Source organism: Oncorhynchus masou, chromosome 26 (assembly GCF_036934945.1).
Source record: "Oncorhynchus masou masou isolate Uvic2021 chromosome 26, UVic_Omas_1.1, whole genome shotgun sequence".
NCBI lineage: Eukaryota > Metazoa > Chordata > Actinopteri > Salmoniformes > Salmonidae > Oncorhynchus > Oncorhynchus masou.
Genome location: NC_088237.1, coordinates 1,925,108 through 2,138,725, shown reverse-complemented (window position 1 = coordinate 2,138,725; position 213,618 = coordinate 1,925,108). Strand labels below are relative to the sequence as shown.

Below are 213,618 nucleotides of genomic sequence, written 5' to 3'. Positions count from 1 at the left end.
ACGGAAATGGTGCTCCACCAAACTGGAAGTCTTCTGACTACCATGTAATATCGAAGAGCCCTCTGCTCAATCATCCTATTTTTCCAACCTAATTGAGAAGAATAACAACATTCCAAAACCTTTGATACTGTCGCAAATGTAACTATAAACCAGCATTCAACAAGAGAGGATAGCCTTCACTTCAGCAGTGATAAATTCAGGAACTTCTTTGAGGAAAAAACATGATCATTAGAAAGCAAATTACAGACTCCTCATTAAATCTGCGTATTCCTCCAAAACTCAGTTGTTCCGAGTCTGCACAACTCTGCCAGGACCTAGGATCAAGGGAGACAAGTTTTTTCATACTGTATCTCTTGACACATTGATGAAAATAATCATGGCCTCAACTTTCAGGTTGCATTCTGGACCCTATTCCAACTGAACTACTGAAAGAGCTACTTCCTGTGCTTGGCCCTCCTATGTTGAACATAATAAAAGCTGCCGATCCACCGGATGTGTACCAAACTCGCTAAAAGTGGCAGTAATAAAGCCTCTCTTGAAAAAGATTAATCTTGACCCGGAAAATGTAAAAAAAACTATCGGCCTATATTGAATCTCCCATTCCTCTCAAACATTTTATAAAAAGCTGTTGCTCAGCAACTCACTGCCTTCCTGAAAACAAATGATGTATATGAAATGATTCAGTCTGGTTTTAGACTCCATCATAGCACTGAGACTGCACTCATGAAGGTGGTAAATTACCTTTTTAATGGTGTCAGACCAAGGCTGCATCTGTCCTCGTGCTCCTTGACCTTAGTTCTGCTTTTGACACCATCGATTACCACATTCTTTTGGAAAGATTAGAAACCCTAATTGGTCTTATCTGTCGGAAAGATATCAATTCGTCTCTGTGGATGGTTTGTCCTCTGACAAATCAATTGTAGGTTTCGGCGTTCCTCAAGTTTCCGTGTTAGGTCCACTATTGTTTTCACTATATATTCTACCTCTTGGGGATGTCATTCGGAAACACAATGTCAACTTTCACTGCTATGCGGACGACACACAGCTGTACATTTCGATGAAACATGTTGAAGCCCCCAAATTGCCTACCCTGGAAGTCTGTGTTTCAGACATAAAAGAAGTGGATAGGTGCAAATGTTTTACTTTTAAACTTGGACAAAACAGAGATTCTAATTCTTGGTCCCAAGAAACAAAGAGATCTGCTGTTGGATCTGCCAATGAATCCTGATGGTTGTACAGTCGTCTCCAATAAAGCTGTGATGAACCTATTGCGTTACTCTGGACCCTGACCTCTCTTTTGATGAGGACAGCTTTTTTTCAATCTTCGTAACATTGCAAAAATGTGAAGCTTTTTGCCCAAAAATGATGCAGAAAAGTTAATCCATGCTTTTGTCACTTCTAGATTAGACTACTGCAATGCTCTACTCTCCGGCTACCTGGATAAAGTGTTAAGTAAATGTTAGGTTCCCCAGTTTCTGCGTTGTTTTGGGGTTGTATGTGTGTATTTCAGGAAATGGCTTCCTGGATTCTAAGCAGCTGATTGGTTGGCCCCATCAACGATTGGAGCTCTGAACCCTCCCTCTCGTCAGGGGAAACAGCTGTTTTCAATTACAAACTCCTTCTACAGCTTGACAAGCCAGTGTTTCTTTGAGGAAGAGAGAGCTTCTTTGATGTCCTGTGCTGGTTGTTGCACAGAGACAGTTTTTGTAAAGTATTTTGTAGCTGGTCCTGCTGAGGTATGTGTATGCTAAAAGGACTGTGTTTGTAGTTATTGAAATTGTTCACTTGAAGTTAGTAATTAGTCTGTTTTTGTTCCCAGAGGGGAAAGGGAAGGCACCTTGGGAGTGTTTAGGCAAGAGGCCTGCAGGCATACATATACCCGTAGTATGTCCTCTGTCTATGCACACTAGGTAAGACCTGGGTGGCTCACCCTATGCATTTTGTTTAATGTGCCAGGTGGCGTTACAAATAAGTAAGCAGTGGGTAGGTAAGGTAGGAGAGGGGGCTCTTTAACTTTAACTTTCTTTGCTTTGGTTCCGTCCAGACCCTTTTCCACAAATTACCATGTGAAGGAAAAATAAATTCCCTGTTAAAGGTAATATTCTCTGCAACTGTCATCCTTACCCACACCTACAGTCACATGCCCTTTTCACTCCCACGGGGAGTTGAGTGTAGCAGGGTGTTGCGTTCCCTCCAAGAGGCGTGCATAACAAACTTCAGTTAGTGCTAAACACGGCTGCTAGAATCCTGACTAGAACCCAAAAATGTGTCTTCCTGTTAAGGCAAGGGCTGATTTCAAGGTTTTACTGCTAACCTACAAAACATTACATGAGCTTGCGCCTACCTATCTCTCTGAATTAGTCCTGCCATACATACATACATACATACATACATACACGTATGCTACGGTCACGACGCAGGCCTCCTTATTGACCTTAGAATTTCTAAGCAATCAGTTGGAGGCAGGGCTTTCTCCTATAGAGATTCAATTTTATGGAATGATCTGTATATCCATGTGAGAGACGCAGACTCAGTCTTGACATTTACATTTACATTTAAGTCATTTAGCAGACGCTCTTATCCAGAGCGACTTACAAATTGGTGAATTCACCTTCTGACATCCAGTGGAACAGCCACTTTACAATAGTGCATCTAAATCAATGACCTTGAAGACTCAAGTGAACGGTAAGACACTGGAGTGAGGAACTGTCCTTACTGTTTCTGCCTGGCCGGCTCCCCTCTCTCCATTGACATTCTCTGCCTCTGACCCTATTTAGGGGGCTGAGTTACTGGCTTCCTGGTGCTCTTCCATGCCGTCCCTAGTTTTACTCCCCCTCGGGCTCGTGCGGAGGAGATCTTTGTGGGCTATACTCAGCCTTGTCTCAGGGTAGTAAGTTGGTTGTCTGTTGCTATCCCTCTAGTTGTGCTTTGACAAAGTGGGTGGGGTCATATCCTAAATGGCTGGTCCTGTCCAGGGGTATTGTCGGACAGGGCTAGAGTGTCCCCTGACCCACCCCTGTCTCAGTCTCCAGTATCTATATTGCAATGGTCTATGTACCAGTGGTCTAGGGTCAGTCTTATATCTGGAGTAATTCTTCTGTCTTATCTGGTGTCCTGTGTGAATTTAAGTACGCTCCCTCTAATTCTCTTTCCCTCTCTCCCTCCCCTCCCGGAGGACCTGAGCCCTAGGATCATGCCTCAGGACTACCTGGCCTGATGACTCCTGGCTGTCCCCAGTCCTCCTGGTTGTGCTGCTGCTCCAGTTTCAACTGTTCTGCTTGTGGCAGGGAACCCTGACCTGTTCACCAGATGTGCTACCTTGTCTCAGACCTGCTGTTTTCAACTCTCTCCCTACCGCACCTGCTGTCTCGACCTCTGAATGCTCGGCTATGAGAAGCCAACTGACATTTACTCCTGAGTTACTGACCTTTTGCAGCCTCTACAACCACTGTGATTATTATTTGACCCCATCTATACTGTTTGAACATCTTGAAAATCAATCTGGTATTAAATGGCCATGTACTCTTATAATCTCCACCCAGCATAGCCAGAAGAGTGGCCAACCCTCAGAGCCTGTTTCTTCCTAGATCCTGCCTTTCTAGGGAGTTTTTCCTAGCCACCGTGTTTCTGCATTGCTTGTGGTTTGGGGTTTTAGACTGGGTTTCTGTATAGCACTGTGTGACATCTGCTGATGTGAAAGGGGCTTTATAAATACATTTGATTTACTACTTGAATGCAATTCAATATAATGTGGTGAGCCTACATTCAATGTTTTTAAAACACATTTTTTGTTTTTTATTTATTCATATGAAGGCTTTCTCCTCTAAGGCTACTGGTCTCTGTAATTTATTGAGGTTTACAGTAAAGTATTGAAGCCAACCTTTGCCAGCAGCCAAACCCAAATGTCACAAATTGCAGTCCTGTCAAACATTCAGCCTCCATGGCTTTGCACGTTCTATTATTAAAAACACAGACAAGCCTTAAGTGCCATAAACTACTCCGGAAAACAAAATAATGGTTTTACCTCTGATATATAGTTGACCAATCTATACCATGACCTATATTTGAGTTTGGTTGGTGGCAAAGTTTAACATTATTGCATGTATGTTTTAAGGTACTGTACAATCTATAGTGAGGAAAAAAACATTTTTATAGGTCTACATATAAAACAACCTTATCTCGAGGGTACATACATTTCTGTTGTAAAACATTCATGGCTAAACTAGTACATCAATTTATTATACGATTTTATACTACATGCAACTTCCTCAAAAGTCTGCAGTATGATACAGCCATTTATATTCCATTCATACTTCTTGTTCAAGTTGATGATCAATTTGCTTATCAGTGGTAATAATAAATAAAATTTTATTGGTCATATACACATGGTTAGCAGATGTTATTGGGAGTGTAGTGAAATGCTTGTGCTTGTAGTTCCGACAGTGCAGCAATTTCTAACAATTCCGCAACCAATACCTACTACACACATGTAAAGGAATGGAATAAGAATATAAATACATGGACGAGCAATGTCAGGGTGCATAGGCTAAGATGCAAAAGATAGGATAGAATACAGTATATACATATGAGATGAGTAATGCAAGATATGCAAACATTAAGGTGACTAATGTTGCATTTATGTACGCAACAGTATCTCTGAGCTAGTGATGGCTGTTTAACAGTTTGATGGCTTTCAGATAGAAGCTGTTTTCAGTCTCTCATTCCCAGCTTTGATGCACTTGTACTGACCTCGCCTTCTGGATGGTAGCAGGGTGAACAGGCAATCTAAGTTAGATGCCCTCAATCTACCAGGTACAACCCTAAATCCGTAACCATGGGCACCCTCTTAGATATCATCCTGACCAACTTGCCCTCTAAATACACCTCTGATGTCTTCAACCAGGATCTCAGCGATCACAGACGCATTGCCTGCGTAGGTAATGGGTCCGTGGTCAAACGACCACCCCTCATCACTGTCAAACGCTCCTTAAAACACTTCAGATAGCAGGCCTTTCTAATCGACCTTGCCCATGTATCCTGGAAGAATATTGTCATCATCCCGTCAGTAGAAGATGGCTGTTTGCTCTTCAATGTGCTTTCCTCTCCATCTTAAATAAGCATGCCCCATTCAAAAAATGTTCAACTAAGAACAGATTTAGCCCTTGGTTCACCCCAGACTTGACTGGCCATGACCAGCACAAAAACATCCTGTGGTGTCCTGCATTAGCATCGAATAGCCCCCGCGATATGCAACTTTTCAGGGAAGTCAGGAACCAATATACTCCGTCAGTTAGGAAAGCTAAGGCTAGCTGTTTCGAACAGAAATGTGCTTCCTGTAGCACTAATCCCCCCCCCCCAACAAATTCTCCTTCTCCCAAATCCTGACAGCTGATGTTCTAAAAGAGGTGCAAAATCTGGATCCCTACAAATCAGCCGGGCTAGACAATCTGGACCATCTCTTTCTAAAATTATCCGTTGAAATTGTTGTAACCCTTATTACTAGCCTATTCAACCTCTCTTTTGTATAGTCTGAGATACCCAAAGAATGGAAAGCTGCCGCGGTCATTCCCCTGTTCAATGGGGGAGACACTCTAGACCCAAACTGTTATAGACCTACATCCATTCTGCCCTGCCTTTCTAAAATCTTCAAAAGCCAAGTTAATAAACAGATCACCGACCATTTCGAATCCACTGTACCTTCTCCACTATGCAATCTGGTTTCCGAGCTGGTCATGGATGCACCTCAGCCACGCTCAAGGTCCTAAATGATATCAAAACAGCCATCGATAAAAGACAACCTGGCCAAGGCTTTCAACTCTGTCAATCACCGCATTCTTATCGGTAGACTCAATAGCCTTCGCTTCTCAATTGACTGCCTCGCCTGGTTCACCAACTACTTCTCAGATCGAGTTCAGTGTGTCAAATCAGAGGGCCTGTTGTCCGGACCTCTGGCAGTCTCTATGGGAGAGCCACAGTGTTTAATTTTCGGGCCGACTCTTTTCTCTGTATATATCAATGATGTCACTCTTCCAGCAGCAAGGCGCTGGTGATTCTCTGATCCGACGACACCATTCTGTATACATCTGGCCCAACTTTGGACACTGTGCTAACAAACCTCCAAACGAGCTTCAACGCCATACAACACTTTTTCCGTGGACTCCAACTGCTTTTAAATGCTAGTAAAACTAAGTGCATGCTCTTCAACCGATTGCTGCCCTCACCCACTCTAGACTGTAACCACACCTTCAAAACTCACATTAAGCATCTCCAATCCAAAATTAAATTAAGAATTGGCTTCCTATTTCGCAACAAAGACTCCTGCACTCATGCCACCAAACATATCCTCGTAAAACTGACAATCCTATTGATCCTTGACTTTGGCAATGTCATTTACCAAATAGCCCCAAACACTCTACTCAGCAAACTGGATGTAGTCTATAACAGTGTCATCCGTTTTATCACCAAAGCCCCATATACTACCCACCACTGCGACCTGTATGCTCTCGTTGGATGGCCCTCACTACATATCCGTCGCCAAACCCACTGGCTCCAGGTCACCTATAAGTCTTTGCTAGGTAAAGTCCCGCCTTATCTAGGCTCACTGGTCACCATAGCAACACCCACCCATAGCATGCGCTCCAGCAGGTATATTGCACTGGTCATCCCCAAAGCCAACACTTGCTTTGGCCGCCTTTCCTTCCAGTTCTCTGCTGTCAATGACTGGAACGAATTACAAAAATCTCTGAAGCTGGAGTCTTATATCTCCCTCTCTAACTTTAAGCATCAGCTGTCAGAGCAGCTTACCGATCACTGTACCTGTACACAGCCAATCTGTAAATAGCACACCCGACTACCTCATCCTCATATTATTACTTACCTTCTTGCTCTTTTGCTCCCCAGTATCTCTACTTGCACATCATCATCTGCACATCTATCAATCTATTGCCTACCCCCTACTCTTCTACATTTGCACACACTGTACATATATTTTTAGAAAAATAGATATATTTTTATTTTGTGTTATTGACTGTACGTTTGTTTTTGTGTAACTCTGTGTTGTTGTTTTTGTCACACTGCTTTGATCTTGGCCAGGTCTCAGTTGTAAATGAGAACTTGTTCTCAACTGGCCTACCTGGTTAAGTAAAGGTGAAATAAAAATAAATAAATTGAATATGTCCGTAAATACACCAGCCAGCTGGAGGACCCGGCTAGGAATATTGTCTGGGCCGGCAGACTTACGAGGCTTAACACGTTTAAATGTCTTACTCACTTTGGCCACGGAGAAGGAGAGCCCACAGTCCTTGGGAGCTGGCCGCGTCGCTGGCACTGTGTTATCCTCGAAGTGGGAAAAGAACGTGTTTAGCTTGTTTGGCAGCAAGACGCAGGTGTCCTCGACATGGCTGGTTTTCCTTTTGTAGTCCATGATTGTCTGTCAACCCTGCCACATACGTCTTGAATCTGAGCCGTTGAATTGCGACTCCACTTCGTCTCACTATTGACGTTTTGCCTGTTTGATTGCCTTGCAGAGGGAACGACTTTTATCCTGCCATATTCCCCGTCCCTTTGCCATGGTTAAATGCGGTGCTTCGTGCTTTCAGTTTTGCGTGAGTCTGTCCCCAGTCCACCCTCTCTATTTGGCTCGGGCTGACTAAGACAGTGGTCGCCTGGGCTCCCGAATGGCGAAGTGGTTTAAGGCAATGCATCTCAGTGCTAGAGGTGTCACTCTAGACATCCTGGTTCAAATCCAGGCTGTATCACAACCGGTTTTAATTGGTAGTCCCATAGGGCGTGCACAATTGACCCAGAGTTGTCTGGATATGGCCAGTATAGGCCTTCATTGTAGATAGGAAGTTGTTCTTAACTGATTTACCGAGTTAAATATATATATACTTTAAACTGTTGATATTGGCAAACAGCACTCTCTAGTGGATATCAATGTGTATTCTTTTTCATTCCCACCCCCACCCCCTTCACCTTTACAATGAAAAGAGTCCTGAACATGCCATGAGACCTCGTAATAGGGTTAAACCGTGGATTCTTTCCCAGCATTCCCTTACAGAAAAGATTACAGTAGTGCAGTAACTACAGTGTACTGTGTTATTTTGGATGCAGTACTTAGTTACTGCACTACAAATAACTGCTGTTTTGTCCGCCGTACTTGGAGCCTAACTGCAGCTATACTGCACTGTAACCGCGATCCTCTTTTGTAAGCTACCGCTGCATTATGTCAATATGTGTGCAGAAACTCGCCACAATGCTTTTTCAAATAAGTCCTTTTTGATCCTTCATAATTCTGGTGAAGGTAAATGGCTGGCCTTTGATGCTAGATTTGATATTGAGAATTTAAAATGTCACTCTGAATGTGGGTTCACTCAACAAAGATAGGAATTTTAAGCTTTTCTGCAAAAATGTTATTATGCAAGACTGTAATTGGGTAAGTTTAAAAACTGTCAGTCAGTTAAGACCATTGTGATACAGACGAACCCAGCTGCGAAGCCTTTTTTCAGCACTTATTGATTCATTGTATATTTTTTTTGTCTTTGCTGGTTTTTGCTTTCCTCTGTTTTGAAAAGTGCTATACAAATTAAATGTATTATTATTATTATTAATTAAAGTGATGCTACAGAGGCTTTGTATAATTTCAGCCAGAGGTTTCGAAAGCAGCGCTCATGAGCAAAAACGGGCAGTAGGACTCTGACCACAAATCTATCACACTGGTGACCAACTAATCTCTTGGACAACAAGGCAAGAGTAAAGATGTCATCCCACACAAATGTTGCAGCGAGGAAGTTACAGAGGCATAAATATCATACCACCCCAAAAATGCTAACGTCCCCTCTTTTTGAAATGCTGAAAGGTTAGAATGTCTTGGAGGTATGATATTTGTGTGTCTGTAACTTTCTCACCTCATCGTTATTCACAATTCATTCAGGACTATCCATGATCATGGTAGCATACACAATAATGTAGAATTGTTTAGAACAATATTCTATTCTTATTTACAATAAAAATGACTCCAAAATGACTAAATACATTATTTACCATTAATTTCTATTGGGCACAAAATAATTTGAGACACAACCAAAACGAACATTAAATGCATCAACAAGTTGGTAGAATCAGAAGCTCAATGTAATCATTGCGTGCTAGGAATATGGGTCCAAATACTAAACTTTTGATTACTTTAATACACATACACTACCATTCAAAAGTTTGGGATCACTTAGAAATGTCCTTGTTTTTGAAAGAAAAGCACATTTGTTGTCCATTAAAATAACATCAAATTGGTCAGAAATACAGTGTAGACATAGTTAAGTAAATGACTACAGTAGCTGGAAACAGCAGATTTTTTATGGAATATCTACGTGCATAGGCGTACAGAGGCCCATTATCAGCAACCATCACTCCTGTGTTCCAATGGCACGTTGTGTTAGCTAATCCATGTTTATCATTTTAAAAGTCTAATTGATCATTAGAAAACCCTTTTGCAATTATGTTAGCACAGCTGAAAACTGTTTTTCTGATTAAAGAAGCAATAAAACTGGCCTTCTTTAGACTGGTTGAGTATCTGGAGCATCAGCATTGTGGGTTCAATTACAGGCTCAAAATGATCAGAAACAAAGACCTTTCTTCTGAAACTCGTCAGTCTATTCTTGTTCTGAGAAATGAAGGCAATTCCATGCAGAGTTGCAATGTCCTCCCCCGCCCTCTTTCCGGAAAAGCTGACCACGACTACTTTTTCTTGCTTCCAGCCTATAGACAGAAACTAAAACAAGAAGCTCGAACCACTGCTTTTAATCAGGGCAAGGTGACCGGAAACATGACCAAATACAAAGAGTGTAGCTATTCCCTTTGCAAGGCAATCAAACAAGCTAAGCGTCAGTATAGAGACAAAGTAGAGTCGCAATTCAACGGCTCAGACACAAGAGGTATGTGGCAGGGTCTACAGTCAATCACGGATTACAAAAAGAAAACCAGCCCCGTCGCGGACCAGGATGTCTTGCTCCCAGACAGACTAAACAACTTATTTGCCCGCTTTGAGGACAATACAGTGCCACTGACACGGCCCGCTACCAAAACCTGCGGACTCTCCTTCACGTGTTAACCCTCGCAAGGCTGCAGGCCAAGACGGCATCCCCATCCGCGTCCTCACAGCATGCGCATACCAGCTGGCTGGTGTGTTTTACGGACATATTCAATCAATCCTTATCCCTGTCCCCACATGCTTCAAGAGGGCCACCATTGTTCCTGTTCCCAAGAAAGCTAAGGTAACTGAGCTAAACGACTACTGCCCCGTAGCACTCACTTCCGTCATCATGAAGTGCTTTGAGAGACGAGTCAAGGACCATATCACCTCCACCCTACCTGACACCCGAGACCCACTCAAATTTGCTTACCGCCCCAGTAGGTCCACAGATGACGCAATCGCAACCACACTGCACACTGCCCTAACCCATCTGGACAAGAGGAATTCCTATGTGAATGCTGTTCATCGAGTACAGCTCAGTATTTAACACCATAGTACCCTCCAAACTCGTCATCAAGCTCGAGACCCTGGGTCTCGACACCGCCCTATGTAACTGGGTACTGGACTTCCTGACAGGCCACCCCCAGGTGGTGAGAGTAGTGAGGTCTGCACAACGCATCACCGGGGGCAAACTACCTGCCCTCCAGGACACCTACACCAACCAATGTCACAGGAATGCCATAAAGATCATCAAGGACAACAACCATCCGAGCCACTGCCTGTTCACCCCGCTATCATCCAGAAGGCGAGGTCAGTACAGGTGCATCAAAGCAGGGACTGAGAGATTGAAAAACAGCTTCTATCTCAAGGCCATCAGACTGTTAAACAGTCACCACTAACATTGAGTGGCTGCTGCCAACATACTGACTCAACTCCTGCCACTTGAACAATGTAAAAATTGATGAAAATAATATATCACTAGCCACTTTAAACAATGTCACTTCATATAATGTTTACATACCCTACATTACTCATCTCATATGTATATACTGTACACGATACCATCTACTGCATCTTGCTGTTCTGTACCATAACTCATTCATGTACTTTTATGTACATATTCTTCATTCCTTTACACTTGTGTGTATAAGGTAGTTGTTGTGAAATTGTTAGGTTAGATTACTCGTTGGTTATTACTGCATTGTCGGAACTAGAAGCACAAGCATTTCGCTACACTCGCATTAACATCTGCTAACCATGTGTATGTGACAAATAACATTTGATTTGATTTGATGTCTGCAACCATATCTACAATAAGCACAACACAGATTGTTTTAAGGTCTCCACAACATAAAAAGCAATCATCAAAGTTCTTCACTTTTATAAAGAGACTTCCAGGGACATATTTTAACAAATGCAATTGATGTTAGGATTTACTCCACTTCAGTACATTCAGGAGATCTATCAATCTATCAATTGATTCTTACTGTGGAGAACCTATGTGGCTTGTTGTTTTGGACTTGGACTGGCTTCTTGTCTCCTCTAGTGCATTGATTTTGTTTTCAGTAATTTAGTTTGGTTTATCCGACAAGTCATTTAGATTGCTAGCTAGCGTTAGTTTTATTTGAAACTGGAGATGGCACAGGCATTGGACATCACAGAGGCTTGTTGTAGTTTTGAGTGGATCTCTCACTCCAAAGTGGACTATCCTAATAATTGATGTGTAGTGAGACTCTGTCACCCTAGCAAAATCTATCGAACGCCAGCTTCACCCAGGGGGTACTACAGTACATGTTGATAACATTTTTTTAAATAATAGTGACACAGTGAATTACAAGTAAAAATAACTGGTAAAAATAACATGGCTAAATATAGGGAGTAGAAAATGTGTGAGGTAATTGAGGTAGCCATGTCCTGTAAATATACAGTAGGTACAGTAGGGGTAAAGCGACTAGCAGAAGCATATGTGGAGTGTAAAAAGTGTGTGTATGTGTGTGTGAGTGAGTGAGAATGTATGTGTGGCATCAGTATGCATGTGTATGCATGTCATGTGTGTGTGGATATATCTAGTGGGTGTGTATGTGTGTGTTGTGTGTGGGTAGAGTCCAGTGTGTTGTGTGTGCATTGAGTCACTGCAAGAGAGATAGTGCAAGAAAGGGTCAATACAGGTAGTCAGGCTTGCCATTTGGTTAGCTATTTAGCAGTCTTGTTATGATGTCTTATGGCTTGGGGGTAGAAGCTGTTCAGGGTCCTGTTGCTTCCAGACTTGGTGCATTGGTACCACTATAGGGCTGAATTCTCTGCATCAGCTATTAATCAGGAGGTGGTTGTGGATACTATGCTCCTGGCAGAGCCCTTTGACCTTTGTGATACATGTGAAACACTGTTGTACATCTTCAGGGAACTCAATAGGAATAAAACCTGCCCATTTCCATGTATGTACAGGACATATTCGAGAATGAATGTGACCTCTCCATTTTAGGCTCATACCAATCAGCATGGTCATTAAACTTTTCCTCTTCAGACAATAGCATTTGCACAGAATTGTGAAACAGAATTTGTTATTTATTTGTGATTTTTTATTTTACCTTTATTTAACTAGGCAAGATGCAATGCCTAAGACCGCTGCGCCACTCAGGAAATGCATAATTTATGCATTTTGTCCATTTGGCCAACACACTCCACCCTTGTTAATTGATTTAATTAATTTTTCTTGTCAATACACCAAGCCCAGTTCTTCGATCAGCTTTGTACATTTTTGTTCAGCAATCATGACATCATCACTTGCGTTTTCCACAGCCTTAACTGGCTCAACATCAGTTTGTCCACTCTCAGATCACGCTTTTCGCCTGTTTTGTCTGCCATTCCGATAGACGGGGGCACTTCAGTGCAATAGGTGGCATTAATGCACAAAAAACGTTGGATGCCAGCCGATAAAACCCACAGAAGAAGGGGCGGGGAAGAGCGGGGGCGACAACTAGCTAACTGGCCTATTGTAGAGAATGGAACCACTATCAACCCAAGCCTGTGTGCATTCCATGTTGCTGAGCACCGCACATCCTGCTGGGTGGACCTGACAGGTAATCCTTTACCTGATGATTCCTGAGATGGCTCTGTGGAAAGATCAGGTCTCAGGTGGGATGCCTTATAATTAGTTGTTTTCTTGATTTTGTTTTGAAACTTTTAAAGTTATTCAAACCATACCATTCTTGATGTAGTTTTGAAATTATCAAAAGTATTTTAAAATGTTACTTTCCTTTTTTTTTTACAATTAGTGTTTTATTGCCTGTTGGCCTAACTAATCACCATCAGCTATTATGTCCAAAATAGTGAATAATGGCCTTTATTGGGTCAAGCGTTTGAGTTGGGTCAAGAGTTTGAGTCTCTTATTACTGAATGGAGACTGGCTTAGAAAAGTGGTATGATTGTTCTTGTTTTTTAAATCTAAGTGTAAAATGTATATTTATGATATCTTCTATAAAATGTTACTGAATAAGATGCTACAGTAGGCCTACATTTGATGCTGCTTTGAATTCTCATGTGTCTGAACATCTTCCCAGGGGCAGGAGTGCAGGTGTGTCGACTACATCTGCCTGTATGTTCTGTGAATCGTTTTTCCTCTCTGCTTACTTATCAGAGCGCATGATCTGTTCAGAAAGAGCTTAGAGTTGAACAATACTTTCTCATATAATTATAGTAGAGCAGACTTTGAGCGAAGGAACAAATCCAAATATAATTTTGTGCCATTTGCATTTTAAGTGAGTATTTCCGCTCACTGACACAGCTTTAGATGTTTTTTTAGTAAGCCTATTCAAATACAGTAAACAAATCACTGGAAACCAATTTTTTACAGGGCATTGGAAAAGTATTCCGACCCCTTCAATTTTTCCAAAATCCTTATTCTAAAATGGGTGATATTGTTTTTTTTCCTAAACAATACCCCATAATGACAAAGCAAAAAAAGTTTTTCCGAAAATGTTCACATTTACATATCACATTTACGTAATTATTCAGCCCCTTTACTCAGTACTTTGGCGAAGCAACTCAAGTCTTCTGGGCACACCTGTATTTGGTGAGTTTTTCCCATTCTTCTCTGCAGATTCTCTCAAGCTCTGTCAGCTTGGATGGGGAGCATCGCTGCACAGCTATTTTTAGATTTCTCCAGAGATGTTCGATTGGGTTCAAGTACGGGTTCTGGATTGGACATTAAGAGACTTGTCCCAAAGACAAGCCTGCATTGTCTTGGCTGCGTGCTTAGGTTCATTGTCCTGTTGGAAGGTGAACCTTCGCCCACATCTGAGGTCCTGAGCTCTCTGGGGTAGGTTTTCATCAAAGATCTCTCTTTGCTCCGTTAATATTTCCCTCAATCCTGACTAGTCCGCTGAAAAACATCCCCACAGCATGATGCTGCCACCACCATGCTTCACCATAGGGATGGTGCCAGGTTTTCTCCAGAAGTAACGCTTGGCATTCAGGCCAAAGAGTTCACTCTTCACTTCATCAGACCAGAGAATCTTGTTGCACATGGTCTGAGAGTCTGTAGGTGCTTTTTGGCAAACTCCAAGCGGGATGTCACTAGCCTTTTACTGAGGAGTGGTGTCTGCCTGGCCACTACCATAAAGGCCTGATTGGTGGAGTGCTGCATGGCTGGTTGTCCTCTGGAAGGTTATTTGTCCTCCACAGAGGAACTCTGGAGATCATCGGGTTCTTGGTTACACTCCTGACCAAGGCCCTTCTCCCCCAATTGCTCAGTTTGGCCTTGCGGCCAGCTCTAGGAAGAGTCTTGGTGGTTCCAAACTTCTTCCATTTAAGAATGATGGAAGCCACTGTGTTCTTGGGGACCTTCAATGCTGCAGAAATGTTTTGGTACCCTTCCTCAGATCTGTGCATCGACACAACCCTGTCTCGGAGCTCTAGGGACAATTCCTTCTACCTCATAGCTTAGTTTTTTGCTCAGACATGCACTGTGAACCGTGGGACCTAATATGTGGCTGACTGGCTCGATTCGGTCACTTATAGTGAAATTTGTTTTTTACTCTGGATAAAAGTAGAGACTCAGAGCTAGAACATAGTATATCTTACACTACAGTTGAGGAACAATGGAATAGTAATTTTACTTTGAAAGTTGATAAACTTGGAACCTCATTTTTTTTGAAAATGGCACTTGAATGTTTCGGTAAACCTACCGGAGAGCTCTTCTTTGTCTACACCCATTCAGCATTGTTCCCACCCTCTTAACTCTTAGCCCCACCCATCTCTTTAAGGATTCACGTGAGGTCATGTACTAAACAACCAAGGATTTCAAGACTAAAGGCTGGTTTGTATTACGTCTATCGACAGTTGTCACAGAAACATCATGAACATTCTATTTTCGTCCAACATCAAACTAGTCATTATGAAAAAGTATAAACGCAAAATACACAGGCAGCATGACATCAGTAGCCTGGTGGTCCAAAATAACATAACTACTGTATTTTAACACCAATAAACCCACCTGTTTAAAAATATATTCAGCATATGTCAATCTAGCAAACCAGGCAACTAAAATAAACTTTCTAAACAATGTTTTGGTTAATTTCTAGCTTGTTAGCTAGCTAATGTTAAATTAACTGGCTAGCAGGTTCAAATAATGACCATATCATATAAGCTGACAACGTCTTCACTTTAGCTCATTTTTCTTCATTATTACAAGAAAGTAACAAGATCATTAGTTACAATTTAATGTTGGACCAATTACAGAAAATAGCCTATGGTTTTGAGTGTGATGAAATAAAAGCAGGGCAATCTACCAGAGACTTTTAGAACGTGTACCCTGTACCATTGGCCTAACGTTATATCCTATATTACCGTCTCTGGTAAACACATAATATATCATATAAAACAGTTCATTTGTCACATGCACAGGATACATAAGAAGTAGTTTTATGGTTACCTGCATAGTGGAGTCTTGTTTAGACATGTAAGCTAGCTATCTTGCTAGCTAGCTAGCTAAACCATAATCGCAACTCATAGCATTACCACCGTCAATCTGCAGCTAACCAACCAGGTTCAATGTTAGCTAGCTAGCTAACATTTGGGAATAACTAGCAAATGAAATGGCTCTGAGATACAAATAATAATACTAGATAGATCATACATGTAATGTTAGCTAGCGAGCTAGCCAGATAATGTTAGCTAGCTATCTAACAGTACGCTTTCATTTACAATGAAAACAACTTTCTGACAAAATTTGAAATGTTTAACATCTGAAAATGTAGTTAGCTAGACTATCTCACCTCTATATATGGATGGATGCTTCTCCTTCTCTGTCACGGATGCCCTGGTTGCCCTTAGTTTGAAGATGTAATCGGGAGACAGGTGTTTTATACAACAGCCTTCTCTGTGTTCTCTTTTTGACTCCCTCTGCATATTTGCAATCAAACGCCAGAAATTTCTACATCTGCTTAAGCTATCATACTCTAATTCCACTGGGCATTCCACTGATTTCAAAACATGGTCCTCCAGAAAGTGGAGAGGAACTCTTTTGCAGTTCTACTACATGATATCTTTCATAAAAGCCACGTTAGAAAGGATTACCTACACATACTGACCAGCTCATGTTATAGACAGATGCGTGCTACATGACAGACCAATCTGAACTCATCTCTCGGCATGTCCAGCCGACCCATTATCCCAGCCAATCATGGCTAACGGGAAGGTTCCTGCCTTTTTCCGTGGCAAAACATACTAGGCTTATAATTTAACAATTGTATTTGTATTTAAAGATGGCATACACATTTGTTATTATGAATGTTCACATGTCCCAGAAGGCATTTCTGCCAAAAGTTTTGATTTAAAAAAAGTTTATGTTCAAAATGTTGTTGTTTTTTTGCAAGAATTTCAAAAACCTGTTTTCAAATTTGTCACGTGCGCCGAATACAACAGGACCTTATTTACAAGCTCTAACTCCAATAGTGCAAAAAATGTATTAGGTGAACAATAGGTAGGTAAAGAAATAAAACAACAGAAAAAAAGTATATATACAGTAGCTAGGCTATAAAAGTAGTGATGCAACATACAGACACCGGTTAGTCAGGCTGATTGAGGTAGAATGTATATGTAGATATGGTTAACGTGACTATGCATATACAGTATAATGAACAGAGAGTAGCAGTAGCGTAAAAGAGGGGGTGGTGGGTGGGACACAATGCAGATAGCCCGGTTAGCCAATGTGCGGGAGCACTGGTTGGTCAGCCCAATTGAGGTAGTATGTACAAGAATGTATAGTTAAAATGACTATGCATATATGATGAACAGAGAGCAGCAGCAGTGTAAAAAATAGGGGTTGGGGGGTGGTACACCATGCAAATAGTCCGGGTAGCCATTTGATTACCTGTTCAGGAGTCTTACGGGTTGGGGGTAAAAACTGTTGAGAAGCCTTTTTGTCCTAGAGTTCGCACTCCGGTACCGCTTGCCATGAGGTAGTAGAGAGAACAGTCTATGACTGGGGTGGCTGGGATCTTTGACCATTTTTAGGGCCTTCCTCTGACACAGCCTGGTGTAGAGGTCCTGGATGGCAGGCAGCTTAGCCCCAGCGATGTACTGGGCCGTACGCACTACCCTCTGTAGCGCCTTGAGGTCAGAGGCTGAGCAATTGCCATACCAGGAAGTGATGCAACCATTCAGGATGCTCTTGATGTTGCAGCTCTCAGAACCCATGCCAAATTTCTTTAGTCTCCTGAGTGGGAATAGGCTTTGTCATGCCCTCTTCACAACTGTCTTGGTGTGTTTGGACCATTCTAGTTTGTTGTTGATGTGGACACCAAGGAACCTGAAGCTCTCAACCTGCTCCATAACAGCCCGGTCAATGAGAATGTAGGTGTGCTCGGTCCTCCTTTTCCTATAGTCCACAATCATCTCCTTAGTCTTGGTTACATTGAGGAATAGGTTGTTATTCTGGCACCACCTGCCCAGGTCTCTGACCTCCTCCCTATAGGCTGTCTCGTCGTTGTCGGTGATCAGGCCTACCACTGTTGTGTCGTCCGCAAACTTAATGATGGTGTTGGAGTCGTGCCTGGCCATGCAGTTGTGGGTGAACAGGGTGTACAAGAGGGGACTGAGCACGCACCCCTAAGGAGCTCCAGTGTTGAGGATCAGCGTGGCAGATGTGTTGCTACCTACCCTCACCACCAACAATACGACTGATTGTTGTCCTATGGACAGAGTCTCCCACATCAGCTGTAGATCTCTGCAGTTCATCCAGAGGGATCATGGGCCTCTTGGCTGCATCTCTGATCAGTCTTCTCCTTGTATGATCTGACAGTTTTAGAGGGACGGCCAGGTCTTGGTAGATTTGCAGTGGTCTGATACTCCTTCCATTTCATTTCAATATGTTTTTTAAAGCTCTTGGGACACAGTGCTCCTTGGGATGTTTAAAGCTTGGGAAATCTTTGTATCCAAATCCGGCTTTAAACTTCTTCACAACAGTATCTCGGACCTGCCTGGTGTTTTCCTTGTTCTTCATGATGCTCTCTGCGCTTTTAACGGACCTCTGAGACTATCACAGTGCAGGTGCATTTATACGGAGACTTGATTACACACAGGTGGATTGTATTTATCATCATTAGTCATTTAGGTCAACATTGGATCATTCAGAGATCCTCACTGAACTTCTGGAGAGAGTTTGCTGCACTGAAAGCAAAGGGGCTGAATAATTTTGCACGCCCAATCTTTCAGTTTTTGATTTGTTAAAAAAGTTTGAAATATCCAATAAATGTCGTTCCACTTCATGATTGCATCCCACTTGTTGTTGATTCTTCACAAAAAAATACAGTTTTATATCTTTATGTTTGAAGCCTGAAATGTGCCAAAAGGTCGCAAAGTTCAAGGGTGCCGAAAACTTTCGCAAGGCACTGTAGATATAGGTCTGTAGCAGTTTGGGTCAAGAGTGTACCCCCCCTTGAACTGTGTACCCCCCCCCCCTTGCTGTGGGGGTGCAGTGCTGTTGACCGGGGTAGGAGTAGCCAGCTGGAAAGCATGGCCAGCCGTAGAAAAATGCTTATTGAAATTATCAATTATGGTGGATTTATCAATAATAACAATAATAATATATTAGCAACTGCGACTGAGGAGCTGGCCGTTTACAATGGGCACCTTTTCATCCAAGCTACTCAATACTCCCCCTGCAGCCTTAAAACGTTAACTCTGGGACTACTACATCTCTATATCTACATTTCATTGTCAAGCATCTCTTTAATAATCCTTCCTGTTGACCCGACCAAGTGACCTCTCACTTCTGATCATGCTGTGCCCTCTATGTAGCAAGTTCAGATGCGGGGGGGGGGGTTCACCGACACAGCTGATATAACCTAGAGGATTTAGGGAGAAGGGGAGAGAGGGTTGAAGTGAAGGAGAGAGACTGTTCTTGAGAAAATAAGGTAGTTAAAGAGAGTGTTCAACATGAATCTGTGTGTGGCCTCACCTGGTGACCACACTAAGTGGCTGCAGAGTCCTTTATGCTGAAAAACATGCAGACACGTGAGGACAAACAATATAGCATAGTTAAAGAAATAATGAAGTGTCTTACTATTCTCCGTGGTTGGTCCTCTTGCCTATTCTTTGAAGGTGAGAGGAGCCACAGTTAATCCATCAATCAGATTGATACATGAGTGTGTAGGTGTGGGTTATCGGGTGTCTAATTGTTTAATAATATGGGTGACTTAAAATAGCCTGTTTTGTTTTTGTGTTTTTGTACAGACATCACACCCTTACCTAAACAGCACCCTCACCTGAGAAGTAGAAATCAAAGGGAGAGAAACTGAGAATTGAATAACTGTAGTTGACATAGCTAAGTAAATGGAAGAATACACTTATTACAATGTGGATGGTTCTTAAAAGAGCCTTTGGTTGTGCATAGTGTAGTCTGTGGTGTTGCCAGGGAACAGCACCCTCTTCAAATAAGCAGGAGGTGAAGATCTCCCGCACACAGATTGCCTCTTGCTGCAGATCCCCTCCTGGTCCTCGTGTCCATCCTCATGAAGTTATGCAGGACACAAGTAGCCTTTACACTTCAGAATTCCTCCAGGAGGCAGTCCCAGATGGCCCTGGTCACCTTGCAGTGCCCTACACGGTAACTGTAGGCAATCGTTTTGAAGGAATCTCCAGTTAAGATAGCTGTAGGATAGGGAAGATAATGTCATTATTCAAATTTTACATCCCCAGGTCATTGTGGATTACTAAATTATAATAGCCCTAATAACACATCATGATAACACTGGATTGATAGATGCATGTGTGCATGTGTAGTATGTGACAATAGCAGGATCATATCAAGGATCACATCACAAATGAATACATAAATACCACTTAAAGCTTGATGATGAGTTGATCATTTGAATCAGCTGTGTAGTAATAAGGCAAAAACAAAAATGTGCACCCCTTTGAGTCCCCAGGACTGAGAACCCTGCTCTTCATTGGGACCTCTTCATCTGTAGAATGGCTTTCATAGTGCTCTTTATCTGAGGACAGAAAACCTCATAAGAAACATACTTCATTATACTCAAATTAGACCACACTGAATATTATGTTACTATTATCTCCATTCTCATTTCCTAGGGAATGGAACTACACAAAAGTACCTGGCCTATCCAGAATAGTTTTCTCTCTCACTTTGACAGTTGGGGCTATCCTTTCACCCTCCTCCATGGCTGTTTGCTAGCTACCTACTGTAATGAACACTAGGGGAGACAGAGAGCTGGTTTCAAGTGCAGGGCGCAGTAGGTGTTTATTGCAAAGCACCACAGGAGGAGGCAGGTAGCTGGGTCCAGGGGCAGGCAGAAGGTCTTACACAGGGGGTCCAAAAGGGCAACAGTTCTGACAGGAAGAAGGCTAGTAACGTAGTCCAGGAGATCAGACAGTAGGCTGAAGTTCATGCAGGGAATAGGCAAAAGGCATCACTACAGAGGCAGGCAAAAACTATCATACGCGGGAGGAGTAAATTTTAAAAAAAATATATATATATATATATATATATTTCACCTTTATTTAACCAGGTAGGCTCGTTGAGAACAAGTTCTCATTTGCAACTGCGACCTGGCCAAGATAAAGCAAAGCAGTTCGACACATACAACAACACAGTTACACATGGAACAAACAAACATACAATCAATTATACAGTAGAAAATGTCTATATACAGCATGTGCAAATGAGGTAGGATAAGGGAGGTAAGGCAATAAATAGGCCATGGTGGCGAAGTAATTACAATATAGCAATTAAACACTGGGTTGGTAGAATGTGCATGAGATGACTGTGCATGTAGAGATATTGGGGTGCAAAGGAGCAAGATAAATAAATAAATACATACAGTATGGGGATAAGGTAGTTGGATGGGCAATGACAGATGCAGTGATCTGTGAGTTGCTCTGACAGCTGGTGCTTAAAGCATGTGAGGGAGATAAGAGTCTCCAGCTTTAGTGATTTTTGCAGTGCATTCCAGTCATTGGCAGCAGAGAACTGGAAGGAGAGGTGTTCAAAGGAAGAATTGGCTTTGGGGGTGACCAGTGAGATATACCTGCTGGAGCGCGTGCTACGGGTGGGTGCTGCTATGGGACCAGTGAGCTGAGATAAGGCGGTTCTTTGCCAAGCAGAGACTTGTAGATGACCTGAAGCCAGTGGGTTTGGCGACGAGTATGAAGCCAGGGCCAGCCAACGAGAGCATACAGGTCTCAGTGGTGGGTAGTATATGGGGCTTTGGTGACAAAACGGATGGCGCTGTGATAGACTGCATCCAATTTGTTGAGGAGAGTGTTGGATTCTATTTTGTAAATGACATCGAAGTCGAGGATTGGTAGGATGGTCGGTTTTACGAGGGTATGTTTGGCAGCATGAGTGAAGGATGCTTTGTTGCGAAATAGGAAGCCAATTCTAGATTTAACTTTATATTGGAGATGTTTGATGTGAGTTTGGAAGGAAAGTTTAGAGTCTAACCAGACACGTAGGTATTTGTATTTTTTTAGTCCACGTATTCTAAGTCAGAGCCGTCCAGAGTAGTGATGCTGGACGGGTGGGCAGGTGCAGGCAGTGATTGATTGAATAGCATGCATTTAGTTTTATTTGCATTTAAGAGCAGTTGGAGGCCACGGAAGGAGAGTTGTATGGCATTGAAGCTCGTCTGGAGGTTAGTTAATACAGTGTCCAAAGAGGGGCCAGAAGTATACAGAATGGTGTCGTCTCGGTAGAGGTGGATCAGATAATCACCAGCAGCAAGAGCGACATCATTGATATATACAGAGAAGAGAGTCGGCCCGAGATTTGAACCCTGTGGCACCTCCATAGAGACTGCCAGAGGCCCGGACAACAGGCCCTCCGATTTGACACACTGAATTCTATCAGAGAAGTAGTTGGTGAACCACTCGAGGCAATCATTTGAGAAACCAAGGCTGTTGAGTCTGCCAATAAGAATGTTGTGATTGACAGAGTCGAAAGCCTTAGCCAGGTTGATGAATACGGCTGCACAGTAATGTCTCTTATCAATGGCGGTTATGATATTGTTTAGGTCCTTGAGTGTGGCTGAGGTGCACCCATGACCAGCTCTGAAACCAGATTGCATAGCGGAGAAGGTACGGTGGGATTCAAAATGGTCCGAAATCTGTTTGTTAACTTGGCTTTCGAAGACCTTAGAAAGGCAGTGTAGGATAGATATAGGTTTGTAGCAGTTTTGGTCTAGAGTGTCTCCCCCTTTGAAGAGGGGATGACCGCAGCAGCTTTCCAATCTATGGGAATATCAGACGATACGAAAGAGGGGTTGAACAGGCTAGTAATAGGGTTTGCAAGAATTTCTGCAGATAGTTTTAGAAAGAGAATATCCATATTGTCTAGCCCAGCTGATTTGGGGGGTTCACATTTTGCAGCTCTTTGAGAACATCAGCTGACTGGATTTGGGTGAAAGAGAAGTGGGGGAGGCTGGGGCGAGGTGCTGTGGGGGGTGGAGGTGCTCTTATTCTCCATGGACTTTACAGTGTCCCAGAACTTTTTTGAGTTTGTGCTACAGGATGCACATTTCTGTTTGAAAAAGCTAGCCTTAGCTGCCTGTGTATATTTGTTCCTAACTTCCCTCTAAAGTTGCATATCACGGTTCGATGCTAATGCAGGGCAAGTTGGTTAGGATGATATCTTTGAGGGTGCCCGTGTTTACGATTTGAGGTTGTACCTGGTGGGTTCCTTGATAATTTGTGTGAGATTGAGGGTATCAAGTTTAGATTGTAGGATGGCCAGGGTGTTAACTTCTTGCTTTGAGCAATCGCGGATCCGGGATCCTATTTATAGCCTCAAGCTCATTAGCATAACGCAACGTTAACTATTCATGAAAATCGCAAATGAAATGAAATAAATATATTTGCTCTCAAGCTTAGACTTTTGTTAACAACACTGTCATCTCAGATTTTCAAAATATGCTTTTGAACCATAGCAAAACAAGCATTTGTGTAAGAGTATTGATAGCTAGCATAGCTATAAGCCTAGAATTCAGCCAGCAACATTTTCACAAAAACAAGAAAATCATTCAAATAAAATCATTTACCTTTGAAGAACTTCAGATGTTTTCATTGAGGAGACTCTCAGTTAGATAGCAAATGTTCAGTTTTTCAAAAAAATATTATTTGTGTAGGACAAATCGCTCCGTTTTGTTCACGTTTGGCTATGAAAAAACCCTGTATCCAGTTATAGCCTCAAGCTCATTAGCATAACGTAACGTTAACTATTTATGAAAATCGCAAATGAAATGAAATGAATTTGCTAGCTCTCAAGCTTAGCCTTTTCTTAACAACACTGTCATCTCAGATTTTCAAAATATGCTTTTGAACCATAGCAAAACAAGCATTTGTGTAAGAGTATTGATAGCTAGCGTAGCATTTAGCGTAGCATTTAGCGGGCAACATTTGCACAAAAAACAGAAAAGGATTCAAATAAAATCATTTACCTTTGAAGAACTTTGGATGTTTTCAATGAGGAGACTCTCAGTTACATAGCAAATGTTCAGTTTTTCCTGAAAGATTCTTTGTGTAGGAGAAATCGCTCCGTTTTGTACATCACGTTTGGGTACCAAAAAAAAACGAAAATTCAGTCATCAAAACGGCAAACTGTTTTCCAAATTAACTCCATAATAACGACAGAAACACGGCAAACGCTGTTTAGAATCAATCCTCAATGTGTTTTTCACATATCTCTTCATTGATAAATCGTTCGTGGTAGTCTACTTTCTCCGGTGAATCGCTTGGAAAAATGCAGTTGAAGATGACGCACCAATTTCGACGGAGGATACCGGGCGGACACCTAGCAAATGTAGTCTCTTATGGTCAATCTTCCAATGATATGCCTACAAATACGTCACAATGCTGCAGACACCTTGGGGAAACGATAGATCGGGCAGGCTCATTCCTTGCGCATTCACAGCCATATAAGGAGACAATGAAAAACAGAGCCTCAAAAATCCTGCTCATTTCCTGGTTGAAGTTTCATCTTGGTTTCGCCTGTAGCATCAGTTCTGGGGCACTCACAGACAATATCTTTGCGGTTTTGAAAACGTCAGTGTCCTCTTTCCAAAGCTGTCAATTATATGCATAGTCAAGCATCTTTTTCTGACAGAATATTGCGCTTAAAACGGGCACGTTTTTTTATCCAATAATGAAATAGCGCCCACATAGATGTAACAGGTTAAGCAGTTTAGGTCACCTAGCAGCACGAGCTCTGAAGATAGATGGGGGGCAATCTATTCACATATGGTATCCAGGGCACAGCTAGGGGCAGAGGGTGGTCTATAGAAAGCGGCAACAGTGAGAGACTTGTTTTTGAAAAGGTGGATTTTTAAAGTACATGCTCAAATTCATTGGGTACCTGGAGAGTAAGACAGAACTCTGCAGGCTATCTGCAGTAGATTGAAACCTCACCCCCTTTGGCAGGTCTATCTTATTGGAAAATGTTATAGTTAGGGATGGAAATTTCAGGGGTTTTGGTGGTCTTCCGAAGCCAGGATTCAGACATGGCTAGGACATCCGGGTTGGCAGAGAATAAAACAGCAGTGAATAAAACAAACTTAGGGAGGAGGCTTCTAGCGTTAACATGCATGAAACCAATGCTATTACGGTTACAGAAGTCATCAAATGAGAGCACCTGGGGAGTAGGAGTGGAGCCAAGCACTGCAGGGCCTGGATTAACCTCAACGTCACCAGAGGAACAGAGGAGGAGTAGGATACGGGTACGGCTACAGGCTATCAGAAATGGTCGTCTATTATGTTCAGAACAGAGAGTAAAAGGATTAGAATAGATAGAATAGATCAAGGCATAATGTATGGTAGGATGTGAGTACATTGGAAGTAAACCTAGGCATTGAGTAATGACAAGAGAGATATTGTCTCTAGAGACGTTTAAACCAGGTGAAGACACCGCATATGTGGGAGGTGGAACTAAATGGTGGTTTAAGGCATATTGAGCAGGGCTAGAGCCTCTACAGTGAAATTAGACAGTAATCACTAACCAGGACAGTAATGGACAAGGCATATTGATATTAGAGAGAGGCATGCATAGCCGGGTGACCAATTGGCAAAATAGGTATAGTGGCCCAAGAAATTGGCTGATGGATCTATACAACTAACAGTCCAATATGCTCTAGACAGCTAGCGGGCCACGGCTAGCGGGCCGTGGCTAGCAGAAGATGGGCATTCAGGGGATGTCGCGATGTAGAGGCCAGTTGAGTACTCCCTCGTAGTCCAGTCATGAAGGATCGGCGGGGTTCCATGCCCCATACCGGCAGTAGAAGGGGTCCGGATATTGTAGCCCAGGAGTGGCTGATGGGCCTCTTTAGCTAGCCGGGAGAAAGAGCCTGGCATGGGCTAGCTCTAGGCTAATTTGTGCTTGCATCGGGACCGACGTTAGCCGGAGTAGTCACTCAGATATCAGCTAGCTAGCTGCTATGATCCAGTGTCACGCCTTGACCTTAGTTATATTTGTTTTCTTTATTATTTTGGTTCGGTCAGGGTGTGACGAGGGTGATATATGTGTTTTTGTCCTGTCTAGGGTTTTGGTATATTTATGGGGTTTCCAGTCTAGGTGTTTTTATGTCCATGGTTGCCTAGATTGGTTCACAAATCAGAGGCAGCTGTTTATCGGTGTCTCTGATTTGGGACCATATTTAGGTAGCCGTATTCCTTGGGTATTTTGTGGGTTATAGTCTATGTGTAGTTGCCTGTGTCTGCACTCGTTGTTCATAGCTTCACATTCGTTTTGTTGTTTTGGTTGGTTAGTTGGTTTAAGTGTTCTTCGTGTTACTCCTTCATTAAAAGAAGAATGTATTCTAATCACGCTGCACTTTGGTCTCCACACTATGACGAATGTGACAGAATAACCCACCAACTAAGGACCAAGCAGCGTGCTAAAAAGGATTGGACATCTTGGACCTGGGAGAAAGAGGAGTGGAGGACATCCTGGACCTGGGAGGAGGTAATGGCAGGGGACAAGACCCTGCCATGGAAGCAGGTGGAGATAGCAAAGGAGGAACGGTGTAGATATGAGGTTACACGGGTGGCACGGAAGCCCGAGAGGCAGCCCCAAGATTTTTGGGGGGGAGCACACGATGAGATTGGCTGAGTCAGGTAGGAGTCCTGAGCCAATTCCTCGTGCTTACCGTGGGGAGCGTGTAACTGGTCAGGCACCGTGTTATGCAGAGATGTGCACGGTGTCTCCAGTGCGCTATTCTAGCCCGGTGCGTTCTATTCCAGCTCCTCGCATTTGCCGGGCTAGAATGGTCATCCAGCCAGGACGTATTGAGCCAGCTCTATGTTCTGGATCTCCAATGTGTCTCCACGGTCCAGTGTATCCTGTGCCTCTTCCCCGCACTCGCCCTGAGGTGCGTGTCACCAGCCCAGTGCCACCAGTGCCAACACCACGCTTCCCTTGTGCCTTCAGAGTCCAGTACGCACTGTTCCTATTCCCCGCACTCGCCCTGAGGTGGCAAAATACGCACTAGGCCTACAGTGCGTACAGTGCGCCTACAGGGTTCAATACGCCCTGTTCCTGCACCTCGCATTCGCCCTGAGGTGCGTGTCCCCAGCCCGGTACCACCAGTGCCGGCACCATGCACCAGGCCTATAGTGCGCCTTGGGCAGTCCAGTACGCTCTGTTCCTGCTCCCCGCACTCGCCCTGAGGTGCGTGTCCCCAGCCCGGTACCACCAGTGCCGGCACCACTCACCAGGCCTATAGTGCGCATCGGCAGTCCAGTACGCTCTGTTCCTGCTCCCCGCACTCACCCTAAGGTGCGTGTCACCAGCCCAGTACCACCAGTGCCAACACCACGCACCAGGCTTCCTGTGCACCTCCAGAGCCCAGTACGCCCTGTTCCTCCTCCCCACACTCGCCCTGAGATGCATGTCCCCAACCCTTTACCTCCAGTGCCGGCACCACACACCAGGCCTACAGTGCGGCTCGTCAGTCCTGAACGTCCGGCGACAGTACACAGTCCAGAGCGTCCGGCGACAGTACCCAGTCCAGAGTGTCCGGCGACGGTTTACAGACCGGAACCTCCAACGATGGGCCACAGTCCGGAACCTCCAATGATGGGCTACAGTCCGGAACCTCCAACGACTTGCCACAGTCCGGAACCTCCAACAACGGTCCCACAGACCGGGATCTCCAGCGACGGACCACAGCCCGGGGTCTCCAACAACGGTCCCCATCCCGGGGTCTCCGGCGACGGTCCCCAGCCCGGGGTCTCCAGCGACGGTCCCCAGTCCAGAACATCCAGCGAGGATACACGCAGCGAGGGTCCCCAGCCCGGGGCCTATGGCGAGGATCTGCAGTCCAGAGCCTCTGACAATGATCCACGGGTCAGTGATACAAGAGTGGACTCAGAGTAAAGAAGGGGGGCGGCGTCCAGAACCAGAGCCACCGCCGAGGTTAGATGCCCACATAGACCCTTCCATATAGGTTTAGGTTTGCGGCCGGGAGTCCGCACCTTTGGGGGGGGGTACTGTCGCGCCATGACCTTAGTTTTCTTTGTTTTCTTGATTATTTTGTTGAGGTCAGGGTGTGGCGAGGGTGATACACAATGGGGAGAACAAGTATTTGATAACCTGACGATTTTGCAGGTTTTCCTACTTACAAAGCATGTAGAGGTCTGTAATATTTATCATAGGTACACTTCAACTGTGAGAGACGGAATCTTTAAAAAAATCCAGAAAATCACATTGTATGATTTTTAAGTAATTCATTTGCATTTTATTGCATGACATAAGTATTTGATACATCAGAAAAGCAGAACTTAATATTTGGTTCAGAAACATTTGTTTGCAATTACAGAGATCATATGTTTCCTGTAGTTCTTGACCAGGTTTGCACACAATGCAGCAGGGATTTTGGCCCACACCTCCATACAGACCTTCTCCGGATCCTTCAGGTTTCGGGGCTGTCGCTGGGCAATACGGACTTTCAGCTCCCTCCAAAGATTTTCTATTGGGTTCAGGTCTGGTGACTGGCTAGGCCACTCCAGGACCTTGAGATGCGTCTTACGGAGCCACTCCTTAGTTGCCCTGGCTGTGTGTTTTGGGTCATTGTCACGCTGGAAGACCCGGCCACGACCCATCTTCAATGCTCTTACTGGGGGAAGGAGGTTGTTGGCCAAGATCTTGTGATACATGGCCCCATCCATCCTCCCCTCAATACGGTGCAGTTGTCCTGTCCCATTTGCAGAAAAGCATCCCCAAAGAATGATGTTTCCACCTCCATGCTTCACGGTTGGGATGGTGTTCTTGGGGTTGTACTCATCCTTCTTCTTCCTCCAAACACCGCGAGTGTAGTTTAGACCAAAAAGCTCTATTTTGTATCATCAGACCACATGATCTTTTCCCCATTCCTACTCTGGATCATCCAGATGGTCATTGGCAAACTTCAGACGGGCCTGGACATGCGCTGGCTTGAGCAGGGGGACCTTACGTGCGCTGCAGGATTTTATTCCATGACGGCGTAGTGTGTTACTCATGGTTTTCTTTGAGACTGTGGTCAGGTCATTGACCAGGTCCTGCCGTGTAGTTCTGGGCTGATTCCTCACCTTCATCATGATCATTGATGCCCCACAAGGTGAGATCTCGCATGGATCCCCAGACCGAGGGTGATTGACCGTCATCTTGAACTTCTTCCATTTTCTAATAATTGCGCCAACAGTTGTTGCCTTCTCACCAAGCTGCTTGCCTATTGTCCTGTAGCCCATCCCAGCCTTGTGAAGGTCTACAATTTTATCCCTGATGTCCTGACATAGCTCTCTGGTCTTGGCCATTGTGGAGAGGTTGGAGTCTGTTTGATTGAGTGTGTGAACAGGTGTCTTTTATACAGGTAACAAGTTCAAACAGGTGCAGTTAACACAGGTAATGAGTGGAGAACAGCAGGGCTTCTTAAAGAAAAACTAGCAGGTCTGTGAGAGCCGAAATTCTTACTGGTTGGTAGATGATCAAATACTTATGTCATGCAATAAAATGCTAATTAATTCCTTAAAAATCATACAATGTGATTTTCTGGATTTTTGTTTTAGATTCCGTCTCTCACAGTTGAAGTGTACCTATGATAAAAATTACAGACCTCTTTGTAAGTAGGAAAACCTAAAAATCGGCAGTGTATCAAATACTTGTTCTCCCAACTGTATGTGTTTTTGGCCTGTCTTGGGTTTTTGTATATTTATGGGACCCAGTCTAGGTGTTTTTATGTCTATGGTTGCCTAGATTGGTTACCAATCAGAGGCAGCTGTTTATCGTTGTCTCTGATTGGGGACCATATTTAGGTAGCCATATTCCTTGGGTATTTTGTGGGTTATTGTCTATGTGTAGTTGCCTGTGTCTGCACTCGTTGTTCATAGCGTCACGTTCGTTTTGTTGTTTTGGTTAGTTTAAGTGTTCTTTGTGTTCTTCCTTCATTAAAAGGAGAATGTATTCTAATCACGCTGCGCTTTGGTCTCCTCGACGAGATGGCCTACAGGGAGGAGGTGAGGGCCCTCGGAGTGTGGTGTCAGGAAAATAACCTCACACTCAACGTCAACAAAACAAAGGAGATGATTGTGGACTTCAGGAAACAGCAGAGGGAGCACCCCCCTATCCACATTGATGGGGCAGTAGTGGAGAGGGTAGTAAGTTCCTCTTGAAACTCCACATCCCGGATCCGGGATCATGAATAAAGCCTCAGGCTCATTAGCATAACGCAACGTTAACGATTTCTGAAAATCGCAAATAATCCGCCTACTCTCAAGCTTAGCCTTTTCTTAATAACACTGTCATCTCAGATTTTCAAAATATGCTTTTGAACCATAGCAATTCACTAATTTGTGTAAGAGTATGCTAAGCTAGCTTAGCATTTTGAGTAGCATTTAGCACGCAACATTTTCACAAAAACCAGATAACCAAATAAATAAAATAATTTACCTTTGAAGAGCTTCGGATGTTTTCAATGAGGAGACTCTCAGTTACATAGCAAATGTCCAGTTTTTCCTGAAAGCATCTTTGTGTAGGAGAAATCGCTCCGTTTTGTACATCACATTTGGCTACCGAAACGAACCGAAAATTCAGTCACCAACAACGTCAAACTTTTTCCGAATTAACTACATAATATCGACCGAAACATGGCAAACGTTGTTTGGAATCAATCCTCAAGGTGTTTTTTCACATATCTCTTCATTGATATATCGTTCGTGGAAGCATGCTTTCTTCTCTGAATCGCATGGAAAAATACTTGCAGCTGAGTTTTGCGCACCAATTTCGGCGCAGGACACCGGGCGGACACCTGGTAAATGTGGTCTCTTATGGTCAATCTTCCAATGATATGCCTACAAATACGTCACAATGCTGCAGACACCTTGGGGAAACGACAGAAAGGGCAGACTCATTCCTCTCGCATTCACAGCCATATAAGGAGACAATGGAAAACGGAGCCTCAAAAATCCTGCTCATTTCCTGGATGCCGTCTCATCTTGGTTTTGCCTGTAGCTCACGTTCTAGGGCACGCACAGAGAATATCTTTGCAGTTCTGGACACGTCAGAGTGTTTTCCTTCCAAAGCTACCAATTATATGCATAGCCGAGCATCTTTTTGTGACAAAATATTGCGCTTAAAACGGGCACGTCTTTTTATCCAAAAATGATATAGCGCCCCTAGAGTTTCAAGAGGTTAAGTTCCTCGGCGTACACATCATGGACAAACTGAATTGGTCCACCCACACAGACAGCGTTGTGAAGAAGGCACAGCAGCGTCTCTTCAACCTCAGGAGGCTGAAGAAATTTGGCTTGTCACCAAAAGCACTCACAAACTTCCTCAGATGCACAATCGAGAGCATCCTGTCGGGCTGTATCACCGCCTGGTATGGCAACTGCTCCGCCCACAACCGTAAGGCTCTCCAGGGGGTAGTGAGGTCTGCACAACGCATCACCGGGGGCAAACTACCTGACCTCCAGGACACCTACACCACCCTGATGTCACAGGAAGGCCATAAAGATCATCAAGGACAACAACCACCCGAGCCACTGCCTGTTCACTCCGCTATCATCCAGAAGGCGAGGTCAGTACAGGTGCATCAAAGCAGGGACCGAGAGACTGAAAAACAGCTTCTATCTCAAGGCCATCAGACTGTTAAACAGCCACCACTAACATTGAGTGGCTGCTGCCAACACACTGACTCAACTCCAGCCACTTTAATTAATAATGGGAATTGATGGAAATTGATGTGTTTTTGATGTGCTACTTAATATAATGTTTACATACCCTACATTACTCATCTCATATGTATATGTATTTTCTGTACTCTATATCATCTACTGCATCTTTATGTAATACATGTATCACTAGCAACTTTAAACTATGCCACTTTGTTTACATACCCTACATTACTCATCTCATATGTGTATATACTGTACTCGATACCATCGACTGAATCTTACCTATGCCATTCTCTACCATCACGCATTCATATATCTTTATGTACATATTCTTTATCTCTTTACACTTGTGTGTATAAGGTAGTAGTTTTGGAATTGTTAGGTTAGATTACTCGTTGGTTATTACTGCACTGTCGGAACTAGAAGCACAAGCATTTCGCTATACTCTCATTAACATCTGCTAACCATGTGTATGTGACAAATCAATTTGATTTGATTTTGACAATGACGAACGTGACATCCAGGTGAAAATGTCCAGAGCTTGTGGTAGGAATCCGGGGATATGGAGAGAAAATAGGTCCGGTATGCTCTGGTTTGAGTTGCGTTGTACAAACTGGCGTGAGCTTTCCGAGCTGGTGACCACTAGCAATGGTTAGCTGACTACTAGCTAGTCTAGCTCGTTGGGGGATTCCAGATTCAAGGTAAATAAAAAATACTTAAAAAAAACAGATCCACACCACATTTGGTGAGGCGTGTTGCAGGAGAGTATTTTGATATTTAGAAAAAAATATTTTTTAAAAGATGCGAAGAAAAATATATACAATGGGACACGACAATATGAAGGACAAAGACGTTTGACTGCTACGCCATCTTGGAATCACAGGAAAAACAACACTCCAAAAGACATGTCACAAATAAAACAATACCTCACGGTGATGGGGTGCAAAGAAATTAAATAAATAGTGTGTGATAATGACATACAGGTGTGTAAACAGGTGATTAGAATTCGGGTGATTGGGATCTGGAGAGTGAGCTGTATTCAGGGGATCTAGGTGTTTGAGAGTGTGAGCTGGAAAGTGGGCTAGAAAGTGAGCTGCGTTCAAGTTTTCTACGTGTTTGAGGGTGTGAGTTGGAAGCAGACGTTACACCTACAAATGCATTTTTTTTACAGTGATAAATACATCAAGGTAGTTAGCTTCCCCATTATCCCCTGTGCATTGATACCTGTGTTCTCTGTTTGTCCATTGCCAGTTCGTCTTGTTTGTCAAGTGAACCCGCGTTTTTGTGTCTCAGCTCGGCCAGCGGTCACTACGAGTATCTGGTCATGCCTTACCAACGCACCTGCTATGTTCCAGGCCCTGGTCAATTGATGTTCTCCGCAACATGTGGAACTGGTTCGTCTTTGTCTACATAGATGACATCCTCATATTCTCCTGTTCCACCCAAGAACATGTGACCCACGTCCGACAGGTTCTCTAACACCTCCTGGAGAACCAACTGTTTGTAAAAGCAGAGAAGTGCGAGTTCCATCGTTCCACCATCCCTTTTCTGGGTTTCACCATCGACGCAGGGAGTGTGCAAATGGATCCCGTGAATGTGAGAGCGGTGGTGGATTGGCCCCAGCGCTTCCTGGGGTTCGCCTACTTCTATTGCCGCTTTATCCGGGGTTACAGCACCCAGGCTCCACCCTGTCTACGCTCACCTCGCCCAAGGCGAGGTCTCCAGCTGCTGACCGGGCATTCCGGGACCTCAAACATCACTTCACCACAGTTCCCATCTTGGTTCATCCGGACCCTTCCCATCTGTTCGTGGTGGAGGTCGATGCTTCTGATGCCCGGGACCTCAAGCTACATCCCTGCGCCTTCTTCTCGCACCGCCTCAATGCATTAAATAACTATGATGTGGGGAATCGTGAGCTTCTCGCGGTGAAGATGGAGGAAAGGGAAGCACTGGCTGGAGGGGGTGGAACACCCATTCATCGTGTGGACTGATGCACAGTTCCACCGCTATAGCCCCACGGGTACCACCCCGGAGCCCGAGATCATCCTTTCCACCTCGCAGAGGTCCCAGCCAAACATTGGTGGGGGGGGGGGATGATAATCGGATCCTTATGCCTGACACTGTCCACGCTGTGGTCTTGGAGTGGGTCCATTCCTCCAGGCTTGCATGCCACCCGGGCTCCCGTCGGACCCTGGCCTTCGTGCAACAACGCCTACGATGGTTCCGGATGTCGCCGCGTTTGTCTCCGCCTGCACGGTCTGTGCTCAGAGTAAGACTCCTCGGCAAGCTCCAGCTGGTCTTCTGCATCCACTGCCTGTCCCTCACCGTCCCTGGTCCCACATATCTCTGAATTCCGTCATGGGTCTTCCCCCCCCATCTGAGGGCAACACTGCCATCCTGACTGTGGTCAACCCGTTTTCCAAGGCCACTCACTTCATTCCTCTCCCCAAACTAACCACAGCCAAGGAGACGGCCCAGCTCATGGTGTAGCACGTCTTCCGGATCCATGGACTGCCCATGGACATGGTCTCCGACCGGGGGGCTCAGTTCTCCTCTCAGTTCTGGAAGGCGTTCTGCGCCCTCATTTGGTCGTCAGCCAGCCTGTCCTCTGGGTTCCACCCCCAGTCCAATGGCCAGTCGGAGCGAGCAAACCAGGATCTTGAGACTACTCTGCGCAGCCTGGTCTACGCCAACCCCACCTCCTGGAACCAGCAGCTGGTGTGGGTGGAGTACGCCTGCAACACCCTTCCCTGCTCTGCCACGGGCCATTCTCTGTCTGAGTGTTCCCTGGGGTATCAGCCCCCACACTTCCCTGAGCAGGAGAAAGAGGTCGGCGTACCATCTTCCCATGTCACACCCTGATCTGTTTCACCTGTCCTTGTTATTGTCTCCACCCCCTCCAGGTGTCACTTGTTTTCCCCAGTGTGTTTATCCCTGTTTTTCCTGTCTCTCTGTGCCAGTTCGTCTTGTATGTCCAAGTCAACCAGCGTGTTTTCCCGTTCTCCTGCTTTTGCTATTTTTCCTTTTTCTAGTCTTCCCGGGATTTGAGTCTTGCCTGTTTCTGGACTCTGTGCCCGTCTGCCTGACCATTCTGCCAGCCTTGACTTAGAGCCTGTCTGCCACTCTGTACCTCCTGGTCTCTGATCTGGTTTTGACCTTTTGCCTGTCCATGACCATTCTCTTGCCTCCTTTTTGGATTATTAAACATCTAAGACTCCAACCATCTGCCTCCTGTGTCTGCATCTGGGTCTCGCCTTGAGTTATGATATCCCAGATGTTTGTACGGCGCTGTCGTCGTACCTGGAGGAGAGCCCGGTCGGCCTTCCTCAAGACCCCCTCCATGTATCAACGACATGTGGATCGCCATCGGACCCCAGCATCATCATCAGCAGGTGTCGCCCATCTTCCCCATTATCCTCTGTGCATTTATACCTGCGTTCTGTTTGTCCATTGCCAGTTCATCTTTTTTTTCAAGTCAACCAGTGTTATTGTTATCAGCTCCTGCTTTTCCCAGGCTCCATTATTCTTGCCCTCCTGGTTTTGACTTTTGCCTGTCCTGACTCTGAGCCCACCTGCATGACCACTCTGCCTGCCCCTGAATTTACTGCCTCTTTAGAAAAACATATCTGATATGGCTGACTTGCATAAACAAATGTGGTTTCTAATAATAATGGAGATGTACAAACTATGGAACAAGGGGGCGACAAGCGGATGAGAGGCAATCCGTGATTTCTATTAAAACATAAATGAGCAAGCTAGGACAGACGTAGTCAATATAACTATTTGTTTAGCACTTCTGAAATGTACAGAGACTGAATTCATAACATGGGCCATTTGTGACGGTTTTCATGCGGTGAAAGAGAGTCGGACCAAAATGCAGCGTGTAGATTGCGATCCATGTTTAATGAACAAAACGTAACACGAATCTAAATACAAACACTACAAAACAAAGAACGTAATGAAAACCGAAACAGCCTATACTAGTGTAAACTAACACAGATACAGGAACAAGGACACTAAGGACAATCACCCACGAAACACACAAAGAATATGGCTACCTAAATATGGTTCCCAATTAGAGACAACGATAATCACCTGACTCTGATTGAGAACCGCCTCAGGCAGCCATAGACTATGCTATACACCCCACACAACCCCAAGACGAAACACACCACAAATAAACCCATGTCACATCCTGGCCTGACCCAATTAATGAAGATAAACATAATAAATATAGACCAGGGCGTGACAGAACCCCCCTAAGGTGTGGACTCCCGGATGCACATCAAAACAATAGGGAGGGTCCGGGTGGGCGTCTGTCCATGGTGGCGGCTCCGGCTCCGGCACTGGACGTGGAACCCACTCTATAAATGTCTTTGTCCCCCCTCCTCGCGTCCTAGGAAAGTCCACCTTCGCCGCCGACCATGGCCTAGTAGTCCTCACCCAGAATCCCACTGGACTGAGGGGCAGCTCGGAACTGAGGGGCAGCTCGGGACTGAGGGGCAGCTCGGGACTGAGGGGCAGCTCGGGACTGAGGGGCAGCTCGGGACAGAGGGGCAGCTCGGGGCAGAGACAGCTTGGGGCAGAGACAGCTCGGGACTGAGGGGAAGCTCAGCACTGAGAGGAAGCTCGGGACTGAGAGGAAGCCCGGCACTCAGAGGAAGCCCAGCACTGAGAGGAAGCCCAGTACTGAGAGGAAGCCCAGCCCTTAGAGGAAGCCCAGCACTGAGAGGAAGCTCAGCCAGGTGTTTGGATCCGGCAGATCCTGGCTGGTTGACAGTTCTGGCAGATCCTGGCTGACTGGCAGATCTGGAAGAGTCTGGTTGACTGGCAGATCTGGAAGAATCTGGTTGACTGGCAGATCTGGAAGAATCTGGTTGACTGGCAGATCTGGAAGAGTCTGGCTGACTGGCAGATCTGGAAGAGTCTGGCTGACTGGCAGATCTGGAAGAGTCTGGCAGATCTGGAAGAGTCTGGCTGACTGACGGATCTGGCTGCTCCATGCTGACTGGTGTCTCTGGCTGCTCCATGTAGACTGACAGCTCTGGCGGCTTCTTGCAGACTGACAGCTCTGGCTGCTTCTTGCAGACTGACAGCTCTGGCTGCTCCATGCAGACTGGCAGCTCCATGCAGACTGACAGCTCCATGCAGACTGACAGCTCCTTGCAGACTGACAGCTCCTTGCAGACTGACAGCTCCTTGCAGACTGACAGCTCCGGCTGCTCCATGCAGACTGACAGCTCCATGCAGACTGGTAGCTCCGGCTGTTCCATGAAGACTGACAGCTCTGGCTGCTCCATGTAGACTGACAGCTCTGGCTGCTCCATGTAGACTGACTGCTCTGGCTGCTCCATGTAGACTGACAGCTCTGGCTGCTCAATGTAGACTGACAGCTCTGGCTGCTCCATGCAGGCTGGCAGCTCTGGCTGCTCCATGCAGGCTGGCAGCTCTGGCTGCGCTGAACAGGCAGGGAGTCTCCAGCAGCGCAGGAGAGGAGGAAGGCTCTGGCTGCGCTGAACAGGCAAGGCGCACAGTAGGTCTGATGCGTGGTGCTGGCACTGGTGGTACTGGGCCGAGGACACGCACAGGAAGCCTGGTGCTGGGAGCTGCCACCGGAGGGCTGGGGTGTGAAGGTGGTACTGGGTAGACCGGACCGTGCAGGCGCACTGGAGCTCTTGAGCACCGAGCCTGCCCAACCTTACCTGGCTCGATGCCCACTCTAGCCCGGCCGATACGAGGAGCTGGAATATACCGCACCGGGCTATGCACCCGCACTGAGGACACCGTGCACACCACTGCAAAACACGGTGCATGCCCGGTCTCTCTAGCCCCCGGGAGTTTGCACAGGTCTCCTACCTGGCGTAGCCCTACTCCCTGTGAGCCACCCACAAGAAATGTTTGGGGCTGTCTCTCGGGCTTCCTAGCCAACCGTGTTCCCTCATATCGCCGGCTCCTCTCTCCGGCTGCCTCTGCTCTCCTCGCTGCCTCCACCTGTTCCCATGGAAGGCGATCCCTTCCCGCTAGGATCTCCTCCCATGTGTAGCAACCCTTGCCATCCAATATATCGTCCCATGTCCAATCCTCATTGCGCCGCTGTTGCTGCCTATGCTGTTTCTCCTGTGGCTTCTGCCTGTTGACACGCTGCTTGGTCCGTTTGTGGTGGGTGATTCTGTGACGGTTTTCATGCGGTGAAAGAGAGTCGGACCAAAATGCAGCGTGTAGATTGCGATCCATGTTTAATGAACAAAACGTAACACGAATCTAAATACAAACACTACAAAACAAAGAACGTAACGAAAACCGAAACAGCCTATACTAGTGTAAACTAACACAGATACAGGAACAAGGACACTAAAGAATATGGCTACCTAAATATGGTTCCCAATTAGAGACAACGATAATCACCTGACTCTGATTGAGAACCGCCTCAGGCAGCCATAGACTATGCTATACACCCCACACAACCCCAAGACGAAACACACCACAAATAAACCCATGTCACATCCTGGCCTGACCCAATTAATGAAGATAAACATAATAAATATAGACCAGGGCGTGACACCATTCTTACAGTGTTCTCCCTGTACACCAAGTCAGAACCGTAGGATAAATAATGGGGGCACATAAGCAGACAATGAAAGCTCTTACAAAATTTGATGATTACATTTCTCTAAAACGGGTTATAAACTACATGTGCCCCACCAAATCAGAACATTGGGCGAAATTAAGAAGGGAAAATAGACCAAATTATTAGCGTGAGGCACATGGGCTACTAACAGCTTTCTACACAACATACACTTAGTATACATTTCTTAGCTACAGAATACATATCTACCTGGCATAGTAAATATTTTATGCAGCATACAAGAAATGTTTGGACTCACCTTGTTGTGTTGTGCTCACTTGAACAGGAAGGTGGCACGGCAGTCTTTCATGGGCAAATTTTGCCATCAAAGTCTGGCATTCTCTGGATTTATGGTGCTTTCAAGACAACCTGGGAACTCTGAAAAAAACAAGTTCCAGTCATTCTTACCAAGATGGCATAGCAGTTCAGACGTCATTTGTCCTTGTCTTGTCGTGTCCCGTATATATATATATATATATTTACAACTTTTTTCATACATTTTTTCCGTAAACTCATCCTCAAAACACTCTCCTACAACCCGCCTCACCAATTTATATTTAAAATAAATGTCTCAGCCTCCAGTATTTATGCTGCAGTAGTTTATGTGTCGGGGGGCTGGGGTTAGTTTGTTATATCTGGAGTACTTCTCCTGTCCAATTCGGTGTCCTGTGTGAATCTAAGTGTGCGTTCTCGAATTCTCTCCTTCTCTCTCTCGGAGGACCTGAGCCCTAGGACCATGCCCCAGGACTACCTGACATGATGACTCCTTGCTGTCCCCAGTCCACCTGGCCGTGCTGCTGCTCCAGTTTCAACTGTTCTACCTTATTATTATTCGACCATGCTGGTCATTTATGAACATTTGAACATCTTGGCCATGTTCTGTTATAATCTCCACCCGGCACAGCCGGAAGAGGACTGGCCACACCACATATGCTCTCTCTAATTCTCTTTCTTTCTCTCTCTCGGAGGACCTGAGCCCTAGGACCATGCCCCAGGACTACCTGACATGATGACTCCTTGCTGTCCCCAGTCCACCTGGCCGTGCTGCTGCTCCAGTTTCAACTGTTCTACCTTATTATTATTCGACCATGCTGGTCATTTATGAACATTTGAACATCTTGGCCATGTTCTGTTATAATCTCTACCCAGCACAGCCAGAAGAGGACTGGCCACCCCACATAGCCTGGTTCCTCTCTAGGTTTCTTCCTAGGTTTTGGCCTTTCTAGGGAGTTTTTCCTAACCACCGTGCTTCTACACCTGCATTGCTTGCTGTTTGGGGTTTTAGGCTGGGTTTCTGTACAGCACTTTGAGATATCAGCTGATGTACGAAGGGCTATATAAATAAATTTGATTTGATTTTATATTTATAAAAAGTTTAAAAAAGTATTATTTACCTCAAGTCTGAAATCATCCAAGAAGCTTGCCAGAAACTCCAAACTCCAAGTAGCTAGCCAGAAACTAGCCAGAAGCTAGCCAGAAGCTAGCCAGGAGCTAGCCAGGAGCTAATCCAGAAGCTAATCACAAGCTGGGTCAGGAGCTGGCCGGAAATTGGCCATAAGCTAGCCAGGAGCTAGCCAGAAGCTAATCCAGAAGCTAATCGGAAGCTCGTTGGAATTTTCGTCGATTCCGGAGCGAGCATCGGTTGTTCCGGAGCTAGCCAGCTGAGGAGTTCCATCAATCGCTCCTGGGCTGCGGTCACCTGTACGGACCCGTTTTGCTGCATGCGCGGAGCTCAGCCGGGCCTTCACGGCTGAACTGCCGACGTTGTCTACCCGAAGGATTTATCCGTCTGGTTCCTCGGTCGCGACGTTGCCTGGGCGCCCATCTGCGGCCTGCTAGCCATTAGCTGTCTTATCGGCTGCTATCTGAATAGATAATCGGACAATTTATTTATTTATTTTTATTGTTATTGATATTTTTTTCTTCTTCTGGGCCTCTAGCTATATCTATTGTTTTTATTTTTGTTGTTGTTGTGTGATTTGGATTGGTCCCCTCTACCACACGGAACCCCACTAATCTTCTGACGGAGTGCAAGAGGTGGCTAATAACAGACGTCCATCCTATGCTAGCTTGCTACCGATGGCCTGGCTGGCTGTCTGGATCGCCGTGACCCCCAACCAACCTCTCCACTCTGGACCCTTTTGATCACTCGACTAAGCATGCCTCTCCTTAATGTCAATATGCCTTGTCCATTGCTGTTCTGGTTAGTGTTTATTGGCTTATTTCACTGTAGAGCCTCTAGTCCTGCTCACAATACCTTATCCAACCTATTAGTTCCACCACCCACACATGCAATGACATCTCCTGGTTTCAATGATGTTTCTAGAGACAATATCTCTCTCTTCATCACTCAATACCTAGGTTTACCTCCACTGTATTCACATCCTACCATACCTTTGTCTGTACATTATACCTTGATGCTATTTTATCGCCCCCAGAAACCTTCTTTTACTCTCTGTTCCAGACGTTCTTGACGACCAATTCTTATTGCTTTCAGCCGCACCCTTATTCTACTCCTCCTCTGTTCCTCTGGCGATGTAGAGGTGAATCCAGGCCCTACAGTGCCTTGCTCCACTCCTATTCCCCAGGCGCTCTCTTTTGACGACTTCTGTAACCGTAATAGCCTTGGTTTCATGCATGTTAACATTAGAAGCCTCCTCCCTAAGCTTGTTCTATTCACTGCTTTAGCACACTCTGCCAACCCGGATGTTCTAGCTGTGTCTGAATCCTGGCTTAGGAAGACTACCAAAAATTCTGAAATTTTAATTCCAAACTACAACCTTTTCAGACAAGATAGAACTGCCAAAGGGGGCGGTGTTGCAATCTACTGCAAAAGATAGCCTGCAGAGTTCTGTCCTACTATCCAGGTCTGTACCCAAACAATTTGAACTTCTACTTTTAAAAATCCACCTCTCTAAAAACAAGTCTCTCACCGTTGCAGTCTGCTATAGACCATCCTCTGCCCCCAGCTGTGCTCTGGACACCATATGTGAACTGATTGCCCCCCATCTATCTTCAGAGCTCGTGCTGCGAGGCGACCTAAACTGGAACATGCTTAACACCCCAGCCATCCTACAATCTTATCTTGATGCCCTCAATCTCACAGACAAATTATCAATGAACCTACCAGGTACCTCCCCAAAGCCTTAAACACGGGCACCCTCATAGATATCATCCTAACCAACTTGCCATCTAAATACACCTCTGCTGTCTTCAACCAAGATCTCAGCGATCACTGCCTCATTGCCTGCATCCATAATGGGTCAGCGGTCAAACGACCCCCACTCATCACTGTGATATGCAGCTGTTCAGGGAAGCTAGAAACCATTATACACAGGCAGTTAGTAAAGCCAAGGCTAGCGTCTTCAAGCAGAAATTTGCTTCCTGCAACACTAACTCAAAAAAGTTCTGGGACACTGTAAAGTCCATGGAGAATAAGAACACCTCCTCCCAGCTGCCCACTGCACTGAAGATAGGAAACACTGTCACCACTGATAAATCCACCATAATTGAGAATTTCAATAAGCATTTTTCTATGGCTGGCCATGCTTTCCACCTGACTACTCCTACCCCGGTCAACAGCACTGCACCCCCCACAGCAACTCGCCCAAGCCTTCCCCATTTCTCCTTCTCCCAAATCCATTCAGCTGATGTTCTGAAAGAGCTGCAAAATCTGGACCCCTACAAATCAGCCGGGCTAGACAATCTGGACCCTTTCTTTCTAAAATGATCTGCCGAAATTGTTGCCACCCCTATTACTAGCCTGTTCAACCTCTCTTTCGTGTCGTCTGAGATCCCCAAAGATTGGAAAGCAGCTGCGGTCATCCCCCTCTTCAAAGGGGGGGACACTTTTGACCCAAACTGCTACAGACCTATATCTATCCTACCATGCCTTTCTAAGGTCTTCGAAAGCCAAGTCAACAAACAGATTACCGACCATTTCGAATCTCACCATACCTTCTCTGCTATGCAATCTGGTTTCAGAGCTGGTCATGAGTGCACCTCAGCCACACTCAAGGTCCTAAACGATATCTTAACCGCCATCGATAAGAAACATTACTGTGCAGCCGTGTTCATTGATCTGGCCAAGGCTTTCGACTCTGTCAATCACCACATCCTCATCGGCGGACTCGACAGCCTTGGTTTCTCAAATGATTGCCTCGCCTGGTTCACCTACTACTTCTCTGATAGAGTTCAGTGTGTCAAATCGGAGGGTCTGCTGTCCGGACCTCTGGCAGTCTCTATGGGGGTGCCACAGGGTTCAATTCTTGGACCGACTCTCTTCTCTGTATACATCAATGAGGTCGCTCTTGCTGCTGGTGAGTCTCTGATCCACCTCTACGCAGACGACACTATTCTGTATACTTCTGGCCCTTCTTTGGACACTGTGTTAACAACCCTCCAGGCAAGCTTCAATGCCATACAACTCTCCTTCCGTGGCCTCCAATTGCTCTTAAATACAAGTAAAACTAAATGCATGCTCTTCAACCGATCGCTACCCGCTCCTACCCACCTGTCCAACATCACTACTCTGGACGGCTCCGATTTAGAATACGTGGACAACTACAAATACTTAGGTGTCTGGTTAGACTGTAAACTCTCCTTCCAGACCCATATCAAATATCTCCAATCCAAAGTTAAATCTAGAATTGGCTTCCTATTTCGCAACAAAGCATTCTTCACTCATGCTGCCAAACATACCCTTGTAAAACTGACCATCCTACCAATCCTCGACTTTGGCGATGTCATTTACAAAATAGCCTCCAATACCCTACTCAACAAAATGGATGCAGTCTATCACAGTGCAATCTGTTTTGTCACCAAAGCCCCATATACTACCCACCATTGCGACCTGTACGCTCTCGTGGGCTGGCCCTCGCTTCATACTCGTCGCCAAACCCACTGGCTCCATGTCATCTACAAGACCCTGCTAGGTAAAGTCCCCCCTTATCTCAGCACGCTGGTCACCATAGCATCTCCCACCTGTAGCACACGGTCCAGCAGGTATATCTCTCTAATCACCCCCCAAACCAATTCCTTCTTTGGCCGCCTCTCCTTCCAGTTCTCTGCTGCCAATTACTGGAACGAACTACAAAAAGCACTGAAACTGGAAACACTTTTCTCCCTCACTAGCTTTAAGCACCAACTGTCAGAGCAGCTCACAGATTACTGCACCTGTACATAGCCCACCTATATTTTAGCCCAAACAACTACCTCTTTCCCTACTGTATTTAATTTATTTATTTTGCTCCTTTGCACCCCATTATTTTTATTTCTACTTTGCACATTCTTCCATTGCAAATCTACCATTCCAGTGTTTTACTTGCTATATTGTATTTACTTTGCCACCATGGCCTTTTTTTGCCTTTACCTCCCTTATCTCACCTCATTTGCTCACATCATATATAGACTTGTTTATACTGTATTATTGACTGTATGTTTGTTTTGCTCCATGTGTAACTATGTGTCGTTGTATGTGTCGAACTGCTTTGCTTTATCTTGGCCAGGTCGCAATTGTAAATGAGAACTTGTTCTCAACTTGCCTACCTGGTTAAATAAAGGTGAAATAAATAAATAAATAAAATGAGGATGTCATTGATCTTCAGGTCATAGCTCTAGAAAGAGGCCTGAGTTCCTGAGTTTGATGACCGGTCAAAACGTATTCCCAGTCAGAGCTCGTTTTTTTACGGAATTCCCAGTTGTCTTGAACTCACTGAAGTCAAGTTTTCACAGTTCAGAGTTAAGTTGTTTTGAGTGCGGCACAAATCATGCTTAATTGAAAGCGTGGCCAATGTTGAATGTTTATCATTTTAAACTTGGAAAAGAGACACTTAATCCCAGATTTGCGACACACAGCAACTCCACTGAATAGCAGGCTAGTGATTGCTTTGCAATGCTTGCAGTTAGCCACTGTCACTGATTCCTTCCAAACCACTCATTGTTGAATTTGTGTTATGTGTAATGTTTATGTCCAATGGCCGATGAGCACCGATATGTTTTATCTATAATTTATCTTCATTATTTCTCTACATATGACAAGGATTAAAAAGGATTTGCAGCCGGCCGCGACTGGGAGACTCATGGGGCGGTGCACAATTGGCCCAGCTTCGTCCGGGTTCGGGGAGGGTTTCTTCGGCAGGGATGTCCTTCTCCCATCGCGCACTAGTGACTCTTGTGGCAGGTCGGGCGCAGTGCACACTGACATCTTCGCCAGGTGTGGTGTTTCCTCCAACACATTGGTGCAGCTGGCTTCCTGGTTAAGTGGGCATTGTGTCAAGAAGCAGTCCGGCTTGGTTGGGTTGTGTTTCTGAGGACGTACGGCTTTCGACCTACGCCTCTCCCGAGTCCGTACGGGAGTTACAGCGATGAGACAAGACTGTAACTACCAATTGGATACCATGAAATTGGGGAGAAAAAGGGGTAAAAAAATTTCAACAATCACAAATGGCACCCAGTTGTCAATGGTTTTAGTGGAGCTGTGAGTCTCCTTGCTCCCCAGCAGGCAAATTGAACACTACACCTTATTGTGACGTTTTATTGAAAACTATTGACTTAGGGGTATGAATGCTTATGTATGAGATATTTCTGTATTTCATTTTCAATAAATGTGCACCATTTGCAATAAATGTGCACCAGTCATGGGGTATTGTGTGTAGATGGGTAAGAAAAAAAATTGAATCCATTTTGAATTCAGGCTGTAACACAACAAAATGTGTAAAAAGTGAAAGGGTATGAATACTTTGAGGGCAGTGCACTGTACATCATTGCTGGAGTGTGCATGGTTACTGGCTAATGAATTCAATGGGCTGTGCTAGACTTTAAGTAGCGCATAATAAGAAAATATATGTGATTCCTCCCAAATACAGTTTTCATTGTAGACTCGTTTTTTTTAGTGGCTTGCGTTTGCTGTTTACATCGGTCGGGGGACATCCAATCTGCTTCCATCTAGTGTCTCTCATCACAAGCCGGTGTAACCAATCAGAGACGACAGCTGGCAACCGCCGCCAAGCTTGTGTACTACGAAAAGGGGTCCGACTAGTTCTCTCGCTTCCATTGACAGAAAGTAGAGCAATTTTCGCTCGGCCCTGGTTATCTTTTTATTTTTACTTTTTGTTCCCCGGCAGTACATGTAAAAGGTAAATACATATTTTGTTTTACACATTTCCCTAACGAATGAGCTACTATAGATAAGACTTCGTGTACTTCCTATCTAGTTAGCCAGCTAATGTAATGGTAGCCAGTCAGCAGCTAGCTAGTAAGCTAACGTTAGGTAGCCTAGCTATTAGCCTAACGTTACTTTCTAGCCAACACTTGTTTTTTTAGCCAGTGTTTACGATAATTATACTGTAATGTATGATACATGTATGAAGCCTCAACACTACGTAATATCTTAGCTCAATAGCCATGTACAATTTGCGTTGCGAATAAATAAATTGTACATAATTGCCTTCGAGGCTAAACAACGTTAAGCATTAACTCTATCTGCTATTTTGTATATAAATTATACTTTTGGTCATGTAGTGTATGTAACGTTATGTGGATACCTGCTCGTCGAGCATCAAATTCCAAAATCATGTGCATTAATACGGAATTGGTCCACCCTTTGCGGCTATACCGATACCCCCGATATTGTCAATTTACTGCTGCTCTTTAATTATTATTATTATTTTTTTTTACTTTTATGTAACACATTTTTCTTAACTGCGTTGTTGGTTAAGGGCTTGTGAGTAAGCATTTCACTGTAAGGTCTACTACACCTGTTGTATTCGGTGCATGTGACAAATCATTTTATTTGATTTTGATAATAGCCTCCACTCTTTTGGGAAGTTTTTTCACTAGATGTTAGAACATTGCAGGGACTTAGTTAGGTCGGACGATTAGGCATTCCAATTCATTCCAAAGGTGTTTTGATGGTGTTGAGGTCAGGGCTCTGTGCAGGCCAGTCAAGTTCTTCCACATCGATTCCGACAAACCATTTATGTATGGATCTGGCATTGTGCATGGGGGCATTGTCATGCTTAAAAGTGAAAGAGCCTTCCCCAAACTGTAGCCACAAATTTGAAATCACAGAATCATCTGGAATGTCGTAAGATTTCCCTTCACTGGAACTAAGGGGCCTAGCCTGAACCACGAGAAACAGCCCCAGACCATTATTCCTCCAAACTTTACTGTTGGCACTATGCATCCGGGCCGGTAGCATTCTCCTGTCATCCGCCAAACCCAGATTCTTCGTCAGACTGCCAGATGGTGAGGAGTGATTCGTCACTGCTCCAGAGGCCAATAGCGGCGAGCTTTACATCACTCCAGCTGACACTTGGCATTGCGCATGCCGATATTAGGCATGTGTGCACCTGCTCGGCCATGGAAACCCATTTCATGAATCGCGAGTCCCATTCTGTGAGCTTGTGTGGCCTGCTACTTCACGGCTGAGCCGTTGTTGTGCCTAGACATTTCCACTTTACAATAACACCACTTGACGCGGGCAGCTCTTGCAGGGCAGAAATTTAACGAACTGACTTGTTGGAAGGGTGGCATCCTATGATGGTGCCACATTGAAAGTAACTGAGCTCTTCTGTAAGGCCATTCCACTGCCAATGTTTGTCTATGGTCGATTGCATGTCTGTGTGCTCGATTTTATACACCAGTCGGCAACTGGTGTGGCTGAAATGGCCAAATCCAGTAATTTGAAGGGGTGTCCACACTAGAGGTCGACCGATACCGATTATTGGAGGACCAAAAAAAGCCGATACCAATTAATCGGCCAATCTTATATGTATATATTTTTGTGTATGTGTGTAATAGAGGTCGACCGATTAATCGGAATGGCCGATTAATTAGGGCCGATTTCAAGTTTTCATAACAATCGGAAGTCGGTATTTTTGGGTGCCGATTTTAATTTTTTTTTAGTCATTTAAATTTTTTAATACCTTTTTAACTAGGCAAGTCTGTTAAGAATACATTCTCATTTTCAATGACGGCCTAGGAACGGTGGGTCAACTGCCTTGTTCAGGGGCAGAACAACAGATTTTCGACGCGTCATGGCTGGTATAACCGAAGTGAAATAGCTAGCTAGCTAGTTAGCACGCGCTAATAGAGTTTCAAACGTCACTCCCTCTGAGCCTTCTAGTAGTTGTTCCCCTTACTCTGCATGGGTAACGCTGCTTCGATGGTGGCAGTTGTCGTTGTGTTGCTGGTTCGAGCCCAGGGAAGGGCGAGGAGAGGGACGGAAGCAAAACTGTTACACTGGCAATACTAAAGTGCCTATAAGAACATCCAATAGTTAAAGGTATATGAAATACAAATCATAGAGAGAAATAGTCCAATAATTCCTATAATAACTGCAACCTAAAACTTCTTACCTGGGAATATTCAAGAGTCGTGTTAAAAGGAACCACCAGCTTTCATATGTTCTGAGCAAGGAACTGAAACGTTAGCTTTCTTACATAGCACATAGTGCACTTTTACTTTCGTCTCCAACACTTTGTTTTTGCATTATTTCAACCAAATTGAACATGTTTCATTATTTACTTGAGGCTAAATAGATTTTATGATTAATATGATTTTATGTATTATATTAAGTTAAAGTGTTCATTCAGTGTTGTTGTAATTGTCATTATTTTAAAAAAATAAAATAAAAAAAAAAATAAAAAACGGCCGATTTAATCGGTATCTCAAATAAATCATTAAACATGTTCAATTTGGTTTAAGTAATGCAAAAACAGTGTTGGAGAAAAAAGTGAAAGTGCAATATGTGCCATGTAAAATAAAAATAAAAATTTAACATTAAGTTTCTTGCTCATAACATGAGAACATTTGAAAGCTGGTGGTTCAATATTCCCAGTTCTTCAATATTCCCAGTTAAGTTTTAGGTTGTAGTTATTATTGGAGTCATGACGCGTCGACTATTTCTCTCTACCATTTGTATTTCATATACTTTTGATTATTGGATGTTCTTAAATGCACTTTAGTATTGCCAGGCTAATCTCGGGAGTTGATAGGCTTGAAGTCATAAACAGCGCCGTGCTTCAAGCATTGCTAAGAGCTGCTGGCAAAATGCAGTAAAGTGCTGTTTGAATGAATGCGTACGAGTTTGCTGCTGCCTTCCACCACGCAGTCAGACTGCTCTATCAAATATCAAATCATATAATTAATTATATAATTAACACAAATGCGAGCCTTTGGTCATTAATATGGTCAAATCTGGAAACTATAATTTGGAAAAGAAAACATTTTATTCTTTCAGTGAAATACGGAACCGTTCCATATTTTGTCGAACGGGTGGCAACCCTATGTCTAAATATTGCTGTTACATTGCACAACCTTCAATGTTATGTCATAATTATGTAAAATTCTGGCAAATTTACTTATGGTCTTTGTTAGGAAGAAATGGTCGTCACACAGTTCGCAAAGAGCCAGGTGGCCCAAACTGCTGCATATACCCTGACTGCTTGCACACAACGCAAGAGAAGTGACACAATTTCCCTAGTTAATATTGCCTGCTAGCATTAATTTATTTTAACTAAATATGCAGGTTTAAAAATATATACTTGTGTATTGATTTTAAAGGCATTGATTATGGTTAGGTACATTGGTGCAATGAGTGCTTTTTTTCACGAATGCACAAAATCATCACCCGTTTGGCAAAGTAGGCTGTGATTCGATAAATTAACAGGCACCTCATTGATTATTTGCAACGCAGGACAAGCTAGTTAACTACACATGGTTGATGATATTACTAATTTAACTAGTGATTATGATAAGATTGATAGCTTATAAAAAAACTGTTTAATGCTAGCTAGCAACTTACCTTGGCTCTTGCTGCACTCGTGTAAAAGGTAGTCTGTCTGCCACGCAGTCTCCTCGTGGAGTGCAATGTAATTGGCCATAATTGGTGTCCAAAAATGCCAATTACCGATTGTTATGATAACTTGAAAATGGCCCGAATTAAATCGTCCATGCCGATTAATCGGTCAACCTCTAGTTGTAAATGACTATTGTAGCTGGCAGATTTTATGTTTTATCTACATAGGCATTGAGGCCCATTATCAGCGACCATCATTCCTGTTCCAATGGCATGTTGTGTTAGCTAATCCAAGTTGATAATTTTAAAAGGCTAATTGATCGTTAGAAAACATTTTTGCAATTATGTTAGCACAGCTGAAAATTGTTGTTCTGATTTAAAGAAGCAATAAAACTGGCTGCCTTTTAGACTAGTTGAGTATCTGGGGCATCAACATTTGTGGGTTAGATTACAGGCTCAAAATGGCCAGAAACAAAATAACTTTCCTCTGAAACTCGTCAGTCTATTCTTGTTATGAGTAATGAAGGCTATTCCATTGGACTGGCCATCACAAAGCCATGACCTCAATCCTATAGAACATTTGTGGGCAGAACTGAAGAAGTGTGTGCGAGCAAGGAGGCCAACAAACCTGACTCGGTTACACCAGCTCTGATCCTAACTGACCTAAAACATGGAATGTTTACTAGGATTAAATGTCAGGAATTGTTTAAAACTGAGTTTAAATGTATTTGGCTAAGGTGTATGGAAAACGTCTGACTGTATGTATGTATGTCTATGTATGTATAGAATTTATAGGTATGTATGTGTGTGTGCGCACACGCGCGCACGCGCACATTCAAAAGTTTTGGGTCACTTAGAAATGACCTTGTCTTTGAAAGAAAATCACTTTTTTTGTCCATTACAATAACATCAAATTGATTAGAAATGTTGTAAATGACTATTGTAGCTGAAAACAGCTGCTAAAAAAAAAATGCAATATCTATATAGGTGTACAGAGGATTGATTTGCACTTTTTGCACTGAATTACGTTCATCTCTAGGAGACAGAAAGTCTCCTCCTTGAGCAGTATGACGGCTGCGTGGTCCTATGGTGTTTGTACAGATGAACGTGGTACCTTCAGGCATTTGGCAATTGCTCCCAAGGATGAACCATTTTTTTAATGAATGTGCTAAAATGTCAACCTGTTTTCGCTTTAGATTGATATGGGGGGAAAAAGTATTGAATCAATTTTAGACTAAGGCTGTAATGTAACTATGTTGAAAAGGTAAAGGGGTCTGAATACTTTCCTAAGGCACTGTATATATTGCAAGAGTTATCTTAAGTGTGTAATTTTATTTCTGCATTTAAAAAATTGTGTTCCATGTATGAAATACAGCCTGCCAGAGGTTTCACACAGTGCTCACTCATGAAAATATTAACACACAAACAATACTTTTAAGAAAATGGTTGTTCAATCTGCAAATGCATTGCATATCATTCAAACGCGAGTTGCAGTATTCAAAACACCAGACTCTCATTGGTGTATATTAGATATATTACAGTTAAGATGGGAAGTTTGCTAACTTTTTTTACACATGCCAATTGGGGCCCATAGGCAGTTAACATTCAAATATATGTTTAATAGAGATCCAGACTTTTATTTGACGTGAAAAAGAAACAATGTCATTGTATATTAAGCAACATAAATATGTGGTTTGCATCACTTAACACCCAATGTTAAATACTGTATATGAAATGTGATGTTTTTTTCAAGTGGCAAAGAAAAATTGTAGAAAAATAACTTGTTTCTATACTGTGGCTTCTCTTGACATCTGAGAATTTTGCATCCATTGAATTTTGGAAATGTGCCTTTTTTCAAATCTTACGAGAATGTTTCGTAAGAGCAGAACTGCTGTGTTTACAAGCTGTGGAGGCTTGCCACTTACTGACGATTTCCGGTTTGGTAATTACAAAGATGGGCCACCAGATGGTATCAAGTGTTTAAAAAAATAAAATAATTATGATCTCATCTAGAAGAGTGGTGTTATTTTATGTTTTGATTGTGTACAGACTTACCAAGTGTTTAAAGACACTGTTACACTTTAATGCTTGATGTTGCATAAATCGAATGTTTCCATCATCTCATCAGAGGGAGAGGTGGGAGAGCGAGATGGAGAGTTGCAAGTGCAGAGAAAGTGAGAGAGACCTCCAGCCACTTTGGAGCTTCTCTGGTTCTTCTATAGGTTCTGTCCATGTTGGACAAAAGCCCATTATGTGAAGTGCCCTCTGGGGCCCACGGGGGAGCTATTGTTTGGCAGGAATGTGGGCGCCACCTCCTTTCTATCTGCCATTGATCCTTTGAATGGAATCTCCCTCTCCGGCCCTTCTAGGCTCACCAGCTGTTCGCTTCTTTATGAGCCTCCCGGGGTCCTCAACAAGCTTTGAGCACAAAGGCTGAGGCACTCCCATTCCTGTACCATACAGGGGTATACGGTATTACTGGCATTGCACACAGGGCCACTTGCTTTCCAAATGTAAAAAAACAAAAGGCTAACAAAGTACTAGGGAATTTCCTTAGTGGATGCTAGCTGAATGCTAAGAAGCAGAGGCGAACAAACTAATTGCAAGAACAGACAGCCCAGCTCAAAGTTGTACAACTCTCAAAATGTTTGCTGCATTCACAAATCAAATTTGAGATAACAGGGATCTTGACACAGGGGGGAATGGATTCTCTGCTGTAACCAAGAAGCTTGATCTTGCAATATAGCCACTAGCTAGCAAGTTAGCAAACCAAATGCATAGCTGAAGCCATGTGATGGGAAGAATTTATTTGGCACATCTTAAATTTTTTAAACTTATAAGATATTTAGCTGGCAAACAGTAGTGAATTTCAAGTCTAAGTTGATCACCTCTTGCACTGCACAACAGCGTATCGTCACATCATGAAAGCTACATTTACTCTGTGAGCTCTTTGAAAAAAATAGGCCTTATACCGGGGTATATGGAAAATGGCCACAGGATGGTTTTTCAATAGTCGCTATTGCTGAAACTAGGTTAGATGCAACACATCTGAATCCAACCGACCCAGATCCTCCAACGTTGTTCAACTCCACAGACTCCAATGGTAATTCACAGAAGGGTGTGAAAATACTGCTGGGTGTGTGTTTTAACTATACATGAGTGTAGCAGAAGTCAACACACTTTTGGGACATTCAGGGGAATGATGGATGCTATATATATGGATGATTGGTCAACCGATTTATGATTTTTCAACGGCGATACCGATTTATTTGAGGACCATAAAAAGCTGATGCCGATTTTTGTATATATATTTGCAATATTGACAATTATCACTACTGAATGAACACTTATTTTAAGTTAATACATCAATGAAATCTATTTGGTCTCAATGAAATATTCAATTTGGTTTAAATAATGCAATAGTGTTGGAGTAGAAAGTTCAAGTGCAATATGTGCCATGTAAAAAAGCTAACGTTTAAGTTCCTTGCTCAGAACATGAGAACATATGAAAGCTGGTGGTTCCTTTTAACATGAGTCATCAATATTCCAAGCTAATAACTTTTAGGTTGTAGTTATTGTAGGAATTATAGGACTATTTCTATCTCTACCATTTGTATTTCATATACCTTTAACTATTGGATGTTCTTATAGGCACTTTAGTATTGCCAATAAAAATAAAAGAGCCGCACACTCTAGGAGCTCAGATGCAACAATTTATCTTTTGTGCCTAAGTTTAAGTTTTTTAGAAACATCCGTTTAACCTCTTGATACTCCCCACCCCGGATCCGGGATCGTGTATAAAGCCTCAGGCTCATTAGCATAACGCAACATTAATTTTCTGAAAATCGCAAATAAAATGAAAATAATGCACCTGCTCTCAAGCTTAGCCTTTTCTTAACAACACTGTCATCTCAGATTTTCAAAATATGCTTTTGAACCATAGCAAATCACTAATTTGTGTAAGAGTATGCTAAGCTAGCTTAGCATTTTGAGTAGCATTTAGCACGCAACATTTTCACAAAAACCAGATAACCAAATAAATAAAATCATTTACCTTTGAAGAGCTTCGGATGTTTTCAATGAGGAGACTCTCAGTTACATAGCAAATGTTCAGTTTTTCCTGAAAGAATCTTTGTGTAGGAGAAATCGCTCCGTTTTGTACATCACATTTGGCTACCGAACCGAAAATTCAGTCACCAAAACGTCAAACTTTTTCCGAATTAACTCCATAATATCGACCGAAACATGGCAAACGTTGTTTGGAATCAATCCTCAAGGTGTTTTTTCACATATCTCTTCATTGATATGCAGTTCGTGGAAGCCTGCTTTCCCCTCAGAATCGCATGAAAAATACCAGCAGCTGAAAAAGACGCACCAATTTCGACGGAGGACACCGGGCGGACACCTGGAAAATGTAGTCTCTTATGGTCAATCTTCCAATGATATGCCTACAAATACGTCACAATGCTGCAGACACCTTGGGAAAACGACAGAAAGGGCAGGCTCATTCCTCTCGCATTCACAGCCATATAAGGAGACAATGGAAAACGGAGCCTCAAAAATCCTGCTGGTTTCCTGGATGCCGTTTCATCTTGGTTTTGCCTGTAGCTCCCGTTCTAGGGCACCCACAGAGAATATCATTGCAGTTCTGGAAACGTCAGAGTGTTTTCTTTCCAAAGCTATCAATTATATGCATAGTCGAGCATCTTTTTGTGACAAAATATTGCGCTTAAAACGGGCACGTCTTTTTATCCAAAAATGAAATAGCACCCCCATAGCATCAAGAGGTTTTAAGGAAATACTTTAGCTCCCCTAATTCTGACACTTCTATTGAACCAGTAGGTTGCTCTCCTGCACATACTCCAACTCCTTTTAGAAGCAAGAGTTATTTTTATACCTCCAGCCAATCGCAATCACTCTATTGAAACATATTGCAGACTTGTGGAAAATGTTGTTGGACTTCTCCTTAAGAATAAATAGGGATCCAAATCTTTCCATAATTTACCCAAGAATGAAAAACAAGCTTTGCTTGATTTACAATCTGATACGTCAGTCCTTATTCGTCCCGCTGATAAGGGTGGGTCGGTTGTACTCATGGATAGGACAGCTTATGTACATGTGTGTCATAGACAGCTGCTTGACAACACCTTTTACTAGAAACTCAGAACTCACTTCCCAATTTCAGAATACTATCTTGACTGTCCTAGATGGGTATTTAAGTTCTGGTCAGGCTATTCAACACCCTAAAATTGCCACTTTCTATACTTTGCTGAAATTACACAAGAATGTTACACAACCTCCAGGGTGCCCTATTGTAGCGGGCATTGATGCAGTAACTGCCCCTCTATCTACTTTTGTTGACTTTTTTTATTAGACCACTCGCAGAACAGCTCCCCTCCTTTGTAAAGGACACCAGCAGTATGATCTTTATCATTGAATCTCTTGATCCTCTCCCTGAGAATACCTTGTTAGTTACTTTTGTGGTTGAGTCATTATACACTAATATTCCACATGAGGGCGGTATTGAAGCTATGGAACATTTTCTTCTGCAACGTGACCCTAATGAACTACCTTTCAGTGCATGCATTGTAACATTGGCTGAAATAGTACTCACGCATAACTATTTCATATTTCTAAATGATTTCTTTATTCAGACGAAAGGTACTGCTATGGAATCCCCCATGGCTCCTAACTATGCTAATTTGTATGTGGGTTACATGGAGAAACAGTCTATTTTTTCAATCCTCTCAAAGGTTTTCTTGCCTCACATCATTATTTGGAAACGGTATATTGATGATATTTTTGTTCTATGGAGGGGTGATGCAAAACAGCTCCAGGCGTTCCATGCTTTTCTTAACTCCTGTTCTGAGCATCTGAGATTTACTATGCAATCTGATACACGTCAAATCTGATCTTGTGTGAAGATAATGTTCTATACACTGATCTTTACAGGAAGCCTACTGATCATAAGTTTGTTGAGGGCTGATAGTTGTCACCCACTTCCCTTGAAAAATAGTTTGCCCTACAGCCAATTCTGTTGAATCAAAAGAATTTGCAAAAAACAATCCGATTTCGACAGAAATATGGCTGAGATGCAAAGAAAGTTCAAGGAGAGGGGCTCCAAGAATGATCAGATTTATATTGCCATTGAGAAAATTCAAAACAAAACAATACATGACCTTTTTCAAGGTCCGTCTCGCAAAAAGACTCATTCTAACTACCCGCTATTCAAAGTGCTCTGAACAAATTAAGGAAATTGTTCACAAACATTGGCACATCCTAAAATCCGATGATAGTCTCGGTAATGTGTTTTCGGACCTTCCATTTCAGAGACCAATTGGTAAACTCTGATTTACCACCCCAAGATATTCCTGAACATTTGCGCCCCTACTGGATGGAAATTAAAAATGTAATGGCTGTGCTCAATGCAATGGCACTTATAAATGTAGATCCTTCAAACACCCACAAACAAGGAAATCGATCCCAATAAAAGGTGTTATTACGTGCTCCGCTAAGGCAGTTATTTATCTTATAACTTGTCCTTGTGGTAAAAATGATGTAGGTAAAACAAAGCGCAAATTAAAAGTACGTATCTCAGAGCATCGTAGCACCATTAGGTGTAAAAACTTTACTTATCCAGTTGCGGCCCACTTCTTGGAGGCAGGCCACTCGATTTTGTCTCTGCGTTACATTGGCATCGAACATGTCACCCTCCCTAGGAGAGGGGGTGACCTTGATAATTTATTGTTAAAACCAGAGGCTGCCTGGATCTTTAATTTAAAGACCCTTGCGCCCTTCGGTCTCAATGTAGACTTTGATCTCAAGCCATTCTTGTGATTTTTGTGACTTTGCCATTTTAATTGTTTGTAAACTTGTGTAGTTAAATTAATCTATGATCGTATGCTGTCCATTTGTTGTTTGTATGACATTTTAATATTTGATTATTAACCAATGATATTAGGCCTTTCTTGGCCATGATTACAGACACCTGTGTCTTTTGACACTATAAACGAGTCATCCCGCAGTGTTTGTGATTACACCCTGATGAAGATAGCTTTGCATCTGAGCTCCTAGAGTGTGCGGCTCTTTTTATTTTCAAGTTTCTACTCCGCTAGCCAGCACCTCGTCTTTATAGGTGTGCGTTTCTTTTTCTTCTAAAACTTTAGTACTGCCAGCCTAATCTCGGGAGTTGATAGGCTTGAAGTCATAAACAGCGCTGTGCTTGAAGCACAACAAAGAGCTGCTGGCAAATGCAGGAAAGGGCTGTTTGAATGAATGCATTCAAGTCTGCTGCTGCCTACCACCGCTCAAGTCAGACTGCTCTATCAAATCATAGACTTAATTATAATATAACACACAGCAATACCAGCGTTACGTCATTAATATGGTCAAATCCGGAAACTATCATTTAGAGGGAAAAAAAGTTTATTCTTTCAGTGAAATACGGAACCGTTCCGCATTTTCTAATGGGTGGCATCCCTAATTCTAAATATTGCTGTTACATTGCACAACCTTCAACGTTATGTCATAATTATTTACAATTTCGGCAAATTAATCAGTCTTTGTTAGGAAGAAATGGTCTTCACCCAGTTCGCTACGAGCCAGGCAGCCCGAACTGCTGCATATACCCTGACTCTGCTTGCACAGAATGCAAGAGAAATGACTTAATTTCCCTAGTTAAAAGAAAAGATGCTTGTTAAATCATCACCCGTTTGGCGAAGTAGGCTGTGATTCGATGATAAATTAACAGGTACCGCATCGATTATATACGCAGGACAAGCTAGATAACTACACATGGTTGATATTACTAGTTTAACTAGTGATTATGTTAAGATTGATCGTTTTTTTTACCAGATACGTTTAATGCCAGCTAGCAACTTACCTTGGCTCTTGCTACACTCGCGTAGAAGGTAGTCGGTCTGCCGCGTAGTCTCCTCGTGGAGTGCAATGTAATTGGCCGTAATCAATGTCCAAAAATGCTGATTACCGATTGTTATGAAAACTTGAAAATCGTCAAGACAGAATTTCACCTTGTCAGCTCGGGGGACCCAATCTTGCAACCTTACAGTTAACTAGTCCAACGCAATAACGACCTGCCTCTCTCTCGTTGCATTCCACAAGGAGGCTGCCTGTTACGCAAATGCAGTAAGCCAAGGTAAGTTGCTAGCTAGCATTAAACTTATCTTATAAAAAAAAATCATAATCACTAGTTAACTACACATGGTTGATGATATTACTAGATATTATCTAGCGTGTCCTGTGTTGCATATAATCTGACTGAGCATACAAGTATCTAAGTATCTGACTGAGTGGTGGTAGGCAGAAGCAGGCGTGTAAACATTCATTCAAACAGCACTTTCGTGGTTGTTTTTCTTGCTCTGCATGGGTAACGCTGCTTCGATGTGGTGGCTGTTGTCGTTGTGTTCGAGCCCAGGGAGGAGCGAGGAGAGGGACGGAAGCTATACTGTTACACTGGCAATACTAAAGTGCCTATAAGAACATGCAATAGTCAAAGGTTAATGAAATACAAATTGTATAGAGAGATAGTCCTATAATAACTACAACCTAAATCTTCTTACCTGGGAATATTGAAGACTCATGTTAAAAGGATCCACCAGCTTTCATATGTTCTCATGTTCTGAGCAAGGAACTGAAACGTTAGCTTTCTTACATAGCACATATTGCACTTACTTTCTTCAACACTATTGCATTATTTAAACCAAATTGAACATGTTTCATTATTTACTTGAGGCTAAATTGATTTTATTGATGTATTATATTAAGTTAAAATAAGTGTTAATTCAGTATTGTTGTAATTGTCATTATTACAAATACATTTTTTTTTAATCAGCCGAATAATCGGTATCGGCTATTTTGGTCTTCCAATAATCTGTATCGGTATTGGCATTAAATAATAATCGATTGACCTCTATTTTTGAGCTCCCCTTCCCCTTTTGTTCAGGGACACATTATTCCATTTCTGTTCGTCACATGTCTGTGGCTCTTGCTCAGTTCATGTCTGTTGAATCTTATGGTCATACAAATATTTACACATGTTAACTTTGAAAATAAACGCAGTTGACAGTGAGGACTTTTTTTTTTTTTTTTTTTTTTGCTGAGTTTAGTTAGCATATGGGAACAAGTTTATACAAATGTGTCCTACCCTGTCGGAAAACGGTATAATACAAAATTCTCCAGACTTTCAAGGGAGACGTGACCGTGACATGATTTTGGAGATATGGCAACGCAAGACTTGGTACATGCAAATGTTAACATTGCTTTCTTGTGCTAAAAACATATCAGCGGTGTATTCATTAGTGCAAACTGTAGAAAAACATTTTGGAACAGAACGCTGCAATGAAAACTGCAGTTTCTCATTAGACAAACTCAGGTGGGGCCCTCTCCATTTTGTCCCGTTTGCTTTTGTTTGGTTCCTAGTGAATACACTACTGGCAAAATGTTAGATTACAGGTGTAATATGGGTTAATTATGCAACTCAAATCCTGTGATTAGGTTTCAAAGTCAAACATTTCAGTATTCTGAATGACCTCTATTCAGGACTGAGGTCCTACTGTACTTAATTATAAGAGGGATTTGCATTGTGTAGATTTGAAGCTAGTGTGTGTAAATGCTCTGATTGGCCACAAAATGTGGAAATAATACCTTTGGAAATGTGCACAGTATGACTCAATTCAATTATTTTAATATTGTGCAGCCTACATAGGCTATTATTTGCATCCACAGTTTGCCTAGTTTTAGTTTAGGTATTCTTTTGAACAGTGACTTTTTTTTTTTTTTCTACATTTGATACAAGACAGACTACAGACGCTGACTGGAGGCGTTCTCTGTTCAACCCCCTTCCCAGACCAGGCAGGCTAGAATAAGCAATCATCCATCCACACAGTGTCTCTCCCTGTCGACCAGAGAGCAGCATTACATGGAGATGGTCATGCCTTTGGGGAGGGTGTGTGTGTGCATCGGTGGCGGTCTTCCTAGGCCAGGCATTCGCTCAGTGAAATGTGGTGTTCACACATTGTCTGGAGGGAAGGCAGGTGGACTTCCTCTGCACTCGCCTGGCAGGGGCTCTCAAGTTTCCATTGGCTGGTAACAAAATAGGGAGAGCGCATTTGTGAGGGGGGCGCTGGATCCCAGGCTACACGAGGTGCTGAGAGGCACGTGCTCTTCAAGTAAATGAATGTGCCTTTTTCCTTCTCTTCTCTCTACGTCTTGTTTAGACGTAATGGGATTGGTTGTGTGTCGCGGATTAGCCAACTTGCCAAGAGCAGGGGAAGGGGAGGGTCGAGACACTGTTCTGGGCCAGTAAAGAGACTCACTACCTCCCTCCTCTCCTCTGTCCTACTGGAAGTTGCTCGCTAGCTTAATGTTTGTGGGGGTTAGGCAAGACTGGTCGTCACACTCTAGCTGGGACTGAGAAACGGGGAGAGGGAGCCATGGAGGTCTTGCTGGTTCCCTTCTGCAGAGAGACAGGTAAACAAGAGTTGCTGGTTCCAACGGCAATAGCAAGATGATTTTTAGCAACTTTTAGTGACTTAACGCACTTGCCTCCTGTTCTCCCAATTGTTAGTCTGGACTCTTACACAAATATGTAGTTTGCTAGTTCTGCCTATGTGGTTAGGCTGTGTTCCTTTCTGAGTGAACATCGTGTTCATTTATCATAGCTTAATTTTAAGGTTTGATTGCGGTTATTGAGTTTTTTTCTGAATCTCTGATTACTGGGCACTTAATGTGATGTTTTATGTTTTGTTGCCCTCTGGGGTTTGCTTGAATGTAGTTGCACAAAGTGTGTGCGTTTTTGTTTTAGTTTAGCCTGTAATGGCAGTTTTCTGTTGTATTAAAATGTGGATGTCGATTAAGGCAGCCCCCTCACCTCTGATTCAGAGGGTTTGGGTTAAATGCGGAAGACGCATTCAGTTGTACAACTGACTCGGTATCTCCCTTTCTAATAACCAAAACAATTGAGTAATGTATCGCACGAGAAGGGACGGTGCACCAGCAAGAACGTCAATAATATTGAAGACAAGCATGAGATCATTGATTTAAAAATCCTCAGGAAAGTGGTGTTTTTGCATTTTGAGATACAAGCCCAAGTTCCAAAGATAACTCCCCTCTACATCTAATATTTAAATGGACCTTGCATTCTACCTGTAAGCACCTTATCAGGTCATTATAATATACGAAGGCCTAAGTGACTCTAGGTGTGTGATGTTTCTCTCCTAGCACCACTGAAATCAGCTTTTTTTAAATTCATTTTAAAGCAATCCATGAAACCTCATGTTTTTAGTAAGTCTGTTGCGTGTGTGTTCCTAATATTTTTGAGTCAAAAAGGGGGAGAGCGACAGATGCTCAGCTTTATTCTAATGAAGCAGCCCTTCCTCATTGTTGTGCCTTAAAGGAGAGCGTGGTGGCCACATTCCAGTGTTGAGACTGGGAAAGGTTGGGGCCCTCCTTTCTGTTGGGCCTGATGAAGGCGCAAGGCACCACCGACACACCCTGACCCTGCTGCCTGGCACTGGACCAGCCCGCCTCCATCCTGGACTTCACTGGATGAAGCTAGTAGGGCCTGGGGTGTTTCAAATATAATTGCCTATAACCAGGGCCCAGAGTTGTTCCTTGTCAGGTGGTCAAATTTTATCGTTGCTTACATATATTTTGCAGATGTTATTGCAAGTGTAGAGAGATGCTTATGTTCCTAACTCCAACAGTGCAGTAATACCTAACATTACAAAAAAATATACGCAAACCCGAAAAGACGAAGGGAATTAAGAAATATATAAATATTAGAACAAGCAATGTCGGAGTTTGGAATATAAATATATTGTATGTATATAATGTGTGTGTATATAGACATTATGGCCAGTATATGGTCTTTCTATGACACTGGGTGCTGTAGATGTCCTGTAGGGCAGGCAGTATGCCCCCAGTGATGCGTTGGGCAGACCTCACCACCCTCTGGACTGCCCTGCGGTTGCTGACTGTGCAATTGCCGTACCAGGCAGTGATACAGCCCGACTGGATGCTCTCAGTGGTGCAGGTTGAAGAGGCGCTTTTGCGCCTCCGTCACCACACTATCTGTGTGGATGGACCATTTCATTTTGTCAGTGATGTGCACACCGAAGAACTTGAAGCTTTTCACCCTCCACTGCGGCCTCGTCGATGGGGTCATGCTCCCTCTGCTGTCTCCTGAACTCTATGATCAGCTCCTTTGTTTTGTTGACTTTGAGGGTTTGGTTATTTTCCTGGCACCACTCCGCCAGGACCTTCAACTTCTCCCTGTATGCGTTCTTGTCATTGTTGGTAATCAGGCCAACCACTGTTGTCGTCTGCAAACTTGATTGTGTTAGAGACGTGCGTGGCCATGCAGTCATGGGCGAACACTGAACAGGGAGTTCAGGAGGGAGCGGAGTACACACCCTTGTGAGGCCCCCGTGCTGAGGGTCAGCGTAGTGGAGTTGTTGTTACCTCGCTTTTTCGGCACGCCAGGAAATCCAGGACTCAGTTGCACAGGGTGCTCGATATCCCAGAAAAACAGAACAGCTCAAAGTCCTAGGCTGTAGTGCTAGTCCCACTTCTAATAATGGAAGGCTGTAGGTGATGGGGCATTCACGGTGTACACTAGTTGAGGATTGTTTGTGTGGGTAGGAGTCGTATGATTGGGGAGGGGTTTCATCCACATCCTGCCAAAAATCTTCTACTTAGTGTGTTTGTTAATCTTTCTTTACTCTGTCGATGAGCAGGTGTCCAGAAATATGTGGACACCTGCTCATCGAACTTCTCATTACGAAATCATGGGCATTGACATGGAGTTACTGCTGTAACAGCCTCCATTCTTCTGGGAAGGCTTTCCCTAGATTTTGGAACATTGCTACAGGGACTTGATTCCATCCAGGCACAAGAGCATTAGTGAGGTCGGGCTCTGATGCTAGGCGATTAGGCCTGGCTCACAGTCGGAGTGCCAATTCATCCCAAAAGGGTGTTGAGGTCAGGGCTCTGTGCAGCCCAGTCAAGTTCTTCCACACCGATCTCAATAAACCATTTCTGTGTGGGTCTCGCTTTGTGCATGAGGGCATTGTCATGCTTAAACAGGAAAGGGCCTTCCCCAAACTGATGCCACAAAGTTGGAAGCACAGAATAATCTAGAATGTCACTGTATGTTATAGCATTAACGTTTCCCTTCACTGGAACTAAGGAGCCTAGCCCGAACCATGAAAAACAGGGCCAGACTATTATTCCTCCTCCACCAAAATTTACAGTTGGCACTATGCATTGGAGCAGGTAGCGTTCTCCTGGCATCCATCAGACTGCCAGTTGGTGAAACGTGATTTGTCACTCCAGAGAACGCGTTTCCACTATCCCCATATCGAATGGCGGCGAGCTTTACACATCTCCAGCCGATGCATGGCATTGCGCATGGTGACCTTAGGCTTGTGTGCGGCCGCTCGGCCATGGAAACCCATTTCATGAAGCTCTCGAACAGTTCTTGTGCCGATATTGCTTCCAGAGGCAGTTTGGAACTCTGTAGTGAGTGTTGCAACCGAGAACAGATGATTTGAACACGCTGCGCGCTTCAGCAGTCGGCGGTCCCGTTCTGTTGTCTTGTGTGGCCTACCACTTCGCTACTGAGCCTTTTGCTGCACCTAGATGTTTCCACATCACAATAACAACGCTTACAGTTGACCGGGGAAGCTCTAGCAGAGCAGAAATTTTACGAACTGACTTGTTGGAAAGGTGGCGTTCTATGACTGTGCCATGTTGAAAGTCACTGAGCTCTTCAGTAAGGCCATTCTACTGCTAATGTTTGTCTATGGGGATTGCATGGCTGTGTCCTCGATTTTATACATCTGTCAACAGCGGGCGTGGCTCAAATAGCCGAATCCACTAATTTGAAGGGGCGTCTTTTGTATATACAGTGCATTCGGAAATTATTCAGATCCCTTGAGTTTTTCAACATTTTGTTATGTTAACTTTACTCTAAAAAGCAATTGAATCAATCTGCACACACTACCTCATAATGACCAAGCAAAAATAGGTTTTTAGACATTTTTGCAAATGTATAAAACAGAAACTGATAACACACTTATTATTTAGACCCTTTACTCAGTACATTTGTTGAAGCACCTTTTGGCAGAGATTACAGCCTCAAGTCTTCTTGGCACACTTTTATTTGGGGAGTCTCTGCAGATCCTCTCAAGCTCTGTCAGGTTGAATGGGGAGCATCGCTGCTCTCTCCAGAGATGTTGAATCCGGTTCAAGTCTGGGCTCTGGCTGGGCCACTCAAGGACATTCAGACTTGTCCTGAAGCCACTCCTGCATTGTCTTGGCTGTGTGCTTAGGTTTGTTGTCCTGTTGGAAGGTGAACATTCTGGAGCAGGTTTTCATCAAAGATCTCTGTTTTTTGCTCTTTATCTTTCCCTCGATCCTGACTCATCTCCCAGTCCCTGCCGCTATGGCTTCTGTCTGGCAACTCTACCATAAAGGCCTGATGGGTGGAGTATTGCAGAGATGGTTGTCCTTCTGGAAGGTTCTCCCATCTACACAAAGGAACTCTGGAGCTCTGTCAGTGACCTCCGGGTTCTTGGTCACCTCCCTGACCAAGGCCCTTTCCCCATGATTGCTGTTTGGCTGGGTGGCCAGCTCTAGGAAGAGTCTTGGTGGTTCCAAACTTCTACCGTTTAAGAATGATGGAGACCACTGTGTTCTTGGCGGCCTTCAATGCTGCAGAGATGTTTTGGTACCTTTGCCTAGATCTGTGGCTCGACACAATCCTGTCTCGGAGCTCTACAGACAATTCCTTCAACCTCATGTGGGACCTTATATGGACAGGTGTGCCTTTCCAAATCATGTCCAATCAATTGATTTTACCACAGGTGGACTTCAAGTTATAAAAACAAGGACCATCAATGGAAACAGGATGCACGTGATCTCAATTTCGAATCTCATAGCAAAGTGTCTGAATACTTATGTAAATAAGGTACTTCTGTTTTTCTTTTCTTTCTTTTTAAAATTTTGCTAAAATTTCTAACCTGTTCACTTTGTCATTATGGGATATTTGTGTGTGTGTCTGTATATTGATGAGGAAATGCTTTATTTAATCAATTTTAGAGTAAGGCTGCAAAGTAACATACTGCTTTTTCAACATTTTATGTCATGCTCCAAGTTATTAACATTTTAATTCAAATCACTGCCCTATGGAGAGAAAAAAAAAGCTACATTTGCCGATCAGGTCATGTGGTTAGGAACAACTCCTTACAACTGTGTGAATGTGCACTCTTCCGTTCACTTCCACGGCTCTGGGTACTTTCAAGACCGTTGGGCCAGGTGTGAATGAAACCTACTAAACCAGTTTGAATTTAATTGCAATGGAAAGTGGCAACCATCCACAAAGTCCCATCAGTGGCTAATTTAAAGATACACTATACAGAAATCGACAAACAAGTGTAGTGTAGAGAATCATTGTACCGTCTAAACTTCTGTGAAACTTCTTGTCCATAACCAAAAATATTGTATTTTCAGCAGTTTGAAGCTGGTGTACAAAACCAAATTGTTGTGCATGCAGGAACAGTAATGCATGTGGGTTTTTACATAATGTTGTAGGTTAACAGGAAGGACACCAATATCACATATGCCTTGCTGATATCGATATAATAATATAATGATGCTTTTATCCAAAGCAACTTAGTCATGAATGCATAATTTTTTTCATATGGGTGCCCTCAGTGGGAATGGAACCCAAAAACCAGGCATAAAACAATGCTTCTTTAAAACCTTACTAAACCAATTGGATAATCTTTCTTTATCAATTGGTGAAATATACATTTGTGTAGGCAGACATTGGATATTTTTTGCCCAATGAGGAACACTTCAAATAGTTTATCCCGTTAACATGTTTTTCAGGCAATATATCACTTGTGATGCCGTCCGACGACAGCCCAGCAACAAATATCACACTAGGAGCAGTCAATGCCAATGTGAGGACCCAGATGGTGAGTGTTTTGTACAAATGTATTAATCAAATCTATTTTATAAAGCCCTTTTTTTGTCTCAGTGCGTTAAGTATACCCAGCCGACACAGTAAAAAGTTTGGACACACCTACTCATTCCAGGGTTTTTCTTTATGTTGTACTATTTTCTACATTGTAGCATAGTTGTGAAGACATCAAAACTATGAAATAACACATATGGAATCATGTAGTAACCAAAAAAGTGTTAAACAAATCTAAATATATTTGTCATTGAAGAGCACTTTTTCCCAGTCTGGTCCACCGACAGTGGGTTTGTGCCAATAGGTGACTTTGTAGCTGGTGATGTCTGGTGAGGACCTGCCTTACAACAAGCCCTCAGTCCAGCCTCTCTCAGCCTATTGCGGACCGTCTGAGCACTGATGGAAGGATTGTGCGTTCCTGGGGTAACTTGGGCAGTCGTTGTTGCCATCCTGTACCTGTCCCGCAGTTGTGATTTTCAGATGTACTGATCCTGTGCAGGGGTTAAACGCGGTCTGCCACTGTGAGGACGATAAGCTGTCTGTCCTGTCTCCCTGTAGCGCTGTCTTAGTTGTCTCACAGTACGGACATTGCAATTTATTGCCCTGCCCACATCTGCAGTCCTCATGCCTCATTGCAGCATGCCTCGGGCATGTTCACGCAGATGAGCAGGGACCCTGGGCATCTTTCTTTTGGTGTTTTTCAGAGTCAGTAGAAAGGCCTCTTTAGTGTCCAAAGTTTTCATAACTGATCTTAATTGTCTACCGTCTGTAAGCTGTTAGTGTCTTAACCTCTCTGGTACGCTAGCTTCCCACCTCGACAACAGCCAGTGAAATTGCAGGGCACCAAATTCAAAACAGAAATCCCATAATTAAAATTCCTCAAACATACAAGTATTATACACCATTTTAAAGATAAACTTCTTGTAAATCCAACCACAGTGTCCAATTTCAAATAGGCTTTACGGAGAAAGCACACCATGCGATTTAAGTCCGCGCCTAGTCACAGAAAACCATACAGCCATTTTCCAACCAAGGAGAGGTGTCACAAAAGTCAGAAATAGCGCTAAAATGAATCACTAACCTTTGATCTTCATCTGGTGGCACTCCCAGGTCTCCATGTTAGACTATAAATGTTTGTTTTGTTCGATAATGTCCCTCTTTATGTCCAAAAACCTTCTGTTGGTGCGTTTAGTTCAGAAATCTAAAGGCACAATGTGCGCTCTTAACATCAAGACAAAGTCAAAAAGTACAATAAAAGTTAGTAGAAACATGTCAAACGATGTTTAAAATCAATTCTCAGGTTTTTTCCCCCATAAATAATCAATAATATTTCAACGGGACAAAAGCTTTGTCAATAGAAAAGGTAAACAAGAAATGCGCGCTCCCGATCACACGCTGGGCTCATGTCTGGAAATTTCCACTGGCCTCTCATTGAAAGTGCTGTATCTCCCTCATTTTTCAGAGTAAAAGCCTGAAACAATGCCTAAAGACTTGCCACATGTAGAGGAAGCCACAGAGATCGTAAACTGGGTCCGAAAGTCTTTGTATGGTGGATAGGCTTTCAATGGAAAAACAGCCTAATAGTACTTCCTGGTTGGATTTTCCTCTGGTTTTCTCCTGCCATATCAGTTCTGTTATACTCACAGACATTATTTGAACAGTTTTGGAACCTGAGTGTTTTTCAGAGTGTTTTCTATCCAAATCTACTAATTATATGCATATAGCTTCTGGGCCTGAGTAGCAGGCAGTTTAATTTGGGCATGTTTTTCATCCAAAATTCCAAATGCTGCCCCCTACCCTCGTGAAGTTAACGACCGTTTCATAGGTGCATGTTCATTTAATTGTTTATGGTTCATTGAACTAGCATGGAAAACCGTGTTTATACCCTTTACTGGCAGCTTCATTAAATGGTACCCGCAAAACACTGGTCTCAATGTCAACGGTAAAGCTGTGACTCTGGGATGCTGGTCTTCTAGGCAGAGTTGCAAAGAAAAAGCCATATCTCAGACTGGCTAATATATAAATTAAAGATTAAGATGGGCAAGAGAACACAGACACTGGACAGAGGAATCCTGCCTAGAAGGCTAGCATTCCGGAGTCGCCTCTTCACTGTTGACTTTGAGACTGGTGTTTTTTATTTATTTATTTTACCTTTATTTTACTAGGCAAGTCAGTTAAGAACAAATTCTTATTTTCAATGACGGCCTAAGAACAGTGGGTTAACTGCCTGTTCAGGGGTAGAACGACAGTTTTGCGGTACTATTTAATGAAGCTGCCAGTTGACGACTTGTGAGGTGTCTGTTTCTCAAACTAGACACTCTAGTGTACTTGTCCACTTGCTCAGTTGTGCACCGGGGCCTCCCACTCCTTCTATTCTTGTTAGAGCCAGTTAGTGCTGTTCTGTGAAGGGAGCGCTGTACGTGGTCTTCCGTTTCTTGGCAATTCCTTGCATGGAATAGCCTTAGTTTCTCAGAACAAGAATAGAGTTTCAGAAGAGAGGTCTTGTTTCTGGCCATTTTGAGCCTGTAATTGAACCCACAAATGCTGATGCTCCAGATTTTTTATTTTTTTAAATCTTTTATTTAACTAGGCAAGTCAGTTAATAAGAACAAAGAACGACAGATTTGTACCTTGTCAGCTCGGGGGTTTGAACTTGCAACCTTCCGGTTACTAGTCCAACGCTCTGACCTCTAGGCTACCCTGCCGTTAACTAGTCTAAAGAAGGCCAGTTTTATTGCTTCTTTAATCAGAACAACCGTTTTCAGCTGTGCCAACATAATTGCAGAAGGGTTTTCTAATGATCAACTAGCCTTTTTAAAATGATCAACTTTGATTTTTTTTAGTGTGTGTGTGTGTGTGTGTGTGTGTGTGTGTGTGTATACAGTGCACACATACATATACAGTGCTTATGGAAAGTATTCAGACCCCTTGAGTTTTTCCACATTTTATGTTACAGCCTTATTCTAAAATAGATTAAATAAACAAAAATCCTCAGCAATCTACACACAATGTCCCATAATGACAAAGTGAAAGGTTTTAGAAACCTTTTCACATTTATTAAAAATAAAAGTTCAGGTGCATCCTGTTTCCATTAATCATCCTTTCTACAACTTGATTGGAGTCCACCTATGGTAAATTCAATTTAGAAAGGCACACACCTGTCTGTATAAGGTCCCACACTTGACATAGCTTGTTTTTTTTGCTCTGACATGCACAGAGGTCGAAGGATTGTCCGTAGACCTCTGAGACTGCATTGTCGAGGCACAGATCTGGGCAAGGGCAGTGGTGGAAAAAGTACCTAATTCTCATACTTGAGTAGAAGTAAAGATACCTTAACAGAAGATGGCTCAGGTAAAAGTGAAAATGACCCAGTAAAACACTACTTGAATAAAAGTCTCTAAGTATTTGATTTGACATATACTTAATTATCCCAGTAAAAGTATAAATCATTTCAAATTCCTTAGGCAAACCAGTTGAGACATTTTTTGGGGGGAGGGGGAGTGCAGTCAAGGGCACACTCCAACACACAAATGAAGCATTTGTGTTTAGCAAGTTTGTCAAATCAGATGCTGTAGGGGATGAGCAGTGATAATCTCTTGATAACTAGTACTTTTTGGTGTCAGAGAAAATGTATGGAGTACAAAGTACATTATTTTCTTTAAGAATGTAGTGAAGTAAAAGTAGTCAAACATATAAATAGCTAAGTACAGCTGCGACTTAAGTAAAAAATACTTTAAAGATCTACTTCAGTACTTTACACCACTGGGGAAGTGTACCAAAACATTTCTATAGCATTGAAGGTCCTCAAGAACACAGTGACCTCATCATTCTTAAATGGAAGAAGTTTGGAACCACCAAGACCATTTGAGCTGGCTGCAATGCCAAACTAAGCAATCTGGGGAAAAGGGCCTTGGTCAGGGAGGTGACCAAGAACCCAATGGTCACTCTGACAGAGCTCTAGAGTTCCTTTGTGGAGATGGAAGAATCTTCCAGAAGGACAACCATCTCTGCAATACTCCACCCATCAGGCCTTTATGTTGGGTCCAGACGGAAGCCACTCCTCAGTAAAAGGCACATGACAGCCCGCTTGGAGTTTGCCAAAAGACTCTCCGGCCATGAGAAACAAGATTCTCTGGTCAATGAAACCAAGATTGAACTCTTTGGCCTGAATGTTAAGCGTCATGTCTGAAGGAAACCTGGCACCATCCCTACGGTCAAGCATGGTGGTGGCAGCATCATGCTGTGGGGATGTTTGTCAGCGGCAGGGAGACAAGCCAGGATCGAGGCAAAGATGAAAGGAGCAAACCACCAAGAGATCCTTGATGAAAACCTGCTTCAGAGTGCTCAGAACCTCAGACTGTGTCGAAGGTTCACCTTGTAACAGGACAACGACCCTAAGCACACAGCCAAGACAATGTCATTGAATGGCCCAGCCAGAGCTCGGACTTGAACCCGATTGAACATCTCTCGAGATACCTGAAAATAGCTGTGCAGTGACACTCCCATCCAACATGACAGAGCTTGAGAGGATCTGCAGAGAAGAATGGGATAAGCTCCCCAAATACAGGTGTACCAGGCTTGTAGCATCATACTCAAGAAGACTTGAGGCTGTAATAGCTGTCAAAGAGGCTTCAATAAAGTACTGAGTGAAGGGTCTGAATAGTTATGTAAATGTGATATTGCTGTTTTTGCCAAAAAAAAACTAAAAAACAAATTTTGCTTTGTCTTTATGGGATATAGTGTGTTGATTGATGAGGTGAGAAACTATTTAAGAATAAGGCTGTAACGTAAAACAAAATGTATAAAAATTCAATGGGTCTGGGCCTCCCGAGAGTTGTCACTACAGACCCAGGTTCGATCCCTGTGATGTCCTTGGTCCATTGCGCTCTAGCGACTGCTTGTGGCAGGCCGAGTGCATGCACGCCAAGGTCCCCACTTGTATGGCGTTTCTTCTGACACATTGGTGCGGCTGGCTTCCGGGTTAAGCAAGCAGTGTGTCAAGAAACAGTGCAGTTGGCAGGATCATGTTTCGGAGGACACATGACTCTAGACCTTCGCCACTCGCGAGTCCGTACAGGAGTTGCAGCGATGAGGCAAGACTAACTACCAATTGGATATCACGATATTAGGGTGAAAAAAAAAAGAATACAACTAAATATTTAAGTCAAGCGGTCAGAATACTATCCGAATGCACTGTAAGTATGATTGAGTTGAGCCTTTAGACTAGTAAATTGGCTTTTTTCTTATCAGCCCACTATAATTTTAAGTTCACTGAAATTGAGCCCTGCTGCAGATTTTTTTTATTCATGAAAGCCCTCTGTTGGGGTTCTTTTTTTCTTCGTAGTTAAGTCGATGATTAGAGGTGTATTCCCCAGGTACCAAAGAAAACAACATTGTCTGAATTTGTCCAATTTCAAATTCTCGTTTTCAATTCAAAACGTTTTCCATTGCAAAGTGTTTTGCTACGGTGGGTGTTAATGAATACACCCCAGGTCTCCCATCCTCTTGCATTTGTGGCAGCCAGTGTGTTGAAGTGTAAAAGAAAGGCCTGGCCGAGAGAAGAAACAACAGTGTGTGGGAGGCTACAGACTGTGACGAGCTTACTATAATTAGCTGGGGGTATTTATTAGCACTCTGCTGCATCCATCTGATCTCACCTCGTCTCTTTTGTTCGGCTCTGGCTTCGAGACACTTCTGCATAGCAGGACTCTCAAATATTACACCCAACCTGCTCCATGCTCAGTCACCACACAAGAGAATCGCCCACTTCTTGGCAAAGAAACTGTTCTCAATGATTCACCTGGATAGTGTTCATTAGGGCGTCAAACAGAATATGTTTTGAAACTGAAAACGAAAATAAACTCTTCATATTGGATGAGTCCAGGTTGCCCTTTCCTTTTTTTTCTTTATTTGGTGCGTAATGAACAGCACCCTGGCTACCAATATTCTTTGAATCACCTGACATCCTTGCATCTGTTCAATCATGTCCATTGCGCAACATTTTTGCTATGATGTACCCAAATGAACATGAGCCTGCAATCTGATGCACCCCTCTTTCTTATTTATTTTCTGTGTAGATCATCAGCACAGCAGAGAGAGTTTCTCACACAGGGAATATCCTCATAGGTACCCCCTGCACACACACGCCAACTATGATTGACCAGGGACGCAACCAGGATGCCAACAAGTGGACCCCAGGGTGAGCTGTTACACACTTTTTTTCTGTTTGCTCAAGTACACACACACACACACACACACACAACTGCATTGTTTGCTCGAGTACACACACACCACTGCTTTGTTTTGTTGCACATTATCATGGTTGTAAAGAGGTATTTTCTTTGATCTGTTTCCAGAACATGACAAGAATTTAAGTAAAGTACCATCCACTGTATTTATTTTTTATTAGCTAACATCACTTTTTGTTTTTTATTCCCAGGGCCAAGAAGCGAACACATGATTTCATTGACTCATATTTCTCTGACCGGTGGGTTGATTCTGTTATTCTGGCTACTGTTGTTGATATTCACACACACACACACACACACACACACACACACACACACACACCCAGCAGGGATTGCTAGGTAGAGATTTCCAATCTAGTGTATTTATTGCGGCCTGTAAGTTAGCCTATGGATTTACAGATAATATACACTGCATTCAGTAAGTATTTAGACCCATTGACCTTTTCCACATTTTCAGCCTTATTTGAAAATTGATTACAAATAAATCCACATCAATCTACACACAATACTCCATAATGACAAAGCTAAAACATATTTTTAAATGTTTGCTAATTTATAAAAACAGAAACCTTATTGACATGAGTATTCAGACCCTTTGATATGACCCTTGAAATTGAGCTCAGGTTCATCCTGTTTTCATTGATCATCCTTGAAATGTTTCTACAACTTGATTGGAGTCCCACCTGTGGTACATTCAATTGATTGGAAATGATTTGGAAAGGCACAAACCTGTCTGTCTAAGGTCCCACACTTGACAGTACATGTCAGAAGCAAAACCAAGCCATGAGGTCGAAGGAATTGTCCGTAGAGCTAAGGGACAGGATTGTGTCGGGGTACAGATCTGGGGAAGGGTACCCAAAAAATTCTGCAACATTGAAACTTCCCAAAAACACAGTTGCCTCCATCATTCTTAAATGGGAGGTTTGAAACCACCAAGACTCTTCCTAGAGCTAGCCGCCAGGCCAAACTGAGCAATCGGGGGAGAAGGGCCTTGGTCAGAGAGGTGACCAAGAACCCGATGGTCACTCTGACAGAGCTCCAGATTTCCTCTGGAGATGGGAGAACCTTCCAGAAGGACAACCATCTCTGCAACATTCCACCAATCAGGCCTTTTATGGTAGAGTGGTCAGACGAAAGCCACTCCTCAGTAAAAGGTACAACAGCCCGATTTGAGTTTGCCAAAAGGCACCTTCAGGACTCTCACACCATGAGAAACAAGATTCTCTGGTCAATGAAACCAAGATTGAACTCTTTGGCATGAATGACAAGTGTCACGTCTGGAGGAAACAGGGCACCATCCCTACGGTTAAGCGTGGTGGCAGCATCATGATGTGGCAGGTACTAGGAGACTGGTCAGGATTGAGGGAAAGATGAACTGAGAAAAGTACAGAGATCCTTGATGAAAACCTGCTCCAGAGCGCTCAGGACCTCAGACTGGGCCAAACGTTCATCTTCCAACACGACATCAACCCTAAGTACACAGCCAAAACAACGCAGGAGTTCATTTTTTTATTTTACCTTTATTTTTAACTAGGCAAGTCAGTTAAGAACAAGTTCTTATTTTCAATGAAGGCTTAGGAACAGTGGGTTAACTGCCTTGTTCAGGGGCAGAAAGACAGATTTTTACTTTGTACTGGGTATGATTTACTTCCGTTTTTTAAAAATGCGTTCTTTAATATTTCTAAAAACCTGTTTTCACTTTGTCTTTATGGGGTATTGTGTGTGTATCTGTGTATATTGATGAATTGTTGTCATATCTTAAAATCTATTTTAGAATAAGGCTGTAACAAAATTTTGAAAAAGTTAAGGGGTCTGAATACTTTCCGAATACACTGTATAAAGTAACAGTATATAGAGGAATAATATATAAATATTAAATGAAAGGAAGAGTGCAGGAAGACTATCCAGTCAAACAAGTCACAGATAGTGAGATGACGTTAGAAAGTGGGATAGAGGTAGGAGAATTGGTGAGAAAGGGAGTATCAGAGGGCGAGAGAAACTGAGTCAGAGAGAGATGCTTTGTCATTCTCTCACAGCATCTCATTGAGCTGAAGCTTCTCATTACTTCCAAAGCAAACCATCTCATTAGGCAATGGAATTAGTTTTAATCTAGGAGGACTGACTACTGACACACACAGTAACATTGTCTTGTATATTGAATTCATCTTAAACAGTTCAATTTCTCTGTGTTGCAGGGATGGGCTGTGCTCAGGAGACTCTTCAGCCAGGTAACTGCCCGGCTCAGAATGTAGATGGAGGTGAAATGGTGCAATTGTAGTAAGGGGGGGGCTGCTGCTCAAGAGCTCAGCTGCAGTCTGGCATTTTTTTGTTGTTAGTCCAGAATGCATTTGTCTGACCCCCATACCCGAAAGATCACGCAACTGCTGACTCACTACAGCAGAACACTGACTCTCTCACCATGCCTCCCCCTCTCTCCTGCCTTTTGTTCCCTTCCTGTCATCTCCTCTGGATACCATTTATATTTCATTGTCCCATTTCTTCTCCTGTGCAGTCTCTTTTTCTCTAACATGCCCACCCAGAACTCTTTTTTTCCTCTCTTTCTCTCTCGCCCGCTCGCGCTCTCACAGTACTGTTTAGTAAGAACTGCAGTGGATTTGTGGAAGTAGCGACCATGACTGCCTATTCACTAGTGACTGCAGGTTTTTTGTGTGTTCAAGTGAGCAGATTATGTAACCATCAGAGACTGTGTAGGTACTGTATGTTTGTATGTACATGTGTAGTATGTACAGTGCCAGTCAAGAGTTTGGACACAACTACTCATTTCAGAGTTTTATTTATTTTTACTATTTTCTACATTGTCAAATAATAGTGAAGACATCAAAACTATGAAAAAACACAAATGGAATCATGTAGTAACCAAAAAAATGTTAAAACAAAATATATTTGAGATTCTTCAATGAAGCCACCTTCATGACAGGTTTGCACACTCTTGGCATTATCTCAACCAGCTACATTAGGTAGTCACCTGGAATGCATTTCAATTAACAGTTATGCCTTGTTATTGGTACATTTGTGGAATTTCTTTCATTCTTAATGCATTTCAGACAATCAGTTGTGTTGTGACAAGGTAGGGATTTTATTACAGAAGATAGCCCTATTTGGTAAAAGACCAAGTCCATATTATGGCGAGAACAGCTCAAATAAGCAAAGAGAAACAACTGTCCAACATTTCAAGAACTTTGAAAGTTTCTTCAAGTGCAGTCGCAAAAACCAAGCGCTATGATGTAACTGGCTCTCATGAGGATTGACACAGGAAAGGAAGACACAGTTACCTCTGCAGCAGAAGGTAAGATCATTAGATTTAACTGCACCTCAGATTGCAGGCCAAATAAATGCTTCAGAGTTCAAGTAACACGCATCTCAAAATCAACTGTTCAGAGGAGACAGCGTGAATCAGGCCTTCATGGTCAAATTGCTGAGAAGAAGCCTCTACTAAAGGACACCAATAGTAAGAAGAGACTTGCTAGGGCCAAGAAACACAAGCAGTGGACTTTAGACCTGTGGAAATCTGTCCTATGGTCTGTTTAGTCCACGTTTTAGATTTTTGTTTCCAACCACCATGTCTTTGTGAGACGCAGAGTAGGTGAGTGGATGATCTCTGCATGTGTGGTTCCAAACTTGAAGCATGGAGGAGGTGTGGGGGTGCTTTGCTGTTGACACTGTCTGTGATTTATTTAGAATTCAAGGCACACTTAACCAGCATGGCTACCACAGCATTCTGCAGCGATACGCCAGGGTGAAGGAAACACTGCAGAGTAAAGGAAAAGTAGCCAACAAGTGCTCAGCATATGTGCGAACTTCTTCAAGACTGTTGGAAAACCATTCCAGGTGAAGCTGGTTGAGAGAATGCCAAGAGTTTGCAAAGCTGTCATCAAGGCTGTATCGCAACAGGCCATGATTGGGAGTCACATAGGGCGGCGCACAATTGACCCAGCGTCATCCGGGTTAGTGTTTGGCTGGGGTAGGCCGTCATTGTAAATAAGAATTTGTTCTTAACTTACCTGCCTCGTTAAATAAAATAAAAGGCAAAGGTTGGATACTTAGAAGAATATAAAATGTATTTAGATTGAACACTTTGGTTACTACATTATTCCATGTGTTATTTCATAGTTTTAATGTATTCACTATTATTCTACAATACAGAAATAGTAAAAATAAAGTAAACCCCTTGAATGAGTATTCGTATCCAAATTTTTGACTGGAACTGTACGTGTGTCAGGGCCAGAGCGTGTTAGCGCTGCACCATTCATCAAATTCAGATTTGAAATTGTATTATTGACGTGCAATATCCATATTGCAAGAGGCTGCAATTTTCTCATTTCTTTGACACTCTGTTAATACAACAACGGACTACGGTACCTCCTCCAATTAGAAGCGCTAGACTCCGTTCATTAACTCTCTAGATGTACAGAGAATGCTGACGAATCGCAAGCAGGCTCTCACTCTGCATGGCATGCACATGCTGGCCAATAAGTGTCCTCATGTAGAGTGTGCAGTTAGATGCTGGTGAGGAGAGAGGGTATTTAATCCTTTGAAGACTATCCATCCCCTTCTTTGATGATTGCATGGTTTAAAAAAAAAGCGCAGACAGCAGAAAAGCCCCTCAGTCACTTGCAACCAGCCATCAAGTGTAATGGCCTACGGAAAATAAATCCTGACCAGTGGAGGCTGCTGAAGGGTGGACGGCTCATAATGGTTGGAATGGAGCGAATGGCATGAAACCCATCGAACTCATGAATCAGCTGGCATCATTTGTATGGATATATACAGTGATGATTTTAGCATGTAAATCTAAAAAAAAAGTGTGATGCATGCCAGCAAAGCCACTAAACAACACTAAACAATACATTATTGCACTATAAAGGTGACAAATGGTGCCAACAAAATGTTAGGGCCCACATAAAGCTGTCCCAACATCTTACCACTGCTACACTTGGCTATAAGCAGAACCTTGTCTTGCAGTGAAACAGTTCATTCAGCCTCATTTACTGCCTTTAAAAAAAACAGCTGATATGGCTGACTTGCTTAAACAAATGTGGTTTCTAATGACAATTTAGATGTACAAACTATGGCATAAGGGGACGACAAACGTATTGGGTGCAATCTGTAATTTCGATTAAGACATCAATGAGCGAGCTAGAACGGACATAATCAACTATTTGTTTAGCACTTTTGAAATATACAGCGACAGAACAAGGGCTGTTATTACAGTATTCTCCCTGTACACCAAGTCAGAACCGTAGGGTAAATAAAGGGGGCAGACAATGAAAGCTCTTACAATATTCAATGATTAAATTTCTCTAAAACAGGTTATAGGCTACATGTGCACCACCATGTCAGAACAATAGACAACATTTAAGAGGGGTAAATGGACTAAATTATTAGGGTGAGGCACATGGGCTACGAACATCTTATTACACAACATACACTTAGTATTACTTTCTTAGCTACAGTATACATATCTCTCTGGCATATTACATAATTTATGCAGCAGCATACAATACATTTTTGGGCTCACCTCGTGCTGTGCTGACTTGGAACAGGAAGGTGGTGTGGCGGGCAAGTTTTGTCATCAAAGTCCGGTATTCTCTTGATTTATGGTGCTTTCAAAAGAACTGTCAACTCGGGGGGGAATCAAGGTCGAATCATGATGACGTCATTGATCCTCAGGTCGTAGCTCTAGAAAGAGGTTGGATGACCATTCAAAACATATTTTCCCAGTGAGAGTTCATCCTGAACTCACAGAAGTTTTTGCAGTTCTGAGTTAAGTTGTTTTGAGCACTGCACAAATCATGCTTCATTGACAGCACGGTCAATGTTGAATGTTTTATCATTTTAAAATTGGAAAAGAGACCCTTACTCCCAGATTTGGGACCACACAGCCACTCTCACTGATTCCTTCCAAACCAGTCATTGTTGAATTTGCGATTTCCAACTTGTCTAATCTTTATGGCCGATGAGCACCAGTACGTTTTATCTATTTCTCTTCATATAACAAGGATTAAAAAGGATTTGCCAGTAGATTGTCGACTTGATTCAGGATTTTTAAAGTATTATGTTGACATGATCAGTTCAATCAAAGCTGCTGTACATATAACTTGATTTGATGTAATTTTATCTGTGGCCAATGACCTTGAGCCTTCTTGGATGGGCACTTCTAATGTAACTCTATAGCAGCACCCAAGTTTTACCTTTAGACTTGGTGGTGATGTAGTGTCCGAACACTGAGCCAATCATGACATAACACTTCGTATTTTCTACTGGCTTGCCCCACCACCACTGAAAGCATTGAACCAGGCTGGAACACCTGCTTTTTGGAGCTGCCTTACTCCAGAAAACAAAAAAGAGACCATGTTTGTATGCGGCTTTATTAACTCAATTATGTATTTTTTTTGTTAGTAAACTGATATGCTGGTATTAATCAAATCAAGTTATTCGTTACATGCGCCGAATACAACACACAGTTAAATGCTTACTTTACAAAGCCCTTAATGAAACTGCTTGGAAACCTCCAGAAAATTATGTCATGGCTTTAGAAGCTTCTGATAGGCTAATTGACATCATTTGAGTCAATTGGAGGTGTACCTGTGGATGTATTTCAAGGCCAACCTTCAAATTCAGTGCCTCTTTGCTTGACATCATGGGAAAATCAAAATAAATCAGCCAAGACCTCAGAAAATAAATGTTGACCTCCACAAGTCTGGTTCATCCTTGGGAGCAACTTCCAAATGCCTGAAGGTACCACATTCATCTGTACAAACAATAGTACACACGTATAAACACCATTGGACCACACAGCCATCATACTGCTCAGGAAGGAGACGCGTTCGGTCTCCTAGAGATGAACATACTTTGGTGCGCAAAAGACCTTGTGAAGATGCTGGAGGACACAGCTACAAAAGTATCTATATCCACTGTAAAACGAGTCCTATATTGACATAACCTGAAAGGCCTCTCAGCAAGGAAGAAGCCACTGCTCCAAAACCGCCATAAAAAAAGCCAGACTACGGTTCGCAACTGCACATTGGGAGAAAGATCGTACTTTTTGGAGAAATGTCCTTGTCTGATGAAACAAAAATAGAACTGTTTGGCCATAATGACCATCGTTATGTTTGGAGGAAAAGGGGTGAGGCTTGCAAGCCAAAGAACATCATCCCAACCGTGAAGCACGGCGGTGGCAGCATCATGTTGTGGGGGTACTTTGCTGCAGGAGGGCCTGGTGCACTTTACAAAATAGATGGCATCATGAGAACGGAAAATCATGTGGATATATTGACGAAACACCTCAAGACATCAGTCAGGAAGTTAAAGATTGGTTGCAAATGGGTCTTCCAAATGGACAATGTCCCCAAGCATACTTCCAAAGTTGTCGCAAAATGGCTTAAGGACAACAGTCGGTATTGGAGTGGCCATCAAAGCCCTGACCTGAATGTAATGAAAAAAATAAAAGCTGAAATAAAACATTCTCTCTACTATTATTCTGACATTTCACATTCTTAAAATAAAGTGTGGATCCTAACTGACCCAAGACAGGGAATTTATACTAAGATTAAATGTCAGGAATTGTGAAAACTGAGTTTAAAAAAAATGCATTTGGCTAAGGTGTATGTAAACTGACTCAACTGTATGTATAGTCACTAACTTTACATATGCCCTCAATTACCTTGACTAACCGGTGCCCCCGCACATTGACTCTGTACCATTTTTATATATATCTTCGCTATTATTAATTTACTGCTGCTCATTAGTTAGTTATTTTTTTCTTATTTTGGGGGGTAATTTTACTTTGTACTCATACTTTGTGCAATTTCTGCCTGAAGACATACCCAAATCTAACAGCCTGTAGTTCAGGCACAAAACCAAGGATATGCATATTATTGGTACCATTTGAAAGAAAACACTCTGAAGTTTGTAAATGTGAATTGAATGTATGAGGATATAACACAATAGATCTGGTTTAGATACAAAAATAAAAAAACATTTTTTTTCCATTGTTTTATCTTAAATGAACAAGATAAAACAAACATTCAGATTGGATGATGGGGACAATTTCAGTGAAAAATATAAGAGGGCTACAGTACTTTTTCAGAATGATAACTTCCAAAATGAGTGTGCTCCATGACATTTATTATGAAGTCACCCAGGTGTCCCACACAAGTAGCGCAAATGTACCCAAGTGACCATTGGTGAAGGTATACATTTTGAAACAAATAACTATACACAAAATGCCAAAATGGTATTCCAACACCCCCCATTTTTTTTTTTTTAATTACATTTTTTTTTATGGGGAAAAAATAAATATATATAACATGGGTAACTATTTACACACTTTAAATATTTGGAAGACCCTCAGTCCTCTATCAAATCTATTTATATAGCCCCAGCCAAAAACCCCAAACAGCAAGCAATGCAGGTGTAGAAGAACGGTGGCTAGGAAAAACTCCCTAGAAAGACAAACCTAGTAAGAAACCTAGAGGAACCAGGCTATGAGGGGTGGCCAGTCCTCTTCTGGCTGTGCCGGGTTGATCACAGTGGTTGTAGAGGGTGCAGCAGGACAGCACCTCGAGTAAAAATGAACAGTTTAGGGTTCCATAGCCGCAGGCAGAACAGTTGAAACTGGAACAGCAGCAAGGCCGGTTGGACTGGGGACAGCAAGGAGTCATCATGGCTGGTAGTCCTGAAGCATGGTCCAAGGGCTCAGGTCCTCCGAGAGAAAGGAGAGAAAGAGAGCAGTGTTCATCAGAAGAAGTACTCCAACTATAACAAACTGACCCTAGCCCCCACCCACTTTGCCATATAACCCCACCGACTTTGCTAAAACTCTAGACAATATTCTGCTGCTGATGCCATAAGTCTCTTTCTGATGTAAAGCAGAGGGTCACTGAGCATGTTGTGCATGTGATGGGAGACTTCATCTTGCAAACAACACAGCAACGCCTCCATGCTGTGCCCTTTTGGCCCTTAGGCACATCCATGCCTGCACAAATATATTTGGGCAGATGAACACTTGAGGCAGGAGCAGAAGGGACAGGGCTTGGTGCAGTGGTGCTGTAGCCAGCAAGCTCCTTGATGCTCCCTGTAATGTAGACTGATTGGAGGAAGCATGCTGCCTGTGTTGAGATGTATAAAAATGGTATAGTGTAGAATGCAAACCCATACATACATACTCCCACAGTTGATTTCTTCAAACCAAGCTGCTTACCTATTGCAGATCTACAATTTTGTTTCTGGTGTCCTTTGACAGCTCTTTGGTCTTGGTCATAGTGGAGTTTGAGAGAGATATATATATATATATATATACACACACACACACATACACACATACATAGGCTATGGTCGTTCTCATACAAACAAACAGACCCTCACTCACAATGACTAGCTAACGTGTACTTTACCCATTTCATTACGTCTTTGTATATTCCAAATACATTTTAAAAACAGGTATAATAAACATACACTGCTCAAAAAAATAAAGGGAACACTAAAATAACACATCCTAGATCTGAATGAATGAAATATTCTTATTAAATACTTTTTTCTTTACATAGTTGAATGTGCTGACAACAAAATCACACAAATTATCAATGGAAATCAAATTTATCAGCCCATGGATGTCTGGATTTGGAGTCACACTAAAAATTAAAGTGGAAAACCACACTACAGGCTGATCCAACTTTGATGTAATGTCCTTAAAACAAGTCAAAATGAGGCTCAGGAGTGTGTGTGGCCTCCACATGCCTGTATGACCTCCCTACAACACCTGGGCATGCTCCTGATGAGGTGGTGGATGGTCTCCTGAGGGATCTCCTCCCAGACCTGGACAAAAGCATCTGCCAACTCCTGGACAGTCTGTGGTGCAACGTGACGTTGGTAGACGGAGCGAGACATGATGTCCCAGATGTGCTCAATTGGATTCAGGTCTGGGGAACGGGCGGGCCAGTCCGTAGCATCAATGCCTTCCTCTTGCAGGAACTACACTCCAGCCACATGAGGTCTAGCATTGTCTTGCTTTAGGAGGAACCCAGGGCCAACCGCACCAGCATATGGTCTCATAAGGGGTCTGAAGATCTCATCTCGGTACCTAATGGCAGTCAAGCTACCTCTGGCGAGCACATGAGGGGCTGTGCGACCCCACACCATGACTGACCCACTGCCAAACCGGTCATGCTGGAGGATGTTGCAGGCAGCAGAACGTTCTCCACAGCGTCTCCAGACTCTCACGTGCTCAGTGTGATCCTGCTTTCATCTGTGAAGAGCACAGGGCGCCAGTGGCGAATTTGCCAATCTTGGTGTTGTCTGGCAAATGCCAAACATCCTGCACGGTGTTGGGCTGTAAGCACAACCCCCACCTGTGGATGTCGGGCCCTCATACCACCCTCATGGAGTCTGTTTCTGACCGTTTGAGCAGACACATGCACATTTGTGTCCTGCTGAAGGTCATTTTGCAGGGCTCTGGCAGTGCTCCTCCTTGCACAAAGGCGGAGGTAGCGGCCCTGCTGCTGGGTTGTTGCCCTCCTACGGCCTCCTCCATGTCTCCTGATGTACTGGCCTGTCTCCTGGTAGCGCCTCCATGCTCTGGACACTACGCTGACAGACACAGCAAACCTTCTTGCCATACAGTGATTGCTACATAAATAGTCATCCTGGATGAGCTGCACTACCTGAGCCACTTGTGTGGGTTGTAGACTCCGTCTCGTGCTACCACTAGAGTGAAAGCACCGCCAGCATTCAAAAGTGACCAAAACATCAGCCAGGAAGCATAAGAACTGAAGTGGTCTGTGGTCACCACCTGCAGAACCACTCCTCTATTGGGGGTGTCTTGCTAATTGCCTATAATTTCCACCTGTTATCTATTCCATTTGCACAACAGCATGTGACATTTATTGTCAATGAGTGTTGCTTCATAAGTGGACAGTTTGATTTCACAGAAGTGTGATTGACATGGAGTTACATTGTGGTGTTTAAGTGTTTTATTTTTTTGAGCTGTGTGTATGTATGTATGTGTGTATGTATGTATGTGTGTGTATCACACACTATGGTCGTTCTCATACAAACAGACCCTCACTCACAATGACTAGCTAACGTGTACTTTACCCATTTCATTACATCTTTATTTTTTGCAAATAAAATATAAAAACAATCACAAATAATATTTTATATTAATTTCAAACAACGGCATTAGCATGAGAACAACTTACCAGTCCAAAACAATCAGAATCAAAGCTTTGGGAGCTAATGGAGTCTTCAAAATGCAGATCTCACTTTCACGATCAATTTCCTCTAAAATTGTTTCTACATTCGTATATCTAGTCTTAGAATTAGCTTTCCTTAACTTATTCGCCATGATGTTGGATAAATAAACAGCTGAAGATGCAAGTCACCGAAATACTGCTGTGCGCTCCTTCACGGTTGAATTGGCTATGGCGAAAGAACGGTCCTTATGCCAGCGTTCAATGGTAAGGTTTGTCTTACAAAGAACCATGGGATATTGCCGTTTACCTCTGCTCATTGGCTATCTACCCAGCTAGATTTCAAGACTATCAGTGGTCATTGGGTTAAAACACAGTCAATTAATGAGACAGTGGTCATATAATTGGTGCACAATGGGCGTGTCACTTGTCTTCCAATCGTTTTTTCCGGGTCAATACGTCCCGCAAAATGACCCATCATGTTTGGTTGTGTTACAAACAAACAGTTGATTGCAAGGAAACCAAACATGACTGGATAAAGTCAGGGAAAGTCTGTATTTTTGCATTGGATGTTACGTCAAATTGAATGACACAAAATTCAACAAGATAAGCTTTCACAAAATGTTTCGTGTTAGGCTATACAAAATGGATTTAGCCGAACAAAAGACCATTCATTGTGTAACAATGAGCCTTGGGATTGCAACCAGAGAAAGATCTTCAAAGGTAAACGATTTATTTCAATGCAATCTGTGATTTTGTTACGGAAGTGCTGGTTGAATAAGAAGTTTGATTTGGGGGTCTGTGCTCAGATAATTGCAGCGTATTCTTTCGCAATAAATCATTTTTTAAATCTGACAGCGCAATTGGATTAGCAAGAGTCTAGGCTTTCGAACCATGTGAGACTTGTGTTTCATGAATGTTTAATATGACTTTATGTAGCGATCACTGTATGTTATGTTTAATCCCGCTAACTGGTTCGGTGCGCAGAGAGGTTAATGGCAAAATAACATGCAAGACAGGCAAGCTGTTTCGGGACTATATCTTGTGGAAGGATGAAACGGTATGAATAAATTCATCAAAATAACATTTCTTATGAGAATGTCAATCAATTTTTGAATATGTTGGTAACCCGTTGTATAAAAGTGATAATGCCCTTGAAGCTGCTGTTTGGAGGATATACAGTTGAAGTCGGAAGTTTACATACACTTAGGTTGGAGTCATTAAAACTCATTTTTCAACCACTCCACGAATTTCTTGTTAAACAATTTTAAAGGCAATGCTACCAAATACTAATTGAGTGTGTGTAAACTTTGAACCCACTGGGAATGTGATGAAATAAATAAAAGCTGAAATAAATCTTCCTCTCTACTATTATTCTGACATTTCACATTCTTAAAATAGTGGGGATCCTAACTGACCTAAGACAGGGAATTTTTACTAGGATTAAATGTCAGAAATTGTGAAACAGTTTAAATGTAGTTGGCTAAGGTGTATGTAAACCTCCGACTTCAACTGTAAATGTAGCCTGTAACAATGTTGGAAAATGTTTCTTTTGTTGTTGTATTCGGTTACAGTATGTTTGCATTTTGCTAAGGAGAAAAGGTGCCTCTGTGGTTTCGGCGTCACTGAGTGTGTGCGTGTTCCTCACACCATGACTACTCTCCCTGTACCCATTATGGCACATTCACCACCATTTTTCCAGACTGTTTCTTGTCTTCTCTCTCTCTCTCTCTAATTCTTCCCAAATTATCCAAGCTACAGTAGCTGTGGTTCTGGAACTAATTTGTCCTGACAACTGTAACCCTAAGCTTCTACCATGCAGCGGCTTGCCATCCCCACCTCCTGCCTCATTCACTACACACACACGGTCTTCGTATTTGCGTGGGTGTGTGCTCCTCAGAGATCCAGTTATGTAATGAGCGGCTCTGCAGTCTCCTACTCTCTACTCTACTGCGTGTTAGAAGGAACTGTACTGTGCCTATAGTTTGAGGGTTGGGGGATGTTTGTGAATGGTCATTTCGATTGCTTACTCACTTAGGCGCACACACGCAGCTATATCTTTACATGTCTCTGTCCTGTCCACTTACAGTGCCTTGCGAAAGTATTCGGCCCCCTTGAACTTTGCGACCTTTTGCCACATTTCAGGCTTCAAACATAAAGATATAAAACTGTATTTTTTTGTGAAGAATCAACAACAAGTGGGGCACAATCATGAAGTGGAACAACATTTATTGGATATTTCAAACATTTTTAACAAATCAAAAACTGAAAAATTGGGCGTGCAAAATTATTCAGCCCCCTTAAGTTAATACTTTTAAGAGCCACCTTTTGCTGCGATTACAGCTGTAAGTATCAGTTTTGCACATCGAGAGACTGACATTTTTTCCCATTCCTCCTTGCAAAACAGCTCGAGCTCAGTGAGGTTGGATGGAGAGCATTTGTGAACAGCAGTTTTCAGTTCTTTCCACAGATTCTCGATTGGATTCAGGTCTGGACTTTGACTTGGCCATTCTAACACCTGGATATGTTTATTTTTGAACCATTCCATTGTAGATTTTGCTTTATGTTTTGGATCATTGTCTTGTTGGAAGACAAATCTCCATCCCAGTCTCAGGTCTTTTGCAGACTCCATCAGGTTTTCTTCCAGAATGGTCCTGTATTTGGCTCCATCCATCTTCCCATCAATTTTAACCATCTTCCCTGTCCCTGCTGAAGAAAAGCAGGCCCAAACCATGATGCTGCCACCACCATGTTTGACAGTGGAGATGGTGTGTTCAGGGTGATGAGCTGTGTTGCTTTTACGCCAAACATAACGTTTTGCATTGTTGGCAAAAAGTTCAATTTTGGTTTCATCTGACCAGAGCACCTTCCACATGTTTGGTGTCTCTCCCAGGTGGCTTGTGGCTTGTGGCAAACTTTAAACAACACTTTTTATGGATATCTTTAAGAAATGGCTTTCTTCTTGCCACTCTTCCATAAAGGCCAGATTTGTGCAATATGACTGATTGTTGTCCTATGGACAGAGTCTCCCACCTCAGCTGTAGATCTCTGCAGTTCATCCAGAGTGATCATGGGCCTCTTGGCTGCATCTCTGATCAGTCTTCTCCTTGTATGAGCTGAAAGTTTAGAGGGACGGCCAGGTCTTGGTAGATTTGCAGTGGTCTGATACCCTTTCCATTTCAATATTATCGCTTGCACAGTGCTCCTTGGGATGTTTAGAGCTTGGGAAATATTTTTGTATCCAAATCCGGCTTTAAACTTCTTCACAACAGTATCTCGGACCTGCCTGGTGTGTTCCTTGTTCTTCATGATGCTCTATGCGCTTTTAACGGACCTCTGAGACTATCACAGTGCAGGTGCATTTATACGGAGACTTGATTACACACAGGTGGATTGTATTTATCATCATTAGTCATTTAGGTCAACATTGGATTATTCAGAGATCCTCACTGAACTTCTGGAGAGAGTTTGCTGCACTGAAAGTAAAGGGGCTGAATAATTTTGCACGCCCAATTTTTCAGTTTTTGATTTGTTAAAAAAGTTTGAAATATCCAATAAATGTTGTTCCACTTCATGATTGTGTCCCACTTGTTGTTGATTCATCACCAAAAAATACAGTTTTATATCTTTATGTTTGAAGCCTGAAATGTGGCAAAAGGTCGCAAATTTCAAGGGGGCCGAATACTTTCGCAAGGCACTGTACATCTTCTCCCTCGTCTTCATCTATATCTATTCTCTCGCTCTCCCCTTCTCTCTGTTCTTCTCTCTGTGTTTTCTTTCTCACGCCTACAGTACAAGTCAAAAGTTTGGACAGCTATTCATTCAAGGGTTTTTCTTTATTTTTACTATTTTCTACATTGTTGTATAATAGTGAAGACATCAAAACTGAAATAACACATAGGGAATCATGTAGTAACCACAAAAGTGTTAAACGAGTCAAAATATATTATAGATTCTTCAAAGTAGCCAACCTTTGCCTTGATGACAGCTTTGCACACTCTTGACATTCTCTCAACCAGCTTCATGAGGTAGTCGCCTGGAATGCTTTTCCAACAGTCCTGAGGGAGTTCCCACATATGCTGAGCACTTGTTGGCTGCTTTTCCTTCACTGCGGTCCATCTCATCCCAAAACATCTCAAGTTCAGGTGGTTGAGTTCAGGTGGTTGTGGAGGCCAGGTCATCTGATGCAGCACTCAATCACTCTCCTACTTGGTCAGATAGCCCTTACACAGCCTGGAGGTGTGCTTTGGGTCATTGTCCTATTGAAAAACAAATGATAGTCCCACTAAGTGCAACCAGATGGGATTGCGTATCGCTGCAGAATGGTGTGGTAGACATGCTGGTTGAATTCTAAATAAATCACTGACGGTGTCACCAGCAAAGCACCATCACACCACCACTACCATGCTCCTCTGCAGCAAAGGTAACTCTTGGTCTTCTTTTCCTGTGGTGGTCCTCATGAGAGCCAGTTTCTTCATCAGCGCTTGGTGTTTGTGACTGCACTTGAAGACACTTTCAAAGTTCTTGACATTTTACTGATTGACTGACCTTCATATCTTTACGTAATGATGGACTGTCATTTCTCTTTGCTTATTTGAGTTGTTCTTGCCATAATATGGACTTGGTCTTTTATCAAATAGGGCTAGCTTCTGTTTACCAACCCTACCTTGTCACAACACTCCTGATTGGCTCAAACGCCTTTTCATCAAGGCAAAGGGTGGCTACTTTGAAGAATCTCTCTATATTTTGATCTATTTAACACTTTCTGGTTACTACATGATTCCATATGTGTTGATGTCTTCACCATTATTCTGAAATGTATAAATAGTAAAAATAAAGAAAAACACTGCAATGAGTAGGTGTGTCCAAACTTTTGACTTTTGACATGCGCTCATGCTTATGCAGATTCTGCCTGTGCCTCTTGCCGTGTGACATTTTCTACATCATAGTTGGTTTTGCCAATTGCACGTTGCCAAATGTAAAGCATCTGTGTGGTGCTCTACGACTGTCTTACAACCCTAATGTTACATAATCCGCTCACCTGAACACACACACAAAATGTCTATATATCAACCCCTCTCTCCCTCTTTTCTTTGTGGCTATCTCTTTTTAGCCTGATCTTCCTTTTCTCCATGCCCCACTACCACCCTTTCGGTTTCCCTTGGTGTGTAAATCACAGAGAGCGAGCCCCTGATTTAAGCGAGCGATTTTTATCACTGCTGTGTGGGCGGAGCGTCACGTGTGGCTTAACGGTTCATCATCAGTCAATCATCAATTTTATCCCTGTTTTGTATTCACATTCGGCAAAAGTTAACCATGTTTCTGCTGATTTGAGAATGAGATGACTGTATGTATGCGTGCGTGCTTGCGTGCGTGCGTGCATGCGTGCATGCATGCACACGCGCACACAGCGATCCTTGTGAAAGGATAACCAATAGTGCTTTACTTGCATGTGGTGGTTTGTAATGAAATGCAAGAATCCCTCTCTTCCCTCTCCCTGGGCTAGTGAGCTAGAGATACCACATTACACTGGAACTGTTGTGAGAAAGAGGACATGTGTGCCTAAAACACAGCATATGCCAGAGGACTTGTGTGGCAGCATGCCATTGGTACTGACATGGAGCACATCAGCATTTGACAGACAGTGCTTTGTTTTTTGTACTGTCCTGAATTGCTGGGGCTATGAGCACAAATACATAGCTAGTTCTTTCCATTGAGGTCTATCAGCAAGGTTTGTGTGTGCCTCGCTGATCCTCAACACGGGGGCACCTCAGGGGTGCGTGCTCAGTCCCCTCCTACTCCCTGTCACTCATCTCTGCACGGCCAGGCATGACTCCAACACATCACGTTTTTGCCGATGAAACAACAGTGGTCGGCCTGATCACCGACGATGAGACGGCCTATAGGGAGAAAGTCAGAGACCTGGCCGTGTGGTGCCAGAACAACCACATATCCCTCAATGTGATCAAGACAAAGGAGGTGATTGTGGAGTAGAGGAAAAGGAGGACAGAGCACGCCCCCGATTGCAATCGATGGGGCTGTAGTTGAGCAGGTTGAGAGCTTCAAGTTCCTTGGTGTCCACATCACCAACAAACTATCACGGTCCAAACATACCAAGACAGTTGTGAAGAGGGCACGACAATGGCTATTGCCCCTCAGGAAGTGGAAAAAGTTTCGACATGGATCCTCAGATCCTCAAAATGTTGCACCATCAAGAGCATCCTGACTGGTTGCATCACCGCCTGGTATGGCAACTGCGCCGCCTCCGACCGCACTACAGAGGGTAGTGTGTACGGCCCAGTACATCACCAAGCTTCCTGCCATCCAGGACCCAAACACCAGGCGGTGTCAGAGGAAGGCCCTAAAATTTGTCAGACTCCAGCCACCCTAGTCAGACTATTCTCGCTGCTACCGCACGGCAAGCGGTGCCGGAGCGCCAAGTCTAGGCCCAAAACGCTTCTTAACAGCTTCTACCCGCAAGCCTTAAGACTCCTGAACAGCTAATCAAAGGGCTACCCAGACCCCTCTTTCACGCTACTGCTACTCTGTTTATCTATTTATAGTCACTAAGTCTACCTTCATGTACAGTTGAAGTCGGAAGTTTACATACATTTAGGTTGGAGTCATTAACTTGTTTTTCAACCACTCCAATTTCTTTGTTAACAAACTATAGTTTTGGCATGTCTTTTAGGATATCTACTTTGCATGACACAAGTCATTTTTCCAACAATTGTTTACAGACATTATTTCACTTATTCACTATCACAATTCCAGTGGGTCAGAAGTTTACATACACTAAGTTGACTGCCTTTTAAACAGCTTGGAAAATTCCAGAAAATTAGGTCATAGCTTATCAGAAGCTTCTAAAGCCAACTGACATAATTTGAGTGAATTGGTGGTGTACCTGTGGATGTATTTCAAGGCCTTACCTTCAAACTCAGTGCCTCTTTGCTTGACATCATGGGAAAATCAAAAAGAAATCAGCCAAGACCTCAAAATAAATTGTAGACCCCACAAGTCTGGTTCATCCTTGGGAGCAATTTCCAAATCCCTGAAGGTACCACATTCATCTGTACAAACAATAGTACACAAGTATAAACACCATGGGACAAAGCTGTCTCCTAGAGATGAACGTACTTTGGTGCGAAAAGTGCAAATCAATCCCAGAACAACAGCAAAGGATCTTGTGAAGATGCTGGAGGAAACCGGTACAAAAGTATCTTTTTCCACAGTAAAACGAGTCCTATATTGACACAAACTGAAAGGCCGCTCAGCAAGGAAGTTGCCACTGCTCCAAAACCACCATTAAAAAGCCAGACTACGGTTTGCAACTGCACATTGGGACAAAGATTGTACATTTTGGAGAAATGTCCTCGTCTGATGAAACAAAAATATAACTGTTTTGCCATACTGACCATCCGTATGTTTGGAGGAAAAAGGGGGAGGCATGCAAGCCAAAGAACACCATTCCAACCGTGAAGCATGGGGGTGGCAGCATCATGTTGTGGGGGTGCTTTGCTGCAGGAGGGACTGGTGCACTTCACAAAATAGATGGCATCACAAGGAAGGAAAATCATGTGGATATATTGTAGAAACATCTCAAGACATCAGTCAGGAAGTTTAAAGCTTGGTCGCAAAAGGGTCTTCCAAATGGACAATGTCCCCAAGCATACTTCCAAAGCTGTGACAAAATGGCTTAAGGACAATCTAGTCAAGGTATTGGAGTGGCCATCACAAAGCCCTGACCTCAATCCCATAGAACATTTCTGGGCAGAACTGAAAAAACAAGTGCGAGCAAGGTGTCCTACAAAACTGACTAAATTCCACCAGCTCTGTCAGGAGGAATGGGCCAACATTCACCTAACAAGCTGTGGGAAGCTTGTGAAAGGCTACCCAAAACATTTGACCCAAGTTAAACAATTTATAGGCAATGCTACCAAACACTCAACTAGTATATGTAAACTTTTTACCAACTGGGAATGTGATGAACGAAATAAAAGCTGAAATCTCATTCTCTCTACTATTATTCTGACAGTTCACATTCTTAAAATAAAGTGGTGATCCTAACTGACCTAAGACAGGGAATGTTTACTAGGATTAAATGTCAGGAATTGTGAAACTGAGTTTAAATGTATTTGGCTAAGGTGTATGTAAACTTCCGACTTCAACCCGTACGTACATATTACCTCGTCTAACCGGTGTCCCCAGACATTGACTCTGCACTGGTACGGGAGGATAAAAATATGTCTGGTGTGGGGGTTCTCGATGCAACCCAAGTCAATACTTTAGGAGTGTAGGGCTAGAAAATGTTGCTCCAACCACAACCATGAATCTGTCCCAAATGTCACCATGTTCCCTGAATAGTGCACTACTTTTGATCCTCATTGGGTAGTGCACTATATAGGGAATAGGATGCCATTTGGAACACAGGCCATTACTATTGTCTATTCCCAATAGTGCGATTACCCTTCTGCATTGTTTTAAATACACTTTAAATAGAAATTCATCGTTATACATTAGTATGGAATTATTGTATACATTGTTTTGTCTGGTCCATTGAGTGTTTATATTGTTTGAGTGTGAGGTGAGATTTGACAAGTGTGGAGTTGGAGGTGTAGCGTGTGTGTTTAGAGTGTGTGTGTGTGTGTGTGTGTGTGTGCTTTTGCGCAAGTTGTGTGTGCCGTGTCATCTTTTGTAAGCATTTCACTTTACTGTTTTACACCTACTGTATCCTGTACATGTGACAAATAAACTATTTCATTTGTGTAACAGCTAGTTCTAGATGTTGTGACCGTCTGGTCATTAATGTGTCGGTTTCTTCTTTGTGATCTCTCCACCACAGCAAGCGACTGAAGGGCGATAAGAACGGGAAGGGCCTGAGGCATTTCTCCATGAAGGTGTGTGAGAAGGTGCAGAAGAAAGGCACCACTTCCTACAACGAGGTGGCCGACGAACTGGTGGCTGAGTTCACCCACTCCACCAACGTCATGGCCACAGACTCGGTGAGTCCGTAAATAATATGGTAATTTAGCAGACGCTTTCATCCAAAACCACTTACGGTTGACAGTGACACATTCAGTATATGTGGCCCATGCAGGAATCAAACATACAACCCTGGGTTGTGTTCATTAGGCACCAAACAGAAGAAAATGGAATGAAATGGGGGCGGGACTACCTGGACTTGTGCAATGAGAAACAGTGCTTGGCTTCAGTTATATTTTCCATTGCCTGCCCTAATGAACACAACCGTGGTCATCTAACCCATTGTGCCAATAGAATGATAAAGTATTGTAGGGGGTTGTTGAGCTGATCAAGCCAGGTGGCCAGATTTCTGACTATACTTTAGCCAATGCCTCTAACGTCCCTTTTCATATATAACTAAAGAACAAACCGATCTGGCCAACAGGCTAGCCTGTTGGTTATTTTAATTTTTACATTTTTTATGTACATTTTCTTTCTGTTTTTGAGAAAATTGTTGTACTCAGGGCACTATTGGGAATGAGACCCTGGTCTCAATTGGGCTACCCTGAATAAATAAGATAAGTTTGTTCAAGGTGTTCTATAACTGTTCAAGATAACCAATTAACGAATTACACATTTGAGCTCGTAGAGACTATGGAATGTTGCAAACGGTTCTCTTGCGTCCTAAAGCATTGTGTTGGAGAAGTCCAACTGAAAGTTAGGCTGTTTTAATAGTGGGGAGGGGGCCAACCGCTGAATACTTTCCGGTATTAATAATGACATGGCCCCTTAAAAATAGCTTGGCCCCAGACCTAATCTGCTTACTTCCTGTGGAATGTTAAACAGTATCATTAATTAAAAACAGATTAACCATGAGGGCTAGCAGTTAGTGCGCCGCAGGAGGGGTAGCAAGTAGTCCTGGCCAGGGACACACACACCATGGGACAGTTACTAATGAGATGCCCCTTGACCCCCCCCCCCCCCCCCAAGACAAGCTTAGAATCATAACCTCTTCTCTGCTAGTATCCTCCTTGCTCTTCTCTTATGTCGTCTCTTTTCTTTACTCGCTTCTTTTCTCTTTCCTCACGCTATCCCTCTCTCTCCCTAGCAGGTGTATGACCAGAAGAACATCCGCAGGCGCGTGTATGATGCTCTCAACGTGCTGATGGCCATGAACATCATCTCCAAGGAGAAGAAGGAGATCCGCTGGATCGGCCTGCCCACCAACTCGGCCCAGGAGTGTCAAAACCTGGAGGTGATCACACACACACACACATACTTTAAACCAGCAGAGCTCTCTGGGAGCTGAAAGTGAGCCTTGACAGCCACTCCTTGACATCTGTCACTGTCACCTCTCTAGATATATACACAATACCCTATAATTACAAATAACTTTTTTTTTCTCACATTTTTGTAGATTTATTAAAAATAAACAGAACTACCTTAATTATTCAGACCCTTTGCTATGAGACTTGAAATTGAGCTCAGACGCATCCTATTTCCATTGATCGTCCTTGATGTTTCTCCCCAAGAACACAGTGGCCTCCATTCTTAGAAGGAAGATGTTTGGAACAACCAAGACTCTTCCTAGAGCTGGCCGCCCAGCCAAACTGAGCAATTGGGGGAGAAGGGCCTTGGTCAGGGAGGCAACCATGAACCAGATGGTTACTCTGACAGAACTCCAGAGATCCTCTGTGGAGATGAGAGAACCTTCCAGAAGGACAACCATCTCTGCAACACTCCACCAATCAGGCCTTTATGGTAGTGGCCAGACGGAAGCCACTCCTCAGTTAAAGGTACATGACAGCCCATGAGAAACAAGATTATCTGGTCTGATGAAACCAAGATTGAACTCTTTGGCCTGAATGCTAAGCGTCACGTCTGGAGGAAACCTGACACCATTCCTACGGTTAAGAATGCTGGTTGCAGCATCATGCTGTAGGGATGTTTTTCAGGGACTGGGAGACTAGTCAGTATCAAGGGAAAGATGAACAGAGAAAAGTATTGAGAGATCCATGAAGAAAACCTTCTCCATAGCGCTCAGGACCTCAGACTGGGGTGAAGGTTCACCTCCCAACAGGATAACGACCCTAAGAAAACAGCCAAGACAATGCAGGAGTAGCTTCGGGACAAGTCTCTGAATGTCCTTGAGTGACCCGGCCAGAGCCCGGACTTGAACCCAATCAAACTCTCTGATCTCTGGAGAGACCTGACAATAGCGGTGCAGCTACGCTCCCCATCCATCCTGACAGAGCTTGAGAGGATCTGCAGAGAAGAATGGGAGAAACTCCCCAAATACAGGTGTAATCCCTGCCAAAGGTGCTTCAACAAAGTACTGATTAAATGGTCTGAATATTTATGTAGATGTTATATTTCAGTTTATATATATATAAGAAATTTGCTAACACTTCTAAAAACCTGTTTTTGCTTTGTCAGATTGATGATGGGGGGAAAACGATTGAATCCATTCTAGAATTTAGGCTGTGACGTAGCAAATTGTGGAAAAAGTCAAGGGGCCTGAATAATTTCCGAATGCACTATATATCATGTGTCAACTTTCTGCAGAGCATAGATTTGTACGATAAAACAGAGACCCATTCTGGTGGAGGACTGGGCATGATGGTGACAATGAGAAAGAGGGGTAGTGGGGAGACAGAGTGGAGTACTCCTACCGCTGGGCTGTTTTGACAGAAGAGCACTTTAGCATGCCATCACTACTGTCCGACAATACAAATAGTAATTGTCTTGCTTTACACTGGTCAGTTACTTAAATAACGATAGTCTGAGTGGTTGATATGGGCAGGGCTCTTTTGGAGCAAGGGGTGAAGTGGGGTTTGGATGGAAGAGGGGCAAAGACAGTACACCGACCACCACCCCCGCTGACCATCTACATATAGTCATTAATTTCCAGACCATGTCATGACCGTGGCTGCCATCTGGAGCCTTCAAGAAGCACTCAAAAATAACTATATGCTGATCTAGATACTGTTGAAGCCGATGTTTCTTTTTAAATTGCTTGTTTGTTTTGCATTAGGAATGCTTTGAGATTCTTTATGTAATGTATTATTTTTATTACTGTTAGACAGTTATGTTATACCAGTCCTTTCTAAAATACTTGAACTGTTTCCCCAATCAGGTGGAGAAACAGAAACGCCTGAAGAGGATCAGACAGAAGAGAACTCAGCTGGAAGAACTCATACTGCAGGTACGGAGCAGTCTCTGGTGTGTGTGTGTGTTTTGAATGCATTCGTGGGTGTGCACATGCTTATCTTTTTTCGGATACCTTGGTCGTGAGTGATGAGCTAGGCAGCTGTCCATCTATAAATCCATTGAAAAACACCACACTTGTTAGCATCTCATTAGCATATGCCGGGGAACCTTTGTGTGACCCCGTGGAGTTCCCAGAAGGCCAGAGAGTGCGGGAGGGGTCGAGGATCTCTTGATTGATTACTTCTCCCTGAGAGAAGGACTCTGCGATCACCAAATTTTATTTGCAGTCTTTTTCTTTAAATGTACCGCACCACGGATAGTTTTCATTCATTCATTGTATCTCTGATTGATTGGTGTGTTGGCTCCCTACTGCTCTGACCTGGTGACGGTAACTTACTCTAAAGCTAGATTTAAGCTTCAACCTAAGCTCCGATTCCTCTGAGGTTTTCACTTAGCATTGATTTACCCATGATATGCTACAGCCAGGCGATTTTCCTGAACACATAACCTGAACAAGATAGACTTGTTGCCCCATGACGTATCATGATGGAGTTCCACTCATGAACCATACACTCTCAACCTTCAGAGAATGAAAATGTGTGTTTGTGTATGTGGGGATAGATGTTTTTAGAGTATTTATCGATAGGATTAGCTGTAGTTGTAGTAACAATGTGTCTGTGTGGATAGTTGTGTTTGAAAGTTCAGGACCAATGGAAGATTAATGAAATACCATAGAAAGGTGAACTAAATCAATGTGTTTCTGAATATTGCTAATCTCTTCTCAAACAGCAAATCGCATTCAAGAACCTGGTGCAGAGAAACAAAGTCAGCGAGACTTCCTCCCTGGCCCCTCCCCCTTCCGGCTCTGTCATCCAGCTCCCCTTTATCATCCTCAACACAGACGTACGCACCGTCATAGACTGCTCCATCTCCAGTGACAAGTATGTGTCACTGCAATGTCTTCACCCTAATGCAAAGACAACTCTAGGTCACTCACTACTGAATTGCTACTCTAATTGCCACTGTAGTATAATACACATGTTCATTGCACCTTTATCATTGAAACTCCAACATTTCTCCTACAGTGCTGAAAGTAAATTCAGGTAGGATCACAAGGTTTTACCATGATTATCATTACATGTAATTTATACAGATGGCTACAATACAAACACGTTTTTACCTGATAAAGTAGAATCCTGTTGAAAAATTTATAAAAGTACCATTTATAATTCTAAAACATATACATACTTTTGCTGCCTTCCTGGCTTTTTGATTTATGGCCGAGTGTCAAAACACCGGTTTTATATGTCTAAATACATAATCAGTTTGCTGGAATATGTTTGAAGACATAATTCAAAAGGCACTCGCACATCTGAGCTATCTTTTTTGCAGGTGCATGGTTACAGTTGAATAAAATGAGAAAAAAGGAGGAACCAGCACACTGCTCCTGATAGTATCACCGCTCTTTAATAAGCTTTACTGTAATTTCTGGACTATTAAGCGCACCTGAATATAAACCGCACCCACTGAATTATAAAAAAATATGTATTTTGTACATAAATAAGCCGCACATGTCTATAAGCCGCAGGTGCCTACCGGTACATTGAAACAAATGAACTTTACACAGCCTTTAAACGAAACACGGCTTGTAACAAAAATTAAACAGTAGCCTACCAAGAAAGTCATTGGTCACTATCTTCCTCCTCCTGTGCACTGAAACCACTGAAGTCATCTCCTTCGGCGTCGGAGTTGAATAGCCTCAGAATTGCTTCATCCGATGTTGGATCGTTTTCATTGTCGCTCTCGTCACTTTCATCCGGAGGCAAATTCCCCGCTGAACTGCCCTCAACAACACGCAGCAGTCCAGCCTTTCGAAACCCGTTGATGATATTGGATTTTTTGACAATGCTCCACGCTGTCAGGACCCACTGGCAGACTTGACCATAAGTGGCTCTTCGCATGCGGCCCGTTTTAGTGAAGGATTTCTCCCCACTTGGCATCCAAGCCTCCCACTGAACGCCACCTTAAATGCACGATTTACACTGATGTCGAGTGGCTGCAAATACTTTGTTGTGCCCCCAGGAATCACAGCTGGAATTGAGTTTGTCCTCTTGATGGCTTCTTTCACAGAATCTGTTATGTGGGCCCTCATGCTGTCCAACACGAGCAATGCCTTGTTCTTGTGAAAGAATCCTCCCGGTTGCTTGCCGTAACACTCCGTATGCCATTCATGCATTAGGCCTTCCGTCATCATCCTTTCTTGTTGACTTTCATAACATTTCCTCTCGGGAATTTTTCTTTTGGCATCGTCATGCGTTTAAAAATCAACATCGGTGGAAGCTTTTCTCCCGATGCCGTGCAGCTCAGAACACAGGTGAAGTGCGTTTTTTTTTCATGCCCAGTTGTTTTCGCCTTTCCTGTTAACAGTCCGAGTGAGAGGCAGGTCAAACGTCAGAGGAACCTCATCCATATTTATGATGTCGTGCGGGCCGATGGAATGCTCCTCTCTTTGCATCAGTGAATTTGCGGAAGTTTGAAACTTTTTCCTCGTAGTCGGGAGGGAGCTGCTGACACAGACTCGTCCGTACCCTGATGGACAGGCCTTTACGTCTCATAAATCTTAGACACCACGATGGTCCACCTCAAATCCTCAAACTTCATTGCGGTGGCGATTTGTTTTGGCTTTCAGTCGGATCTGCACAGTTGAAACACCTCGGCCGTCTGTTCTCTGTGTGTTGACCCAGTCTTCAAGCTCATTTTCTAGTTCAGGCCATCTGCTTTTCTTCCCTTTTTTGAAAGCTTTTGTTGTCTTTTTGCACTGAGTCAGTTCCTCACGCTGCCGTTTCCAACGTCTTATCATCGACTCATTAAGGCCAAGCTCCCGTGCAACAGCTCTATTTCCTTTTCCAACAGCCAGATCGATCGCCTTCAACTTGAAAGCTGCATCATATGCATTTCTCCGTGTCTTTGCCATGATGAGGGTGACAAAATGACTACCGTAATCAGAATGATGGGAAGTTTGAGAGAGCTCGATTTACGTCACATTATGTGACGGTGCTCAGTTTTTTGGCGGCATGAATCTTGTGAAAGCGGGAAAAATCCATAAATTAGCCGCGTCATTGTATAAACCGCGAGGTTCAAAGCGTGGGAAAAAGTAGCGGCTTATAGTCCGGAAATTACGGTACATATCTGCCTCACAGCCTTCATCGGAGACCAATACATAAGTTACCAACTACATATTGTGTTCAGATTACTTGTATTTTGCTATATTAGTACCTTCATAAACTGCACACACACCAATATTTACCAAGCAGTCACTCAACTGGAATTGATTAGCTTGTTCTGTGTTACTGTAATCAATAGCATGTGCAAATGAATCACTCACATCAATATTGTATTGAAACCAATGGAAAAATATTCAGCTTCATATCACCAGCATCAACATATGTGAAAATGGCATGTTTGTTTTTTTTAGTAAAAAAGAATGACATTAACCAATTAGTAGGCAATGTCGACTCACAATCGGTAAAACTCACACAATGCACCCCCCCCAGAACAGTCTCAATTAATCGGGGCATGGACTCTACAAGGTGTAGAAAGCATTCCATAGGGATGCTGGCCCATGTTGACTCCAATGCGTCCCACATTTGTGTGAAATTGTCTGGATGTCCTTTGGGTGGTGGACCATTCTTAATACACATGGGAAACTGTTTGAAAAACCCAGCAGCGTTGCAGTTTTTGACAGAATCAAGCAGGTGTGCTTGGCACCTACTACCATACCTCGTTCAAAGGCACTTGAATATTTTGTCTTGCCCATTCACCCTCTGAATGGCACACATACACAATCCATGTCTCAATTGTCTCAAGGCTTGCAAATCCTTCCTCCCATTCATCTACACTGATTTGTTGATAATGTTTTTTGTACACTCAGTGTATATCTCTGAGAAAATAATTTTGTTAGATGGCGAATACGGAAAAGGAAACTACACTTTTTTGACGGAATAATTTCAACGAATCACCACCTCACATCGGTTTCTAAATAGCGAAAGGGTTTGTCTTTAATTTGAAAGATAGTGTAACCCTCAAATCCATTAATTAATGTTGAGACAGACATTTATGGGAGGAGTGCCCTTTTTTTCCCCCTAGCCATCGTGGTCTGAAAATGGCAAACAGATATTGATCTGTTTTTAAGCAATTGATTTTGTGAGATTGTGATGACTATAAACATTAATACTAACATCACCAATCTGAGGTAAAAGGATATGTATTTCCTGTAATTCTTGTGTTGAAAACTTGAGTCTGTAATGTAGTAACGCGTTCGGTCCACCATAGAGAAATTAGCATAATATACCATAATTAAATAAGTAATTCCATTTTTTTCTATTTTATCTATTACGTCCTAATTTAACCATGGAGAGTAAATTAAATCAAATCAAACTTTATTTGCCACATGCGTCAAATACAACAAGTGTAGACTTTACCGTGAAATGCTTACTTACAAGCCCTTAACCAACAGTGCAGTTCAAGAAGAAAATATTTACCAAGAAGGCAAAAATAAAAAGTAATAATAAAAAGTAACACAATAACAAGGCTATATACAGGGGGCACCGGTACTGAGTCAATGTGCAGGGGTACAGGCTAGTTGAGGTAATGTGTACATGTAGGTGGGGGTGAAGTGACTATGCATAGGTAACAAACAAACAGCGAGTAGGAGCAGTGTACGGGGGGGTGTCGATGTAAATTGTCCGGTGGAGATTTCTATGAATTGTTCAACTGTCTAATGGCTTGGGGGTAGAAGGTCCTAAGCACAATTTAACAATGCACTCTAGACTAGAGTCCATAGTTTATGTGCAGCAGTCTGAACATTTGACGTCCTTACTGTAGATGCGAATACCTTTTCAACTTCGACAACACCTTTGAGATCCATGACGACATAGAGATTCTGAAGCGCATGGGGATGTCCCTGGGCCTGGAGAGTGGGAAGTGCACCGCAGACAATCTCATTGTTGCCAAGTCCCTCATCCCCAGGTCTCTGGAGACCTACGTCATAGGTGAGTGGGAAAATGGCCTTCATTGACAAGCTTTTTTGACATGTGAGCGTGTGCAGGCCATTTCTGTAATTTCAATCTGTCCTCATCTCCCCTTCCACAGGCATAGCAAGAGGCACCAGTCAAACAAGGTAGATTACCTCTCATAACTTTTAAATCAAAACGTGATTTAAACATAATCCACTACCCCACAGGAACATCCTTTTCCCTTTATAGTGCACTACTTTTGACCAGGGCCCAGAGGGGATCATAAAATATAAATTACTTAAGGTGACATGATTGATTTTAATTTGAGAACTGAAGTGACTGACCAGTAGTGTGGGTTGTCATGGTTCAGCTCTTTCCCAGTTGACCTAGACTCCGCCTCTTTGAATGGAAGTCGGAGCTTCGGCCACAGTTGCACCGCCCTCTCAGAGTCTCGAGGCCAGACGCCCAGCTCCTTCAACGAGGAAGAGGAGGACGATGATGAACCCTCTTCCCCAGAGTGACTGACGGACAAACAGACAGCCGGGCAGGCATCAGTGATACACCATACCACTCCCTCTCTGGGACAGGACTCGTCTCCCACTCTGTTCACAGGGGGAATGTGGCCAGATATACAGGAAATAAGCTGCCAATCATTCAGGTCTATAATAAGATATTTTAGAAGCATTTATATCTCGGTCTCCCTCTTAATTTCTCCATTGTAGTTATTTTTTGTAAATTACTTCTGTGTCGCTTTCTGCCAAGAGAGGGGATAGCTGCGTAATCTCAACTCCTCGAAAAATGGTTTGTTGTTTTTAGATGGAGTGCAATGTTTTGTATGTGTTTTCTACTAGACGTAAGCACTAGGAGCAGTGCGGCTATGCATCAAAACGCTCACACTGTCTCAACGCTCCAGACTCGGCGACTGAATATTTTTCGTGATTATTAAAGATGTCTAAAATATTTATTTTCTTTTTACATTGAAACATGTCAAACGTATATGAATAGTATGCGTGTTGATGTATGCTAGTGGTTTTGCGTTCTGTTCTAACTTTACCGCAACAACAAACAAATGTTACTTATGATACTCCTTTATTCTTTTTGCAGTTTACTGTTAGCCACTTGATGCAACTGTGTGGAAAGATACCAGCAGCAAACCTTTGCCCAGGTATTAGCTCTACCTTGTCTAGAAACAAGGGTACATTATGAGTAAATGTAGTTCTCTTTTAAGTGTGAACCATTATTAGTCTGTCTCTCATCAATGCCTTTTTTAATATAATCCTTGAGCCAACATGTAATGGCCTATTCTGTTAAATGCGTTGCACCCTCCTGAATGCGTCCTTGATATGTTGTCATGACCCTTGAGCTCGTTAGGCCCTACACTCAGTGGACATTCCACTTGGGGAAACGTGTGTACTCTCTTTTAGGAGGTTATGCTATGTGGTTGCAGAAATGACTGGGTCTGTAAATATATGTAAATAAACATCCATTTTGGTTAAACCTGTATTTTCAAGGAGTATTTTCTCCAATTGAAGTATTTATCTCATGGACACCACATTTCCTTGGATCAGTAAGCCGTCTATTTAGGAAAGTGTTTCTTAGTCCTGGTCCTGGGGACCCGAAGGGGTGCACATTTCTATCTTACACACCTGATTCCACTAATCAAAGATTTGATATTGAGTTGATTAGTGGAATTGGGTGTGGTGCTACTGCCCAAAACATTTTTTGCAGCCTTTGGGTCCCCAGGACCAGGATTAAGAAACACTGATATAGAAAATGTTCTCTTGATCTAATGGTTAAGCTGTTGGTTTGGTTAGTGTCTAAATTATGTGGGTACACAATGTTATTAAGAGTTCTTTAATCCTTGAGTTTTATCCTTGTAGAGTAGAAATCACCTCTCAACCTTGCCAAAGCCCTCTGTTTTAGAGATGGGTGCACCTCAATTGTCTCCTCTTCATCTGCATCGATCTGAAATCATGGGATAGGTGAAAACATCAGTGCAGATTGAGTAGGCATAGAGACCGGAGAGGAAACCACTTTAGACTATTTGAATATACCCATTGAGAAACTTCACTTGCATCTGGGACCCGGCAACTGCATCACAAAAATCACAAGTTGAAGAATGTTTGAGGAATGATGCCAACATTGCAAAATTAGTGCAATTAGTCCTAGGTTATGAGAAGAAAGTGCAAAAAGGAAACCTCTGGGCAACTTGCCACAAGCCCGCCAGACTCCTCAGCAGTGGCGTGAATTCATAAATGCCAAAAGAAACATCCATGATCCAACCATAAATTCATAGATTATGCCCCTGGAATAAGAAGATGGAAGTTCAATGTGTAGCTAGATGTAAAAGGCTAATGTTAACTAGTTAGCATTGCCCATGAAAGGAAGTTAGGTTAGCGAGCAAGCATTTTAGCCAGGTAGCCTGGGACAACAAAAAATAAAAGTGTGTACTGTGTGACAGTCATAGACCATTTCGTCAGCATGAAAGAACAGAGGATGGCATAGGCATTTCTCTTCAAGTAGGGTGAGTCAACATGCTCTTTTATGTGCGCGCACACACACACAGACACACACACACATCAGAACAGCCACATATTGAGCTTACATTGTTTTTGGTATCTTTTAGTTGTCACTGTATTAGACTTAGACTAATTGGTGATTTGATGATGAAATAGTGCTGGAATAGTGGAGGCAGCTCCTGTTTTCTTTGCGACTTGTGCTAACTGGTTCAAAATTAATAGTTTAGTAGTTAGAAATGTCAGAAACATTAACTTGCTTGACCATTCTGTAGGTTATGGAACTGTTTGTTACATGCCATATGCTTTGTGATGAAAAAAAGGTGTGGTTGAATGCCACTGTGTCTTATTGTCTCTGCCTTCGGCCTACATATCACGGTTGCAAGGCATATGAACGAACAGGCTATAGAGCAAACAACACAATTACCACATACACTACCGGTCAAAAGTTTTAGAACACCTTGTCATTAAAGGGTTTTTCTTTATTTTTACCATTTTCAACATTATTATTCTACAGTGAAGACATCAAAACTATGAAATAACACATGGAATCATGTAGTAACCAGGTGAGCTAAACTACTTCTATGCTCGCTTCAAGGCAAATGGCACTGAAACATGCATGAGAGCACCAGCTGTTCCAGAAGACTGGTCATGCTCTCTGCAGCCGATGTGAGTAAGACCTTTAAATAGGTCAACATTCACAAGGCAGCAGGGTCAGGCAGATTACCAGGACGTGTACTGCAAGCACGCGCTGACCAACTGGCAAGTGTCTTCACTGACATTTTCAACCTCTCCAAGTCTGTAATACCAACATGTTTTAAGCAGACCACCATAGTCCCTGTGCCCAAGAACACGAAGGTAACCTGCCTAAATGACTACCGACCCGAACAGCTTACGTCTGTAGCCATGAAGTGCTTTGAAAGGCTGGTCATGAATCACAATCAACATTATCCCAGGAACCCTAGACCCACTCCAATTTGCATACCGCACCAACAGATCCACAGATGCAGCAATCTATATTGCACTCCACACTGCCCTTTCCCACCTGGATAAAAGGAACACCTATGTGAGAATGCTATTCATTGACTACAGCTCAGCGTTCAACACCATAGTGTCCTCAAAGCTCATAAATAAGCTAAGGACCCTGGGACTAAATACCTCCCTCTGCAACTGGATCCTGGATTTCCAGGTGGCAAGGGTAGGTAACAACACATCTGCCACGCTGATCCTCAACACAGGGGCCCCTCAGGGGTGCATGCTCAGTCCCCTCCTGTACTCCCTGTTCACTTATGACTGCACGGCCAGGCACGACTCCAACACCATCAAGTTTGCAGATAACACAACAGTGGTAGAACCTGATCACAGACAATGGCGAGACAGCCTATAGGGAGGATGTCAGAAACCTTGCCGTTTGGTGCCAGGACAACAACCTCTCCCTCAACGTGATCAAGACAAAGCAGATGATTGTGGACTACAGGAAAGGAGGACCGAGCACGCCCCCATTCTCATCGACAGGGGCTGCAGGGGATTAGGTTGAGATTTTAAAGTTCCTTGGTGTCCACATCACCAACAAACGAATGTGGTCCAAGCACACCAAGACAGTTGTGAAGAGGGCATGACAAAACCTATTCTCCGTCAGGAAACTGAAAAGATTTGGCATGGGTCGTCAGATTCCCAAAAGGTTCTACAGCTGCACCATCCAGACTATCCTGATTTGTTGCAAAACTGCCTGGTATGGCAACTGCTCGGCCTCTGACCGCAAGGCACTACAGAGGGTAGTGTGAACAGCCCAGTACATCACTGGGGCAAAGCTCCCTGTCTTCTAGGACCTCTATACCAGGTGGTGTCAGAGGAAGGCCCTAAAAATTGTCAGACTAATCACCCTAGTCAAAGACTGTTCTCTCTGCTACCGCACGGCAAGCGGTACCGGAGCGCCAAGTCTAGGTCCAAGAGGCTTCTAAACAGCTTCTACCCCCAAGCCATAAGACTCCTGAACACCTAATCAAATGGCTACCCAGACTATTTGCATTGCCCCCCCTCTTTTACACCGCTGCTACTCTCTATCATCTATGCATAGTCACTTTAATAACTCTATCCACATGTACATATTACCTCAACCAACCGGTGCCCCCGCACATTGACTCTGCACCGGTACTCCCCTGTATATAGTCTCGCTATTGTTATTTTACTGCTGCTCTTTAATTACTTGTTACTTTTATTTCTTATTCTTATCTGTATTTTTTTTATTTGATCACATACTGTAGGTTGTATAATATGCACCGCTACTGCTCATCAGAGACTTCTCAATCGGAGTCCCAGAATACCCACATTGTGTAAATCCATTCCTAATCCAGAGCAGCTTCATTGATTGAACTGCCCTGTAATACTGAAACGCTCTACTTTACCCTAGCTTGTGTGCTAGTTCAAAACTATACAATAGAGCCTTTTATTATCCATTGAACCTGAAATGTATTTTGCCATCAGTTATTTCATTCATTCCTGACCTCTGGACACCACACACACACACACACACACACACACACACGAGGCTGGAAGCAAGCACGCGTCAGCTGCATTGCAGTTCCCTGGAGCAGGTTACTGGTAAAGTGCTTTTGTCAAGGGCACAAAAGGCACCTGAGATTCTGATACCAGCATTTTTTGGGGAGAGAACCAAAATTATTTATTTTTGTTTGATCAGCCCAACCCACCCGAGTCACACGCACGCTGAGGGGTTGGAAGTACAGGATCAGCCACAGTTCAGCATCCCTGGAGCGGTTGGTAGGTTAAGGGCATTGCTCAAGGGCAAAATGGCAGGAGATTGTAACCCCTGCAAGCCTGCTCCATGAGATTTTTTCAATTCGGACCATCCAGCTTAGAGTTTCTCGGCTCCATACCGGCTCTAACGGAACATAACAAATACTGACAAAATGAAGAACCAGCATCATTCAATTATGATATGAATGTGGCACTGCCATCACTGAATATTGATCACAAAACACTTGGTTAATCAATGGTAATATGCCTACAGCCTTCTCGATCCTCACTAGAAAGTTATATATAAATCAGCCCCCCTTTTTTAGGCCAGTGGACCAATTTTACAGAAAAACTTGGTAAAAAGTTCTGAATATTTTTTTTTACTGTCTGCCAGTTCACTTAGAAGTAACCACTTGGCAGGCAGAGGCAGTTTCAACTGACTCTTTTTTTTTCTACTATTGAGATTTAGAATAAATTACACAAGGTGCAATATCAAAATGTGGTTGTGATTCGAGTGGGGGCACATACTAAAAACTGCAAACATTTGCCTCCACCCTATGGCAAAATGTGTGAAATTGCAAGAAATTAGCTGTGCAACTGCTATTTTTTTTTCTTTCTGCACCATGGCAAAATAAGTAGAATTGTAGCAAACTTGCTTTAAAATGCCAACATTTTCTCTATGCCCCATGGGCAAAATGTGCAGAATTGCAGAAAATGACATTTAAAAGATGATTTCTTTATCTTAGCAGCCCCCCTTGTGAAATCTAAGATGTTTTGCTGTTAAGGTTGGGGGGGGGGGGTGGTATTGACGTGAGACAAATGCGCCACTGCAGCAACCCATGATGAGTGGCGTGTTTTTGTGTCCCCCAACACCATCAAAGTTGCCCGTCCCTGCTCGAAATCAATCGAACCCACTTAAATACAATAGAACCTTTAAGATGATGAATAACAAATACAAAAAACATTACTCTGAGTTTTGAATACCTCTTCTGGAGCCTGAATGCCGAAAATGCGCATGCGCTGAATGCTTCAAATGCGAATTTTCCTCCAGCTCAGTTGCTGCGGTACTGTATCTGTGTGGAGAGGGTAACTTGAAGAGACTAGGCTGAATTGGCTCGGAAATAACACTCCATTTTTTTTTATTTATAAAACAGGCAATCCATCGTTTATAGACCTTTTGGGCATTATAACATTCTTACCATCTACGGTCATCATTTTGAACAACTCAAAGCCAACCATGTCGACCAAGGAGGAGACACCCGTAGCTGACGGAGACAAACCGCAGACTTCCTCCTGGAAAGATTCTATCTACAACCCACGAACAGGAGAGTTTATTGGCCGAACCGCTAAAAGCTGGGGTAAGAAATCGGTTTGGGACACGGGTTTGCATATTAAAACAATGATATCTCATTGATGACATTTTAGAGCCATAGTACAGTCTCATTTATCGGCTTTAATCAGTTACCATTATGAATGCAGCCTGGGATACAAATTTGCATGTACATTTTAATAATTTTAATAGCCTTGTTTTTTTCGACTGGGCCTACATAACGGAGACGTTTGTTCATCACGATTTGCACCCCAATAATGTCAACAGCCAATCAAAGCTGATCAAACCTTATCGGATGTGTTCTTCCACTCTGTTGCACCCCCCCCCCCCCCCATTATAACATGATATACTTACGGTCAATGATCTACTGAATTTATTTTAATAAACTGTGATGGTTTTAGCCTATAATAGATGGTTGCCATATGTCCCCGCAATTAAAATAGGCTATTGGAATTCAAGTGTCTCTAAATATTTCCACAGATTCCTCGAAATAGGCTTTTTTTTCAGGGATTGCGAGTTATTAGCTATTAGGTCACTAGTGTAGCGGGGTAAATTAAAATGTTAAACCGATTTGTCATTAAGAAAATCTTGACGGAGCCCAACAGGCCGAATCGAGGCTGCCGGGTCCGTAGGCTAATGTATCGAAATTAATTGCAATGGGATTAACATAAACTGGGATTACAGTATATTAGATTTATGCTAATAATAATCGGCCTGTAGCCTTACCAACACTTCCCCAATTTCGTCCCTCTAATCAGTGCAATTAAACTGTTCTTAGAATAACCTGTAAAGCACGTTGTATCGTCTCGAGAAGCAGTCTTGCACGAGGCTGGCGAGTGTTATGGGGCATGCATACAGAGTTTCCCCTGTCATATTGCCCTCATTTTATTAATGTAATTTTTAAAATCCATATTCATGCAGGCACGCGAGTAGGTTCATTTGAAATTATGTTGCCAAAAATGTCGACAGATTACAGTTAGTGATGCTTTGTTTCCGCAATACAGTGTCGCTATTTCTCGGCCATTACTCGCATGCCGTCCGTCACTCTATTTAAATTTAACCTTATTATCATCTGTCATAGAGTTCTACATCCTATTCTCCTCAAATTCCAATGATTTAAAACGGAATTGGGAAGTTGGTTGGTCAAATTTGCATAGGGCATACAATAAATGCATACAATAGGTTTATACTAGGGTACAAAATGCATTGACTTTATGCATGTTGAAAAAAACATTTCTAACCCAATTTTCTATAGGCCTAGTTGCCAAGGTACTGTCTGTGGAAATAGTGTAGGCCTACAGTATGTGTTTGTGTTCTGTTATGGCAATACAGGCTCACTAATTGACAGTCCTAGCCCAGATCACAAATTCTGCTGTCATGTTCTAACTGTCTTTCCATGATGTTACTATAGAGCTCTGTCGCTGTCTCTCGCTCTCTATCAAGGTCAAATCAGTTCTCTCTCATAATGCACAGCAGGCACACAATTTGTAGCCTATTGTCAATGAAAAATAATGTGATTATTTTTTTCTCTCTCTCTCCGCTAGTCTTGTGTTGCAGGGAGCATAAATCAGTTTTAGATTTGAGAGAAATGTTGGGCCCTGAAATGCAGGCCTGCCATAGCTCGGTTTTAGAGCAGAAAATTGTGTGTGCATGTGCTGGCGGGCGTCTTGCGTGATTGTAATAGTGCAAGTTAACTTGCAGCATTGTGCTTAGTTGATTCCTTCTCAACACATGGGCTTGAATATGGTTTATACTCCAGTAGGCTACGGACATGGAAAAATGATAGGCTTACTGATTTTGCGGGGAGGTAGAGATGGGCAACTCCCATGGTCTTCTAACAGGTGTCTGGCAATTAGGAACAGGAGCAATGACACTAGGCTTCAGTCAACACCTGCCATCCAGGACTTCTATAACAGGCGGTGTCAGAGGAAGTCCCCAAAAATGGTCAAATACTCCAGAAATCCAAGCCGTAGACTGTATTCTCTGCTACCACATGGCAAGCGGAATCAGTGCATCAAGTCTGGAACCAACAGGACCCTGAACAGCTTCTACACCCAAGCCATAAGACTGCTGAACAAAACTGCTATATAGCTAATCAAATGGCTACCCAGACTGCCTGTATGATCCTTTTTTTTGCGCTCAGTCTCGTGCACTGACTATGCACACACAATGGGCTCTACCCACACACTCACACATAGTTACACTTACACTCCAACACAGACATACATACGCACACACACATACACTACATATGCATACTGACACCACACACCACAAATGCTGTTGCTAATGTCTTATCTATCCTGTTGCCTAGTCACCCTACCTATATGTACAGTGGGGCAAACAATTATTTAGTCAGCCACCAATTGTGCAAGTTCTCCCACTTAAAAAGATGAGAGGCCTGTAATTTTCATCATAGGTACACTTCAACCATGACAGACAAAATGAGAAAAAAAATCCAGAAAATCACATTGTAGGATTTTTTATGAATTTATTTGCAAATTATGGTGGAAAATAAGTATTTGGTCAATAACAAAAGTTTATCTCAATACTTTGTTATATACCCTTTGTTGGCAATGACAGAGGTCAAACATTTTCTGTAAATCTTCACAAGGTTTTCACGCACTGTTGCTGGTATTTTGGCCCATTCCTCCATGCAGATCTCCTCTAGAGCAGTGATGTTTTGGGGCTGTTGCTGGGCAACACGGACTTTCAACTCCCTCCAAAGATTTTCTATGGGGTTGAGATCTGGAGACTGGCTAGGCCACTCCAGGACCTTGAAATGCTTCTTACGAAGCCACTCCTTCGTTGCCCGGGTGGTGTGTTTGGGATCATTGTCATGCTGAAAGACCCAGCCATGTTTCATCTTCAATGCCCTTGCTGATGGAAGGAGGTTTTCACTCAAAATCTCACGATACATGGCCCCATTCATTCTTTCCTTCACACGGATCCGTCGTCCTGGTCCCTTTGCAGAAAAACATCCCCAAAGCATGATGTTTCCACCCCCATGCTTCACAGTAGGTATGGTGTTCTTTGGATGCAACTCAGCATTCTTTGTCCTCCAAACACGATGAATTGAGTTCTTACCAAAAAGTTATTTTGGTTTCATATGACATTCTCCCAATCTTTTTCTGGATCATCCAAATGCTCTCTAGCAAACTTCAGATGGGCCTGGACATGTACTGGCTTAAGCAGGGGGACACGTCTGGCACTGCAGGATTTGAGTCCCTGGCGGCATAGTGTGTTACTGATTGTAGGCTTTGTTACTTTGGTCCCAGCTCTCTGCAGGTCATTCACTAGGTTCCCCAGTGTGGTTCTGGGATTTTTGCTCACCGTTCTTGTGATCATTTAGACCCCACGGGGTGAGATCTTGCGTGGAGCCCCAGATCGAGGGAGATTATCAGTGGTCTTGTATGTCTTCCATTTCCTGATAATTGCTCCCACAGTTGATTTCTTCAAACCAAGCTGCTTACCTATTGCAGATTCAGTCTTCCCAGCCTGGTGCAGGTCTACAATTTTGTTTCTGGTGTCCTTTGACAGCTCTTTGGTCTTGGCCATAGTGGAGGTTGGAGTGTGACTGTTTGAGGTTGTGGACAGGTGTCTTTTATACTGATAACAAGTTCAAACAGGTGCCATTAATACAGGTAATGAGTGGAGGACAGAGGAGCCTCTTATAGAAGAAGTTACAGGTCTGTGAGAGACAGAAATCTTGCTTGTTTGTAGGTGACAATACTTATTTTCCACCATAATTTGCAAATAAATTCAGTAAAAATCCTACAATGTGATTTTCTGGATATTTTTTCTTCTAATTTTGTCTGTCATAGTTGAAGTGTACCTATGATGAAAATTACAAGTGGGAGAACTTGCACAATTGGTGGCTGACTAAATACTTTTTTGCCCCACTATGTATATTCATTATATAAATAGGCCTATTTAATTTTGTCTGGCTTGCTATTCCAATCAAATTTATATAATTTTGTTCATATAATTAAAAAAAACAGGTCGCTATAGAGTTAATCAGGGAGATTTTTCCACAAACAGACAAGTATTTTCCTTTTCTTGGTAGCAAGATCTTATCTATTTTTATCTAACTTTCTATAAAAATGTATTAGTGACATCATTTATTTATTTTGGGTATACATATCCCAAAAAACATATATAGCCGAGTATGTCCACATCCCGTCAGACCATTTTATAGGTAAACTACACAGTAATGGAAAAGTATTTTTTTTAGGGATCCAATATGTAATATAGTACACATAATTTGGTTTTAATCCAGAGAGGTTAGAAAAAGATGGACTTTACAGTGTCCCAGAGTTTGTGTTGCAGGAAGCAAATTTCTGCTTGAAAAAGCTAGCCTTGGCTTTTCTAACTGCCTGCATATATTGGTTTCTAGCGTCGCTGAATAGTTGCATATCACAAGGGCTATTCAATGCTAATGCAGAACGCCATAGGATGTTTTTGTGTTAAGGGCAGTCAGGTCTGGAGAGATACACGGGCTATATCTGTTCCTGGTTCTAAATTTCTTGAATGGGGTATGCTTATTTCAGATGGTGAGGAAGGCTTTTTTTGTAATAACCAGGCATCCTCTACTGACGTGATGAGATCAATATCCTTCCAGGATACCCCGGCCAGGTCGATTAGAAAGGCCTGCTTGCTGAAGTGTTTCAGGGAGCGTTTGACAGTGATGAGCAGAGGTCGTTTGACCGCTGACCCATTATGGATGCAGGCAATGAGGCAGTGATCGCTGAGATCGTGGTTGAAGACAGCAGAGGTATATTTAGAGGGCAAGTTGGTTAGGATGATATCTATGAGGGTGCCCGTGTTTACGGCTTTGGGATGGTACCTGGTAGGTTCATTGATAATTTCTGTGAGATTGAGGGCATCAAGCTTAGATTGTAGGATGGCTGGGGTGTTAAGCATGTTCCAGTCTAGGTCGCCTTGCAGCACGAGCTTTGAAGATAGATGGGGTGCAATCAGTTCACATATGGTGTCCAGAGCACAGCTGGGGGCAGAGGGTCGTCTATAGCAGGCGACAACAGTGAGAGACTTGTTTTTAGAGAGGTTGATTTTTAAAAGTAGAAGTTCAAATTGTTTGAGTACAGACCTGGATAGTAGGACAGAACTCTGCAGGCTATCTTTGCAGTAGATTGCAACACCGCCCCCTTTGGCTGTTCTATCTTGTCTGAAAATTTTGTAGTTAGGGATGAAGATGTCAGAATTGTTGGTGGTCTTCCTAAGCCAGGATTCAGACACGGCTAGAACATCCGGGTTGGCAGAGTGTGCTAAAGCAGTGAATAAAACCAACTTAGGGAGGAGGCTTCTAAGGTTAACCTCTTACATCTATGGGGGCGCTATTTCATTTTTGGATGAAAAACGTTCCCGTGTTAAACAAGATATTTTGTCACAAAAAGATGCTCGACTATGCATATAATTGATACCATTCGAAAGAAAACACTCTGACGTGTCCAGAAATACCAAGATATTCTCTGTGCGTGCCCTAGAACGTGAGCTTCAGGCAAAACCAAGATGAGATGGCATCCAGGAAATGACAAGGATTTTTGAGGCTCTGTTTTCCATTGTCTCCTTATATGGCTGTGAATGCGAGAGGAATGAGCCTGCCCTTTCTGTCGTTTCCCCAAGGTGTCTGCAGCATTGTGACGTATTTGTAGGCAGATCATTGGAAGATTGACCATAAGAGACCACATTTACCAGGTTTCCGCCCGGTGTCCTGCGCCGAAATTGGTGCGCAAAAGTCACCTGCCAGTATTTTTCCATGCGATACAGAGAGGAAAGCAAGCTTCCACGAACTGCATATCAATGAAGAGATATGTGAAAAAACACCTTGAGGATTGATTCCAAACAACGTTTGCCATGTTTCGGTCGATATTATGTAGTTAATCCGGAAAAAGTTTTACGTTGTAGGTGACTGAATTTTCGGTTCGTTTCGGTAGCCAGACGCAATGTAGAAAACAGAACGATTTCTCCTACACACAGACGCTTTCAGGAAAAACTGCGCATTTGGTATGTAACTGAGAGTCTCCTCATTGAAAACATCAGAAGCTCTTCAAAGGTAAATGATTTTATTGATTTGGTTATCTGGTTTTTGTGAAAATGTTGCGTGCTAAATGCTACTCAAAATGCTATGCTAGCTTTGCATACGCTTACACAAATTAGTCAATTTCTATGGTTCAAAAGCATATTTTGAAAATCTGAGATGACAGTGTTGTTAAGAAAAGGCTAAGCTTGAGAGCAGACGCATTATTTTCATTTTATTTGCGATTTTCAGAAATCGTTAACGTTGCGTTATGCTAATGAGCCTGAGGCTTTAGTCACAAACCCGGATCCGGGATGGGGAGTTTCAAGAAGTTAACAGTCATGAAACCAAGTCTATAACGGTTACAGAAGTGATCAAAAGAGAGCGCCTGGGAAATAGAAGTGGAGCTAGGCACTGCAGGGCCTGGATTCACCTCTACATCACCAGAGGAAGAGAGGAGGAGTAGGATAAGGGTACAGCTAAAAGCTATGAGAATTGGTTGTCTAGGACGTCTGGAACAGAGAGTAAAAGGAGCAGGTTTCTGGGGCGATTAAAATATCTTCAAGGTAAAATGTACAGACAATGCTATGGTAGGATGTGAATACAGTGGAGGTAAACCTAGGCATTGTGAGAGATATTGTCTCTAGAAACATAATTAAAACCAGGTGATGTCATTGCATGTGTGAGTTGTGGAACTGAAAGGTTGGATAAGGTATAATGAGCAGGACTAGAGGCTCTACAGTGAAATAAGCCAATAAACACTAACCAGAACAGCAATGGACAAGGCATATTGACATTAAGGAGAGGTATGCTTAGTCGAGTGATCATAAGGTTACAGTGAGTAGTGAGGTTGGTTGGGGTCACGGCGATTCAGACAGCTAGCCGGGCAATCGGTAGTAAGCTAGCATAGGATGGAGGTCTGTTTCTAGCCACCTCGTGCGTTTCTGTCGGTAGATTATTGGGGTTCCGTGTGGTAGAGGGGATCTATCCAATTGGCAAAATAGATAAAGTTCTAGTGACCCAAGAAAAATTGTCCGATAGACCTATTCAGATAGCAGCCAATAAGACAGCTAAAGATTAGCGGGCCGCAGATGGCTGTTCAGGTAACATCGTGACCGAGGGGCCAGTTGGATAACTCCCTCGGGCAGATAACGTCGGTAGTCCAGTCGTGAAGTCCCGGTGGGGGCTCCGCATCGGCAGTAAAACGGGTCCGGATAGGTGATTGTAGCGCAGGAGTGGCTGATGGAACTCTTCAGCTGGCTACCTCCGGAATAATTTATGTTTGCTCTGGGAACGACGTAAGCCAATAGTCACACAGATAGCAGCTAGTTAGCTGCGAGATCTAGGTGTAAATGTCCAGAGCTTGCGGTTGAAATCCGGGGATATGGAGAGAAAAATCGGTTCCGGTATGTTCTGGTCTGAGTCGCATTGTACAAAACTGGTAATAGCTTTTCGAGCTAAAGGATAGCTGATGACCGCAAACCGTGGTTAGCTGAATACTAACGTTAGCCAGTAAACTGGCTAGCTTCTGGCTTGCTTTTGGTTAAATACAGATGTGTGCCAAGCTTGTAGCGTCATACCCAAGAAGATTCGAGGCTGTAATCGCTGCCAAAGGTGCTTCAACTGGGTAAAGGGTCTGAGTACTTATGTAAATGTGATTTTTTTAACCTGTTTTTGCTTTGTCATTATGAGGTATTGTGTGTGGATAGTTTTTTCCCCTCATCAATGTAATACATATTAGAATAAGGCTGTAACGCTATATACAGGGGGTACCAGTACCAAATCAATGTGCAGCGGTACAAGGTATTCGAGGTAGATATGTACATGAAGGCAGGGTAAAGTGACTAGGCATTAGGATAGACAATAATAAATTGAAATAAAGAACAGTGTAGCAGCACCAAATTAGTTTTAAAGTGTGATTGTGTTGTGTTATGTGAATGTGTGTAGGTTTTGTGGCGGAGTGTCAATGTACAGTGTGTGAGTGAGTGAAGTGTGTGTATATGGTTTGTGTATATATAGTCTATTGAGTATGCATAGGGTCAGTGCAGATAGTTCGGGTACCATTAATTTACTATTTAGCAGTCTGGCTATTTGGCAGTCTTATGACTTGGGGGTGCAAGTATTTCGCTACACCCACAATAATATCTGCTAAATACAGTGCCTTGCGAAAGTATCGGCCCCCTTGAACTTTGCGACCTTTTGCCACATTTCAGGCTTCAAACATAAAGATATAAAACTGTATTTTTTTGTGAAGAATCAACAACAAGTGGGACACAATCATGAAGTGGAACGACATTTATTGGATATTTCAAACTTTTTAACAAATCAAAAACTGAAAAATTGGGCGTGCAAAATTATTCAGCCCCTTTACTTTCAGTGCAGCATACTCTCTCCAGAAGTTCAGTGAGGATCTCTGAATGATCCAATGTTGACCTAAATGACTAATGATGATAAATACAATCCACCTGTGTGTAATCAAGTCTCCGTATAAATGCACCTGCACTGTGATTGTCTCAGAGATCCGTTAAAAGCGCAGAGAGCATCATGAAGAACAAGGAACAAGGTCAGGTCATGCGTCCTCCGAAACATGACCTGTCAAGCTGCGCTGCTTAACACCTGCTTGCTTAACCCGAAGTCAGCCTGCAGGCATCCGGCCCGCCACAAGGACTCTCTAGAGCACGATGAGCCAAGTACAGCCCCCCCGGCCAAACCCTCTCCTAACCCGGATAATGCTAGGCCAATTGTGCTCCTCCCTATGGGACCCCTGCCTGGTTGTAACACAGTATGGGAACGAACCCCAGGCTGTAGTAACACTGCGATGCAGTGACTTACACCGCTGTGCCACTCGGGAGGCCCTGTGATTACAAACCTTATAGGCCTACATGAGGTGTGCGACTGATTTGAAAAAGTCGCAAAAAAAGGCAGGCGCTGTTTCTTGCCTCTGCACACAAGCTGGGCATCATTCACATGTGACAGGCTGATATTGTCACCCATCAGACTACTCTTGATTTAATCTTGTCTTTACATAAACTAAATAATGTATGTGTGAAATTTGTTTTGATTTCGAAGGTGCATGATAATGGTCCATATCTTGAAACTGGGGCAGGGGCAAAAAATACGTAATCTATGCACTTAACTAGTGAATGGAGGATGCCTTTCCCATGGTTTATTTTCATGCCAGCCAGGTAGGCTACTCCTGTTGTAAAGAGAAGCAATGTGCTTAATATAAGAGAAGTTGATAAATAAATATAGTAGATTTTCAAATACATTTGCATTGATGTCAGAGTGATTAGAGGGACAATAGAGTCCTGAATACCAGGCAGTTAGCAGGTTTGGTAGGCTACTAAAGACCATCAGCAGTATCAGAGCTTGGGGAAGTCTAATTACCATGACTAAATTTGACTGCTGTCATGACTGATATAGGCCTTTTTTTTAAATACATGTTTTTTTGGGAGGGACTCAATATACTTTAAAATGACTCAAGTAAAATCAACTGTGTAGAAATTATAGTTTTCCTACATTCATACAGTTTCTTGACTGTGTCCAGCTCGCTATCACTGAAATGACTTTCTGGGTACAATTTGACTGTGAGGATATACAGCACATTTACTATACGCACATAAATATAAACAGTACCAGAACCCACAATTGAGTACCTAAACCTATTTCAGTCCAAGTCAAGCACTGATAAGAAGTAATCAAGAAGTAATCAGGGAATCTGCGACCAAACGACCACCCCTCATCACTTTCACACTCCCTATAACACTTCTGCGAGCAGGCCTTTCTAATCGACCTGGCCGGTGTATCCTGGAATGAAATTGACCTCATCCCGTCAGAAGAGGATGCCTGGTTATTCTTTAAAAGTGCCTTCCTCACCATCTTAAATAAGCATGCCCCATTCAAAAAAAATTGAACTAGGAGCAGATAGGTCTGGAGTGAACCACGGACTATGTCTGCCCATGACCAGCACAAACATACTGTGGCGTTCTGCATTAGCATCGAATAGCCCCCGTGATATGCAACTTTTCAGGGAAGTTAGGAACAAATATACGCAGGCAGCTAAGGCTAGCTTTTTCAAACAGAAATTTGCATCCTGTAGTACAAACTCAAAAAGGTTCTGGGACACTGTAAAGTCCATGAGCACCTCCTCCCAGCTGCCCACTGCTCTGAGGCTAGGAAATAATGTTACCACCAATAAAACCACTATAATTGAGAATTTCAATAAGCATTTCTCTACGGCTGGCCATGCTTTTTACCTGGCTACCCCTACCCCGGTCAACTGTCCGGCACCCTCCAACCCGCCAAAGCCCCCACCATTTCTCCTTCACCCAAATCCAGATAGCTGATGTTCTGAAAGAGCTGCAAAATTTAGACCCCTCCATATCAGCCTGGCTAGAAAATCTGGACCCTCTCTTTCTAAAATTATCTGCCAAAATTCTTGCAACCCCTATAACTAGCTTGTTCAACCTCTCTCTCGTATCGTCTGAGATTCCCAAAGATTGGAAAGTTGTTGCGGTCATCCCCCTCTTCAAAGGGGGTGACACTCTAGACCCAAACTGCTACAGACCTATATCTATCCTACACTGTCTTTCTAAGGTCTTTGACAGCCAAGTTAACAAACAGATTACGGACCATTTCGAATCCTACCGTACCTTCTCCGCTATGCAATCTGGTTTCAGAGCTGGTCATGGGTGCACATCAGGGTCCTAAAGGTCCTAAACGACATCATAACCGCCATTGATAAGAGACATTACTGTGCAGCCGTATTCATCGACCTGGCCAAGGCTTTCGACTGTCAATCACCACATTCTTATTGGCAGACTCGACAGGCTTGGTTCCTCAAATGATTGCCTCGCCTGGTTTACCAACTACTTCCCTGTCCGGAACTCTGGCAGTCTCTATGGGGGTGCCACAGGGTTCAATTCTTGGGCCGACTCTCTTCTATGTATCCATCAATGATGTCACTCTTGCTGCTGGTGATTCTCTGATCCACCTCTACGCAGACGACACCATTCTGTATAATTCTGGCCCCTCTTTGGACACTGTGTTAACTAACCTCCAGACGAGCTTCAATGCCATACAACTCTCCTTCCGTTGCCTCCAACTGCTCTTAAACGCAAGTAAAACTAAATGCATGCTATTCAATCGAACACTGCCCGCACCTGCCCGTCCGTTCAGCATCACTACTCTGGACGGCTCTGACTTAGAATATGCGGACTAAAAAACTACAAATAGCTAGGTGTCTGGTTCGACTGTAAACTCTCCTTCCAAACTCACATTAAGCATTTCCAATCCAAAATTAATTCTAGAATCGGCTTCCGATATCGCAACAAAGCATCCTTCACTCATGCTGCCAAACATACCCTCGTAAAACTGACCATCATACCGATCCTCGACTTCGGCGATGTCATCTATAAAATAGCCTCCAACACTCAACAAGTTGGATGCAGTCTATCACAGTGCCATCCGTTTTGTCACCAAAGACTCATACACTACCCACCACTGCGACCTGTACACTCTCGTTGGTTGGCCCTTGCTTCATACTCGTCGCCAAACCCACTGGCTACAGGTTATCTACAAATCTCTGCTTGGTAAAGCCCCACCTTATCTCAGCTCACTGGTCACCATAGCAGCACCCACTCATACCACGCGCTCCAGCAGGTTTATCTCACTGGTCACCCCCAAAGCCAATTCCTCCTTTGGTTGCCTTTCCTTCCAGTTCTCTGCTGTCAATGACTGAAACGAACTGCAAAAATCACTGGCTTTAAGCACCAGCTGTCAGAGCAGCTCTGCACCTGTACATAGCCCATCTGTAAACAGCCCATCTATCTACCTCATCCCCATACTGTATTTATTTATTTATCTTGCTCTTTGCACCCCAGTATCTCTACTTGCACATTCATATTCTGCCCATCTACCATTCCAGTGTTTAATTGCTATATTGTAATTACTTCGCCAACATGGCCTATTTATTGCCTTAACTCCCTTATCTTACCTTTATCATTTGCACTCACTGTAGATAGACTTTTTGTTTTGTTTTTTTCTACTGTATTATTGACTCTGTTTTGTTTCTTCCATGTGTAACACTGTTGTTGTATGTGTCGAAATGCTATGCTTTAACTTGGCCAGGTTGCAGTTGCAAATGAGAACTTGTTCTCAACTAGTCTACCTAGTTAAATTAAGGTTAAATAAATAAATACAAATTGAAGGTAGGCTTATTTTATGGCGTTTCCACTGGATCAGAGCAGGACATTTTTCCCTTTTCACGCTGTGGTTTTTGAAAAGGAGAGTGCTGGAAAGATTTTTCAAATACATTGAGGAACTATTCTAATTCTCAATGGATGTAAAAACAGACTTTGTTTGAATGATGTTTGAGGTGAAGAAAACATTACTTTGAGAAGCTCAACAGGTCATTAGTAGTGGTGTGTTAAGCCAATCATAAATACTTTCAGATCAACATTGACTGGAGCACGCTAAACAAAAGACGATGACTAAATTGACAAAACTCGTAAATGGAATGAAATAAACCAAACGTTTTTTTCACAAGTGTAGCATAGGTTCGGCACTCTGCAAACAATGTTTCTACTCCTACAATTATTATAATAATAATATAGAATGCATTAACATAAATTACCTTACACAGAGTATCAAACATTCCAAATTAGAAATAGAAATTAACGGTAAATGTACAACTGGTGTTATATGTAATGGAGAATTGATATACACAAACAACAAATGCAAACAATTCATACAGTGAAGTTATGAAAAAAGCATATGTGCACAAATTGGTTGGAACGAGCGCATTCTGGAGAGAGAAGTGCATGGTCAATCCTACGTCTGGATTGGTCATGCAGCAATTTATGGCGATATGGATTTCGCAGAAGTTAGGTCATTCATACTTCTTGCGCTTTGTGGAGCAGTGCAGAGCTGTTGTTAAGGAAGAGTTTGTGTTTTCTACAGAATGTACTGCCCCCATCTACCGTCAACCAATCATGTCAATGCTGAGAGTTATATGGAGCCCTCCGCATTGTTACAAAATTTGGGAGGCGCATGACAATCCGGAACAGAGCTCGATTTGGCCTCTGCATACCTCTGGAGGCTCCACAATTGTGCCACACAAATCGTATTAAGCATACATTGGCTTTTAGTCTAGGCCTCCACAATGGATAAGTTTACTGATCTGGGCGCAAATATATTTGTTACTGCATGACTAAAACAATCTTGGTCGACCAACAGCCTAACGACCAAACACTCAACCAGTCGACTAATTGGGGTCAGCCCTAATCTCTAATAGTCTAAAGTGATTTTCTTGCCTTGTCTCCTCTGCTATATCTACACAAGTGGAGGCCGGTGATTTAAAAACTTCTTAGGGCTGAGATCCCGCTAACGGGATCGATATGACAACAGCCAGTGAAAGTGCAGGGCGCCAAAGTCCAATCAACAGAAATCCCATAATTAAAATTCCTCAAACATACTAGTATTTCACACCATTTTAAAGATACACTTCTTGTTAATCCCGTCACAGTGTTCGATTTCAAATAGGCTTTACGGCGAAAGCACCACAAATGATTATGTTAGGTCAGAGCCAAGTCACAGAAAAACAGCCATTTTTCCATTCAAAGAGAAAGTCACAAAAATCAGAGATAGAGAGAGAATGAATCACTAACCTTTGATCTTCATCAGATGACACTCATAGGACTTCATGTTACACAGTACATGTATGTTTTGTTTGATAAAGTTCATATTTATATAAAAAAATCTCAGTATACATTGGCGCGTTATGTTCAGTAGTTCCAAAAACTGCCGGTGATTTTGCAGAGAGCCACATCAATTTACAGAAGTACTCATCATAAATGTTGATGAAAATACAAGTGTTATACATGGAACTTTAGATACACTTCTCCTTAATGCAACCGTTGTGTCAGATTTATAAAAAGCTTTACGGAAAAAGCAAACCATGCAATAATCTGAGTACAGCGCTCAGAGCCCAAACAAGCCAAAAAGATATACGCCATATTGTGCAGTCAACAGAAGTCAGAAATAACATTATAAATATTCACTTACCTTTGATGATCTACATCAGAATGCACTCCCAGGAATCCCAGTTCCACAATAAATGTTTGTTTTGTTCAATAATGTCCATCATTTATGTCCAAATAGCTCCTTTTGTTAGCGCGTTTGGTAAACAAATCCAAATTCACGAAGCGCGTTCACTAGGAGCAGATGAAATGTCAAAAAGTTCCCTTACAGTCCGTAAAAACATGTCAAACGAAGCATAGAATCAATCTTTAGGATGTTTTTAACATAAATCTTCAATAATGTTCCAGCCGGAGAATTCCTTTGTCTGTAGAAAAGCAATGGAACAGAGCTTGCTCTCACGTGAACAAGTGTCACGAGCTCAAGGCATTCTGCCAGACCTCTGATTCATTCCCCTCTCATTCGCCCCCACTTCACAGTAGAAGCATCAAACAAGGTTCTAAAGACTGTTGACATCTAGTGGAAGCCTTAGGAAGTGCAACATGACCAACATCCCACTGTATCTTCAATAGGGAATGAGTTGAAAAACGACCAACCTCAGATTTCCCACTTCCTGGTTGGATTTCTTCTCAGATTTTTGCCTGCCATATGAGTTCTGTTATACTCACAGACATCATTCAAACAGTTTTAGAAACTTCTAAGTGTTTTCTATCCAAATATTACTAATAATACGCATATATTAGCAACTGGGACTGAGTAGCAGGCAGTTTACTCTGGGCACCTTATGCATCCAAGCTACTCAATACTGCCCCCAGCCATAATAAGTTAATAAATGAAGGAGGATGGGAGACCGATGATATAGGTGTGAACCACATGGAGACAATAAAAAAAAGAATTGTCAAATACGAATGATTTGAACCTAAAACATTTAATAAAAACATAGTAAAATATTATGGGAATGGGAATAAGAGGGCTACTTAGTGTTGGGAAGGGATCACAGCAGTAATTGAATGAGGCATGAGTTGATGTGTTCAGAGGCTTAACTTCACATCAGTGCAGGACAGGCTCATCATGGATGGATAGTGTTAGAGAACAGCTCAACTCTTCCCTGAGGGCAGGACAGGATTTGATTGGGAAGAAAAGAAACAATAACACAACTCTGTTATACAAAATAGCTAAGAATTAGTTAGTCCAAGTAAGGATTACAATTACTTTGATGTTTAATAATGTGATTGCATCTATCACTCCCCAAAAACACACAAAGCACAAAGCACAAAATGGAGGAAATATTGGAACGTAACTAACAAAATTACAGTTAACGAAAATGCACGCTTGATCCAATGATCCAAAAATATACACACATTAGCCTAGACTCCGTGTCCAGTCCAAGGCACAGAAACATATGAAACATTAACTCATTACCTTGATGCTTTCTATGTTAAATCTTCTAGACCATGCAGTAAATCAAGCAGACATTGGCAGATAATCAACATTAATGTATTGGAGTGGATACAACATGGATCAGAACTGTCTTTACTGGCGCAACGAATGAGACATCAAAATATTCTGGACATTCTTCCATCGTTTTCCTGCGCTGGCTGTTTTTGCATGGTGTGCTTTAGGCCTATCACAGCATTTGTTTGTTAGAAAAATATATGGATCAGCTGATGATGGTTGACAATATCACTAGGCCTAACTATCTCATACAGTGCCTTCAGAAATGATTCATAAGTTTGACTTTTTTCACATTTTGTTGTGTTACAGCTTGAATTTAAAATTACTTCAATTGAGATTTTTCTTTGTCACTGGTTTACACATAATACCCCATAATGTCAAAGTGGAATTATGATTTTAGAGATGTTTACAAATTAATAAAAAATGAAAAGATGAAATGTCTTGAGTCAGTAAGTATTCAACCCCTTTGTTATGGCAAGCCTAAATCAGTTAAGGAGTAAAAATGTGCGTAACTAGTCAAATAATAAGTTGCATGGACTCACTCTTTCTGCAATAATAGTGTTTAACATGAGAGGTTTTCCAATGCCTCGCAAAGAATGGCACCTATTGGTAGATGGCGAAAACAACAGAAACAGCAGACATTGAATATTGAATATCTCTTTAAGGATGGTGAAGTTGTTAATTACACTTTGGATAGTGTATCAATACACCCAGTTACTACAAAGATACAGGAGTCCTTCCTAACTCAGTTGTCGGAGAGTTCTGACTTTAAAACAGTTAGAGTTTAATGGCTGTGATGGGGAAAAAACTGAGGATGGATCAACAACATTACTCCACAATAATAACCTAAATGACACAGTGAAAAGGAGGAAGCTTGCACAGACTACAAATATTCCAAAACATGTGTCTTGTTTGCAGTAAGGCACTAAAGTAAAACTGCAGAAAACGTGGTAAAGAACTGAAAATTATGTCCTGAATACAAAGTGTTATTTTTGTGTCAAATCCAACACTGCGTACCACTGTATAGATTTTTAAGCATGGTGGTGGCTGCATCATGTTATGTGTATGTCATTGTCATTGGCAAGGACTAGGGAGTTTTTTAATTAAAAATAAATGGAATAGAGCTGTGATCAACAAACAACTTGACAGAGCTTTAAGAATTACAAAATAATAATGTACAAATATTGTACAATCCAGATTTGCAAAGCTCTTAGAGCTGTAATTGCTGCCAAAGGGGTGTGAATACTTCTGTATTTAATTTTCAGTAAATTGGCAACATTTTCAAAAAACATGATTTGACTTTTTCGTTTTGTGTAGATGGGTGAGTAATCTATTTTGAATTCAGGCTGTAACACAACAAAATGTGGAATACGTCAAGTTGAATGATTACTTTATGAAGGCACTTCCCATTGATGGGATGTATTCAGATGATAAGGCTTTCAAAAAATCCACACCTACTATAGCTTGCTGGTCAATCAGCTCACAGTCATCCAGACACTTTCCTACGTGGTATTGATACAGACTTTACAAAGGCTATTGGTGCCAATCACCATAGCCTGATACTCCTCCAATCGATATACATACAGTGGGGCAAAAAAGTATTTAGTCAGCCACCAATTGTGCAAGTTCTCCCACTTAAAAAGATGAGAGAGGCCTGTAATTTACATCATAGGTACACTTCAACTATGACAGACAAAATGAGAAAAAAAATCCAGAAAATCACATTGTAGGATTTTTAATGAATTTATTTGCAAATTATGGTGGAAAATAAGTATATACATTGATGTATTAGTAGGCTTATGGATTACATTTTTAAATGTATTCGCCAAACACTTATTTTATTTATTTATGTCGAAGGGACATTTAAAAATGTACTGATCCAAAATAGGGGAGGGTTGTCTAAATTTATTTTATTTATGGAGTTTTTTTTTTATTGCGCACAGGGAAGGGTAGTGTGTTTTTTCCCTGATATACATTCGCAATTTAGCAGGTTTTACTATATAGGCCTAATGTCCTCATCTGCTTACAATCGCCTCCCATAATTAAGGTGTTTTGGTACTTCCCTTATGCACTATGCTTCTGCACACGTATTATAACACAGGTCAATATAGTCTTCCAGTCAATTGTCTATCCTGCCCTCTATCCATAGTGACAATAATGCAGGGTTTCCGTTAGCCGGTAATAGCCGGCTTTTGGCCGTCAAAAAATGAAAAGCCAATCAATAAAATTGTTGCAGGTCAATTGTCTGGGAGAAGAAAACAAATGAATTGCAGAATAATCTTTTTTAACCTATTCATAGTCTGTGAGTAGTTTGCATAATTTAGTGGAATTAAATGGCACGTGTCTATTTTCTAGGGGTTTGCCGAGTAGTAGGACAAAATGAGTATTGTAATGGATGTGTGCAATTTTCTGGATCCTCATTTAATTTTTTATTATCTGTGATCGAGAAGAAAAATAAATTCAGGTGCCAGCACGCATATTTATCATGTGCGAGGTTCTACATGGTTTATATAACTCAACTGGATGTCTTTAAAGAGGAGGGAGGGCTGTACGTTGATCCTGCTGCTCTGATTGGATAGAGGGAAGCTGTATTTCTCAATCCACTCGCTTCATAATTTCCTTGCATTTTTTTGGTCTGATCATTTAGATTGCCGCTGCCTGCTAAATAAATAACATGGCGAGGAAACACACACACACACACCCCTCCTAGCACTGTTTCTAATCTGCAGCTATTTTGCACTGAGAATGTGCAGGAAGGTATTTTGCCAACATCGGACTCTTTTTTTCTTTTTCTCAAATTTTCTCCTAAAATAACATATAACTGCCTGTAGCTCAGGACCTGAAGCAAGGATATGCATATTTTTGATAACAATTGAAAGGAAACACGTTGAAGGTTGTGGAAATGTGAAATTAATGTAGGGGTATATAACACATTAGATCTGGTAAAAGATAATACAAAGAAAACATACATATTTGTTTTTTCAGACAGTTTAAAGTTGGAGCCAGAGAGGAAGGCACGTTTTACGTGTCTCCAACCTATTGTGTTTTTTGATTCGTTTATTTGCATTGTTTGTAGCTTATGGTTTTACTTATTTTGTACATAATGTTGCTGCTACTGTCACTTATGACGGAAGATAACTTCAAGACATCAGGACTGAGATTACTCACCACAGACTAGCAGAATCCTTTTTTTCCTTTCGCGACTGATGAGCCCGATGCGAAGGATATACTGCTTTCTCGGGAATAGGCCCAGATCCCAGATGAGACGGAGAAAAAGGGGCCAAAGGGCGGGCTGCCTTCTGAGAATTCGTAGGCGATCGAATAAACCCCCACTTCCCTCCATTCTGCTAGCAAACGTGCAATCTATGGAGAATAAAATCGACGAGCTCCACGGAAGATTAAACTACCTACGGGACAATAAAAACTAACATCTTATGCTTCACAGAGGTGTGGCTGAACGACGACACTATCAACATACAGCTGGCTGGTTATACGCTGTATCGGCAGGATAGAACAGCGGCGTCTGGTAGGACAAGGCGGACTATGTATTTTTGTAAATAACAGCTGGTGCACTATATCTAAGGAAGTCTCGAGCTATTGCTCGCCTGGGGTAGTGTATCTAATAATAAACTCTGAGTTTTCATCTGTATTTTTCGTAGCTGGTAACATACCACCATAGTCATAGGCTGGCACTAAGACAGCATTGAATGAGCTGTATTCCGCCATAAGCAAACAAGATGACGCTCACCCAGAGACGGCGCTCCTAGTGCCCGGGGACTTCAAATCAGGGAAACTTAAATCCATTTTTACCAAATTTCTATCAGCATGTTAAATGTGCAACCAGAGGAGAATATGTTCCGACTGGAATATGTTCCGGGAATCTTCCTATGGCATTGATGAGTACACCACATCAGTCATTGGCTTCATCAATAAGTGCATCAATGACGTCGTCCCCACAGTGATCGCACGTACATACCCCAACCAGAAGCCATGGATTACAGGCAGCATCCGCACTGAGGTAAAAGCTAGAGCTGCCGCTTTCAAGGAGTGGGACTCTAACCTAGAAACTTAAAAGAAATCCCGATATGCCCACCGACGAACCATGACTAATCATACTACACCGGCTCTGACGCTCGTTGAATGTGGCAGGGCTTGCAATCCATTACAGACTACAAAGGGAAGCACAGCCGAGCGCTGCCCAGTGACACGTGCCTAACAGTCGAGCTAAACTACTTCTATGCTCGCTTCGAGGCAAATAACACTGAAACATGCATGAGAGCACAAGCTGTTCTGGAAGACTGTGTGATCACGTTCTCTGCAGCCGATGTGAGTAAGACCTTTAAACAGATCAACATTCACAAGGCTGCAGGGTGAGACAGATTACCAAGACGTGTACTGTAAGCATGCGCTGACCAACTGGCAAGTGTCTTCACTGACATTTTCAACCTCTACCTGTCCGAGTCTGTAATACCAACATCTTTTAAGAAGACCACTACAGTGCCTGTGCCCAAGAACATTAAGGTAACCTGCCAAAATGACTACCGACCCGTAGCACTCACGTCTGCAGCCATGAAGTGCTTTGAAAGGCAGGTCATGGCTCACATCAATACCATTATACCAGAAACACACTACTTATACCAGAAACACACCCTAGACACACTACAATTTGCATACCGCCCCCACAGATCCACAGATGATGCAATCTCTATTGCACTCCACACTGCCCTTTCCCACCTGGACAAAAGGAACACCTATGTGAGAAAGCTATTCATTGACTACAGCTCAGCATTCAACACCATAGTGCCCTCAAAGCTCATCAATAAGATAAGGACCCTGGGGCTAAAAACCTCCCTCTGCAACTGACTCCTGGACTTCCTGCCTCCCCCAGGTGGTAAGGTTAGGTAACAACACAAAGTTCTACAGCTGCACCATCGAGAGCATACTGATAGGTTGCATCACTGCCTGGTATGGCAACTGCTCGGCCTCTGACCGCAAGGCACTACAGAAGGTACATCACTGGGGCCAAGCTTCCTGCCATCCAGGACCTCTTTTACCAGGCGGTGTCAGACGAAGGCCTTAAAAATTGTCAAAGACTCCAGCCACCTTAGTCATAGACTGTTCTCTCTGCTCAACTCACCGTGTTTGGAGGTGGAGGAATACTTTTTTCCTCACGGTAGGTCCAAGAGGCTTCTAAACAGCGTCTACCCCCAAGCCGTAAGACTCCTGAACATCTAATCAAATGGCTACCCAGACTATTTGCATTGCCCCCCCTCCCCCTCTTTACTACGCTACTACTCTGTTGTTGTCATCTATGCATAGCCACTTCAATAGCTCTACGTACATACTACCTCAACTAACCGGAGCCTCCGCACATTGAGTCTGTACTGGTACCCCCCCCCCCCTGTATATAGTCTCGCTATTGTTGGTTTACTGCTGCTCTTTAATTACTTGTTACTTTTATCTCTTATTTTTGGGATACGGGACACCAATCCTGTAGATTAAGGCATATTAATACATTTACATTTTTTCAGAGCACAAGTATCATCCGATCCGACTATTGACTGTCAATTTACTGATATGATTACGAATAAGAGTATTGCCATATCTGCACACCCATAGTATTTTCGTTAGTCTCTATGATTCTTATTTATCACATGCACGCACACAGCTTACAGATATGAGCCTAGTTTAAGCAGAAAATCTGTCAGAGTGCGAGAGCTGCTGGTAGAGCTTGCTGTTGGACTGAAACATGCTTTTGTAAGCCCAATAATTAGGTAACAATTCTAAATGGAATCACATGTTAACTGTTTTGATAGCCACAATTAAAAATAGCTATTTTTATTTCTCAACTGGTAATTGAAGCGCACTTCCCATTCACCATTCAAGTGCATATAATGGTAGGCAGGCTACAACACATCACACACCACTTTGTAATTGGCTGGAGGCAGTATGCATTTTGAAAACATAAACTTATACTGAACCAAAATATAAATGCAACATGCAACAATTTCAAGATTTTACTGAGTTACAGTTCATATAAGGAAGTCAATTGAAATAAATTCATTAGGCCCTCATCTATGGATTTAACATGACTGGGCAGGGATGGCCCACCCATTTGGTATAGGCCCACCCACTTGGCAGCCAGGCCCAGCCAATCAGAAGGAGGTTTTTCCCCACAAAAGGGTTTCACGTGGCCTGCGGTTGTGAGGCAGGTTTGACTTCATGCCAAATGCTCTAAAACAACATTGGAGGCAGCTTATGGTAGAGAAATTAACATTAAATGATCTGGCAACAGCTATGGTGGATATTCCTGCAGTCAGCTTGCCTATTGCACGCCGACTTAATACTTGAGACATCTGTGGCATTGTGTTGTGTAAACAAAACTGCACATTTTAAAGTTGCCTTTTATTGTCCCCAGCACAAGGTGCACCTGTGTAATAATCAGGCTGCGTTAACAGCTTCTTGATATGCCACACTTGTCAGGTGGATGGATTATCTTGGCAAAGGAGAAATGCTCACTAACAGGGATGTAAATAAATGCACAACATTTTTGAGAAATAGCTTTTTGTGCCTATGGAACATTTCAGCGATTTTTATTTTTTCATTATTCTGAATTTGATTTTTTTTTTTTATTATTTAAAAATTGTATTTATTTATTAGATTTTTTTAAATGTCAGCTCATTAAACACGGGACCAACACTTTACAAGTTGCGTTTATATTTTTGTTCAGTGTAATTGTTTGAAACATGAATGTTTTACTACATTATGAGGCATGTTTACCCTGGTTCAAAGTAGGCTAGCCAAAATACAACCAAACATAGAGGCAATTATTTTATTAAGACTTCCATATGCCATTGAAACCAGTAGTGTATTCCACTCATGTTCTATTGGTTTTCAAATATCCAGCTTTCTTTCATTGTCCAGTAGCCAAAAGGCACAATCCTAGTCATATTAGCAACCCATCTTAGTTGCTGCATCTTTAGATCTCCCCTCTTTCAAAATGTCAAATTGATATTTCCATCTATGTCTCGTGAAAATGCTTGCTGTGAGGTGAGCTTTTGACAATGGTGTTTTCCCGCTAATTGCATTATGGAACGAGCATTCCCTCATAGCCTAACTCACTTTTGTATATCGCGCTGGTCCGTACAATTTACCTTATTTTACAGGCCAAAAAATGTAATACTTCCAGATCAACTGTAATATCAATACCATTGTAACGCACAATTTCTCCCCTTTCCAACAAAATCAATGACGAGACCTTCATGCTCCCGTCTCTGCATTATTCAAGAAGGCAATGAGCTCCATCGGGTCTTTTTAAAAATTGCGTGGTTGTGAGAAGGAGAGATGTCATGTGGGGAATTTATCACCTTATTGCCTCTAACATCACCTCTAAAATGTAAATAAAACACCATAAAAAGTTTATATAATATGTCATTACATACCTATTTGAAGGTTTGTGTCGAATTTGAATCTGGTTTTTAGGGCGGTGCTAAAGTGATCTTCAGAAGTAAACAGCTGCAATTGAGAGTCGTGACAGCTTGCAGTGATGATGCAAAAAATGACTAGGTATCCCCCCTTACCCTGTCCCTGTCCCTTTCTTGTTTTTAAACGGTGAGAGAAGTGCTGCACCTGGTGGAGAGTGGCTGTAAGATAGAATTAGTTGCTTTATGCGTGCTGTACGTTATGCCATAACACGTTATGATGTATTGTACAGCGTCAGAGGGGTCCGTTTTTTTCTCCAATACTTCAACTTTTCTCCAATACTATAGAGCCATTATCATGTCAATCAACGCTTGAATAGAAACACAGTTCACACCCCAAATCTTGATGTCAACACAGTTGCTACAGTCCTATTAGTTTTCTTTGCAGCCTCATTTGAATGTCAAGGTTGCGCACATTTGTACGGAATGTGGTTAGCGTAAGTTACTGCCTTTTGTGTGCATTGCTGCGCTTATGTGAATACATAATAGTTCACCAACATTTTAAGCTAAAAGTTCTGATCTTTTTCATAGCCCTCATTGCTTTAAACAATATATGTAGCCTAGGCCTACTGGTAGAATGAATTGTGATTTTTGCACAGAATGACAAGCTGACCACTAAAATAGGTAAACTTTCCTACCATGGGGAATAGCAGATTGATAGACCAGGGGTGTCAAACTCATTCCAAGAAGGGCCGAGTGTCTGTGGGTTTTGGGGTTTTACTTTCAATTAAGACCTAGACAATCAGGTGAGGGGAGTTCCTTACTAATTAGTTTCCTTAATTCATCAATCAAGTACAAGGGTGGAGCGAAAACCCGCAGACACTTGGCCCTCTGTGGAATGAGCTTGACACGTGATATAGACAAGTGATTTTGCTGTTCACTACTCGTCTTGCTGAGGAAGTACATGTGAACAGTTATTCTAACATCTTCAAATGCACATTGGAGTTCGGTAAAAGGATGCATGCCGTTGCATCCCCGATTTGCATGTTCTGTTGAGCTGAATTACCATAATATAAATGTGATTTCTGTCATTCTGAGCACTGTGTGTTATAAATTAAAATGCTGCTGTTCCTACTCCACATTTTCCTAATGGCAGGGTAGCCTAGTGGTTAGAGCGTTGGACTAGTAACCGGTAGGTTGCGAGTTCAAACCCCCGAGCTAACAAGGTACAAATCTGTCGTTCTGCCCCTGAACAGGCAGTTAACCCACTGTTCCCAGGCCATCATTGAAAATAAGAATTTGTTCTTAACTGACTTGCCTGGTTAAATAAAGGTAAAATTAAAAAAAAAAAAAGTAAAAATATGGTATTTGGATCATTTGTCCAGATTTACAATAAATTAACTAGCGATCATAAAATCATTCAAATATTTACCAATTGTCTATATAAATCCACAAGATAGAGGAGTACAGTAGCTGATAGTCCAGCTGTGTCATTGCACATGACATAACACACAGCCCAAAAAGCTCCCCTATTGATCTTGCTTAGGGACACTACAATTGTCCTACATACTGTAGACTAGCCTATAAGGGGGATACCTAGTCAGTTGTACAATTGAATGCATTCAACTGAAATGTGTCTTCCGCATTTAACCCAACCCCTCTCAATCAGAGAGGTGCAGGGGGCTGCCTTAATCAACATCCACAGCACCCAGGGAACAGTGGGTTAACTGCCTTGCTCAGGGGCAGAACAACAGAGTTTTACCTTGTCAGCTCGGGGAGTCGATCCAGCAACCGTTTGTTTACTGGCCCAATGCCCTAAACCAACACTAACCACTAGGCTACCTGCCACCCAGCACAATCCAATGAATAATTGCATTATTGTTTTCAAGTGAGTACAATTCTACTCTGGCCTGTAAACTGCAGCGAAAATATCATTTGAATAATGGCTTAAACGTTTCATTCCATTTGGATCAGTTATGTGTCCACTCAACATAATATAGAAAGGCACAGTTTCATGAGTCTGACTGTATTTTTACTTCTGATACTGATGTTGCCCATCATCATTCTCCCAAGTCGTCTCACAGGCCTATGTTCCTAAATATTTGTCATTTAACTTTTAAAATGGATTGCCTTTTAATGTGTGGCATAAACACAACTTGTCACAATGTTTTATTCTGATTAGACTACTTCAAAAGTCTGCTTTAGGCTACCTGTGCATGTTCATCCACTCCAATGTAATTCCAGCATCCAAACAGCCATTTGATTAATGGAAATAGACATCTGTTACAAAACTCAAACGTTTAATGGCATTAGGAGATTGTTAGACCAAGCCTTCGATACTGAGTAGGGAGAGATGTATTTTCTGTTTGTCAAGATTGACATACATGATTGTGGTATTGAAAACGCAAACTATGATAAACTCTCAAAGTCAGAAATCTGTATGTAGGTATGCGTAACGCTACTTATTGGTTTAGTGGAAAATGTGTTGCATATATTTTATAACATGTTCATGCTATATTTATAATTATATATCTGATTTCCCCCTAACTGATCATTGTTTGCAGCCTGCTCTGATCGTAGTGTAATGAGACAGGCTGAGAGAGTGAGCTTGCCCATCCGTGGTGGTCGGCAAATGTGGCTCTGTCCTGGACTGGGATTAGATTTATGTTTAAAAGGAAATGGCTGGTTTGAGTCACAGGTAATTTATTTCCATGTTCATACCAGGCCCATGATGCATGAACCAGGCTGGTGTGTGTAATTGCATATTTGTGTTCCTCCACGTGCGTGTGTATGTTGACATGGGTGCATGCAAAAAGTAAGGACAGCGCCAAGGCCTGTCGTCTCATGCTGTCAGTTTAGAGAAGATACAAAACGTTCCCAAAGAGCTGTCTGATTGCCCACCACGTGTTCTTGGCATTCTTTGGGCTCTGTAATGTACACCTCCATAGCCCTGGTCCCCACTACCCCAGGGATACATTCAAACAACGTACCCGTAGTCCTCACACACACATACACACACTCCTCTGATCCTCACTCCTCCTGACACACACACACACACACACCCCACCCCTAGTCTTCACTTTCCCTGGGACACCCACCACACCCCTAGTCCCCAGCCCCTCTGACCCTCTACCTTTTAGTATTAATAACCCCCAAGGCACATCACTGAAGGGTCACAGCCACACAAAGTATGTGGTTGACAAGGTTCAGTTACAGCCGACCAAGTAAAGAACATGAGCAGTTGAAAAGATGAGATGAAGGGTCTGGACCCATTGGCCTGGACAAAGATGAATTAACACATAAAAAATGCACTAATTTAAACTTTTGACATGTATGAAATGTCACACAAATTACAGATAGCCCATCTGGAGTCTCTGTGGGCCATCAATGTATGACCCCCTAATAGAGAAGTGAAAGGCTCAATCCGTTTTTTGGCGAAATACAAAAAGTACAGTACCAGTTAAATGTTTGGACACCACCGACTCATTCAAGGGTTTTTCTTTATTGTTATTTTTTTCTCCATTGTCAAATAATATTGAAGACCTCAAAACTATGAAATAACACATGGAATCATGTAGTAACCAAAAAAGTGAAAAACAAATCAAAATATATTTTATATTCATCAAAGTAGCCAGCTTTGCACACTCGTGGCATTCTCTCAACCAGCTTCACCTGGAATGCTTTTCCAACAGTCTTGAGGGAGTTCCCACATATGCTGAGCACTTGTTGGCTGCATTTACTTCACTCTGCAGTCCAACTGATCCCAAACCATCTAAATTGGGTTAAGGTCGGGTGATTGTGGAGGACAGGTCATTTGATGCAACACTCCATCACTCTCCTTCTTGGTCAAATAGCCCTTACACAGCCTGGAGGTATGTTGGGTCATTGTCCTGTTGAAAAACAAATGATAGTCCCACTAAGTACTAACCAGATGGGATGGCGTATCACTGAAGAAGGCTGTGGTAGCAATGCTGGTTAAGTGTGCATTGAATTCTAAATAAATCACACACTGTGTCACCAGCAGAGCACCATCACACCTCCTCCTCCATGCTTCACTGTGGAAGCCACACATGCAGAGATCATCCGTTCACATTCTCTATGTCTCACAAAGACACGGCAGTTGGAACCAAAAATCACAGATTTTGACTCATCAGACCAAAGGACAGATTTTGACTGGTCTTAACATCCATTGCTCGGGTTTCTTAGCCAAAGCAAGTATCTTCTTATTATTGGTGTCCTTCGGTAGTGTTCTTTGCAGCAATTCGACCATGAAGGCTGAACAGTTGATGTTGAGATGTGTCTGTTACTTGAACTCTGAAGCATTTATCTGTGCTGCAATTTCTGAGGCTTGTAACTCTAATGAACTTAAGCTCTGCAGCAGTCTTCCTTTCCTGTGGCCCTCATGACCAGTTTCATCATAGTGCTTGATTGTTTTTGCGATTACACTTGACGAAACTTTCAAAGTTCTTTACATTTTCTGGATTGACTGACCTTCATGTCTTAAAGTAATGATGGACTGTCATTTCTCTTTGCTTATTTGAGCTGTTCCTGCCATAATATGGACTTGGTATTTTACCAAATAGGGCTATCTTCTGTATACCACCCTACCTTTTCACAACACAACTGAGTGGAGTGGAGTGGAGAGGAGTTGGAGAACTTTGAGACAGGGACAGAGGGAATAGGTGGAGAGCATACTTTGAGGTCATGGTATTACGTGAAGGGAGGTTTTGTTGAACCTTTATTTAATCCAGGGAGTCCTTTCTCCCAAAGTGTGCACTTGTTCCCTTCCCATCATTGATTTAAAAATAATGGATCTGGTATAAGAAATGTCTTGCAGGCTGATGGTTGATTGAGTCGAGCCCAAGATCGATGCTTTAACAACTGCAGAGCAGACGCTAGGCCACGGCAGCCCAGCCTCTGCCTCCCTGACTCCAAAGAGCAGGGTTGCATCCCAAAAGGCCCCCTATTCCCTAATATATATATTAGTACACTACTTTTGATCAGGGTTCAGGCTCTGGTAAAAAAAAATATTTAAAAAAGTGTGCACTATATAAAACTAGGGTTCCATTTGGGACATTACCCAGGCTTCCTGAAAGGTCACACTCAGCTATTCTGAGGAGATAAAAGCACTTGGCATCCCAGTACTGTTTCTCAGTCCTAATGACCAATGATTGTTCGAAGGAAATGGCTTTCTAATGCTGGCTGTTTTTTGGGGGTGTGGTGGGACTGGCTACATCCCGACTGTGCTACAAGAGGATGTGTTGGAGTGTCAATCCTAATTCCAGTTATAGATTCACAAGTGGTCGAATGGATAAAAAAGACAGGTCTATCTGATTTAACCAGGGTGGATTCTACATTTATCTTACATGAGCCTGCCATCTAAAGATGTGCATGCATGCCTTTGTCAGTCTAGCACTAATGCTGTGATGGATGGGATTGTGTGTGTGTGCGTGTGTGTGTCTTCTTTTCCTCAGGCCAGTGCTGTGCCATCACTTATTTGTCCTCCCCCACACTCTATTTATAGACGCACAGTTTACCTCAGAGGCTTCAGGAAATAAGCAATGCATCTATTATTATACTGAAGCTCTCTCTAGCTCTATTTTTTTCTCACATGCCATTTCTCTCCATCCATATATTGTTTTCCCTGCATCATCCTGTCTTCTCTTTATGCGATATCTCGTCATGTGTATTTAAATGTGTTTTTTTGTCTATCTAGGCTACATCTCTCTCTGTCCTGTGTAGCACTTTATCGATGCACATCCTTATGAAGATCTCTCTGTAGCTCATTCAACCATTTTGTGCCTTTCTCACCCCCCTATTTTCACCTGTTTCTTTCATTTTGTATCTCTCTCTCTCCTCTTTCTTTGTATTCCCCTCTCTCTTTCTTTCTTTGTAACTCTGTTTCCCTGGAATATCAATCAATCAAATGTATTTATAAAGCCTTTTTACATCAGCAGATGTCACAAAATGCTATACAGAAAACACAGCCTAAAATGCCACACAGCAAGCAATGCAGATGTTGAAGCATGGTGGCTAGGAAAAATAGCTGTGAGTAGGCTCTTCCCTGAACCTCAGTGTTTCTGTGGAGATATCATGCATGGTGTAATAGTGACTCTCTACCATAGAGATATGGTATATACAGTGTCTATATATAATGTATCTCTAAGCAAGCTCTCTATTCTTCATCCATTAGACACCAGGGAAATCCCCCTGAAGCTAGGACAGCAGTCCCTTCCCATCTTCTGAAAGCACCTGAAACCCTACCTCTTCAAAGGGTATCTTAAATACTCACCTGAAATCCTGAACCAACACAATTGCACTTGTCTTTGCTGATAGCTACTTTATTGAGGAAAAGTGTACTTACTACATTTACATTACATTTAAGTCATTTAGCAGACGCTCTTATCCAGAGCGACTTACAAATTGGTGAATTCACCTTCTGACATCCAGTGGAACCTAAGCCTGTGATATGTGGGAGTCCCACATAGTTATTTTAAGATGAATGCACTAAGTCGCTCTGGGTAAGAGCGCCTGCTAAATGACTCAAATGTAATATCACCGTCCTGTCATCTACACGATATCCCAGCCTGCTCCCAGATCTGTACAGATCTTTTTTAACACCTCAGACCGGCAATGTCAATTTTCTTTTAAATAATACAGCTTCGTGTGTGTGTACGCACTTTTTTGACTGAAACACCGGTTTAAATTGAAATCTACATTTGTTTGTATTGTGGAACTTAATAAGAATACCTGTGTGCTGGAGTTTTTTTAAAGACAACTGTCTTTTCTGTCACTCTCATGATGTCATATGTCCAGCTGATTGATTGATTTATATATATATATATATATATATTTTATATATATATATTTTATATATGGGAAACATATGTTTATATTGTCAAAGCAAATGGTTTGGATCTCAAGAGAAGACGGGCTATGGCGACCTCTCGAAATAGCAAGGCTCTGCTCACTGAATCTGTACATAGTCAAGGATTGTTTTTAAATTGGGGTCAGTCACAGTGGTCAAGCTCTCTCTCTCTCTGTCTCTCCGTACTGTGCTGGCCCTGATATTTTCTTTCACATTGTCCTCTCCAGCATGGTTCCAGGAACTATGGTGGATGCTTAACCAGGCTTGTGCAGTACATTTTGGCTCAGATTGGCTCAGTAGTTACTTAGTCTATTTCAGTCTGGAGAGTGTCTGTGGAGAGTAGCAACAGTAGGGCTTAGGGCTCTATTCAATCTGTATCACTGAAGCGTTAAAGATTGTGCAATACGGATTTAGTAGAGCCCCTAGTTTGATATGGCCAAAATGGACATTGGACAGAGATTCATAGGAAAATTAATTGGTTTATAATGAGATTGAAAGTGGTGAGGTGCTTTGTCACAAACAGTAAATAAGTTTCTCTCTGTGTCTCTCTTGCTCTCTATATAAACACACGTGCACACACACACACAGCTATGTCTTATTATACTTGTGAGGACATTTTGGGGTCCAACAATTGATTCCCATTCAAAATCCGAACCCTAAACCGAACCATTACCCTAACCTTAACCCCTAACCGTAGTTACAACCCTTTCCTGCAGTCAAATGACTGTTATCAATATTTTTCATAATTATTTACAAAAACCTGCCGAAAGTCTGGAAACTCAAAATGTAATACATTTAATCTCTATATCTGACATGATACAGGTGTCTTCGTCTTTGTTTTAAGCCTATAACCATGTGAGTGAGGTGTATACTTTTGTTTCAAAGACCATTTATTAAAGACTACAAAGAAACACTGATTTAGCCCACTGTAGTAAAATGTTAACCCTAAACCTAACCCTAATTCTAACCATAACCCTAAACCTCTAAGCCTAAAATATCAAGTGAGGACTGGAAACGTGTCTTCACTTTGTATTTTTGTTGGTTTACTCTTCTTGTGAGGACTTCTGGTACTCACAAGTCTAGTAAAACATGTACAAACACACACTGTCGAACTTGCAAAAGATTTATGGGGACAAAAAAATCAAGACATATGACTTACACTGATGGGAAGAATGATTTTGATCTGTTGAGCCAAGATTGTGTGATTAACAGAGAGTAATTATTCTCTCTTTCTCTCTCTTTCCTCAGCCCTGATATTGCTTTTCTACCTGGTCTTCTATGGGTTCCTGGCAGGGATGTTCACGCTCACCATGTGGGTCATGCTACAGACACTGGACGACAACATTCCTACGTACCGCGACCGAGTGGCCAGTCCAGGTGACTTATTATGCTGCAGAAAAACAGACACTCAACTTAAACAGAATAGTGCTCATATTGAAATTCAACCATTCACTCAGTCTATATCTCTCTCTCGCTCTTTTTCTTTCTCTCTCTATCTTCCTTTCTTTCGCTCTCTCTCTTCACACACACGTAAAATATGAATATGTCCACTCTTTCTCAAACATGTCATTGTCTCTCACGGACTGCGTCGCTTTCTTTTTTTGCTGCATCTGGACTGCTGTTGACACATAGACAAGGCTCCTGCAGAATGGGAGCATGCTCACTCACTAACCCCAGAGCTGTGACTGCTTGCGCCTGGCATGCACAGTGTCTCGGACTCTGCTGCCATGTCCCACTGACAAATCAAATCAAATTGTATTTGTCACATGCACCAAATACAACAGGTGTAGACCTTACAGTGAAATACTTACAAGTACTTAACCAACAATGTAGTTTTAAGAAAAGTAAGTGTTAAGTAAAAAAAAATTAGATGAGTAAAAGATATAATAAAAATAACAAATAATTATGGCGCAGCAGTAAAATAATAGTAGCGAGCCTATATACAAGGATACCAGTACAGAGTCAATGTGCGGGGGCACAGGATAGTCAAGGTAATTGAGGTAATATGGATGTGTAGGTAGAGTTAAAATGCCTATGCATAGATAAATAACAGAGGGTAGCAGCAGCGTAAAAGAGGGGGTTGGACAATGCAAATAGTCTGGGTAGCTGTTTGATTAGCTGTTCTGGAGTCTTATGGCTTGGGGGTGGAATCAGTTAAGTAGCATTTTGGACCTAGACTTGGCGCTCCGGTACCGCTTGCCATGCAGTAGCAGAGAGAACAGTCTATGACTAGGGTGGCTGGAGTCTTTGACAATTTTTTGTGCCTTTTGTGCCTGGATGTTAGCAAGCTTGGCTCCAGTGATGTACCCTCTGTAGTGCCTTGTGGTTGGTGGCAGAGCAGTTGAAATACCAGGCAGTGATGCAACCAGTCAGGATGCTCTCGAAGGTGCAGCTGGATCATTTTTTGAGGATCTGAGGACCAATGCCAAAACATTTCAGTCTTCTGAGAGGGACTCGGCTTTGTGGTGCCCTCTTTACGACTGTCTTAGTGTGGCTGGACCATGTTAGTTTGTTGGTGATGTAGACACCAAGAAACTTGAAGCTCTCAACCTGCTCCTCTGCAGCCCGTCGATGAGAATGGGGGCATGCTCGGTCCTCCTTTTCCTGTAGTCCACAATCATCTCCTTTGTCTTGATCACGTTGAGGGAGAGGTTGTTATCCTGGCACCACATGACCAGGTCTCTGATCTCCTCCCTATATGCTGTCTCATCATTGTCGGTGATCAGGCCTGCCACTGCTGTGTCGTCGGCAAACTTAATGATGGTGTTGGAGTCGTGTCTGGCAATGCAGTCATGGGTGAATAGGGAGTACAGGAGGGGACTGAGCACGCACCCCTGAGGGGCCACAGAGTTGAGGATCAGCGTGGCAGGTGTGTTGTATCGAGTTGATGAGGGAGGTGTTTAGTCCCAGGATCCTTAGCTTAGTGATTAGCTTTGAGGGCACTATGGTGTTGAATGTTGACGCAGTCAATGAATAGCATTCTCACGTAGGTGTTCCTTTTGTCCAGGTGGGAAAGGGCAGTGTAGAGTGCAATAGAGAATGCATCATCTGTGGATCTGTTGGGGCGGTATGCAAATTGGAGTGGGTCTAGGGTATTCCATGTTGGTATTACAGACTCAGCCAGGGACAGGTTGAAAATGTCAGTGAAGACACTTGCCAGTTGGTCAGCGCATGCTCAGAGTACACGTCCTGGTAATCCATCTTGTCCTGCGGCCTTGTGAATGTTGACCTGTTTAAAGGTCTTACTCACATCGGCGTGATCTTACTCACATGGAGGTCTTACTCACATGGAGAGCATGATCACAGTTGTCCAGAACAGCTGATGCTCTCATGCATGCTTGCCTCGACGGGAGCATAGATGTAATTTATCTCGTTTGGTAGGCTATTGTCACTGGGCAGCTCTCGGCTGTGACTCTCGTTGTAGCATGTAATAGTTTGCAAGCCCTGCCACATCCATCGAGCGTTGGAGCCGATGCAGTAAGATTCAATCTTAGTCCTGTATTGACGCTTTGCCTGTTTGATGGTTCATCGGAGGGCATAGCGGGATTTCTTATAAGCGTCTTTTTAAGCGGCAGCTCAACCTTTTGGCTCAGTGCGGATGTTGCCTGTAATCCATGACTTCTGTTTGGGGTATGTACGTACGGTCACTGTGGGGACGATGTCATTGATGCACTTATTGATGAAGCCAGTGACTGATGTGGTGTACTCCACAATGCCATCAGAAGAATCCCGGAACATATTCCAGTCTGTGCTAGCAAAACAGTCCTGTAGCTTAGCATCTGCTTCATCTGACCACTTTTTTATAGCACCAGAGTCGCTGGTGCTTCCTGCTTTAGTTTTTGCTTGTAAGCAGGAATTAGGAGGATATAATTATGGTCAGATTTGCCAAATGGAGGGCGAGGGAGAGCTTTGTAAGTGTCTCTATGTGGAGTAAAGTTGGTGTCAAGTTTTTTTTCTTCCTCTGGTTTCATATTTAACATGCTGGTCGAAATGATATAAAACAGATTTAAGTTTCCATGCATACATTGGCTAATAGGACTGATGGTAGAGGCAGATTACCCACTCGCGGTCAGATCCTTACAAGGCACCCTGACCTATGTCCCTGGTATCTACGTCTCTTTCTCATGCGAATGATGGGGATTTGGGCCTTGTCGGGTGTCTGAAGTAAATCCTTTGCATCTGACTTGTTAAAGAAAAATCTTTGTCCATTACGAGGTGAGTAAAGGCTGTTATGATATCCAGAAGCTCTTTTTTGTCATAAGAGACGGTGGCAGAAACATTATGTACAAAATAAGTTACAAATAACGCAAAAAAAAACACACACAATGGCACAATTGGTTAGGAGCCCAGCGCCATTCATTTATTTTTCAGAGGAGCTGACTGCCGCTGCCAAAACACGCAAGCGATCAGCGAATTAACAGATCAGTTAAACACTGACTGACTGCTGTTGGCATTTTAGAAATTAAAAATTAAAATACTGTGCCAGTGTAACGAAAAAAATAGAACAGTTAGAAATACGATCCTGTGAATTATGGATCAGAGTTGTGTGTGTGCATGTGTGTAGGAGTTAGAGAGTCTGTCTCCCAGGCTGTGCAGGTATCCTCCCGCTGGTCTACCAGTATAGCACCCATCTGTTCCCCACAGCCTCTCTCCAACTCCATGGCTCTGACAGAGAGGCCTTCATGAAACTAACTCCCCTCCTTTAGGCCTACAAGTCCTACTACTGTATATTCTAATAATAATAATATTAATATATTCCATTTAGCAGATGCTTTTCTTCAAAGAGACTCACAGTCATGCATTTTTGTAAGGGTGGCCCCAGCAGGAATCAAACCCATGATATTGGCGTTGCAAGCACCATGTTCTACCAGTTGAGCCATACTGCGCATTTATGCCCTCTCCCATTCGCAACCAAACCTCTCGAATGGGATTCTGTCTTATAACTCTCCCTGCTCTTGTATAAGTTTCTAAGGCTGTGTAGCAGAACCTGCAGAGTTGCAGCTAAAATGCAAATCTTCTGACTAGCTTCTTTTTGGGGTTTGGCAAAAAATGTGTAGAATGCAGTTATAGTATAGTATCACAGTGTCCTGATAATATGGCCTCCTCTGCCTCGCCGTTTAAAGACGGCCTGACTGAGTCCCAAATGGCACCCTATTCCCTACATAGTGCAATACTTTTGACCAAGGCCTCAGGTCATAAAGTAGTGCAACCCCTGTCTTGACGGTCAGTCACCTGCTGACCCTCTTTGCCAGAAGGTTTTCACCTGGCGAGTGTTAATATCATTGGCGGTTTTGAAAACTTTTTTTTTTAACAACTCTCCCCGCAACCCCTTCGAACAATGTCAGGCAGCATAAGCAATACATGTGGCTTATTGTAAGTATAAGATTTTGATAAAAATGTATATATCTCTCATTTGCTATATGAATAGCATTAATTAATGTGACAAGCTGGATTTGAATTGGGGTAATTTGCATGCCACCAGAATTGAGTTAGCCTGCTGAGCTAAAGCCCAGGCATTCCCTCGGGGATCTAACACAAATCTTCAGGTCTCATGCAAGGATACTCGTTATGTGAGCGAGATTCATTGGACCATCTCCATAACATTAGTAGGTGCAGACAGTTGACGTGACATGTTTCCCCCTACCTGTCCTCAGGTTTGGTGATCAGGCCCCGGTCCTTGGACATCGTCTTCAACCGCACCGACACTAAGCAGTACGGCCAGTATGTCCAGCATCTGGAGAACTTCCTTCAGCGTGAGTGATAGAATCCCACTTTCAGACCCATTCATTTTTTTCTAAAGAATGTGTACATTTGACTCCAATGGACAAATACAGTATTAGTGTTGGGCCACCATGGTAAAGCAAATTTGAGATTGAGTAGTTACAGTTGATTCCACTTTGTATACATGACTAAGGCGTATTCTACCTGACTTGAAAGTGCACTGTAATCCTTGGCAGATGCACTGGAATATGCATATGCCACAGGAGTTTGGTGGCCCCTCAATTGGGGAGGATGGGCTCGTGGTAATGCCTGGAGTGGAATAACACTTGGCTTGATGCCATTCCATTCGCTCCGTTCCAGCCATTGTTATGAGCCGTCCTACCCTCAGCAGCCTCCACTGATTATGTAATATGTATCCCAAACAAACAAACAAGTAATGCATACGTTACTGTGAAATAAATATTAGCTACAATGTTGACATGTAAATATTTAGGTGAATACTGTCTGTACCAGGTAAATAGCAAGCTGTCAAATACAGTGGAACTTGAGTCTGTGCCCTATGTTGGGACCCCTCAGAATACAACGACACTGTGCAGGAGAGGAACGAGCTGTGTATGGTGGGAGAGTACTATGAGCAGGATGATCAGGAGGAGAAGAAGGTGTGTCAGTTCAAGCGCAGTCTGCTCCGGCAGTGCTCCGGCCTGTCTGACACCACCTTTGGCTACACCGAGGGGAAACCCTGCGTCCTGGTCAAGATGAACAGGGTGAGTGCCCCGACTGGAGGTTGTCGGTTCTGCTCTTCTGAAAATGCATTGGGCAGCGTTAGCCCACTGAGCTAAAGCCTATAGACTGGAGCTTAAGCCTTAAAGCTATTAGCTCTGGGAGGTAACACAAGTCTTCAGGTCTCAGGCAAGGTCACTTATCACACAAGCGTGGTTCACTGAACTAACTCCCCTACACGAGTACCTCCCTGTCTTCGATCCATTGCCTTTGAACTACAGCTTTTCAGTGTATCCTCTCTCTGTCTTCATGTAGACGTAGAGTTTGTTCAAATTCATATTGAAAAGTGCATATTCTCTGTCCTTTCCACTGCACTTGTTTTTTAATCATTGTTTGGAATATCCTCTGACGACAGGGCATCCTGTGTCAGCATCTCTGTTTGCAGGGATTGAGATCAGAGTGAATTGATTGGCCTCTGTGTAGCCTGGTTGGTATTCAGTTCAATCCAACTTAATAAATCCAGTCAGGGGCAATTAAGAAGATTCTTAGGCATCTCTGAGAACGCTATGTTTATGACAGTCAAAATCCCTGGCCCTTCAGTGAGCAGGCAGCACACATGTGCCCCATCTACGGACTTGGCCAGCTCATATCAAATGACCTCATTGTGTCACTAACTGAGCTACTTCTTAACATCTCAAATCAGTGCTTCCATTTCTGAGACCATTCTGAAATCTGGTGTCTCAATCATTTTTACATGTAAACAAGCTTGTGGAATGGGTATGGAACACATGTAAAGAAAGGATGCTATAATAGTATTTTAATGTATTCTTCTCACTCCTGCAGATCATTGGACTGAAACCGCGCGGGGACCCCTACATTAACTGCACAGCTAAGGTAAGCAAACAAACAGTTAATTGTGTGTGTGTTCCAGGTTGTGTCTTTGTGTGCTAGGACTTTTAGAGACAGGTTATGTGTCTATGTTTTTTTGTATTTTGTGCGTGTGTGCGCGCGTGCATTATGTAGATATGCACATGTATGTTTCAGTCTGTGTTTTCACACACGTGTCTGTATTTGATTTCTCTCCACGCTGCCTGTAGGGCCAGCAGTTCACTGGTGGGTAAGAAATTGGGTCATAGCCCCCTATGTTTTCCCATGGTCCTAGCCCTAGCCTTTCTCCATTACCTTTCTGCGCTGCTTCTGTCCAACTCTGTGATGTGGCGCTTCGACCTCTGCTGCTTTAAACAGCATTCATGGCGTTCATATTGTTGAGCTTTCTACTCTAACCCCTATATACAGTACCTAATCACCTCAGAGACTATATAGACTGAAGAATAGCCAATATTAAAGAATTGATCTTTTTAGTAATTATTGTCACTGACTGTATATAACTGCAGTTGGTGTGTATATCTGGATGGTAAGCTGAAAAGGTTAATTCCATTGATTTTAGAACCCTGCTCCGCTGCACCATGGCTCCCACTAACAATGTTTCCCTGGTTTTTGTCTGGCTCTGACATGACTTTTATCCCTTTTTCTCCACAATTTCATGGTATGCATTTGGTAGTTACGGTCTTGTCTCACCGCTGCAACTCCCGTACGGACTCAGGAGAGACGGAGGTTGAGAGCCGTGCGAAATTCGAAACACGACCCAACCAAGCCACGCTGCTTCTTGACACAATGCCCACTTAACCCGGGAGCCAGCCACACCAATGTGTTGGAGGAAACACCATACAGCTGCCGACCTTGTCAGCGCACGGGCCCGCCACAGGAGTCGCTAGAGCGCGATGGGACAAGGACATCCCTGCCGCCAAACCCTCCCATAACCAGGACGATGCTGGGCCAATTGCGCGCAGCCCCATGGGTGTCCCGGTCGTGGCCGGCTGCGACAGAGCCTAAACTCGAACCAGGATCTCTAGTGGCACAGCTAGCACTGTGATGCAGTGCCTTAGACCACTGCACCACTCGGGAGGCCCTGGCTCTGACATTCTAACAACTTCTCTCTCTCGCGCGTGATCTGGGTTTCATCTCTCCCTCACCAAGACTGTCAACTCTGAACTTTGTGACCTGTTTGCAAATGTTTAAAGGTGAACAGAGAAACACTGATGCTGTACTCTGCTTTTCAGCAAACAAAAAGGCTCTTTTAAATACTTAAACACTGGTGTTTTAACTCCCATCTGTCCTCCTCTCGTTCTCTCTAAATTCATTTGAATTTCTCCTCTCCACCGTAGACCATTCTGATAACCATAGAGAACCATCTGGTGGCAGATTGTATGTGTGTGCGTGCGCGTGTTTGTACGGGTATGTGTGAGTGGATGGTAGCTATATTATGCACATGTGTGGTAACTGTTGTGTACTGTGAGAGTGTGTGGTGGTTTACACTATGTCGTGTGGTCCATGCCGTGCGCACATGTGTAAAGCTACAGTGTGTGTGTGTATCTCGTTGTTTACAGAGTTAGTCAGATTGTTGTTCTGAGAGTCATTTGTTCCAAGGGCATTCATATGTATAGTTCTGTGATCTCACACCTCTTCCTCCTCCTCTTCTTCACCCCCTCCTTCCTCTTCATCCTCCTCTTCCTCCCACAGAGAGAAAGCCCCCTGCAGATGCAGTACTTCCCATCCGAGGGGCGGTTCGATAAGATGTACTTCCCTTATTACGGGAAAAATTTACATGTAAGTACATTATGCTACATATTTATATTGAGAAGGAAACTGTTCATGAATAGAATAATTTAACTTAATTACAAGTAGTTAATGTTACCATTGTCAAGGCAGTCTGGCGAGAAGAGAATGCTAGGAAATGTATGGGAGTGAACTAAGACTACATTAATGACATTGTATTGTCATGACAATGACTGTTATGTGTGTGGATGTGCGCACATCTGTGCATATATGAATAAACAGTGGTTTATCTGCATCTCTCCCTGTGTGTTTGCCAGTCAACCTACGTTCAGCCACTGGTCGCGGTCAAGCTTCTGCTGACCAAGGAGGACTACAACAATGAGCTGACCGTGGAGTGTAAGATCGAGGGCTCCGACCTGCGGAACAGTGACGACCGTGACAAGTTCCTTGGGCGCGTCACGTTCAGGGTCAAAGTGGTTGAGTAGTGGTTCAGGAAAACCATCAGCGTTGCACAATGCCGCCTTTGAGTATAATCAATGCCCTCACCCACCTCCACCTCTTCCTCCATCCACCTCCCTCCCTCCATCCATCCGGTGGATCAGGGGAAGCTACGGTAGCAGGGTTGTGTGCTCCTTATAAACTAACAACATGAACCCCCCCGAAACACACACAAATACACACCTCTCACCCCCACCTCCATTAAAGTTAGTGGTAATGTAGCAACAACGTGCCATAGTAGGGACCTGTATATAGCTGTATTTGGAGCATTGAGTTGTGGTATTTCTCCCGTAGTGCTGTGCAGTCTGCTATGTGTGATGTGTTGTTTCTGTATGTACATACTTGATGGCTATAAACACTGTTTTTCTTTAGCTCACTATGTCTGAACGCTGTAAGAGATCAAACTAAGAAATAGATGAATAGCTGTAATTTAAGATTATTGATTAAGAGAATACATGAAGGATGAAAAATGCCCCAAAATATATCTGCTTATAATTCAACCTACCTGTCCAACATCTAAGGGAAGAGATTTTTACACCCCTATGGGAACTGTGCTTTGTACAGATGCCTTATGGTCGGTATGAGAACAAATCTTAAATAAAGATGATTTTAAAGATATTTGTGTCCATTTACTTTTAGTGCCATGGCTGGGATAAATTAAAGGACAAGTGTACTGCACTTCTGGCAATACGCCTTTTAATGGCAATTGCCCTGACATTCGCAGAGATCACACACGGTACACGCTGCGGATGTCAGTCCTTGTCAACAATGCAACTTTAAATCTGAGCCCAGGATTTGAATGTGGAGTTGAATGCTCTGTAGTATTGTGTTGACCTGCTGCCCTCACATGGTGGTCCTATGGAAATAACCCTGATGAAGGTCTATTGACCCATTAAAACATGACCAGTATTATATCCTGATTCCTGGTTACAAGCAAAAACTAAATCAGGAAGTACCAGTGACTCACTCTATACGGAAGTGGTCAGATGACCTGGATGCTACGCTACAGGACTGTTTTGCTAGCACAGACTGGAATATGTTCCGGGATTCATCCAATGGCATTAAGGAGTATACAACCTCAATCATCGGCTTCATCAACAAGTGCATCAACGACGTCTCCACAGTGACAGTACGTACATATCCCAATCAGAAGCCATGGATTACAGGCAACATCCGCATCGAGCTAAAGGCTAGAGCTGCCGCTTTCAAGGAGCGAGACACAAATCCGGATGCTTATAAGAAATCCCGTTATGCCCTTAAACAAACTACACTGGTTTCTCCTTTAAAAGTTGTATCATACTGCAACACACCTTGCGTGCTGCTGCAGAATTCTATGGCACGTTATTTAATTGTCAGACATTTTTACCATTAATGCTAGTTTGACCACCAGAGGGCATCTTTGAGAAGCATTTGATAGTCTTCAATATTGGCATTACGAGAGAATTTAAACCTTTTATATAAAGAACATAATATATGGGATTGATTTGAAGAAATATAGCTTAATTATTTTGATTAATATTCCAAGAAAAACAAAAAGCGAAACCCTCAAGGTTCCGTAGGATGGAACGGAAAATATGACTCTGTACAATGTGGTGGTCGGAAGTAGGCTACAGTACTAAGAGTATAAAAGGATTGGAGGATTCTAAATTAATCTAAGGGACATTTTTCGTTAGGGCAAATCTGATATGTGAAAATATCTAAGAGTCTTTTATATAATTCTAAATTAATAATAACAATAATCTCTTTGATTAAAAAATAATGATATTTTGGAGATGTTTCCGTTTTAATTTAACCTAGAGTGAGCGAGGAAAAAGGCCATTCTTGAACATGGGGTGAGACATTCTCACTAATTTGTAAATAAAGTCAGTTTGTTATTTATAATTATTTATTTCTGTTTTTAGAAGGAGAGAAACCAAAAGCTGCCTCATGGGTTTCCCGGTGGCGGCCGGCACAGGTATCGAACAAGCATCTGTAGCAACACAGTTTGTAATCTGAATAAAGGCCAAGATAATATATATAAAATCATTTCATATGGGTCTCCCGGTGGCTGTCGGCACAAGTATCAAACCAGCATCTGTAGCAACTCCTGATGCCCCAGCCACAAAGTTTTTAATTCTGATCAATTGCCTTGCACAAAGTATCAAAATACAGAGAGGTGTTGGTAAAGGTATATTGTCCTGCTAATAGCCCATGATGGGCTATTATAATACTGTACATGGTGTCCAGGTCAGGATAACCAAAACATTTCTTTATTATAGACTATCAGAAAGAATGTTGGTACTTAATGATTTTGATCCAAAGCCATGAATGAGTCAGTCAGCTTTATGTATGTGCCGAGGCTAAACTGTGCCATCAATTTGATTATTTAGCAGACATAACTTGCTTATATTCAGTTAACACATACAGTTGAAGTCGGAAGTTTACATGCACCTTAGCCAAATACATTTAAACTCAGTTTCACAATTCCTGACATTTAATCCTAGTAAAAAATCCCTGTTTTAGGTCAGTTAGGATCACCACTTTATTTTAAGAATTTGAAATGTCAGAATAATAGTAGAGAGAGATTTATTTCAGATTTTATTTATTTCATCAAATTCCCAGTGGGTCCAAAGTTTACATACATTCGATTAGTATTTGGTAGCATTGCCTTTTAAATTGTTTAACTTGGGTCAAACGTTTCAGGTAGCCTTCCAAATGCTTCCCACAATAAATTGGGTGAAATTTTGCCCATTCCTCCTGACAGAGCTGGTGTAACTGAGTCAGATTTGTAGGCCTTTTTTCTTCATACATGCTTTTTCAGTTCTGCCCACAAATTTTCTATATGATTGAGGTCAGGGCTTTGTGATGGCCACTCCAATATCTTGACTTTGTTGTCCTTAAGCCATTTTGCCACGACTTTGGAAGTACGCTTGAGGTCATTGTCCAATTGGATGTCCCATTTGCTTCCAAGCTTTAACTTCCTGACTGATGTCTTGAGTTGTTGCTTCAAAATATCCACATAATTTTCTTTCCTCATGATGTCATCTATTTTGTGAAGTGCACCAGTCCCTCCTGCAGCAAAGCACCCCCACAACATGATGCTGCCACCCCTGTGCCTCACAGTTGGGTTGGTGTTCTTCAGCTTGCAAGCCTCCCCCTTTTTCCACCAAACATAACGATGGTCATTATGGCCAAACAGTTATATTTTTGTTTCATCAGACCAGAGGACATTTCTCCAAAAAGTACGATCTTTGTCTCCATGTGAAGTTGCAAAACATAGTCTGGCTTTTCTATGGTGGTTTTGGAGCAGTGGCTTCTTCCTTGCTGAGCCACCTTTCAGGTTATTTCGCTGTTGGACTCGTTTAACTGTGGATAAAGATAATTTTGTACCTGTTTCCTCCAGCATCTTCACAAGGTCCTTTGCTGTTGTTCTGGGATTGATTCCCACTTTTCGCACCAAAGCACATTAATCTCTGGGAGACAGAACATGTCTCCTTCCTGAGCAGTATGACGACTGTGTGGTCCCATGGTGTTTATACTTGCATACTATTGTTTATACAGACGGACGTGGCACCTTCAGGAGTTTGGAAATTTCTCCCAAGGTTGAACCAGACTTGTGGAGGTCTACATTTTCTTTTTTGAGGTCTTGGCTGATTTCTTTTGAATTTCCCATGATGTGAAGCAAAGAGGCACTGAGTTTGAAGGTAGGCCTTGAAATATATCCACAGGTACACCTCCAATTGACCTATCAGAAGATTCTAAAGCCATGACATAATTTTCTGGAATTTTCCATGCTGTTTAAAGGCACAGTCAATTTAGTGTATGTAAACTTCTGACCCACTGGAATTGAGATACAGGGAATTATAAGTGAAATAATCTGTCTGTAAACAATTGTTGGAAAATTACTTGTGTCATGCATAAAGTAGACATCCTAACCGACTTGCCAAAAGTATAGTTTGTTAACAAGACATTTGTGGAGTGGTTGAAAAACGAGTTTTAATGACTCCAACCTAAGTGTATGTAAACTTCTGACTTCAACTGTATATCTTAAGAATGTCGTGGAATATAATTGAACATTTTCGTTTATCCATTCTTGTCTCAGAGCAGCACGATTCAGAGCTGAAATAGTGGACCACAGTGGGTAGGCTATAAATAACGATATTTTTGAGATTATTTTGTTTTCAAAAAAAGAAAAGTGAGTGATAGTAATCTGAATAAAGGCCAAAATAATATTTATTTATGTTTTTAGAGGGAGAGAAACCAAGGACATCCTGGCCAGCCAAACCCTCTCCTAACCCCGATGACACTGTCACACCCTGATCTGTTTCACCTGTCCTTGTTATTGTCTCCACCCCCTCCAGGTGTTGCTTGTTTTCCCCACTGTATTTATCCCTGTGTTTCCTGTCTCTCTGCCAGTTTGTCTTGTATCTTTCAAGTCAACCAGCGGTTTTTTCCCATTCTCCTTTTTCTAGTCCTCCCGGTTTTGGCCCTTGCCTGTTTCTGGACTCTGTGCCCGTCTGCCTGACCATTCTGCCTGCCTTGACCTAGAGCCTGCCTGCCACTCTGTACTTCCTGGACACTGATCTGGTTTTGACCTTTTGCCTGTCCATGACCATTCTCTTGCCTACTCCTTTTTGGATTATTAAACATTATAGACTCCAACCATCTGCCTCCTGTGTCTGCATCTGGGTCTCGCCTTGTGTCACGATAGTACGAACTGGCCATGACAGACCCAGCAGATTTGGAACAGCTTTGCCACGCTTTCTCCCTGCAGGGAGCCACCATTGGGAGACATGATGAGCTGTTACAGGACCTTCTGGAAGGGCTTCGTTATCTGACAGAACACCACGACCAAGGGTTTAAGGCTACTATGGAGCTTAGTCAGGAGTTAACCCATAGGCTGTCTGCCATCGCTGAGAGACCCCAACCTCCTGGTACATTTTTTTTCCTTTTAGTGGTGAGTTTGTATTAGCCTACCCCGGTTTCCGAGAACCCTGGTTCCCTCCTCCGGAGCGATATTCTGGAGATCCTGGTATCTGTAGGGACTTTCTTTCTCAGTGCTTGCTTATTTTTGAGCTACAGCCATCTTCGTTCCCTTCAGACCGATCTAAGATGGCGTATATTATTACGCTAATGTTGGGAAGGGGGCTGTTGAGAAGTCTGTCTTGGATACCTTTCTTCACAGATTATCTGAGGTGGTAAAAGATGAGCTATCTGCTCAGGAATTGCTGGTGGATCTCGACTCCCTCATCACCCTAATCATTAAAATTGATGGACGCTTAAGGGAACGCAGGAGTGAGAGGTGGTCGCCTCGGGCACACTCGTTCACCCGCTATGGCTTGCTCACCTTCGGAGGAATCCAGAAGTTCACGAAAGGCAGTTTTCCCGAGAGGATCCAAAGCCACCTGAGCTCCCTTGTAAATTATCAACGAACGACGGGTGAGTTGGATTCTCCTGAGCCTATGCAATTGGGAAGAGCAAGGTTATCGGTTGGGGAACGCTCATGTAGGCTTAATTCTAACTGTTGTCTGTACTGTGGCGTGGCATGACATTACATAGCTGTAGTTGAAGTCGGAAGTTTACATACACTTAGGTTGGAGTCATTAACTCGTTTTTCAACCACTCCACAAATGTCTTGTTAATTATCAAACTTTAGTTTTGGCAAGTCGGTTAGGACATCTACCTTGTGCATGACACAAGGTTTACAGACAGATTATTTCACTTATAATTCACTGTATCACAATTCCAGTGGGTCAGAAGTTTACATACTGTGCCTTTAAACAGTTTGGAAAATTCCAGAAAATGATGCCATGGCTTTAGAAGCTTCTGATAGGCTAATTGACATAATTTGAGTCAATTGGAGGTGTACCTGTGGATGTATTTTAAGGCCTACCTTCAGTGCCTCTTTGTCCTAACTGACTTGCCAAAACTATAGTTTGTTAGCAAGACATTTGTGGAGTGGTTGAAAAACAAGTTTTAATGACTCCTACCTAAGTGTATGTAAACTTCCGAATTCAACTGTAATCGGCTGTGTCAGAGGAAAGCCAATAAATTGTCAAAGACTCCAGTCACCCAAGTCATAGACTGTTTTCTCTGCTACCGCGTGGGCAAGCGGTTCCGGAGTGCCAAGTCTAGGACCAAAAGGCTCCTTAACAATGACTCCCCCAATTTGTTTTGTACACTGCTGCTACTCAATATTTATTATCTATGCATAGTCACTTCACCCCTACCTACATGTACAAATTCCCTCAACTAACCTGTACCCCTGCACACTGACTCGGTACTTGTACCTCCGTATATAGCCTCGTTATTGTGTTACTTTTTATTTAAAAAAATATAACCAGCAGTGCGGTTCAACAAGAGTTAAGGGCATGTAAGTAAGCATTTCATGGTAGGTCTACACTGTATTTTGAGCATGTGTCAAATAAAGTTTGATTTGATCTTGGAGACTGGGCCTGCAAGAACACTAGGGTTCTGGGATCTTTTACCAATTTTTTTTTTCTCTCCATGTACCTGGAACAGATGTGTGTGTGCATATATGTATGTGTGTGTGTGTGTATATATATATGCGCAACATTTAAAGTGTTGGTTTCATGAGCTGAAATAAAAGATCCCAGAAAAGTTCCATATGCACAAAAAGCTTATTTCTCTAAAATGTTGTGCACAAATTTGTTTACACCCCTGTTAGTGAGCATTTCTCCTTTGCCAATACAATACGTTGATTATACAGCATGATCATGACACAGGTGCACCTTGAACTGGGGAAAATAAAAGGCCACTAAAATGTGCAGTTTTGTCACACAACACAAGGCCACAGATGTCTCAAGTTTTGAGGGAGTGCACAATTGGCATGCTGACTTCAGGAATGTCCACCAAAGTTGTTGCCAGATATTTTTATACCTTAACTTCATGCAACGAGCAATCCCGTATCCGGGATCCTATTTATAGCCTCAAGCTCATTAGCATAACGCAACGTTAACTATTCATGAAAATCACAAATGAAATGAAATAAATATATTTGCTCTCAAGCTTAGACTTTTGTTAACAACACTGTCATCTCAGATTTTCAAAATATGCTATTGAACTATAGCTAAACAAGCATTTGTGTAAGAGTATTGATAGCTAGCATAGCTATAAGCCTAGAATTCAGCCAGCAACATTTTCACAAAAACAAGAAAAGCATTCAAATAAAATCATTTACCTTTGAAGAACTTCAGATCTTCTCAATGAGGAGACTCTCAGTTAGGTAGCAAATGTTCAGTTTTTCAAAAAATATTATTTGTGTAGGACAAATCGCTCCGTTTTGTTCACATTTGGCTACGAAAAAAAACCTGTATCCAATTATAGCCTCAAGCTCATTAGCATAACATAACGTTAACTATTTATGAAAATCGCAAATGAAATGAAATAAATATGCTAGCTCTCAAGCTTAGCCTTTTCTTAACAACACTGTCATCTCAGATTTTCAAAATATGCTTTTCAACCATAGCAAAACAAGCATTTGTGTAAGAGTATTGATAGCTAGCGTAGCATTTAGCGGGCAACATTTTCAAAAACCAGAAAAGCATTCAAATAAAATAATTTCCCTTTGAAGAACTTCGGATGTTTTCAATGAGGAGACTCAGTTAGATAGCAAATGTTCAGTTTTTCCTGAAAGATTATTTGTGTAGGAGAAATCGCTCCGTTTTGTACATCACGTTTTGCTACCAAAAAAACCCCGAAAATTCAGTCGCCAAAACGCCAAACTTTTTTCCAAATGAACTCCATAATATCGACTGAAACATGGCAAACGTTGTTTAGAATCAATCCTCAAGGTGTTTTTCACATATCTCTTCATTGATATATCATTCGTGGAAGTCTGCTTTCTCCTCTCAATCACATGGAAAAATACTTGCAGCTGAAGTTTACGCACCAATTTCGATGCAGGACACCGGGCGGACACCTGGTAAATGTGGTCTCTTTTGGCCAATCTTCCAATGATATGCCTACAAATACGTAACAATGCTGCAGACACCTTGGGGAAAAGGCAGATATTGTAGGCTCATTCAGGGTGCATTCACAGCCATATAAGGAGACATTGGAAAACAGCGCTTCAAAAATGTTGCTCATTTCCTGTTTGAAGTATCATCTTGGTTTCGCCTGTAGCATCAGTTCTGTGGCACACACAGATAATATCTTTGCAGTTTTGGAAACGTCAGTGTTTTCTTTCCAAAGCTGTCAATTATATGCATAGTCGAGCATCTTTTCGTGACAAAATATCTTGTTTAAAACGGGAATGTTTTTTTTTTTATCCAAAAATGAAATACTGCCCCTAGAGTTCCAAGAGGATAAGCTCCCTTCAATATTGTTTTAGAGAGGTACAACATGTAGCCAAGCCAGCCTAGGACCTTCACATCCTGCTTCTTCACCTGCGGGATTGTTTGAGACCAGCCACCTGGACAGCTGATGAAACTGAAGAAGAATTTCTGCACAAACTGTTAGAAACCTTCTCAGGGAAGCTCATCTGCGTGAGCAGAGTGCCCTATGGTGGTGGTGGGGTTATGGTATGGGCAGGCATAATCTATGAAAAATGAACACAATTGCATTTTATTGATTGCAATTTGAATGTACAGAGATACCATGACGAAATCCTGAGGCTCAAGGTCGTGCCATTCATCCGCCGCCATTAACTCATGTTTCAGCATGATAATGCACGGCCCCATGTCGCAAGGATCTGCACACAATTCCTGGAAGCTGAAAATGTCCCAGTTCTTCCATAGCATGCATACTCACCAGACATGCCGAAAGTTGAGCATATTTGGGATGCTCTGAATTGACGTGTACGACTGCGTGTTCCAGTTCTCGGCATTATCTAGCAACTTCACACAGCCATTGAAGAAGAGTGGGACAACATTCCACAGGCCACAATCAACAGCCTGATCAACTCTATGTGAAGGAGATGTGCAGCGCTGCATGAGGCAAATTATGGTCACACCAGATACTGACTGGTTTTCTGATCCATGCCCCTTTTTTACTGTTACCAACAGATGCATATCTTTATTCCCAGTCATGTGATATCCATAGATTAGGTCCTAATGAATTTATTTCAATTTACTGATTTCCTTACTGTATTTGAACTGTAAAATCTTTGAAATTGTTTTTATTTTTGTTCAGTGTAAGATTTTTTTGTCTCTCATTGGAATACTTTTGATTGGTCTCTATTTTCAAGAATAGCTGGGCTTTGATAATTATCTGAGAACTTCCTCGGGTTGGGATCATCCCAAAGAGCAAGAGAGTCTAAAAGCCAAGACCAGATTATCTTTAGAATTATCATTCACATTTTATGTTAAATTAACCAAATAGATGAGTTCCTTTGACATCATTTCATTTAATTTCTTCCTAGAATATCTATGGGCTCCATTCAATCCATAGAGCCGAAGAGCTGCGCTTGTTTCTGAGTTAGCAAAGACTGCATTCAAGGGAAACGCTGCATATGGCGGCTCAATCGGAAATTACCTTTACATTTAAATGGTGTTATAGCTCTGAACTTCAGCGATACAGATTGAATTGAGCCCTAAATTACTTCCTGCCTCTCCCTTATTCCAGGCATGGTGTTTAGTGTGTTTAACTTCAGAGTGTCAGCTGCTTAAAGTGAAGTGGTCTACACTTAGCAGCAGGGGGAGCTGTGAGAAACAGGGCCTCAAGGTGACCCATAACTGTGTGTGTGTGAGTGCATGCGTGCAAGTCTGGGTGTGCATGTATGTGCATGTGTACGTTTTCATGTGTCTCTGTGTACGTTTCTGTCTGTTTGTGTGTGTGCGAGTGTAGAGGCATCTGTGTGTTCACATGGTTGACCTCACTGGCACCAGAGCAGGATAACATCAACTCTTATCTCCCAGTATGGTAGACGCTTGAGAGGCTGAGGACAGTTTCTCTAATCTCAAGGAGAGCCTACTGTGAAGGGTCGGTCCATGTTCAATTCATTGAAACTTCATAGGTTGAAGATAATTTGAGATGTGACAGAGATTCTTGCCTTCTTTCTGTTCTTTATTGGTACCGATGGACGGTAGAGAGAGCCTTCTTTCCCTGGAGTACCAGCTGAGGTGCCCCGTGTGTCTGGATGTCTTCGCCGAGCCTCTGATGTTACAGTGCGGCTACTCCTACTGCCGGTGCTGTGTGCGTTCTTTGACCATGGACCCAAGGGCCAACTGCAATGTCCCAAGTGCCGCTGTGCCGTGGATGGGAACAGCCCTCCATCTAATGTTAGCCTGGCCAGGATCGTGGATGTGCTGCAGGAGCTGAGTGGGCAAAAGAGGGCTCAGCCAGAGACATACCCCAAGCACGAAAACCCCCTGATCCTCTACTGTGAGGAGGACAAGATGGTCATCTGTGGGCTTTGTGGAAGCATCGGGGCTCACCACGGCCTCAAGATCACCCCGGTCAGCAGCGTCTACCGCCGCATGAAGGTAAGCACTCACACCTTGGCTGATCACTATCACTTGAACACTCACACCTGACTGCTCATACTTGACCATTTACTCTTGACCACTTACACTTACACTTCACCACTCAGTAGTAGGGGTTCGATAAACCAACCTAATTTATCACATCTGTTGAATCTTTAATTAGAACTTACAACATCAATCAACATCTCATCTCTCAATTCGCTAAATTTCTAAGAACATTTCGATGGGAACACATCTATCGTAATTGTCTCTTCATTATTATTTAGAATTCATTAGATTTAAGTAACTGTCTCGTCTTTGATTCAGCATTTTTAATTACAACTCTATTCCCAATACATTATTCAAATAGATGATTTAGTGAACAGACATCGTCTTGCATCAAAATTCGCTTTGTTATTATTTTTAGTTCAAAGAATTAGTCTATCAATTTAACCTAAACAATCAATTAAAAAGTTCAATTTATCCCTTCTATCAAACAAGCTATTAAAACGTTCAGTTTATATCTTATACGAACACTAATGACTATAACTTTCTAGGCAATACTAACAAATAGTTTAATTCCAATCAAACTCAGATTATTATAGGTAACGCCTTGGCTGGTTAACCCTGGACTCCAGCTTGGAAGGCAGCTATGTTCACCACTATACCACCAATGCTATGTAATTGACTAAGATTCTCCGCAAATAGACCCATTTTACAATTCTCTGTATTCGTAACTCCGACATCTGGACAACAGAAAATAGCTCTAACTTTTCTTCAGCGAGGATTCTCATTAATCTCGCTCTCTTTGTATCTGACCCCTTTTTCCCCCGATTGTCGCCTCTGATGTTCCCCTCAGTTAAATTACAATCTTGGTGACGTTTGCAGGGAGTGTTACACTCCCGGGCAAAATGTCCAGTTTCGTTACAATTAAAACATTTTAATATTTTTCTTTTGACTCACCCTATCCACTTTTCTCGACTTTTTTCCTTTTTCTACCTCTATTATCTCTCCCTCTGCTTCAGCAGGCTTCACATATATGGGTGGTGATATTGCAGGTAGCTCCTGCAGCTGTATTCTCACAACCACTATTTCATCGATAAGATTACCTCTGTATTCTTGGTATACTTGGGAAGGATATAGTTTGTTACCCTCACCCCCGCCCAATTGGCTAACTTTTTCATCTGCGGGAGCGGAGGGCAGCGCATCTTGGCTCTTTGGGTTTCCTCCTATTTTCACCCTCAACTCTCTTTTTTGATTCTGAAAGCCAAACTCTGGCTGTGTATAACCCCTGTTTATTCTGCTTTTTCACATTTTTTTCACATTCCTTCTGTATCTGTTTTATTAGTGATTCCAGCTTTTCTACATTTAGACGGCCATCAAAATCATATTTCTTTCTCCATTTTAGACCGAAATCAATGTTTCTTTTGTCTCTCTGTTCCATATATCGCTCGTCTCCCATTAGTTCCGGGACCTCTGAGGATTTACTACCCATGTTAGTTAAATCCTTACCGTTACTAGTAGCTATGGTATTTAATCACTTATCTATGCCTTTCTACTTTTTACCTTCTATGTGTGTGTATTTACCGTTACACAGTTACTTTAGTTGCTCTTCTGTCTGACTATGTGTGTCTCTTTAATGATAATCAATGTGTATGGGTTTCTATATTTATTTCTCCTTTCTGGAAACTTTGTCTATAGATTTGACTTGATCGGACATTAAATTTCACCCGTTCATACAACTATTGTTCCTTGGGACTGTCAACGTTAATATCTCATATCTCACTTCTCTAGACTAGGTTGGGGTGGCAGGGTAGCCTAGTGGTTAGAGTGTTGGACTAGTAACCAGAAGGTTGCAAGTTCAAACAACCAAGCTGACAAGCTGTCGTTCTGCCCCTGAACAGGCAGTTAACCCACTGTTCCTAGGCTGTCATTGAAAATAAGAATTTGTTCTTAACTGACTTGCCTAGGTAAATAAATCAATAGGTTTCCCTCTCCACCTCCTTTGGATATTATTTATTTCATTATTGAATAGGTTCAGTTCACCTAGAATTACCCTGCCTTCTCACCAAGCCTAATTTATCCTCACCTATTTTAATATATCTATCTGCTCCTTTTCATAGTCAGACTACTTCCCATATACAGATAGACTACTTAGGTTAACTTTATTTAGGTATGACTTTTGAATTAATGGCTATCCTATTTGGGCAGAACGACCGTTCTAACAAAACTTACTATATCCCACCCTTAATAACCCCTCGGCTTGCAAAACCAGGATTTATTAAGTTCTATTTTATTTACGGTAGTGCACCATACCACAGGTAATTTCAGACCAGTATTCCTTCCTTCCTATCGATCTTGGTTAAAACACAAAGTAGAAACCTAGTGGATTTGTTCAGAATATTCAAGCACCTATCATTGATTAATTCCAAGCTCCTTTAGAACATTCAATCAAAAATACCTTAAATAATTCCTCCCAAATTCGAGAATAAAGACTATTTACCATCGTCCTGTAGACTGGGAAAAGCAATGCCGGTTCGATTCCGTCACCTTCTCTGTCGCCCTTAGATCAAATACCGGCCTGGTTTTTTAAACCTCAATTCAGAGGCCAGGTCTTTAAATAACGAGTCCAGACTCATCCGTGCACGGCTTTCGGCTCACCCTTCGGACAATAGAGGCAAGTTTGTGGAATCCGCTCAAAGGACCAATTGTTACTGTAATTGAATTATTCCAATATGTTTTCATTAATTGAATTCCCTTAATCTATTTTATGAGAATTTGTAAGATTCTTGTTTGCATAAAATAGACGGAGACCAGTCCTATCAATAATAGATAAAAGTATTTATTCTCGGAGCGCGTTACCACGAGCAACAGTTTATATACAATAACATGACGTCGTTTCATTGCTTCTAAAATAAATCTCCTCCTCTCGACCGAGACAAAGGGAACTTTAAAAGTTCATTCAAAGTTCATTCTGACCCACTAGCACATACACAGGACACACAACATAACTGAATTAACTTTTGACCCCTCAACATTATCGATCATCACTTAGCTGACAGTTCTAATTAACAGAAAAGACAGTGAGTGCATTCCTAGGTTATCTAAAACACCCCAGAGCTCAGTTTCGTCGGTTCAACCGTAGGTTAACTACCTTATCTGCTTACTTAATCCCCAACTCATTCCTTTCTGCCTAGTTGGAATGGTGTTCATTAACTTTAATTACTCCTTGTCCATTCTTATGAACTCATATTGTTAATCAGATATAATAAAACAGAGTATAAGTTTACTTAGTTACAGTTCCATTTAAAATGAGAATAGTGTTCAGTCATTTAATCATAATATTCCTAACAGTTAGTTTGTTATATCTGGAGTATTTCTCCTGTCTTATCCGGTGTCCTGTGTGAATTTAGATATGCTCCTTCTATTTCTCTCTCTTTCTTTCTCCTTCTCTTTCTCTCTTTCTCTCTCTCTCTCAGAGGACCTAAGCCCTAGGACCATGCCTCAGGACTACTCCTTGCATCCCCAGTCCACCTGGTCGTGCTGCTGCTCCAGTTTCAACTGTTCTGTCTGCAGCTATGGAACCCTGACCTGTTCACCGGACGTGCTACCTTGTTCCAGATCGGCTGTCTCTGAATGATTGGCTATGAAAAGCCAACTGACATTTACTCTGGAGGTGCTGACTTGTTGCACCCTCTACAGCAGGGGTGTCAAAGTCAAATGGACGGAGGGCCAAATAAAAAATTTAGCTACAAGCCGAGGGCCGGACTGTTCGAATGTTCATTGAAAAAATTTTAAATGACGCATATAGTCTAGTGAACCTAATTGAACCTACTGAAAACCTAACAAATATATTCCAATATGATCAGATAAATAAAGCAATATTTTCTTATGGCTCTGTCAGTAATCTTTAATTTTCAACAGACACAAAAGACAAATTTCCTTTATATAAAAATCCCCATAACATGAACATTAAATGAAAGAAACCGGTATTCAAGGCACCATCAGTAGCCTATATTTTCTATTTTAGCAAAAGTGGGCTAAATTTACTTCAAAGAAAAAAACAATAATAGCAATTTTCTATCATCCACTCAACTGAAATATTTTTAAAATATAATTGGATTGAAATACAATAAAATAAAGTGCAAAAATCTATTAATCAAAAACAACACTTTGTTTAAGGAGAAGTAACATGCAGTGAAAACAAATATTAAACTTTAACTTTTAAACTTGAACTGAGTAAAAACTCTAAATATGTGATTGCACAGTAATGTTCACTTGTTTGAGGTTGAGGGTGATACTTGGTGGTGTCCCATCTTTTCCACAAGTTCATCAATGTTCGGGGTAAGGCTCTGAGCTGAGGAAATCCTCAGAATTGAGTGGAGGTGTTCAGCAGTAAGTCGACTTCTGTGTGATGTTTTGTTCAGGTTCATCAAAGAAAAAGTTGTTCACACAGGTATGTGCTGCCAAACATAGACAACGTTTGAGCAGCCTGGATGCGCAGCTGGGGCATTGTGTCGGGGAGGAAACGGGCGAACTCCGCAGCACCCACTGCCGCATATTTTGCCCTCAGTGCATCATTGCATTGGAGGTCAATCAACTCCATTTGGAGGTTTGGTGGTGAGCTTTCCACGTCAACAGCAAATGGGTTACCGAGCAGTTCCAACCTGCTTTTTTGTGCTTCAAAGTCAGCAAATCGGCGTCGAAAGTCAGCGGCAAGCATACCTATTTTATCAGCCAACTGTGCGCTCGGGAACGCACTGGTAGAGAGCTTCTCTTTCATGGTCTGGCAGCTGGGAAAGTGGCTCAAATTTTCTTTCCGCATCTGCGTCTCCCACAGAGTCAGTTTGGTTTTAAATGCCTTCACTGTACTGTACATATCAGAGATGACATGATCCCGACCCTGCAGCTGCAAGTTCATTGCATTCAGATGACTCGTAATGTCACACAGAAAAGCCATTTCACACAGAAACATTTCGTCTCGGAGTTGTGTTGTGTCTTTCCCTTTGCTGTCCAAGAACAGACAAATCTCCTCACGAAGCTCGAAACATCTTTGAAGCACCTTTCCCTGGCTTAGCCATCGCACCTCTGTGTGATAAGGCAAATCACCATGCTCCGTTTCTAACTCCGTCAGAAATGCCTTGAACTGGCGGTGATTCAAACCTTTGGCTCTGATAAAGTTAACTGTGCGCGTGATGATGCTCATTACATGCTCCATTTTCAAGGCTTTACCGCACAACGCTTCCTGGTGTATGATACAATGATAAGCTGTCAGCTCACCTGTCGCGTTTTCCTCTTGCATCTTTTCCCGTATCTTCGCCACCAGTCCGCTCCTGTGTCCACACATCGCAGGTGCTCCGTCGGTTGTCAAACCCACGAGTTTTTCCCAAGGCAGCTCCATCTCATTTACACATCTTGACACCTCTTCATACAAATCATGCCCCGTAGTTGTGCCATGCATAGGACGTAAAGCCAAAAACTCCTCTGTCACGCTTAGGCTGGAGTCCACTCCGCGGATGAAAATTGACAACTGGGCAATGTCAGAAATGTCGGTGCTCTCATCCACAGCCAAGGAATATGCAATGAAATCTTTTCCCTTTTTCACAAGCTGCTCTTTTAGATTGATGGACAACTGGTCTACTCTCTCGGCAATGGTGTTTCTGCTCAGACTCACATTTAAAAAGAGTTGCCTTTTTTCTGGGCAAACTTCGTCACAAACTTTAATCATGCAGTTTTTGATGAAATCCCCTCCGTAAATGGCCGGGCTGATTTAGCGATCTCTTCTGCCAAAATAAAACTGGCCTTGACAGCAGCCTGGCCTTGTGATTTGGCTTTTTGAACAGAGCCTGTCGAGATTTGAGGCCTCGTTTTAATTCCTCTGCCTTTTGTAGCCTTTGTTCCATGTCCATATTCTTGTTTTTGTCCGCGTGTTTCGTTTCATAATGTCGTCTCAGATTATACTCTTTCAGTACCTCCACACTTTCTCCACACAGAAGACACACAGGTTTTCCAGCTACCTCCGTGAACATATACTCCGACTCCCACCTTGTTTGAAACCCCCGGTTCTCAGTGTCCACCTTCCGTTTTGCCATTTTTGATGGGTATCTGAAAGTTAATTTTACTGTGATGCTGACGACTGCTGTGCCAATAAATATTGAAATGAAGCAGCCTACTGCTCGGTGCGTCACCGTTGCATTGTGGGAAATGTAGTATTGGTGCGTGTAAAAGATCTGCGGGCTGCCGGCTTGCTGCGGTCTGCGGGCCGGTTCTAATAATAAATCAAGATCATCCCAGGGGCCGTAAAAAACCTTCTCGCGGGCCGGATGTGGCCCGCGGGCCTTGACTCTGACATATGTGCTCTACAGCCACTGTGATTATTATTATCTGACCCTGCTGGTCATCTATGAACGTTTGAACATCTTGGCCACGTACTGTTATAATCTCCACCCGGATCAGCCAGAAGAGGACTGGCCACACCTCAGAACCTGGTTCTTCTCTAGGTTTCTTCCTAGGTTCCGGCCTTTCTAGGGAGTTTTTCCTAGCCACCGTGCTTCTACATCTCAATTGCTTGCTGTTTGTAAAAAGGGCTTTATAAAAACATTTGATTGATTGATTGGATTTGATTTCAGTGCAGCCTTTGATATTATTGACTATAACCTGTTGTTGAAAAAACGTTCTGGCTTTTCAACCTCTGCCATATCATTGATTCAGAGCTATCTATCTAATAGAATACAGAAGGATTTCCTTAATGGAAGCTTTTCTAATGTTCCGCAGTGCAGTTGATTTTGCCCTTTACTCTTTTCTATTTTTACCAATGACCTGCAACTGGCATTAAACAAAGCCTGTGTGTCCATGCATGCTGATGATTCAACCCTTTACGCATCAGCAACCACAGCTAGTGAAATCATTGAAAACCTTAACAAAGAGTTGCAGTGAGTTTTAGAAAGGGTGGCCAGTAATAAACTGGTGTTGAACATCTCTAAACCTAAGAGCATTGTATTTGGTACAAATCATCCCCTAAATTCTAGACCACAGCTAAATCTGGTAATAAATGGTGTGGCAGTTGAGCAAGTTGAGGAAACTAAATTACTTGGTGTTACCTGGTCAAAACATACTGATTCAATGGTTGTGAAGATGGGGAGGTCTATCTGTGATAAAGAAATGATTTGCTTTTTTTTTTACACCACACTCCACTCCAAGTCCTGCAGGCTCTAGTTTAAATGTTACATTTCTTGGGATGTGTCCATTCATATGGTGAAGTGCTGCAAAGAAGGACCTAGCTGCAGCTGGCACGGAACAGAGTGGCCTGTTTGTGGTCTTCATTGTAGTCAGAGGGCTAATATATCGATACTATGCATGTCAGTCTCTCTTGGCTAAGAGATGAGGAAAGACTGACTGTATCACATCTTTTATAAGAAACAATGTTAAATTCCAAATTGTGTGCATAGTCAACTTACACACAGCACTGAAACACACACTTACCCCACCAGACATGCCACCAGTGGTCTTTTCAGTCCCCAGGTCCAGAACAAATTCAAGGAAATGTACAGTATTATACAGAGCCATGTGGAACTCCCTTCCATCTCATATAGCGCAAGTGAACAGCAAACCTGGTTTAAAAAACAAAGCAACACCTCATGGCACAACGCCTCTCCCCCATGTGACCTACTTTTTGTGTGTATTTACACGCACGCAGGTTAATGCTTTTAAATGTTTGTGAATTGTAAAGTCTTTTGTCTGTAATATACTATTTGTTATCGGACCCCAGTAAGTCTAGCTGTCGCCATTGGCATCAGCAAATGGGGATCCTAATAAAATAATGGGGATCCTAAAGCACCTCCCCTCCCAAAAAAACAAACAAAAACACTTACACCCTTGCCTTTCCTGCGCTAACAGTCATACTTGTTTTGTCTTACTGCCACTGACTTTGCTGAGGAAAAGCTTTACTTACTATGATTGTGATATGTGGTTGTCTCACCTAGCTACCTTAAGATGAATGCAATAACTGTTAGTAAGGATATGCTGGATAAGCCTGATGCCAAATGACTAAAATGTAAATCATTGATACCATAATGTGGTACTACAGTCTAAAATTCCCTCAATGTACCAGGATGTGGTTCACTCACTGTAACCTTGCATTCATTGCAAATTGAAAGTTTAGTATTTGTCCCTCTGTCCACAAAATTATTTGTCGTTAGACCAAATTGAGTGTTACATTTTGTGTTGAAAATGCATATACTGTTTGAATGAGGAAAAAATGAAACCAGTCACTGTCTGTCAAATCAAACAAAATACAAGTACTTCAAATGATGTATGGTTACTCTGGCATGTCCTTGAGGGGCATAATAATGTGCATGACGTACTTGAGATCTGTAATAATCAATTGTATATTCAAATATAAAAACGCTAAATCTAAGTTTGAATGCATTCCCAGAAAAAAAAGCATAGTTCAAACTGTGAAACACTGGGACTAAATAACTTATCCAAGTCAAGTCCATTTGAAATACCTGATGGACTGCTTATGGAGCATCCAGCAACCTGCTCCACCCTCTGAAAGAACACTACATTATAGTCAAGATCATTATAGGAATTTGAGATGTCCCTTTAAGTGAGTTGAATTCCTGGGATTCCATCTTACCTAACATGCGCACACCACACCCCTAGCCATCAGACTGGATAAACCAGTACCACTATTCATAATTGAATCTACTGTGAAACTCTCTGGATAAATAATAGGCCTCACATGAAGACAATGTGGAAATGTTTTTATCAGACAAAATGTCAGAATAATGCACACAAACGTATTAGGTAGTTTTTATACTTAAGAGTCTTTCAGAGATGTATCTAAGCAGTTTAGAAAATAGACTGTTTGGCTAGAAATGCTGTTAAAGAGATCTGGTGGAAAATAAAGACAACAGCCACATTGGTAAATTCAAGGTCCATAATTTCAATGGTATTTATAAATTCTTTATTTCTCAGTCGCTAGAAATGTAATCGAAACCTAGAAATCTAACAATGGTCAAGTAAATATATATTAAAACGCCTCATTTATCAGAAAGAAAAATAGGTCAAGTACACTTCCTTTCATCATACAATGCAGGTGTCCCAAATGGCACCCTATCCCCTATATAGTGCACTATATGGGGAATCGGGTAGAATTTGGGACACACAGTGCCATCTCAATAACAGACTCCTTACTTATTCAATACAAAGCTACATTTTTAAATGTAGCTTAGTGCAATGTACACAGCTCTATCATCTCGACAATACACATTTTCCATCTAACCGAGCAAGCACACGATTTCACAAAGCTGCATTATTTTTCAAAAGTACAGTGTGTGCTCACTGTCATGAGTAAAGGTGCTGGTTTTTGAAGGCCAGTTATTAAGTCAAACAATCTTTCATTATGTTCAGCTGGGATGAGAGGGACTGGAGGTTTAGCACCGGAGTATGCAAAAACACTCAACTACCTGTCATTAATCAGAGTTATACTACCTATAGCTGATAATGGACAATGGATTGTTCAAGATACTTTCGCCATTGTTGAGCCTTTAGACTCATGCCAAACGGTTGCCAAGTTCCTCAACTCCACAATGATTTCATCCAGTTGAGCGCAGACTGGTTTAAAATAACCTCCTACTATGCAGTTGATACTTAAATGTTTTACAATTATTTAACCTCTTACCATGTACATGTTTGTCTGTTGTTACATGCCTTTGTGTAAATCCCTTTGTGTAATTTTTTAAATAAAACGTTAATCAAATACAACCACCGACTGTTTCCACATTGCTGTTGCTCTGAGATGGCAACTGAGCGTGATGACGCATGTGCCAATTGAATCTCAAAAAGGAAACAGTCAGTTGTTGTATTTGGTTTTATTAAAAAGTATTCAGCAAACAATGAAAGGCATGCAACAGAGGACAAACATAGGTACACGGTAAGGGTTTAATGATTTAAAAAATTATCGACCTCATAGCAACTCAAAAGAGTCGGAGGTTAGTTTAAAAAAACGAGTCTCATTGTGGAGTTAAGGTACTTGGCTAGCCAAACGGCTGAGATGTCTTTAAGAGCTTTAACTTTCATCTTGGGCAATGCCAAAGATCTGCTTGTGCTTTCGACAACTCATCTTTTATGTATGTGTGTCATGACAACGCATATAGTGCACAACTAGTGAATTATATGCTTATGCACGACTAGATTTAGCTGTACACCAGGCTATTCTGACATGGTTTATTTTGGTTTATTTAAAAAAAATACAAATACAATAGCAAGTGTAATGGCCTTTGGTCAATGTTGATGCTGAAAAATACAATGAGCAGTTGAGTATTGGAAGGATAAAGCACTTGTATATAGTTGGAATAGTGAAGGACCACTGATCCACATATTCTCTTCCACTGTCAGCATAAGTAGCCTGGTCCCCAGATCGGTTTGTGCTGTATAACCAAATCCTATGGTCGATGTCATGCAAAACCCTTGGTCGGAAGCCTCTGGTAGTAGTTCTGCCTTTGTGGTTGTTGCGCTGCTCAGGACCTATCTGTCCCTCGTCACCTTCTCGGTGATCTTTCCTTGTGGTGTGTTGGTGTACGGCCCCCGTAGTGTCTTTCTACAAAGTATGCCAGATAGTGCCGTTTGCAGTGGAAAAAGGGCCTCTCCTTCAGGGAACTCTCGGTTTGACGTGACAATAACCATAGGAGTTGGCTATACAGCACAAACAGATCTGGGACCAGGCTAAAACGTAAGCACTAAAACTGCGTGTCCACCTGATTCTACAGCAGAGGGATTGAGTGAACAACTGCCGGCTTTGCTTCATTGATAAACAATGTATGTAGTGTCTATGGGTTGTCTTTTACACTATACCACCACAGGGGGTTCCTGCTTTGCTAAGCTCAGAGTAAGGACAAGACACAGGGAAATCCTATGGATGTGTTCTCAGCTCAACCACTAATGTAAATGCTTTCCCTTTTACTGGGGTTCAACTCTTAACAGTTACATCAATCTAATCCATTATTAAGAGCACTTGGTGCTTATATATACACTGAACAAAAATATAAGCGCAACATGTTTCGTGTTGGTCCCATGTTTCATGAGCTGATTAAAAGATCCAAGAAATCTTCTCTCAAATTGTGCGCATAAATTTGTTTACATCCCTGAGGGTGAGCATTTTTGCCTTTTTCAAGCTAATCCATCCACCTGACAGGTGTGGCATATCAAGAAGCTGATTATACAGCATGATCAATACACAGGCGCACCTTGTGCTAGGGACAATAAAAGGCCACTAACATTTGAGGATTATTTCTGTCTGTAATAAAGCCCTTTGTGGGGACAAACTCATTCTGATTGGCTGGGCCTTGCTCTCCATCGGGTGGGCCTATGCCAACCTATGGCGGCGCCCCTTTACAGCAATTTGAAATCTATGGTTTAGGGCCCAATGAATTTATTTCAGTTGACCAATTTCTTTATATGAACTGGAACTCGGCAAAATCTTTGAAATGTTTGTGTTTATATGCAGGTCTCCAAAGGAAAAATAAATAAATATGGTATTGCCTGTTTAATACAGGCGCTCTCTTATTCTAATAATAAGACATATCTTTATCAGCTTGGGATATGAACTATAGAAGTCCAGTCAATAACAGTAGGAAGTGCCCATGTCCAGTCATTGGGTTTGTGTGGTTTATCAAAGGGATAATGAGGTTCACCTCATCTGTTCATCCCTCCAACAGGAGGAACCACTACTCAGGGTCTCAAGGACCATCTGAGCAGTGGAGATCTGGAGGGAGAGGTGGTTAGTCTAGTCCTATTAAACTCAACTCTGGATCTCAAAGCCAGTGCCACTGCTTTTTTAAATTGTTCCCTCTAAATCTCAGACTGATTTAGACCTTGGACACCAGGTAGGTGCAATTAAGTATCAGGTAGAACAGAAAACCAGCTGGCTCCGGACCCCATAGGGTAAGAGTTTAATACCCCTCGTCTAGTCTATGGGTGGTAAGGCCACAAGAAGGAAGTCCCTTGTTTATTTACGGGAGGTGGGGGTGGGGTTCCCAAGGCTTGGGTCTCAGGATCTAAAGACATGAACGGCCCGCACCACATACTGCCTGCAGATGGGACACTCGTTCATTCGCTTGCCACACTTGGTGCAGGTGACCATGTGGCCACACTCCAGCAGGACACAGTCAATGGGAGAGTCCATGCAGATCTTACACAGGTTCTCCTCCTGGCCAGGGGTACCGCTGGGGTCTGGGAGAAAGGGACAAGAACAAGGGACAAAACACCATTACACACACACCTCATTAAATATTAGCTTAACCAGAGAGAGCTGTAATACCTATAGCTGATCATTGGGGAGCTTTGTATTGCATGAAGCACGGGGAGAAAAGAAACTCACCTGTGCTGTCGTTTGTACTTGAAACTGGAGGGGAAAAAGGAAAAAAAGCATGTTAAAAATGTCCTTGAATGATGCAATTCATTTTTAAAAATGTAATAAAATAAGTAAGATATTAAAATTAAGAAATGACCAGTTGTTCAACTAGATGCGAACCTTAGTAACAGTAAAACATTTCATTCGAGAGGTATTTCATTTGTTCCATGTGTCAAGCCTTGAAATCAGACATATCATTAGCCATATCATTAGACGGCTTTCCATGACTTTTTATGAAGTTGTGCAAACCTCAAATATATTGCTGTGCGGGTTGGAATAGCACTTCGACATGGTGCCTGCAGTGTTGCTGCCTCGGTTGAAGTGGGTATCGGAGGGTCTAATAATTATATAAGTAATATAATTAGCCCCAACCCCCTCAATTTTCCCTCAGTTTTGGGACACCTGTGAATATGGCGGAGGCGTGCGTGAACGAGCAAATCGAGGACTAAGGGAAGGCACTGGTTAGGGATTCAGCAACTGTTATTGACATTCATTCACTGTGGCGGGGACTGTATGTACTGAATGTCTTCTGTGACATCCCCAAACGCAGTCTCATACCAGACCTCCATTATTGAATTGTAATAGGGTCTCACCGTATTCCCTTGTTTGAGTACATTGTTTAAATTTAGAGGACAAATCTCTATTTTTAAAGCAAATGGCATGTTATAGAAGGGCCCAGACACTCATTTTTTTATACTTACCCCAACCAGAAAATCCCTTCTTCATCCTCGTTGTGCAGTACAGGGGCTCTGAAAACAAACAAAAGCTCCAGAAACACCCAAATACGTCCTTTTAGAAACTGAAAATCTCTCAGTATAGTGATGCAAGTCTTTAGATGTTGTACACACAAAATTGTGTCATTCCGAACATTATCTGCAATGCTATATTCCATTTTGTTGCGGCTCGAGTGATACCTCTCTGTCTATTCTAGCAGCAAGCTACACGGAAAATAGAACAGATGGATAGGGGAAACAGCTTGAGTCACACAAAACGGACATCTAATGACCTGCATCACTATACTGACCGTGTTGCTGTTTCTAAAAGGACGTATTTGGGTGTTTTTGGTGCATTTGTTCATGTTTTTCAGAGCCCCTAGTACTGCACAGCGAGGGTGAGGAAGTGAATCGCTGGTTGGGGTAAGTTTCTCAAAAACAAGTGAAATCTCAAAAAGTGCCTGGACCCTTCTATAACATTTATATCCAAAATAGAGCTTTGGTTGTAAAAAAGCTAACTTCTCCTTTAATTATCAGGTTTATCTGAGTGGCCAAGATGTTCGCTGACTTAGAAGGTATACCTCTACCATATCCACAAATTCACAACCAGCTCAGTGGCCTTGTGGTTAGAGCGTCCACCCTGAGATTGGAAGGTTCAATCCCCGCCCAAGTCATAGGCTATAAAATTGACCCGATGTCTCTCTGCTTGGCAATCAGCGTTTGGGAGAAGTATTTGGGTTAAGGCCTAGCGATACACTAGCCTCCTGTCCAGGGGGTCTACTTGTACATTAAGCTGTCTCACACTAGAGACACAGGATCCTGCCCAATGGGCAGTTCAGACATACAGTAGGTGTTATTCACTAATTGATTGGGCTGGTCATACAGGTGTAAAATATCTCACAGGCTTCAACCAAGCTAAGTGAAAACAGTCCAAATAGGTGCCTCATTTTACAGTCCTCCTTTACATTTGAGTAATTTAGCAGACACTTATCCAGAACAAGTTACTATCTGGGGTGTATTTATTAGTGCAAGTAGCAAACCGTTTTCCAACAGAATTGTTTTTCTTCAACAAAAACAAGAGTTATTTATTGGACAAATTCAGGTATGTTCCTCTCTGTTTCGTACTAGATCCCTCCAAGTTACGTCCTGTTTGATTCCCAGTTCAACTATGATGCCGGTAATGAAAACAACCATTTATCACAAATATTGCAGGTAAAACCTCCTTTACCCAGATGATTCTGAAGGTCCTTCTGGTCGTGGTAGAGACGGGTGACCCTCTCCATTAGCTCCCACTTTTCGCAGCAGCCCTTGTAGTTGACAAAGTTACGTGCCAGGATCTCCTTGAGCTGCCGGACGCTGAGGGCCTCGATGTCCTCTGCCACGGCCAGGTCGGACAGCGACGCCCTGCGGCCTGGCACCAGCACCTCCTCTGTGTCTGAGGACTGAGCAACACCACAACAAATCAAGGTTGCGTTCAATGCCTGTAAAACAGACATGCATTGATCTATAACTAACACGTGCATCTAAGAGTATGGTATCAAGTCAGCTCGATGACATTTTAACAGCAATGTTCAGTACGTTGCACCCGCCTGAACGGGCTCCAGTACTTGATGATTGGTATAACAGAACATCTGGTGAAAAAGGTGACAGAACGGAATGACACAAATGGTAGGCTATTCTTGATTTTCTACACATCACATTGACAGCCATCATGTATGAATGTCAGAATGATTGATTAAAGGGATCCACTAACTGGCAATAGGGCCCATATTCACAAAGTGCTGATCTAGTATCAGTTTAGCCTTTTACCCCTTTTTCATGATATCAAAATTGTAGTCTTCTCCCATCGCTGCAACTCCAGCACTTACTCGTGAGTGGTGAAGGTCGAGAGCCGTGCGTCCTCTGAAACACGACCCTGCCAAGCCGCACTGCTTCTTGACACACTGCTTGCTTAATCCGGAAGCCGGCCGCACCAATGTGTCGGAGGAAACACAGTAAAACTGCCGACCGTGTCAGCATGCATGCGCCTGGCCCACCACAAGAGTCGCTAGGGCGCGATAGCACAAGGACATCCTGGCCAGCCAAACCCTCACCTATCCCGGACAACGCGGTGCCAATTTTGCGCCGCCTCATGTGTCTCCAGGACGCGGCCAGCTGCGAGACAGTTCGGGATCAGTGCCTTAGACCGCTGCACCACTCAGGAGTCCCCAGTTTTGCCCTTTTAGAACCTCATGAATAAGATTACATTGACGGGTGAAACTGATCCTAGATCGGCACTCCTGCTCTGAGACGCTTTATGAATACAGGGCTAGAACCTATAGCACAAGATTGATTATGGTTCTTTGAGATCTATCTCTAGGTCAACAACTAGTGTCATCGTGTGACAACACTAACTATCTTGTTTAGCTGTCCCAACCCAAACTGTATTAAGAGGAACCGTGTCAGTCACATGGGGCTTTCACAGACAGTGCAGGGAATGACAACACGCCACATTACATGCCAAAGCTGATATCCATCAGTGGGGATAAGAATATATTACTGCTCAACTACAAGGGGAACATTCTGACAGACAGGTGAATAATGGGACACACCATGCAGACATGGGCAGCCAGCCATCAAACAATAAAACACGGATTTACAATGGGACTCTGTCTGAGCACAAAGGCACTGGAAGGTCTAAAACAGTCACTAGCCGTATGTCTTACAGTATCATTACACTAATTGAGTAGGCTTCTACGCCAAAAAGTAAGCCAGTTTGTATCAAAAATAAACTCAAATCTATGTAGATACTGAATGCTCCTTTTCCTTTATTATCCTGGATAGTCACAAGGAATACTTTTTTTATATTGATAATTGTATTTTTCAACCAATCATTAAAAAATAGATATACAGTGCATTCAGCATTTGGAAAAAGCCCCTCGACTTCTTCCACATTTCGTTATAGCCTTATTCTAAAATGGATTAAAATATGTTTTCCCCCTCAATCTACACACAATACCCAATGATGACAAAGCAAAAAGAGGGTTTTAGAAGTTTTTGCAAATGTATATATATATATAAAAAAAAAAAAAAAAAAACGCAAACATCACAAGTATTCAGACCCTTTACTCAGTACTTTGTTGAAGCACCTTTGGCAGTGATTACAGCCTCAAGTCTTATTGGCTCTGGCTAGGCCACTCAAGGACATTTAGAGACTTGTCCCGAAGCCACTCCTGCGTTGTCTTAGCTGTGTGCTTAGGGTCATTGTCCTGTTGGGAGGGTGAACCGTCGCACCCATTCTGAGGTTCTGAGCACACTGGAGCAGGTTTTCATCAAGGATCTCTCTGTACTTTGCTCTGTTCATCTTTCCCTCAATCCTCACTAGTCTCCCAGTCCCTACCGCTGAAAAACATCCCCACAGCACGATGCTGCCATAACCATGCTTCACCGTAGTGCCAGGTTTCCTCCAGATGTGACGCTTGGTATTCAGGTCAAAGAATTCAATCTTGCTTTCATCAGACCAGAGAATCTTGTTTCTCATGGTCTGAGATTCTTTAGGTGCCTTTTGGCAAACTCCAAGTGGGCTGTAATGTGCCTTTTACTGTGGAGTGGCTTCCGCCTGGCCACTCTACCATAAAGGCCTGATTGGTGGAGTTCTGCAGAGATGGTTGTTCTTCTCGAAGGAACTGTGGAGCTCTGTCAGAGTGACCATCGGGTTCTTGGTCACCTCCCTGACCAAGGCCCTTCTCCCTTGATTGCTCGGTTTGGCCGGGCGACCAGCTCTAGGAAGTGTCTTGGTGGTTCCAAACGTCTTCCATTTAAGAATGATGGAGGCCACTGTGTTCTTGGGGACGTTCAATGGTGTAGAAATGTTTTAGTACCTTCCCCAGATCTGTGCCTCGACACAATCCTGTCTCGGAGCACTACGGACAATTCCTTCAACCTCATGGCTTGGTTTTCGATCTGACATGCACTGTCAACTTTGGGACCTTGTATAGACAGGTGTGTGCCTTTCCAAAATCATGTCCAATATATTTAATTTTCCACAGATAAACTCCAAGTTGTAGAAACATCTCAAGGATGATCAATGGAAACAGGATGGACCTGAGCTCAGTTGAGTCTTTTAGTAAAGGAATGAATACTTAAGTAAATAAGGTATGTGTTTTTATTTTTTAAATTTTTTTTGTAAACATTTAAAAAAAACTGTTTTCTCATTGTCATTATGGGGTATTGTGTGTAGATTGATGAGGAAAAAATATAAATTTAATACATTTTAGAATAAGGCTGTAACATAAGAAAATGTGATAAAAGTCAAGGGGTCTGTGCAGATTTGCCAAAAAAGGTCAACTTGCTTAATTTAGTTAATATTTAACATAAGTCATAGTAAAAAAACGTTACCTTTTCTGAGAAGGCTAGCCTTAAGAACTTCCTGCCAAAGCAGGTTATGGCCATCATAGTTAAAACACCTCTTGCATCAATGGAGGTCAAATCTGGTACATGTCATAGGCCTGTTCCACAGAAAGTTTGCTCTCATTCTGTGTAGGGCGCACATAACACCAACAAAAAAACTATCTAGCAACCTAAGCAGGTTCTGAGACCCATCTGAGCTCAGGACCTGTATTCATGAAGTGTCTCAGAGTAGGAGCCAAGAAGTGTGAAATACTTAGGCTGTGAAGTGGCGAGAATCCTGACAGAGGTAAGCATAGGGCAGAAAGTAATTGACTAGGTCAACCAGAAAATCACATTTCTGACCAGAAAAGACACATTTCTAGATAAAGGGACCACCAGTCTTAGATTCAAACATTTCAACAAGGCATGGTTAATGTTGAGAGCCAAGTGTAAACCCCTCTGCGCTAGTGGATAATTATTAGTGTATATTTGCTCTTTTGTAAACATTCAAATATTTGGACACTGATCAAATGAATCTATGGCAGTGCCCATGTCACTTGTTTTTGTCCTGCAGCCCTTGCCTACCAATAGAGGACCATAATGGAAACAAGACTCAGCTATTTTGGTATATGTATCTGTTGCTTGGTGTAACATTTGTATGCATTTTAACATCAAATAAAATCAAGTGCTGATCTAAAAATCAGCTATTGTTTTGTATTTTAGACTAATGAATGAGGGGGGAGCTGATCCTAGATCAGCACTCCTACACTGAGATGCTTTATGAATACAGGCCCATAACTAATGAGAGGAAGCCCATCACTGCTATAGTAGTACCATGGCTAGGGCCAAGAGTTTTTCTTCACCATGTAACCCAACCAGGACAACTCCTGGCCTGAACAATGGCAACGCTTTCAAGATCAGGGTCAGTCTGTAGTACCTGCAGCTCCTGCTCTCCCTGCAGCTCTGTATCTCCCTCAGTGTCCAGTGGCTCCTCAAGACCCGAGGACACCAACACAGACACGGTCTACGAACAGAAACCCACCACACACCCAAAACACTACATTAGCGAGCTAGAGTTAGCCATACTCTAACTAGGAGAAGCCACACCGAAGGTTAGTTATCCATTCTCAAGCTATTGCTACGCAACACAAAAGGTGAGGTTATGGACAAAACTGTAAATTAATGGTTGACAGAAACAAGGGTAAGGGGTGGTATGGCGGGTTCTCCTGGGTTTGGGCCTCACCTGACTGTCCTCCCGAGTGGGTGGCGGCTGTGAATGGGCATGGTCTGTGGAGGTGGATTCGGGGTGTGTAGAGGGTGTGGTGGTGGTGGGGTGTGCTGGAGGAGGAGTTGGGTGCTGGGTGGCGGTTTGGGTCAGAGGGTTTACGATTGGGCCAGAGAGTGACTGTGTCTGCTGTCCCAGGACCAGCTCCACCAGTTCCTCTTTCTCACGGCACATCTGCGTTGAGACCTTGTGCAGGTGGAGGTAGTCGCGCAGGTCCTTCACCTTGACCTTCATCAGCTCGGTGCGATCGAAAAGTGTGCCGTGGAACCGCTGGCAGGTGTGACAAAGGCGTGGACGGGGCTCAAGCTGGGCCGAACATCTGCTGCAGTAGTTATTCTTGCAGTCCATGCAGACATGCTGCGGGGGAGAGGAGACCGACACACAATGACTGTCAATCATGTGTCTGCTAGCTTATTTTCCCTCCCTGGCCGTAACAATTCAACTTTCACAAACCAGTACATTACTGGACCAGAAGAGTTCCTTTTAAAATTTGTCCCAGATTATACTCCGATCTGACACTGACAACGTAATGCCTGTCATGACGTGGCCCTTTTTGGGTATAGATTTCCCCCTCTCTCACTCTCTCCTACACCCAGGTTCTGTTATCTCAGGTCGTAAATTCCTGGAGGAGACTCTCTCCCCTTGGCCATGCAGTATGGAGAGAGACCACAGAGTGAACAAACGATTTCACGTGGAAAAACTCCTAAATCCCCAAAATGGGAAAATTAAACAAAATGTCCACTTGTGAGAAGGTGGGAATGGTCCATAGACACTTAAAGGATGGGTATGATAAGTGTGTTTCATTTGGTGACCTCAGAGGACAGGAAACACACATAACTATATCTCTGAATGTGTACATTTCTCAATTATGGGGTTTGCATTTAATTATTGTATAAAATGAGTGAGTAAAGATTAAACTATTTATGAAATTATGTAATATGATGTTAAACCTTGAATGTGAGAGAATTGTATTCCCTTTAAAGTTTAACTAAGTCATTGGCCCGCCCCCTTGAGCACAGACATGATCAGGCGACATGAGCAGGCATCCTAAGAAAATCCTTTCAAGACTGAGGAAATCCTGTGATTGCAAATAGTTGAGACCACTTCGGTGGAAACTGAGGTGGCACAAGTTCGAATTTAGACTAAGCAAACCCACAGCGTGAGCTGTGATTGGGAATAGTTATTGAATTCCTAACCATACTACGTGGAGCATTGGCTACACAGCTGGAAATGGTTCAACTCTGAGACTATCAATCCCTAAAGAATAAGAGCAAATCTTAGATACTAATTACTAGTCTGCAGGTAGAAATTACGTCAACCTGGGATGCAAACACAGACAACTGCTGAAACATCTATGCTATGAGAACATTTCTGAATGGTACTCTGAAGTATTCATTCTAACCATGAACGACTGATCTCCTCGAAAGCTGAGAGAGAGAAAGAGACAAGGATGAACTGACTCTCCAGCAGACGGACCGGATTCCAACAGAAAAGATCACAACAAATGGGTGTAAATATATATATTGATTGCAGTTATTCCCAAATGAGTGAGCGTTCATGTGCAAAGGATTAGCATTTCAACTAATATAATTATATTAGTACTGTGTGTAATGATCCCTCTGGTCTTTTCCGCTTCCACACCCAATTCCCGTTGTCCACCAAGCCATCATATCGGCTTGGCCCACTAGGGAATCTTCCCTATCATTTGTTAGTAACATATCTAATGTTTGTTTGCTTATGCATTTCTGTGATTATTTAGTTAGTTAGTAAATAAATGATTAAGCCAAATGGTATATGGATGATTTATAGTAAAGGCTGGGTTCGTGCAGATAACCAACAATTTACGATGTTTGAAATGAGATGGACGTGAGGTAAATAATAATTAATTAATAAGAAGACTAATTGATCCGCTATTGAAATATCTGAAGAGTTATATTAGGAAAATTATAACTTTGTAATCTGAAGATTTTCCTTGGTGCCCCGACTTCCTAGTTAATTACATTTACATGATTTGTTTTAATCATGTACTAATAATTGATTTGATAAAGTCTTCACTTTTAATGATGCCAAAGACACGGCGCCTAGATATTGAAGACCAAGAAGCATACATGCTCTTCTTGTTCAAATTTTGCCCTGAGGGCAGTTCAGGTACAGAAAAGTACATAACCATTGCATTAGTTTCACCCTTTTCATGCATCCACCAGATAATGGAGGTATTGAAAGTTGTGGGAAAATCTAAGAGCTGGATACTCAAGAGTCAAGCCTTGAGGTCTGACGTATTGCTGGTTCTCTTTTCTCTGCAAGCTATCTATTCCAGTAGACTTCTAGTCATTGTGCTAACGCTAGTTAGTATGGGCTCACAAAACTACATCTAACTTCATTCATACTGGACAGAGACATACAAATGCTATCAATGCGTTCACCTGACTCTTGGTAAGTATAAATTGCCAGAATCTTGCAAAATCCCTTTAATCAATGTTGATCAATTTCTAATTGACCAGGTCTGAATCAACCACTGATTACAGAGGATGAAAAACCTGCAGTACTATAGATCTCAAAGTCCGGATTTGGAAAAGGGTGGGCTAAGAGGGTTTTAGGTACCTTTCTGGCTAGGGTGACGAAGCGGCTTCCGCAGGCTTTGCACGTGTGGTCCGGGAGTGGGGGCGACGGGTAGTTGCTATAGCCTGAGTTAGTATAGGCCTGGTGACGCGTGCGGCTGTTGCTCTCCTCCAACGTAGCAGTGTCCAAACATAACCAGTTACAGCAGGATGCCCACATGCTCCACACCTGTAAACACAATGACTCTTAGATGCCCCCCCCCCACACACACACACACACACGTTAAGCGTTAAGATGTATAGAGTGGGTTAGGGAAGACAGACCAGACTAAAGAGTTTTGGGGAGAAAAAGAAAAGAATAAGGAGTGTAGAGGTTTTGAATAGGTAAGATCATGAACAGAGTGAGTGAGTAGTGAGTGACTAAAGAGTCAGGGTATGTTTGAGTGGGACAAACTTGAGAGAAATTTGAAGGGCATGAGCCGGGGCTGTGCAGTGAAGAAAGAGCTGTAAGAGGGGTTGAAGAGCTAGGCTAGGCTATAAGAAAAACAACTGAAGTGCTGATGTTACAGTGCAGTGGTGCGGCGGTATTATGTTGGGACGCTCAACGTCGTATAGGGCTCAATCAATGACACTGGAATTGCAATTGAAATGAGAGATCTGCAGTGTATGGCGGTGGCCTCAAACTTTTGTCAGTAAGGAGACCAGGCAGCTGAATTTGGCTACCAGAAGTAGGGCTCCCATCATTAATTCAGAGCTTGTTCGCAGTCAGAGCTGCAGGAGCACAGGCTGGCAACACTGTTCTTGATGGAGTGACATCCTATCTCCCAAACATGAACAAAGGAAGCCAAACTGTAGTCTCCACTCCAGGGCCCATAAAATGTTATTTGTCACATGCCTCGTAAACAACAGGTGTCGACTACCAGTGAAATGCTTACTCACGGGCCCTTACAAACAACACAGAGAGAGAAAAAAATTGAGAAATAATAGGAAAGTAAAACATTTAATAATAAATACACAATGAGTAACGATAACTTGGCTATATACATGGGGTACCTGTACCGAGTCAATGTGCATGGGTATGAGGTAATTGAGGTAGATATGTACATATAACTAGGAATAAAGTGACAGATAAAACAGTAGCAGCGTTGGTGAGGAGTCAAAAGTGCAAAAAGGGCCAATGCCGATTATCCGGGTAGCTAGTTGTTTAACTATTTAACTAACTGTTTAGCAGTTTTATGGCTTGGGGGGGTAGAAGCTGTTTAGGGTCCCGTAGGTTCCAGACTTTCCATGCAATAGCAGAGCGAATAGTCTATGACTAGGGTGGCTGGAGTCTGCCAATTTTTGGGGGACTTCCTTTGACATTGCCTGGTATAGAGGTCCTGAATGGCAGGGAGCCTGGCCCGTGATGTACTGGGCCATACGCACTAGCCTCTGTAGAGCCTTGCGGTCGGATGCCAAGCAGTAGCCATACCCAGCGGTGAAGCAGCCAGTAAAGATGCACTCAATAGCACAGCTGTAAAACTTTGAGGATCTGAGGGCCCATGCCAAATCTTTTCAGCCTCCTGGGGGTGGGGGGGCATTGCAGTTCCCTCTTCACAACTGTGTTGGTGTGTGTGGACCAAGATAGATCCTTAGTAATGTGGACACTACAGCCCAGTCGTTGTGAATGGGGGCGTGCTCGGCCCTCCGTTTCCTGTAGTCCACAATCAGCTCCTTGGTCTTGCTGACATCGAGGGAGAGGTTGTTGTCCTGGCAGTGTCTCTTGACCTCCTCCCTTAAGGCTGTCATCGTCATCAATGATCAGGCCTGCCACCGTCGTGTGGTCGGCAAACTTAATGATGGTGTTTGAGTCGTGCCCGGCCACGCAGTTGTGGGTGAACAGGGAGTACTGGAGGGGACTTGGGTTAGGGGAAAATGTGCAAGTTTTAAAGTGACACAATAACTGTTAGCCACGGTGCCAGCTAAAGATGACATGCAGGAGCTTGCAGGGATTTGTCGTCTTGCATGATGTTTACATTGACGCTAATTAGTATTTTCGAATCAGGGTAAATATAGAGCCGAAAATATTGATAAAAGTCACCTTCTCCGAGAGAGATTTACATGGTAATCAAAACGTCACGCCAGGGTAAGCCTACACAAAACACAGCCTAAAAGACGTCAGGAAGTCCAGGATCCAGTTGCAGAGGGAGGTGTTCAGTCCCAGGGTACTTATTTTAGTGATAAGCTTGGAGGGCACTACAGTGTTGAATGCTGAGCTGTAGTCAATGAACAGCATTCTCACATAGTTGTTCCTCTTGTCCAGGTGGGATAGGGCAGTGTGGCGTGCAATAGAGATTGCATCATCTGTGGATCTGTTGGGGCGGTACGCAAATTGGGAGTGGGTGTAGGGGGTCTGGGATAAAGGTGTTGATGTGAGCCATGACCAGCCTTTCAAAGCATTTCATTGCAACAGTTGTGAGTGCTTTGGGGCGATAGTCATTTAAGTTACCTTGGCGTTCAGCAGGAGTGCTGATCTGGGATCAGGTCCCACTGTCCATGCAATATTTAAGCAATAAGGCCAGAGGAAGTGTGATATATGCCCAATATACCACAGCTAAGAGCTGTTCTTAGGCACGCTGCAACACATTGTGCCTGGATACAACAATTAGCCGTGGTATATTGGCCAAATACTACAAACCCCAGAGGTGCCGTACTGCTATTATCAACTAGTTAGCAACGTAATTAGAACAGTTAAAAGTAATTTGTTGTCATACACATAGTATACGGTCTGATATACAATGGCTTTCAGCCAATCAGGTCTGATATACCATGGCTTTAAGCCAATCAGCATTCAGGACACGAACCACCTGTTTTATAATATTCATTATGATCTAAAAGGTCAAACAGATCCTAGATCAGCACTCCTACTCTAAGACACTTTATAAACACATACAGACCCATACAGCATGTAAGGTGAGGTCTACTAACTAGGCTTTGGCAACACCCTCAATCTCTCATGAATTTACGATAGGATTTATATGTTTTTTTTTCTGAGGCGTACAGGGTAGGCCAAGATGGACCTTAACTAGGCTAAGAGTACAAGGGCCTTATGTTATTTTCAGGTAGACTGGCTCTGGCAGCCAAAACAGCCAAATACTCCATCTAAACATGAATGGCGCCGGGGAGGATGGCTAACGTTTTATGTGCTCCTAACCAACTGTTATTTTGTTTTTTTTGCATTGTTTGTAACTTATTTTGTACATAATGTTTTTGCAACCATCTCTTATGACCAAAAATAACTTCTGGACATCAAGAACAGAGATTACTCACCACGAATGGGTAGAAGCTTTTTCCTTTAACCTCTAATGACTCCCCATCCCGCATGAGGGAGCATAATCATCGCCTGACACTAATTAGCATAACGCAACTTACATAAATATTCCTAAAATATTCCTATTCATGAAAATCACAAATGAAATATATTGAGACATAGCTTAGCCTTTTGTTAATCACCCTGTCATCTCAGATTTTCAAAATCTGCTTTACAGCCAAAGCTCGACAAGCATTTGTGTAAGTTTATCGATAGCCTAGCATAGCATTTTGTCCAGCTAGCAGCAGGTAACTTGGTCACGGAAATCAAAAAAGCAATCAAATTAAATCGTTTACCTTTGATGAACTTCAGATGTTTTCACTCAAGAGACTCCCAGGTAGATAGCCAAAGTTCATTTTTTCCAAAAATATTATTTTTGTCCGCGAAATAGCTCTGTTTGTTCTTCACGTTTGGCTGAGAAATCGCCCGGAAATTTCAGTCACGAAAACGGCGAAAAATATTCCAAATTAGCTCCATAATAATCGACAGAAACATGGCAAACGTTGTTTATTATCAATCCTCAAGGTGTTTTTCAAATATCTATTCGATAATATATCCATCGGGACAATTATTTTTTTCAGTAGGACCGATTGGAGTAATGGATACCTCTTTATTTTACACGAGAATCTCTCTGGGAGCATCAGGTGACCACTTGCGCAATGTAGCCGCTTACGGGTATTCTTCAACATAAATGCGTAAAACTACATCACAATGCTGTAGACACCTTCGGGAATACGGAGAAAGAGTAATCTGGTTGATAGCCCATTCACTGCTCAATAGGGACGCAGCGGTTTCAAAACATGAGGAACTTCCGGATTGGATTTTTCTCAGGCTTCCGCCTGCAGCATCAGTTCTGTTATACTCACAGACAATATTTGTACCGTTTTGGAAACTTTAGAGTGTTTTATATCCTAAGCTGTCAATTATATGCATATTCTAGCATCTTGTCCTGACAAAATATTTTTTTTTCTTCAAAAATGAAAATACTGCCCCCTAAGTCAAAACAGGTTTTAATGAGTCCGACATGAAGGATATACTGCTTTCCCGTGAACAGGCCCAAATCCCAGTCATTTGCGTGAAGAGAAGACAGAGAAAAGGGGGTGAAGGTCAGGCTGCCTTCTGAGAATTCGTAGGCGAGCGAGTAAACCCCCACTAGCATCCGTTCTATTGGCCAACGTGCAATCATTGGAAACTAAAAATCAATGACTGTAATATCTTATGTTTGGCTGAACGACGACATGAATAACATACAGCTGTGGGGTTTTACACTACCGGCAGGAGAGAACAACAGCCTCTGGTAAGACAAGGGCAGGAGGTCTATGTATATTTATAAACAACAGCTGGTGCACAATATCTAAGGAAGTCTCAAGGTTTTGCTCGCCTGAGTTAGAGTATCTCATGATAAGCAGTAGACCACACTATCTATCTAGAGAGTTTTCATCTGTATTTTCCGTAGCTATCTACATACCATCACAGACCAATGCTGGCACTAAGACTCACTCAATGAGCTGTACATCGCCATAAACAAACAGGAAAATGCTCATCCAGAGGAGGCGCATCTAGTGGCCGGGGACTTTAATGCAGGGAAACTTAAATCTGTTTTACCTCATTTCTAAATGTTAAATGTGCTGGCAGAGCATCAATACAGGACTAAGATTGAATCATACTACACCAGCACCGACACTCGCCGGATGTGGCAGGGCTTGCAAACTATTACAGACTACAAAGGGAAGCACAGGTGAGAGCTGCCCAGTGACACAAGCCTACCAGATGAGCTAAATTCTCACTTCGAGGCAAGTAACACTGAAACATCCATGACAGCATCAGCTGTGCCGGACGAATGCGCGATCATGTCCTCCGCAGCCGATGTAAATAAGACCTTTAAACAGGTCAACATTCACAAGGCCGCAGGACCAGACAGATTATCAGGACATGTACTCCGAGCATGCGCTGACCAACTGGCAAGTGTCTTCACTGACATTTTCAACCTCTCCCTGTCTGAGTCTGTAATACCAACATGTTTCAAGCAGACCAACATAGGTTGTTATGAAAACTTGAAATCAGCCCTAATTAATAGGCCATGACGATTAATTGGTCGACCTCTAGCCAGGAAAACAACCACTCCCTCAAAATCATCAAGACAAAGGAGATGATTGTGGACTACAGGAAAAGGAGGACCGAGCACACCCCCATTCTCATCGACGGGGCTGTAGTGGAGAAGGTTGAGAGCTTCAAGTTCCTTGGTGTCCACATCACCAACAAACTAACATGGTCTAAGCACACCAAGACAGTCGTGAAGAGGGCACGACCAAACCTATTCCACCTCAGGAGACTGAAAAGATTTGGCATGGTTCCCCAGACCCTCAAAAGGTTCTGCAGCTGCACCATCCAGAACATATGACTGGTTGCATAACTGCCTGGTATGGCAACTGCTCGGCCTCTGACCGCAAGGCACTACAGAGGGTATTGCGTACGGCCCAGTACATCACTGGGGGGCTTCAAAACAGCTTCTACCCTATGGCCATAAGACTCCTGAACAGCTAATCAAATGGCTACCCAGACTATTTGCTTTGTCCCCCCCCTTACACCACTGCTACTCTCTGTTATTATCTATGCATAGTCACTTTAATAACTCTACCTACATGTCCATATTACCTCAATTACCCCGCACATTGACTCTGTACCAGTACCCCCTGTGTATAGCCTCGCTATTATTATTTTACTACTGCTCTTTATTTCTGTGTTACTTTTATTTCTTTAAACTGCATTGTTGGTTAAGGGATTGTAAGTTAGACCTTGCAGTGAAATGCTTACCTGTTGTATTTGGCGCATGTAACAAATACAATTTGATTTGACTCTCATTTGCAATACAGTTCTTGTGACATTAAGCCCAATTACTTTCATATCACATCAAAATAATTTCACAAACGCAAAATAGACACACTGTAATTTGTTGTAACCGGCTTTATCACAGTTGCTGCAGACAGTAGTTTTCAGTGACTATTAGGTATCGAGAATGCCATACATGTGTAAACACAGGTAGTCCCTCTTTCTTCCAAACACGCGCTATAACGCGGATATATGGCGGTGTGGGAACACTAACCATATAAAAAAAGGTGTAACGTTTAATTTTTTTTATCGCTGATATGAACGAGAAGTTATTTATGCTTCCGTGCCGCAAGCGAAGCGTCCGACCGAGCGTCGGGGCTCTTAACAAAACCCCGCATGGTATAAGACGCTTCGACCAACGACTAGTGTAATGTAATGGAACTTCGAGTTAGACTTCTCACAAAGTAGACTTCTCACAAATCCACACAGCAAGTTTGTCTCAACAGTCACAGTTTACACTACAATATGCTTTACGTATACAGTTCAAATACCTAGTCAGTTAGGTTCACTTGACACTTTCATTACACTGTCAGAAAAAAATACAGGGTCTCAAGGTCCAAAATAAAAAGGCATAACGTTACAGTAATACGGTCCAAAATCAAAACCAATATAGCCACCGATATGTAGTTACGTTAGCCACGACACTCAGAACGTGGCACATAACTAAAACACTCAAAACAGTGGCGGGGATGTCTCCGTACATATGGACACGCCGTCATCTTCGCAAGTAAATATTCAGCAAGACCGGAAAAAAGCAGACTCGAAATCAATGTAACGTTACCTAATTCATCTGATGTTGTCAGCACTTTGGTTCACTGCCTTGCGTTAGCAATACATTTGAGCTGTACGGATACTAACGAACGCATAACCTTTGTCCATAATAACTGGCTAGCAAACTTAACGTTAGTAGCTAGCTAGCCAGCTGCTGCTAACACGAAGTCTTTATCGAGTGGAAATGATCAACATTATAGCTACCTGGTTCAGGAAGCCCGAGGTAGTAAGCGCCTGCTCGAAGCAGCTGGCAAGTAGCTCGCTAGCGGTTGGATTACTTTTATGGAGCTAATGTTCCCCGACATTCACACAATTACAAGAAATAACTCACAAGTTCATTGAAGTGAAACAGGAAGAAAGTGCTTCTAGCCAGTGACACTCCCCCGGACAGTTTCAATCGCGGATGTGGGCGCACGTACATTTCGAATCATTGCTAGTTGAAGAGGTTGAATGCATACACACGCACGAAAGTTTTTTAATCAGTTTTGCATTTTATTTCCAAGGAAGTGGCGTCCTCTGGTGGACACTAATGAAACGACGGGGAATAATTATTAAAGCGTCCCCAACAACTTCAATGTATTACATGCTATCAATTACATTGCAAATCAACATCAAACCTCGTAAACCAATTTGTTTATCCGGAATGATTCTGCCACTATTTGATTGTAGCAGTAAAACATAGAACTGTAAAGGATGATTATCACATGTATATCGCCATCATACGATATGAACGTCATACGTTCATGAAGTATTCATACCTCTTGACTTATTCCTTCCATATTTTATTTTTACAGCCTGAATTCAACATTTATTAAATTGATTTGTTTCTCACCATCTACACACAATACCCCATAATGACAAAGTGAAAACATGTTTTGAGAAATTTTAGCATTTACCAAAATATCTAATTTATTTAAGTATTCACACGTCCTGAGTCAATACTTTGTAGACGCATCTTTGGCAGCGATTACAGCTGTGAATCTTTCTGGGTAAATCTCTAAGAGCTTTACACACTTTACAACATGTGCCTGTTATTATTTTCAAAATTCTTCAAGCTCTGTCAAATTGGATGTTGATCATTACTAGACAACCATTTTGAGGTCTTGCCATAGATTGTCAAGTAGATTTAAGTCAAAACTATAACTTGGCCACATTTACTGTCTCCTTGGTAAGCACCTCGTGTAGATTTGGCCTTGTGTTTTAGGTTATTGTTCTGCTGAAGGTGAATTCATCTCCCAGTGTCTGGTGGAAAGCTGACAACCAGGATTTCCTTTAGGATTTGGCCTGTGCTTAGCTCCATTCCGCTTATTTTTTATCCTGAAAAGCTCCCCTGTCCTTTACAATTGTAAACATACCCGTAACATGATGCAACCACCATTATTCTGGAAAATATTGAGAGTGATACTGGAGAGAGGTATTTTCCCCCAAAAGTATATTTGTATTCAGGTCAAAAAGTTAATGCTTTGCCACATTTTCTACAGTATTGCTTTAGTGCCTGGTTGCAAACAGGATGCATGTTTTGGATGTCACAAAGTGCTTCTACATCTGCATTACTTGCTGTTTGGGGTTTTAAGCTGGGTTTCCGTATAAGCACTTTGTGACATCTCTTGTAAAAAGGGCTTTATAAATATAATTGATTGATTTGGAATATTTTGTATTGCTTCCTTCTTTTCACTGTCAAGTAGGTTAGTATTTTGGAGTAACTACAATGTTGTTGATCCCATCCTCAGTTTTTCTCCTATCACAGCCATTAAACGGTGTAACTGTTTTAAAGTCACCATTGGGCTCATGCAGAAATCACTGAGTGGTTTCCTTCCTCTCTGGCAACGGAGTTAGGAAGGACGCCTGTGTATTTGTAGTTACTGGGTGTATAATTAATAGCTTCATGCTCAAAGGGATATTCAATGTCTGCTTTTTAAATGTTTTACCAATATGTTTTACCATCTACCAATACGGTAGGTGCCTTTCCTTGCTCGACTGAGGGACGTTACAGATAATTGTATGTGGGGTACTGAGATGAGGTAGTCATTCAACAATCATGTTAAACACTATTGCACACAGAGTAAGTCCATGCAAACTTTTGTGACTTGTTAAGCACATTTTTACTCCTGAAATTTAGGCTTGCCATAACAAAGGGGTTGAATACTTATTGACTCAAGACACTTCAGCTTTTCGTTTTTTATTAATTTGTCAAATTTGAGAAACATAATTCCACTTTGACATTGTGTGTAGCCAGTGACAAAACATCTCAATATAATCCGTTTTAAATGAATTCTGTAAACACAACAAAATGTGGAGGAAAAAGTCAAGGGGTGTGAATACTTTCTGAAGGCACTGTATGCAGTGTTTCTAATGAGCTTGAACGTATATATGTGGTCTGGATAGTTTTCCCCTTGATCTCCTATGTCACCACAGTTGGAGAGTTGGTGGTGACTTTTCTCCAACTGCAAAGGGGGATAAACCGATTTGTGTATAAGTCATCATAGCCAACTATAATAGAGGATGTCAATGTACTGAACATAATTTGGCTGCAAGCACTCACCCTCTTTCACATTCTCTATTTGGCCCGCTTTTGTGTCAGGAATTCTGAGTTGGTGTAAACTATGAAGTAAAAGATAGATGGTTTCTAAGATATTTATGGTCTATCTATTGTTTAGATAACCCTTGTTTCCAATATTTATTGAGGTGTCATTGTTAAATTGCTTCATTACTGCCATGAATATTGCGGAAACACTGTAAAAAAGGTATAGTATTCTCAGTAAATCAGGTGATGCAACCGTGAGTAATGTTGAGTATGCCGCCCTAAAATGTAAGCCTAATGCAAGGAGGGTTACTAGTTACCCCAGCCTTCAATACCCATAGCAACTACGTAAGATAATTAAAAAGCAAAACTTCTGATGGAGTAAAATAAAATGTGTAGAAAATAAAGAAAAACTCAAAAAGTTAGTCATGTTTCTTATAGCATGAATACAAAGGTATCTTGTGCCAAGTTTGAGTACACTGAATTCAAAGTAATACAAACTCTCATCCATTTGTATATTGGTTAAGTGTTAATTTAAGACATCTCATTAATTGAAAATATCCTGAACCAACTGGTCAAACCCTCCACTGACACAGTCATTAACCACAGTCAAAGTGAAAAGCTGATTAGTGCTGACATTTCCATGATTTATCTGGACCCTGACAGATTGGGGTTGGGTGAACACGCGGTAAAGTCGCATATACAGTTGAAGTCAGAAGTTTAAATACCCTTTAGTCAAATACATTTAAACTCAGTTTATCACAACTCCTGACATTTAATCATAGTAACAATTCTCTGTCTTAGGTAAGTTAGGATCACCACTTTATTTTAAGAATATGAAATGACAGAATAATTGTAGAGAGAATGATTTATGAAGCTTTTGTTTCATTCATCACATTCTCAGTGGGTAAGAAGTTTACATACACTAATTTAGTATTTGGTAGCATTGCCTTTAAATTGTTTAACTTGGGTCAAAAGTTTTGGGGAGCCTTCCACAAGCTTCCCACAATAAGTTCGGTGAATTTTGGCCCATTCCCCCTGAGAGCTGGTGTAACTGAGTCAGGTTTGTAGGCCTCCTTGATTGCACACACCTTTTCAGTTCTGCCCACAAATTTTCTATAGGATTGAGTTCAGGGTTTTGAGATGGCAACTCCAATACCTTGACTTTGTTGTCCTTAAGCCATTTTGCCACAACTTTGGAAGTATGCTTGGGGTCATTGTCCATTTGGAAGACCCATTTGCGACCAAGCTTTAACTTCCTGACTGAGGTCTTGAGTTGTTGCTTCAATATATCCATATAATTTTCCTGTCTCATGATGCCATCTATTTTGTGAAGTGCACCAGTCCCTCCTGCAGCAAAGCACCCCCACAACAAGATGCTGCCACTCCCTTGCTTCACGGTTGGGATGGTGTTCTTCGGCTTGCAAGCCTCCCCCTTTTTCCTCCAAACATAACAATGGTCATTATGGCCAAACAGTTCTATTTTTGTTTCAGCAGACCAGGACATATCTCCAAAAAGTACATTTGCCCCCATGTGCAGTTGCAAACTGTAATCTGTCTTTTTTATGGCGGTTTTGGAGTAGTGGCTTCTTCCTTGCTTAGCGGCCTTTCAGGATACGTTGATAAAGGACTCATTTTTACTGTGGATAAAGATACTTTTGTACCTGTTTACTCCAGCATCTTCAATGTCCTTTGCTGTTCTGGGATTGATTTGTACTTTTTGCAGCAAAGTACATTCATCTCTAGGAGACAGAACGTGTCTACTTCCTGAGCAGTATGGCGGCTGCCTGGTCCCATCGTGTTTATATTTGTGTACTATTGGTTGTACAGATGAACGTGGTACCTTCAGGCATTTGGAAATTGCTCCCAAGGATGAACCAGACTTGTGGAGGTCTAGTTATTTTTCCTGAGGTCTTTGCTGATTTCTTTTGATTTTCCCATGATGTCAAGCAAAAGAGGCACTGAGTTTGAAGGTAGGCCTTGAAATGCACCCCCAAGTACACCTCCAATTGACTCAAATTACGTCAATTAGCCTAGCTTCAAAAGCCATGGTATAATTTTATGGAATTTTCCAAGCTATTTAAAAAGGTACAGTCAACTTAGTGTATGTAAACTTCTGACCCACTGGAATTGTGATACAGTGAATTAAATCATGTCTGTAAACAATGGTTGGAAAAATTACTTGTAGATGTCCTAACAGACTTGCCAAAACTATAGCTTGTGAACAAGACATTTGTGGTGATTGAAAAAATGAGTCATTGTGGTGATTGAAAAATGAGTCAATGACTCCAACCTAAGTATATGTAAACTTCAACTGTATATACACTTTATGCAAGTAGTAACAGAAAATCAATAAATTTTATTTAAAGTGTTCAAAAAACCAAAACCTGTGTGTGTATATATATATATCCATCTACCCTCTGCAAAACAAACAGCCAATTTATAACTAATATTGGGTGCTTCAATCAAAATAAAAGCAAAAGTTCTTGCTCAGGGGCATATTCATTACACTGATTCTGTTGCAAAACATTTCTTAAACAGAAGCAAACAATACAGGACCCACCTAAAATTTTTCCAATATAAACAATAATTTTGTCATAATGAATACACACAGGGTAGTGTTGAGGATGAGGAACTAGGCTCTCTGCATGCGATGCCTGGGGATGAGAGACCTAGTTGTTTGATGTATGCAGAAAGACACTTGCGAACAGAACTTTTAGGGAATAATAAAGAATAACTTAGAAATGGCCTGAATCTGGATATGTATGCATGTTCCTTACAGCGTTATTTTTCAAAGCAATGCCTGCCCCGTTCAATTAAATTTAAATGTTTTTATTCCATGTTCACATTGGTTCATGTGTTCTCAGAGAACTACTTCATTGCCTTGACTCATTCACCCATCCCACTTAAAACACATTCATAATAAATTTATGTAAGATTATACATTTTATTGCCATAAACAGTGTAGGAAAATGAACAAAAAAATGAATAAAAACAGCAGATCTTTCTATAGTACAGTAAGAACAAGGTATCACTAAAAAATGGTAGCGCAACAAATTCTCAAAAGCATCCTACACCATCTACTGGTAGGCAGACTAGATTTAGCCAGTCTCCATGGGACAAATGAGCAGATTTTTTTTTTTTTTTCAGTTAACAGTTTCCTATGTTAAAGTTGTATATTTTGCAGTGTTTAGGTGATACATTTTTTTGTTGATAAAATGCATATAACTATCAAGCTGTGGAAGTAGAAAGTTGCCAGACAAAGACCGTTGCAATAACCCATGTTTCTGATTTAATCTAGTGAGCGCTTCAGCTTCTCCTCTAAACAAACACTTTCGGCATCGCTCCATTATTGCAGGAAGCCATTTTTTCCTGGATTGAACAGACTAAGATCAAAAATCTTTCAAAATCAGGTTCCAGAATTACACATTGAGACAACATTAAGGATTCAGTTCTCTTGGCAATGTTATCATTTAATATTTAAGACAGTGGAAATTTGAAGCTGAAATGATAATCATTTCACAAATAGAGCAGAAATTTAGGAGGAAAATGTATAAAAGACACCAAAGGAACAGCTTTTTACAGCTGTATGTCTAAAACTGCAAATCATTTGGTGAACACAACGGATGCCTTGGGAAAGGTAAGAGAAAATTACACAGCAAAGTCCTTACCCAAAGGCAACAGAACCAAACTGAAGCCACTGTCCAGAGTTCCTTTTGATGTGTGTGGGGTACGGGTCAGATTGACATAGGCCTGGCCCCTGCCCCTCACAGCAGCCTTGGGTCCAACTGCTCTTTTTTTCCAATTAGATGAAGGCCTGCTTTGTGTTAGCGAGCAGAAAGAGGAACCCAGCGCCTGACTCCCCAGCGAGCTTTCTTTGGGAGAAGTCTTTGAAAGATTTTTGGTAAACAAAGCCAGTAGATCCAGAGTAGACTTCCAGAATAATGCAGCCACGTGGATATATCTATTCCTTTTCTGCCTCTTTTTCAAGCTTTGAGAATGGGAAACAAAAAAACATTATGGTTAGACAGGTTCAATGCCAGAGGAAATGTTAAATAATTTAATTAGAGAAATGATAAAATAGTTTAAAGAACTTCTACACTACAACTGGATAGTTAAGCAGATACAATGACCTTAAAAGCTCCACTAATGAAAATTGTTCTTTTTTTTTTTGCACTGGTCCCAAACTGAACACTGACCATACGGCTGAACAATGTTTTAACGTAACGGCAATTTACATTGGAAGTCATAGGGGCTAAACCGAAACAAAAGCAGCACATTTCTGACCAAGCTTTCTTGTTGGCGTCTGTGGGAGGGGAGCATATTCTCTTAAGACAATGGTGTTGTGTTGACCAACTGAGATGATAAAACCTTCATGACCCCCTACAGAAGCTCAGCCACAACTGCCATGAACCAAACCATCAGAGCAAACCGTTCTATTCTAACAATTCATGTTATACTGATTTTGTAAATGGGGGCAGAATTCTAGTAGGGATCCATGCCTATCCACTTCAGAGTTAGGGTCGAGAGACACTTCAATTCCAACACAGAGGGTCAAATATAGTAGTTAATTACACTACTAAATAACCTTTGAAAAGTTGTTACTTTTCAGCTCAATTGTATTAATCTTTAACTGCAATCAACATGAACGGACCTTCTCCCAACAGAACTACAGACAAAGCAGGCACTAATCACAGGGTAGCAGAGGTGTACATAAAAACCATGTTAACAGTTTGACATGCATTCACAAGCTGCTCTTTGGGTCTTGGAGTGCAGGTGTGTTGTATTATTTTTCCAAGAGTGTGTGTGTTCTCATCTTGTTTTTATTCTGTCTCAATGAAATACTTAACTCAAACTGAACTCAGAGGGTTTTGTTCAGTTCGTCATCTCCAACAGACAGGGATACTAACAGAAGGCGTTAATGTATCCCATTGGCATTGTTTAATTTTTCTACACCGTCCCTGCCCTCCCAGGCCTGGTAAATATCTTAAGGTTTGTCTTTGGGAATTACCTCCTCCCTGGGCTTGGCTCCGCCAAATATGGCAGAGTTGGGGTTGGCGACTTGGTTCAGTGGGGCAGCCACCGTGCGTGGCTTCAGCTGAAGCCGTGGTCTCTGCGCCCTCTCCTCTGCAGAAAGCAAAGGGGAAAAAAGACAAACATGATTAACTAGTCAAGTCAAATGTTATGTCAACAAGGTGGCCACTGGGTTCAGGATTTTTCAGTGTATTAACCTTTTTGGGATAGGGGGCAGCATTTTCACTTTTGGATGAATAGTGTGCCCAGAGTGAATTTCCTCCTACTCTGTCCCAGATGCTAATATATGCATATTAATATTAGTATTGGGTAGAAAACACACTGAAGTTTCTAAAACTGTTTGAATGATGTCTGTGAGTATAACAGAACTCATATGGCAGGCGAAAACCTGAGAAATCCAACCAGGAAGTGGGACATTGAGGTTTGTAGTTTTTCAAAGCTTGGCCTACCGAATACACATTGAGATATGGATACAGTTGCACTTCCTACGGCTTCCACTAGATGTCAACCGTCTTTAGAAACTTGAATGAGGCTTCTACTATAAAGGAGGGGCTCATGAGACCCCTGAGTCAGTGGTCTGGCAGAGTGCCTTGGTCTCGTGACGCGCTCCCGACAGAGTTACCTCTCGTTCCAGTGCTTTTCTTCAGACAAAGAAATTCTCCGGTTGGAACATTATTGATGTTTTACGTTAAAAACATCCTAAAGATTGATTGCATACATCGTTTGACATGTTTCTAAAGAACTATAACGGAACTTTGAGTTTTTGTCTGGACGAAGTGCCTGTGCCTCATGAAGATGGTTACTGGGCTGAACACAAACAACAAGTGGCTATTTGGACATAAATGATGGACTTTATGGAACAAATCAGTAATTTATTATCGAACTGGGATTCCTGGGAATGCCATCTGATGAAGATCAAAGGTAAGTGAATATTTATGGTGCAATTTCTAACTTCTGTTGACTCCAACATGGCAGATAGTCCTCTGGCTGTTTTGGGTTCTGAGCGCCGTTCTCAGATTATGCTTTTTCCGTAAAGATCTTTGAAATCTGACACAGCGGTTGCATTAAGGAGAAGTCTATCTTTAATTCTGTGAATAACAGTTTTATCAATGTTTATTATGAGTATTTCTTCAAAAATCACCAGATATTTTGGAATCAAAACATTACTGCACGTAACTGTACGTAACACGTAACTGTAAACATATTTTTGGATATAAATATGCACATTATCGAACAAAACATCTATTGTGTAACATGATGTCCTATGAGTGTCATCTGATGAAGATCAAAGGTTAGTGAATAATTTGATCTATATTTCTGCTTTTTGTGACTCCCATCTTTGGCTGGAAAAATGGCTGTTTTTTTGACTTGGCTATGACATAACAATCATATGTTGTGCTTTCGCTGTAAAGCATTTTTGAAAATCGGACACGATGGGTAGATTAAGATGTTTATCTTTCATTTGCTGTATTGGACTAGCTAATGTGTGAAAGTTACATATTTCTAAAAAATATGTTTGAATTTCGCATGCTGCACTTTCAGCGGAATGTTGTCGAGGGGTTCCGCCTGCCCTAGAAAGGTTAAAGGAGGGGTCAATATCAACACCTTCCCATTATCTTTACAAAAGCTCTACTGTAACAATACACAAAGCCATCAGAAATCCAGCTAAACTGATCTGTTCTTCCACGACTAAACATTGCCTGGAGTTATTTTTCTCAAATGCGGGCCTCAATTCCAGAAGTACTGCTGATTTGAATTATTCTCCTCTAATCAGGGACTAGTTCAGGCGTGACACCAGTGGAGTGTCTGACCAATCAGTCAAATCTATAGATCAATTAACCAACTACGGTTGAGAAAACAAAACCAGCATTACTTCGGACCTCCACACTTTAATTGGAGTACCTCTGGTCTAGTGTTTTATATGAGATAAGAGAGATTGTGACACCGTCAGAGGGTTCTCTGAAGTCTTCCGCGCCGGCGCGCGGTGGTGGTCCGCCGTCCCTGTAGCGTCCCCCCATGCCTGCTCCTCCACCACCTCCCCTTCTGTCACCACCGCGGCTGCCTCCTCGACCCCGCCCGAAGTCGTCATCTCCTCTGTAGCCTACACAAGGAGATGCAGAAAGGAAAGGACAGGTTAGACAGTCTTGGGCTCATTCAGGATTGCAATGTTATAGAACGTTCAGATAAAGTATTGTGTAGAACAGACATGATTCTCTCATGAGGAATAAAATATAAGAAATCTTGTCAGCTCTAAACACCACATTCCTTTCAGTAACATTTAAAATATTAAATCTGTTATTTCCCAGCACCTGGAGCAGCCCTGTAAGTTGACAAATGAGTGAGGTGAACCTCCTGTATGTGTGATGACAGAGGGATCACAAACAAAATGCACCAAGGGACAGAAAAAGAAATTGTGCAAATCGTAAAGTAAAAATCTCTAGGAGAACCCATTAGAATTCCCATGGGGGGGGGGTTGGCCTGGGTCCTCAAAATGTTCTACAGCTGCACCATCGAGAGCATGCATCACTGCCTGGTATGGCAACTGCTCAGCCTCCAACCGCAAGGCACTACAGAGGGTAGTGCGTACGGACCAGTACATCACTGGGGCCAAGCTTCCTGCCATCCAGGACCTCTATACCAGGCAGTGTCAGAGGAAGGCCCTAAACATTGTCAAAGACTCCAGTCACCCCAATCATAGACTGTTCTATGCTGCCACACGGCAAGCCGTACCGGAGCGCCAAGTCTAAAAGGCTCCTTAACAGCCTCTACCCCCAAGCCATAAGACTCCTGAACAGCTAATCAAATGGCTACCTAGACTATTTGCATTGTCCCCCTCTCTCTTTTACACTGCTGCTACTCTGTTATTATCCATGCATAGTAATTTTAATAACTATACCTACATATACAAATTACCTCGACTAACCTGTACCCCCGAACATTGACTCTGTACTGGTACCCCCTTACTGCTGCTCTTTAAAATGTGTTTTTTTTATTTTTTATTTTTTATCCATCTATTTTTACTTAACACATATTTTTCTTAACAGTAAGCATTTCACTGTAAATCTACACCTGTTGTAGTCAAATGTGACAAATAAAATTTGATCCACACAGCAAAAAAAATGTAACAATTGGTTTGCTTCTTTAGCTTGGTGCTCACTACCAACTACACTGTACTGCTTGGATCTGAAATTGCAGCGGTCAAACTGGGTCCGCTCTAATGACTGGTTGGGGACTGGCTAAGTCAGCTGAACGCTCATCCCACCTCCTTCGTAGTCGTCTCTGGAACCTCCCCTGGGACCACCTCCACGAGAGCCCCCTCGGCCTGCAGGGGACAGGGCTCAGTTTTAACAGGGGTGAGTGGTGCTATGAGCTGAGGCAGGGGTGTGGAACCCACTTGCTGGTTAGCCAATGGCCTAGGTTAGTAGTACTACTTCTAGAGACAGCTAGTTGAAGTATTTGGTTGAGAAAGTAGAGACAAAATTAGGCTTAGCTGCCCAGTTTTTTAGCACCATTTACTACAGAAAAGGAAGCAGGAGAGAAGGGAGTAATATGTAGAATGGATACATTATGAAAAGTGCCAGGTAATCTGAAATGTCAGTATGTAGTGAAATAAAACAAGAATAAGGCCACAGAGGCAACAGTGGTAGTGGAACTTGTGCAATGCACTCCTCTTATAAGGACTGATACTGTGATTATAGAGGATTACATAATCCGTTGATCTATAAAAGTACAAGCATCTTGTCTCATTTTTATGACCACACAACAAATGATTGATTATTCCATTATTCTTATAAGTGAAATGCACTGTATGCTTAGATGGTAGCAAAGTCAAACAGAACAGCAAAGCTTTTGATAATTTAAAGATTTTAAGACGGCCTTGATTTGAGTATAGTGAAAGATGAGTCTCAGGTCAATGTTAAAGACGCGTAATTGTTCAAATCTCGGCCAAGAGGTATTGCTACTTCATATTAATATTTACAATTAAGACAATCTACAAATCAATATCACAACTCATTAGAGCATGTAATAGAAACACTGAATCAGTTTACTTATCATTACAACTACAAAGAAATGTAAGAAATATGCTAAGCAGTAGTAGTAAGAGGAAGAAACAAGTTAGCATTCCAGTGAGCACAAGCGGGTACCTCCTCTGTCGTTCCCCCGGAAGCCGAATCCTCCGGCGCCCCGCTCTTGTTTTCGGCCCTCTGCTATGTCAACCCTGAGTGACCGGTCTCCAAGGAGCTGGAGATGGGGGCAAAAGTCAGCACTAGGAAGAAATTAAACAATGTGGTCTGCTTCTCTGATAATGCTTCCAACAGTGTTTATGTCCTACAAGTATATCACTGTTGGTTGGACGTGTCACCGTATTCAATTGTCCCTTTTATAAAATGACAGTCGGTTGTCACTACACATTTAATAATTTTGGACTGCAATCTATATCAATGTTGGGGACAGTTTTATTTGTTTTATGCAAAAAAAAAGCATAGATTTATATCTTTGTCAAGATGCCCATATCACAATACTTAGACTTTCCATACAACGCAGATGATACCTTTTTAAAGGACTATGAAGTTCACTCAGTGATGCAAGAATAAACAGGATCGGGCCACTTTCCAAAACAACGAAGAGGACAATACCAGCAGCTAATCTCCTCCGCAGTTGTCATGCAGCCATCACGTTGTATGAGAGTGAAGCAAACGTATGCAGATGCTTTGTGTAAATGTTCACAAATTGCAGCCCCTTGCATCAGTGTCACTCTACAATATATTTGGTTCACATAGTTGCTTATGGTCACGTCATAACTCGTGAGTCTCAGTTTAAGAACCTGTGTTAAGTTAAATAGTATGTGCTACAGCTTTTTTTTTTTTTTTAAACTGAGTAACATACAGCTGTTTGTTTTCATAATTTTGACACTAAACCACAGTATCCCTGTGTTTTACATTTATGAGCCAGATACAAATGAGGATCTGAGAAAACTAATTGTGGGTACTCACAGCACCATCATACGTCAAAGCTTCTTTAAGGGATTCCAAGTCATCAAACTCCACATAACAAAAACCTGAAAGGAGAAAAATAACAAAACTGTGTCGCCATGGCTTGTGAGGTTATGTGAGGTTATGCTAAGCCAATGGATGCTTGCTCACCTTTGAATTTGTCCGTTTCTTTGTCTCTAACTAGTCGAACACTCCTGACGTTGAGGTCTTTGAAAATGGCGTCTATGTCTCCTTGTACTGTGTTGAAGGGCAGGTTGCCCACATATGCTGTGTATGGGGGATCTGTTGGTAGATCCTTCTGCTTGCGGGGTCCACCAGGTCCACTGCCACCTCTGGGTCTACCAGAAACGAACACCTCCATGAGAGAACAGACTACAACAGATACAAACTCGGGGTCCTGTACGGGGAGTGGCTAATGGTCAATGACTTGAGCAGGAGATTATGGTTGATAATTGGGACATTAACGGAGTCACAAGCAAAACCGTCCCAGGAAAAAGTGGCAAATAGGTAGCGCAGTCATACTTTTCAGCTGACTTTCTGAGCCTTTGATAAATTATGTACACTTGGACAGATCCATTACCAAAGATCTACAGCTCAAATCCCATAGGAAAATACATAGTGGCACATACAATACAGGAAATAGGACTAGGCTCTCTGGAAACTGGAGAAAGAATTGAGACAGAAAAATAATGTTTTTTTTCTATTTAATTGACAATAGTGTCAGCAGCGCACAGAAAAAGATGGCATCCCTGTTGGGCTAAATACAGGTAAACAATACTACAGAGCTGCCATGTGTCATTTTTCTCAATGAACAGCAGAAGTTCATGTGCACTGATAAGTCATTTTGAAGAAGGGTTTACTTGTAATGACTGTGCCACGTAATTTTGATTTTCCCTACTGAACTTCGATAAATGCACTGGATATAAGAGTGTCGGCTAAAATTATTTAAATGCAAAAAATGTATGCTCCTCATGAGGAGTTACGGGGCCTTGCCAAAACTGCAAGGAACCTGTTCCCTTGCTGGCAACAGCACTCCAATCTGACAGTGCAGAGAGAAATGCAGATTGGGTCCTGCATGCCTGCAGCATTCCTCGGGTGTCAAGCAAACTGGGCGACCTGGCAGAATCAAGAGGTACAGCCACCAACCAGGGAAAGGGGAGATCTATTCAGTTGCACAAGTGCAATGCATTCAACTCAAATTTGTCTTCTAAGAAAGGGACGTTGGGCATGCATGCATATATCTTTCCCACAATTAGCAAGGAGAGCAATTGTAAAATAACCAAGTTGACTGTTGTTATCTTACATAGCATTTGATAAGACAAGGTGATAATGTGTAGTTATTTGGACGTTGTGTCAAATTAATGTATGCCAAACAGCCCAATAGATACAGGACTAGTTTAGGTATTTCATGATCAAGGGCTCCAACTCCTTTCCTGTGTGAATAAAGCAAAGCAGAATATTATAACAATTAAATGTTATGACAGTCACTGACAAGGGGTGGAAGACATAACTCCCTGATTTTCGAAATGATCATAGTTACGTTGATCCCATCCAAGAGAGCACGTTTTTAACTGCAGTAATACCGTTAGCTAGCTTGTTAAATGTATAGTGTTTTCGTTGATTAGGCTATTTTGAAGTTCTGGCTAGCTGGTTACCTAGCTAGGACTGAGTTTCAGAAATAATTTCAGTATCGCCGCAACATCGTTAGCACGTAACGTTTACATTTTCCTGGTAGTGATTGTCTAAGGCGTCAATGGCAATGCTCGAGTTAGCCCACGTTATGTTAGTTAAATGCATTGCAAACCTAGCTAACTACCTGAGCATAGCGCAAATCATTGCTACTATAGTTAACGTTAGCTAACGTTCTGCAAATCATAAAGACCTAGCTAGCTAACTGACATGTGTGCGCTCATCAAACTAGCTAGTAATGGATGCAGGGTGCACTGGGCCAGCTAGCAGAGTTAGCATACTAGCTAGCTAGTCCTCCGCATAAATCTTCATGCAATTAGAACAAGCTAGTCTAGCTAGCTGTCTAGCTAACGTCACCACTAAACAAGGCATCAAAAGGCTTGTGCATTGAATAATGATTACTTGGTAACTAGTTGCTAAACATGCCATGTATTGATAATGATGTCGGGGAATGGTGCGTGTTGACATCTCGAGCTGTTATTACCCGATTTGGCCATTCGACGCAGTCCCTGACTTGCTAGCACAACATGCAGCCCATGAGATGCTGGCGCCAAGTGCCATGCTGGCAGTCTGTGAAGATAGAATGACTTGCAATCATAACCATGTCATAATATGTATTGTCAAACCGACATGAATACGTCGATAACATTATGTAATGGAAAATCTCACACGCACATCTGGAAGTAGCTAGCTATGGTCAATCCACGAGTTTTCCCCGCCCTCAATACCGACTTCCCATTCATCAAAGCGGCCGTGAGAGGCTAACCACACTGACACTGTCTGGCCCGAGTTCTGAACCCGGGCCTATCTTTCAGAAGAATTTCGAACAAGCCCCTGTATATACTAAGGCATCAGTGCGTTTTCTCGCATCACCATACGTTAATACTGATACATTCTATTCGTCCAGGTATTTTCTTACCCTCTGCCTCCACCAAAACTACCGTAAGCCCGATCCCGGTCATCGTAGTTATCGTAATCCGCCATTGCCGAGATTCCTGTTGGAGAAAGCAGTTGTTTGTCGAAGGACCTTCAATATAGGGGTACTCAATTTTAGTTGTCCTCTCAGTGCCTGAACCACAACGAACACTTTTTGCACAGTTAAGTAAAGTTACTACAGATGCCCTCAAATCCCCTAACTAAATTAAATATTAGTAAACTAACAAGATCCAACCCCAGTATCATCTAGATATTGGTATTTATCCTGGCTGGGAAATTACAACAACTGTAAGAAAAAGGTGCACATGATGTTAGGCAATTCATGAAGTAGTACAGTCCTTTAGCCAACACTATTTTCCCACAGGAATATCAATGCAGCTCATTTGATCAAATTGCCTCCCTCCACCCCAGTCGGAGTTACACCATGCCAACCTGGTCTCAGAGCATTTCTTATTATTGTGTTTGTAAATCCAAGACACCCCATTTAGTTTGATCATATGTTACGTTTTGTATGGTATTAATTTGTGAACGTCCACCGATTTCCTAGGAATTTGAAAAATGTACAATATATTAGCATTTGCAAAACGAATGATCTCTACATGGGCAAAATTATGTAGACACTTGTGTTTGAATGTTATGACGAGACAGAGGCATTGATGCGAGTAACCAGTCTTGTTCAGTACATCACAATACATCCGGGTATGTCAAGTACACCGGTAAAACACATGAGTTGCAGTAATGAACATTTACCAACAGATGGCATCACTGTGCCATCTTACACCCATAACATCTTCCCTTTAATAAAATAGGGGTGGCAGGGTAGCCTAGTGATTAGAGCGTTGGGCTAGCAACCAGATGGTTGGAAACTCATAATCCCCTAGTCAACAAGGTGCAAATCTGTCGTTCTGCCCCTGCACAGGCAGCTAACCCACTGTTCCTAGGCCATCATTGAAAATAAGTGTTTGTTTTTAACTGACTTGCCTAGTTTAATAAAGGGAAAAAAGGACAGGTGTCAATTCACTAATAATACAAACCTAGTAATAATTTCCAACATGAACAGTTTAGATTTTTTTTAAATTATTGTTATTTTTATCAGGTAACAACACATTTTGATATTCTCTTTACTTTTATCTCTCGGTCAACAATCCCTGGTGGGAAACCTACAGATTAAGTCTTTTTGGTGGCTGGGACAGATGCCCGCAGCGTGAAAAGACAGGGGGCTTGTCTGTGAGGACTGCGGGTTCCCGCACAGGCGTGTCACCTGACTGTCTAAGGGGAGTATTGATGGGCGAGGGAGCGTCCGACCTGTGATCCCCTGGCTCTTTGCACAGTGCCTCAGGCTCCATGTGACTTGCTGGGGTTCCGTCTTTTGTCATGCGACCCCTTTGACCATCAGGGTTCTGAGTAGGTGCTGGCTCAGCAATCCGAAGGTCAACCCTGTTACGATGGTACAGTGATCCATTCACTTCGACCAAGTAGGAGCGTGGTGCCACTTTCTATACACAGGATCCGAGTCTCCAGAGGCCCGTCCGGTCCCCTGGTAGTAGCTTCATTCGGACCGTTTCACCCACCCTGACCTCAGGTAAGTCTGTCGTGGAAATGTCCTGTATTTACCAAATCATGAGAGCAAACCACACGCAAGTCAGAGTTATCATAAAGTCCATCTTTAATTATATGAGCTCCATCACAACCCTGTGACTCTCAGATCAATTCAGTGTCTGTAAATGAATTCTCTGAGAGTCCTTACACATTGCAACTGAGATCCTTTATAGCAAAGACACACATAGCCAGACAGCATTGGCTATAAACTATCGTTCAGCTTTGTCTCCTAAACTATGTTCTTATCTCACTCTCAGGACCATAAAACAAAACCTCATCAACAGGCATATATCAAATACACCCCTCCTGGACAAGATCACAGAGACACAGTGACCGGCACACAGACATTGTGGAGCCAAGAAATAATTGGTTTAAAAGATATGTTTACATATGATGACAAGCTTCACCTCTCCCCTTTCTGCGGCCCAAGTAACTGAAACCTGACAGAGAACAGATAACTGCAACCGGCCAACAGTATTATCCAAAAATAGACATTCTGATGAGAAGTAACTCACAAGCATATGATGAAAATAAAACATCTTATCTATGTTACCCAACTAATTCTGATTATTCCCCAACAAGTCTTTTGCTGATTTTTTCGTAGATGAACTTGAAGACCTGTCTTCTGTGACGTAGCTTCACCAGCACGTCTGTCACCACACATGGCTCCAGGAGAGTGCTGGCTACTGGCAGAGCTGCTTTTAAGCACCGTGCCATGAGGCGCTGGGCAGGGCTGCTATCCATGCCTTCTGTCGGGGTATTGCGCCACTGCAAGATTGCTTTCCAGGCATCTTTGCCCTCTCGCTGAGCCTTGTTGCAGAGGTTCTTTGCGATTTTAACTGCGGACTCCGCCTTCCCATTAGCTTTTGGGTGTTGTTGGGATGAAGTGACGTGCTCGAATTCCCATCCTGCAGCAAATCTTCGGAACTCCGGAGAATTGGGGTCCATTGTCTGAAATTACCCTATCTGGTTGGCCATAGCGGGCAAACTGAGCCTTGCAGCGTTTGATCGTTGTCTCTGCTGAGAGGTTGGGGAGGAGGTCAATCTCCCAAAAGTCTGAGTAATGGTCGACTACGAGCAGAAAGTCTTTGCCACTGTGCTGGAAGAGAGCTAGACTTACTATCTGCCAGGGGCACATCGGTAGCTCGTGGGACATCATCGTCTCTCTCTGTTGCTCAATGGCATATTCATTGCAGACTGTGCATTTACTGACATAGTCTTTGATTTCAATCTGCATTCCTGGCCAATAGTGTGTCACGTGCTTGTCTGTAACAGGCCTCACCTCCTATGTGACTTGAGGGCACGCGCGCCAACATCTCAGGGCGCAGAGACTGGGGAATAATGACTCTCTGACACTTGAATATTACTGAACACTGAGCTCCTCTTTGACTGGCCACTATTCTCTGACGGCTAAAGCAGTTTCTTCCTTGTAGTCGGGCCAGCCCATCAGAATCACAGACCTCAATGCCTGGAGTTGCTCGCCCCTGTCTGTGTGCTGCCTGATTTGCATGAGGCGCTTGTCCGTAACATTGAGGTAGTCAGCCTGGTTGATGTGTTCAACATCCACTTGCTCTGTTTGTAAGCTGGACACTGCGTGTTGTTCATGCATGGAGCGTGTGTGAGTGCCTGATGCAGTAGCCCTGCTGAGCGTGTCACTCACATACATCTCTGGCCCTGGCTTATACACCACCATGAGGTTGTAGTTTTGTAGGGCCAGTAGCATGCTCTGCAGTTGTTTTGGGGCATTCAGAAGAGGCTTGCTGAATATAGCAATGTTACGGATACAGGTATCCTGTGTGTGTGTGCGTGTATGTGTATGTATGTATCCTGTGTTTGCTCTCCTTCTCCCCTCACAGGTGAAAATCATCACTCCCCAATCAGTCACCAATCCAATCATCAATCAGAAGACACACCTCCTCCTGTTTCCTACCCTATCACAGTTCCTTTCCCTTGGTTTAAAAACCCTGTCAGTTGTTTGCTCTAGGGCTCAATCTCTCTCTGTAAATGCCATGTCTGTAGGTCTCTGTGTTTCATGCGCTCGTTGTGTATTAACCTCTCTTTTGTTTGAGCACCTCCATAGCACTTTGTCATCACCTGTGAGTATTGTTTTGGTTATGGTGTTTGTGTTTGATTGCTGGTGGGAAAAGGGGAAACCAAGACAAGTCGCCCATGGGCATACACTACCCGTAGGTAGACTTTGTTAAATACACTAGTTAGAACTGGGCGAACCACCCACTGTATTTTTGGTTAGTTAGCTGTTGTTAAAGTAGGCTGGTCTAGCTTAGTTTTTTTTTTAATACTTATTGTTTCTTTCCTTGGGTCCAGCTCAGCCCCTTTTCCTGCCCCCCCCTCCCTCCCCCATTACCGTGTGTTTATAAATAAACCTTGAGTTTGACGGTAGAGTTCAGTTGTCCTGGTTATTTCGTTCACACTTACTTTGTCACTTATAATTTGCATGAGTTATGTTACGGGTCTCATTACCATCCCCCCTAGACTGTCGGGCCAAAAGGGATTCGTAACAAGCAATAAGGGGCTTGTGATCTGTCTCTGCGGTAATATTGTCGCGCCCGTACAGGTAGTGGTGGAAGCGTTGGCATGCAAACACTGCTGAAACACTCCTTCTTTATCTGGGCATAGTTCTGCTCTCTTGGGGTGAGTGCCCTAGACGCGAATGCCACAGGCTGGCCCTCCTGCATGAGGCAACAGCCAAGTCCATACTGGCTTGAGTCACTCTGAATCGTGACAGGTTTTGTCACATTGTAGTATCGCAGTACGGGTGTCTGGGTGACAAGTTGTTTTATTTCCCTCACCGCTGAGTCATGTTTTGGGAGCCAATGCCAGATGGTGTCCTTGTCCATGAGCCTCCTTAGCGGCTCACACTCTTCAGAGAGCTGCAGTAGGAATTTGGCCAGGTAGGTGACGAATCCGAGGAAGCGCTGCACTCCCTTCACGTCAGATGGGTGGAGCATTTCCAAGACAGCCTTCACTTTTTCAGGATCCGCCTTCAATCCGGTGGAGGACAAGATGTGCCCATGACAGCAGACCTCTGGCACTTTAAACTGAAGCCTTTTTATGCTTAGCCTTAGCTTGACCTGTCTGCATCTGACCATCAGGGCCATCAGCTTGGCACCATGGTCACATTCTGCCTCCTCATCACTGTCCCCACAACCCACTATGAGGATGTCATCTGCTATGGGTTTCACGCTACTGAGTCCCATCAACAGCTCATGCTGTTTCCGCTGATACACCTCTGGTGCCACGGAGACACCAAACGGAAGCTTCAAGCACCTCTTCCTGCCCCAGGGTGTCCAAAAGGTGGTCATGTAGCTGCTGGGCTCGTCTAGCTTGCACTGCAGGAAGGCATCTCTGGCATCCACGAGCGTGAAGACTCTGGCCTTTTGGGAGCTTGAAAAGAACATCCTCCAACGTGGGCATAATGTAATGTGAACGTCGCAAAGCCCGGCTGAGGTGTTTAGGATCAATGCATATCCGTAGCTTGTCTGGTTTCTTGATGATAACCATATTACTTATCCAGTCTGTAGGCTCGGTGATGGGTATGATGTGGCCATCTGCTTCGTATTTTTCAAGCTGAGCCTTCGTAGCTGCTTTCATGGCCACTGGTACATTGCGGGGTGCACACTGGACAGGCTGGATTGCTGCGTCCAACTCAGTGGACTTCCCCGTCTTCCTGTTTGCAACAACTGAAAACATAACGCTCATAGATGATGTTCTTTACTGGCTTAAAGTAATGTTCAAGAGCATCAAGAATAGCTATAGCGTTACCTTGCTGAGCTGCTGTTAGGTTCAGGTTGTGTTTGTATGCGTGTCGGCATTCAGTTCCCATTATAGTCCTCAAAGTGGCAGCCACTACCTCATCGTCCTTTTCCAGAAGTCCCGTTGCTAGCGTATAGTCCTCCCATTCACCTCTAAACGTATCCCAGTTTGTGCTCCTATCCCCGCTGAGCTTCATAACAGCGGGAGGGGGAATGTTCGCTGCCATGTCTAACAGTGCTAACAACACTGAAGCTAACTAGCAAACTCACTCTAAGGCCAATTACGGCTAAATTTTACTCAAATAAGCATTTGTTTGGTAAACCAGAACAGGTGACTCTAATTTGCGGAAAGCATGTTTAGTTATCCCACTTCTGACACCATGATTGAATGTTAAATGACGAGACAGAGGCGAGTAACCAGTCTTGTTCAGTACGTCACAATACATCCGGGTATCTCAAGCACACCGGTAAAACACATGAGTTGCAGTAATGAACATTTACAAACAGATGGCATCACTGTGCCATCTTACACCCATAACAACTTGCTACTTGAACATCTCATTCCAAAATCATGGCCATTAATATGGACTTGGTCCTCCCTTTGCTGCTATAACAGAAGGCTTTCCACAAGATGTTGGAACATTGCTGCGGGAACTTCCATTCAGCCACAAGAGCATTAGTGAGGTCGGGCACTGATGTTCGGCGATTAGGCCTGGCTCGCAGTAGATGTTCGCATTTCATCCCAAAGTTGTTAGGTGGGTTTGAGGTCAGGGCTCTGTACATGCCATTTAAGTTCTTCCACACCGATCTCGACAAACCATTTCTGTATGAACCTCACTTTGTGCACTGGGGCATTGTCATGCTGAAACAGGAAAGGGCCTTCCCCAAACTGTTGGAAGCAGAGAATTGTCTAGAACGTATCTTGTAACTAAGATTTCCCTTCACTGCAACTAAGGAGCCTAGCCTGAACCATTATTCAACCTCTACCAAACTTTACAGTTGGCACAATGCATTGGGGCAGGTAGCGTTCTCATGGTGTCCACCAAACCCAGATTCGTCCTTCGGATTGCCGGATGATAAAGCATGATTCATCACTCCAGAGTTTCCACTGCTCCAGAGTCCAATAGCAGTGAGCTTTACACCACTCCAGCCGACGTTTGGGATTGCGCATGGTGATCTTAGGGTTGTGTGCGGCTGCTCGTCCATGGAAACCCATTTCAGGAAATTCCGGACAAACAGTTATTGTGCTGACGTTGCTTCCAGAGGCCGTTTGGAACTCGCTAGTGAGTGTTGCAACCGAGGACAGGTGATTTGTATGTGCTACGCACTTCTGTGAGCTTGTGTGGCCTACCACTTTATACCCGAGCCGTTGTTGCTCCTAGACGTTTCTACTTCACAATAACAGCACTTACAGTTGACTGGGGCAGCTCTAGCAGGGCAGAAATTTGACGAACTGACTTGTTGGAAAGGTGGCATCCTATGACAGTGTCACGTTGAAATCCACTGAGCTCTCTTCGGGAAGGCCATTATACTGCAAATATTTGTAGACAGAGATTGCATTGTGCTGTGTGCTTAATTTTATATCTCTCAACATCGGGTGTGGCAGAAAAATGTGAATCCACTAATTTCAAGGGGTATCCACATACTTTTCTATACATAGGGTATGTTACAAATTTGCAAAACCAATATATTAAGAATTTGCAAAACTTATGATATGTTACGAATTCCAGCTAGAAGACAAACGTTAGCTAGCTGGCTAACGTTAGCTAGGCTAGGAGTTAAGCTTAGGAGTTTGATTAAAGGGTTAAGGTTAGGTTAGGCACAGAAGGCAATCTGTAGCATAGTGGCCCTCTTAAAGAATGGTGTGATTGGTCAGATCTGCAGTGAGGATAATCAGGACATTAAAACTGTATCAATTTGAGAATTGAAATAAAACTAGAAAATAACATTCCTGATGAAGCTTTGTGGACTCAGCTGGCTAAAAGTATTTCCATGTTACTAGTTGAAGAAGTTTGTGAAAGTCTAGAGATTTCTTTAAAAAAATAGCAACTTGCTCATACATACTTTGTGTCCTCCTCCACCACAGAGGTCAGGGACATTTCTTGGAATTTCCAGAGGGCCTGCAACACATGAACTTTGTTTTTTTTCTGGCTTTTCATGGCACTTACTGTAAGCATAAAAAGAGAAAATAAATTAATAATTTGCATAATATGGGCATGCCGGACACGACAGAACAGTAACACACTGTAATATATATTTAAGAGTCAGAATCTACTGAAAATATCTCGTTGTCTTTGTCAAGTGTCTCAACTGCTCACATTTACAGTACTTACCAACTATAATGGAGCACACATAAGTGTTAGCAAAGGCATTTACATAGAACCCTTTTTGGGGTTTTCTATACATGGAACCCCAAAGAGTTCTATCTGGAACCAAAAAGGGTTCTTCAAAGGGTACTCCTATGGGGAGAGCTGATGAACTCTTTTAGGTTATATATATATATATAGCACTTTTTTTCCGACGAGTATAACAATGCACTATGTAGAAATCGCAAAGCCATTTTCCTGGTTGATAAAATTCTAATAGTTTGCCTAATTTCAGTTTATATGACAAAACAAGCAAGGTATAGTGTTGAGAATCATTGCACCATTTAAACCGCTGTGAAATATATTTTCCATTACCCAAAATATTGTATTTTCAGGTGTTGTAAACTGGTGTGCAAAACCAAAAGTAAAAGATGCAAAAACGAAACGTAAGAACGGGAAGCCTAGAATAACGCACATAGAAGAAATCTACCGCTTCTTAGACTTGCTTTCATTGAACATGACAGATGTATGACACACTTCTATGTGAATTTGTCAGGTCGCCCAAAAAGTTATATTTTGCAGCTACGTAAGATCATACGATCATAGATATGTTTAAAGTTCATGGGCAGCTGAATAGCATGTCTCTTGAGGAATCCAGTCTCAGTGAGACCTGATGCAAAGAAAAAACGTTAAGGATCAGCATAGCTAGTACAAATCTACCTGTTACAAAGCTGGCTAGTAGGAATCTACACATTGAAGATGAGTAATCATCCCCATGGGGATGTAGATATGCTCTGGAGGTCAGGTAGCAGGAGCTGGTTCCCTCTCCAGAGCCTGGTAGAGGTCCACATCTACGTCCCAAAACACATGGCCAACGATACGGGAGGACCGAGTGATGGGTTGTAGGACCCTTCACTGACGTGGAACCACAGAGTGTAGGAAAGCAGGTCCTCTGGCATCTTGGTCCCCAGGCGGGGATTCTCATCCTTACCAGGAGATGGTGGAGTTATGAAGTTGGAGCCACGGGAGGTGATGAGGAAGGTAAGGCTTTCCTGGTGCTGTGATGTGCGTATTTGTGCCGGATCCCAATTGTCACTATCCAGGACAGAAAAAAGAAGAGTAGAGCGGGTAGGAAGTTATGTTCAGGGAGGAGGCGAGGGCCTGGTCAATTAAATTCCCTGTGGCACCGGAGTCCACTAGAGCTGTAGAAACAACACCTGAGCGACAGCCAGCCAGTGAAATGGGTTTGGCGGAAAACGATGATGGAATACTCACGCCTACCCGGGGAACACTCACGCCTATCACGGGATCGCACCTCTGCTTTAGGGGACCCCTGGTTAGGAAGCACTGGACACCGCTGAAGCTTGTGCCCCTCCAGGCCGCAATAGGGACAGAGCCCCAGCTGTCTGCTGTGAAGAGGTGTGTGGCCCCTACCTCCACAGTTTCAGGCTCTAACTCACGACAGCCAAAGGAAGGAGGTAAGTTGCGAGGTGGGCACCGGCGCTCCCGAAGAAGGTTATCCAGACAGATGGCCATCGTGTTGAGTGTGTCCAAGGATAGGTTGTCATCCTGACATGTCAACTCCGTCTGAACCTCTTCGCACAATCCTCTCCGGAATAGAGTGCGGAGCGCCAGCTCATTCCATCCACTGGAGGCTGCCACAGTCCAAAATGTGAACGTGTACGTAATGATGGGGAGCAGGTGTGCATAATCATAGTTGCCAGGGCCGGTGTTCAGTAGACCGGCGACATTCAGCGCCGGAGGGAGGCGTGACAGTAACCACCAAGTCTCTTCCTAGAGCTGGCCGCTCGGCCAAACTGAGCAGTCAGGGGAGAAGGGCCTTGGTCAGGGAGGTGACTAAGAACCCAATGGTCACTCTGACAGAGCCCCAGAGTTCCTCTTTGTAGATGGGAGAACCTTCCAGAAGGACAACCACTTCTGCAGCTCTCCACCAATCAGGCCTTTCTGGTAGTGGCCGCGTTCTCCACCCCCCCTCCCCCCATCCAAATCATCTTGGCTCCTGAACTCTGTCGATGCATTTCAAGACTGCGTTGAAACAATGACTGGTCAATGATCAGAGACCAGCTCAGTTGATCCCTTCCATTGTGACAATGAGTCATCATAATGCTGCATCAAGTGTACATGATCCTAGGGGCATTGGCAAACACAATGTAAGCCGTTTTAATTTAGGTACCCCTAATTGCACCGAATACTATGAACCAGAGTTACACTGTTAGCACTGAGGCAATGTGCCCTTGTAGGAAGACCACTTAGTGCAGCTCACCCTGCACTATCAGCTCTGTTGCAAATAACATGAATAAGTCTACTTCTGATAAGCTTCCCAGTAAAGCATTAAAACCAATCAAGCAACCCAGAAAAGTGATACAAATAGCCCATATTAACATATGAAACAAGGTCCATGAAATCAATAACTTGTTTGTAACAGATGAAATTCTTATTCTGACTCTGAAACGCACATAGATAATACCTTTGATACAGTGGTAGCAATACATGGTCATAACATACACCGAAAAGACAGAAATGCCAACAGGGGCGGTGTTGCGGTCTATATTCAGAACCACATTCCAGTAAAGCTTAGATACAATCTAATGTTAAATACTGTTGAGGTAATATGGCTACAGGTTCAACAACCTCACCTGAAGTCCATTCTTGTGGGAAGCTGGTATAGACTACCAAGTGCAGACAGTCAGTATCTTGATAATGTGTGTGAAATGCTTTATAATGTATGTTTTATCATCAGAGAAGTATATTTTCTGGGTGATTTAAATATTGACTGGCTATCATCAAGCTGCTCACTCAATAAATACCTTCAAACTGTAAGCATTGCCTCCAACCTGGTTCAGGTTGTTAGTCAACCTGCCAGTGTAGTTACAAACAGCACAGGAATTAAATCATAAACATGAATTGATCACATCTTTACTAATGCTGCAGAAATGTGTTTCAAAGCAGTATCCAAATCCATAGGATGTAGTGATCACAATATAATAGTCATATCTAGGAAAATCACAGTTCCAAAGGCTGGGCCTAATATAGTGAATACAATAAGTTTTGTAGTGATTCATATGTTGATGTAAATAATATTTGCTGGTCTGTGGTGTGTAATGAGGAGCAACCAGACGCTGCACTTGACACATTTGTGAAATTGCTTCTTCCAGTTACTAATAAGCATGCATCATAAAGAAAATTACTGTAAAAACTGTTGTATCTCCTTGGATTGATGAGGAATTGGTTGAGAGGGAAGATGCAAAAAGTATGGCAAATAAGTCTGGCAGCCCAACAGATTGGCAAACGTCCTGCAAATTAAGAAATTGTCACGTTCTGACCTTAGTTCTTTTATTTATGTCTTTGTTTTAGTATAGTCAGGGCGTGTGTTGGGTGGGTTGTCTATGTTCCGTTTTGTCACGCCCTGGCCTTAGTATTCTGTGTTTCGTTATTATTTTGGTTAGGCCAGGGTGTGACATGGGGATTTATGTGGTTTGTTTTGTCTGGGGTTGTTTGTAGTTATGGATTGTGGTTAGAGTAGTACTCTAGGTAAGTCTATGGTTGCCTAGAGTGGTTCTCAATCAGAGGCAGGTGTTTATCGTTGTCTCTGATTGGGAACAATATTTAGGCAGCCATATTCTTTAGGTCTCTTGTGGGTGATTGTTCCTGTCTTTGTGGCACCAGATAGGACTGTTTCGGTTTTTTCACGTTTCTTGTTTTGTAGATTGTTGTATTTTCATCTTTATTAAAGATGTACATAACTAACCACGCTGCATTTTGGTCCGCCTCTCTTTCACCAGAAAACCGTTACACGTTTTCTATGTTGTGTTTGGCCTGGTATGGTTCTCAATCAGAGGCAGGTGTTAGTTGTCTCTGATTGAGAATCATACTTAGGTAGCCTTTTCCCACTTGTGTTTATTTTCCTTTCTGTGTTTTATGTATGCACCATACAGGACTGTTTCGGTTTCATTTCGTTCTCTTTGTTATTTTATTATTTAGTGTTCTGAGTTATAAATAAATATAATGAACACTTACCACGCTGTGCATTGGTCCTCCGATCCTTCTTACTACTCCTCCTCGTCAGAAATCATGTGACTAAACTAAATAAGAATAAACTATACTATGAAACAATGATCAATTATATAAGGAATAAAAAGCTTTGGGGCACCATAAATTACATTTTGGGAAAAAAAGCCAAATATGTTCCATCATTCATTGAATCAGATGGCTGATTCATCAGATGGCTGATTCATCACAAAGCCCACTCATTTTGCCATTTACTTTAATGACTTTTTAATTGGCAAGATTAGCAAACTTAAGGATGGCATGCCAGCAACAAATGCTGACACTACACATCCAAGTATATCGGACCAAATTATGAAAGACAATTGTACTTTTGAATTCCGTAAAGTCAGTGCGGAAGAGGTGAAACAATATTATTGTTGTCTATCAACAATGACAAGCCACCGGGGTCTGACATTCTGGATGAAAAATGACTGTGGATAATAGCAGACTATATTGCCACTCCTATTTGCCACATCTTCAATTTAAGCCAACTAGAAAAAAGTGTGCACCCTCAGGCTTGGAGGGAAGCTAAAGTCAATAATATACACTCAACAATATACACGTCAGCTACTACAGTGACTGAAATGACTGCAACACGTAACAAAGAGCTGCAGTTAGTTTCAGAGTGGGTGGTAAGAAATAAGTTAGCCCTAAATATTTATAAAACTAAAAGCATTGTATTTGGGACAAAACATTCACTAAACCCCAAACCTCAACTACATCTTGTAATAAATAATGTAGAAATTGAGCATGTTGAGATGACTAAAATGCTTGGAGTAACCCTAGATTGGAAGCTGTCATGGTCAAAACATATTGATACAATAGTAGCTAAGATTGGGAGAAGTCTGTCCATAATAAAGCAATGCTCTGCCTTCTTAACAACACTATCAACAAGGCAGGTCCTACAAGCCCTAGTTTTGTCACACCTTATCTACTGTTCAGTCGTATGATCAGGTGCCACAAAAAAGGACTTAGGAAAATTGCAATTGTCTCAGAACAGGGAAGCACGGCTTGCCCTTGGATGTACACAGAGAACTAATATTAATAATATGCATGCAATCTCTCCTGGCTCAAAGTGGAGGAGAGATTGACTTCATCTCTACTGGCACACAGCTCAGACACCCATGCATACCCCACAAGACATGCCACAAGAGGTCTTTTCACAGTCACCGAGTCCAGAACAGACAATGGGAGGCGCACAGTACTACATAGAGCCATGACTACATGGAACTCTATTCCACATCAAGTAACTGATGCAGCAGTAAAATTAGATTTTAAAAACAGATTAAAAAAAACTTATGGAACAGCGGGGACTGTGAAGCAATACAAACATAGGCACAGACCAATGCATACACACACACGATAACATATGCACTATACATACACATACACCTGGATTTAGTATTGTAGATATATGGCAGTGGCCTGAGGGCACGCGAGTATCTGCCACCTTGGCAGCAGCTAATGGGGATCCATAATAAATACAAATACACTCCTCAGTAAAGGCACATGATAGACCTCTTGGAGTTTGCCAAAAGGCACCGGAAGGACTCTCAAACCATGAGAAACTGTCACGACTTCCGCCGAAGCCGGTCCCTCTCCTTATTCGAGCGACGTTCTGCGGTCGATGTCACCGGTCTTCTAGCCATTGCCGCTCCACTCTTCATTTTACATTTGTTTTGTCTTGCTTTTCCGCACACCTGGTTCACATTCCCTCATCTGACTAATTTATATTACCCTCTGTTCCTCCCATATCTGTGTGTGGAATTGTTTGTTTATTACGTATGGTTCGCATCAGGCTGGTATGTGTTTGACCCGTGTGTTTTGTTTATCGCACCATTATCGCTGTTTTCCTTGGGCATGAATAAAGTGCGCCTGTTATCACCCATCTCTGCTCTCCTGCACCTGACTTACCTTCAACCAGTTGAGCACATTGTGACAGAAACAAGATTCTTTGGTCTGATGAAACCAAGATTGAACTGTTTGGCTTGAATGCCAAGCGTCACGTCTGGAGGTGGGGACGCTGAGGAGATGTTTTTCAGTGGCAGGGACTGGGAGACTGGTCAGGATCAAGGGAAAGATGAACAGAGCAAAGTACAGAGAGATCCTTGATGAAAATCTGCTCCAGCACTCAGGACCTCAGACTGGGGAGAAAGGTTCACCTTCCATCAGGACAATGACCCTAAGCATACAGCCAAGATAACGCAGGAGTGTCTTCGGGACAAGTCTCTGAATGTCTTTGAGTGGCCCAGCCAGAGTCCGGACTTCAACCCGATCGAACATCTCTTGAGAGACCTGAAAATAGCTATGCAGCAACGCTCCCCATCCAACCTGACAGAG

The 213,618-nt window shown here is 42.5% G+C and overlaps 4 protein-coding genes across 13 annotated transcripts; 2 read left to right on the top strand and 2 right to left on the bottom strand.

The window, feature by feature from the left end:
• The first annotated feature begins 45,274 nt into the window (after positions 1-45,274).
• On the top strand, positions 45,275-101,191 carry tfdp2 (transcription factor Dp-2). 6 transcript variants are annotated; one of them, XM_064938098.1, is made up of 12 exons: positions 45,275-45,385; positions 64,963-65,051; positions 71,128-71,249; positions 71,490-71,537; positions 73,494-73,526; positions 91,351-91,510; positions 92,578-92,724; positions 94,606-94,674; positions 95,469-95,620; positions 99,564-99,730; positions 99,831-99,858; positions 100,065-101,191. In XM_064938098.1, exons 2-12 carry the CDS (start codon positions 64,980-64,982, stop codon positions 100,213-100,215), a joined length of 1,149 nt encoding a protein of 382 aa, XP_064794170.1. In that variant the 5' UTR covers positions 45,275-45,385; positions 64,963-64,979; the 3' UTR covers positions 100,216-101,191. The 6 variants fall into 6 exon arrangements, with proteins under 6 accessions (XP_064794170.1, XP_064794173.1, XP_064794169.1 ...); XM_064938097.1 differs by lacking the exon at positions 45,275-45,385 and adding an exon at positions 59,021-59,538 and having other exon boundaries at positions 92,581-92,724; XM_064938096.1 differs by lacking the exon at positions 45,275-45,385 and adding an exon at positions 59,021-59,538.
• A 4,797-nt stretch (positions 101,192-105,988) lies between these two features.
• LOC135514638 (sodium/potassium-transporting ATPase subunit beta-3-like) lies at positions 105,989-146,221 on the top strand. Of its 2 annotated transcripts, XM_064938088.1 has the most exons (8): positions 105,989-106,322; positions 137,301-137,429; positions 141,707-141,805; positions 142,350-142,537; positions 143,337-143,387; positions 143,591-143,606; positions 145,074-145,160; positions 145,427-145,545. In XM_064938088.1, exons 1-7 carry the CDS (start codon positions 106,202-106,204, stop codon positions 145,124-145,126), a joined length of 657 nt encoding a protein of 218 aa, XP_064794160.1. In that variant the 5' UTR covers positions 105,989-106,201; the 3' UTR covers positions 145,127-145,160; positions 145,427-145,545. The 2 variants fall into 2 exon arrangements, with proteins under 2 accessions (XP_064794160.1, XP_064794159.1); XM_064938087.1 differs by lacking the exon at positions 143,591-143,606 and having other exon boundaries at positions 145,427-146,221.
• A 19,649-nt stretch (positions 146,222-165,870) lies between these two features.
• LOC135514636 (E3 ubiquitin-protein ligase rififylin-like) lies at positions 165,871-184,774 on the bottom strand. 2 transcript variants are annotated; one of them, XM_064938080.1, is made up of 6 exons: positions 177,393-184,773; positions 174,750-175,148; positions 174,444-174,530; positions 170,367-170,580; positions 168,393-168,416; positions 165,871-168,244 (listed from the first exon to the last, which is right to left on the bottom strand). In XM_064938080.1, the coding sequence occupies exons 1-6, from the start codon at positions 177,567-177,569 to the stop codon at positions 168,063-168,065; spliced, it is 1,083 nt and encodes a 360-aa protein (XP_064794152.1). In that variant the 5' UTR covers positions 177,570-184,773; the 3' UTR covers positions 165,871-168,062. The 2 variants fall into 2 exon arrangements, with proteins under 2 accessions (XP_064794152.1, XP_064794154.1); XM_064938082.1 differs by lacking the exon at positions 174,444-174,530 and having other exon boundaries at positions 177,393-184,774.
• A 4,921-nt stretch (positions 184,775-189,695) lies between these two features.
• Positions 189,696-199,630, bottom strand: LOC135514637 (eukaryotic translation initiation factor 4H-like). Of its 3 annotated transcripts, none has more exons than XM_064938083.1 (8): positions 199,516-199,628; positions 197,058-197,245; positions 196,908-196,972; positions 196,059-196,155; positions 195,176-195,235; positions 193,859-194,014; positions 191,891-192,006; positions 189,696-190,870 (listed from the first exon to the last, which is right to left on the bottom strand). In XM_064938083.1, exons 1-8 carry the CDS (start codon positions 199,578-199,580, stop codon positions 190,844-190,846), a joined length of 774 nt encoding a protein of 257 aa, XP_064794155.1. In that variant the 5' UTR covers positions 199,581-199,628; the 3' UTR covers positions 189,696-190,843. The 3 variants fall into 3 exon arrangements, with proteins under 3 accessions (XP_064794155.1, XP_064794156.1, XP_064794157.1); XM_064938084.1 differs by having other exon boundaries at positions 197,058-197,239; XM_064938085.1 differs by lacking the exon at positions 195,176-195,235 and having other exon boundaries at positions 199,516-199,630.
• Between the last annotated feature and the right edge of the window lie 13,988 nt (positions 199,631-213,618).

Excerpts from the sequence above, each read along its gene's own strand:
- tfdp2 (XM_064938096.1), top strand. The coding sequence starts at position 59,502 with ATGGAGGTCTTGCTGGTTCCCTTCTGCAGAGAGACAG. Across the intron at positions 71,250-71,489 it reads GCCAACAAGTGGACCCCAGG|GGCCAAGAAGCGAACACATG; the intron begins GTGAGCTGTTAC and ends TTTTATTCCCAG. Across the intron at positions 71,538-73,493 it reads GACTCATATTTCTCTGACCG|GGATGGGCTGTGCTCAGGAG; the intron begins GTGGGTTGATTC and ends TCTGTGTTGCAG.
- LOC135514638 (XM_064938087.1), top strand. The coding sequence starts at position 106,202 with ATGTCGACCAAGGAGGAGACACCCGTAGCTGACGGAGACAAACCGCAG. Across the intron at positions 106,323-137,300 it reads CCGAACCGCTAAAAGCTGGG|CCCTGATATTGCTTTTCTAC; the intron begins GTAAGAAATCGG and ends CTCTTTCCTCAG. Across the intron at positions 142,538-143,336 it reads TCCTGGTCAAGATGAACAGG|ATCATTGGACTGAAACCGCG; the intron begins GTGAGTGCCCCG and ends TCACTCCTGCAG.
- LOC135514636 (XM_064938080.1), bottom strand. The coding sequence starts at position 177,569 with ATGTGGGCATCCTGCTGTAACTGGTTATGTTTGGACACTGCTACGTTG. Across the intron at positions 170,581-174,443 it reads AGGGAGAGCAGGAGCTGCAG|TCCTCAGACACAGAGGAGGT; the intron begins GTACTACAGACT and ends GGTGTTGCTCAG. Across the intron at positions 168,245-168,392 it reads AAGTACAAACGACAGCACAG|ACCCCAGCGGTACCCCTGGC; the intron begins GTGAGTTTCTTT and ends CCTTTCTCCCAG.
- LOC135514637 (XM_064938083.1), bottom strand. The coding sequence starts at position 199,580 with ATGGCGGATTACGATAACTACGATGACCGGGATCGGGCTTACGGTAGT. Across the intron at positions 192,007-193,858 it reads CTTCAGAGAACCCTCTGACG|AGGAGAGGGCGCAGAGACCA; the intron begins GTGTCACAATCT and ends TGCTTTCTGCAG. Across the intron at positions 190,871-191,890 it reads GAGCCAAGCCCAGGGAGGAG|CTTGAAAAAGAGGCAGAAAA; the intron begins GTAATTCCCAAA and ends CCATTCTCAAAG.